Source organism: Pristis pectinata, chromosome 1 (assembly GCF_009764475.1).
Source record: "Pristis pectinata isolate sPriPec2 chromosome 1, sPriPec2.1.pri, whole genome shotgun sequence".
Classification (NCBI taxonomy): Eukaryota; Metazoa; Chordata; class Chondrichthyes; order Rhinopristiformes; family Pristidae; genus Pristis; species Pristis pectinata.
In genome coordinates, this window is record NC_067405.1 from 108,391,891 (window position 1) to 108,680,248 (window position 288,358).

Below are 288,358 nucleotides of genomic sequence, written 5' to 3' on the forward strand. Positions count from 1 at the left end.
ACTGGTCGGTAGTCATTGACCTAATAGGGTGGTGGAGGCAAACTCATTGAGGGCTTTCAGGAAGGGCTTGGATGGGCACATGAATGAGAGGAAAATAGAGGGATATGGGCATTCTGTGGGCAGGATGGAATAGCTATGTTGGCACAACATTGTGGGCTGAAGGGCCTGTTCTGTGCTGTACTGTTCTATGTTCTATGTTCTTTGTAAGTAACATGGCAACTCAACGCTCAGTCACCATTCTTAAAGGAGATGTGAAACACTGCATCCATGATTCAGCTACAATCCTGCTCTTGTTTTACTGATGCCATGGTGACGTACTTCAGGTTTAGTACTTCTGGAGCTGTGAAATCAGATTCAGCTGGAGTATTTTGTTTATGTCGGATGCTCCCTGCAACAGATTATCCCATTGATACAATATCAAAGGAATCAAACAATCTCCCAGCTAAAAATAAGTTTAGTAAAATTCAACATTCAACGGTATTCATCAAACAATAATGTCAAGGTTAATGGGTTTGATGAAATAGAGAGAATATGTATATTTTTTGTGTTTAATAGCATATATTCCTTCTTCCTTAAATATTTGTGCTCACCAAGAAAGATGCTTCTTGTTGGCATGTGGTTATCACTGGCGACACCAACACTTAATGCCCACTCCTTACTTGCCTCTGAAGAACTACTGGTGGTGGTGACATCCTATCACCACATCTGCAGTCCATGTGAAGACGTTTGCAGTGGCTTGGTACAACTAAGTGGTTTGTAAGCACACTGCAGGGATAACCATTCTGCTGTGCCTTTGAAGTTAGAAAAAGGCCAGACCACAGTATATATTTGCTTGGGATAGAACCCTTCTCATCTCAAATACTGACTGTCAGCATCAGGACTCACAGCTCAGGTGTAGCAGGGCTGTTCAAGCCATTGGACTGGGGGCTAAATCCACAAAGCAGCTGGACTGTCAGTCTCAGTCCTCCCAGGAAGAAAGAAGTTCAAACAGCTTGACACTAAAACTTCCAGCTCTGTTCTGTAAAACACAAAGTAAATGGAAAACACTCTTCACCTACATAAAATTTTTTGCATTTTACTTAACCTTTTGGTCTTCATGATCCAAACAGGTGTACTCTGTGTCCCTGTATCCGGTCCCTGATACATCATCTTTACCTGGTACATCATCTGCTCCCTTTTGAAGCTGCAAACTTTTTAATGGGCTGGCATAGAAGCTGCTTGCTGACAAAAATATTACTGCTTCATTGGTCTAAAACTTTACCAAACCTCACATGCCAGCACACAAACCGAGAAAACATCAAGCTAAAATAACAGAGGTGATGGCAGTGCCTTGTTGGACACTGGCATGGGATAAGAAAGACAGGTGCAGATGATGGCTCCAGTATCCCTCAGAACAAAACCCACTGCTCAGTACGACAATTTTCTTCCTCATTCATCTTTGGGTTCCAGCTGCACTAGAAGCAAATCTAGAGACTTATCAGATATGGGAAAGAGAAATTCCCTAAATGGAATTTCCCATTCTATTTCCATGTGAAGTCGGGTTTCCATCAAACAAAGTTTATCCAAACATAGGCCCTAACATGGAAATTAATGTATGCCAACAGTGTTGGTTTCTACATATAAATTCCTTGTTAATGACTGCCTTAAAATTCATCAGGATGTTGCTTGGGATGAAACGTTTCAGTTATGAGGAGAGACTGCAGGCTGGGTCTGTTTCCCCTGGAGAGGAAGAGGTTAAGAGGAGATATGACTGAGGTATATAAAATTATGAGGCGAATAGACTGCAGGAAACTTTTCCCCTTACCGAAGATGAATAAAACTCTGGACATAGATTTAGGGCAAGGGTTACGGGATTTAGAGAGGATTTGAGGATGACCTTTTTTACCCAGAGAGCAGGGAGTACCTGGGATACTTTTAAGAAGTGTTTAGACCAGCACTTAAATGACCTAGGCATAGAAGGTAGTTGGCCAAGCGCTGGAAGATGGGATTAATATGGAGGGGTGCCCACTGTCGGTGTGGATATGGTAGACTGTATGGCCTGTTTCAATGCTGAATGACTCAATGACTCTAAGACAGTTCAGAGTTTGCTGTACTATATATCTGAGTTTACAGCACCAATAGCACTCCCTGCCTTATTGTGAAGCAATGAGTGGGACCTGACAGAACTCACAAAGATAGATTTTTATATCAGGTGCTGTAACTTCACTCCTCCCCGCAGTTGTTGATCTCTGTACACGTTTGCATTTACTGCAATGCGCATTTCTCTATTGCCCTGGAGAAACATGATCAGATGTGAATCATGAGGAAGGGCTGATCTCCTTTGTGCTGTTCCCAAGCATCGAGTTCTTATGTTTAATAGGTAATGGGTCAGATTGTACTGGACCTGGATTGCTTCTGGAGTTGCCACCTGTGATCTGTCCTCACCTACATTTATCTGAGGGTCTGTCTCACTGGTCCTCCGCACCCTGGACTTCAGATGGCAACTGGATCTCAGGAAGCAGGTATGCAGGGCCCATCCTTGAATGTCCTTGAAAGCCACCAAAGTTAGAAGTGGAACTTGAAAAGTTATAAATCACTTGAGGAAGTTTTTAAAGGTCTCTTATATTCAGACACATGTAAAACATATTAAAGTTGAAGCAAATAGTTTAAAATCATCAAGATAATTACACAATTAAAACATAAAATAACATCAAAGGTAACCTAGCCTCCCCTTTGTTTCCTTTTCCACAGTGTCAATGGGGTCTCAGGCACTGTACCAACATGATTGGGCTACATGTGGAGTCGAGCAGTGGAGCAAATGGTGAAATTCAGCTTAGCAAGCCAACCTTTCCCAGACTTCACATCTCACAGAGCATGCATAAAGTCTGCCACTTTGCCACCTACAGCTTTTACATGGGTGAATGCTGACAGTTCCAATAGGAACCATTGGCAAAGCTGAGTGTGATTTGACACCACGGATTTTTATTAAAGAAAGGTTTATTTGTTAAGAACAGGGTCAGATCAAATTAACTGAATCTATCTTATAGCACTGAAATAGCCTACCTAATAATTATGACAGCCCTGGGTCCTGATGGTTTAACAGGATTGAGTTGAGGGGCTTAAAGATCACGGCCTAGGACAAAATGTCAGTGATCACCGGCATTAAGCAGAATTATCAGCCTTCAGTTTAACTTGACCTCCACACATTCAATTCTGTCAATGGGATCAAGTACAAAGAAACGTGCAAGTATCACAAACAAGAACTGGCAACTAAAAAATGTATTTCTCCTTGATACATGGCAGGATTTACCACATGGGATGATAACTAAACAAGATTGACAGTTATTGCTGAATTAGATTTAGTTTATTTTTGCACTGTGGGTTCATGTCTGCTACCAAAAGGTCTGAGGTTGTGTGGCCTGTTCACAATATTTACAGTACTCATGCAGTGGTAAAGTGGGGAATAGCTATTTGATTGGCTGTAATTGTACCATGTGATATATAACACAATGACATCATCGTTATACATGGTGTAAACTATCTTGCATGAGTTCTTTTCCACCATAGATTTTTGACTGTTGTGCATTTGGCTGCAGATTTGTGAGTTGTACAAACATTGTGTTCAGGTACAGCTCTTCTTAGAACAAAGGGAGAAAATATACCCATCATGGCCCTTGTTCTGTCTGTACACAGTTCTCAGGTACACATACACCATGTGTCACTACATGCTGAGGTTCCAACAAACCCCAGTGTTGGCAATTTGATGTGAAATGTTTCATTCCATTGCACAAAAGTTAGTGCACTGCACCTTCTCTGTAACATTATATTCTGATTGTTTTCGTTTGTACAACCTCAATGTTCTTATGTATGGAATGTTCTGTCTGGATGGCATGCAAACAAAAGCTTTTCACTGTATTTCAGTGCATGTGACAATAATAAACCAAATACAATTACAGAAGAAAACCTTTATCAAGTAGTCAATCAGGATTGACCTGCCATATGGTTCCTGTACACACTATCAGAATCATTTGGCTGCATGTCTCATCACTAGAACTTTCAAACAAGCACCAAGACCTTGCTTGGATGATGGTAATCAGGGCCCTCCCTTTCAGATCCTTTGTGTACAGCCAGGGTTTCAGCACCATCACATACCACCCTCTGGGCAGTTAAGGTGGGGATGAGAATGTCATCCTTCTTCTGGAATGAACAGTTGCCAAGGAGGTTTGGAAAGAGATGTACTGGTCTTCATCATGGCTCATCACAAACAACAGTGTAACTCAGTGCTCCATAGACCATTCTCAGACAAAAGTGAACTGCTACTGGAAGATTATCAGCTTTGTGAATGTTGCACCACGGTCTACCCAAATATGTTGGTCAATGATTGAATGTTACAAACTGGTGCATTCCAAGGTGCAAGACAAGGAGACAAATGATGTGCTGAAGCTTGATGCAGCTGTGACAAAGAGTTAAGGGGAAAGACCTATCAAAATGTAAGTAGAATGATCTATATTGTATTGCGGATGATGATATATGTATTATATTTACATTTGCAAATTTTGTGAATGAAATACACCTTTGAAAAAATAAGGCATACTATTATTCAAGGAACACTTGTAGTCTGAATACTTTAAGTGATGAAGCATGAAACCATACAAAGGAATCTACACATCCAGTATACCACTGAATTTAACACTTGGCCTTTAAGGCAAGCACATAGAAGAGACTTTAAAGTCTTTCATTCTGCACTGAATATAAATATGCATTAAGTGCTGAATCTCAGGATTTCCACCTCTTTAATTTGTAATGACCACAATGGCTTGTGAAATATTTAGAACTGATAATTTTCTTAACAGCAGTTGCATATTTGCATTTATTGAGCTCTCAATTTTAACCTTCGTTCAAAATGACTACTCAACAATTTTGACATGTCCACTCTGTTACAGCAATCTAGTCTTCCACTGTTGACTCTGGCCTAAAGCTGCACTCAACACTTTACTGCCTATATGTCTAAAGATTCATTAGAAATGTTATGGATTTACAGTAACTGTGAATAGATTGCCAGTACATATTCAGTGTTCCCAGGTGTATCAATTAGCGTCACACACAAATCAAGGCCATTTAGCTATTAAGCTTGTGCCAATTAGCCCCACTTGCCCCCTCTTCTCCCTTATCCCTGTCATACTTCCTCTAAGTTACAACTGATTTGCCTTCACCACCCTTTCAGTGCATTCCAGATCATCTCAATTCTATGCAATAAAAACAGTACCCGAATCTTTTCTGGTTCTTTTATCATTTATTTTATACGTATCTTGTTTTTTTGAGTCATGCATTTTGCTTCCTGCGAATTGGAAGCTTATCTCAGCATTTTTACTCATTTAAATTTCCTGAATTTTGAACAGTGTTAAATTCTCTTTATCCTCCTTTGCACTAAAACGTCTTAACTCTTGCGTCAGCACACAACAGAAATCCTTACATCTGCTACCCAAGATAGACACATTTTACACGTTCATTGCCTTTTGCAGTAACAGTCCTGGTAGCATTCTTGCTTCTGACTTAGAAAGTTATAGGTTGAAGGCTCACTCCAGAGACATTAGCACAAACATTGAGACTGGCAGTGTTGTAATGACAGAGTACTGAGTATCTAAGATGACATCTTTCATATAAGAACCTATTAGCACAGGTGAACACAAAAGATCTAAGGGCATCAGATGAAGAACTGAGTCATTATCATTAGCATTCTGATCAAAACACATTGCTCAGATTAACATCACAAAGAACCTATTATCTAGTTTTTACTATATCAGTGGGAGTTTAGTATGTACAAATGGCTGCTGCATTTCTTGCATACTAACAATGACTACATTTCAAAAGTACTTCATTCACTGCAATGACCTTTCTGACATTGCAAAGTTTGAAAAACATGACAAATACATTCCTTTCTGCTGTTGCCAATTTTTCAAAATTGGCAGTTGCACTTCAAATTTTATGGAAGCAAAATGCATAACTCAAAAAACAAACCAAGTCTTTTTTAACCCAACGTCTAACTGTAGAAGAAAGTGGCTGCTGCATAATATTTTCATCAACTGACTGCCAATTCCCCGATAATGTTGAAATGGCTTCCCAATTTATATGAGTTTGAGGATTCCAGGTCTTTTTATTTTGCTAACTTCCAAATAGCAAGTTCTATCTTGAATGTGGGGAAATTTGGGAGTTTATCAGAAGTGAAGCAGATAGATATAACCCACTACTTGGTCTATAAACAAGACATGAACATGTCTGTATACATTCCTTTAAAGAACAGTATTTTCAAAAACCTCAGTTTTATTTGAACAGAATAAAATACAGTGCGGATGAGCATTCTGTTACAGCAACATACAGTCTTCCATTAACAGTGTTTCTTACGTAACAAATACAGAGTCTTAAACAAAATGAATTTCAATCTCTCTCTGCTAGAGCAACCAGATGTGCATCAATTTCAGCTTCTGAAAGAATCCTGAAAAATAAAATTCAGAATGAAGATTTGCAAGCCAAAGTATATTTTCAGAAACAAAATTTCATAGATGAAATGCAGATGTATCTATATTTTTTCTGTATTTAAATTTCAAAGCTGCTCCAAGTAAAACTAAGATATATTTCCAGAATGAAAACTGTAAAGAAAAATGTGAAACAAAAATAGGAAACTGACTAATGCAACATCAATCCAGTTCTCATGTTCAAGTTTTATTTTTGAGGTATGGTTTACCCATGGGTTAAGTACTATTACTACTAAATACTACTAACAAATGCCTTTCTTTGAGAGTGATGTTTCCTTTGAACAAGTACTCTGTCTGATTTTGCTATCCACTGAAATTAAATAAAGATAGGTGCATAAATGGTTACTGCTCTGCCAGCTACCACCTTTCCCCAAAGCTCTCGATTGATTTAAGACGTGTCAGTACTAGGAAAGTAATAAAGTAAAACTCTGCTAATCCAACTATCTGGAAATCCTGTTTGTTGCACTCCCTTCCCACTTACAGGGGCCTTGGTTCCCATGCTCCCTTTCAACTTATCTGATTCACTGAAAAATTTATCATACTATGTAACATATAAAAAAAGTGAATTAAAAGTGTGTTGAGGTACTAACAGAAATAACATTCAACAGTCCAGAAAATCTGCCAATCTAGCACTAAAGTCCCAAGCATGCAGATTACTGGAGTTTAACTGTAGCTTCGCCATTTAACCTCAGCATCAACTTCCAAGTGCAGGCATCCAATTTATTGATCCAATTAGATGGGTCAAATCCAACTTTAATGAGATATTAGTAACATTTTTCACTTTTCTATTTGAAACATTCTTTAGCCTCCAAGCAAAATTATCATATAGCACAATTTACCAACATATCCTGAATGAGTGATCCTACAAGGAATTGAGCAGATTCTTTGTGGATATTTGTGGCAAATTTATAGCCATGAACAGCCTTATCTTCTGGACAGGATTCAAATCCAATTTCTGCATGGCTAGCATTTTAACTCAATATACCAGTCAGTTTTAAATAGTGATCCTAATAATATACAACATATACATATTTTAAACAGCATCACCTGTGTTAAAAGATGATAAAGTTACCTTTTTGAAACACAAAAATCATATTTGAAAAGATGCAGAATACATGAACCTAAGTTTTGTCAAAGTAATAACACTAAAGCTTTGAAATAGCTTATTTTCAAAAGTTTGTAAAACTTACAGCAGTCAGAACTCCAGAGAGATATTTTAGATCACAGGGGTGCCTTTCAACAGATTTGTAAACATCAACAGGCATCAGTAGCCCTATATATTATTTTCTTGGTAATAGTAGCAACCAAGTGCAAAAATATGAAGATAAAATTTACACAGCAAGGCAGCAGGAAGAACATGTACAGGAATAGACTGTGTTGGCAAACATCCCTATTACAACTTACTTTAGTAGATCATTTGGCTGACATTTTTGCAAAACCCTTAACATTGAACACTGATTAATTACATAAGGAAAGCAAATCACCAAGAAACACAAACTTAACACTGAAATTAGACAATAAATTTGCAATTTAGAATCTTTGAACAGCACTTGATTTGTATAGATGAAAAGATTATATTTACCTAAATTTCGGGTTATCCACTGTAACCACTCCTACTTCAATTTCAGAGGGTTTGAAGTCAATGGAAAGTACTGTGGACAAACAAGTTATTGCTGTCTACAATAAAAGAAAATGGATTAATTCAGAAAGAATACATACCATAACAAAATAAATGCACGTCAATTTACGGTTCATTACATTTCAATAGAAACAACCTAACAATCTCAGCATGGCTTTGTACAGAGGAAATTGTGTCGCACAAATTTGATTTGAATTTTTTGATGATGTGACCAAGAACACAGATGATGGTAGTGCATTAGACGTTGTACATGGACTTTGACAAGATACCGCATGGCAAGCTGGTCCGGAAGGTTAGATTACATGGGATCCAGAACAAGCTAGCCAATTAATACAAAATTGGCTTGATGGTAAGAGACAAGAGTGGTGATAGAGGGTTGTTTTGCAAACTGAAGGCCTGTGACCAGCAGTGTGCCACAGGGATAGGTGTTGGGCCCACTGTTGTCCATCATTTATATCAAAGATTTGGATGAGAATGTTGTTGGTATGTTTAGTAAGTTTGCAGGTGACACTAAAATTGGTGGTAAAGTGGACAGTGAAGGTGGTTATTTAAGATTACAACGGGACCTTAATCAATTGGGCCAGTGGGCCAAGGAATGGCAGATGGAGTTTAATTCAGATAAATGAGAAGTGTTGCATTTTGGTAAGACAAACCAGGGCAGGACTTGCACAGTAAATGGTAGGGCCCTAGAGAGTGTTGTAGAAGAGAGAGTGACCTAGCGGTGCAGGTTCATAGTTCCTTGAAAGTGGTACCACAGGTAGACAGGGTGGTTAAGGGGTTTGGCATGCTAGCATTCTTCAGTCAGGGCATTGAGCACAAGAGTTGGGACTTTATGTTACAGTTATACAAGATGTTGTTAAGACCATATTTGAAGTAGTGTGTACAGTTTTGGTCACCCAGCTATATGAAGGATGTCATTAAACTGGAAAGAGTGCAGAAAAGATTTATGATGATGTTAACGGGACTAAAGGGTTTGAGTTATAAGGGTAGGCTGGGGCTTTTTCCCCTGGAGCATAGGAGGCTGAAGGGTGACCATTTAGAGGTTTATAAAATTGTAAGGACCATAGATAAGGTGAGGAATCCAAAACTATAAGGCATAGATTTAAAGTGAGAGGGCAAAGATTTAAAAGGTATCAGAGGAGCAACTTTTCATTAATACAGAGGTGGTGCATATATGGAACGAGCTGCCAGAGGAAGTGGAAGAGGTTGGTACAATTACAACTTTTAAATGACATTTGGACAGGTACATGGATCAGAAAGGCTTAGAGGGATATGGGCCAAATGCAGGCAAATGGAACTAGCTCAGTTAGGCAACTTGGTCAGCACGGATGAATTGGGCTGAAAGGCCTGTTTTCCATGCTGTATAGCTCCATGACTTTATAACAGAACATTAAAATTGAAAGTAAGTTGACAAGGTAATTAAGTTAATTATTACTGTTAAGACCTTGCATTTCCTTACCTCGACAGTTTGACTATAAATCCAGTCAAGTTTTTTCTTAATTTTCTTTTCCAAGAAGCTTGTGGCTTCTGTCTGTTTTACTCCTGCAGCAGTGGCCTTGAAACCACAATAATAACCAGCAGGGTCACACTTATAAACCTGAGCACCAAGCTCTTCATCCACACCTACCAGAATCATACCTACAAAAGGAGAGAACAAAGAGGACAAAATATTTTATACAGATGGTTTAAAATAGGCATTTCATGGAATCAGAGAAACTTGTAGCACTGGAGGCAGCAATTTGGTCTATTTTGTCCATGATGGCTTATTGAAAGTGAATCCTCACTTTGTCTATGTAACCTTGCAAGATCCCCATCATTAAATCTCTGTCCGAGTCCTCCTCAAATTATTTTCCTGTAACAGTTTCCATTACTTTTTCAGGTAAAGGTTTCTAGATCCTGGCAATCCTAATTGAAATAAAAAGTGTAAACAACTAAACAAAAAGGGAAATGAAGTAAATGGTTCAGATTGATGAACTTTTTTCAGTTGAAGTTCTTTCTCTCTATCAATGAACTGCTAAATAGTTCCAGAATTTTATCTTTTAAATTCAGGTTGCCAGCATCTGCAGTATATTGCTTTTGCTAACTAGAGTTAAAAGTTTAAGGGGAGAAAAAGAAAAAGATTTGGTTACACTCTCTTTCAACTAAAGTTCACCATTGTCAGAACACAATTCCATGCTTGTCATCCAGAAGGAAATAAGTCTTTTTGATACAGTATTTATGAATTATACATTAAGGGTATTTCCATACCTCCTAAGCAAAAATATTTCTAACAATAAATCCAATCCTCCAAGAATCCAGAGTTCTGATGAAGGATCTTTGACCCAAAACATTAACTCTTATTTCTCTTTTCATAGATGTGGCCTGACCTGCTGAATATTTCTAGCATTTTCTATTTTGATTTTAGATTTCCAGCATCTGCAGTTTTTTGATTTTCAGCTACAAGATCTGAATTTGTTCAGCATATTAAGTGTCTAAACCACCAATAAGCAGCAGATATCTGTTAATTTCTTAAACTCCAAATGCAAGGAAGTAAAATACTAATAAAATTGAAAATACAAGTGAATTCTTACCCAAATTCTGCAGATATTCTTTCAATACAATGGACAATGGTGAGTTTGAATTAATGAAGAATGCTGTAGCATATATTCATACGTGGCCGCTGACTGTAACACTGCCAATATTATGATATTAAAGCTCCTCACCACTGCCTCATAACAAAATTATAGTTTTCAGTAGTTTTGGTCCTTCAAGCTTTTTAGTATCTTTACTCTTCTTTCTTCTCAGCCTTCCTTTCCTGAGCAGCAAGTTTGTGAAACAATACCACTCCATATAAACCATATGCTCAATTGCTCTTACCCCAATAATCATTATTCAAGTAGGAGCTATGAATATCAGCAGCCTGTTGAAATGTGGATGTCACAGAGTAATGAAAAACAGGAGCTGTGACTAAATATTTACCTCTTAACTAACATTACTAAAACTGATCACAACCTCATTGCAGCATACACATTGATTGCTGTATTTCCATATGCTACAAGGCTGACTAACCTTCAAAAAGTACTAGCTAGATGCAGTCAACTGGAGGATGTTAAAGCTTTTGATTCAGCACTGAACTAGGAGCAGTTATGATCTTTCTGAAATGAGTGGTTCAGCTATTTGCTAACTTATCAATTAAGCCTTGCAGAAATGGAGGATTACCAAGTTTAATGTTTTATTCTTTTCTCAATTAATTTATAAGCAAATAAATTGGAAAGTAACAGATGGAATAGAGCATGATTATGACTTTGTAATAGATAAAGCAACTTACAAAATAAGACCTGAAGCATTAGCCTAATGTTGCATTATTGCTATACAACATAAGTAAGTTGCTTACAGCATCCTAGAGGTCGCATTTCAGCATTCTGTGTGTATACTTGGGAAATGTCTGCAATCCGCTTGCACAGCATGTCTACTGGGATATCATAGCCATATTTGTACTTCCAATTTGCTGCTTCGTAACGAGCTCGTTGAACTTGAGACCTGCTATCTGCTGTAAATGAATAAGAAAATATGTAAGGTGAAAATGTAGAAGTTTAGGAAAAAAGTTTAAGTTATAAAATGTATGATTATCTCATAGCTATCTTCAGACATTTAAAGGATGAAAATGCCAAAATGCAAAATACTGGACAAAATATTTAAAAACAATGCAGAAACAAGAGACGGCACAATTAAATACCCTGTTAAGTAGCACCAATTGTAGATTTTAAAAGCCAATGGACTAGAAAGGAATTAAGTGAAATTAAGTTACATCAGTCTGCAATATTTGGAATCTGTTCTTCACTATGCTTATTTTATCAACTATTGATTGGGACAAATGAACAACAGCAGTAACAAGTTACTAAAAACAGGAATTATCCAAATTCCACATTTATAAAAGAATTATTAAAAAATAATTTAAAAAATAGCCTAGGCAAAAGATTCTCAACCTAAAAGGAGTAACTTTTTCAGGAAGTTTATTACCTGTCATTCCTGTCATTACACATCCTATATTTTCAGTTATTCTGAAAAGATGAGTGACTGTGTTGGCATCCAAAAGTTTATCCTGAGAAAACAGAAAATCTTGCAATTAGATTAGGAAGAAACATGTTATATTTTAAATGAGTCTCCACGTTTCCTAGACTAATAATGCAGATACAGTTCACTTAGGCAAAATTTGATTTGTTTCTGAAGGACAATTTGCTCAAGGATCTGAAAACTTACTACAAAATAAAACTGAAAACCTCAAGGCTCAACAACAGCTTCTTGCCCACTGCCATCAGGTTCTTGAACCAACCTGACAAACCCTAATTTTACCTCAGACTATATTTCCCTCAACTTGTACGAATGTCATTACGTTTATTTTTATTTATTTTGTTGTGCAAATTTACCTATGTTAATTTATGTAATTTATGTTTGTCATGTTTATAATGTACTGTGGTGCTGCATTAAAAAGCTAATTTTCATAGCATTTATACCCTGGATATGTATGCCCATGACAATAAACTTGAAGATGAATTTACTAAGATAACTTCCAATTGTATAACTGCTCTGCAAAAAGTAATAATTTCAATAATTTACATGAGATGTATAGGAAGTCCTTGTGTTAGTCAACTTTGACCAACCAGTCAGGGATTTCTCTACAGTAACAAGCTCAATAGCGGTTGCTGTCCATTTAAGCTTGTTACCATAAAGAGAAATCCCCAGTTTGAGGAGAGCCATACAACCAAAAAGGGAGGGAGACAACAGCTTCCATCATATCTAACAGATAAGATGAGAGAGACAGGCTGTCCACCAACATGGAGCAACCACTGCCATTCTTCAGCAAGGGCCTACACTCACCATGCCTGCCCGAGCCCCACATCTCAGCGCTGAGTGGCCGCACTACTCACCCTGGTGTGTCAAACATCTGTCCTCATAGGCAGCCTCTCCTCACCAAGCTGTGGGGCATTTCGTTGTTGGCATGTGCCAGCTGAGGGCAGAGATTTGCACCACGTTCCTGACACAGCAGAGTGCAGCTCAAGTGAATGTTGTATTTTAAAATACATCAGGTACATACCCAAGAGTTTTTGGATTGGAGGGCTGAATGCTATAATGAATCAATGCTCTCTAGGGTGGAGGTAAGCAAGGTTCCAGTATAGATAAAGCTATGATTTAGCAGCTCAACCTATTTCTGCTCTGAACTCTCCACCTATATTACATTTTAGAATGGCCTGGCAACTTAACATACTTTTGCTCAAAGGCAAGACCGTCATCATTGAACCGAGGTGATGGGAAGTTCTTGTGAGAGTTAAATAACACAATTCTCTTCCAGGTCAATGATTATATCATATTTATCCTGAGAAGATCACTAATCTGAGCCATCACTAAGATACCTATCTCCACTTCCATAACATTGCCAGACTCTGCCCTACCTCAGCACTTCTCCTGAAACCATTGTCCAAGCCTTTATTATCGCCAGATTTGACCATTCCAAAGCACTCCTGACTGGCCTCTTTCATTCGCACCCTGCATAAACCTAATAGTATAAAATTTTGCTGTCCATGTCCTATCTTGCACCAAGTCCCATTCACTGTTCTTGTTGACCTGGTCTGGCTCCTGGTTAAACAATGCTTCAATACTTAAAATTTTCATAATTTGCGAATCTCTCCAGTATCCCACTCCCCCTATTCCTGCAATCTCCTCTAGCCCTTTTGAGATATTGATACTCCTCAAATTTTGGCCCTATGGTTGTCTCCAAGGTGGCATAGTGCAGCTAGTAGAGCTCACAGCTCCAGCAACCCGGATTCAATCCTGATCTCAGGCACTGTGTCGAGTTTGTACATTCTCCCGGTGCCTGCCTGGCATTCCTTTGGGTGCTCCTGTTTCCTCTCACATCCCAAAGATGTGTGGGTTGGCAGGTTAATTGGCTGCTGTAAACTGATCCCATTGTGTAGGTCATGGCCGAATCTGGAGGGAATTGATGGGAATGTGTGGAGAATAAAACCGAATTTGTGTAGGATTAGCGTAAATGGGTGCTTGATGGTTGGTGCAGACCTGGTGGGCCGAAGGGCCTGTTTCCATGCTGTATGGCTCAAAGACTATTGGTGTTAGGCCAAGGCCTTGCCCTCTGGAATTCCTTCCATAAACTATCCGCTTTTCTTTCCTTGAAACCCAACTTCTGCGCCTGTCTTTTAGTCAGCAACCCTGATATCTTCTGTAGCTTGGCGTCAATCTTCGTTCGATAAAATTCCATTGATGTACTTGATACTTTGGCATGTTTATACCTATAATATATAGACACACACAAACACATATATACATACATATGCAAGTTGTTGTTGGTATTATGTATACATTCACATACCAATGTGATCTATGTTCCACAAGCAACTTGCCATGTATTTTCCATCATAAATTTTATATGCCATAAGGTTAAGACTAGATGGAACACTTCAATTTGTGTTCCAACTGAGATCAGCTCATTCAACAGGGGTCTAGCTTGAGCGTAAAACTGGCTGGTGCATTTAGCAATAAAGGCATCACAGGAGTTTAATTATGAGTGTCTTCCCCTGGTTGCCACAAACAGTGCAGCTGGTGAGCCAAATAAAAAGCTTGCAGACTGCTTTGAAGTCTACCATGATCTTGAAGGAGTGAAGTCATGTATTGATCAGAAATGGTAACGTGGGGTTCCTTCACGAAGTAGCATTTTATGAAACATGCTCACTTTTACCAATACCACTGCGATTCAAGATTTTAAAAGTTGAATACAAGTTCTTGCTCTGCTGCGATTTGAATCTTGTTTTTAATCCAACCTAAGTAGTTTATTTAGGTTTTTTTCTTGATTAGTCCTAAACCAGTAGCACCATCTCAAATCCACTCAAAATGGATTCTGGACCGAATTAAAAGTTACATCAGTCCACACTCACCGGCACTTTCTTTTGTGTAACTATTACAGCACAGTCCTTGCCACGAACAGCGACTGAAGTGAGCCCGCCCTGGTTTATAGCTTTAAATGCGTATTCTGCAAGGCAAGAACACAGATTACCCTGGGTATTCATGACATTTAAATCCGATCCCCGTTAAGTCCGCCGTGCCTCGTTTTTACAGCCCGACTTCTTGCGGCCACATCGTCACTGGGAACCAACCGATATCCTAGCAGGGCAGCCGGCGCTGAGCCCCGGGCCTGGCATGACTGAGCATTGGGACTAGGCCCAGACACCCCCCCAGCACCGCGCCGGGGCCGGGTGCGCGACCTTCACTCACCTACTTGGTAGAGCCTCCCCTCCGGGGAGAAGATGGTAATGTGACGGTCGAAGCCGGCGCTCGATCCGCGGGACATTTTTACAAAGAAACCGAGCCGATCAACAACATGCAAGACAGCGGCTCGGCACCGGAACTGGCCCGCTGCCTGCCTGCCCCGGAAGAACTAGTGATGGCACCTAGCCTTGGTCTGACAGTGGAGAACAGTGCAGACACTCAGTGCGGGGCTGGGAACTCAGCCCAGCCTCAGGGAAGATCACTGACAAGGATCAGTGCCTTGCTAATGAAATATATAGCTTTCTTTAATGGACAGTGCCATTTAATAATAATGAAAATTGGAGATGGGCAAAAAGTGCTGCTTGTAAGTCAAAAACTGGGTAAGGGAGCACCTGCTTTCCAAATGGTGTGGCGGGTGAAAGTAGGAGTCAAGAGTATGCTCAACCCCAAGCTAAGGGGTTGTAAACGCACCTGAAGGTCTTTTAAAATGAAAATTAGGTTTTCAGCCTAACTTATCTCTCCTGCAGTTTCATTAATTTTCTTTCAAACACAAGATTTTATATGTTCACAGATGCTGCTTTTGGATTCCACTGGGATCACTCAACTCCAGACCTCATTGCAGCCTTGATTCAAACATGGACCAAAGATTTACATTCCAGAGGGCAGTTGACACTAGAACCATAAGAGCTGTACAGCATAGGAAATGGGCCCTTTTGTGATGCCTATTTACGCTAATCCTATCTGCGTGCATTAGGCCCATATCCCTTTACTGCTTTCCTATTCAAGTACCTGTTCAAATGCCTTTTAAATTTTCTTCTGCCCCTACCATCTCCTCTGGAAGCTCGTTGCAGCTATTCACCATCCTTTGTGTGAAAAACTTACCCCTCAGATCTCCTTTAAGCTTCTCCCCTCTCACCTCAAACCTGTGCCCTCTAGTGACTCCTATGCCCTGGGAAATAAAGATTCTATCTATCCTATCTATGCCCCTCATTATTTTATAAATCTCTGTAAGGTTAGCCCTCAACCTTCTACGTTCCAGTGAGAATAAACCGAGTCTATCCAATCTCTCCTTATAACTACAGCCCTCCACTCTGTGCAGCATCATGGTGAATCTCTTGTACTCTCTCTTGCTACCACACCCTTCCCTTAGTGTGACAACCAGAACTATACACAATACTAAGTGGGGTCTAACAAATGTTTTGTACAACTCCAACAATGATATCCCAACTGTTATACTTAGTACTTCAGCCTATAAGAGCCAGCATCTCATACTAAGTACTCCTGAAATTAAGAGCATTTGTGTGTAACACCAACTTTTCCAAGTTATTGTGATGAGATTTTTGTAAAATATAGGGCTCAAAGGGTTAAAAATTCAGGGCTAGAGCTGTGGAAAGCTTAAAATGTGCTGAAAAAGATGGTGTACAGAAGTAAGGGTATGGACACAATATCAGGATAACAAGATGTGTAAAGAATGAATAACAAGTCTTTGTTTGGTAAGAACTTAGAACATAGAACAATTACAGCACAATTCAGGCCCTTCGGCCCACAAAGCTGTGCCGAACATGTCCCTACCCTGGAAATTACTAGGCTTACCCATAGCCCTCTATTTTACTCAGCTCCATATACCAATCTAACAGTCTCTTGAAAGACCCTATCGTATCAGCCTCCACCACCATTTCCGGCAGCCCATTCCACGCACTCACCACTCTCTGAGTAAAAAACTTACCCCTGACATCTCCTCTATATCTATAACTTGTCAGCAAGCGGTTGCAGATGTCCTTGTAGCCGAGGATAACAAGTAGTACAAATTAAGGAGTAACTGTCGTAAACATTGTAGACCACCACGGAATGTGAACACCCCCATTTCCCACATACTCGAACTGTATAAATCTGTTAGCTAATCAATGTACAGACAGACTCCCTTGGACTCTGACCAGCTGTAGCCAACAGTGAGTCGGGGTAACAATGGAGTTCTCTTATCTCTGCAGAGAAATAATGAAGTTTGGTCCTGAAAATGTTTCTGAGTGATGATCTTGGTTTATAGTAATTAAGAATTTGGCGCTAACAATCGGACTGGAGCCATAGTTCTGGACTGTTGAACCAGAGATGTGTTTGAATCTTACCACTGTAGCTGGGGAATTTAAATTCAAGTAATTAAATGAATCTAGACCTTTCATTAAAAAGAAGAGCTAGTTTCAATAACGGTAAGAATAAAGCTATCAGATCTGGTTCACTGATGTCCTTCAGGGAAGAATGTTTGTTACCCATCCAGCTTATAAGTGACTCCAAATACACCAATGTGGTTGACTCTTAACTGCCTCCTCAGTTCAGGAGCAAGTAGGGATGGACAATGGAGCTTAGCATTTCCAGCAACATCCACATTTAAAACCTCTATTTTTGACCAAGCTTTTAGCCAAAGTTCTCCCAAGAGGCCTTTAAGGGATTCATATCATCAACACCTGCGTTTGCCGAGAGGTGGCTCCTGAGATATGGGAAGTGATTCACATATTCCAGGGTCTCATTTTGGATCTTGATTGTTGGAGTTCGTGGCTGTAGCCAGGTTGAAAAAGGTCATGTACAATGGGCAGTGCTGCCCTTCATATTTTTTTTCTTGGCTTTATCTAGAGTATTGTGCAGTGGAGCAGGTTGGTAGCGAACCCTTATCTTTGAAATGTTCAGAGTAAGGTCCATCTTCCTGTATGCTTCAATGAAGGAGTCATTGATCACATGGAGCTTGGTGTCTGAATTTGCATATATGCAAGCAATATCAAGTACTGTAAATTGAAGGTTGAGGATGAAGTGATCTTGGTTTTGGGGTGAAGCTGATGAAGGAAGACCGTTTTCCATTTGTACTGTAGATTCACTCCAATGGGATTGTTGAAGAGATCCAATAATTGCACTGAAGAAGATTGAGAAGGGGTTTGATGTAATGACACTGTGCAGGAAAATCTGTAACAATCCTGCATGATGCTCCAGGCAGCCAAAATCCATCACCCACTATGCTAAGGTGTCATGCATGATAGAATAGATTTACACACCTAAATACACATTCTTTTGTGGAGCTAGCAGAGGAAGTAGGGAAGGTTGCAAATCATGAGGAATGGACAGAAATAAAATTGAGGCAAAGAGGTAGAAAGAATAGGCTTGGAAGTGGAAGCATGGATGAATGGAGCAGCATCAAGAGATAGGGCTTCAGGGGATGGTGGGTGGGTCAACACTGGATCACACAATATACTGACTTTGGACTCCACAATGGACCAGCTAGGGTTGGACTAATACCTTTAACTAATGCCAAATCTAGGGTGCTTAGCAGTAGGACTGTAACAAATACTTTTTTAATTTATTAAAATACAGTTTCAGTATTTGACTTTTGTCCAGCCAACCTGTGAATAGGCATATTCCTGTATGAACTTAGAGAACTCTTGTGGTTAAATTGACTTCCTTAACTAAAGGTATCTCTTCCCTCTCACTGCCACCAATATTTTCCTTTCTTTTTCAATTACAGCAGTAGGCAAACATTCAGAAATTTTACCAACAAAATCTGCAAAATAATGTTTAGAATCAATTAAAAGGGTCAAGCCTTTTAAACAATGTTCAAACATTTTGTTGAGAGTATAAGGAGTGGATCTCGCATTGCTCAATTTATACTATTAGACAACAGATGCAAAAAAATCAAGTGACCTTTGTCGGAGATGAATGAAATATACGTTTGAAAGATAAGTCTATAGTTGAAATTACAACTTTCCTTGGAATGTGCTGAAACACTGAATACCTTGACAAGCGTCCGTCAAGAAAATTGACCGTCTGTAAGACAGCATCTTGTGGCAAGCTGCAGTAATTGAAACTTGGCTAAGTGCCTTTTGGCAGAAAGTAACTGCCATGAGAGCCCAACACTAAATATACACACACCATATTGCAAACTACAGGCCAGTGAACCTAACTTCATTAGTGGGAAAATTACTAGAGGGGATTCTGCATTTGGAAAGGCAAGGACTTATAATGGTTTAGTGTGTGGGAATTCAAGTCTCATACATTTAGTCAAGTTTTTTGACATCTTAATGCAGGGTCTTGACCCAAAATATTGACAATTCCTCTCGCCAACCTCCCCCCCCCCCCCCAATGGATGCTGCTCGACCTGCTGGGTTCCTCCAGCAAATTGCTCTATGCTGCAGATTCCAGCATCTGTAACCTCTTGTGTTTCCTGAATGAAGACAGATTGGAGTCTATTTCAATAGGATGCCATCTGTATCAGAAAAGTATCCGGAAGACATTTGAGAATTCATACTCTACGATAATCTTCCAAAATGAGTATTAACTGTGATGATGACCTATAAAAATTAAAGGGTCAGTAGATTGCCAGATAGTGGGACAATTGACGTTGATTGTCAGTCTATCACTACCTCTGGCTGGATGCAGTAACTACTTGTTTTAGGAGACATTGAACCACAAATTCCACTTTAAGACAGAACTGGTAATTCAACCAGTTCTCCCGATAAAACCCGTCAGGATCTCTTCACCCTGAAAGTGTCAGCTATCCAAATGTTAAAACTGAGAAACATTGAGAATTGTTGAAATAGAATCTAACGCTGATTAGAAAGGAAATTAGACAACTGCTTGAACAAGAAAAGCGCTGAACGGTATGGAGATTAAACAGAAGTGGATGACTACAAGAAATAGCTAATCTGGGTAAAAATACTCTAGTCCATGCTCATTAGGCAGAATATTTTGAGGTGACACCTCAGTTGTGTGTGTGTGTGTGTGTGTGTGTGTGTGAACTTCAAAATCTTTGTTCGCAGACAGAGATATTGTTTATTTTATTTGATTTGAATAATAAATGTATGCAGCAGTAAATGTTAAACTCACAAAATCAATTATTTATGGACCCGAGTATTAACACATTACTAAAACATTTTGAACTATTTCCATGATAATTGATATATTACTTCTTTCAGTATCACTGCAATCCTGAAATATGGGAATTTAAATTCAAACACAGATGTATTTGTAACATGGTTTGTGGTTTGCATCCTCTCATTGTATATGATATTGACCAGATAATTCTGACATAACATGAAAAATAATCATTTGGTCAGAAGGCTACTTAAAGAAACAGTATGCTTAAATTTTCCATTGTTAATGAGAGAATCAATAATATCGTGATTAGTTATTCAAAAATGAAAATATATCTTTTTAAAAGAGTGAAACATTTTGTAAAAAATCAACAAAGCATTCATTGTTTTCTCACAAGGCACAGAAGAACACCACTTTGAATGCAATTGGTTGAATAGACTGAAGTTACATATTTTATATATCTACAGGATGACTTACATCATAGGGACTTTGTGGTGCTCTTGAACACCATTTTATTTTTTTGTTTACATTATTGAATGTCTTATTCATGGTGTCCAAGTTCCGCCAAAGACTGATCAATAAAACAATAGAATAATAAGTTCTGAGCCTTCAATTGTACCAAGTTAACTCATCCAGAGTGAATTGGCAGGCACAACAATAAGCCACTACATTGTCATGGTGCTGTCATATTTCTTGAAGAAAAGGCGAATAAGATAAAATTAAGAAACAAAACATTAAGGTGGCTAAAGAAAAAGTTCTAAACATAAACTGATTCTTTAAGAACAAAAACTACAACATTCTTGCAATACCTCCAACTACTGTTTCTTCAGTTACGTTTTTGAAGACACAACCATTTACATGGCACTTCATAGGAGCATCTCTCCATTCCTTCTTCTTCATATGGTATGTGCCAAGTATTTTTTGTTGACTGTACTATTGTGTCATACTTTGGTATGACCTATAGAGAAAAATAAATGTTAGAAAAAACTGTCAATTATAAGATCTTTATTAGTCACATGTACATCGAAACACACAGTGAAATACATCTTTTTCATAGTGATTTTGGGGGGCAGCCTGCAAGTGTCGCCACGCTTCCGGCGCCAACATAGCATGCCCATAACTTCCTAACCCATATGTCTTTGGAATGTGGGAGGAAACCAGAGCACCCGGAGGAAACCCACACAGACACGGGGAGGACGTACAAACTCCTTACAGAGTGGCCAGATTTGAACCTGGGTCGCTGGCGCTGTAAAGCATTATGCTAACCACTATGCTACCGTGCCGTACCGTAATGTTGAAACAAACTGAGTATTAAAAATAACAAATATATTTAGTAGGAAAGTGTAAAGTTCATTTTTTTTACATGACAAAGTTTAACCAATATGCAAATATTTAAGCAATTTGCACTTCAAAAAATTATCAGAAGTGTGTATACTGTTTAGCAAACATTCTTTTCATTATTATTTGGCCAAGTAGCATAGGGATTTTGTATTTTTCTCCTGCTGGAAGAATCCAAATTCAATAGTTTTGAACATTTTGAGCAAAGGGGAGCTCTTAAAAAAAGTATGTAAATAATTAGTATAAATAGAAAAGAAAAGTCAAAAAGTAGGACGTAATTATTACACACCTTTGTCCTTTCAGACAAACCTCTACATTGAAATGACTGGGTTTGCAGTTCATGCAAAAAGATTAATCCAGTGCAAATTCAGAAACAGACTGACCAGTTTTAAATCCTGGGGATTTGCTACATTTTCATTTCCCACAAGGAGTATAATGTCGAAATATAGTTGGCAAAACCCAGCACAGAGTAGCCTGCAAGTCTGGGACTTCAGCTTTTGTGTGGAAATTCCAAACTTGATGGCAGTTAAGTAATATCGGCCAATTGGCCAGCAAGTTCCAGCTGAATACAACGATTTGAGGTCTATAATATTTAGATGTTTGGATTTAGTTTGATTACAGATTAAAATTTCAGGTCAATGATCTTTCATCAGAAAGGTAAAATCTGTAAAGCAGCTTAAATATGAAACTGCTAGCTTATCAAAATATTTAAGTTACCAAACTGCTCCTCAGGACTGGGTTGGGTACTTGTCCCTTCATCAGCCACCATTAAAATATGGACAAGAGATATTGGTGTCAGGTTTCAGATTTACAGTACTCTAACCCATTTATTTTAATGTGTCAAAATTTAACTTATTAACTCTTCTCTCTCTCTCTCTCCCCACAGTTGATGTTTGACCTGCTGAGTATCTTCTAAAATTTTATTTTTTTTCATATTTTGTTTTTGTTCTATTTAGCTATGATCTTCGATTTGAGCATCAAGGGAAAAACAAATTTTATGGGAGGACAAAATGTATAATCTCAATTACAACTACAACTGCTAGGAATTGATCCCTTAGAGTCTACCTTCCCCTTTCTCTTTTCAAGAGAAACTCGATTAATTGGTTTGCTTTTTTAACCCTTACATAAACTGTTTCAAAATATTCTGACTTGGAAAAAGAATTGCTACTGTCAAAGATGTTTTGTGAATCAATTGGTAATTCAATCTGATGCAAAAGATTCTGATATGACTAATACAAATAACCCTCAGAAACAACATGGGAGTGTAGTGAAATCTTTCGCAAAAATCCAAACATGCTATCCCAAGTTACTTGGCAGAATGAGTGTTTTCTCATACTTGGAAGTCATTAGGCATAAAAAAACTCAAATGAGAAGAAACTCAATGTTTCATATTAACATAAAGAATGCAGAACTCCTTTTCAAAATATACATTGCCTTGAAGCATAAAAGCTCAATATACTTTTTTCTCTTGACAGAATCATTTACAACCTTATTATCTGACAATCTATGCAAGAAGAACTTTCTCATGGAAAGGTTGCATCACATTCTTTACTTCTAAATTATATGCTTCCTACCTCAAATTTCATCTTGCGCCCTGGATTGTAACCCGACAGCACAAGCTGGTGTCCACGTTGCCACTTGAAGAACAAACGTCGGGTGTTTTTGTCAGACAAACAAGCTTTATGATCCCGCATGAGGTCTCTACTAAGGAATTTACAATGATTGCCTGAAAGTATTGTTGCATATAAGAGAAAAGGGTCATCTTCTGATCTGGATTAAGGGAAAACAAAACAAATCCTTATTAGATCCATTAACATCGATACACACAAATTTCTTTGCAAGGGCATTTTCCACACTCCAAAAAGAAACTAAAATAGAAATTTAGCTTCTGTTCAGTAATGGTCAGTTTGAAGGTGTTAACCTTGTGATCTTGTGCAAATTTTTCTCCTCTCCCTGCAGTAGCTTAGAACTCATTAATTAGATCTCTCACATGAAATGTTTGCAAAAATCTAGCTTTGTGGAATTATATTCAAAAAGGTGGCGGCTGTAGATGAGTGCCACAGTTCAGGGTTTTGTGGCCATTATTTCCACTTGTACAAAGCCAAGACACACGACTTTCATGTGTTAATCTAGAAAGCTGCACTGCTGGGTGACTCGATGATAAGCAAATAAGAGGTGATTTAGATCTAGGATAGAAAGTTACTCAGCACAATCTCAAACAATGGTCTTTAATGAACAACATCAGGTCATTCAGGAAATATCCAGCCTCTTGGTATCACACCTTTATTTGATTTCTGTGATTCTTTGAAGTGAAGCTATTTTAAATTCAATTAAAACAGTGAAGGTCAGCCAAATAACAGGATGGCTGCAAAGGGTGTAAAATCAGCAAAAAGATTGTGAGAGAGAAAATTTCAAGAAACCCAAGAAGAATATCAGCATATTAAATAAGAAGTCTTCAGATGGACTCTTTATTAATGTTTTACACACAACACAGAAACAGGCCATTTTGCTTAACCAGTATTTATGCTCCATGTGAGTGTTCTCCCATTTTTCCTCATCTACATCTAGCAGCCTGGCCCTCTACTTCTTCACATGCTTATTGATTCTCTTTTTTTAGGCAGCTATACTATTTACTTCAACTACTCCACGGCAGTACATCTGACATTTGTACCACTGATTGGGTGAAGAAATTAGTTTGAATTCCCTATTAGATTTCATGGGGACTACATTGTTTCAGTGGAACCTAGTTATGCCCTTCCACAGATCGAAATATTCTCCCTATATCGACCCTATCAAAACCTTTTATCGTTTTAAAGGTGTCTATCAGGTCACCCCACACTCTTCTCAAAAGATGAGACCCAAATAATGCACAAAAGTTGAGCTGTTTGTATCAAGTAATTATTTAAAACTCAATCTTCACTTTTTTTTATCCAATAGAATATAGAGATCTAACGTAGATCACAGGATACTTCCAAAGTAACACTCACTATCTGTTACACCAGACAATAGGAAATAACCTCTATAAAGCAGTAAGTAACCAGGAGGCTTTAGAGAGTGACCTTATTTCTAAAGCTAAATCCAGATACCCAAGGCAGACCTACATTTGTTAAAACAACAGATTATTTACTATTATAATTGAGACTACAGGGTGGAGGTATAAAAATAAATTCACTTTTCAATTTCTTTCTTGCATTACCTTTTATCTGGATGAGGGCAAGTAACATTACTGCATCAAGAGATATTTATCAATGATATTATTGGTATATATTAATGGCTTGAATTTATTCACCATATTAACTTAACTAAGTGAACTAGTAGTTATAAGAATTAAAGTTGACAACAGGAACTTAAGCTAGGATTCCCCAGGAGGTGACTATTAAGAAGTCAAGCAAAGGACTTAATTTTGAAAAACATGAAGATACTATAATTATTTCAAAACTATAATGGCAAGAACAAAATCATTTGGCTCATTGCCCAGTGTCAACTGTCTGAAAGAGCTGTCAACATAATCCTACTCCACCATGCTTTCTTGATAAGGTAGGCATGGTTAATCCAACAATTCTTTTCTGCCTTTCTTTTCACTCTGATGTTAGAATTATTCAATTCTTTTTGCTAAGAAGGGATGATAGTTTTTACTTCAGTTTTCCTTTTTACTTATTACATTGAACTTTAACTTACATATTTGAGGTAAAGAAACAGTCAGCATATTTCTGTATGGCAGTCATATGGCCTTTGTCCCAGCTGCGTGTTCCTCTCAACATGTGCTGGCGCCCAAGGACAAGGAGACGCAAGTTTTGTTGGGCAAGATGAGAAACTACCTCAAGGAGCTGTTTGAAAAACATATTGCAAATTAATAAAGTTATAGCTTCATACTTAATGTAAATAGACTTATGAATCTGCATACAGATGTAAATTTATTTTGTCTTTTGCTAGGGAATGAATTATGATTGGGATACTGTTGAAACACGGCAATAGGCATTATGAAACTAATAAAGGCTGCAGCATTGAATATCAAGCTCCTTTACTGCTAATAGTATCAGCTTACACTCTTCTTCCTATTAAACTTGCACGCAAATCCTTTGTGTATTTTTGGGAAAATCCCTGCCTGTGGAAAAGGGGAATTCTCCGAATACAGTATAAAGTACAGTTTTTTGTAACAGTTTTTTGCCGAAGACCACTATTAATTCCAGGTTTTTAAACAACTCCATATATAGTTCATTGGCAGTAAAACACTTTGAGGCACCTTGAAAAGCACATTATGCCCTGACAGGAGGCAAGCTGGGAGGTGGAGGCTCATCTCCCACCAAAATCTGCTAAGGATGTGCAAGAGTTTTAGATACAAGATTGCTTTAAATAATTAGAAAGTAATAAAGAAAATTAAAACACATTTAAGCTTTGATAAATGAAAATATTGAAATAAAGTACAGGTCCTCCCCAGCTTACAAACACCCGACTTATGTACAGCCCGCACATACGAATGAGTGTTTGGGAGACTAGTGGGATGGATTAGCTGGCTGCTGTGGGGCCAAAGGCACCTTCTGCTGTGGGGGAACTCGATCTGCATTTCCAACCTGCGAACTGTTTGGATTATGAACAGTTTATAGGAACGGAACCCTGCCGTAACCTGGCGAGGATTTATAAAACATGAAAAAAGTGAGCTTAATCTACTTTTTCTCATCTAATCTGCAGGGCAAATCAATGGGGTTGTTATTATACATCAGTGGTAGGGAAATTACTGGAGAGGATTCTTAGGGATAGGATTCATGAACATTTGGAAAGCCATGGCCTAATTAGGGGCAGTCAGCATGGCATTGTGTGGGGCAAGTCGTGTCTCACTAATTTGAGTTTTTTTTGAGGAGGTGACAAGGGTGATTGATGAAGAAGAGTTGTGGATGTTGTCTACATGGATTTTAGTAAGGCATTTGACAAGGTCCTTCATGGGAAGTTCATCCAGAAAATTAAGGTGCATGGAATCCATGGTGAATTGGCAGTTTGGATTCAGAATTGGCTTGCCCATATAAGACAGAGGATGGTGGTCAATGGGACTTATTCTGGCTGGTGGTGTTCCACAGGGATCTGTACTGGGACCTCTGCTGTTTGTGATATACAAGTGACCTGGATGAAAACATAGATGGACGGGTTAGTAAGTTTGCAGATGATATGAAGATTGGTGGTGTTGTGGATAGTGTAGGAGACTGGCAAAGGATACAGTGGGATATAGATCAGTTGCAAATATGGGCGGAGAAATGGCAGATGGAGTTTAACCTGGCCTAATTTGAAGTGTTGCACCTTGGGAGATCAAATGTAAAGAGACAGTACACTGTTGATGGCAAGATCCTTAACAGTGTTGATGAGCAGAAGGATCTTGAGGTCCAAGTTCATAGCTCCCTGAAAGTAGCTACACAGGTTGATAGGGTGGGAAAGAAGGCATATGGAATGCTTGCCTTCATTAGTAGAGGCATTGAGTTCAAGAGTCAGGAAGTTATGCTGCAGCTTTATAAAACTCCAGTTAGGCCACATCTGGAGTACTGCATGCAGTTCTGGTTGCCCCGTTACAGGAAGGATGTTGAGGCTTTGGAGAGGGTGCAGAAGAGGTTTACCAGGATGCTGCCAGGATTTGAGGGCATGTGCTATAAGGAGATGTTGGGCAAACTTGGTTATTTTCTCTGCAGCAGTGGTGGTTGAGGGGAGACTTGAAAGAAGTTTATAAGATTATGTGAGGCATAGATAGAGTAGACACCCAGTATCTTTTTCGCAGGGTTGAAATGTCTAATACCAGAAGGCATGCATTTAAGGTGAGAGGGGGGAAGTTCAAAGGAAATGTGTGGAGCAAACAATTATTATAACTTTTCACACACCCACACACACACACACAGTGGTGGGTGCTTGGAATGCACTGCCTGGGGTGGTCATGGAGGCAAATACAATGCGGGCATTCAAGAAGCTCTTAGATAGGCATATGAATGTGTGGGAAATGGAAGGATGTGAATATTGTGGAGGCAGAAGGGATTAGTTTATCTGGGCATTTGGTTACTAATTTAATTAGTTTGGCACAACATTGTGGGCCAAAGGGCCTGTTCCTGTGCAGCTCTGTTCTATGTTCTATATTACAGCAGGGATTTCAGGTAAATGTTGGCAAATGATGTAAACGTGACTAAAGAGGGCAGGAGAACTCTTACTTTTTGTTGATTACTTTGAATTCAAGAATTACTTGGTCCTTGGCTGAATTTGAAAGGAGTATGTAAAAAAAATGCTAACAAAGCAACTTTAGATCAGACAGACCACGTGAAATGTTGGATCACAGCATGACTGTGCTTTTGTTATGGTAAATTTTCCCCCCTTCCATCTTAAAAATACACAAAAGTTTACAGAAAAGATATTTATGAGGATTTATCAATCATCTTAGAATCCAAAGCAATCGTGCCTCTGACATTTTGCAAGTAATGAGACACAAATAAAAAATAGGGCAGATCTAATGGGGCACATGGGTAAGTCATGGCACTAATGCCAGGAACACCATGTAAGTCCAAGTTTCCAGTGCTAGCTTCACTGTAAATTGGCAGTGATATCTTCTGCCTGCCCTATGCTTCTCTGATGAACTTTTTATGGAAAACAATGAGATTGCGCAATCTCCTACAGACATTCCAGCTCTCAGGCTTAAGAAACTCCCCGAACCTATAGAATCATAGAACAATACGGCACAGTACAGGCCCTTCAGCCCACGATGTTGTGCCGACATTTTATCCTACTTAAGATCTATCTAACCCTTCCCTCCCACATAGCCCCCCATTTCTCTATCATTCATGTGTCTATCTAAGAGTCTCTTAAATGTCCCTAATGTATCTGCCTCCACCACCTCTGCCGGCAGTGTATTCCATGCACCCACTACTCTCTGTGTAAAAAACTTACCTCTGACATCCCCCCCATACCTTCCTCCAATCATCTTAAAATTATGCCCCCTCATGTTAGCCATTTTCACCCTGGGGAAAGAAGTCTCTGACTGTTCACTCGATCTATGCCTCGTATCATCTTGTACACCTTTATCAAGTCACCTCTCATCCTGCTTCACTCCAAAGAGAAAAGCCCCAGCTTGCTCAACCTATCCTCAGAAGAGATGCTCTCCAATCCAAGTAGCATCCTGGTAAATTTCCTCTGCACCCTCTCTAAAGTTTCCACATCCTTTCTATAATGAGGTGACCAGAACTGAACACAATACTCTGTGTGGTCTAACCAGAGTTTTGTAGAGCTGCAACATTACCTCACGGCTCTTGAACTCAATCCTCTGACTAATGAAGGCCAACACATCATATGCCTTCTTAACAACCCTATCAACTTGCGTGGCAACTTTGAGGGATCTATGGACTTGGACCCCAAGATCCCTCTGTTCCTCTACACTGCGAAGAATCCTGCCATTAACCTTGTATTCCGCCTTCAAATTCGACCTTCCGAAGTGTATCAGTTTACACTTTTCCGGGTTGAACTCCATCTGCCACTTCTCAGCCCAGCTCTGCATCCTATCAATGTCCTGTTGTAACCTACAGCAACCTTCTACACTATCCACACCACCAACCTTCATGCCATCTGAAAACTTACCAACCTACCCTTCCACATCCTCATCCAAGTCATTTATAAAAATCACAAAGAGCAGGGGTCCCAGAACAGATCCCTGCGGAACACCACTGGTCACCGACCTTGGGGCGGTATACGCACCATCTACAACCAGCCTCTGTCTTCTATGGGTGATCCAATTCTGAATCCACACAACCAAGTTTCCCTACTCCCTTTCTTGAACAAAGGAACAACACTTGCCACCCTCCGATCATCTGGCACTACTCCCGTGGCTAGTGAAGACACAAAGATCATCACCAAAGGCACAACATTCTCTTCCCTCACTTCCCGTAATAACCTTGGATATATCCCGTCTGGCCCCAGTGACTTATCTATCCTAATGTTTTTCCAGAAGTTCCAGCACATCCTCTTTCTTTACATTGACATGCCCTAGGGTATCCGCCCGTTGTACGCCATCCTCACAAACGTCAAGGTCTCTCTCACTGATGAATACTGAAGCCAAGTATTCATTAAGGACCTCCTCTACCTCTTGCAACTCCAGGCACATGTTTCAGGGATAAAAGAAGATCAGTCCTACCCTCACTTTAGTCATCGTCCTATTCTTTACATATGTGTAGAACGCCTTGGGGTTTTCCTTAAACTACTCACCAAGGTCTTCTCATGCCCCCTTCTAGCTCTCCTAAGTCCGTTCTTAAGCTCCCTCCTGGCTACCTTATAACCCTCCAGAGTCCTGTCTGATCCTTGCCTTCTAAACCTTAGATAAGCTTCTTTCTTCTTCTTGACAAGATACTCTACGTCTCTTGTCAACCATGGTTCCTTCATTCTACCATCCTTACCCCGGCTCAGTGGGACAAACCTATCCAGAACCCCATGCAGGGGGTCTCTAAACAACCTCCATATTTCCACTGTGCACTTCCCCAAGAACATCTGTTCTCAATTTATGCTCCCAAGTTCCTGCCTAATAGCATCATAATTCCCCCTCCCCCAATTAAATACTTTCCAATATTGTCTGCTCCTATCCTCTCCAAGGCTACGGTAAAGGTCAAGGACACTTTCTCCAAAATGCTCTCCCACTGAGAGATCTGAAACCTGATCAGGCCTAGTACCAGGTCCAGTATGGCCTCTCCTCTAATCAGCCTGTCCACATACTGTGTCAGGAATCCTTTCTGGACACTCCTAACAAACTCTGCCTCATCTATCCCCTTTACACCAAGGAGGTGCCAATCAATATTAGGGAAGTTGAAATCACCCATGACAACAACCCTGTTATTTTTGCACCTTTTCAAAATCTGCCTCCCGATCTGCTCCTCAGTGTCTCTGATGCTATTGGGGGGCAGGGTTCTGTAGAATACTCCCAATAGAGTGATCGCTCCCTTCCTGTTTCTGACTTCCACCCATACTGACTCAGTAGACGATCCCTCCAGGATGTCCTCCCTTTCTACAGCAGTGATACTGTCCCTGATCAGCAAAGCCACTCCCCCCTTCCCACCTCTTTTACCTCCGTCCTTCTTCCTTTTGAAACATCGAAACCCCGGAATATCCAGCAGCCATTCCTAACTTTGTGACAGCCATGTCTCTGTAATGGCCACAACGTCGTAATTCCATGTACTTACCAATGTTCTAAGTTCATCACCCTTGTTCCTGATACTTCTCGCATTAGACACACTTCAGCCCATCCAACTGACTGCAATTTTGCCCTTTCAACTGCCTATCCTTCCTCACAGTCTTTCTACATGCTGCATCTACTTCTACAGTAAATGCACCAATCTCTGACCTATCACTTGGGTTCCCATCCCCCTGCCAAACTAATTTAAACCCTGCCCAACAGCTCTAGCAAACCTGCCTGCAAGAATATTGGTTCCCCCTCCAGTTCAGGTGTAACCCATATCTTTTGTGCAGGTCATGCCTCCCCCAGAAGAGATCCCAATGATCCACAAATCTGAAACCCTACCCCCTGTACCAACTCCTCAGCCACACATTCATCTGCCAAATCAACCTATTCTTACCCTCTGGCATGTGGTATAGGCAGCAATCCAGAGATTACTACCCTTGAGGTCCCGCTTTTCAGCTTCCTACCTAGCTCCCTACATTCCCTCTTCAGGACCTCATCTCTTTTCCTACCTACGTCACTGATACCAATATGTACCATGACCTCTGGCTGTTCACCCTCCCCCTTCCGAATGCCGTGGACCTGATCTGAGATGTCCCAGACCCTGGCACCAGGGAGGCAACATACCATGTGGGAGTCTCTTTCACGTCCATAGAATCTCTTGTCTACCCACTTTACTATCGAATCCCTTGTCACTGCCGCTCTCCTCTTCTCCCCCTTTCCCTTCTTCGCCACACGACAAAGCTCGGTGCCAGAGACCTGGGCACTGCGGCTTTTCCGTGGTAGGTCGTTTCCCCCCCAACAGTATCCAAAGTGGTATACCTGTTATTCAGTGGAACGGCCACAAGGGTACTCTGCACTACCTGCCTATTCTCCTTCCTTCTCCTGATGGTCACCCAGCTACCTACCTCCTGCAGCTTAACAGTGAATGCCCCCTTCTAGCTCTTATCTATGAACTCCTCATTCTCCCATAGGAGCGAAAGGTCATTAAGCTGCAGCTCCAGTTCCCTAACATAGACTGTGAGGAGCTACAGCTGGATGCACCTCATGCAAATGTAATTATCAGGGAGACTGGAGGTCTGACACTAAAGGAAAAATCAAAGAAAGAAAGAAACTTACCAGAGGCTTACCTTAGCCTCTGTCTCCTCTCACCAAAGCCTCTTGAGCCTAAGCCTCAGTCCCCCACTCTAACACTGGTCCACTCACACAATGGCTGCTCTGCTTGACTCTACCTTCTCTTTATTGGCTACTGTTAATTAGTCAATCAACTATTAACAATTTACAAATGTGCATCTTTTAGACTCCTGCAAGGTGAAACTCACAAGCACCGACACTCACCTCTTTTCAAAGCTCCCGCTCCAAATCTCGCTCTAATTCCTGACTCTGCAAGGTGAAACTCCATGTAGTTTTAAATTTAAAAATACCATGTTAAAGATGTTCACAAACATTCAATGGCCCTGATCACAATGACAGCTTTGAAAGCCTGTGGAACTGGGCAGAGCAGCCTCACTAGCTCTCAGAGCAGCTCTGTGAATGTAACTGGCTGCCTTCGCTGAGACAACTCTAATGCCCAGACAACCCTGATGCCACTTTCAGCCACGCTAAAGTGCTGGGCTTCCAATGGTAGACCACACAGGGGCTGGAACAAATAGTGTGGCATTGGGGCAAGCAGGTAGCAAATTTTGGAGCAACAGAAGATCTATTCCAATGTCTTTGAGATACACAATCATAAAAACAAAAACAACAGAGAGAGGAGACATTTTTGCCTCTCCAATCTCTTTCTTTCAAATTCCCATTTTAAAGTTTGCAACTTTGGCAATTTTCTTCAAATCCATTTCACTTTGAGTAAGTATATGATCTTCTGCTCTTTTTCCAATCAAACTTCCATGCCCTGCACCCGCCAGAGAACAAAAGAAGAGTTTGGAAATTGCTCTTCCCCAAGAGGTTAGAGACACAAACCCACATGACACTACACAATGGCGCTGCACAACGCTGCCCTGCTCTGATTTACAAACCTAGAAATTCAATTGCATAAGATGTTCCCCAACCCCTTTTCTCCTCCTGACCACCACAGGAAGAAACATGATAACTACTTCTGGGTTGTTTTGAATCTCTCCAGAAACTTGACTGTGTTCTTCTGCACATTCACATGAATGCAACTGACTGCCTGTGCCGAAACAAGTCCAATGCTTCAGTACAACGTTCCTTTTGGACCCTTGACCATGTCATCCCTATATCCTCTGCCAGGCAGCTGATCTGACAATCACTCAGCACAGATCCCAGCAGCACTGATTCTGCCATTTCCTGATTTCCCTTGCACAGCCAATGATTCTGCAGGTCCCAAATCTTCCATCCACATGTAGACGACAAATGCTCATCCCTGGTTCACCTTCCTGCCCTTCTTTCAAACCACTGGGGTTTGATACTGAAACTCTCCCTCCACCTTCTCATCATTACCTCCCCCAAGCTCCTGAACCTAGTAAAGGAAATGGGTACTTAATGATATATTTGTGGTGCCAAAAATGTGTAATGCCTAGTCAGTTGACAGAGATCTTGGATGGAAATGAAGTTTTCTTTGGGGGTGTCTGTTTAACCTACCTCTAAGGGTGCACTAGAATTTCCAGGCAATGGTTCTCATTTTAATATTTATTTTTTTTTCCATATTTCTCCCTCTACATATTACTATTATATATTTTATTTTCAGATATCCATAACGTAATTGGTAAATATAATACTTATTTTCTTTATTTTCCGGCAGCTGCCCCAAACCATAGCCAGAAACATTTATATTACTAAAGAGGTATAGAAATGAAAACAAAGAAATGATAAAATGCACAGAAGAGATTGATGAGAATAGGATAATGGAAAAAAATTGGAAAATGCTCATATTTTCTCTTCCATTTATTGAAAAGAGCAAATAATAGGAACTGAAGTCAGTGGCAAACAGATATGAAACTGAGTTAGAGAAAGAGCTGTAGAGAACAGTTGTTTTTTTTCAGACTTCAGGAAGGTACTAATTGCCAATGTTTTTCCTTATATATATTATGTGTATTTGGATGTACAAGAAACAATTTCAAAATTTGCTGATGACACAACAATTGGAAGTATACCAAAAAGTAGTGAAAACAGTGATAAAGATAACAGAAAGGCTGAAAAGTCAGATTAAAAAAGTCAAGAGCTCTGTGGTTCATAAATAGAAGTTTCAAACACACATAAGAAATTTGTGATGAACCTTTATAAAAAACTGGTTTGTCTGAAACTGGACTATTAAGTCTAATTCTGGCCCATCACACTGATGGATGCAGAAAAAAATAGTTGAATTATTCCAGGGATGAGGGATCTGTGGGGAAAGGCCAAAAGGTTTGAAGTAGTTCTCTTTACAGCAAAGAAGGTTGAGAGATGTTCAGAATTTAAAAAAAGGAGTCATGACAGAGTAGAGAGAAGCTGTTCCAATTTGTGGAAAGGTCAAGAGAACACAGATTTAGGGTGGTTGGCCAAAGGTCTAAGGGCAACATGTAGGAAAATATACCAAGAAGGCAGGGAGCTAAAATCTGGAATGCATTGCCTGATAGCAAGCATGGCTTTCAAATGAAAGTTGGATCAGTTCTGGAAAGAATAGAGAAATGCAAGATTATAGACAAAGGGCAGGGGAATAGCTCTTGCAGTCAATAAAGTCTCCAAGCACCCAAATGGCACCATCTGTGCGACTGTAATTCTGTGATTCTAAGACAAGTGGAATTAGACACCCACTACGAACACTAAGATGAGTTGACTTTTCTTGTTGATTGATATTATTTTAAATGTGCCTGTGCAATTGTGAAGAAATATGCAGCATATTGCCAACTTAAGTACTACAGCTAATGATAAAAAGTTGGACATCAGAGATTTTAAGGACTGAGCCTTTTATATTTTGAAACTTTAAACCAAGAACCATATATTTTCCAGTTTCAGATTTCTAGAGAGTGAATATAGGTCATTTCCATTGCTTTACACAACCAAATGTTTTCACCAACATTAGCACTACTTATCTAAAGTTGCCTTTTGGAAAAATTATGACAAGAGTTCCCAGAAGTGCTCAACATTTGCAGGTCCCATTGGATATATAGAGACTGCAGAAGATTCACACTTGAACACAAAAGTCTCAGCATATATACCAGAAGAATACTGAGGGACTGCAGTACTGTTGGAAGCATAGTCTTTCTGATGAAACATTACATTATGTCAGGTGAATCCAAAAGATTGTATGAAACTATTCTGAAGAAAAGCAGGGGAATTACCCTTAATCAATATTTCAATTAATTTTGTTATTTTAATATTCTCCAACCAACAGTTCTAAAAAATCAGATTATCTGATCTCCATCACATACCTACCTATGGTAGGAGTGTGTTCTAAGCAAAATGGCTGCCACATTTCCCACTTCATAAAACGGACAACACTTCAGAAGTATTTCATTGACATCACCACAAGCTGGCATGTTCTGAATTTAATATAAATGGAAGTTTTCTTTTTCTATTTTCATCCTTAATTAGATCAAGCAAGTATGTGGGTCAGCTTGCTAACATTTGCAGCTGGCCAAAGTGAAAAGTAGATATGCTCGTTTTTCCTTCCATTCCAAGCACAACCCTTTCCCTCCAAAGCACAACCCCAGCTCACCCCTATTACTTGACCAAATGTGACCACTTCCTTGATTGAAATGGGGTTGCATTTTACCAGAAAGTGTAAAATGTGATGGAACTTGCTTTAGTTTATATGGGTTATAATCTCATGGTTTGCTCAAAATGACCTCAAAACTTTAGAAACTGCACAAGGTAAAACATAAATACGATTAAGTTGACGCAAGGTAAAAACTCTTTCTGCAGTCATAGTAAAATTGAAGTACGTAGGTAAAAAGACAAAAACAGAAAATGTTGGAAATATTTAGCACATCATGCAGCATCTATGGAAAGAGAAACAGAATTAAAATTTCAGGTCAATAATCTGCTGAGTATTACCAGCATTCTTTGTTTTTTATTTCAGATTTCCACCATCTGCAGTTTTAAAATTTTTGTTTATAGGTTAAAAAAAAGTTATAAATTGTGGCTAATTAAACATCTTTTTTTTAAATGAACACAAAAACTGAAACAGATAGCATTGAAGAAATCTACATCTTGCACTTAACACCATCCCACACATTTAAAATTGCACCTCCTTCTCATAAACTTGGACTTTTTATCTTTGTCATTCTAGATAGTGAAAGCCCCCACTTAATGGAGTGGGAAGCTATCAATATTTCAGTCAGCACAAGGTAACGATGGAACTGGTACAACGTAAAATGAGAAGCAAAAAAAATTCAGTCCAGTTCTACACAACAAATGTTAACAGTTTGAGGACTGTGGCATTTTCTCTGTATGAGAACACATGCTTTAAGAAGGGTCAGTAATATTATTGCCAACCTCTTTCAAAAACAAAATAGACATAAAGGTACATAAATGAGCACTTGATATGCTGTAACCTACAAGGCTAATGGGACAAGAACTGGAAAGTGGGATTAGGCCAGACAGCTGGATAGTATAGACCATGAACTGAATGGCTGTTTTCTGTGGAGTAAATTTCTACAATATACAACAGAGTTCAGTTTCACTAATCTTCACTAAACCTAAAAACAGCAACTCTTCTTCCCAAGCACGTAATATCTTTCCTCTAGTGACATTAGATATATAATTAACAAATTCCATATCTGAGTTATTACAAATTTTAAAAACAGTAAAACAATTAAATGGAAAAAAGTACACCGCCAAAAAAAAATCCCCCAAACTTTGAAAGATCCTGTGTGGGTGATAAAGAAAACCTTCTGTGCTAATCTTTAGTTCCTGTGTTGGACTGCATTCATTACACGTTAATACTTGCTTTAAAGGCTGGTCAAAAGCTGGAGGTGCTGATGGTTTGCATTCTGAAGACTCATAAATATTTTACAAAAATTGATGCGACTTATGTCATCAAAACTTTTCAAAGAATTCCAATGAGGTAAAAATTTGATAAGACAGCCAGTATCTCAAATATTGACGAATATATACAAGATATAAAGAAACAAAGAAATGAAAAACATTTCAAAGCTTCAACTGATTACTGCAATTTTTTTTGAGACCTCTTAAATTGAATTGGAACAGTAAGACTTTGGTCCTTGCCAAGAGTTGAAACAGATCTGCGTGGTGAGCAGGTCCTTTTAAACTACAGAGTTAGTCAAATGGAGGTCCAATGAATTCAGACACAAAAATCTTAAAAGGGGGCTGCACCTGTACAAATTAACCCAATGCTTTGCAAATCTTTCAGTATATGGAGGACACAATGTTTAAAAACAAGGTTAAGCATCATTCCCATTCTCTTATTTTCCAGTTACAGCATTATTTCTGGTTATATTTTAGGCTGTGTTAGGGATGTGGCCAATTTTTGTATTATCTACAAACTTTTTTTTTATTATTCTCCCTACAATTAGGTCTAAGTCATTAATATAAAAGCAAGGGATCAGGTCCTGAGACCTGCAACACACAAGGAAGAACCTTCCAGTCACATAAACAGCGAATCACCATTATCCTTTGCTTCCTGCCACTGAACTAATTTTGGATCCAAACTGAAACTCTCCCATGTGCTTGCACTTAATTGGCCACCTGCCATATTGATCCTTTACAAAAGTCTTACTAAAATGCACACACATTACATTAAATGCTAAGTCCTCTTTGACCCAATGTTACCTCCTCAGAGGATTCATATGTTAGTCAGACATGGTCTTCCTTTAATAAATCCATGCTGACTCTCTCTCTCTGCGTCTTTTTAAATAAAGATTGATCTTGTCCCTAGAATGAATTCCAATAATTTGACACTACTGAAGTTACAGTTGCTTCTTTTAACAGTCCAAGCTATATTTTATCCAGGTATGGCAATTTATTCATTAAAGAAACTGCTTAATATTTCTCTTTTCTCCTTCATATACCCCATTTAATATTTCATTTATTCAGCCTAACTTGAACATCAGCATGATTCCCTTCCTTTGTGAAAACAGATGCAAAATATTCATTAATAATCTGAATCACATCTGCTGCCACCACAAACAAGTTACCGTTTGTTTTGGTCTCTAAAAGGCCCTCAATTTCTCTAGTTATCTTTGCTTGTTAAGTACTTGTAAAACATCATCATGGATTTCTGATGAATTTTTCATAACCTTTCTGCTTTCCTATTTTCTCTTAAATTTCAATCCTATAGTGTTCCAGCCAAGAATGATTATCAAGATATAGCTGAGAACATTGGATAGTGCAATGGCTGCAGGACGAGATAATAACCTGGTTATAGAAACCGTGCTGAAAAAGTGGACTCTGGAATTAGCCAAAATTCTAGCCACATTTTTCCAGTACAGTTGCAACAGCCACTTGACAATTTGGAAAACTGCCCTGTTCACAAAAGAAAAGATAAATCCAATCCAGCTAATTATCAACCAGACTATTGATTATCAGCAATATGATGGAAGGTGTCATGGCAGTGATATTTAGCAGCACTTACTCACCTACAACCTGTCCACTTAAGTACAGTTTGGATTCAGCAGGATCACTCTGCTCCAGACCTCTTCACAGCCTGGGTATAAATATGAACCAAAGTGCTAAATTCCAGAGATGAGTCAAAAGTGACTGTCCTTGATATATATGCAGCATTTGATCAAGTGTGGCATCAAGAGGTCCTAATAAAATTGAAGTCATTGGAAATGATCTTGAAAGTCAAATTTATATAAATGTCAATAGAGAAACACTCGAGTACAATTAATGTTCATTTTTCCATTAGTCTCTCTAAAAATTATAATTTCTTTACAGGTCAGGAGGATAAATACTATCTCCAAAATTATGTTTTAGTCAGTATCCTTCCATCACGAAAAGATTGGAAGTACCACCCGAGCAATTTAAAACCTGAGCATAAATGGTGATGCAATCAAATAAACCGAAAAATAAATACATTCCAAACATCTATACATGAAAATTAGAAAAATGGTTCTTTCAGGGAGTACAACAAAGGGGTTCCATTATTGCCATTGTTCCCCATTGAATAAAAATCAGGTTTATAAATTTTTCAGATAATTATAACTGGAAGTATGTCTGTCAATCTCACTACTTGGGTAACTTAAGAGAGTGTCTTGTTGTGTACTATAAAGTGGTGTGAATTACTGGCTAGTTACTGTTACCCAAGAACCATACACTGAAGTACAAGGCACTGTAACAATTTAACCTGCGTATGACAACCAAATAGTCAGAACTCAGGACTTGAAGTCAGGGATTCAGAAAGAGAAAAGATGAAAATGGCTTTCAGCCTGGAAAAGATGAGTAATTGCATTGCATCATTGAAAATGTGCTGGTGTTGGGAATGTGCCAGCAACAATATGTGCCCCACATATCAGGAAGCACTTTCAGAATGCACAAGAAATGCCCCCAAAAGTGGTTAAGTTTAAATTCTTCCATATCGCTAGGAGGAAGCACAAGAGATCAAAGAGTTGGAAAAGTCCTGAGTTCTTGTCGGGGGGGGGGGGGGTGCGGTGGGGGTGGGGTGGGGTGGGGGGGGGGGGGGGGTGGGGGTGGGGGTGGTGCTGCAGAGAACAATAAAACAGTAATCTTATTGTTGATGTGTGAACCTAACCCGGTGTAGGTTAAGATCAGGCAGAGAAAGTTGGATGAGACCTAGTGTCCTTGGTCTTAAAACCGATGACATTCTCCATTGTAACATGTAGCATTATAATAATGCTAAATAGGATTAGCCAGATCAGATCCCTCATCTTCAGTTTTAAAATTCTCATACACTCAAATCACTTTGTGATGTTGACATTTCTTTCTGTACATTCAGAATGCACAATTTGATTCAGAACAGTTCAGGCAGCTCAAAACTGAGAATCACTGAGATGCTATGGACCAACAGAAGTATATCCTACCTTGAAATGTAACCTCTTGGCCTGGCATTTCTTTCACTATCATTGCAATCAAGCTAAGGAATCAATCCTGGTTCAATGTGGAGTGTAGAAGGACATGCACCAGTCAGTCTTTTCTAAAAAAAGAAGTCTCAAATTGGCCAAGTACCAATCTGGGACTATGTGAATTCTAAAGTACAAAAGCAGCCTGGAATATAATGAACTAAGCACCCCCATGAACAGCAGATCAGATCACCACTCCTGCCCAACAACATCCAGTCAGCAATGGCAGGGTAATTAATCAGCTAATTGGAGACATCTCCAAGAACACATGTTAGGACAATACGAGTGCATAGAGCAAGGTTGAAGATTTATAACCATGTTCAGCTAGATGTGTTGTGTGGATGCTCCAACTTGGATTCTTCCTGAGACCCCACCTCCAAAGTAACCAGCCTTCAGCCAATTCGATTTGCTCCACATGCTATTAAGACAGAAAGTAGAACACTGGATACAGCAGAGGGTATGGAACGAGACAAAATTCTGCCTGTACTTCTGAAGAGTTATGCTCCAAAACTAGCTGTACCTTTAGCCAAGCTGTTCCACTGGTGTATCACTAACAATGTATAAAAATGCCTAGGTATGTCCAGTTCACAATATTCAGGACAAATCCAATCCAGTGCTTACTACACATTAGTCTACTTATAATGATTAACAAAATGATAAGAATTGTTGGTGACAATGCTACAAAGTAGCATTTACTCACTAACAATCTGCTCAGTGATGCTCAGTTTGAGTTCTTCTAGGACTAGTCAGATCCAAACCTCATCATAAACTTGGCCCAAACACAGACCAAAAGAACTAATTTCAGAAGCGAGACAAGAATGACTGCCCTTGACAACCAGGCAATACTTGACCGAGGTTGCATAAAGGGGCCATAGTAAGACCGAAGTGAATGGGCATTCAGGAGAAAAAACTCTTAATGATTGGAGTTGTACCTTGCAGTCCCAAGGAAGTGCCGCAAAAGTCCTTCAGGGAAATGTCCCAGCACCAACCACATTAAAAAAAAGCAGAACACTGGATGAACTCAGTGGATCAAGCGGCATCTATGGAGGCAAAAGGTGTTTATACCATTGGGTTATAAGCTACCCAAGTGGAATATGAAGTGTTGGTTCTTCCAAATTGAGTTTGGCATCTCCGTAGCAATGGAGAAGGATGAGAACAGACAGATTGGTGCAAGAGTGGGATGGAGACTTAAAATGAGATACAGCTGGAAGCTCAAGATTCCAGTTGCTGACAGAACTCATGTGCTCTGCAAATTGGTCACCTAGTCTATGCTTGGTTTCACTAATGAAGAGGACACATTGCAAACATCGAATGCTGCAGACCAGGTTGGAAGAGATGCAGCTGAATCTCTACTTTGCCTGAACAGTGCTGAGGGAGGAGGTGAAGGGACAGGTGTTGCATCTCCTGTGGTTGCAGTGATAGTGCCAGGAATCAGGAAGGGTTGGGTGGGTAGCAATGAGTGGGAGTCATGGAGAGTGTGATCCCTGTTAAAAGCAGAAAGGGAGGGTAGGGGGAGGGGTGTGCGATCACGTTGAAGCTGGTGGAAGCTGTGTTGAAAATAGAGGCTGGTTTCAACTGTGTTGAAAATGAGGACCAAGGGAACTCCATTGTTGTTCTGTTTGGGGAGCAGGGGGTGGGGGTGGTGAGAATAGGTGTTGGAAATGGAGGAAATGCATATGAGGGCTCCATAAACTATGGTAGATAGGAAGCCACTCTTCTTGAGGAGGAGGACATTTCAGAACTCCTAGAGTAGAAGGCCTCACCTTGAGAACAGATGTGATAGAGATGTGGTAGAAGGTGGATTAATCCCCAAGGCCTGACAAGGTGTCCCCTCGGACCTTGTGGGAGGCTAGTGCAGAAATTCCAGGGGCCCTGGCAGAGATATTTAAAACGTCCTTAGCCACAGGTGAGGTGCCAGAGGACTGGAGAATAGCTAATGTTGTTCCGTTGTTCAAGAAAGGCTCCAAGAATAAGCTGGAAAATTGTAGGCCGGTGAGCCTGACGTCAGTCGTGGGTAAATTATTGGAAGGTATTCTAAGGGACAGGATAAGTATTTGGATAGACAGGGTCTGATTAGGGATAGTCAACATGGCTTTGTGCGTGGTAGGTCATGTCTAACCAATCTTATAGATTTTTTCAAGGAGGTTACCAAGAAGGTCGATGAGGGAAAGGCAGTGGACACTGTCTACATGGACTGTAGCAAGGCCTTTAATAAAGTCCCGCATGGGAGGCTAGTCCAGAAGGTTAAGTCGCTTGGCATTCAGGACGAAGTAGTCAGTTGGATTCAACATTGGCTTAGCAGGAGAAGCCAGAGAGTGGTAGTAGACGGTTGTCTCTCTGACTGGAGGCCTGTGACTAGTAGTGTGCTGCAGGGATCGGTGCTGGGTCTGTTGTTGTTCATCACATATATTAATGATTTAGATGATAACGTGGTAAACTGAATCAGCAAATTTGCGCATGACACCAAGATTGAAGGCATAGTGGACAGCGAGGAAGTCTATGAAAGCTTGCAGCATGATCTTGACCAGCTAAGTGAGTGGGCTGAAAAATGGCAGATAGAATTTAATGCAGACAAGTGTGAGGTGTTGCACTTTGGCAGGACAAACCAGGGTAAGACTTACATAGTGAATAGTAGGGCTCTGAGATGTGTGCTAGAACAAAGGGACCTGGGAATACAGATCCATAGTTTCTTGAAAGTGGCGTCACAGGTAGATGGGGTTGTAAAGAGAGCTTTTGGTACTTTGGCCTTCATAAATCAGGACATTGAGTACAGGAGTTGGGATGTTATGTTGAAGTTGTACAAGACGTTGATGAGGCTGAATTTAGAGTATTGTGTGCAGTTCTGGTCACCTACCTACAGGAAAGATATCAATAAGCTTGAAAGAGTGCAGAGAAAATTTACAAGGATGTTGCCGGGACTTGAGGACCTGAGTTATAGGGAAAAGTTAAATAGGGTAGGATTTTATTCCCTGGAGTGCAGGAGAATGAGGGGAGATCTTATAGAGGTATACAAAATTATGAGGGGTATAAATAGGATGAATGCATGCAGGCTTTTTCCCCTAAGGTTGGGTGAGACTAGAACTAGAGGACAAAGGTTTAGGGTGAAAGGTGAAATATTTAAGGGGAATCTGAGGGGGAACTTCTTCAATCAGAGGGTGGTGTGAGCGTGGAACGAGTTGCCAGCGGAAGTGGTCGATGTGGGTTCAATTGTAACATTTAAGAGAAGTTTGGATAGGTACATGGATGGGAGGGGTTTGAAGGATATGGTCCGAGTGCAGGTAGATGGGACTTGGCAGAAGATCAGGTGGCGTGGACTAGATGGGCTGAAGGGCCTGTTTCTGTGGTGTAGTGCTCCATGACTCTAGATAGAGAAAAGGGGATAGCTTCTGTATCAGTAACCAGAGAGAGAGGATGTATAATCGAGAGAGTTGGTGGGTTTATAGAAAATATCAGTGGCAAGTTTGTCTCCTGAGATGGAGACTATGAGATCCAGAAAAGGAAGAGAAGTGTCAGAGATAGGGTAGATGAATTTGAGGATAGGGTGGAAGTTGGTGCCAAAGATGATGAAATTGACGAGTTCTGCACGAGTGCAGGAAGCAGCATGGATGCAGTTGTCGATGTACCAGAGAAAGAGTTGGGGGATGTACCAGGACAGGCTTAGAACAAGAACTGTTTCACGTAGCCAACAAAAGACAGGCATAGCTGGAGCGCATGGAGTGTCCATATTACCCACCCCCCTCCCCACCATCAGGAAGGCCTTAGGGTCCCCCTGTTTCTTTCTTGAACAAAGACCCAACCATCTTCAGTTGCTTTTTCAAAGAATTGCTTTTGTCACAAGGACAAAAATGGATACGCACATCAATGACTGCTCAAACAATGCTCAATTCCACTCTCAACTCCTCAGCAAATACAGCAATCTACAACTGCACGCAGCAAGAGCTGGACAACTCAAATTCATGCTATAAAAGTATCAGATTATTACCATCTCCAACAAGAGAGAGTCTAATCATCTGCTCCTGATACTCAATAGCACTAGCATTGTTGAGTCCCTCTCTAATAATAATGTCCATGATAGTCACCACCAATCAAAAACTGAACTCAACCAGCCTCCTACCGTGACAGGTCAAAGGCTTTGTTCTCATGTGGTAGGTGAATCACTTCCCAAAATCCCAAAGGCTTTTCATCATCTGTAAAGCACAGGTCAGGAGTTTGACATGGTATGCTCCACTTGCTCAAATCAGTCCAGTTCCAATAACACTCAAGAACCAACACCTTCTGGAGCAAATAAACATGCTTACTTGGAAGCCCTGTCCTAAAATATTTACTTCCTTTTCCACCAACATACTTTGCTGCAATGCATACCATCCACAAAATTCATTACAGTCGCTGTTCTGGGTTACAACAACAGCGTCTCACCGATCAGGGACCACTATCACCAAGGAGGACAGCAAGCACACATAAACACCACCACTTGAAGGTCCTCTTGAGTTTTGCACCACATTGATGCAGAAATATAGCATCATTCTTTCAATGAGTCTAAATCATGTAATTCTTTTCCCAAGAACATTGTAGGTCAGTAGTAGGACCACAGTCATGTAAGAAGGTGGCTCACAATCACCTTTATAGGGGCAATTAGGGATGGACAATGAATACTGACCTTACCAGCAAGGGATACACCCTGTAAAAAAAAAATCATTTAAAACTTCCCATTATCTAACTGCACAAAATGTCTGCAGTCAAGAACTGGATCCTCAGGCAAATTATCTAACAACAAAGGCAGTGGAGGGGTCAACTGAGGTGGTAGAAACAGTTGTGCGTGTTTTCTCTGTGGTAGCGGAAGCTGATGGCATGGCTTGAATGCTGTTACTGAAAGCAAGCATGCAGATAAAGAGAAAAATAGTTTTAAAAATACAAATCAGTAACTGAAGAAAGGTTTTTCCTTGACACTCTTGTTCCTCCCTCCACAGATGCTGCCCAACTCACATGGCACTTCCAGCAGTTTTCTTTTAAAAACACTATCCAGCAAGCTTATATATACATTGTGAGCAGAATGCTGTGTGATCCTGATGTTGGAGAAAATGTTTCTACTTATGAGGAAGTTAAAATTATGCATTATAATAAAGTCACTAACAAATCTACCAGGGAATATTAGAGTTTCCTTCATTCAAAGGACTCCAAGAAAATGAAATTCACTCGTGTATGGAGTAGTTAAACAAATGTCATTGGTGTTTATAAGGGTGGAAGAGGCAAATAACATAGATACAAGGCAAAGCTTGATAAATACAAGGATGAAATAGAAGGATATGCTGAATTGTTTGGTGAAGAAAGAAGTGGGAGAAGATTTATGTGGAGCATAAATGCTGGCACAGATTAGTTGAGCTGAAATTCCAATTTCTATGTTAGACACTCAATGCAAGTCAACGTGTGCAAATACAGTGCCATTAAGCTGGACAACTGAGATGCAAGAGAATGCAATGAATGATGCTAGCAAAGGTTGCGGAGAGGGCAAGAAGGACCATAATAGTTAGCACTACATTTGTAGTAACAGAGAATTGTTGTCACTGTTTGTGATTTTGATTGAAGTTCAATGCTATGAATGGACAAAAACCTGACTGCCAAAATTTAAACACACTGAAATAAAAGCACTGAAGACATCATTGCATAGCGCTCTTAATAAGTCAATCAATTAAAACTTTAAGAAACTTTATTTATACAGCACAGTAACAGGCCCTTCTGGCCCAACGAGCCCGCACTGCCCAATTACACCCATGTTAACCTATTAACCCCACCATACGTCTTTGGAATGTAGGAGGAAACCAGAGCACCCAGAAGAAACCCATGCAGTCACAGGAGAACGTACAAACTCCTCACAGACAGTGGCGGGAATTGAACCCTGATCACTGGCGCTGTAATAGCATTACACAAACCTCTACACGACCGTACATGACAAATTTAAATTAATTGTGCAATAACATACATTTCCACAGAAGTTAATTTAAGCTGTATGTGAATATTAGTTTAGTCAGGAGAATACTGGCAATATATTAAGTGACAACACTCCCAATTTTCCCTCTTTCTGGATTTCCTAAATCAAGATTCCTAAGCCCTGATAAAACAGTGAATCAGCCTGACGTTTTCTGTCTATTATGCACTAACTTCAAAAGTTGGGGTATTACCATGGAAATAAAATGAATCATTCTAAATGTGCTAAAACATACAATTCCAAAAGTGCATGTGACACACTTCAATGATATTAAGCAACATTGATTTGACTATTCATTATATTAAATTAATAGGAAATGAGTCATGGCTTAGGCAATTGACACATCACCTCAGCTAATCATGTCCATGTAAAAATAATAGACACTTAAATTGGAAAAAGTTGTTATAATTGAGATGCCAGCACACCACAGGAATAAATACAATAGGCCAGAAAACATCCATGATATAAGACTTAATGATCTGAGTCTTGAAAGATACTGGAAAGTGTTAAGAGCAGTCCCTGGATTTAACTACTGCCTGATTTCTTTTGTGATGTATTAGGGTGCATATTACTTAAATATATTTAGAAGTGTTACTTCAAAGTACTGCAATTTAATTTATTCAATGTTTGAGATATAGGTATTACAGGCAAGACCAGCATTTATTGCAAATCCCTAACTGACCTCAAGAAAGTGATGGTGAACCACCATCCTTAATCACTGTGGTTCTTCTGCTGAAGGTACTCACACAATGCTGTTGAGTATTGAGTTCCAGGATTTAGATCATTAAGGAATGATGATAGGTTTGCGTCAGGGATGGTGATATTCACTATTCTTTCTTCCTCTGTTTAACTGTCCACCATCATTCAAAACTCTAGATGCAGCTGGTCTGCATAGCTTTGATCTGACCCATTGGTCAAAATATTTTATATTGTCTTTGTTATATAACACATCTGTAGTCCTGTGATGGAGTTTCACAGGCCAGCACCTCATTTTTAACTTCTCTATAGTTCTTAATTGCCTACAGAAACTGACTTGCTTGCCTAGGTGATGGTGAGCCACCATCTAATAAGGGATAATGTCTAAATTAAAAAATGATTCATTAGATGATCATTGGAAAGAGTACAATAGCATATAGAAACAGATTGAATGCAGCAAATATGGAATGATATTGAAAAGTTTTTTTCTTTATATAATTACGTAAATTATACATGATATAGTATTTTCTAGGCACCTAGGTGGCAAATAGAAGTGAAAGTTTATGTCTATTTTCACTGTAAATGGATGATTAAAAGGCTTGCACTTACATTGTGCGTTTCTCAACTTCAGAATAGCCCAAAACACTTTATAGAATAAACAATTATACAGTGCGACTTTGACATACTGCACCTCATGATGGAATTGATGGCGTTGTGGCCAAGTTTGCGGATGATACAAAAATAGGTAGAGGGGCAGGTAGTCTTGAGGAAGCAGGAAGTCTGCAGAAGGACTTGGACAGGTTGGGAGAATGGGCAAAGAAGTGGCAGATGGAATACAGCGTAGGGAAGTGTATAGTCATGCACTTTGGTAGAAGGAATAAAGGCACAGACTATTTTCTAAACGGGGAGTGAATTCAGAAATCAAAGGTGCAAAGGGACTTGGGAGTTCTAGTGTAGGATTCCCTAAAGGTTAACTTACAGGTTGAGTCAGTAGTAAGGAAGGCAAATGCAATGTTAGCATTCATTTTGAGAGGACTAGAATACAAAAGCAAGGATGTAATGCTGAGGCTTTATAAGGTGTTGTTCAGGCCAATTTGGAGTATTGTGAGCAGTTTTGGGCCCTATCTCTAAGGAAGGATGTGCTGGTATTGGAGAGGGTCCAGAGGAAGTTTACGAGAGTGACCCCGGGTATGAAAGGGTTAATGTATGAGGAGCATTTGATGGCTCTGGGCCTGTACTCACTGGTGTTTAGAAGGATGAGGGGAGATCTCATTGAAACCTACTGAATATTGAAAGGCCTGGATAGAGTGGACATGAAGAGGATTTTTCCAGCAGTGGAAGAGTCTAGGACCAGAGGGCACAGCCTCAGAATAGAAGGACATCACTTTAGAATGGAGACGAGGAGGAATTTTTTTTATAGCCAGAGGGTGGTGAATCTGTGGAATTCATTGTCACAGATGGCTGTGGAGGCCAACTCATCAGGTACATTTAAAGCAGAGGTCGATAGGTTTTGATCAGTAGGGGGGATCAAAGGTTACGGGGAGGAGGCTGGAGAATGGGGTTGAGAGGGAAAAATAAATCAGCCATGATCGAACAGTGCATCAGATTCAATGGCCCAAATGGCCTCATTCTGCTCCTATGTCTTACAGTCTTATGATATCACAATGTCAGCTATACATGTTATCATGTCCCCAAGATGAAAATTTGGTAAATGTTAGTTTCACATGTAACATGTTGTTAAATTTGTCTCTAGGTATCTGTGTTTTCAAGGTTGCACTGTACTTATCAGAGAAGTAACTATACAAGGGTGAGTAACCCATGGCACTGCTTCTGGGAACTGGAAAATACAGAGAAATAATAGGGCAAAAAAATAAATAGACTACAATATGTGCCAGTTCAATTCCCATTTTAAAGTCATGCACTCTTGTTTTTCCATTTATATTTCCATTGTAATGTCCCTTGTTCACATACATACATTACAATAGATATCTATGTAAATTTGCTCTGTTGCAATTATGCATTCCCACTGTTGAGAATTTTCTGCTTGCAGTTCCATCACAAAACATACACACTGGAACTTATCAAAATGAAGTAGTCAAGACATCTGTTCAATGCAAGATTTTTAATAATAATACACACAGAATATATTTTTGAATGCCATTGATAAAATCAATAAAAATAATGCAAGTATGAAAAATCAATTGGAGAAATAAAGTATCTGCAGAGATCAGGAGAGGTCAAGTATATCATTATTTACTATATTTTGATTAGAGTTAGAACCTGAAAATGAAACTCTTTAACATTTATATTGCTGTTTCAAACTGAATGAATGTGTGCATAACATTGACTGGTATTATGCAACCTACCAGCTGAGGAGCCAAATGCAAAACAGTGAGCCCACCAGCTTCCGACCTCCAGCTCATCTCTGGCTTCTGCATTTCAACATGCAAGTGTGCCTTCAGAAGCAAGCTGACCCACAAGAAGTCACTGCCAATGATTCTCTACAGAACTCCTGGCCAGAGGCATATATACTTCAGTCTATGATATTTCATAGGGGCAATGCACTATACCACTACATGATCAACCTAAAGATATAAATTTGTGTTGGCTGTGCTTAATTTGATGCTTACTGAATGTAAAAGATAAAGTTGTAACAGTAGCATACAAAGATTTGCATCAGCTTGCAGTTAAAACCAGATAAACTAAAGGTGTAACCAAATAAAGGATGTTATTAAATATTATTTACTGAATACTTACAATTTTGGACTGTATGTCCTTAGCTGAGATGTTGGCAACATTTAATCCATCAATTACAACATCAAATGGCAAACGATTTTTCACAAAGGACTGGAAATGTTGCAATTCCTAAACAAAAATTGAAAACATACATTTTGCTAGCAGAATATAAAACCATAATATATTCAGAATAGACTATGAAAATCTGTAGAATATTCTCCTGTCAGAGTAACCTGTTAATACACTTAAGAAGTTTCATATGTAAATCACTATTAGTCCTACAACTAATTGATGTTATTTTGTGCTTAGCTTGTTAAAAAATTAGCGTGATAAAGCTTTTTAAAAATGCACAATGTCACAAAGCAATTCAATTCAGAAAATTCAAGAATTAATTGAGATAAGAAGTTGTTTTGGGAGTTGGGGAAAGAACTTAGCCAAAACTTGTTTTTTTTTCCTCCCAATTTCAACTCAGTAACTTCATTTTCTTTTTAACGTTTTCTGAATGTGCCAGTTCCTGCAAGACTACAGTTTAATGAACTCTTCATCTCTCAATCTACCTTGTTTTGGCCCTTTCACTTTATTTGTCTACCTGCACTGCACTTACTCTGTAACTATAATATTATATTATATTTGGCGTTTGCTTTTTTTTTCCTTTTTGTACTACCTTGATGTACTTATGTATGGAATGATCTGTCTGGATGGCATGCAAACAAAAGCTTTTCACTGAGTTGAACTACATGTGACAATAATAAGCCAATTACTAATCCAAATACTCTTGGCTACCTTATTCATACACTAGTCTTAGCAAGGACTCAGCAACCAATTTAATTTTAGCGCACAATGTTGCTGAGACTCTACCTTAACTGTTCTTATACAGAAATCTGCTGTACCAAGCACTGTTGGAAAGTAACCAGATTCCAACCTTTAATTTATTTTCATTTTTTTTTGAAACTTAAAGATATTGGAGTCAATTGGAGCACTCAATTATTACCAGCTGAAATGAACTACTCCCAAGAGGCAACATTTGCTGGGCTCAGTACTACAATGAGCAATATACATGCAGCCATTACATCAAGTAAAACTAGTGAAGGCCCTTTTACATTTAAAAGTTTAGGAAAATAGAAATTTATTATAACCTTGGGTGTGAAGAAGTGATTGAAGCAGATCTGCCACTGCCAAGCTAACATTTATACCAGGATTTATCCCATTGGAAATCTGGTTTCCATTGCTGATATCAGCCTATGCCACGAGTGACAACCTCCAATCTACCAGCATTACTTGCAGCTCCAAGCAAACATATGTATGCTTCCCAGCTCTCAGACTGAGAACTCAACCCACTGAACTTATACTGTGATAAGCACAGCAGTCCTCTTTCAAATGAGTAGGAGAAAACAAATGTTGGAAGAAAAAGGTTAGTAATAACATTTTAGAATATTTATTGAAATTAGTTTCATACTTGTTTAAAATTGATTTCTTGCATTTTTTTCCTCCAAAAATATTAATATTTTAACTTTTTCCAAAGACTTTTCTCGTGTTACTGAATGTCAAAGAACTTCAATGGCTCCAATTACATTGACAGCTTTGGAGCAGAGGCTCATCTACTGTCAAATTGATTCTGTGACTGCTTCTTTGTTGCATTGGGTCACACTGAAGTGCTGGAAACTAGGCTCTCAGCAGAAGACTGCATCAGTAGCCACAGTGGAACAGTGCTGCACAGGAGCACGTGGCCAACAATTTCAGAGCAATGGAAGATCTACCTATTATATGTTATTTACTTGCTTCCTTTTCTGAAAGCCACCATTCTTACTGTGTCAAGCTCCAGCGGCACCTCATTCAAGTTAAAAGCTAATATCAGTAATTTTGAGCATAACACTACCAGACTGTTATAAAACCCACCTATCTGGTACCCTAATGGTCTTCAGAAAAGTTAATCTTTTGTTCTTACCTAGTCAGGCCTAAATATAACCCTATACTTATCAATGTGGTTATCTCTTAATTGCCTTCTGAAACAGCCTAGCAATCCACTGGCAATTTAGGATGAGCAATAAATGCTGGCCCAAAATAATACCCACATCTGTGAACAGCAAGTACAAACTTCACAACTTATCATAGACAAGTGCAGTACTAACTAAGTCTTACATATACAATTAAATATTCGTCTGCAGCTGAATGCAAAAGCTTAATTTTTTCTGTTATTTTTATTTGGTATCTTATGTAGCAAGTATTGTGTGTATGTCATGTGTTCAAATGATGAATCTCTAGTGAGGTTCCAGCATATCAAGGAATTGAGGGGAGGCAAGAAAATTGGACACAAAACTTCCTGATTTTCACAATTATCGTGTACGTGAGTGGATGCTAGATACTGCTATCTAATTTATCCTTAAATAATGATGAGCACTGACAACATCACTGTTATTCCTACTACAAAAATCTGAGGCAACATGTTCCTTTCCACTCCCACTCAGTAACAAATCTTCTGTTGTCCTAATAAATTGATGTTCTGTGACACAACTGCTCTTAATTTTTCTACTTCATTACCCAAGCAATGCAATACAAAGACTTTCTTTCTTCCCCCAGTTCAGCAATGATCCTGTTCTCTCTTTCATCATCAACTGTCAAATTTATTCTGCGACTGCCTGGGCTGAGTCAGGCAGGACGTCAGGGATGACCATTCAGAGGCCAGCAGGAGTAGCAGGATCAGTGGCACCATGCCTGGCTCTGAGGCAAAGAAGGGAAAGGTGAAGTCAGGCAGAGCGATAATGATAGGGGACTCGATCGTAAGGAGTACAGATAGGCATTTCTGTGGCCGAATCGAGACTCCAGGATGATTGCCTCCTTGGTGCCAGGGTCAAGGATGTCTCCCAGCAGGTACAAGACATTCTGAGAGGGTAGGGTGAGCAGCCAGGCCCATATAGGCAGGTGCAGAAATGAAGCCCTGCAGTGTGATTTAAGGGAGCTAGGTAGAAAGTTAAAAAGCAGGATTTCCAGGGTTGTAATCTCAGGGTTACTACCCGTGCCATGTGCTAGTGAGGTGAGAAATAGATATATAGTGCAGTTCAATACTTGGCTAAGGAGCTGGTGTAGGAGGAAGGGCTTCAGATTTATGGACCATTGGGCTCTCTTCCAGGGCAGGTGGACATGTACAAACAAGACAGTTTGCATCTGAACTGGAGGGGAACAAATATCCTGGCCAGGAGGGTTTAAACTAGAGTGGTGGGGGGATGGGAAGCACAGCAGCAGGGCAACAGATGGTAGGGTTGAGGGCAAGAAAGATGGTATGACAAGTAAGCATGAAAGGAAGGACAGCAAGGGACAGGCTAATAAACATGGTGGGACTGATGGGCTGAAATGTTTATTTCAATGCTAGGAGTATAATGGGTAAGGAGGATGAACCTAGAGCCTGGATCAGTACATGAAATTACGATGTTGTTGCCATTACAGAGACCTGCTTGCATGAGGGACAGTATTGACGGCTCAACGTTCCTGGGTTTTGTTGTTTTAGATGTGACAGAGAGGGGGGTAAACGAAGTGGAGGGGTTGCACTACTGTTAAGGGAAAATGTCACAGCAGTACTCAGAGAGGATGTACTGGAGGGCTCATCCACAGGGGCAATCTGGGTGGAGCTCAGAAATAGGATAGGTGCAATTTCATTGATGGGATTATACTATAGGCCCCCCCAAACAGCCACCGAGTGGTGGAGGAACAGCTATGTAAATAGATTATGGAAAGGTGCAGATGCAACAGGGTTGTCATTGTGGGGGACTTTAACTTCTCTGGTATTGATGGAACTTCCTTAATACAAGAAGCTTAGATGGGGCGGGATTTCCTCAGTGCATCCAAGAGGGGTTCTTGAAACAGTATGTGGAGAGCCCAACTAGAGGTGAGAACATACTGGACCTAGTTTTGGCAAATGAGCCAGGCCACGTGACAGACCTGATAGTGGGTGGACATTTTCGGAACAGTGACCACAACTCATTATGTTTTAAGATAGTTATGAGTAAGGATAAAATTGGATCTTGCTGGAAGGTACCTAATTGGGGGAGGGCAAATTACGACAGGATAGGACAGGAGGTAAGGGGTGTTAATTGGAGCAGCTGCTGTTGGACAAGTCCACATCTGATGTATGGGAGTTGACCAGCTGATCAGAGTTCAGGATCGGCATGTTCCGGTAAGGAGCAAGGACAAGGATGGTAAGGTAAGGTAAAGGAATCTTGGATGACCCGAGAGCTCCTAAACTGAGTCAGGAAGAAAAAGGAAGCATACTTAAGGTTTAGAAAGCTAAAATCAGACTAGGTCCATGTGGAATGTAAAGATAGCAGGAAAGTTCTCAAGCAGGAGATTAGGAAGGCCAAAATGTCCTTGGCAAGCAGGGTCAAGGATAATCCCAAGAAAAATAGGAAAACTAAGGAGAGGGTAGGTCCACTCGAGGATAGAATTTGTGCTTGGAGTCAGAGCAGAGACACAAGAGATTCTGCAGATGCTGGAAGCAAGAGCAACACACACAAAATGCTGGAGGAACTCAGCAGGTCAGGCAGCATCTATGGAGGGAAATAAACAGTTGACGTTTCAGGTCGAGACCCTTCATCAGGATGACCCTATCTCGATGAGGTGACAGAGGTGCTTGATGAGGGAAAGACAGTGGACTTTATCTACATGGACTTTAGTAAGGCATTTGATATGGTCCCTCATGGTAGGTTGATTTGAAAGAGAAAGATGCATGGGATCCAGGATGAATTGCAAGCTTGGATTCAGAACTGGCTTGCCCATAGAAGACAGAGAGTAGGGGTGGAAGGCGGTTATTCTGACTGGAGGTCCGTGACCAGTTGTCTTCTGCAGGGATCGGTGCTGGGACCTTTGTTATTTGTGATACATACATCTATGATTTGGATGAAAATGTAGATGGGTGGATTAGCAAGTTTGCAGATGACACCAAGATTGGTGGAGTTGTGGATAGCGTAAAGGGCCATCAAGGAATACAGTGGGATATGGGCAGAGAAGTGGCAGATGGAGTTTAATCTGAGCAAGTGCAAGCTGTTGCGCTTTGGGAGGTCAAATGAAAGGAGGAAGCAGACAGTTAATTGGTAGGTCCCTTAATAGCATAACAGAGGGATCTTGGGGTCCAGGTCCAAAGTTCACTGAAAGTGGCTACACAAGTGGATAAAGTGATAAAGAAGGCATATGGAACACTTGCCTTCACTGGTGGGTTGTTGAGTATAAGCGCAAGGAAATAATGCTGCAGCTATACAAAACTTTAGTCAGACTACACTTAGAGTATTGTGTGCAGTTCTGGTCACTCCATTATAGGAAGGATGTGGAGACTGTGGGAAGGATGTGGAGACTGTGGGAAGGATGCAGAAGAGGTTTACCAGGATATTGCCTGGATTAATGGGTATGAGCTATAAGGAAAGGTTGGGCAAACTTGGGTTGTTCTCCCTGGAGCGTCAGAGGCTGAGAGGAGACATGATGGAGGTTTTTAAGATTATGAGAGGCATAGAGAGGGTAGGCAGTCAGAATCTTTTCCCCAGGGTAGAAATATCAAACACCAGAGGACATGCTATTAAGGTTGGGGGAGGGAATTTTAAAGGTGACATGAGGGACAAGTTTTTTTTTAAATGCTAAGACTGGTAGGTGCCTGGAATGGGTTACCAGGGGGAGTAGTGGAAGCAGGCAGTTTGGTAGAGTTTAAGAGGCTTTCAGATAAACACATGAATATGAAGGAAATGGAGGGATATGGATGATACACAGGAGGTGGACATTTAGTATAAATTGGCATCAAGATCGGTACAACATCGTAGGCCAAATAGCCTATCCCGTGCTGTACTGTTCTATGTCTCTCTTTTTTTATTGCTTACCACTAGTCCACCTCTAATTTGTTATTGTTTTATGTATTTATTTTTATCTTCTCCATTTGCTCTGATTACTTCTAATTTCTCCACTATAGCAGTTTCTGTGATACAATGGCAAAATTTATAATTTGACATATTTTATCAATTATTAATTTTGTTACATCATATTCCACTTTTTCCTTCAGGTTCCTTTGTTACTAACACTGGAAAAGGAGTAAACCTCTCCAAACTGCCTTATAACAGTGTCACAACAAAACATGCTTTGTAAGTTGAAGGACATGTGAAGAAAAAGATACTGACAAAGCCAGCCAATAACACAGAAATATTCAATTCACTCTCCCTTCCTTGGAAATTATGTTTTACAGTATGAACAACTGCTGACGAAACCAAGACAACTCAGCAGGATCATTAAAGAACTTGGAATCCTAAGAATGGAATGCCAACACTGAAGGTATGCAGTTAGTGTTGCATGATTTGTCATTCTAGCTTCTGGATGTGGCAATTTGCAGTTCTTGAATCTGTTGCTCATTCTGTATCAGGCAGCTAATTTCAGTTTTTAAAAAAAAATTGCTGGCTATTTATTAAACGAAGTCCATTGCTCAAATTCTTTACTTACCTTTTTAATTCTGATGACATCCATAACAAAATATTTTTTAACATTATATTTAGGTTTTCTTCTTCACATTTGTTTTCTGATTACAGCACTAAACTGTTCCTCACACTGGAAATATTTTGATGATGACTTGAGAGTTGCTGAGCAAGCTGACAACCCTTGCTCTTATTCATTCTTCAGCTAAATGATTATTTAGCTCTTGGAAAATCCCATAATCAAAGAATGTGTACAGAAGGTTAATATGCCTGGGGCAAAACTGGGCGCAAGGATTCTATCTACTCATTCCACTACTATGCAATTTATTTTATTTTAATTATCCTTCAAAACTTAAGATCATCATTTATTGCCTATCCTGCTTGTTCTCAAAAATGCAACGAGGATTCATCACCTACGATGATGGCATTTATGCAGAAACTTCTGGTAGCAAGTGCCAGAATTTTTACCCAGAAACAATGATAAAAGGGTGATGTACATCCTTGCTAAGAAAAGTGTGACTTGGTAGGAAAATGTGGAGGCAACTGCTTTCCCATGCATCTGCCAGCCCCATCTTAAATGGTAGAGGTGTGGGTTTAGAAGGCATTCTTAAAGATGTGGGAAGTTGCTGTGGTACATTTTATGGATAGTACACATAGCAAGCATGATGCGCCCAGGGAAGGAAGAACTGTACGTTTAACATGGTAGAGCCAGGGTATTCGAATGGGCAGCTTTGTCTTAGCTAGTGTCATCCTTTGAGTACTGATGCATCTACACCCACTCAGTCAAGTGAACTATTATTTGCACATTATGCTTCTAAGTGATGGAGCCAAGTAGAACTGGCACTGACCACTTTACTGGTGAGCATGTAATAGCACTTTTACTGTATCAAGCACAACATACTACTTTCTGCTATCCAACTGGACAAGTTCCAAGTCAAACCATTGGCAGCTGAGAAGCAATCGAGTTACCTGAAGTTGTAGAATTCAGTTTAACTCCAGAAGGCTGCAAGGTGCCCATACAGAAGATAAGGTGCTGTTTCTCAAGCTTGTATTGGGCCTCTTTTCACTCCATATTAGTCATCCTTTTATGACATTGGCTCAGCTTGTTCGTATTTTTTTAATCCCCATTTTTCCCCTCTGAGTGGAGGACAGCCCAGCTGAACTTGTTGAGCATGTTTTCCTGCTCTGCATTTCACAGCTCCTACAGTCTTTTGTCCATGTTCTCACTCAAACTGCTCCCACTCACTCATTGACCAGATAACCTTGATTACAGCTTATCCCTATAAATCACACTGGTTTTACCATATCAGAGACATTCCCCTCCCTCATGTTCCCTGCACCTTTTGTCTCCTTCCGAGCTCTGATGATGGGACTTCAACCTAAACGTTAGTTATTTTTCTTCCCACAGTTACAGGGAATAGAAGGGCCAGTGCTGGGGCAATGTAATTTGAGATTTGGGCCAATGCAAAACCAAAAACTGCACCTGTTAGAAATCTGAAATAAAAAGCAGAATATGCTGGAAACACTTAGTAGGTCAGACAGAATCTTTGCAAAGAGAAATAGAGTTAACATTTCAAGTCTATGACCCTTCATCAGAACTTATGTCTTTGATCCGAAACGTTTAACTTCGTTTCTCTTCTCACAGATGCTGCCTGACCTGTTGTTTCTAGCACTTTCAGATATTCAGGCCAACACCTCTGCAAAAGGAAAAAAAATTAGATCAATTTCAGAACCTTCCAGATGTACAACTAATCTACTATCTTCTAATATATAAATACGTGAGCTTTTAGGGAATTCTGAAATTTGTAATTTTTTTAAAGATGTTAAGTGCTTGGAGAGCCCACTGATTAACACAATGCGGTTAGCAGGGAGCTCTAGACTTTTAATCCAGCACTGAGCTTCATGTTCTTGGTAATTAAATCAAGATTTTTAGCTCTTCTTGACAATATCTTCAATTAATTTCCTGATAACTGAGAGTAAACTGATGGGGTGGTAATTAGCAAGATTGGATTTGTCCATCTTTTTATGGAAGGTGTCCTTAGTGTGAAAGCAGGACGTTTCCCCTCAAGGACCGCATTGTTACTCCTATCAATAGTCTTGAGCAGATGCATGTGAAACAGAGAGACTAGTCAAGTAGCTTTGTCCTTGGTGTCAATTTTCTCGTTAAATACCACACCCTGCATTGCAGTTTTGTCATTCGACTCAATGAACTTGATCTGTATTGGTGCTACCATACCACTCTTGGAGGAGCATTTTGAGTCCCCACCTATAGTAGGTTCTCATTTCTTCTTGTTCAAGGCGAAAGAGTATTAATTTACCTGAGAGAGGCAGCAGACATCAATCAGAAGGTTTCTCTCCCTATATATGGCTTAATGAAGCTTCATAGGTTCCACAGTCAATGCTGAGGAGAGCCAGGACCACTCCCTAACTATATACCACTTTGGTGCGTTTGAACTGCCAGTGAGACAAGACATAACCAGGGGTAATGATGGAGGAGTCTGGGAAATTGGCTAGCCACTAGTGATCAGTCTGAGGAATAGCTCTCTCAATTAAGTTGTGTCCCTAAACATTCATGAGAAGAATTTCGCAGAGTCACACTGTGTGTGCCTCTGCTACATCTAAATTTGATGCTTTGGTTGATGCCCAAGTGTCTATTTTGTGGAATTACTTGTTTCATCACATTAGAAGGCATTTAAGAGTAAGAGTAAATAATTTTGCTGTGGATCTGTATTGACATGAAGGCCAGACTGGGCAAGGACAGCAGTCCTTGAAGACATTAGTAAATCAGGTGGCTTTTTATGATAGTCCAGTAAATTCCTTGTTACCAGTACCGTTCCCTTCTTATTCCAGATTAATTAATTTAAATTCCCATCCAGTCCTCTGGATCAGTATGGTAACACAATCACAATATTATTGCTCGCATTTTCTGAAGACAGCCAAAAAAAATATGCAGACTGGATACCAGCATAAAGAACAGCTTGCTTAAGCTTCCTCTTGCCTGAAACCAAACAATATCAAGTCTGTGAAGCTCCTATGGCAAAAGCGCCACCTTCAGACTAAAGTCAAGAAGGCAGGGGAGCTTTAAAGTCTTAACTAAATTCTCCAGTTTAGTCAAAACAAAAAACGTTTAAAGAAATATTTGTATGACTTAAAGGAAAGTTTTTAAAAAAATATGTATTGCACTGATATGAACTTTTAATCTTTGTCTGTTAAGTAATTCTTTATTCTTCTTGTGACATGAAGAACCTCATATTCTGATGTCCAGTCTGTCAATCCATCTAATGGCCCCTCAAATCAGGAAGTGAGATTGTTAGCACAAAAGATCATAATTGCCAAGTACACATTATGTTCAATGGTTGGGTACTTGTGGCACTGAGTTATCTGCAATATGTGGGCTGTACACTGACTGTGCTGTAGAGTCAGTGATGAGGTATCTGTACCCTGCATTGGTGCATTCCACAATTTCTTCCATTGGGGTACATCCTACACTGCCTTTCATCTGGCTAATGGTTTTGCACCCACAACATGAATGTTACCTGTTGCTTTCCAGAATGACTGAGATGATTTAAACAGTTTTGTGGTGATTTTGCCAGGTTTATGAATGGTGAATTTAGTGCTGTCTATCACTTTTTCCCAAACAGGAGAGAGTTGGGATCACAACAAAAAGCAGGTGGAGCAAAGTGGGCAAGTACTGGTAGCCATCCTTCATGAGATATAGCAATAATCTACAGCATAATATCCAAACCTACAATTGTAGTGTCTTCTAACAATGCTCTTTCATACCACTTTGTGTGGAAATCCTGGCATTTCCCATGTGAATACCAGGAAATACCAAATTTTCCAGTTTGCGTGCCAAAAATGCCAAACTTGCTAAGAGCAATTTTATTGGATAGTCACTCACTGCAACCAACCCTAGATTCCTGATGCAATTCCCAGTGAGAAATTACAAAGTTACAGCAATTCTTCATCCTGTGCAAAGATGAACTTCTCACAGATACAACAGCTCCATTCTGTCAATGGAGAGAAACTGAATTTTCTCATAAAATGTAAAGTGAAAGCGGCAGGATTGGAGCAATGATTGCAAGGGAGTAAGTCTTAACTAGGTTAATTTACCATTTTTCTATTTGCTTGAAACTCAATCTTTTTATGTATTAAATAAAAAGTTTGAATAATTTGACTGCCAGTGACAATCAAAACAAAGTTTCTCAACAATTTTAAGAGCTGGGTATGCCGGGGGTATGTTTCATTTGTGTGCCATTGTTGTAGTCAGAACTCATTGTGCCCTCTCATGTGATGGATTTACTTTGTGGAAGCCTGTTTGCAGCGCAAGGCCTCACTGACTAAGAGGGATAGGGCTTTGGCCAGGAAGTTTCCAAAAGGAAATCTTGACAACAGCAGTCAGCAATGGGTGTTTTGTCACTGTCTTCAAATATTTTTATACAATTTGTAGAACTCCTCATTATATTAACTGCACTGCTTACCATAGGAGTTGTCTTCTTAAAAACATCTTTTCCTTGTATAACATCATTCATCACACATTCTTTCAATATATTGTACTCTTCTTCATTTAGCTGAATGGATTCCAGCAATGTTTTGCATATGTGGCATTCCCCACTGTAAAAGAAATTTCAAAATGGATCAGTTTTACATACAGATAAGAAGTGATTTATAAAGTTGTTAATTGGTGAAACCCATCATTTGCAATCATTACTCCAATCCTGCCGCTTTCACTATACATTTTATGGAAAAATTCAGTTTTCAAATAGGCAACACATCAATTGGTGCTACATAGATATTTACAAGATATCATGCCAGACCAGATCATTTGCCCTATTAATAAACCGTTGGCAAAGACTACCAAACAAAAATTTGGGTTATTTTGCACTGCATACACATTATTTTTAGTGACCTTCAACTGGAGATTAAACTATCCTTTCAACATGCACAATAAAATTCTTGCACGAGATGACACATTTGAGGAAACTAACAAAAAAGTGTGAAATTTATGCCCTCTTATGTGTGAGCCGCATAAAGAACATGTACCTGCTTCAAGAACCCAGACAATATTTTATTGGTTAACTTCTCAGCAGAATTTTGATTATAAGCCAAGTATAATGCAGAATGTTGCAGATTCAAATATCTTCCTGATGTACATCAGTATGCAACAGTGCTGCCCCAGCAGACTTTGTCCTTCATCCACATTAACTGGAGGCTCCACATTCATTTTCAGGTGGATTTACAAATCAAAATACAAAAAACTGTAAATGCTGTAAGTCTGAAATAATGTACAAACAGAAAATGCTTAAAATGCTCTACAAGTCAGGTAGCATCTGTAGAGGGAAAAATAGCTTTAACATTTTCATCAGAACCAGAAAGGTGTGTTTTAAGTTGCAGATAGGCTTCTGCAGGATAAAGTCAGGCTAGGTTAAAGAACAAGGTCGTAGCAGATGGAACATAATTTGCAAGAAAAACAAGGTACCCATGGAGTAAAAGGGAAAAGAGCGTACTTTTTTTATTTTAAATGGTTAGAGATTGAGAGGTGTTAAATATTCAGGGGATCTGCGTATGCTCGTATACATATCACTTTAAGCTAACAGCAGGCAAGGTAAACAGTATTGCAAGATAGAAGAGCAAGGATGTCTTACTACAATTACATAGGGCCCTGATGAGACCACAACCAGAAAACTGCCTACAGGTCTGGCCTCCTTGTCTAAGGAAGGGTACACTTGCATCAGAAAGCTCAGCAGATCGACTCTTGAGATGGGGGCTGCGATGAAGGTAGTGGTGGGTGCTGTTGTCCTATGGAGGAGATATTGGGCAGACTAGAGTTCAGAGAAATGAGAGGATCTCATATTGAAAAATCCAAAACTCATGCAGGGCTGGACAAGTTAGGTGCAGGGACGTTGCTTCCCCTTGCTGAGCTGATAAGGAGCAAGGGTCAGTGTCAAAATGAGGGTTTGGTCATTCAGGACTGAGAATGAGAAGAAATTTATTCATGAAAAGAGTAGAGGATCCCTGTAAATCTCTCTCTAAGAGGGCTGTGAAGTTTCCAAGTTGCTGAAACATACAAGATAGAGATGGATTCTGAATGCATAAAATTGTCTCGACTTCATGTGAGAAACCAAAAAACAGATTAGGTAATCGCTTTGCAGAATACTTCTATTCAGTCCACCCAGAGCTCCAACTGCCTCTCACTTTATTTTGCTATCCCACTCTGATCTCCTGGTCATTGGCCTCTCATATTGTTTCAACAAAATCCAATGCAAGTGCAAAGAGCAGCACCTCATCTTCTGCTAGGCACATTATATCCCTTTGGACACAACTTTGATCTAAATAAATTTCAGATAATCAGCCTTTCCAGTTTGCATCAGGGACTGGTCAATTCTGATGAAGGGTCATCAATCTGCAATGTCAGCTCTGTTCTTCTCTCTCCACAGATGCTGCCTGACCTACAGAGTACTACCAGTATTACAGTCCATATATATATAATATACACACATCCCCTCTGGATGGATTAGCTGCAACTAACAACCATTCTCCTCCTCTTATATAGTACCATAACAACTATGTGTCACAACCTTTCTTTAACTCTCTCTATTCCTCCCCATCCTTTGCAACTTAAAACATATTTTATGATGATCATCCCTCAGAATTGTTAACTTTGTTTCTCTCTCCACAGATACTGGATTTACAAATCTCATGGATTCAGAGAAAGGCAGACAAACAATCTGCTGGAGGAACTCAGCAGGTCAAGCAGCATCTCTTGGGGGGGGGATGGGGGTGGGGGGAAGGAATTGTTGACGTTTTGGGTCAAAATCCACTCAGTACTTTGGCCAACATTTATCCATCATCAAAATAGATTAGCTGGACATTTAACTAGTCCTTTGTGGACTTGTGGACTAGCTTGCTATTTGTAAATTGGTTACCATGTTTGGTTTGATAATACCAACTACATGTGTCACATGTAATTTATTTGCCATAAAGTCTTCTAGACCATTCCAAGGATGTGCAAGTCTCTATAAAAATCAAAGTTAATTCTTCCTATGGTTTACTTTTCACATTACAATTGTTTTTAAAATAATTTTCTTATATTTTTCTCCTCTGGGTTTCTTTATTTTCCTACTACTTTGTTATTTGTTTTAAAGTCTTGAGTGCCAAATTACTAACTGAATCTTACGACAAGGAGAGGTCAGGATTGCCTTTGGCAATGAGCTATCAATTATTTTTCACTAAGGGATTAATAGTTGGAGAGAAATGGAGTCTGTAAATGATGTTTTAAAATTGTTTAATGGATATTTGATCCAAGCAAAAAGCAAAAGAACATGATCCAAACTTGTCCATATTCCTTGAATCCAATCAAGCTTCTTAAAGCAAGTGACTTCAGCAGTCCAGAGCAGTTAGTTTCTCTAATATCAAATGCAACCTTATAAAGACGAATTATGGCAATGCTAATTATCAAAATAGCAATAGTCTTCCAATTTGCAGTTTACAATAAGAAACAGTTTGAACTTCAAAATAATTGCAATTGTAATCTAATTTGAAAATCTTTGCCACTTATAAGATTGTTTGTGTCTCTTGTAGAATCAACAAGGCTGACTCCTGATATTCTTGACAATTAAACTGCAAATGATGTCTTCACTGAAAAATTTAACGAAAACCAAAATATCTTTAATATATTTTAATGACCTGCATACGCACGCACAAAACACTATGTGGAGTCTCAACGTACGATGTCCACAATTCTGATTTGTACTTGAATCAGAATTAGTTTCTATAGCAACAACAAGATATTGATGATGATGATAAATAGAGCACCAAGACTAAATTACACTTGCATTTTGTCATCTACTTAAGAAATAAAATAAGTTTAAATTTCATGTGCTAAAATACAAGAATATCAAGCAAGATATCATGAATGAAAAAGGTATTGAATAGAGACACTGCATCAAAATGCTTCATTCTACACCAATGGAAACTCTAAAGTTAGATTTTGTAGATTATTTTTAAAATATGCTGTAAAAGGGAAATTCACTCCTTTATTGAGTCCACAGACAACATGTTGCATATCAGAGCCAAATATATTTGAATGTTTAGAAAAAAATATTTTCAATAGCCAACATGCTTTTGAGTATATTCAGCAGAGAGTGCTCAGTTCTGTACATAATAAAAAAAATCATTTTATTAAACAGACTATGAAGCACACATGATTTTCAGCATTCATACTCTGGTCCAATAAATTACCTTAAATGACCCCAGATCAGATCTTTCAACTTATTATCAGGAATAAAAATTGGACTGGGATGTCACAAAATAATGTATTACAGTTTTGTTTTTAATTTCATAAAGTGGATATATATTAAAAAAAATCACAGATGCTAGGGAATTTGAAACTTTCAATTATAAAAACACATACCTGTGTACAATAGTTGTTCTGTGTCCTTCCCATCTCTTACCTGGAAGGCTGAAATTAAAATTAAAAAAATGTAATAAATAATAGCTATGATAAATGAAAATTTAATTTGAAGTTTGTTATTATAAAAAGAGTCATTTCAAAGGTGTTTGTTCACAATATTTTACCATACTCCCAAATTCCAGTATTCACATGGGTCACATTCAGATGATAACTAACATTGTAGTCGTTTCAGAGGAGATAGGAGCTATATCTTATTTTAGCTGATCAAATGAAGAGACAGTGCAAGGATTTTAATTCCAACAAGTCATTTTGTGATGATCGCTATGAAAGCATATACAAACATCCATAGTTTTAGATACAGTCAACTTCCAATCTCAACAATGTTGTAATCATGTGATATCAATTGTTAAATGGAATTTATATCATTCTGTATCTGTTGCATGCATGCATAGTAAAGTTTCATCAATATCATGTTGAAGCTATGTTATATTATAGATTAGTATAAATAAACCAATTAACTTAGAAAATCACAGAACATCTTCTCTCAGTGCTATCAATCACAAGATGACATGATTATATCTGTACAACTAAAGCAACTGGTTTCATTAGTAAACAGATGCTTTCCTTATAAGAAAGTAAGAGTAATAATTAAACTTACAGATTATTCTATATGAAATGCCCTTATAAGCAAGAAGGATGATTAACAACGAAAATCAAGCAAATAACATGAAATGGTGTTAATTTATCACAGAAGGTGACCATAAAATAGTAGGCATTGCAGAATGGATCTCAATAGTTTCTCTGTGCAATGATCAAGAGCATGCTAGATCAAAACAACATACACAATGGAATTGTCACCTAACCTACAGCTAATGTTAATATATGTTAACATAGATAACTGAATTTGCTATTAAACCTCACTTGTTTAAAGATTAATTTTTTACCTCTCAAACCATGACTGGATACTGCGCATTAAACTTTCCCCAGGATATATCTGATTGTCTCTCAGGTAAGAAAGGATATTCATCATCATATTTTCATACTGTTCATCACAAGATGATTTACCACAATCAAAAAATGCTTGTAATGTATCTTCATTTGGTTTTAGGTTTCTGTCTTCCATCTCGTTAAGTAATCTCCAAGCAGTTTCTACTTCTTTGTGCTGAAGTGCAGAAATAATAACATCACCATAATTTCTTGGTGATGGATTAATCATCTTTTTGATTGAATCCAAAAATATCACTGCCTCCTTCCAACGATCTGTCTTGCTAAAACCACTGATGAAGAGGCTGTAAGCACCAGTATCCAATGTTTCAAATTTTGTTTTCATAATGGCATATAAATCAAGTACCTCATTTAGATGATGCCCTTGGACACACAGTGCTAAATATTTCAAAAGGAGTTCATACCCAACAGTACCAGTTTCCATTGTCACATAAACTAAAAGTGACTTAGCTATGTCAATATCCGCATGATTAGACAGTAGTTTTTCCATCATGCTTACTTCAAAACGAGTTTTGTTGTACGCTTCGGCTTTCATTTTCTTCCAATCATCTATACTCAAAGGTTTTATTGGTATTGGCGTTTTTGGAGTGTTCGCTTCCTTTGGAACATCAATCAGTTTGTTGCCAAGTTTGCTTTTTGCTAACTCTGCTCTTTTTCTGGCAGCCCCTGCAGTAAATAAAGAAAACGAAGTACCAGTTGCACCCCTGCGGGTAGCTCTTTCTCGATGAGTACTCGGCGAATCCCTCTTGTTGCCATCGTGCTGTCTCCCCACACTTAACGTTAAAAATTTCGACGAGGTGCAAGACCACGGAGCAAAGGCACATGGCAGAAGCCTCGATGCACCTTGGGCTTTGACCACAGGAGTAAACGTACATTTTAAATGGGAAACAAAAGTCCCTGGGTGCCGAGGCAACATGTTAAGCACGTCTCTTTACACTCAGACCGCCACAACAGGTCAAAACCACGCTCTCTTGTGTGAAAGGGTGCGATTCACGAATGATTTCCCCACTAGCCAACGGGCCATCAACACATCACGCTGATAACTGACAGCAGCCACGGACACCGGGAACCAACCGGCACCAACAACCGCCCTCACTCCCCACTACCAACCGTCACCTCCACAGCGTTATGACGATGACAAGCCGCCGCTGCGCATTGGTTGTCTGGCGAGGGCCTCGTGGGGAGGGGGGGGGGTCAGAGGTGAGAGTAAAAAAAACGGTCAACCAATGAGGTGAGGGAGGGCGATTCTGGCTGCGGCGGCATGGAGGAGGTCGAGGGCCAGGCGGCGGCGAGCGACTGGAAACAGACGTTGAGGAGTCGGCTGGGAGCCGCGGCCTCTCAGAAACGTGAGTGCCTACACTTAGTGAAAACAAGGACTCTCTCCCTATCTAACCAGACTCTGATCTACCTCTTCTGTCATTAGGACTTTGGAATTTTGTATATTCCACTATGTAAATAACGAAGTGAAGGGTGAGTTTCATCCATGAATTGTGCAACTGATAACACTGTTGTCTGATTGTAATTCGCTTAGTTACGGCGAGCTGTGTTAATTGATTGCTATAGTTGCTGCATGTTTGTGTATATGGGATAGCATCAGACTCTCTATTTTCATAACTCTCTCTCTGAAGTGTACATCTTTTATTAAAATTTAACATTAAAGTTTCAGAAAACGTACCGCACATCAGTATTTAAAATTGGACCATCCTGTCACATTTGTAACCCATCTGAAGCTTTGTTAAGTTTTATCTTGTCTTCTCTTACTAAGGCACTGTTGCTTGGGCATTAACTGCAGTATGGTACAGCTATTCTTTAAGCATAAATTAAGAGAGAACATTGGCAGGCTGAGGGGAGCAGCAACACCATTAACTGTTTGCGTTTATGCTCAGTACAAAAACCATCCCAGTTTCTCCCTTTTAAATGTCTCCATTTTCAAATGGCTACTATATGAGAAATGTAACTGGCCTTGGAGTAAAATAGAAATTATTTATTTTACTGTACTGAGTAGAAACTCATAGAATAAAGAGTGCAAGTCTCAGTCCAACAGCTGACAAGTTACTTAACTAGATAAGCAGCAAGATAATACTGTACAATAATATTACATGTATACAAAACATGTAACTTAGGATTTTGAGTGATACTGAAAGATCCCTTTTACTGTTCACTTTCTGATGGAGACTTGAATAAGACCTTCTGGTATATTGTGTAATCAGTAGGGTAATCGGCAAACAGGATCAACGTGCATTGCTGAAAACAGGCTTTTACCACAGCACCCATATATCAAATGGTATTGAAGAGTTGATGTTGTTACCTATCACAAACATGTTACTCTCATAACTCCAAGCCCCTATCCAGCCAGTGTCATATTTTAAATCTTGGACTGAGTTTCATGTTGCAGTTCTTCATGACCATAAAGATCAGTTATTTCCACCATTCTAATATTGCCTGCCTTTTTTCCCCCAAATTATTTCCATGTGATACTGAAACCATTATGTACTTATGTCACTTCCAGACCTACTGAAATATATCTTCTAATGGGTCTCTCACCCTTCTTCCTTCATAAATTGTGCATCTCTACAAGTGAGCTGCTTGGATCCCACCCCGAACCAATGCAAGTTTTCCTATTACCTTTCCTCTCTGGCTGAAACTTGACAGAAATATGTTAAATTTAACATTCCATCATAGTGATTAAGTCCTTCCTTGCCTCATTCCACCCTTTCTTTATTTGCTCAACCAAACTCTTTGTTCCTCAGTCAGGTGTCCATTTGCCTCTTCATTTTACTCCACCGTTGTCATTTGAATCTTTGACTATTTATGTCTCATTCTCTTGTTGTCTTTTCCTTTCTTCCTCTAAGATGCGCCCTAAACATTCACTCCTCCACCTTTGACACAACTTAGCTGCAGGGTGCCCAGACTCCAAAATGCATGTTTAAAACCTACAACCTTTGCCACCGAGAAAGACAAGGCCATCAAATACCAATAGGAATACTGACACCTAGCTCCCCTCCAAGTTACATATTGACTTGAAAGGTATGTTGCAATTCCTTCATTGTCACTAGGTTTAAGTCCTGGAACTTCCTATTCAACAACACATGAGAGGAGGTTCACCAGAAAAACTGCTTGGTTGCAGAAGATGGATAACCAGCACCTACTAAATTAGTGATAAGCTATAAATGGTTGCCTTACCAATGACACCGCATACTGTAAATGAATAAAGATCCAGGTGATAATGTTTTGATTACTAAAATCTCTTCCAACACTGCAGGATCCATCTTGTTCCTTGTGTCTCAGTGAGATCCCATGCATCTTTTAAAGGCAATTGCAAATAGTGTTATTTCAGTTTTGTTGATCATATTTCAATATTTATATTGAAAGGTTTGAATGTACTCAGTAGAAAAATAATGTTTGTTTCCAAATATGTCTTGCTGTTGGATACTTGTAAATGATTATTACATGTAAAGTTTGTTGATAATGGTCACAACATTCTTACTGAAAAAGGTTTAATGATTTTATCTGTTTCAATAAAATAGCTAAAAAGACTGACCAAGAACTAAAGGATAATGAGATGGATCTATTTACCAAATATTATGTTGAATGGAGAGGAGATAGGAAAAAGACCAATTTATCTTACCAAAGCATCCCAAGATTTTATTATAGGGTAGGTACTTTCTATTTATAGCTTTTACTATTTTCACTATGTAAAAGCTGCACAATTGCAATATATTTTTCAAATATCTGAGTAGTCATAGAAACAATTTCAACTTATTTTTCAAATTAGGTTCTAGTGTTTTACTGTAATTAGAGTAACTTCTATTTAGAAATTTTTAGTAACTCATTTTACTTTAAAACTTAATTTCCTTGCTTCATTTCCTAATGGTGACCGTTTTGCTGAGGGTAAACTAACAAAATTTCCAAACTTTCTTCCAATGCTATATAAGCTTCCAGCAGAAGATGAAGTTTTGTTACAGAAATTAAGAGAAGAATCCAGAGCAGTTTTTCTTCAAAGAAAAAGTAGAGAATTGTTAGATAATGAAGAGCTACAGGTATGAAAAACTTCTATTATTAAAATATGATTGCATTCTGGAGTTGCATTATCATAGAATAGTGGTACCATTGTTGGAGAATGCACCATAATATGTGACTAATATTTGATAAGTGCCTCATTGGCATACTTTGTTATTATCATGTATTTCACAAACAAGCAAGGAGGGAAGAAAGATCCTAAGTCTATGCAAGAGATTATAGTAGCTTTGCTTTTCATTGGCTAAATAATGTTAACTGATAGTGTATCTGAGCAGCAAAAAATTGGCATATGATAAAAAGCAAATCGATCTTCAGTAAGTGCATTTTAAAGTTTTGATAATTGAAATCTAGATTATTGCAACTTTCTTTTTAGTTTGGGTTTATTTTTTATTACTAATTTATATTGTGGAACATGGGCATTGACAGCAAGGCCTGCATTTATTGCCCAACCCTAATGCCCTTGAGAAGATTTTGGCGTGGCACCTTCTTGAATCGGAGCAGCCTTTCTGATAAACAGCAGTATTATTGGGTAGGGGACTCCCAAATTTATCTCAGTGTCAATGAAAGAACAGCAGTGTGTTTGCAAGTAAGGATTACGTGTGACTTGGAAGGGATCATGCAGTTGGTGGTGGTGTTCCCTTGCATTTGCTGCTTTTGTCTTCGATTGGCGATAAAGGTCATGGGATTGTAAGACCCTGTCACAATAGTCTGGGCAGGTAACTCCAATATATTTTGTAGATGTCACATGCTGCAACGACAGTGTAAAGGCAAGTAAAATTTAATGTGGTGGATGGGGTATCAATCAAGTGGGCTGCTTGTATTGGCTTCTTGATTGTTGAAGTTGCACTCATCCAGGCAAGTGGAGAGTATTCCATTGTACTCCTGACCTGTGCCCTGTAGGTGATAGAAAGGCTTTGGGGTGTGAGGAAGAGACTCTCTCTCTCTTTTGGGTACTCAGCCTCTGACCTCCTTTTTAGCCATGTTGTTTGGTGTATGGTCCAGTTGAGATTGCAGTCAGTGGTGACTTCCAGGATTTTACTGGGGTCTCGGCAATGGTCAAAGTGAATGGTTAGACTCTCTCTTGATGGAGTTGTCTGCCAATGTTGCGATGAAAATGTGGTGTGCTACTTATCAGCTTGTGCCTGAATGTTGTCCAGGTCTTGTGTACAGGTGTAGACTACTTTGTTTTCCGAAGAGTCAAAGAATGGAATTGAATATGGTTTAATCCTCAGAAACAGAAACAGGACCGAGATCTGACCTTGTGTAGAAGCATCTGAAGATGATTTCACCTGGGGGGATCTCTTGCAGGGATGTAGCATAGAGCAGTTTGAAGTATAATCATGCTCTTTGTTTAAGAAATTTGCATTCAGGTGTTAGATAGATGGAAATAGGTGGAAACTTGGGAGAAAATCAAACCCTTTGCACAGTAGGTTGATATTCTTTTTGATGGAAACCATGGATACACTTGTAGCTTTAATCTGTTGCTCTGTCAGGATGGAAAATTAATCTGTAGCATCAACATTAGCAAAGCATACTATCAGAACCCCTTTTTAAAACAAACCACCTTCTATTGACACCAGATAAAATACAACCTAGCACTTGCAAAAATCTATGTAAAGTAAAATTTTGCTTTAGATATTGTTTACAGGGAAAAGCAGAATTGCATACAGCACAACTCCAAATGTGTACAAAGTGAAAATGAAAGTTAATTTAATTGCAGCCAGCCAATTAGTATGGGGACAGCAGAACAAAAATCCAGTAATGCTGCCCCCATCTTTCTGCCACTGTGATCATCCTTCCTCTTCCAGTTCTTACCACCCTATTCAAACTTGAGTTTATGAGTGCAAGTTTGAATTACTTTTCATTTCAGTTTGTTATTGCGTGATTACTGCATCAGGACTAGCATCAATGTCTGCTCTGCCTTTCTTTCCTCAATATTTTCCCCACAATTCTAGAATTCAAACTGAGGGTCACAAAGACAAAGTCGAGTTTATTGTCATCTGCACAAGTACATGTATGCACGGGTATAATGAAAAACTGACTGGCAGCAGCATCACAGGCACATAGCATCATATAAAAACAGCATTCACAAGAAAAACAAATAAAATGTAAATTATACACAATTTTAACAAGAAAACACAATTAGAACAAAAAGACAAAAAGAAATGAAGTCCATTTTAGTGCAAAGGGGTCATGGTGTTGTGAAACTGTAGTGGTTAGGGTTTTGCCGGTTGGTTCAAGAACCCAATGGTTAAAGAGATTCTGGAGATGCTGGAATGTGGAGCAATACACACAATGCTGGAGAAACTCAGCAGGTCAGGCAGCATCTACGGAGGGAAATAAACAGTCGACGTTTCAGGTCGAGACCCTTCATCAGGACTGGAAAGGAAGAGGGCAGAAGCCAGAATAAGAAGGGAGGGGGAGGAGCGCAGGCTGGCAGGTGATAAGTGAGTGGGGGAAGGGAGGGGGGGATGAAAGGGAGTGATGTAAGAAGCTGAGAGGTGATAGGTAGAAGAGGCAAAGGGCTGAAGAAGAAGGATTCTGATAGGAGAGGGCAGTGGACCATGGAATAAAGGGAAGGAGGTGGGGAATAGATGGGCAGGTCATGAGGGTGGGGGAGGTGAAAGAGAAGGGATGAGGGGGCCACAGGGATGAGGGAAGACAGGGGGGGAGGGGCGAGAGGGGAGGGGTTACTGGAAGTTAGAGAAATCGATGTTGATGCTGTCAGATTAGAGACTACCAAAGCGGAATCTGCGTCTGGCCTCAATGTGGCAGTAGAGGAGGCCGTGGATAGACATGTTAATATGGGAGTGGGATGTGGAACTGAAGTGGCTGGCCACTGGGAGATCCTTGCTTTTGCAGCAGACGGAGCAAAGGTGCTCAACGAAGCAGTCACCCAATCTGTGTTGGGCCTCACCGATGTAGAGGAAGTAGCTGTTCTTAAACCTGCTGGTGTGATACTTCAGGCTTCTATACCTCCTGCCCTATGGTAATTGTGAAAAGCTGCCGTGGCCCAGATGGTGGGGATCTTTGATGATAGGTGTTGCCTTCTTGAGGCAGCGCCTCCTGTAGATACTACCGATGGTGGGGCGGGATGTGCCGATGATGTATTGGGCAGAGTCCACTACTCTCTGCAGCTTCTTGCATTCCTGTGGATTTGAATTGCTGTACTAGACCATGACGTAACTAGCCAGGATACTTTCAACAGTACATCAGCAGAAGTTTGTTAGTGTTCGGTGACAAACTGAACCTCTTTAACCTCCTAAGAAAGTAAAGACACTGGCAACTTTCCTTATGATTGCATCTGTGTGCTGGGCCCAGGACAGGTCATCCGATATGTTAACATCGAGGAATTTAAAGCTGTTGACTCTCTCCACCGCTGATTCCCCCAATGTAGATGGGCACCTGTTTGCCCTCCTTCCCCTTCCTGAAGTCAACAGTCAGCTCTTTAGTTTAGCTGACATTGAGCGGGAGGTTGTTGTTACAACACCACTCAACCAGATGTCCTATCTCGCTCCGGTAAGCTGACTCATTGCCACCTCTGATTTGTCCAACAACAGTAGTGTGGTCGGTAAATTTGAAGATGGCATTGGAGCTGTGCTTAGCCACATGACTGTGGCAGTTAGAAGCCAACACAATTCAGACTGGATATGACAAAAGCATACTTGGTAAATTGATAAAATATTTGGCTTGCTAATCATGGTTTGCAAATAGTAGATATAACAGTGTCTATAATTTAACTTTCTGACAGAAATTAACTCAGATCTACAAAATATTTTATGAATCCGGTAATTTGTAGAGCTATTGAAGCATGTCAGAATTTCTTTTGGATTGACAACACATAATCCAATGCCAAACTGATGTTCTAGGGTCCTTAATGAATACTTTGAGTCTGAAATAGTTGAGTGCATTTTTGTTTAACTTAGTTTAATTTTATTTTGTAGAATCTGTGGTTCCTCCTAGACAAACATCAAACCCCTCCTTTGATAGGAGAGGAAGCAATGATAAATTATGAAAATTTTCTGGAGGTCAAAGAAAAGGCAGGGCAGAAATGCAAGTAAGTGTCTCGTGTATATCCTTTGAGATAAAACTAACAAGGAATTCCATGTATTTTAATTGTAACAATTTTCTGCATACGGTCTGTCCAGTATTTATAATGAATGTTACAATTAAAACTACTGTTTTTTTTCATGAATGATACAGAACTGTTTCAAACTTGACCTGGCTTAAATTAAATCAAGGTAATTCTTAGCTGAGCAAAGTTGCTAAATCTGCACAACAGAAAGCTCTCAAGACAGTGGTTTCTTGCTTAATGTATTCAGTGGTTCAAAGTTTTGATGCAATTTTTGTGGAGAATTGTGCAGCTTCATCATGTGAAGTTAAAATGGAAGCATATTTTGCTCCCTGCAAAAACATGAATATAGCAAGATGTTTTTATTTCATTTGCGATTATAACCTGCATATCCTGGATGGAATATCTCAGATGTAAAATAAAAATAACAATCTGCAGCATGTGTTAGAAACACGTCTACAAGAGTTTTTTTCCCTCGTTTCTAGCAGTGTGTACTTCATTAAAGAATATACTTTAAATGTTGATCCTATGGCATTCTTTAATTCATAAGTTTTTATAATTATTGTTCTTATATTGTATTTTAATGATGTCCAACAGACAGTTCTTTGCAGCTAAGGTATTTGCAAAACTCTTGCACAACGATCCATATGGAAGGATTTCCATAATGCAGTTCTTCAACTATGTCATGCGAAAAGGTAATAGTATTGTACTGCAAGGTATTAGTTTACATTCATCACTATTTTTAACTGAATATTCATTTATTTATAACATACTAAATCTTTGCATTTTAGTTTGGCTGCATCAAACAAGAATAGGTCTCAGTTTGTATGATGTAGCAGGTCAAGGATATCTTCGTGAATCTGTAAGTATCCTATCTATGTTCAGATTTGGCAGTTAATTTAACATGATTCTAATTTAATGCTATGTGTTGCATTCTATGAAATGTTAACACTATACTAAATTGTGCCAACAGGACTTGGAGAATTACATTTTGGAGCTGATTCCCACTTTACCACAGCTTGATGGCTTAGAGAAGTCCTTCTATTCATTTTATGTTTGCACAGCTGTTAGAAAATTTTTCTTCTTCCTTGACCCACTCAGAACAGGTAAGTTAAAAATATTGCCCACATTGTTACATGCTGCTGTATCTACAATCATAATATTGAAATGTTTTATTATTTTAGTCTCCATTGTTGATTACTTCAGCAAACATGCCTGTTCATGGTTGTTAGCACTGCCACTCTATGATTAGCTAAGATATTATTTGTTTTCTTCCTCCTGTTGCTAAGATATGTGCTTTATGGTGTTTAAACCACTGCAGGATCCAGTGAACTCAAAATAACTTGAGAGCAAATGAATTCATAATGTTCTCAGACTGGGATTCACATACATAAGCTTTTGGCTGAAACTTAAGAACTAGGAGCAAGAGTAGGCCACCTCACCCTTCGAGCCTCCTCTACCATTTATCAAGATCAAGGCTGATAGTCAACACCACCTCCATCTACCTGCACTGTCCCCAGACTTTTTGATTCCCTTTAATATCCAGAAATCCATCCATCTGTTTTGAATAAACTCAATGTCTGAGCCCTCACCTTCTGAGAGATTTTCCTCATCTCAGTCCTATATGGTCTCCCCCTTATTCTGACACCATGACCCTGGTTCTAGATACCTTGGCCATGTTCAGCTGGATGTGCTGAGTAGATGATCCATCTCAGATTCTTGCTGAGAACCCCACCATCACAGAAGCCAGTCTTTAGCCAACTGAATTTGATCCATATGATATCAAGAAATCAATTCATCCTCCAGTTTATTTTTGATGATATGATTTCCCCAGTTTACTTGTAGATTATAGCTTCCCCATGGTTACTAGTGGCGTGCCGCAGGGGTCGGTGTTGGGACCGCTCCTTTTTACCTTGTACATTAACAATTTGGATGATGGAATAAATGGTTTTGTGGCTAAGTTTGCGGATGACACCAAGATAGGGGGAGGAGTAGGGAGTATTGAAGAGATAGGAAGGTTGCAGCGGGACCTAGACAGTTTAGGAGAATGGGCAAGGAAATGGCAGATGAGATTCAATGTAGGGAAATGTGCAGTTGTACACTTTGGAAGCAGAAATAAGCGGGCAGATTATTATCTAGGAGGAGAGAAAATCCAAAGCACGGAAGTACAAAGGGACTTGGGGGGTACTCGTGCAGGATACCTTAAAGGTTAACCACCAGGTCGGATCGGTGGTAAAGAAAGCGAATGCTATGTTGGCATTCATTTCGAGAGGTGTAGTGTATAAAAGTAAGGAAGTGTTGATGAGGCTCTACGGGGCACTAGTGAGGCCTCATTTGGAATATTGTGCGCCGTTTTGGGCCCCACATCTTAGGAAGGATGTGTTGACGTTGGAGAGGGTTCAGAGGAGATTTACGAGGATGATTCCAGGAATGAAAGGGCTTACGTATGAGGAGCGTTTGTCGGCTCTTGGACTGTACTCACTGGAGTACAGAAGAATGAGAGGGGACCTCATAGTGACATTTAAAATATTGATAGGAAAGGACAGAGTAAATGTGGCTAGGCTGTTTCCCTTGGTGGGTGAGTCTAGGACCAGAGGGCACAATCTTAGAATTAGAGGGTACAGTTTCAAAACAGATGAGGAAAAATTTCTTTAGCCAGAGGGTGGTGAATTTGTGGAACTCCTTGCCACGTACAGCAGTGGAGGCCAGATCAGTGGGGGCGTTCAAGGAGGAGATAGATAGATATCTAAATAGTCAGGATATCAAGGGATATGGGGATAAGGCCGGTAATTGGGATTAGAATAGTTTTTTTTTTCTTCTTCCCCCATTCCCCATTTCTCATTTCTATTTCCCTTTCCTTGGAGCAGACTTGATGGGCCGAATGGCCTGCTTCTGCTCCCTTGTCTTGTGATCTTGTGACCTCTGTTGTATGCACAACAAATTTCTTGATTTTTTGCTCTGCCTTGTATTACAATTACTATTTGGTAGTCTGTTGATAACTTTTGAGGAAAACGAAAAGAAATATTTATCTATTTTCAAAGGAAAGTTAGCAAATTGGTATTTGACATTTCCACCCTGGGAAAAAGACTCTACCCTATTTATGCCTCTCATAATGTTATAAATCTCTATCAGGCCTCCCCTCAGCCTCCTACATCCAGAGAAAACCATCCAAGTTTGTCCAGCCTCTCCTTATAGTTAATACCCTCCAATCTAGGCAACATCCTGGTGAACCTCTTCTGCACCCCCTCCAAAGCCTCCACATCCTTCCTGTAATGGGGAGACCAGGACTGCACACAATACTGCAAGGATGGCCTAACCAAAGTTTTATACAACTGCAACATGACTTCCTGAATCTTATACTCAATGCCCTGACAATGAAGGTGACTATGCCATATGCCTTCTTTACCAGCCTACGTAGTGTTGCCACTTTCAGGGAGCTCTGGACGTGGATTCCAAGATCCCCTCTGTACATCAGTGCTCCAAAGGGTCCTGCCATTTACTATATACTTTCCCCTTACATTTGACCTCTCAAAGTGCAGCACCTTGTATTTTACCGGATTAAACATTCCTCTGCCCATATTTGCAGCTGATCTATATCCTGTATACTTTGACAACTTTCTTCACTATCCACAACTCCACCAATTTTTCTGTCATCCGCAAACTTACTAATCAGCCCATCTAGTACTTGTTTAGTACTTTACCTACATCCTCAGGTTCCAGGCATAAATTCCCTCCTTTATGCTTGTGTGGTCCTACTCTCTCCCCAGTTACCCTCTTTTTAATGTCTTTGCATTCCCCTTAATCCTACTTGCCAAGGACATTTCATGGCCCCTTTTGGCCCTCCTAATTCCCTGCTTGAGTTCTTTCCTGCTTTTCTTGTATCCCTTGAGGGCCCTGTCAGCTTCCTTAAATGTTGTGAGCGTACTTCTCTTCACTACCCACTCAGGCATTGCATTCAAGATTCTAACCATCCTCTGTCTAAGCCTCTTAGTCCTTATATTAAATCTATGCCCACTAGTTTTAGACAACTCTGCGATAGGGGAAATATTTCCTACTATCTACCCTATCTATGCCCCTTATAACTTTGGATATCCCTGTTGGGTGGTGATCAGGTCCTCAGCTTCTCTGTTCTCCAAATAAAACAAACCCAGCCTATCCAATCTCTTCATATAAATGAGAAGCTGCATTCTAGGCAATGTCCTGGGGAATCTCCTCTCCAGGACCATCATGTCCTTCGTATGGTGTAGTGATCAGAATTGCAGGCAGCAATCCAGCTTTGGCCTAACCAATCTTGTATAAAGTTGTATCATAACCTCCCTGTTTTTTTTTAAATTTTCTATGCCCAGCTAATGAAGTCAAGGATCCCATATTGTGCCTGCACCATCTTATTTGTGCCACCACCATCAGGAATCTTTTGATTTGTACACCAAAGTATTTTGTTCCTCCATACTCTAGTGCATTATCATTCATGGTATATGTTCTACCCTCATTAGACCTCCCAAAGTGCATCACCTCATACCTACCAGGATTAAATTCCACCCTACAAATGACATCATCCTAAAACCGTCATCCTCATTATCAACACCACCACCAATTTTTGTGCCATCTGCAAACTTACTGATCATATCTCTTACGTTCACGTGCAAATAATTCATGTATATAACAGTAAGGATCCTAGCACTGATCCCTGTGGTACACAACTAGCCACAGGCTTCCAATCACAGAAACAATCCTCCAGCATCACCTTCTGCCTTCTATTGCCAAGCAAATTTAGATCCAATTTGCCTTTGATCTCATGGGCTGTAACCTGTTGGATTTTGTCAAAGGCCTTACTGAAGTTAATATGGACTACATCAACCACATTGCCCTCATCCAATACATTTTGTAACTCTCCGAAAATTCTGTCAAATTGATCAGACAGGATCTTCCCCTAACAAAGCCATACCATCAATCTGATTAATCCTTGCTTTTCCTCGTAGATTAATCCTGTCCCTGAAATCTTTTCTGATTACTTCCCTACCACTGATATTACATTCATTGGCCTGTAATTGGTTTATCCCTGCTGCCCTTGAATAAAGACCGCATTTGGTGTCCTTCAGTCATCTGGCAACTCACCCAAAGATTTAAAACTCTCTATCAGAGCCCCAGCAATCTCCTCCCTTTTATAACAGCCTAGGATACATCTCATCAAGTCCCCTCTTTGGTCTCCATTTTTTAAGTACCCCTCCCTACACTCTCTATATTGTTGATGGGTCACCTCCATTTTCGGTTTGTTATACCTACCATATGCTTCCTTCGATTACCCTCAACATCCATGTTTCCTTGGACTTGCTGCTCTTGCCTTTCACCCTACAGGAACATGTTGACCTGAATTCTCATGATTTCACTTTTTAAATATAACTTTGTTTACTTTTACCAGGACCTGTCTTGTGATATTGACATCTGCCTTGCCCCTTCCCCTCCCACCCACCCCATTCAATTCAGGACCTTAATTTCAAGACCATCCTTATCCATTTCATAACTAACGTGAAATTTGGGCTTTTTCCAGTGACACTTCAACTATTTGCCTAGCTATGTTCAATCAGATTAGGTCCAGTCATGCCTCTTCTCTAATGGGTTATCCACATACTGCCTCAGAAAGACCCCTCTGGGTGCACTTTAAAAATTCCCTCCCATCAAAGCCTTTCACACTAAAGCAATCCACATATCTGTTCCTTTATCTTCTGCTGCTTATTAGGAGGCCTGTAGTATACTCCCAGCAATGTGATCACCCTCTCTGTTTTTGTTCCTAAACTCCACCATCGGAGCCTCATTTGAAGAACCTTCTGGGATATTCTCCCTTATTACTGCAGTATTGGGCCCCTGAACCAGTATTGCAATGTTGCCTCTTACATCTTCCGTCACATCTGAAGATCCTATATCCTGAAATGTTGAATTGCCCTTCTTCATCCATGTCTTTGAAATGGCAATAATATCATTTCCAAGTGCTGATCAATGTGTTACTAATCAGCCCCCTTGTATTAAAAATAGCCTTCCATTCTTCCCATGTTCCTTATCATGCCCATGACTGCTTTGCCTATTGGACTAACTTATTTTTCCTTTTATATTTGGCTGTCTGCCCTCATGCCCAACTGTACATCTGCTCTGTGCCCCATTCCCCAGTCAAATTAGTTTAAATTTTCCCGAGCTGCACAAGCAAACCTCCCCACAAAGATGTTGGATCCATTCCAGTTCATGTGCAACCCATCCAGCTTGTACCAATTCCACCTTCCTCAGAAATGCTCCCAGTGATCCTGAAATGCCCTCCCGCCATTCCTTCAGCGGTACATTCACCTGACCTATCCTCCTATTCCTGGTGCTCACTAGCACATGGCATCAGAAGTAATCCAGAGATTACAACCTAGCAGTCCAGTTTGTACAGGTGCCACCCTCCTGCTCTTTATTTTACTATCCTTAATTCACGTTGCAGGACCTTGTTGCTCTTACCTATGTCATTTGTACCAATGTAAACCATGACCTCTGGCTGTTTACCCTCCCCCTTTAGAATGCCCTGCATCATTCTGTGACCTCCTTGACCCTGGCACTAGGAAAGCAGCAGACTGCCCTGGATTCGCATTTGCAACCAGGGAAGTGCCTGTCTGTTATCCTCGCTACTGAGTGTCCTACCACTATTACTTTGAATTCTTGCTCCTCCTTCACACCCCCACCCCCACCCCCATATCATATTCCAGTTTCATTCAATCATGGCATTGTAACAAAAGTGGACTAATCACAATTTTTAAGATTACCAATTTCTGTTGAATCATGAGGAAGTGTTTTACAGCCATTATAAACAGAATTCAGACTACCCAGATGCAATGGAAATATGATTCGTTCATCTGAACATTTGATGGACAGAATTGATCTGAACTGAAATTGCAGAGATTAGGTGTCTGTTGATTCAAGGCCCTTAACTTTATATTATCTTTCTATATGTCTGCTAATACAATTGTTCAATGCAAAACTTTATATCATTTCTATATCCTTCTAGGCAAGATAAAAATCCAAGATATTTTGGCCTGCAGCTTTCTAGATGATTTGTTGGAGGTAATTGAACATTAGATATGAAATTCATTTTTTTAATGTATTTGTATCACTTAAAGATATATGTAACTGTTTTTGCCTGGTGTGCTTTTATTTGTAGCTCAGAGATGAGGAACTGTCCAAAGAAAGTCAAGAATCAAACTGGTTTTCTGCTCCTTCTGCATTGAGAGTGTATGGTATGTGTTGGATGCATACATGAAATTTCTATTTATAACTACTGGGTATAATTTGTTACATGCATGGTTTTCTAATGTGATAATTTTGTTTACTCCTTAGGACAATACTTAAATCTAGATAAAGATCACAATGGAATGCTTAGCAAAGAAGAACTGTCACGTTATGGTACTGGAACTCTTACAGGAGTGTTTTTGGATAGGGTCTTTCAGGAGTGTCTAACATATGATGGAGAAATGGTAACTGCCTGCAAATTCAACCTGTAACAATTTCTTGTTGTTGATTTTTCCCTTTCTTATTGAAATGGAATTCTATCTTTACATCCATTTCAAAATATTACTAACTTTTATTGCAGTAAATAATATCTGCATGATTTGCCACCACCTCATAGATTATTGGCATTGGGCATAACAGGTTCGGGATTAAACGTGCAGTTTTTGTGTACTTTCCTTAGCTTATGCATTAAACCCAACATTATTCTTTGATAATATATTTAAAGAGTGTTAAACTCTTGCTTTAATGTTTTAATTCCATTAAGAATGTCTGACTACAATTAGAAGACAAGTGACTAGTATAAAACAGTTGTGTTGCCTAATGTGACAAGATGTATTGTGCGTTAAAAGTTTTTTTTGTCATATTTTGCTTTTGCTATGCAAGTTTTTTTTTCCCTACTCATTGATCATGGGTTTGAGGAAAGCAGTGGTCCATTTCTGGGTCTTCCTTTCCCTTCACATCTCCATCTCAGAGGATGGTCTTATCAACCAACATCTGTTGACCCTCACAGCTTTCTGATTGCACTTCAACCCATCTTATTTTCCTTTTAGCACCTTATTTCACTTTCCCAGTCTCTCTGACTGTATGGCATCAGATCTGATGATCTGACCTTCCATGCTGGTACTTCCAATGTCTTTTGCTCTCTACTGAGATCCCTCCCCACACCACCACATGATTGATGGAGCCTTCAAAGCTGTTCATTTCCTGCACTTCGACTTTCTGCCATTCACTTCATTAACCACCAAACTGAAGTCAATATGCATTAAAGGAGAAAAGCACTTAAACTGTTGGATTTATACCGTGTACAAAGGAAGATAATGTGGTTATTGATAGTGAACCATCCCAGCTCCAGGAGTCCCCAGGGCCAGTACCTGAGGCCAAGCAACTTCAGCTGCTTCATCAGTCGTCTTCCTTTCATAATAAGGTCAAAGGTGGGGAGGGTCATAGATGATTGTATGATGTTCAATTCCATTTGTAACTCCTCAGCTAATGAAGCAGTCCACCTCTGCATGCATTAAGACATAGAAGGATAGGCAGATAACAAATAAGTAGCAAATAACATTCACCACAAATCAATGACCATCTTCGACAAGAGAATCTAACTAGACTAGCTACCTTTAAGATTCAATGGTATTACTGTCTTCAAAGCATCACCATTGACCAGAAACTCAGCTGGACCTGTAACATAAATACTGTGTCCACAAAAGCAGTTCAGAGGCTGGGTATCTAGCAGTGAGTGACTCACCTCCTGATGCTCCAAAGCTTATCCACAAAGCACAAGTAAGAGAGTGATGGAATATTTTTCTTTTGCCTAGATAAGTACCACTCCAACAACACCTAAGAAAATTGACTCTATTCAGGACAAAGCAGCTTGTTTTTTTGGTACACCACTCTCCAGCCTAAACCTTCATTAGCTTTACCATCAGAACACTGTGGCTGCAGTATATACCATCACAAAATGTGTGGTCTTTACTGACCTTACCTACACTGACAGCACCTGTGACCTGTACCGCCAGGAAGGACAAAGCTTTCAGGGACAAGGGAACAGCACCACCTATATGTTCCCCTCCATGTTGCACATGATTCTGATTTGATAACACATCACCATTCCTTCATCTTCAGGCCTAATGTCCGAAACCCCTAACCTAGAAGCACTGTTGGAGTACCTTCACCAGAAGAACTGCAGTTGGTCAAGGTGACTCATGATCACCTTCTCAAAGGCACTTAGGGAAGAGCATGAGTAACAAATGCTGCCCTTGTCAGCGACACCAGATCCTGAAAAATTAATAAATTAAAGAAGTTTCTGCTTCTTTCATTAACCATTCTCCACATTTAGTGGATTATCATTTTTACCAACAGCAGCTTAGAGTCATAGAATAGTACAACATGGAAAGAGGCCCTTCGGCCTGAATCATCTATGCTGACCCTGGTGCCTACCAAGCTAGTCCCACTTGCCCATGTTTGGCCAATATCCCTCTTAAACCCCTCCTATCCATGTACTTATCCAAATGTCTTTTGAATGTTATTTGTACTTGCCTCAACCACTTCCTCTGGCAGCTCATTCCATATATGCACCACCTTCAGTGTGAAGAAGTTGCCCCTCAGGTCCCTTTGAAATCTTTCACCTCTCATCTTAAACCAATGTCCTTTAGCTTTTAGTTCCCCTTCCCTTGGAAAAAGACTATGTGCATTCATTCTATCTATACCCCTCATGATTTTATGCATCTCTATAAGGTTCCCCCTCAATCTCCTACGTACCTAGCTTGAAGCTACCACCAAACATACTTTCCTTTTCCCACTCTTTTCTGCATGGTTCCTATGGTAACACCTTGGTCCACTCCTTAGTCACTCCCATCATTCCCTTTCCATGGCAGCTTCCTGTGCAAGACATTTATTTATTAGTCTCATGTACATTGAAACACACAGTGAAGTGCGTCTTTTTGTGTGACTGAGAATGTGCTGGGGACAGCCCTTAAGTGTTGCCACGCTTCCGGCACCAACATAGCATGCCCACAGCTTTTAACCTGTATGTCTTTGGAATGTGGGAGGAAACTGGAGCACCTGGAGGAAACCCACGCAGACACAGGGAGAACGTACAAACTCCTTGCAGACAGCAGCGGTAATTGAACCTGGGTCACTGGCAATTTGGCCTTTGGCTTCCTTTCCAAACACTCTTTCCAGGTGAAAGAGTGATTTGTTTGTTGTAATTTCCATTTCGTACACTGTAATCCCTGCTCATGATACAGTCTTCTACACACATAAATGCAAATCGGACAATCACTTTGCAGAACCTCCATTCAGTCTGCAAACGTGACTCTGAATTTCCAGTTGCCTATCACTTTTCCACTGACATTTCTTTCCTTGGCTTCCTATGTTTTTCTGATAAAGCAAAAAGTAAATTTGAGGAACATTTCATCTTTTGATTAAGAAATTAATTCTATTGTCTTATGACTTCAACAATTTCAAATTATAATTGATGCTTTTTTTTGGAAGGCAGCATTTGGTAAAGATTGTTATTTCTATTTACATTTCCTCTGGACCCGTCTTTTTCTTGTTCCTCTACCACCCCTTTTGCCTACTGCCAGCATTTTATTATTTAATTTCTCCTATCACTGACCTCCCTTTTTGTCCTTTCTTCCCCATCCTGCTTTGCTGCCTTTTGTATCAAATTAAAACCTGTTAGAGAATTAACTTCTTCCAACACTGATGAAAGGTCATCAACTTAAATGCTGCCAGACTTTGAGTATTTCCAGTATTTTAGTATTCATTTCAGATTTCCATGTTTTTTTTTGCTTTTGGTTAATGTTTCTTGTTAGGCTTGTTGTTCAGTTGTTAGAATAAATAATTCTAAAATGTTTGGCTTTCTTGCTGAAGCTAAAGAAAAGTAAATGCAGGAAAATGTATCTGGTCAGTAAATGGGGAATAAAATTGGTTTGTGAGAGAAACTGACTAATTCTTGTCCACCATGTTCATACCATACTTAATATCTATGCATGTAAAAGTGTGTTTTTGTGAATCATAAGTTTAAATAGTTGGTCATTTTTGGCAGTCTAGGATGTCACAGTTGTCATTTTTTTTGCATCTTTTCTCTAGGATTACAAGACTTATCTGGACTTTGTTCTTGCTTTGGAGAATCGAAAGGAACCCGCTGCTCTCCAGTATATCTTTAAATTATTGGATATGGAAAATAAAGGATATCTTAACGTTTTTTCCCTCAACTTCTTTTTCCGAGTAAGTGTTATTAATGTGTTGAGATTGAAGTATGTTTAACAAATGATCTAGAAGATGCTGTTTACCATTGAAACATATTTACTATTTGCCATTACCAGCAGGGCTCCAACCATATGAGACTTTTCATTCCATCTGCCTGGCCTTCCCACCTCCCAAGTCCTCAAAGGTGAATTAGTGTCTAATTTAATAGATCATTCAGTTCCCAAATTATTTAATATTTAAATTACAGTAAAACTCCAATAGTCTGTTATCTGACTATTTAGAATCCCTGCAGGTTTGGCATCTGGCACACTGGTTGATGTTTCCCATCTCCCTTTCAACTGACTGGGGCCCTGTTTCATGTACTCCCTTTAAACTTACTGGGTTCACTGGAAAAGTTATAAATATATTACACAGAAGTTTAATAAAAGAGTGTGTATTGGGATATTAATAGGAATAACATCCAGTAGTCCAGAAATTTGCTGGTTTCGCACCACCAACATTCTGAGCATGCCAGGTTATCAAAGTTTTGCTGTATTATATTTTTATGGTACAATAATATTGTTAATTAATAGTAAAAAACTAGAATGTAGTTATTGTTGTTTTCACTATATATAGTCATACCTGAATCTGTTTATACATTACACATCCCTTTATTTTCACCATTAAATAATTCAAGCATTATGCCTCTAAGTAATAAAAGTGGCAAAGCAAGTAGGTAGAATCATAAAGAAGGCATGTGGCATGCTTGCTGTATCGCTAGGGTATAAGAGTCATGACGCAGTTGTTTAAAAGTTTGGTTAGGCCGCACTTGGCAGTTCTGGTCGCCTCATTACAGGAAGGATGCGGGGGCTTTGGAGAGGTTCAGAAGAGGTTTACCAGAATACTGCCTGGATTAGAGGGTATTAGCTATAAGGAGAAGTTGGACATACATGGATTGTATTCAATGGAGTGTCGGGGGCTGAGGGGAGACCTGATGGAAGTTTATAACATTATGAGAGGCGTGGATAGGGTAGATAGTTAGTCTTTTTCCCACGATAGAAATGTCAAATACCAGAGGACATAGCTTTAAGGTGAGAGGGGAAATATTTAAGAGATGTTTGGGGTAAGTTTTTTCTTAGAGTGGTAGGTACCTGGAATGCACTGCCAGGGGTGGTGGTGGAAATAGATATGATGGTGGCGTCCAAGATGCTTTTAGATAGGTACATAAGATAAGAGAAGATCTTTATTAGTCACATGTACATTGAAACACAGTGAAATACATCTTTTGCGTAGTGATGTTTGGGGGGCAGCCCGCAAGTGTCGCCACGCTTCCGGTGCCAACATAGCATGCCCATAAATATGCAGGGAATGGAGGGATGTGGATCATGTGCAGAGAGAAGGAATTAGATTAATTTGGCATCATGCCTGGCACAGATATTGTGAGCCGAAGGGTCTGTTCCCATGCTATACTGTTCCATGTAACTTAAGTCATTAATTAATCAATTTAATTGTAAATGTTGAATTCTCTTGTATGTTTTTAAATTATTTATTATGCTGTTCCCAAGCCCTGCGAACATTAAGTTTGAGCCTGATGTCAAGGGGCCCACAGCATTTCACATTGTTGGGGATGCCTGGGTTCTTCAAGTGCTAATTTGTGTAAATTGGTTTGCTAGTAGAATTAACTTCTCGAGTTGCTGGAAATTATGCAAACATTTTTTTGAATTGCTCTCCTCCCATATCAATAAATCTCTTTATATTCCTACGTATTCAACCAATTCAATTTAAATTACGTCATAGTCTCCGAATAAATAGCCAACTGTTCATTGCACATTCTAAACATGTACCTAGAATGCTGTTACATTAGGTGTTCCAGGATTTTGATGAAGCAACAGTGAGAGCAGAATTGTATGTTCAAGTAAGGATGATGAAAAACACTGCAGCCTTTACATTTGGGTGCTGGATTTTTTCGTTGCTGAAATTGCAGACATTTGTGAAGCTGCCTACTTGTTAATTGAAAAGCAAAAAACTGCAGAAACTGAAAATCTAAAAACAAAAACAAAACACTGGGGATGCTCAGAATATCAGGCAGTACCTCTGGAGAGAGAAACCAAATTAACATTTCCCATTAATGCTGATGATGAGGATGGTGTATCGGGGCCTCATTTTTAAGCTGGTGGATCTGTTAATTTGATCCGCTCAGTGTGGTGGTAATGCTGCATATCAGTTTGCTGGGTGCCACCCATGTGAAAATGGGCATCCACAGAAAGACTGTGATAATGACAAATGCTGATATTGTCACTGACAGATGCATCTGCTATTTGTAGGTTAGTGAGGTCTAAAGCGTGCCGGAACCCAGCTATATGCATTGGGTTTGGGTCAGGTCCAGTATATATGCCAGTCATTGTTCGGGATCAGGTTGGGCCATGCCAACCTGGCTCGCTCCTTTATGTTGATCAGGCTGATTTATTTAGTACTACCACAGATGTTCTCCGTTCTTGATGAATATTTGGGTGTTTCATCCTCAAACAGATTTATAGCTTGTTTGAGATTGTTGTATTTAAGGTGTGGAAATAATTATGTAATTTGGCTGAGGACAAATTGACAATGGTCAGGTTTCTTTCTCTGAGCAACCATAAAGAGGAAGTGGTCAAGTATGTTATTCATGTATGATTTTTCTACCATCTGCTGCAACCTCACTCTGGCAGCAACATCCTGCAGGGTTTGGCCAGATTATTGTAGTACCAAACCATGTGCAGTGACGGAATTTGAAGTCCCCACTCAATATACATTATTTTAGTGACTTCCATCTGAGGGGCAGGTGAAGATCAGTAAAAGATTTCATTGTTATTCAGCCCATTGACATATAACTTACTGGAGTCTGGCTATTATTGAGGACTCCACTGTGATGATGCTGGAAGGTGCTTGGGATATTGTCTGATAGACATAATTATTTATGACTGTAAGCTGGAGATTGTCTAACTTTAGCCCCAGGTTCTATATATCAACAAGGGATGCTTTGCAGAATAATGCCCTGATACCATGTGTAGGACTGTCTTCTTTTATCTCTCTTTGGTGACTTAATGGCCATGCCAGCGGCAGGTGCATCAAACATTTGCATGAAGCTGGAGTCGCATGCAGGCAGGTTCATTCCCTTAGTGACATTAGTGAAGCTATTTGGTTTTCGTGCAAATCAATATTCCATGGTCACTTTTGCTGGTGCTTGTTTTTTTCTATTTCCAGATTTCTTTAAATTCTGAAACTCTTCTAGTGGAATTTGAACTTGAAGTATTAGTCCAGGTCTCTAGATAACAAGTTCAGTAATACTAACCTTTTAACAGAATAGAGCATCTCATGTTAACTTGCCCTCCACTTATCTGTACAGTACCTTCAACTGAAATATTTGATGTCAACTAATATGTTTGGAGTGTCTTTCTTGTTAAGATTTCAACTTTGAAATGTCCTCTAAACAAATGATCAATACTTGTTTGCCAGTCTAAAAACTGACATTAATTGTAGCAAGAACATTTTGCTGATTTGTTTGTAATTCAAATGGTAGTTGCGTAATTTATTTGTATTCATACAGGCCATTCAGGAGCAAATGAAACTTCACGGGCAGGAGCCAGTTTCTTTTCAGGATGTTAAGGTATATTTGCAACTCTGAGAAGTGGTATTGATGATAAATAATACAATTAAAGCACGACTACTATGTGAGTAAATTTTGCAATTTGTCATTTGATCTGCATAATAGTGGGGGACAGGAATAAATTGTTTATCACAAGTCAAAAGCAGTGAGAGTACCATTTTTATCTCGCCACTTTCCTTTCAAATTGTTGGTATTCACTTCTATTGTTCTAATGAAGACCTATGCCGTTAAATGTACAGCCTTAAATCCAACTATAAAAAGGCACAATTGAGCCTCACTGTGCAGAAGTGTGGCAATATGTTACTGCTGGGAGCTCTGAAAGCCCCAGCCCGGCTGTTGCATCTTGGCAGACTAAGGAAACTTTAGGTTTGTTTTTACATGTCATTCATGCTTGACCTATAAATTTTACTGAAAAGCATTTTAAATTTTGCAGGATGAAATCTTTGACATGGTTAAGCCTAAAGATCCATATAAAATCACGCTTCAAGATTTAATAAGCAGTGGGCAAGGCGACACCGTCAGCAGCATTCTAATTGACCTAAATGGATTTTGGACTTATGAAAACCGAGAAGTTCTTGTTGCAAATGACAATGATGGAAGTGCTGATCTGGATGATTCATGATTTTGTTTGCTTTTTTTCCCCCCTTGGTTATACTTGATGAGTGTTTGTACTAAATTTCTGTAAATTATACATAATGTAAAAATAGTCTGCGTAAATTTTATTAAAGTTTTGTAGTTTACAAAAGTGAATAGACAATTAATTTACAAAGAGAAAAAAACACTACAAATAAATTATGCAATTATATAGATTAAACAATAAACTCCTGATGTGCAGTATTATTATGATAATTATAGCAGATTCATGATGGAAAGCCAAATTAGGTGAAAAGTGAATGACTTTAACAAGGCACAGCTGCATTTTCAATTAGTGAATTAAGGCCTGGTTTATTTTTTGGGCAGGAGGAAAGGGCTGAACTGAGCGCCTGTTTAACTTCCATTTGTAGAGCCTCCTCTAAGTTGGGATAGGATCAGCTCTTTGTTTGGTTTCTGATATAGGTGTAGGATCATTTTCCATTTCAAAACTGACATTTACAAATGATGCATTAACGGCTGGCAAACCCTCATGTGCACTGACTACATCTTGCTGCTTTTCCATTTGTTCTTGGAAATTCTTTTCAGCTTCTTCTGACATTTTATTTTCTTCCTCTTCCTCCTCCTCCTGTAACATTTACAGTTTCAAATATTAGCAGTCTTACCTAGGAAAACTAAGATTAATCTTAATTCAATAAAATTCGTTTTCTCAATCCTCTACAATAAATTGTTTTGCCTAATGCCAATTCTCTGCTGTCTCCTCTGCAAGAATTCACTAACTCTTTGCTAACCACATTCTTGTTACTCATTGTTGCATGATTGACTCTGGTACCTGGGTTCATTTCATGTGATTTATCAGCATGTGCAGGGAGGCTATTCCAGCTCATGTAATATCCTGTATCCATCTGACATTGATGTGAGTTAAAGCAGTGGTAACTAGTGCATGATTAATGTTCATGCCCAAAGCAGGCACACTTTTTTACATAGAACATTACAGCACAGTACAGGCCCTTCGGCCCACAATGTTCTGCTGACATTTTATCCTGCTCTAAGATCTATCTAACCCTTCCCTCTCATATAACCCTTCATTTCTTTATCATTCATGTGTCTATATCTAAGAGTCTCTTAAATGTCCCTAATGTATCTGCCCCACAACCTCTGCCAGCAGTGCGTTCCACACACCCACCACTGTGTAAAAACAACCTTACCCCTGACATCCCCCTTATCTTCCTCCAATCACTAAAATTATGCCCCCTCGTGTTAGCCATTATCGCCCTGAGAAAAAGTGTCTGACTGTCCACTCGATCTATGCCTCTTATCATCTTGTACACCTCTCATCCTCCTCTCCAAACAGAGAAGTTCTAGCTCACTCAAACTATCCTCATAAGACATCCTCTCTAATCCAGGCAGCATCCTAGTAAATCTCCCCTGCACCCCCTCTAAAGCTTCCACATCCTTCCTATAATGAGGCAACCAGGACTGAACACAATACTCCAAGTGTGGTCTAACCAGAGTTCTATAGAGCTGCGACATTACCTCGTGGCTCTTGAACTCAGTACCCCAACTAATGAAGGCCAACATACAATACACCTTCTTAACAACCTTATCAAACTACGTGGCAACCTTGAGGGATCTATGGACATAGACCCCAAGATCTCTCTGTTCCTCCACACTGCTAAGAGTCCTGCCATTAACCTTGTATTCTGCCTTCAAATTCGATCTCCTGCAGTGTATCACTTCACACTTTTCCAGGATGAACTCTATCTGCCACTTCTCAGCCCAGCTCTGCATTCTATCAATGTCCTGTTGTAACCTACAGCAACCTTCTACACTATCCACAACACCACCAACCTTTGTATCATCAGCAAACTTACAAACCCACCCTTCCACATCCTCATCCAAGTCATTTATAAAAATCACAAAGAGCAGGGGTCCTAGAATAGATCCCTGCGGAACACCACTGGTCACCGACCTCCAGGCAGAATACGCTCCATCTACCACCATCCTCTGTCTTCTATGAGCGAGCCAATTCTGAATCCACACAACCAAGTTTCCCTGGATCCCATATCTGCTGAGTTTCTGAATAAGCCTTCCATGAGGAACCTTATCAAACACCTTACTAAAATCCATGTACACCACATCCACTGCTCCATCTTCATCAATGTGCTTTGTCACATCCTCAAAGAATTCAATCAGGCTCGTGAGGCACAACCTGCCCCTCACAAAGCCATGATGACTGTCCCTAATCAGCCTATGCTTCTCCAAATGCTCATAAATCCTGTCTCTAAGAATCTTCTCCAGTAATTTGCCCACCACTGAAGTAAGACTAACTGGTCTGTAATTCCCAGGGTTATCCCTACTCCCTTAAACAAAGGAACAACATTTCCCACCCTCCAATCATCTGGCACTACTCCCGTGGCCAGTGAGGATAGAAAGATCATCGCCAAAGGCTTAGCAATCTCTTCCCTCGCTTCCTGTAATAACCTTGGATATATCCCATCCAGCCCCAGTGACTTATCTATCCTAACGTTTTTCAAAAGTTCCAGCACATCCTCTTTCTTCATGTCGACATGACCTAGCGTATCAGCCTGTCGTACGCCATCCTCACAAACATCAAGGTCTCTCTCTCTGGTGAATACTGAAGCAAAGTATTTATTAAGGACCTCCCCTATCTCTTCTGAATCCATGCATGTTTCCTCTTTTATTGCTGATCGGTCCTACCCTCACTCTAGTCATCCTCCTATTCTTCACATACGTGTAGAATGCCTCAGGGTTTTCCTTGATCCTACTCGTCAAGGACTTCTCATGCCCCCTTCTAGCTCTCCTAAGAACATTCTTAAGCTCCCTCCTGGCTATCTTGTAACTCTCCAGAGCCCGGTCTGATCCATGCTTTTTAAACCTCAGGTAAGCTTCTTTCTTCCTCTTGACAATATATTCTACGTCTCTCGTCAACCACGGTTCATTCACTCTACCATCCTTACCCTGCTTCAATGAGACAAACCTTTCCAGAGCCCCATGCAAGTACTCCCTAAACAACCTCCACATTTCCACTGTGCACTTCCCCAAGAACATCTGTTCCCAATTTACGCTCTCAAGTTCCTGCCTAATAGCATCATAATTCCCCCTCCCCCAGTTAAATACTTTCCCATATCGTGTGCTCCTATCCCTCTCCAAGGCTATGGTAAAGGTCAAGGAGTCATGGTCACTTTCTCCAAAATGTTCTCCCACCGAGAGATCTGAAACCTGATTAAGCTCATTGCCTAGTACCAGGTCCAGTATGGCCTCTCCTCTAGTCGGCCTGTCCACATACTGTGTCAGGAATCCTTCCTGTACACACTGAACAAACTCCGTCCCATCTATCCCCTTTACACGAAGGAGATGCCAATCAATATTAGGGAAGTTGAAATCACCCATGACAACAACCCTGTTGTTTTTGCAACTCCAAAATCTACCTCCCGATCTGCTCCTCAGCATCTCAGCTGCTATTCGGGGGTCTGTAGAATACTCCCAATAGAGTGATCGTTCCCTTCCCGTTTCTGACTTCCATCCACACTGACTCAGTAGACGATCCCTATAGGACATCCTCCCTTCCTACAGCTGTGATACTGTCCCTGATCAGCAAACCTTTCTGATTTGTTGATCACAGACAAATCAACAAAGACTTCTACTCAGACCTGGGGACCTTCCTGATCTGTGTGGTTCAATTCCCTATATGACTCCTTTGGCTGTGTAAATTGGTACAGTAATGTCTATTTTTATTATTTACACAAATCATTTCACTTTCTGTCAAAATTGAAATCTGCAGTCAATTAATAGAAATGCATTCTCCATTAGTCTTCTGTGAACTTTTTTTTCCTTCCCCCAGCTTTTCTTTCTCATTGATAAAGCAATACTCAAACACGCGTTTGTTTGCAATGTCCAGTTATAGATTAATTGATGTGAATATAGTGCTTCCGTGGTACAGAATTGCACAGGAAGAAGGAAAAGTAGGATTCCACTAAGGATAAATTGCTTGAACTTTTGCTTTTAGGTTGAGTTTTTCCCCTGAAATTACTTTTGATGTCTGTCTTTTAAACATTGGCTCTTTGCTATATCAAAGAAATAGAGGATCTCTGGAAAATTGATATAGTTAACAAATTATCTGAAGTCTTAGGCATAAATGAATTCTGAATTTCAAAGTTTAAAAATAAATGTCAGTATCCTAGATATGAAATGCTGCACATAGAGAAGTTTTATGAGGAAGTGCCTCTGATTTTTTCTGTTGTTGTTAAGTATCATGTCAGAATCAGTATTTTACATTGCTGCTGGATCGATGATTAGGCATTCCTATTCACCACTTGGTATCCAATTGTTCCCAATATCACTACCCCCCACCACCCCATGGTGATTATGGCTATACCTATATAAATAACCAAGTCTCTGTGCAAATTGACAGGATTTTGTATAGTAACATCAGGAGTCCCAAAGTTGCAAGGAGCTGTTTGCAATACTTTTCCTGACTGACATTGGTTCCACAAGATGTGTAGCGAGGGAACATAACATTGCAGCAACTCCCCACTGTTTATATGTGGAGTTCATTGAAATAACCCCTGCCCATGTAGATATGACACAGATAAACCTTGTCCTTTGATTTCAGTAAAGAGAAATAGCTGAGGGGCCATATTAGTATTTTTAAATGCAACTATTAAAACTTCCAAAATAAATTATGTTAGATACTTCATAGCATCATTGATAGTGCCTAAGTTAGGGGACAAGGCTGAACTGGCTGTTGGTGTTTTTCTCTTCAACTGTTTTGTGTGCAAGACTTGTCCATCGTGAACGATCCTGCAGCCATGACCTGAAGCTACTTTTTTTCTGCACCAAGTGGAAACTTTTCATAACACTAAGTGTGAATTCTGAGACTAGATATGGGGAATCAGAGATAGTCCTTGTTATTTCCAATTAGTTTAGGGAGTTCAAATGTGCATAGCATTTTTTTGTCAAACACATCCAAAGTTAGATATGAGACACCCTCTAAATTACACATTCTTCACTGAATAATAGCATGCAATTTGCTTACCTCTTTCTTTATCCTATAGTACTCGTCAATAGCATACTGGTACTTTGGTGCATTTATACCAAAAAGGGAAGCTAATTTTTCTCCTAAGAAGTCGCACACTATTAAAAAAATTACAAAGTTATTAATGAATGTTCAGTTTTATCATTAATACTTGAACTAGATATGTTTCTCCAAAATTATCACATTTTCATTCTCCTAAGTTCATGAAACCTCCCACTTATCACTCAGGATTTGTTTCTGTTTTCTCATTGTTACCTTCATCTAATTTTGCTCCTTGAATTCTGTCAATTAATTACATTCCTGCATCTACTCACTGAACCATCATCCAATCCTGACAAAAGGCCATTAGCTTTGTAATTAATGACACTACCTATATGCTATGCTTACCTGATAGTGTTCCTGTAGCAAATCTTAGCATGTAGAACCACAGAAATGGGCCCCAAGGAAGTTTGCTCTGGGGAAAAAAAAAGTTTAGTATTTTATACCCAGATGCTCATTTTGCCCACGATTCACAAAAATAACGTAATAGTAGACTTCAATCTTACAACATCAATCGTAGGCAACAAATCTCTCTTATCTTCTTCCTGCTCTTCTTCATCTGTGCTGTACTCCTCCATAGTTTCACCACTTGCAAAATGAATGATTCTCCGAGGAACCTTTTGTTTCTTCGTACTCATGTCTCCAAGTTCTACATTCTCGAATGATTTTCCGCTTGCCTGCAGCTTTTAAGGAATAAATAAAATGAATTATTTAGATGAATCATGACAGAATAAATTTGACAATCCCTCAATTCCTTGCAGATATTGTCTCATCCTGAACGTAAGTGTACGTTAACAGAGAAATTTAAATAGTAACTGGAAGAGGAAGTAGGAGCATTGTACTGCTGCATTTCCTGATGCTGCTATATTCACGTGGATCTATGATCTACAGTGGGCAGACACTTTCTATCCAGTTTCACCATAATTTGAAAAATCAGTCTCCAGTTGCTCATATTTTTTTAAAGGATAGGAAATACAAGATACTGAGCCCTGGTATTAGCATTACTAAAATCAGTTCCTTAAGGCCAGTACTGCCATCCTATATTTACATAGGTCAAAGGTTTTGTGCCAGGCTGGGGTTAAATTCTGAAGTTAGTCCATTGAGTCACTTGCATCATCTGCACTCATGCAATATGAAAGCTCCTTGCTTCATAAAGCCACTTGGATATAAATAATCTGTTGCAGTAAATGAGCTGATTTTTGCTAACCATAAATTTTTCCACAACTGTTATCAGTTGCACCCTCAACTATCATGTGGTGTGCTTCTAAAAGTGAGCATTGTGTGCTAAACAGAATTTGTTAACCAAATGATTTTAAATACTAATTTTAAAGTATGAATATACCAATTCCTCTGTAACAAGACTAAAATCATTTCTGATCATCTCTATCATTGTTCCCAACTGGTGATGCCAGGAAAGATATTTTCAATCATCCTGTCCCATATTTGTTCTTTGAGATTCTCTCCTGTCAGGATATACTTGAAGGGCTCAAGAATTACTTTATAATTCCCAATCACCTTAATGCAAAGCCAAAGGGACTTTTTTTTAAAAACCAACTTTCAAGAGTCAACCTTGAATCGTCTCTGAACTGAAGTTCCCCACAAGCATTGACTGTGGACTTCAGGAAGGGAAAGTCAGGAGAACACACACCAGTCCTCACTGAGGGGTCAGCGGTGGAAAGGGTGAGTAGCTTCAAGTTCCTGGGCATCAACATCTCTAAGGATCTATCCTGGGCCCAACACATTGATACAATCACAAAGAAGGAACGCCAGGGGCTCTACTTTGTTACGAGTTTGAGGAGATTTGGTACGTCACCAAAGACTCTTATAAATTTCTAAGAAGGTGGTATCCATCACTAAGGACCCTCACCATCCAGGACATGCCCTCTTCTCGTTACTACCATCAGGGAGGAGGTACAGGAACCTGAAGACTGACACTCAATGATTCAGGAACAGCTTCTTCCCCTCTGCCATCAGATTTCTGAACAATCCATGAACACTACCTCATTATTCTTTTTTTTATGCACTATTTATTTATTTTTGTAATTTATAGTAATTTTATGTCTTTGCACTGTACTGCTGCTGCAAAGCAATAAATTTCATGTCATAGACATCAGTGATAATAAATCTGTTTCTGATTCTGACCCTTCCAAAGGCAATACGGAACAGAAATAGCATGTAAAATAGGATATTACATAGTTTTAACATAGCCAACTCTACCAATTTAGTATTATTGTATTACTACGTACAATAACTGGACATGTCAAATACTACAACATATTCTTTCATCTAGCTTCTATTGAGCACTCTTCTGTGCAAAAACCAATTGCATCACACACATGCAAGCCTCTAAATAGGAGAACTTTCCTACTCTTTGATTTGTGTTGCAGGATCTTTTACATAAGTGGGGCTGGCAGGATGATCTCAATTAAATATTTTTTGCACCTCTGACAGTGCAGTACTCCATTACTGTGGATGCAGGTCTCTGTAAAATCATTCAAAACCATGCTGCTTTGACTTCGAGGGAAGAGTGCTATCACTGAAGTGAAGGGAAACCCTAATATGCAGTTGTTGCAGGTCTGTAAAAAGGGAAAAGTTCGAAACATTCAGTGAAGTAGAAATTCAGTAATAGAAAATATGAATGCTCCAGGGTTTGTGCCAGAAATATTAACTGACTTGCATTCTCCAGGGATGCTAATTGACCTGTTGCATCTTAGCAAAGGTAATATCAATGACTGCCAAAGTACCATGCAATAACTGCAAAATCATTTTTATAGGAACCCATTAAGATAAATCATGGCTCATATCTTATGATGATAATGATGGCAAGGGTATCAACAAGGATAGAAAATCAGACCTCCAGCTTCTGAATATTTACAATTAAATATATAAATTCAGAAACATTCCAGTGTGTTGAAGCCAGAAAAAGTCAGGACTGATGCATTTAGTAGGTTAATCTTTAATAATGTAAATAATGTGATAAATGACTGATAAACAACTTCTCTGGTCCTGAACTTTATAAGAATGGAGTCTTATTTGTTCTTGGCAAACCACCTTCTGTTATGAAACAAGCGAATGGTTTGGTGAGCCATTTCAACAACCGAGCCTCCAACAGTCATTAACAATTAATCATGTTACTGTGGATCTGGAGTAGGCCAGACTGGATAAGGACAGATTTCCTCTTCTGAAGGATGTTGCTGAACCAGGTAGCTTTTTACAACAACCCAGAAGTTCTCTAGTCACCATTATTAAGGCTAGTTTTTTTTTTAAAAAAGAGTAAGTCTCAACAGCCATTATTTACTGCTGATTGCAAATTTGGTCCGATTAATAACTCTAGAAAAATATATTTAATACTGGGCTGTGATCACATCTCACAAATAGAAGCCAACAACCTCATTCTTTCAGATTCAAACAGAATATGCCACAATTTGTTTCATGACATAGTATCTTACACGTAAAGACCAAGTTTAATGATTTGCTGTTCTGCATATTCCATGTTTACTACCACTTCATTCACCTGTAAACTCAAATGTGACTGGCTGCAACAGAAGTACATTGTTGTCCTTCTCAAAATTCTGTTCTGAAACTGATCAGAGCTTAATTATATACCAGAGAAAGCAGATACTGATTCTGTCTAGCCAGCATTACCCTCAGATTCCCTCAAACAGCAACTTCACCACAAAGGACCTTGGTGAGACCACACCTGGAACACTGCATATAGGTCTGGTCCCCTTCCTGAAGGAAGGATAAACTTGAAATTGAGGCAAGGAAGGTTCACCAGATTGATTGTGGGTGGGGTGGGGGAGGGTTCGTCCTATAAGGAGAGATATAATAGACTGGGCATAAACTCTCTAGAGTTTAGAAAAATGACACAAAACATACAGAATTCTTTACAGGATTCTCAAGGCTGGTGTGTCTAGAACCAGAGGTCACAGACTCTAAAGAAGGGTCTGCCGTTCAGAGCTGAGGCAAATGGAAATTTCTACACCTGGAGGTTAATCAATCTTTGGAATTCTCTACCCAAGAAGAACAGTCGAGGCTCACAGAAATGGATAGATTTCTGGATATTAAAAGAATCACAGGAGTCAGCTCAGGAAAGTGGTGATGAGCAAACCAGCCGTGATCATACAATTGCAAAGCAGATGCAAAGCCAAATGGTCTGATTTTTTTTGTTCTTAAGCCCTGCCTACTTTCCACAAGCCTGGCATTCTGTGCATTCCTTACATTCTTTTCCAAACTTTTGTCCTTCTTATATCTTAAGGATTTTGAATCCTTGTTCCTTTGATTCATTTTCAGTGGAATGTTACTTTTTATCCCTTCTAATTCTTTATCACAAAATTATTCTAAAAACCAAGGTTGCTCCTAATCATTGCCCAACCATTTCCTACCCTTGTCGACCAGGGACAGATCAGAGACCATTCTGGTGGGGGCAGTGGCTATTCTCAGCCTATCTGGATACCATGTGGTCCCAGATGGGTTGACAGTGACCTCAGAGATTCTGGTGAGACAGTGACTGTTCCTAGTCTGGCTGGACAGTGAAAGAAAATCACTGGACAGTGAAAGAAAGACTACAGATACTGGAAATCTGAAAACTGAAAAAGCTGGAAACGTTTTGGATCTAGGACCCCTTGTTCAGAACTGTGAAAGAGAGAAATACAAGTTGGTTTTCGGTAGGAGAGGTGGGGAGGGATGTGTAGAACAAAGGGAATATCTCTAATAGGGCATGTTCAAGTAGCTTAAAGGGGGCAGTTACCAGCACATTAAGCTGCTTTCTCTATGTAATGTGCTGTAAATGGTGAGGCTGTGGGACATGCCCAACAAGCTAGACTATATGAATAGAAATAAGAAAAAACTGAGCTAACATAATGACAAGCAGAAATGGCTAGTGCTGATGCAGACTAAAGGAACGGACTACTTAAAGTTGGAGAATTCGATATGCAGTCCATAAGACTGTAATGTGTCCAGACGGAAGTGGAGGTGTTCCTCAAGCTTGCCTTTGAACTCTGTAGCAGTGCATGAGGCCGTAGGAAGAAAGGTCAGAGTGGGACTGGGAATTAAAGTGGCAGGCCCCGGGAAGCTCAGGGTCACGTCTGCCAATTGAAAGCAGGTGGTCTGCAAAACGACCATCAAATCTGTTTTTGGTTTCTCCAATCGTAACAGAGACCAGATTGTGAACACTGAATGTAATACACCAGATTGGAAGAAGTGCAAGTGAATTGCTACTTGCCTGTTTGGATGCCTGAAAGCTAGGAAGGAAGGAAGGATATGAAATAACAGATGTTGCATCTCTTCAGATGCATGGGGAAGTACCACAGGGTGGGTACCGGTTGGTGGGGACAGAAGAGCAGACCAAGGAGTTGCTCTGCTGAAAGTGGAGGGGAGGGAATTGTATGAGCCTATTGTCCATTTGGGAAGTGGTTGACGATATGATTTGCACGAAGGAATACACTTTCAGATCCAACCCAACAGATGTGACAGAGTTCAGTAACATACATAACGGCAAGGAGTTACAAAGAGATATGAACAAGAATACACTTCCAGCCACTTCCGATGGGGGATAGCGAGCCACTCCCGTTGGGAGACCAGGAGACATTCCCAGCGGCTGCTGGAATACCGCAGGCCATTCCCGGCCGATCGGGCCTAGCTCCTCACTCCGGCGCCACGCCCTCGCCGCCCGCCCGCCCGCCGGGGCTCTGCGGCCTTTGGCGAACCCGCCCGTCCGCGGCCAAGGCACCGAACCCCTTCCCTCACCTTCTCCGCGTCCATACTGCCCCCACTAAGCAGCACGTTGCCGGGGCTGAGGTAGAGGCCGAGACCGGGCAGCTTCTCCGCCATTTGCTGCTCTTGGCGGTGACGAGCGATTCCCCGGCCGGAGTTCGCTGGGCGGCCAGGCGGCGGCGGCAGCGCTGCGCTCCCTACCCAGGCTCCGCTCACACACAAACAGGCGGTCTGACTGCACCTGCTGCAAAACAATGGGCCTCAGTATCTGCAGTTCCTGCCTGAATTAGGTTTAGTCAACACTGTGAACACTGAATGCATTGCCCTGGACTGGAAGAAGTGCAACTGAATTGCTGCTTCATCTGGAAGGACTGTTTGGATGCCTGGAAGCTGGGAAGGAAGGAGATGAAAGGACAGGCGTTGCATCTCCTGCGGTTGCGTGGGAAAGTGCCACAGAGTGGGTACTGGTTGGCACTGCTGTCTGGCCATTTACTGAGTGTGGGCGAGATTCGGTTCTAGTCTGCTACTTCCAACCAAATCGAACAAAATAGTTCGCCAGCGTATTGAGAGTAGCCAGGTTATTAAGGGATGTTACTGCTCTCCGGGTCTGTATTAAGAAACTCAAATCTCTCATAGACGAGAGGCCGTGCTTTCCCGTCTTTAAAGAGAGCTCTGTGATTAAAGGGGGTGGTGAAAGAGGTTCTGCCAAAGCTAAATTTATTTGGTTAGAGCTGAAGAATTTTGACCAGGAAATTCTATTCCAAATCCACTGCTGTAACCTATGCGTTGATGCAAACGAAGCTCCGTTAAGGTATAAATCTGACCTGTATCAAGTATTCAAGTCTTTTCTGCATAATATTTCTTCAGCTACTTTCAAGGCTAACCAAGGAAGCACACTGTGAGATAGCCTGGCTATATAAAGTTAAGCTACAGATCCATCGTGATCTAATAATGAAACAGGCTCAAAGCTGAATGGAAACAGAAAATGCTGGGAAAACTGCCTACTTTATCCAATGGTATGAACTACGGTGACAGTGAACATATCCTTCTCAATCAGGCAAAAATTGAGTCCTGACAAATTGAATGGCTAGGGTGACCGATAGACCCCACGTCTCCTGGACGAGAGTTAGCATTATAAGTGGGAGGATTCAGGAAATAGTAAATTCAGAAACTGTAAAAGAGATTTGTTAAAAGTTGAGGGGAAAAAAATCTCACCTTAAAGGGGAATGCAATATAAATAGACTGAGAATGAGGGGATGGTGCTATGAAGACAGTCTAGTTCTTAATATTGAACAGGCTAGGACTGTATTCAATGGACCAGAATGATGAAAGAAGCTATCATTGAAAATATAAGAACACTCTTGAGGAAAGAATCTGGAAGAATATTTTCTCTCACTGAGGAGTCACCAAAGGATCACAGTCTCAGGGATAAGGATTGGGTCGTTAAATGGAAGTCAAACTGCAGACGCTGGAAATTGTGAAGCGAAAGCAGCAACTGCTGGAAACACTCAGCAGGTCAGGCAGCGTGTGTGGGGAGAGGAAGGGAGGTAACATTGCAGGACCGAGGCCCTTGCCCTTTTTTGGGATTGAAAGGAAGAGAGATTCGGAGATGTCCCGGTGTCCGTCCCATCCGCGACGGCCGGAGGACGGACGCAGACAGGGCTGAGGGTTGGGACAACAGACCCCGCCTCCTCCCTCTAACGAGCTGACGTCATGTCACGTGATGTCAGCACAGAATTTTGTAAACAGGTTCTCGGCTCCGAAAAGAGCCGAGAGCGCGGGGGGTGGGTGGGGAGAAACCGAGATCATCAGATCAACGCAACCGGGTCTTCAGAGCTTCCAGCTAACTTTAACCCATGATGTTATTAATTCATATTCATTATTAAGTAAACCGACGAGGTTTCCCGCTGCGATTGCTGGTTACTGAGGTGCACCGGATCTTTCCCCTCCTGCCACAACCTCTTCCCCCCCCCCTCCGCCACCTGTGCTGTGCAGGGGTCCCGCCCGACTTCCGGTGCGAGGCCCGGAGCCGGGACTGGAGTGGAAGCGATGAGACAGCGGCGGCGCTGAGGGTGCGAAGCGAGCGAGTGGCCGGGGGCCGCGGCCAGTGCAGCCTCCGGGGGGGGGGGGGGTAGAGAGGAGAGGGAGAAAGAGAAGAGCGAGTGAGCGGGAACGGTGCCCCAGGACCTAAGGCCACCCCTGAGGGAGGCGGCGGGCAGGCGGCCGGCCGGGCCCGGGCGATGGCGCTGTGCGGGGCCGTGGCGGCGGCGGCGGCGGCCGCCCTGCCGTGCGAAGTCATCGTGCACATCTTCTCCTTCCTGCCCCCCTGGGACCGGCTGCGCGCCTCGTCCGTCTGCTCCAAGTGGCGGGAGTGCCTCTTCTACCCGTCGCTGTGGCCGGAGCTGCGGCTCCGCCTGCGCGGCTCGGCCGCCGAGCGCTGCCGCCTCGACTTCCTCATGAAGAAGTGCGGCTCGTTCGTGCGGGAGCTGCGGGTGGAGTTCGAGAGCGGCGGCGGAGGGGGCCGGCCCGACCCGCTCAGGAGTTACATGGACGAGGTGGTGTGCGTGTTGAAGAGCGTGAGGAGCAACCGCAACCTGCAGAAGCTCAGCGTGTTCGGCGACATCTACCTGCAGGAGCCCGACGACAAGCACTCGCACGAGTAGGTGTCCTGGCGGGGAAGGGTGGAGCCCGGTGGGGGTGGTAGGGGCGCAGCCAGGGGACCCCCGACAGAGAGCAGCCCCGGCCCCGGGCTTGTGGGCTCGGTGGCTGTGCCGTGTGAATGTTACACACCAGTTGAGGTTCGTTGGATGCTCTCTTGTGTGCCCGCCTCGCAGCTCTCCTCCTCCTGCCCCGGCTGATGGCAGTGGCATTGGCACTGGCCTCTCAGACTCGCTCTGCTGTTGCAATGTCCCGTTATTTCTCAGTGTTTACACGCAGCTTACGATCTAGGGAACAGAGGATTGCAGCTGATTCTGTCATTTAGCCTGTTTGTGTACACGCTTTTATTTTTGCCATTTCTTCCAAAATATTAATTCTTGATTTTTCGCACCTTTTTAAAAACAACCCGTCGTGCGAATCTTGGATGAGCTTGGGAAACAATTTCACACAAACTGGCTTTGTAGGTCACTCTAGCCTGACCCCTACTTTTCCATAGGGCTAGCAGCATACTTACCGGATTTTAATTTGACTCTTTTTGTACAGGTCTATTTCTTTCCTATCATTACTTTAGCATAACACAGAATACAAGTAGATATTTAACTAATTAAAATAACTGTTCTCTTACTCCTCTTCGTGTTAGGACTTTGCTAGTGTTTTTGTCAGCTGTTGTGTTGGTTTGTGCCTAGTTTAATGAGCCAGTATGTAGCACAGAAAATCATTTACCAGGTAATACAACTTTAAAGTGAAAAATGCATAAAATCAGGATTTTGTATTAATACGGATTGTAACATGCAGAGCCTATAGGTTAACAAAGGCTGTTAATGTTACCTATTCCACAATCTCCAAGTCCACCTATTTCATAAAATTGTGGAAGAGATGTAAGCAGTCTAAGAAATCATCTTTGTTTCTAGATATCTGACATTTTAGACTTGTTGATGGCTGTAGGGTAGACCGACCAACATAATGGCTGAAAATCTCAGTGAAGAGCAATGCTAATATGACTACTTTCTCTGGATTGTGAAAATGAGATGTGCAAGCTTGATTTCTGGGGATGCTGGAATATGACTATCAATTGAAACTAGGATTTAAACTCTTATTTTCTCTTTAGCTAAATGGAGAGGTGCTTTAAGGCTGTGCTGAATGCATTTACTTTGAGTCATGTTACTGCTATGGATAAATCTGGCACTTTGTAGTATTATAAGAGGGAGACAAGTAGTATTGATTGTGAATCTTGAAAACTTCACATATGTATACCACATGACTGCCATGAGTTCTGAGGTCTTTTATAGGATCTACTGTTTCCTAGTATAGTATATTATCTTTAGGCAGGGTCAAACTAATAGTTAGGGAGGTTACATGGTTTCAATTAATAGACCCTTGTGAAAAATGCAGATATTAACCATAATTATTTTAGTAATTACATAATACAGCAATCAATATTGCTTATGGGCCACGTAAGAATGAAACCATTTGGGGAACTCTTTGATTCTGCAACCTAAAATAAAACTGTTCTTTATTTGTTTAGCATTAAATTGCTTTCATTGATTTCTAGTAGAAAACTGCTGGATTGTATTAGATTTTTTTTCTGTCAGTGACAAGAGCTTCTAATGGCTCTTGTATAACTTTTATATTTGCCCTTCCTTTTTGTCTTTCTTGTTTTAATATTTGTGTTGATTTCTCTTCCAATTTCATTTTCTTTTTCTTTTATTTCTATTTCTTTAGATCGCTACTTAAAACAAAAGTCTGGGCAGATTATTTTTTTCCCCAGTCTGCATCCATTGGTTCTTCGGTATGCTAAGGAATATTTTCTGCTGGTCCAGTCAATTTATATATTTTTAAAACAAATGTAGGTCTCATACCAGTGGAATTTTTGCCCTTTGTTAAAGGTAAGGTTTGCTAGGATATATTGTACTTTAGGAGTTGTAATACTGAACCTTGTATATAAAAACTCAAGTTACCCTCTACATGAAAGTGAGATTTAATAACTGGATTTCCAATCACGTTTTAAAGTGGTTGTCATGAGACTCAATACCTGGTAGAAAGGAATCAAATATCAATATGTAAAGTTGTATTTCCTCTTGAGGGGAAATAAAAGATAACATGTGTTGCCGTATTATGATTGGAAAGTGTCACTACTAAAATTGCTTGCAGATCAAAAAGTACAGAATTCTCATGGTGGTTCATTAAAGCCTATCCATCAATATAAAAGGAAGAACTGATGTTGATTATTACAGATTACAAATCTCCATCCCTCAAGCAAATTGATAGGATTTGGAGCTATGGTTGCTATGTAAATTGATTAGGTAGTTTGTTGCAGGATGCAGAGCCGATCCTTCATTGTGTTATAAGAATGGTGTTTGTGTCTGCTTGTTGCCAAGACAGGGATGGGTGTGTGTGGTACAAATTTAGTTGCTCATTCACGTGCCTGCAGCTTTACTGCAATGTGAGTGGTCATGCTGGAGGAAGTATGAATAATAACTGTGCAGTAATATAGTTAACGCATTGTGGTGGTCTGAGATTTGTGTGGAGTTTGTCTAACACAGGAAATCTGTCCTTGTGGATGGTCTGATCCTGTAACCTCTTCGCTTCCCAAGTGACATTTCTGCTGTCAGTTTTTCTTATGGGTTCCTGAATTTGCTAGGGCCTTTGAAAGCATTCTGAGCAGAGGTTAGGCATTTATGTAGGAAGTTGGAAAATTACCAAGAGCATCACTTTGGGTGGAATCACCAACAACAAACTGCAGAATAGTGTGGCTTTCACAATTACCTTGGAGCAGTTCTGTTTATGCGAGTGGAAGACGACGACTTTTTAAAAACAATTACAAGTATAAATCTTCCATGTTTCTTTTGTTTTGTATAACACATTAGTCTTAGTATATTAATTTTAAAACTTATTAAAAGCCTTTTTGCCGGTGAATTCTCATTGTTCACGTTAATGTTTGTAAAATTATTTTGCTGTCTTAACCCTGTCATTATAATCAGCATTACTGGTAAGTACAATACTGTGGATGAAACATGTTTGAGTCATGACAGCTGACATAATAGTCAAAATCAAGGGAGCATTTTCATTGTAAATAATGAATAAATTAAGAAAACATCCTGCAGCACTATTATTTGATGAATGGTTTAAATAAATGAGGGAGGCACTATTATTTTGAATGACCATACTTGGCCACCATCTTGTGTGCAGCATTGATACTGCAGTGATAATGAGGAAAAGAAAATGCAACTGACCCAGATATTTTGTATTTGGTTTGAAGCTGCGCTTTTGGTGCAGCTCCTACGCTCTGTGTTGTGCTGAGTCATAAATGTTGTCCTTTTTAACGAAGTTCCCAAAATTGTATGATCCTCCCAAGTGATAATTAGAATGGAAAGTACCGGAAATGGAAAATCGAAGGACCATAATACAGACTGTATCTCTGCAGAGGACGTTAACACAATCTGAAAAAGCAAGTGCTTTGAGTTGAATAGTTTTTCATAGCTTTAAACCGATGGAACAATTTTTTTCTAGGAAAGCAACAACTGCTTGATTAAGGAATTTATATTTAATAGGTTTGATTAAATGGAAGCTGATTACTGTATATGGCATAAGAGAAAGTTCAAAGCCCAGAAATCCACATTTTAAAGGTGTAAAGAAATAATATAATGAAAAGCAAATAACCTGCAGATGCTGGAAAATTGCAGTTTAAAAAAATGCTGGAGATGCTCAATAGGTCAGGTAGCATCTATGGAGAGAGGATCGGTTGATTTTTGATCAGAATTGGAGTTGGAAATCAAACGTATTTTAAGTTGCAGAGAAATGGGGAAGGGCAGCGGGAACAAAGGGAATGTCTGAGGCAGAGTAACTGAGCTAATGGAGTAACTGTATTTTAATAATTGAAACTGGGTAGTTGAGTGTGAGAATAATTAAAGGTAAAATCTAAAGTATAACTGATTTGGCTGGGAATTTTTGTGGTGAAAGGCGGATCAAGGAAAAGTACAGATTTCAATTGACAACACATGATGGGTGCATGGCTTTTTCTTGTTTCATTCTTGCAGTTCTGATTCAATGTGCATTCTGTTCCCAACAGACTCTTTGGGAAAAGTTGAAGGATTTTTAGGGCTTTGGACTTGCAAATCTATTGAATTGCTGATGTTTAGAAATGTAGCAAATGTAATACTTTTGTTTATTACAGAATCCAACAATTGATTGAAGAGGTATTGGGAAATTCCAAACATCTGAAATGGCTCTCCCTTGGTTTTATGCTGGAGGTAGTAACTCCCACAACACTAGCAGCCTTGCCTCAGTCCAGTGCCAACTGCATTGAACACCTGAGTCTCCTGGATACCCATTTTATTAATAAAACCCCAGTCATTGAGGCAGTTGAGCTGGAGCGTTTTCTAAACCTGCGATCACTTGCATTGGATTTCTGCGATTTTACTGCTGAAGTAACACGAGTACTCGCCAACAGCAACCATGTGCCTTTGCATAGGTTGTCTCTTGTAATACATCATCTCTCGATGTCCAACATACACGTTTTAGATAACATGCCACAAGATGCAGATTGGAAGGTGCTTACCAGGCACTGTGCAAATCTTCATGTTTACATCATGGCCTTTAATGTCAGGAATGACATTTTGCTAAGAATTCTGAAGCCAAGCATACCTTTAGGGAGAATTCACTTTGACAGCTCGACTAATGGTGTTTCAGGTGCCGTGGTAGATCTCATATCCAGGCAGTATGACAAATCCCTTACCCACTTCCTCCTAATAAAGGATGTAGAGCAAGGCATTAATGGTTTTCCAGATCTCAGCGACAACCGCAATGAAGACCCTTTGGTGCTTTTGGCGTGGAAGTGTACAAAGCTTTCCCACCTCTCAATCCATGGTAAGCAGTGGAAGTATTTGTGGTTATTTCTTTGTATTAATATTGACCTTAGCACAGTTACTTTTGACTCAAATGTGTATTTCTGATCTTGATGGTAAACATTTTAAGTTTTGTATATTTGATTCTTGGATAATGGAAAGCAACAACCGTTACAGAATAATAATTATTATCATGAATAGATCGAAGAGTGAAGCATTTCAAGATTAGATTTTAATGATGAGAGAAAAATTGTGGGCCAAACTGTTCTACGAAATTGTCATACTTTCTAGAGCACTTGTCATTGAAATAAAGAAATTAATTTTCTCACAAGGAGAAGTAGGCCATTCAGCCCATTGAATCTGCTCCATGAGCTAAACTAAAACTTCCTATCTCGCCCCAATTTCCAGCCTTATCCCCATATCCCTTGATACCTTGACTAATTAGATACTATCAATCTCCTCAAATGCCCCCAATGATTGGGCCTCCACAGCTGTATGTGGAGAATTCCATAAATTTACCACCCTCTGGCTAAAGAAATTTCTCCTCATTTCTGTTTTAAACTGGTACCCTCTAATTCTAAGACTGTGCCCTCTAGTCCTGGGCTCACCCACCAAGGAAAACAGCTTAGCCAGATCTACTCTGTCCAGTCCTTTCAACATTGGTGTATGTGCTTGGCTGAGGAGCCAATGGTGCGAAGCTACCATCTGCGGGATTATGACTGAACGCCTCTAAATCAGAATCCCGCCTAAACAGAACAATAGTTGTTGCAATAGTATCCCTGCTCAGTACGAGAGGAACCGCAGGTTCGGAAATTTTCTCACCAATGAGTTCACATTTTTGTGACTAATTCTTGTATGAATATTTTAAATTTGTGAAGTATATGTTTTTTTTAAGTGTTACACTTCCATTTTTGAACTGGAAAACTGCACCAGTATGAAATTTTACACAGTAACTTTATTGTGATTGTCATGGTGCCGTATTGTAGATTGTTTAGTGATGTAACTTTGTGGCCACTAATGACTGTTTGTACTAGTTTGATGTACTTCATTTAGTAGCACATTAAGTGCATTGTACTTGGATATGGTGGCTTTTTATTGAGGTCTTTTGTTCCTGAATATTTGGATTCGTGAACCTTTAGACACTATTCCTACATAAAGATTTTTAGTGTGAAATTGAGATTGTAATTCTGGAGTCCATAATTAGCATAATAGCCAAGTTGGTTTGGAATTTAGTAAAAATGTTTGCATAAACATTGTTCTTGATTCCATAATCTTTTATACTTTCAATTTAGGTTATGCAGTTTGGGCCCATAATCTTATCGCTATAGCTCGGCTTCGTGGACCTGAGCTGCAAGTCCTGGAGGTCACTGAGGAAAGCATTAATTTTGATGAAGATGCAATGGCTGACCTGGATGGAGATCCTGTGCATAATCTCATTGAAGAAGTATCCATAGGTTTAGGAAGGCGGTGGCACCCAGTGATGAAAAATGAAACCCTTTACGTTTTCAGTGAGACCACTCGTTATTTTTACAAAGAGATGCAGCGCTTCAGTGAAGGCATTTAGCATTTCAAAACTTGTGCATTAGAGGGCCCTGCGTTTTTCAGTAATAAGTTAACATTTACATGTGCTGTTAATTAGTATTAGTTATAAATATATATACTTGTTTATCCTGCTTAATCTGTAAATGTAGTTGGTATTGGTTTAGAAGTAGATGTGGCAAGAGTCACTGGATTTTCTCTGTCAGCGCCTGTGTCAACTGCCAAAGAAAACAGAATGAAGAAGTGCCCACATGCTGGCAGGGGCAGGCCAATGGCTGGTCAGCCAGAACCTACGAGTTTAAAAGGTCGAATTTTCGACCTGCGGTACACAGCTGTGCTGTGGCTCAGTCAACAACTTTACAGCTCTTAAATGAACGTGCACCTGGTTCACTGTGAATAGTGAATACAAAAAATCAGTTCTAACAAAGCTATGAGCTGCTGCTATGATTTTTGAGAACATTCCACTAGGATAACTTTTAAAATCTTGTTAAAGCAAGAGGCTTTAAAAGCCGCAATGTTCAGGGCAACCGCGGGTACAGTCGTGGTCTCTGTGAGACTAGCACCTGACCCCAGTTTTAAGTGGTACGAATGTTGTGCATTTAATGTAAAGGACAGCCAGTATTACTCAGTGTGGCCATCATGCTGCCCAGCAGTGCTGTGACCTGGCTGCTTTGTATAAGCTTGTAAAACAAATTTACTGTATGCAACATATGTCAAGATTCTATTTATGAAGAAAGTGTGAGTGGTGATTGTTTCAAATGGTTTTACCATCTTGTGTCAAAGATGATGCGTTTTGACAGGTGTGCATTATGTTGCGTGTCTCCAGTGATTAATGCACTTACCATGCGGATTTTATATGTACATCTGTAGAGTGGATCCTCTGGTGCAATGTATGAAAATGCCAGATGTGGTGAGATTTTATCATTGAATGAGATCATATGAAATACTGACAGAAAATGTGAGGAAAGCAGTTGAATGTTAAATTAATGTTTAAAGTTTGTGTTGACTGCTGATTGTTTTAATCTATCAATAAAGCATTCAAATGTCTTATTTACGTAATGTTTAGTGCTAAAGTTTTGGGAATTTACAATAATGTTTTAAGCTTTATCATGTGTAGACTTTGCAAAAAGTTGCATGTACTGACAGTAAACATTGATTGGTTTATAAGTCTAAACTATTTTACATACACTTTGAATACTGTATTAGTACTTGCAGTAAAGTGTGGTTACAAACTATATCACTGATTTTTGCTCCTTCTACCATGCTACCATCCTTCTACCATGCTAAATGTGTAGCATTTCAAATACAAAATTGCAGTGATCTTTTGAGGGTTCATTACCATAATGATTCCACAACACATTTTATTACAATACTCTTCCTCACAACTGTGATGATGTGGAAAAGATTTAAACATAATTAAAAGAACTGAGCCCTAGGGCTTGTTTGGAGACTTTGCCACAATGTTTTTTTGTAAATTGTTTGCTTCATGGTATGCTCTTCTATATCATGGAATGTTCTGACTAGACAGAAAAAGTTGTTTGATGGCAGTAATTGAGGAATGTTGTTCTATGCAGATGGTATAGAAGCAGTGGCTTATGTACTTGCCTGTTAGGAATAGAAATTGAAATATGGGGAATTTGTGGCAAGTGAGAAATTTGTGGCTACTAGTTCCATTATTATAGACTAGTATGTGCTTAGGATGTACCCAGAAGGAAATTGTATTCACTGTTTAGTGTCACTTAAATTGTGTTGGCTGGATTTGAGGATCTCTGGTGGGACCTTCAGAGACCAAATAGAATTAATGAACTATGCTAGTTATACTTGCAGTTAATGTTTGCTGGACTTTACCATGGTTTAAGGATTGGATTATTGATAAATTGCAAAATTGGTCATCTGATTATTTATCTTGATTTCCAAATTGAGTGACAAATGTTATTGGAACTTGTTTGAGATCCTTTAGCTCTTGGTTAACTTAGTGAGGGTTGCCCCACCCTAAAATGTGCCTCTTCAATGTTGATTCAGCAAGGTTTGGATCCTCTAGTTAGTGCAAGAAAAAGTATTCAAGGCCAGTATAGTCAAGAATGCTGCAGGTGGCCATATCACTTGGACTGCTGGTGTTTAGGGATTTTGAATTGTTTGTCCATTGTGTTTCTCACCATTGCTTCTTTCAAATTGTTTGTGATTCATACGAAAATTTTTAAGAGGTCTTTGTAGCTACTTACACAACAGCAGTGTTAAGATTACATGAATCCTGAAGCATTGCCTGACTGTCTCCCTACCACATGGAAGCTCAGATTATCAGATTTAATATTTCACAATTTGCCATTTACAACTAAGAGTTGGAAATGATGCTGACCATTGGTTCTATCTCAAATACATCATTAGACTAAAGTATGCAAATTATTACTGGTGTGCTTCCTTCAGTGAGCTGTTATATTGCTTTTGTTTTTTGTTTGGAAGTATATGGATGAATGGTGGTTCGATGGTGAATAAATAGTCCACCATTACTTGTTTTCTCAGGATATCCCCTTGTTAGAGAAGTATAAGTGGCATCTTGAAGCAGATCGAGAGTTTTAGTCTTACAACAGTTACAAAACAGTTTCTAATGGCTGATTTCATTGCCTTTTTTAGGTTAAGAACAATTAATGTTCAAAACTGACAAATTTAATGCCTAAGAACTAAGTGGATAGGGATATTAAGTGGATGTGAAAAACAACTTGTAAAATCCCATGACAGTTTACCTTCATTCCTATGTACATAAAGTTGTATGAAAAGAATTGCACATCTAAAGTTAATTTTGTTTAAATCAAACTTGTTTTTATTTTCAGTATGTTACAATAAACATTTTTACATTCTAAATGTTCTTCAAACATTCCTTTTATCTTAGGCCTATAAATCTGCATTTACGTTGATGGAACTAGTATTAGCACCACCTTGGGCATGCACATGAATGACATTCTTACTAATTAAAATTCCAATAGTTCAAATATTGTTTTGCCATTTAAGGAGTTAGAAATTCCATACATAAAATGGACTGGATAAAAACCACAATGGTCTTAACTAAAATAGTGCATGGCAAAACCCTGCTGTACATTGGCAAGCTACCCTCAGTATTGCACAATTAAGAGTCTAATAAATTCTATGTAAGACTCCTGAGGTGTACAATTCTAATCAAACAGCACTTCATTGGAAAACATGTGCCTTTATTCAAAGTGTAAGGTTGCCACCAATAGTAAATGTTTCACCAATTATAGCAAACACCAATAAAAATAATGCAATATTGTAACCTGCACTTTACATCCCAATGCACTTTTTGATAAGTCACAGAGCCATTGATTCATTTCCATCAGCCATTCATTTATCTTGTGAAGATGACGGATGTTCAGTTGGGGGAAACTTGGGTAGAGGAAGCCGTGAAGGAAGAAGGCCACCAGCAATGTCTGAAAGTGGTCTATGTGGTAGGAAATTAGGCCGAGCAGGTGGGAAATTACTCAGATATGGTCCTGGTGGTCGTAATTGATCTCTTACTGAAATAAAGAATACAAGTTTTTCTTGTAAATTTTAGTTATAATCTGGCTAGATAACTAGTAGCAATATCTAGACAATAGGTCAGCTTGTTGGCTCAGTGCCTGATCCACAATTATCAGGCATGCAGCCTAGAGGGTTTATCTTTCTGGTCTGAAGTAGTTCAAGCTCCTGCAATGAGAAGTGAAGAGTAGCACACCCTCCTGTGTTGAAAAGATGGTCAATCTCCCAAAACAGCAGCTTTGACAAGTGCTTAACAGCTTTAAAAGCTGTTATCTCTGATGTTCAGAGATATTTTATTTTAAAAAAGCTTAAACATTAATGTTTGGAGTTGACAAAATTAAATTATTTTACTTTAATCAAATGTTGAGGAAGCTCCTCAGAATAAACCCATTTGGGCATCATGCTGCTAATGCTGTCAAAGCTGATTTCATTGGAACTATCAGCTGGTGATAATATCTTCCCATACATTTAAAGTTGAACTTTTACAAACATTACATTTGTATTTTGTAAGCTCAAAGGGCTTCAGATGCATGCAAACACCAAACTCTCCAAGTCGCACACAATTTTGCCTTAAATATATTGTTGCCTCATTGTCACTGGGTCTAAATCCCAGAACCACCTCCCTAACAGCAGTGGGAGTACTTTCACCAGAAAAACTGCAATAGTTGAGATGGGAGTTCACCATCTCAAAACCAATTAGGAATGGGTAATAAATGATGGCCTTGCCAGCAACATCCAGATTGCAAGAAATGAATAAATATTAAAAAAAAATCTGTCCAGTTTAAAAGGTGTTCTTTTCCAAGTATACCATCTCTTTAAACTAATGAAGGATCCACAAGGGAGCTGGATAAGTACTCAAGGAGGGGGAGGGGGAGGGGGGAAGGTGGTGGGGATTTGCAAGTCTATAGGAGAGGGTGGAGAGTGGGATCAGCCAGAAAGCTGTTAACTAGAGGTTTGAATGGTCTATGCTGCAACCTGTGATTAAACTGATATCTCCAGGATGTACTGTGCTTGAGTGCTTTGAAGCAGCAGTCATCTGGACAAGTAGAGAATATCTTGTAGATCTTGCTGATAAGGCTTCAGGTTTGAGGAAGTCAAGGGGTGAATCACTTAATGCAAAATACCAGTCTTTAAGATTTGGAATTTGTGTGGCTGGTCCCATTATGTTTTTGGCAATAGTAATCCATCCCCCATGATCATCGATGAAAATGGTACAAAGTATTGGGAGAGGTGACAGATTCTCTCTTAATGATGATCATTACCTGGCACTTGCTTGGCGTAAATGTTACCTTTTACTTAACAGTTCACATCTAATTATGGGTTGGTCTTGCTACATGCAGGCATGAACTATTATTGTGAATGGAACTGAAAACTGCAATCATCAACATGTCCACTTCATACCTTATGAATGGAAGAAAGGTCAATGCTGAAACAATTGGAGATGAATGAACCTGGATTATTGCCCTAAGGTCCCACATCAACATCAGACTCCATGAAGGGTCTCAGCCCAAAATGTCAACTGTTCTTTTCCTTCCATAGATGCGGCCTGACCTGCTGAGTTACTCCAGCATTTCGTGTGTGTTGCATCAGACTCCAGAGTTGAGAATTTTTTCTCAATTTGTATTGATTTCATCTCATGGAATTGATCTACTTTGTCTACCTTTAAACCAAGGCCATAATAACTGCAGCCACGTGGCCTTGGCAGAACACAAACTGAACATCAATGGGCAAACCAATGATGAGCAAGAGTTGTCTGAGAGTACTATTGACTTCACCTTCTATAATTACTGTTGCACGAGAGTAAACTAACATGATAGCAATTGGCTGGAATGGATTTATCCTGCTTTTTGTGGACAGGACATGCTGCAACAATTTGTTGCACAATGTCCCACATTTATAATACTTAGCAATCAGTTGATATAGCATTTGAAAGTGGTAAGAAATTTGATCCATGGACATTACCAGTAGTATCATACTTCTCTTTCTGATGGAACCAATTCATTAAAAACGATTCCAGGAAGGTGATGGGTTGGCCAGTTTTGATCCAATTTTTCCTAGTAAGTGATTAACCCGATTCAACATGAAACATTAGCTCTCTCCACAGATACTGCTGAATTTCCAGCTTCATCTTATTTTTTTTAAATTGCAGATCTCAAGCATTTGCAGTACCTTTTTGTTTTCTCCCCCCGCCCCCCACCATTGGTGTGCAGTTCCCATTAACTCAAAATCTTTATTAGATACCTTCTTAATAACCAGCATGTGAAAAGATGTCCCAAGATCTTTGGTAAAGCATGCAAGTTTTAATAAAGGTCCTGAAGAAGGAGATGAGGAGAAAATTAGGAAGTGAATTCTGGAGTTTTAAGACTAGATAGCTGAGAAAGAACTGCCAAGATCAGGGAAAAGAAAGTGAAGGATGATGACAGGCTCAAACTGGCAAAATGCGGTTTTAGAAAGTTACTGGGTTGCAGGAGGCTATGGTAAAAGGCCATAGAAAGGTTTTGGACATGAAAATGAGAATTATATAGGGCTCAATGTAATTCAATGAGTACACGGGTGATGGGTAAGCAGATCTTGATACGGTTTCGTGGAAAAACAAAAGTTTGAGCATTTCCACCAAACCAAAACCTTCTGTTACAGTGTCATCATAGCAAATCTTTGCTGAATCTTTTTCAGTGCTCTGGTATACTTCTTCCAATGTGGTGTCCAGAACTGAAATCCATTCAGTGGTCTACACTATCTTGCATTAATTCAGCATAACTTCATTTTTATATGGATGTAAAATCTAAACATAACCATTGGATTATAATGCCATTTTAAAAAATTTATTCCCAGTTTAGGATCTGGGCATCACTGGCAGGGCCAGTCTTTATTGCTCATCTCTACCTGCTCATGAAAAGATGGTGCACTTCATTCCCGAAAGTGCAAAGTTTCATTTCATTTTGCAGGTGAAACTATCTCGCCCATCACAGATGACAACATTACAGCATGCACTCCTTTCACATTGCCAACTTCAAGCAGATGATTGAAAACTGATGAGTGAAGTTACAGGTTGAAGTGGATTGCCAGGAAATTATGTCCGCTCCTAAATTTAAATACGGACAATGGGCTTGTCTACACCATAGATGTAGGATCAATCCCAGGGCATATTAACTATAACTCATAAACCAAAGGAGAAAAAGGCAGCTGGTGGACTGGAAGTACCCAGCTGGCTGTATCTCTTCTTGGCTGGGAAACACACAAAAAATTATCATTTTTTTTTTAGGGATATAATGGCATGTGTGCCACCAATCAAATCTCACCTAAAGGATGGTTGCTTCCATCTGAAGATTAACACAATTTCTTTTGCTTTTCTAAATGACTTTTCATATACAAAACCTTTTGCAAGTAAACAATTTCACTGTGAATTGTAATCAGTTGGATTAATAAACGTGTGTACTTACTTCCCACGGAAGGATGAGGTGGCAAACTAAAAGCTCTTAGCGGGAAACGTTCTGGAGGACCATAGATTCCACCACGTGGAGGTAGTGGAAGTCCCCTGAGTGGAACATGACCTCTTAGATCAACAGGTAAGGAGGGAACTTGATTGGAATAGGCAGGTGCAAAACCAGGTCTAATTCCAAGTTCAGCTTCCACAGGAAGAGACTGGTTTAGAGATACATTTGAGTCCTGCAAGAAAGATCGTACACTGTTTGTTCCCAAATAATCGATCAAACAATCAAATAAAAGCATAAAAGTTTCAATAACTCTGAAGCTCATTGGGAACCAGTATTTTTGTAAGTAGAACACATGCTCTAATTGTATCTAAATATAAGAAGCAGTGCAGAAATAAGACACAAGAGATTAATAATGAAGAATGGACTACACTTACACGATCTTGGGCCTGACTCTCTGAAGCAGAACTTGATGTTTGCATGCTATTTTCCAGTTTGGGGTGTCCATCTACACAAATCAAAGCTGGAGAGAGGTAAAAATGAATTATAAATATTCAAAGATAATTTTAAATAAAATTATACCTTTATTAAATCTCTACTTATTTTATATTTATCTAATGCAAGGTAAGCTATTGTAAATACCATATTATAGAAATGTGTACATGTGGAGTCAGAAAGTACATTCAGTACTACACAGTATTCTCAATGTAGAAGTTACCAACTTATAAACCATCATTGCTGCTAAGAGAATGATTTAAACTCTGAGGCCAAGTTACGGCCAGTAATTGAAAGAAATCAACATTTTAACTTTTAATGATAGCTGGTTACTTTGCTCTTCAATAATTATCGTCTTTGAAGACAAGTACAGGAACAGAGATGTCTTACAACAATTCCATAGGGCTTTGATGAGAGCACATCTGGAGTATTGTGTCCAGTTTTGGTATCCTTAGACACGAGATACTTGCTATAGATGCAGCAAAAGTTTACCAAACAGATAACAAGACTGTATGAGGAAAAATTCGATTGACAAAGGCTGTATTCATTAGAGTTTAAAAGAATGAAAGGAGATTTAATCGGAACATTCAAAATTCTGAGAGGGCTTGACAAGCTGGATGCAGAAAGGATGGGTGCAGGATGCAGGGTTGGCGTCTAGAACCAGGGATCAAAAGTCTCAGGATACGTGGTACAACATTTAGGAATGAGGTGAGGAGAAATTTCGTCATTCAGTGGAATTCTCTATCACAGAACGTTGTTAAGGCAAAGTGGCTGAATATATATATATATATATATATATATATATATATATATACACACACACACACACACATATATATAGACACACACACACACACACAGACGTAGACAGATTTCTAGACACAAAGGGCAGGAATATGGTGTTGATGCAGGAATGGCCACGATCGTATTGAATGATGAGCAGACTCGAAGGACCAAATGGTCTATTCCTGTTCCTATTTTTCAATGCTTCTATGTTTCCATCTATATAGTTTACAGATACTGCTTATTCTCTTCACCCAACACAAAAAAAACACAAATATTGAAATAGAATTAAAAATTTGAACAATTCCAAATTTAGATAGGAATATTTTGTGCATCAAAAATGTGATCAATTATTTTGGAACAACTTGGCTTTTAAATAAGTAACATTTTCTTTCATTGATAATTAGGTGTATTTTTTTTATATCTTATTTTTCTAGTACTTTTTGTCCTCATTGGTTTTCTACTTAAAATACTCCAGTAACTTTGTGGGTGCTTTTATGTCCGCTATGGACCAATGTCAATAGTAGGTCTATTAAAATAGTAAATTAGGTCCACTCAAATCAATTTTTGAAACTACATTAGTGACTTTTATTGATTGAGATCAATCAAAATCTAAAACAGCTATAATTATATTTTCTTTCTAAAAAGTTTGCAAACACGCAAGAATCTTGTTCACTTTCCTACTTACATTTTGTTTTGCAAAAATGACAACTGCAGTGCTGCACCGTACCTGTTCTAGCTAAAAAATGAGTTTCAGCTGGTCCAGATAACCTTCCTACATTTGCTTAATAACCTCGATCTGAAGCCTGATGACAGGGATCTCCAAGTGTATATTTAGAACACACTCAACACCATTATGAAATGCATGCAATAGGACAAAGTGTATAGTCAAGCATGTTAGCAAAATCTTAATTCCCTTAAAATATTCACAGGATTATACATTAGTATTTATTTAAAATTATAACAAGACTGTATATTCAAGTGGTCACAAAACCTAAACACTCACTCAGTAGATGAACCATATAGCTGGATATTTTAAAGGTATTCTTTCATACCTGGTGATGTTCTATACAGCTTACGATCTCTTTCCCACACAGGGGACAGTGAACCACTATCCGACTGTGGACCATGCTGATCAGACATTCGGTCAGAAACCGAATCTGTATTTTCATTAGTAGTGTGATCCAGCTGGACTGATGGACCTCTCGCTATGGGCAAACACACAGCAAATTAATTATATTTCATATATTAAATAAATACTGTATGTAGGACATATTGTAGAATAGTTCACAACCTAAAGCAATTAAAACTTGCTGACAGGAGTACGCTTACATTACTGTTCAGAACATTAATAAAAATCAGATTACTATTTAACTACTCAGCACTGTAATTTTAGAAACATAGACTTCTCAGAAAGAGGGCATTTTGTTCATAACCACCAAGAAGAGGCCAATGAGGCTAATCTGATTCTCTGGTTATCTGTCCACAGCAACAAGCATGTGGTCATTCAGGATTTTACTTAGTGTGATGAGGATTATTCTTGACCATCCTTTGAGGCAGCAGGTTCCAGATCTTTGCCACCCCTCTTGATGAAAGTACCTTTTCTCAACTCCACTGTAAATCTTACATCTATACACTCCCCCACTACATTCTCTCAAAGGTATTAATTGGTTATATTTATTGGTTATATTGACTTTATATTTTTTGTTCCGATTTCTTTATACAAAAGTGGCATGCTTCCTAGTTATTGACCTCTCAAGCCAAGGAGAACAGGTCCTTCTTTGCTAACCGAATTACACCTCTCACAATTTTATACAACTTGATTGAATCTCCCCTCAGCATCCTCTGTTATAGAGAAAATAATACCAGCCTAGCCAATCTTCTCTCTTAACAAAAAATCCACACCTGGCAACAGCTTTGTAAATCTCTTGGATTGTTTGCATTACTCTGGCTGTGGCCTAGCTAGTATGTAATACATTTAGAACAGACTATTGTGCTAAATACTTTACTTTTAGAGTCTGCTTTCCCAGGAAACAAAGGCGAAAACCTTAAGGGCCCATCTAGTAATGGAGGTGACAGAAAACCCACAGGTTCAGAGCCAGGCCGACCCACTGGAGAAGGGCCATATGGAGAACTTCGTCCTGTAATTATGAAGCAAAAAGTCACAAAACAGCTAATTTTTGATGATAAAAAATCAAAAAATACTTTAAAACCTATGCTGATCAGTGTAAATAACCACTGGACTCATTCTTACAGAATTGAAGTCCCAATAACACAAAATCAAAGGAACTGCACCAACCAAAATCTATGCCTTGTGATTAGATGCAAGTAAATTTACGGTGATACACTGAATATACAGAAAAGAATGAAAAAGACCAGTACCTCTGTATGGTGGGCCAAATGTTGAAGCACTTAATGCTGGCCTTCCAGATACCTCAATTACAAGTGGATCCTTCAAAGCAATATCTATTTTGAATTCTGCTTCAGTTATTCTGTAAAAATAATACATAATTTGCCACCTAAAATTAGCACAGGGATGGACGCCTATCCTGCCGGAAAGCTAATCCCTCTCTATTTACAGTCAGATGTCACTGCAACACAAAGAAGAATGTGGGTATAAACGCAGTCACCAATGACTGCACAAGGCTACCACTGGGTTTTAGATGCTGCAGTAATCAGAGAGGAAACTTCATTGGAAAACATTTCTATCAAGTAACCTAAACATTATATCAGTACACTAGCTAAGTACCTCTCTTGATTACCTTGTTTTACATTCTAGAATTGTTGGATGGGTGCAATTTGTAAACAGAATATTTGATAGTGTAAAGATTTTTTTTACTTTTGGAAAAGTCTAAAACTTGTAGTTGAAGTGAAGAATATAAATGTATTTTAAGGAAAACTGGAGGATAAGTACATGGAAAATGGAATTGTTACACTGATGAATTAGAAGATGGGAAGAAGCTTATGTGAAGCACTGACCAGCTTGGTCTAATGGTATGTCTCTGTCTATAAATATATATTTTGGAGTACTGCCCATAACAGCATTTGACTTACTCATTGCTTTAACTGAATTGTTGCTTTAACAGAATTTCAAATCATACTTCAAGGTCTAATGCACCGAGTTTCTCCTCCTACATTTTTATTCTGGCAACCTGGGAGCAATGTTTTGTGCAATGTCTTATTTAAAGATTTTCTTAAGTTGCTGATTAGCATTAGAAGTACAATAAAATCAAAGGGAGGAAAAGTATCAGAAAGCATCAAGTCTGTAGACCTGCGACAAAACTGAAAATGGACAGAGAACTGGGCAGACATTTCAATATTTAATATATTTAGAAGTAACTTTCACAAAATAAAGGCTGAAAAAAAAGACGGATGAATTGTTTTTTTTCTCCCCAAAGTTTACTTTACAAAGGAGTATTAATATATTTACAGACTTTGACTAATTCTATGATAGAAATTATACTTTCATGCTCTTTCCTTCATCCTACCAAATATCAGGAACAAAAAGTCCAAACAATGTGGATATCTTCAGGTCAATCCTGAACTGAACAATGTTCAAATATTTTAGTTACCTCTCATCATCCCATCCATCAACTTTAGTAAAACAGCATACCTTAACATTTTTATATTGGGGGAAAAAAAAACTCTTGACATAGCTGGTATGCCTAAACACTTCTGGTTTTTTTTTTTAAGTGATACTGCAAAGTTCAGAAAAAAAGTTGTCAGTGAATTCAAAAGGGAATGAGGAGCTCATTTGGAAATAGCTGGAAACTTACTTTTGCCGAAGGTGAACATTCTCTCTTTTAATATTGCCAAGTTCTCGTTCAGCTTCACGAGCTGACAGCTACAATTAAAAATGTTGTACATCAGTTACAAACATGGATATGATAAACATCAACCTCGCAGAACTGCAGTAGCAATTCATTGATGGTATATTCCAGGAATTAGTTTACAGCATGTTCAGTGATTGCTTCTTTTTACCCGATTCTGCTTTCTCAGTGAACAATGATTTCATATTTTATTAAATTATGTGAATGTTTTTTCAGAGCTCCTAACACCAGGTGCTATACACTTGCACCAGGGGTTGACTATTTTCTTAACATGAATAAATTGGTCAGTTGATAACCTTAAGCTTTTGTATTTGCAATCATGTACTTGCACAGATATGTGCCTTTAGAAACTTTCTCTGCTGAGTCATCTACTAGGCAGAGCTAGTAATTACACTTTGACAGTTGAAATAGCAAAAGTGAAAAGGAAATTGTGACTAAGCCATTTTACAACAGCCATGCATGGCACCATGGCATAAAGTTATTTAAACAGAATAAGCAGATACATCAGAAATTTAAATGATCAGCAATGCATTTTATGTCTGAAACTCACCCAATTATCATGTGCTTTTTTCTCATGGGATACAATCTATAAACGTAAATAGAAAAGAAAATTATTTAGTTAATTTAGAATGTGGGCATTATTGGCAATGTTTATTAACTGTCATCTTTTTATTGGGTGGTATTAATCAAATTTGTTGCATCTCTGGCTACATCAACCAGGCTGCTCCAGAATGCCAAATTTTCTTCTCTGCAATATTTTAGTGCAATAAGTGGGGTTTTCACAACAATCTAGTAACAGCCATATATAAACTTATTATTCCAATTATAATTAGTTAATTATCTGAATTTAAACTCTCCAGCTGGTGTGGTTGGTTTTCAAGCGATGTCTTCCAATTATTAGCCTGGACCTTGTGATTGCTAATCGAGTAACGTAAGCATTTTACTCTGTACCCTGTCTGTGCTGGCCTTCAAAATGGTGAAAGAATGGACTGCCTGGTGAACCACCTGAGCTCACCAGGTGCCTGCCTTTGGGCTATGCTGTTTTCTCCAGCATGGTCCCTGGCACAGCCTTCTACTGGGATGCTGGATGGCCGGCTCCCAGGATAAGCTCTGAAAGCAAGTGACCAGCTCAGCCTCCAGAATGGCTTTCACAAAGAGTAGGGCCATTCACGAACATTCATAGACACTCAAAGCCTATTAAGAATGTTTAAACAATCATAAATCATTATGGATAACAGGCAAAAAAAATACATCACACAGAGCAACACTGTTATAGTAAAACAGCTTTACTTTCAGGTAAGAACTTTTAAGGAAGTGTTTATACACGAAGTAAAAACAGAAAATGCTGGAAATCCTCAGCAGATCCGCAGATAGCATGTGCAGAGAAACAGAATTAACACTTCAGATGGAAAACCCTTTATTTGGGGTTTATTAAGAAATAAGCAAAGAGGAACAATTTTCTTTTACATACTTGATTTTTATATGACTGCATAGTTTTAATTAATTCTTCTTCAAGATCTTTAGCACGTTGCCTGCAAAGAAACAAAACAGTAATTGTAACTCAATTTAAAATTTATATTTTAATTAAGAAACTGACACCCACGGTTACCTGTAAATAGTGAGCTCTTCAGTAGCTTGATTAATCTTTTCACCAACTTCAGAAAGTTTCTCTTCTTTCCGCAAACGCTGATGCTCTTCCAGAGTTAGATTTCTGCAGACAGAACGTTCAAAATAATTCCTCAGCTAATTGGTATATAGTGTCAACAGAGGGACTGATGAGATGATAGGTTAGTGTTATCAGTCTGTTAGAATCTTGTAACTAGTTATATGAAGAATTTTCAGTGAGGATTTTGTGCAGTTTCTGAGGGGGGGGGGGAAAACACATGTTCAATAAAAGAAAATTGATTATTCCCTCCACCTCAACATTTCCTGCAACAGCAGTTGTAATTAGTGGCTGATTAATAGGAAACTCTACCAATTAAAAATGGAGTTCATTAGCATAAAAGTAAATGAAAAATCAATGAACCCAACTGGACATCTGTGCTCTTTTCAATACAATATTAAAATAAATAATTGAGGACTAACTGTGATTATACCCATTTCTAATATTTTCTACTCTTTCTGTGGACAATACATTATTACATCAACAAGTAAATTGTGTCTGGGCTATAATTACTGCTAAGGATAAAGTAATTCTAAAGACAATGTTTTCTTCATATTTTCATCATTAGGAAAGCACTGGCTTTTACCCTGACCTTCTCTCAACAGTGAAGCTGAGCTCTGAACAAGGTTCTGCATTGTAATACTAACAGGCCCTAAACTTGCACTGGCTCTACCCAATTACATTTATACTTCCTCTTGGATTCATTTTCATTCAAAGTCTGCCTCAATCCACACTTTTTACCTTTGAAGCTCCATTTCCTTCTCATGGTACATTTCTGTCATGATCTTTAACTTCTGCTGAATGGTTTTATATTCAGTTTCAAACTGAGTTTTCACACACTGCACTGAAGTGTGCTCCAGCTGAAGTTTTTCAATGCGCTCTGCCAAATGAAAAGCAAACAAAAATTATTCATGGATTCATTGCAAGTTATGAAGTATTTTACTTTAAAACATAAGAAACAAGAATAGGAGTAGCCAAATTGGCCCCTTGAGCCTGCTCTGTCATTCAATAAGATCATGACTGATCCAGTCTTCACCTCAACACCACTCCTCATATCTCGTGTCTCTCTTATAGTTCAAATGATTGAATGTATTTGGTATTGGTATCTTATTGTCACATGTACCAAGATACAGTGAAAAGCTTTTGCTTGCATGCTATTCAGACAGATTATGCCATACACAGGTACATCACGATAGTAAAAAAGAAAAACAGAATGCAGAAGAGTTGTAGATACAGAGAAAATGCAGTGCAAATAGACAAAGTGCAAAGGTCACAATAAGGTAGATTAGGAGATCAAGAGTTCATCTTTCAGCTTGTGAGAGGTTCCTTCAGGATGTCTGATAACATTGGGATAGAAGCTGTCCTTGAGCCTGGTGGTTCGTGCTCTCAAGCTTTCTCTCAGGGCAGACATTGGCAAAAGCAGCTCCACAAATACCTCCACAGCCCTCTGCATTAGAGAATTTCAAAGATTTATGATCTCTTGAGAGAAAAAAGTCTCTATTCCATTCTGATACTGTTCCAGCTATATTCAACAGAAGCACCAGGAGCAGCACCTCATCTCTTGGCTCTTAACTGCCCTCGATAACAAGCTAAACAATTTCAGATAACCAGCCTCCTCAGTCTATGTCAGAACTGGCCATTTCTAATGAAAGGTATCAATTTTTTTCTGTCTCCACAGAAACTGCCTAATTTCCAGCATAACCTTTAATTTCAGATTTCCAGCAACTGTGGTGTTTTGCATTGCACAGTCCCAGTACTTTTTTTGTTTCCCCTTGTTCTCATTTATTTCCCTCTACCTGCGGCTCCTCCAGTTGGGCATGTTTGATTTCGAACTTTTCCTAGTTCTCACAAAGTGTCATCAAACTGAAATGCAAACTGTTTCTCTCTCCACAGATACTGCTGATGTGCTGAGTACTTACAGCATTCCTGTTCTTATTTCAAATTTCCAGCAACTACAGATTTTGATTTTGCATATCTAGGCTAAGCACAGATTTGATTGGGGAGAACTCATTTGGAGTATTGTGGGCAGTTCTGGTTGCCCAGCTTTAGGAAGGGCGTCATTAAGCAGGAAAGGGTGCAGAAAAAATTCACAAAGATGCTACCGGGACTGGAGGGCTTGAGTTACAAGGAGGAGGATAGGCTGGGGCTATTTTCCCTGGAGGGTAGGAGGCAGAAGGGTGACCTTATAGATTGAGGGATATGCACCAAACGCAGGCAAGTGGGACTAGCTCACATAGGCAACTTGGTTGGCATGGACAAGTTGGGCTGAAGGGCCTGTTTTTGTGCTGTATAACTATGTATGAAAGATGCATTTCTCTGTGTGTTTCAATGTACATGTGACTTATAAAGATATCTTAGATGTATATAAAATCATGAGGGGTGTGGAAATTGTGGATGGTCCTGGTAGGGCAGTCTAAATCTGGAGGTAAGTGGGTAAGATTTAAAGGGGACCCGTGGGGCAACTTTTTCCACACAGAGGGTGGTGGATACATGGGAGTATATGGAACAAGCTGCCAAAGGAAGTGGTAAAGGTGGGTAATCACATCATTTAAAAGACATTTAGACAAACACATGGATAGGGAAAGTTGAGGGATATGGGCCAAACGCAGGCAAATGGGACTAGCTCACATAGGCAACTTGGTTGGCGTGGACACGTTGGGCCGAAGGGCCTGATTTTGTGCTGTATAACTATGTGTAAAATTAAACAATGCCTAGATAGCTTAAACAAAATTGACTCTTAGTATAGAGATCAACAATTAGAGGAAACAGATTTGTTAATTGGTAGAAGGATCAGGGTGCATTGAGGATTTATTTTTCAATACATTGATTTTTCAGAGGCAGCAAGTCACAGGGACCTGAGGTTTGCTACCCGAAAGGATAGTGGAGACAGAAACTCATTATATTTGTAAACGTACCCACGCAGCGACCTACAAGGCTACCAGCAGAAAGCCAAGTCAAAGCAAATTGCTCCTTGTTTGGCCTGTATGCACACCATGGACCAAAAGGCTTCTTTTGTGTGATGTAAATTTATTTGATTCTAAAATTCTTGTTAAATGCCAAATATACACTCCATATTCCCTTCACCTAGGCAATCAACTGCTTCTTCAAGGGAGGTACCTAAAGTTTGCCAAAGATGCCTTCCCTTTAACAAATACAGAAAATGATCAAAAACACTTAGCAGTTCAAGCTACATTGATGAAGAGATAAGCTGCAGTGTTGTCACATCCTTCCTGTATTGTGGTAACCAGAACCGTGCAGGATAATCTGGCTGTAACCTAATTAGTGACAAAATTAAGGTAAAATAGAAAGCACAGATGTTGCTGTAATGTCTTCCAGCATAGTCTGTTTTCATATCTGATTTCCAGCATCAATAATATTTTACTTTCACTTTAACAAATCTATACTGGACTTCAAACTGGAAATCAACACTTACAATGAACTCTGGACTATAGTGGAGAAACAATAGAGCAGCTTCAGAAAGTTACATATTCTGATACAAATTTCTGTAACCTTCCTCATCCATGTTTATGCTGTGGTGACTTTCGGAACTGGTAAAGTCACCCTGCAGCACCAGATGAGTCAGAAATCAGCATGCTGGAAAGGCAAATTATCAGTTACCCTAAATCAACAAGAATCATTAGAAAGCACTGAAGACATCAAAAATGCCTGCATTAAATTTAGGAAATGTGATTATGCACAAATACATTAGTTCCAAGATGTTAACCTTCCCAAAAATCACCACTGGCATACAGCATAGCATTAAGTTCCCCTAAATATGAATACTAAAATCTCTATAATTACCCATCAGCTCTTGCCTTGCTTTGATTTCATCCGACAACTTGCTGTGAATCTGATTTCTTTCTTCTTCCACCGACTTTAAGTTGGCATTTAGCTAAAGAACAATAAAAGACATTAAAATTTAAAAGCATAACACTGGATTTTATATTAGAAATGAACTTTTGCTTTTAAATTATAAATTTCAGATTATTATTACTCAAATGAAATGAACATAGTCATCTTGGAGAGTGTAAGATATCTTTATTAATCACATGTATATCGAAACACACAGGGAAATGCATTTTTTTGCATGGAGTGTTCTGGGGGGCAGCCCACAACTGTCGCCACGCTTCCAGCGCCAACATAGCATGCCCACAACTTCTTAACCCATACGTCTTTGGAGTGTGGGAGGAAACCAGAGCACCTGGAGGAGACCCATGCAGACACGGGGAGAATGTACAAACTCCTTACAGACAGTGGCTGGAATTGAACCCGGGTCGCTAGCGCTGTAATAGCGTTACGCTAACCGTTACACTACTGTAACGGCTCTATCAAGGAGCTAGCACAACACAAAGGGGTAAAGGTGCCTTTCTGCTGTGCTGTATCATTCCACAATTCTATGAATAATAATGACATATTTGGTAGGTCAGCAAGCTGACCATAAAAATATTAGTTCATTCTTGTTCCTTTCAGCCCCCTGAGCACCATTCATTCAGATCATGGCTGATATGTACTTCAGCTCCGCTTGCCCACCTTAGTTGCATATCCATGCACATGATACCCTTGTCTAACAAAAATCCATCAGTCTCAGTTTTGGAATTTTAAATAGAATTTTAAATAGATCTAGTCTTAACAGTCTTTCAGAGAACAAGTTGCAGGTTTCCATTACAGTCTGTGTGAAGAAGTGCTTTCTAATATCCTTAATAAATGTTTTAACTCTAACTTTAAGATTGTCCTCTTGTTCTGGACTTCCCTAAATTAGGAGTTTCTTCTTAATAACCAAGTCAATCTTAAACGCCCCAATTAGATCAACCCTTCACAACCCATCCCCCCACCGCCACTCCACATTCCAGCAAAGACAAGCTTCCTCCAGGCAACTTTCCCTTAAATAAGCTAAATAGAATAGAATCAGATCAGGCCTTGCAACTCAACTCAAAAACTAGGTGTACGTGGGCATGATCTGTGACTCTACGGCCCAATGTAAACATCATTATCATCAGTAACAACCCAACCTGGCTTAAAAGAACATATTAAAGCAGCATCAAGACTACCCGAACAAGGTGTCAGCAGGGTGGAGCTACAATATAAGCATATGCATATTAAACAGCAGTAAACTACAGTTGGAGCTAAGAAATATTACAACTGATCAGATCAAAGCTCTGCGGTCCTGAACATTCAGTTATGAATGGTGGGGGACAACAGAGCAGGAACAGCTCCATTGTCAACAATAGTTAAGCCAGCAAGAGTTTAAAAAAAACAGGATTGAAATGTTCATAAAACTTTCACCCAAAAATGACAAGGCAATTAAAGAATTCTGTGCCCAGTAAAACGAGTCAAAATCTATTGGCCACAACAACACATTAGTTGTAGTGCTGAAGATGTGCTTCAGAACGAGCTGAAGTCAACCAGTTCCAGTGTAGCATTTACCTGACAACTGAAGACTGACCAGCTACACTCTATCAACAAGCAGGGGAAATCCAATCCACCTATGATTCGGGAGGAACTCAGCAGACCAGGCAGCAACCGTGGAGGAAAGCAGGCGGTCAACATTTCAGGTCAGGACCCTTCTTCAGGACTGAAGATCAGATAAGGGGAAGCCCAGTATATAGGAGGGAAAAGCAGAGCAGTGATAGGCGGACAAAAAGGGGAGGTGGGGTGGGCACAGGGTGGTGATAGGTAGATGCAGGTAAGAGATAGTGATAGGCAGGTGTGGGAGAGGAGGGGAGAGCAGATCCACCGGGGGATGGGTCAAAGGTAAGGAGGAAAAAAAAGGGTAGAAAGGAGAGATAGGCTAGGAAAGTAAAGACACTATGATGCTGTCCCTTTCCTAACTGCTCTCTCTTTTTTTCTACCTTTTTTCTTCCTTACCTTTTCTCTTTGGGGTGATGGAGGATGAGAGGCGACTTGATAGACGTATATAAGATTATGAGAGGCATAGACAGAGTGGACAGCAAGCATCTTTTCCCCAGGGCGGTAATGGCCAATACCAGAGGTCACCCGTTTAAGGTGTGTGGAAGAAAGTTCAGGGGAGATGTCAGAGGTAGGTTTTTTTTAAACACAGAGCGGTGCGTACCTTGAATGCACTGCCAGAGGTGGTGGTGGGGGCCAATACAATAGGGTCATTTAAGATACTCTTAGATAGGCACATGGATGAAAGAAAAATAGAGGGTTATGGGAGGTGAAGGAGAGAGGGGGAATAGATTGAATGTGGATAAGGTTTATATAGGTCAGCACAACATCGTGGGTAGAAGGGTCCGTACTGTGCTGTACTGTTCTATGCTGAGATCATGGAGGCCAACACCAAGATATTGGTACAGGAGTTCATTAGAACAGTGTTCTGCCCCTTGAACTCCCATCCATAATAAATTTAAAAGTCAACATATTTAGTAGTGTTCAGTTCCATTCACAACTCCTGAATTAGTGAAAACACAAGAGACTGCAGATGCTGGAATCTGGAAGAAAAAAAATCTGCTGGAGGAACTCAGCAGGTCAGGCAGCATCTGTAGAGAGAAATGAGCAGTTGATATTTCAGGTCACAACCCTTCATCTGGACTGTCCATTGCTTCCTCAAATAATGAAGTAGACTGTGGCTACATGCAACATGCTTTGATATGTGGTGAGAAACACATATGCAGGTCAACAGGCAATGACCACCTCCAATTTACGTTACATTATTGTTGTTGAATTCCCCACCAACAGCATCCACTGATCACCATTGATCTGAACAAACCATGGAAAAATACTGTGACCACAAGAACAGGTTAAAGGCTGGCCATTCTAAGAAAGGTGATACACTTCCTAACAACCAGAGCCTTCCCAACAGTTAAAAAGGTATAAGTGTGATTGCATACATTGCACTACCCTGCACCAGTAGAACTGCAAAAGCACTAAATCTTGACATCATTCAAGACAAAGCAGACTGCCTAATCACTCTATCCACACCTCAATTATGCATTCCTTTCAAAGCCAGCACAACGTGGCTAGCGTGTGTCCCACCTACCAGCAGTAGAGCAATTTTACTAATCCACTGGTACCTCCTAACCCCACAAACTCGACACTTAACAAGTCTAAAGGAGCAGGCACACGGAAACATCATGATCTCCAAGTTCCCCTGCAAGTTACACTGCACTGTGATGTAGAAATATGACCATTTCTTCATTGGTGCTGGTTCACATGCTGGCAATCGTTATGTGGCTGCACTGTAAAATACCTTTGCCATGCAGGATGCAGTCCAAGACCAAGGGAAAATGTCTATGTAGTTACAAAATACAACACAAGCTTTGACAGGGACGGGCAGTAAATGTCAACTTGTTTCCAAGGCCAATATATCTTTTTAGATGAGGTGTCCAGAACCAAACATATTACAACAGATGCAATCAAACAAGATTTTGACAAGGATAGAAAAAAATTCCTCGGCCCCATTTGTATTCCATCCTCCTGTAGAAAAGGCTTCCTTTGTTAGCCTTTTGAAAGATTTTTGTACCTGTCCACTAGCTTTAAGGGATTTCTGTAAGTAGATCACAAAATCTCTATTCCTATCAAATCCTTGTTTTCATACAATTTACAAAACACTGAGGAAATTTCCCTGCATGGAACTCCATCTGCCATAATTTCACGTCTCCTTTGGTTCAGCTTCACTTTTGTCTGTGAAGAACTTGGGGGAGGGAATTGTTCTGTTAAATAAAAGGGGAATAAAAGAGCCCTGTCATGCTGAAGAATCCTCCCCCATTTCCCCTCCACCACCCCCCCCCCCCCCAGTTATTTTAAATAACAGAAGCAGCAATGTGGCATCACTCCATATATTTGCATATTTGGCACCGGTGAGGAACAAAATAATTGGAATAATTTTTCAAGTACTGCCAATCATAACAGGACAGTCACTTCATGCAATACAAGCACCATTAAGTGGAACTTAAAGAATAAATGTCCAGAATTTTCCTTTAGAAACTAAGAAAGCAAATGCTATAGCAAGAACATAATGCTAGTAAGCTTCACCGCATGACATACCTTAGCAACATAGATCAATTTTTCAATTTTTTGCTTCTGTCGTTCTTCTGATATTTCTGACACATATTAAAAAAAAACTTTTTAGACAAATTTCCTCAGGCTCTAAAATTTAAGATATACAAAAGAAATGGAGATCAACACCAACCTTCTTGAAAATAATGAGCAGTCACAATATATAAAGCATGGGTGCAAGAAATTAGTAAGGACTGACTTCACGAGAATTACTTTTTCCACATCCTTCTAATTATAACTCGGGACAATATTCAAAAAAATAAAAAGTTATTTCTCATCTTAAGGAAAGAAGTTACCCTCAGCATCCCTCACATCCATTTCCAGATGTCCCAAAGCACTTTACAGTCAAATAAATACTTCTGAAGGACATTACTGTGGTAATGAAATCTACACAGGACCCAAGCAGGAAGAAATTGGAGAGCGTCATGAAGTTATTAGAGGAACCCCTTGTTTTCTGTAAATTTTCTTTATATTATAAGCCAATAATTTTCCTTGAAGTAATAACATTACTATGCAGTATTAATCAATGATTTGAGGAATCATCCTTCGTATAAATGGGCTAATGTTTAGTATTTGAGAACAATGAACTCTAAGTTATCAATGCCATGGCCCAAAGCAACATCTGCCAATTTAAATGCTTTAAATTAAATTCGATTTATAATTTGCAGCCTTAAAGGGTATACTAGATTGGTACTTTCTTTGTGTGGTTCTGCTAGTGCCCGTGGTTGAAGAACCCTCTGTGGAATTTCTCCCTTCCTTCAGCCTTCTCCACTATAACTGTATTGGACATGATGCCTCGGCATCCAAATCTGAGTGATGTCAGCTCAGATTAATTTTCAGAGCTCATCTTGATTTCTGTTTGTTTACATTTATTTTTTAACCATTACACTCCTTGCCAACTTCATCTCATCAATCTAATCTAATGACCTTGGCACTTTAACCACATTGTTTTTAAGCATCTTACTGCTGAGACCAATATGCTGCTCATCTTCTGTTTTAACCGTTCAATGTTCTGTATTTCTATATTGTACCTCTCATTATGCATAAATACAAATATCATTGTATATGTTCCTTTAAAATTATTTATCCTTCCATTGAACCAAACAAATACCACTGACTGCTGCATGAGGACTGGATTCACCTGTGTTTTCAACATTCTATAATTCAAAATCTGAAAACTCTAGTTTGATAATTGTTTTAGTACAATGGATTTTCCCCCACATATTAAGATATACAATTAAGTAAATGCAGACATTTTTAAAGCACCAGTTTACCTACTTGCCACTTATCAGCATGTTGTCTCATCCAACTAAGTAAAAGGTAGAGAAACTAGTTAAGTGGTAACCATAACTCTAAATATTGTGCAATGCATGACAATTCAGTTGTTTTGAATATTTTAAAATGTCCATTTTCTCAATAAAAAGCAGACTATTATGTGACATATGAAATACCTGCACTGAGGTGACCATCTGGATATATTTGACATAGTATCTATATTATCAAACGGACCAGAAAGTGCCTCAGGATTCTAAAAACTGAAACACAGGGCTGAAAGGTTGGAGCTGATGATCTAGACTGACACTCCTTTGCAAGATACGTGATAAATTGGAGCTCCATTAATGGATCAAGCAAGCAGGCATTAAAGACTGGAAAGTATTTTTCACGGTGTGACCAATGTTTCTCCGATAACTGATAAAATTAGAGGATTCCATGTAATACTTAAAGTTGGGCATCACTGCCATGTACTAATTGAATGCTGTTTGCAGCAAGTATTATGGATTGAGTATTTGTTTCTAGTAATTTCAGAAAGTCCACCAAGCTGTCAATTTAAATGAAATGTTTTTGTGCAAACAGATGATTCCACAAGATAGGTGCAGCTCCAGCATGTGTGCTTCTTTTTCCTGCCTTAATGGGTTGTTGGACATACTCTAACAAACCTGATTCTATCTGATCAATAAGGAGTTTTTATTTTTCACAGACATTTGCTGTGATGCATAGATCTAGAACTATGACAAAGATCTGATGCACCTGGCATACATTATTTACATTCCCAAACATTCAGAAAATCTAACATCTGTTGGCAAATAAGTTTAGCTATTTAGGCAAGGTCTGAGTAAAGTAGTTCAAAAGCAAATTTTTTTTTAAATCATAAGGCATTGATTCACTGCCTTACTGCTTCTCATTTTCAGTTTTAATGCATCTTTTATCCAAGTTATTACCTTCTGCAGGATTATCCTCTTCAGCTAGATTCCACAATTTCATTTTTAGAAGGCAATCTGTCAGAGACTGAGAGAAAGGGGTTTTAAAATGAACATTTGAAAGCATGGATACATTTGCAGTATTATTTGATTTCACTGGAACAAATCTCACCTTCACTTCATTCTCTTTACATGCAAGAACTTCCCTTATATCCTTCTGTGATTTTGTACCTAATTTAATATGTTCAGTAAGCTCATTGTAACGTTCGTTCCACCCTTCAGATTCTTGGAACAGCTACAGACAGAAAAGTCACAATTAGGCTAATGGATTGAACAAGTATTTTCTTTTAAAAAAAAGCATACTGGAACACTAAGATTGCATTTCAAAACATCTTTTTATCATTAAACTTATTAAAATAATTCTAAGGAGTAAAATGTCTTATAAAATACAACACAAGTTTAGACAGACAGCTTGATTCACTAATCCAACACACTTCCTCAATAAATTCCATCATCTGAGAAGCCCTGCAACAATATGGGTAAAAATTGACCATGCAAAAGTGGGCAAAATAAGTGGAGGTTTAGGTGTCAAAATATTGCTGTTGAAGAAAGCTGCGAAGCAAATAAAGTAATTTTCTTAATTCAAAGACAGGATGCAGTTGATTGCAAAATCACAGGTTAGTGCCTGTGATCTACACAAGATATAGGACTTGTGGTTTGAAGGCTGGACATCCTAGAGAGAAGGAGGAAAAAGGTACCAAACACACTCTCAATGCCTTTAAGTCATTAACTGTTGTACAATTAGGTCAGGGTAAAGGCTGCAGGTAGTGCCATTTCTCGTTCAAGACGGCCCAAAGAATGATGGAAAATACTACAATGGGAAGATAGTGAACAGAAGGTTTCAGTTGTCAAAAAAAAAGTAAATTTTAATGATCCTTAAACTCATCTCCATTTCATAGTCATTACACAGTCATTACACTATCACTTGCAATTGCTCACTGCTACTCTGCACATATTGGCAAGCATCATTCAGAGGAAAAGAGCTCAAATGGAAAGTAGCTTTTGTTAGTGCAGAAGTTGATATAAAAGGTTTGGTGAAAAATATATCAGTCATACTTGTTCTTTGCTTTGTTTGAGATGATAATTCTCTTCTTTTGCAGCTTGAAAAGATTCCTGGTGTTTTGCTTGATTCGTCTGAATTTCTTTTAATTTCTTTTTAGCCTTAAAATACAAAGAGGAATATAAGTATTTCTTCTGCCACACTGTAGTGGTGTTTTAATCACTTCTTGTATCCTCACCTCTTCTACTTGGATCTTAAGATTTTGAGCTTCATTTTCCAGTGCACTTAAATTTGCTTGAATTTCTGTTATCTGGATGGAGGAAAAATACAACCAAGTCTGCACAGAGTCTATATTTCTATTGTAATTTACATAATTGATCATTTTAGACATCTATAAGATTAACAAATAGTTGGTTAGAACAACAGTCGAATTATTACATACCAGATCACTTTGTTGAGATCTTGTTTGTTTTTCTCCCTCTAAATCCTGTGTGAACTGATCAATCGTTTGTCTAAGAGTGTCATTTGACTTATCCAATTTGGCATAAGTTTCCTAAAAAAAAGTTTTATTATGAAATTGATCTCTAATACATCACCATTAAATACAAGCACATCAAAAAATATTTAAACCTAAAGACTGTCTTTTGTCTCTATCTGAAAACAAAAATAAAGGTCTTTCAATTGAAACTAGATCAAAAAGATCCTCAATCAATATTGAACAACCTTAGTTATTCCATAAGATTCAGTATTTCATTAGTTCTTAAATATAGACAAGCAGCATACAAACCTGATCAACTTCTAGTTTGTACAAGCAATAAGATGACCATTTAAAAATCACCATTAGGGAACAGAGATCTTAAAAATTACAAGTTAAAATTCAAAACATGATATCTGTGCTTCAGTTCAAATTATATATTTTTAAAAATCATAAACTGTTCATCGTAAACTTATTTTACACCCTTTCCTCTGAATATTGATAAGAGATCAATTTAAGAAATAAAGAAAGGAATTCAGTTGATCAACAGTTAAATAATGTAATGCAAATCACAAAGGAAAGTTCAGTTTTAAAAATCTAATAACGTTCCAAATTATAGAAGATATCATGGTGAATGGGAGTTCACAAACTGTCCTGTGTAAGTTCTTCCACGATGCGGAATGAAGACAACAGTTAGATCAGTGATGAGAAAATTCTACTAAATTGGGTTGGTGATTCAAGAAGGCATCGCTTGTAAAGCTGAACTTAAATCAAAGTGCTCATACTACAGTACCTACCACAAATGGGTTAGAGGGACCATACTTGAATTGGTTATCAATATACAGTGGATAATTACACGTTTGAAATAATCACTCATCCATTTTGCAACTTATACTAAGTTTCTTTAAATACAATTGATTTGCCTTTACTATTGGAAAATAAAAAATACAGAAACTGGAAATCATAAATCAAAACAGAAAATGCCGGAATGAATCACTTTCCATATGCTGCCCGACCTGGTGAATTTTACCAGGATTTTGTTTTTATCCTTATACTATTCATCTGGCCTAAACCCATGGTATCAGTATTATATTCATAAAAGGTTCTGTGCCTTGTTTGTTTTAACCATGTTAGTTTTCTTCTTCCCTGTCAGATAAGCCCATCTTGATCAATCTATCTATACTACTCCAGTCCTTTTCAAAACCCCAGTCTCACCCACTGGCCCAAGCAACACAATGAGCTTTAAGATATATATGTGCACTGCAGCTCTGTCAGAAACCTCTTCTAATCTGAAGACCTGTCAGTTTTATAATCACATTCATCCTATACTCACAGAAAATGTAATCAGGAAAGATCATAAAAAATGATCCCTAAAAAAATCCACTTCCATAAGTATTTGGGTCATAGCCCAAAACACTCCACTTCAATTTGTCATCCTTCAAGCACATCCTTCTGGCAATCTTAGAATATTTTTCCAGAAGCTTACTTAACAGTATTTTTACCTGAAGATGCAAAGTCTTTGTTTCTGTTGATTGTTTTAAGCCAGCAGCATCCTTGACAGAGGCTTCAAATTCATTGTACTAAAACCAGAAGGGCAACTATGTAAATTAGGGACAAATAAATTATTCAGATTGATCTTAATTTATTGTCATAACTAGAAAAAAAGGAAATTAAACTGTGATAATCTAATTGAGTTAAAGTTGCAGCAACACTTCAGTTATATGTAACATTAAAAGGACACATCTCAATGTATTTTATTTTCTATTAGTACTGTTCTGTAATACTGCTTCTAAATAAAGATATGATAACATTTTAAAATCTAGTTATACCATAATGGGACCTATCCTGCACTTTCAGTGTTGATCCTATTCTGCTATTACTCTGAATGCACATTCAGTAAAGCACTATGATACTTCTTGTGTTGCACTGTGCATGCAGTCTGCAATAAGTAGTCAACCATATTAAGATAATCCATCTCTCAAAATATGTATTAGGCTTGCACTCAAACTTTCTGGTTAGAAGATACTTCCAGCACTGCAGAACCAACCAACGCAAAGGACAAAGTTGCTTGGATTATTTAAAATGTCAATAGAACAGATTAACAGGTTGTGCTACAGCTCACGTCCTCAATGTTAAGAAGTTGTCACTGAAAGCATCTATCCAGAGCACCATTTACTCCTGTCACAGGTATTGCACAGAATTCAAATGACCCACCCAGTTATTTTAATATATTCCTTGTAGACTTATGGGGAGTGATTGGATATGCTCGGCTTGGTTTTTCCTGGAGTGAAGGAGACTGAGGGGTGGCCTGATAGATATATGCAAGATTATGAGAGGCATAGATAGGGTAGACAGACAAAATCTTCTTCCCTGTGGTAGGGCTATCAAAAACAAGGGGGCATAGTTTTAAGGTGATAGGTAGGAGTTTTAAAGGAAACACGAGGTACAGTCTTGCTTTTGTATATACACAGAAAGTAGCTGATATCTGGAACATGCTGCCAGAGGAGTCGGTGCAGTCAGATACAATTACTACGTTTATGGGGCATTTAAATAGGCAAGGTGTAGAAGGATACAATCCCAAAGCGGGCAAATGGGATTAGTGTAGATGGGCAAAAAAGTGGGTGTGGACGCTGTGGGCTGAAGTGCCTGTGTTTCTGTGCTGTACAACTCTCTGGTTCTACCTCTGGAGTTGCTGAATCATAATTGGCGTTTTCAATATCAAACATTTTTTCAGAAAAAATTGAGAGTTAAAATAGTTTTCCCGACTGCTTGCTTGATTAGTTCTCGACTGATTTAATATTAATTATCTGTTGTGTGCAAATAGCTATGTGAATGAACTTGTTTGATTCTGTCACTGGAAAGTGATTTATTACAATTACACCAAACAAAGAGGCACAGTGAAAAAGAAGTACTTCACAAGTAACATAGGATTTCCCTACTTAAGTTTCAAATGGGCATGGAAAGTGCACCTTGTACTGAGAATAAGTACAAGCAACAAACTCAAATAAAAAGTGCTACCTGTGTTAATTTAATTTCTAATAGTGTCATCAAAAATACACTGAAGCTGTCGTAAGATTGACAATTCAATAATTGTAACAAATAACAAAACACAAAATAGGAGCAAAAGTTGCACATACCTTTTGTTTACAACTACTCAGTGTTTCAAGAGCTTTGCATTTCTCATCAAACAGTTGAGAAACTGTTTCTGCAAGTTGTTTCTCTCTCCCTAAAAAATTAAAATTTGGCAAACTTAAAACCTGGAATGATCAGATTATGGTGTAAATTACCTGAATAAGAATATTACTCGGTGGCTTACCCATGTACCTTCTGCTTTTCACCTATTAAGAGTAAGCAAAACAGCAGCAGTTAATATATCACATGAATGTCCTTTTTTTAAAAAAAATCTAGTACATCAAAGACCGCCTGCAGGGCTTTTGATGCTTAATGTTATATTTAGCTATCCAACATGCAAATACACTTACTGCCTGGCAAGTCCTGTAGATGAAAAGCAATGTGGTGATAATCCCCAACAGAATTGAAATCAGGAACAGCTCAGTGCAAGGACCATGGAGGTTTGCTGAAGCTCCCAGATCTTCAGATAATGTATCCATCACTGTCTGATAGGACTGCAAGTAAAATATTGGCATCATCATCATCATAGTAGGGTCAACACCAGGTGTACTAACGTATCTAATAATATTGAGTGTGTGAGGAAGAGTAACAGAGAAGATAATGCTAGCAATAGGAGCAGCAGCTGTAAGAGCTACACCAAGCACATCAAAAGTAATAACAATGGATACCAGGGTTAAGGCCAATATTATCAACTAGCCAATTCCTAAAACACTGGTGGGTGGAGCATGGCAGTCCTACCACAAACATTTATATCTCAGAAATACTATCAAGAGGACCAGTGGGCATGATATTCCAGGAGCATTAAAATATGACCAGCACTAATGGATGTGCTGTTAACAACAATATCAAAGAGCGTGAGTCAAATCAAATGTGCCAGTGTAGATAATGTTACTGGTACCAGGGGATTTGATATTGCCAATAGAATTTAGGATGTAGTGTGCTATCAAGAGGTTAAAAGTGGAAAGTAGAGTTCCATGAATTTTGATAGGATAACCACTATTTACATAAATAACTTGGACTTTGCAAGTAAAAACATAATTTAACATGCAGACACATCACATCATGGTGCATGGGTGGCACAGAAGAGCAGTATGATTAAAAACTTGTAAAATGACCATGTAACTGGCAAATGAATTTCAATACAGATATAAGAACTGGTATATGTAGTAGGAAAAATAAGGTCATAAGACAAAGCAGCAGAATTAGGCTATTCGGCCCTTCGAGTCTGCTCCGCCATTCGATCATGGCAGATTTATTTTCCCCTCTCAACCCAACCTCTCAATAAGGAAGCCATGTACTTATTGGAAAATAAATTTTCTCAATGGGGTACATTGGTACTTGGGTCGACAGATGAACAATGCAGTAAAAGAACCATAAAAATGCAGAGAAGCACAGTGGTCCATTTCCAGAGGCAAAGAATTGAAAAGCAAATGCAGAACTTTGGTTGGATTACATTGGAATATTATGCACACTTCTTTGGACAATAGAGACATGGGAGAATTTGGAGGAAAACTTACTAGAACTGAGAGACAGAATAGATTGGATTTTTTTCTCCCCAAAATAAATTTTGAGGTCATTGAACACTTGCATTGCAGCCCAGAATTAGGTGAAACTTGCTAATGAATCCAATGAATAATTTTGGAACATCTACCCTCGTTACATTGGTGGAAACTGCCACCACAAGATACAACCAGGCTAATAAGAATAAGTGCACGTAAGGGGAAACAGGATAAGGGAGAAAAATATGTTGTCAATCTGGTGTCATATTGATGAGCTTTGGAACACATACTAGTGCCATAAGATCTGTTTCCACCTGACTCAGCACCTGTCAGATTTCCTCTGCTGCTGAACCCTCAAGCATGCCTGTGTCACATCTAAGCTTGATTACACCAACCAAACCTGCTGTCACTTGACTCCAGGTTAAACAATGTCTTCATTGAAAAGTTCTTTCCTTGTTTTTTTAAATCCCATCTGCTTTCACATTTCCCTATCCACCTATTTTCCTCCAGCCCTAAACCTCTAATTCTAGTCACTCAAGCATTAAGCCAGTCCTGCCTTTCCTTGCCCACCACCACCTCCATACCTTAGAACCTACGTTTATAAGTTTTTGTATCTGACTTTGTGGTATCAAGTGTTGTTTGCCAAAACTCCAGGAAAGCAGCTCAGGACGAGTTACAATGCTAAAAGTGCAACATTGTTAAATAGAAGCATATGTTGATGGGGTTATAAAGGAAGGTGGAAAGGAGGCTCCCAATAGGTATAACCTCTCAGAACTGGTGTCATGCCAGAAACCTCATATTCCTTCTCTTGAAGCATTATATTCTTTTGCAGTTTGGAGACCAGTCAATGCAGCACCCCATAAGCATCATCATGGATCTTTTAGACCAGATTACCCGTTTCCCTGCTGTGTATAACATAATACAACATTGCCATGGTAGTAGGGATGTAGTGATACTATTACCAGAACTAGAATAACACAGCCGACAGGGGCAGAAGAGATGTCAACAGACAAAGTGCCCGAGAGGGGAATACTGGTGGGGTAGTTGGTGATATCGCTATTGGGGGGGGGGGAGGGGGAGGAGGGGTGGCTGGGTGAGGGAGGGGAGGAGGGGTGGCTGGGTGAGGGAGGGGAGGAGGGGGGTGCTGGGTGGTGGAGGTGGCTGGGAGGGGAGTGGGAGGAGGGGTGGTGGGTGAGGAGGCAGGGCTAGCCCCGGAACGGGACGGGGGGGGGGGCGGGTTTGGTGCCAACCAACTACTTGCCGGCCAGGCGAGCGACGTCGTTAAGTGCTGGGCCATCGCCGGCCGTTCATTCCTCAGCTCAGCAGCCACGGGCAGTCGGCACCCTGGAGCAAACCGCGGGCGGGCGGACGACCCGGGCCGCCCCTCTCCCCGACTCCCGGCGCTCAGTCGGGACGTGGAGGCGCCGGTCGCGCTGGGCCCGCCGCCATCTTTAAAGCGCAGGCTGTGTTTCCGAGTCGAAGGGCACGGTCCGCAGTCGCCGCCTTCCGGTCACAGCGGCCGGCCAACTGACCGGCGGGCGGGGGGACCCGGGGGGGCCGTGCCGGTGGGGGACTTGGGGCGGCGGGCGGGGGGATCCAGGGGCGGGGCGGGGCGGTGCCGGAGCCGGAGCCCCGGGGGCAGCGGCAGCAGCAGGGCGGGTGGGAGTGGGGCAATGCCATGGGTTGTTCCGGGGCCAGTCGCCCGGGTTGCCTGCTCCACAGGGTGGGTGTCAGGGCCATTGGGGGACGGGGATCGGGCGGAGGGAAGTCACCACTTGCTGTGGTGAGATACTGTAATTACGTTACTCCGTTACTTTTAACCTATCATCAACAAAGTTAAACAAAAATAGAGCTCACAATAACACTCTCTTTCACAACCTCGGGATGTACCAAACTCTCCTGCAGCCACTGAAAAACAGATGCATTCAAAGCTGTAGAGAAGCTGGACAGCCAAAGATCAGGCACAAGCAGAGCACACAAACAGTAATGGCGTGAATGTATCTAATGCCTGCCCAGATTATATTCTCAAGTATCTGGAGTGAGACTTGAACCTGTGACATTTAGGCTAAGTCAAATATGCTGCCATGTTCATCTGACAGTAAGCAACATAAGTACCTTATTTAGGGAAGTACATACTAAAGTTCTACACTGAGCCATCTTTTTACTTTTAAAGGAAACACTTGCATCTTTCTAGCTCATTGTACAATCTTGGGATGTGTCAAAGCCCGTAAAGAACCTTTAAACTTTTTAGCGTGGTAACATAGAAAATGTTGCAGCCAAATTGCACACAGCAAGCTCCTCAAAACAGTAATGTGCTCTCTTTTTTTTCCAGATGTTGACTGAGGGACAATTATTTGCCAGGACATCTGGGGTTAACTTCTTTGAAATTGTGCCCAGCCTTCTGTTATGTCCAGATGAGAAGACACGTGGCCTCAGTTTAAATCTCATCTGATCACACAGTGCGGTGGTTCCTGAGTCCTGGAATGGACCGTCATTCAAGCATTGCGCGCGTGTCTGGAGCAGTATTTGATCGCACAATCATCAAAATAGATACTTAGCCAAAGAAGGATATATTAAAAGAGGCGAGGTTTCTCCAGCGTTACTACCCTTTGAGAAATTTATAGATTTCGAGAGGCATGGATAGAGTAGACAGTCGGTATCTCCCCCCCCCCCCCCCCAAGTCGAAATGTCTAATACCAGAGGGAATGCATTTAAGGTGAGAGGGGCTAAGTTCAAATGAGATGTGCGGGGAAAGTTTGTTTTTACACAGTGGTGGGTACCTCTGGAATGCGCTGCCAGGGGTAGTGGTGGAGGCAAATAGGATCGGGGCGTTTAAGTGGCTCTTAGATAGGCACATGAATGTTCAAAGAATGGAGGGATATAGAGATTGTGGTAGGAGTAAGGTAGGAGGATGTCTGGGAGAAACTATGGGAAGCGGGTCTGTGGAATGGAAGACTGACAAGGAACAATGAAATGTTAACATGTCAGAAATGAAGGTGAAAACAAGTTTCGAATTGGTCTCAACATCGCTGTGACACTTTAGGTACGGTAAGTATCCTTGGGTTAGTTGCCCCTTTGCTCCAGCTACTCTTTGCTAGAGTAGCTAGAGCAAAGGGGCAACTAATTCTGGAATACGCCAGAGTGATAGACCGCAGAGAACAAGGTGATAGGAAGTGGGCCGGGAAGTGTGAAGAGGAGCGGGGTGGCGAGCCAACGCACCGGCTAGGGGGGCGCATGAACAGGCTGAGAGCGAAGCACGGGGGGCACACAGGTAGCGGGCAACAGGGAGAAGCAAAGGCAACAGGGTGATCCGGAGTGGATCTGGCAAACCTAGTGGGGTCCCGGCCGGGTGGAGCTCATGCGGACCTGAAAGGGACATGGCAGCGCGGAGCTCATCCCGACCTGAAAGGGTGAAGCTCATGCGGACCTGAAAGGGAGACGGTCCGGCGGACCGTGTAGGGTGAACCAGCAGGAGGCGTGGACAGAGCGAAGGGAGAACTAACCCAGGAATGCGCGGCGGTGATCGACCGCAGGGTGAAGCGCGGAAAAAAGGGTGATTGGAAGTGGTCCACAAATGAAGAGAGCGCGGACCCGGCAGGATGAGGTAGAAACGATGCGGATAAAAAGAATTAGTGTAGATAGTACAAGGGCGGCATAGACATGGCGGGCCGAAGGGCCTGTTTCTATGCTGTATGCCTGCATAACATTAACGGGAAAAGGCAGCTTTACACGAAGCAATCAAGTGTCAGAATAGATGGGGCGGCCAAGACCTACAGTTTAGCCCAGCAGAGTCAATGGCAAATAAGGAAAGGATATTTAGACGTACGACAGCACAACAAAAAACAAAACGTTTTTAAGATATTTGCCTCACATATGGTAATGTGGCCAAAATGTTAATTTTATTAATTCTGTCCTGATGCAGAGTCTCGACCCAAATTGTGCTCCTGAACCTTTTACGTCCACAGATGCTGCTTGACCCCCTGAGTTCTTTCAGCACTTGCAGTCTCTCTAGGCTTCTAAAATGTTAATGTAATTGGCAGAGGCTACAGATCATTACAAATTATGGTGTTTCATCCCTGTCACCTCAATTTATTCGGTTTAGAATGTTGTATGAAAAGAACAAAAATGAAAATAAAAATAAACTGCAGATGCTGGAAATCTCAGAGGGACTTTGATCTGAAACACTAACTCTGTTTTGCTTTTCATAGATGCTGCCTGACCTTTCAGTGATTCCAGCATTTACTCCATGAAGAGAAAAGCTAATTTCAGTGCACACAAGTCAGCAGCCTTTTCTTAATTAAATTAAATATTATCAAAATCATGCCAAAGTCTCAAATAACATCTTAAATGTTCGTGACTGTCCGTGTCTCTCTACTGAGCACATCATTCTCTTCGAACTCCTCCACTCCAGCATTCTTTTGCCTGCCACGTTGAGGCCAGACGCAGGTTGGAGGAACAACACGTCATATTCCGTCTTGTGAGTCTCCAACCTGATGGCCTCAACATCGATTTCTCTAACTTCCGGTAACTTTTTTAAAAACTTTTTTTTCCTCCTCCTCCGTTTTCCCTCATTCCTGTGACCCCCCTCACCTCTTCTCCTTCCCGCCCCCCACCCTCCTGACCTGCCCATTTATTCCCCACCTCCTTCCCTTTTTTTCCCATGGTCTACAGCCCTCTCCTACCGGATTCCTCCTCCTTCAGCCCTTTGCCTCTTCGACCGATCACCTCTCAGCTTCTTACATCACTCCCTTTCACCCACCCGCCTTCCCCCCCTCACCTGGATTCACCTATCACCTGCCATCTTGTGCTCCTCCCCCTCCCCTGACCTTCTTATTCTGGCTTCTGCCCTCTTCTTTTCCAGTCCTGATGAAGGGTCTCGACCCGAAACGTCAACGGTTTATTTCCCTCCATAGATGCTGCCTGACCCGCTGAATTCCTCCAGCATTTTGTGTGTGTTGCTGCAGATTCCAGCATCTGCAGAATCTCTTGCGTCTCCATGTGCCTATCCAAGAGCTTCTTAAACACCCCTATCTTATTTGCCTCCACTACTACCCCTGGCAGCGCATTCTAAACGCCCACCACTGTGTGTAAAAAAAACAACTTGCCCCACACATCGCCTTTGAACTTACCCCTCTCACCTTCAATGCATGTCCTCTAGTTTGACCCTGAGAAAAAGCTACCAGCTGTCCTCTGCACAGCTCAGCACAACACAAAAACCAGCCTCCCCTTCATGGACTTGGTCCACACTTCTTGCTGCCTCAGGAAAGCAGCTGACATGATCAAAGACCCCACCCCAGATATTCTCTCTTCTACCCCTCCCATTGGGCAGAAGGTACAAAAGCCTGAAAGCACGTACCACCAGGCTCAAGGACAGCTTCTATCCCACTGTTATAAGACTATTGAATGGTTCCCTAGGATGATAAGGTGGACTCTTGACCTCACAATCTACCTTGTTATGGCTTTGCACTTTATTGTCTGCCAGCAGTGCACTTTCTCTGTAACTTTTGCACTTTATTCTGCATTCTGTTATTGCTTTTCCTTTGTAGTACCTCAGTCGCTGATGTGATGAAATGATCTGTATGGATTGCATGCAAAACAAAGTTTTTCACTGTACCTTGGTACATGTGACAATATTAAACCAATTCCAATTCATAATCTATCAGGTCTCCCCTCAGCCTCTGCCCCTCCAGAGAAAACAACCCAAGTTTGTCCAACCTCTCCTTTGTAGCACATACCCTCTAATCCAGGCAGCATCCTGGTAAACCTCTTCTGCACCCTCTCCAAACCCTCCACATCTTTCCTATCATGGGGTAACCTGAATTGAATGCAATATTCCAGATGCGGCCTAACCAGAGTTTTATAAAACTGCAATATAACTTCCTGATTCTTGAACTCAATGCCTCAGCTAATGACAAGCATGCCATATGCCTTCTTTACCACCTATCAACCTGTGCAGCCATTTTCAGGGAGCTATGGACTTGGACCCCAACATCCCTCTGCACATCAACACCGTTAAGGGTCTTGCCATTAACAGTACACTGTCCCTTTACATTTTAATCTTCCAAGTTACCTTCACACTTAATTATTCAAATATTCCCTTTGTCAGCTTCTGACTTTCCACCTTATGTATTGAGCCTATCTCAAAATTGTCCTCTAACACGATATGTATGTAATCCCATTCACCTTTCACCTCTGTGCTTGCTGACCTTCATTGATTCCCAGTCCAATAACCTCAGTCTTTAAATGTTCATTCTTGTTTTCAGATTCTTCCGTGGGTTTAACTTAAAGTTACATCCTTAAGAACTTCCAATACATCTGGCAAACATGATTTCCTTTTCGTAAATCCATGCTGAACCTGTCTAATCCCAATGATATTTTCTAAGCGTCCTCTTATCACATCCTTTATAATAGATTCCAGCATCTTCCCTACTTCCGATGTTTGGCTAACCAGTCCACAGTTCCTTGTTTTCTCTCTTTTTTAAATAGTGGCATTACATTTACCACCGTCCAACCTGCAGCTCCACAACCTTTAGAATTTTGGAAGATGAGAAATAGTGCATTCACTATTCCCACGGCTGCCTCTGATAGTACCTGGGCATGGAGGTTATCAACTCCAGAGGATTTATCATCCTTCAGACCTATTGATTTCACCAGAACATATTTTACTAATTTTCTTTAATTTTAAAGAGCATAGATGTATAAAGGAATTTTCGGCTGCCAGTCCATAGCCTCCTGAAAGTAACAACACAGCTGGATAGAGTGGTAAACAAGGTGATCGGCATGCTTGCCTTCATCAGTTGAGGCATTGGGTATAAAAATTGGCAAGTCATATTGCGGCTGTTTAAACTCTGGTTAGGCCACAGCTGTAGTATTGTGTGCAGTTCTGGTTGTCGCATTGCAGGAGGATGTGGAGAGTTTGGAGAGGGCACAGAAGAAGTTGACTAGGATGCTGCCTAAATTAGAGAGTATTAGCTATAAGTAGAGGTTGGACAAACTTGGATTGTTTTCTCTGGAATGTCAAAGGCTGAAGGGCGACCTGATCGAAGTATATACAATTATTAAAGGCATAGATAGGGTAGATAGTCCGAATCTTTTTTCCAGGGTGGAAATGTCAAATTTAAGGTGAGAGGGGGAAAATTTAAAGGAGATTTACAAGGCAAGTTTTTTCTTGAAATGCAGTGATAGGTTCCTGGAACACGGCGCTATGGGAGGTGTTGGAAGCAGGTATGATGGCAACATTTAAGAGGCATTTAGACAGGAACATGAACAGGTTGGGAATGGAGGGATATAGACCATGTGCGGGCAGATGGAGTTAGTTTAGTTTGGCACAATGATCGTCACAGACATTGAGAGCTAAAGGTCTTGTTTCTGTGCTGTACTGTTATGGGTTCTCTTTTCATTAGACCCTTGGTTCCCCAACATTTCAATAGAACATTACAGCACAGTACAGGCCCTTCGGCCCACAATTTTGTGCCAACATTTTATCCTGCTCTAATATCTATCTAACCCTTCCCTCTCACATAGCCCTCCATTTCTATCATTTATGTGTCTATCTAAGAGACTCTTAAATGTCCCTGATGTATCTGCCCCCACAACCTCTGCCGGCAGTGCGTTCCACACACCAACCACTCGCTGTGTAAAAAATCTTACCTCTGACATCCCCCTTATACCTCCTCCAATCACCTTAAAATAATGCCCCCTCATGTTAGCCATTGTCACCCTTGGAAAAAGTCTGACTATCCACTCAATCTATGCCTCTTATCATCTTGTACACCTCTATCAAGTCACCTCTCAGCCTCCTTCTCTCCAAGGAGAAAAGCCCTAGGTCACTCAACCTATCCTCATAAGGCATGCTCTCCAATCCAGGCAGCATCCTGCTAAATCTCCTCTACACCCTCTCTAAAGCTTCCACACCCTTCTTATAATGAGGCGACCAGAACTGAACACAATACTCCAAGTGTGGTCTCACCAGAGTTCTATAGAGCTGCAACATCACCTCGCGGCTAACTTCTTTTTGGGGGCACTTTGCCACTTGTCAGCTTCCCGGTCCAGTGCTTCCCAATCTACCACATCTTCAGTCATTCCCATCGCTGCTATCCGGCAAGCACCCACTCGTTGGGCCTTATCCCATTTACCTCACAGTCTGCCCAGATCCCCAAGTCATTTTTGCATTGTTCTACTCGTTCTGCCTGTTTTTCACCTGTGTCTCTCTTTCTCTGTAAGTGTTCCAACCTTTCCTTCAACCTGTCCAGCTCTGTTTGCAGATTGACTCGTTGTTCTCTGTATTCATCCCTCTCCTTCTGTTGCTCTATTATTTGTACACCATGTGACTCCTGACACTTTGTTCTCTCTTGCAAGTACACATGACATAAAATGACTGCTGCTTTATCTCCCTACCTCTTTGATTCACTTTTCCACCACTGCCAATGCTCCTGCGGGCTCCAGGTCTTAACCCTCCTGGCTTTGTCCATTCCCTGTTCAACCTTCAAGTTTATGAAGTACGTACTCAGTGAGTTCTCTCCTTTCCACAACTGAGCCCATGATATAGCTGTATCCCTTTTATGTTGAAGGTTAAATACTCCTGCACTATAGTCCCCCTTGGGCTTTGACTCTTCCACACACAGACAAACACTTACGAACAATGCACTGCTATATGGTTTCCCGAAGGAGTATACACGCACCCCTCTGGCTTCCCAAATGGTATCTTTCACACCACTCAAGTGTTCCCAGTAGCTACACTACACTCGCGCAGGTGCCCACTCTCAGTTCTGAGTGCTCACTGAATGAGTATACACGCACCCGTCTGATGTCCCAAACTGTCAGTGGTGGCCGTCTCACCAAAGTACTCAGCACTGTCTGGTAGTTGGTCCCTTACACACACACACACACACACACACACACACACAAGTATTTTCACATCTCCCTCTCTAGCTCTCCACCGTGTTCTTTGATACTTCATGATTCTGTGGTCATTGGCCCAAGTAGATCCAAGCACTGGGTCCTATGCTTAAAAATACTCACCCCCTAAAATTTCTGAGGTTGCTGGCCACGTAATGGGTCACGAACATATCCCGGATGAGCCCCCAAATGTTGTGACTGTGACTAAGTCACTGGAGAAACTGGAGGAGATGAAAGCCTCCAACCACCACGACAAGCAGACACCCCCCCCAGAGACCACCGCAGTATCCTTTTCATTTGTTTAATTGTTCTGCTATTTTATTTGTTTCTCATAAATTCTCCCACTTCTAACTGTAAGGGACCTCTGTTTGTCTTCTCTAATCTTTTTCTCTTTACATACTGTTAGGCTCTTTACAATCTGCTTTTATGCTGCTTACAAATTTACTTGCAATACTCTATTTTCGTACTGTCAATCAATTTCTTAATCCACCTTTGCTGAATTCTAAACCGCTACTATTTTGGCATCTTTATAGGACTTCTCTTTGAATATGATACTGTCCTTAACTTCTTTTGTTAGCCTAGCAAGTTGATGCAGTTTTTTTTAAGATGGGCTTAAGTTTATGTATAGATGGAAAATGGAAGGCCAGGAGAGTGCTGAATGACTTAGCCAAAATATAACATAAGTACATGAATGTGTCGGCAAAAGATTAGCTGATTGAGGGGCAGATGCAGGTTATATGGTGAACTAGGTGGTCTTGTGATATAGCGTGATATAGCGTCAGACGCTCAGCTTTAGGTTCAATAATAGTCCATCACCAGGGGCATGCTCAGATCTCAAAGGTTAGAGTCAATTAATAGTCTGAAGAATCTGCTGACAGTGTCTACTCTCAGATATCATAAATGTCCACTTGAATGAGTTACTGTGTCATTGTCACCTGTGGACCTACACTCTGATGTGAATCACCAGGGAGAAGGAAGTCAACAAAGAGAAAAATAACATGGGAAACAGGAAGAAAAAAATATCAATGCTGTAAAGTAACATTAAGAAAATCAAAGTACATTCATGTAACTAGAACAATGTGCAACAGAGACATTGTAAAGGTTGTTGCAATATTTTTTCTAGTTTACAATATAAAGTAATACTTACATTTTGGATGAAATGATCAACTACTATCATGAAGTTTTGTACATCGAGGTCAAAGACACTGCCTAGTTTATAGCCAGCTGTTTCCTCAACACTCATTTCATATTCTGTTAAGAAAATAATAAATGAAAAACATTGTCTTTAAACTTTACTGTGCACACTAATGGTTTTGTACTTTACACTCACCAATGTCATTGTCAGTTGGTGTTCCAACTCTTGGATCATCAGTTACTGTTGGCTTTTTAACCTCACTTAAATGTGCAGATATTGTTTTCTCTTCGGTCTGGTAGTAACTACTTTCCTTAGTTCTTATATCCTGTGATTTCTTCTGTAATTGATTTCCTAATTTACTTTCCACTACAGCCTCGACAGTTGTTTTCTCTGAATCAGTTATTTTGTCTGACAGGTTCCCGGTCAGTGTTTCCCGCACTTGTCTCTCCGTTATGTCCGAGGTAATGTCCTTGGTCCCCTTCTGCTCCTGCACATGCTTGTTCATTTGAACAGATTTTTCAAAAACTTCTGAAATTTGCTCTTTGCTTGTAACTCTAGTGTTTGAAGTGTTACCTGAACTGAAAACATCTGCAAGATAAAGAATTAAATTATTTCTGGCCTCCTGGTATTTGCAAAGATATGATGATAGAGGTGTTCAGATGCTTACCCTTATTTGAACGATCTAAAAGTTGACAGCAAAAATTCTGGAAAGTATTGTACAGGTACTTTTGTGGTGCATTACACCATCTGATATAGACATGATGAATTAAAAATAAATACTGCTTTTATTCAGCAACTATGAGGTAAACAATAACTAAAATATACAATTCTAACTAATTTTAATAAAACTGGAAAAAAAGGTGACCATAAATAAAATATCAAATGTTACAACTGTTATAGTTTGTCACCCTGAACCACTTAATTTGACTTTTGAGGTTTTAAGAGTTACTGTGCGTTGCCTTCGCTCTTTATTTTTTTTGTTTTAATTTTCCTTTGCAATATTTGGTTTGTTGCTACAGGCTTTATAAGGAAGTTCAGTTGATATAACTATGTAAGGAGGTACACAGAAATAGAAGGTATTCAGCCTCACGAGCATGTCCTCCCATTCAGTTTCATCCAGGATGATACAAGGTGCAGATTGTGCCCTTGGGAATTTCAGCACAGATGTTGGAGGCTTTACAGGATTTCCCACTATACTCAAACCTGAATTCCCATAAACGATGCTGATGAATAAATGTTGGTACTAAGCAAAGCACAAATGATTAAAAGACTACATTTATGTTCTGTACATCCTGGATTATTTATAAGGCTGCTAGTTACAAGTTAAAATTTTGCATAGTCTATTGACCACTACAACTCACCTTTTGTTCTCTCTGCCTATCCTTCCTTTCTCCACAACTAATTTTTTTTTTAAGTCTCCAACTTTTCTCATTGTTATGAAAAGTCACTGACCTGAAACTTTTATCGTTTCTCCCCTCACATATGTTACCCAACCTGTATTTAATGTTTTATTTCAGATTTCTAGCATCCTCAATATTTTGCTTTTGGTTAATCTACTTCTGGATTTTCGGCAGTTTCACTATCCGACCTACCAACAGAATGACGTGGCCTTTTCTGACTTACCCACCACTCCGATAGGAAAGGATTGTCCTTTGTTTGACATTTTTTTTATATAGAGACATGGCCAAAACAGTGCGCTTCATATGTAAAGCCAGGTTTCACTGCTGCACATCTGTTCCAATGCATTATGCTTCCTTTGAATTTGAAATGTTCCTTAAGTCTGAATTTCCTGAATATTTAAAATGCCAAATTCTCTGATCTTTTAAGATCATGTCAAGTCATCTCTTTCCCCACATTTAGCTGTAAGATGAAAACTTCAGTTTCAATTGCTAGCCTTTGCAGGGTGAGCAGACCTTGACTGAAATGGCAATGAAGGCATTTCTTGTCTTCAAGCCTCTGCAGTAGAGTAGAGGAAATTTTCCAGGCCTCTTGGTCTCGATCAACACTTATGTAGCACATAAGTGGTTGATAATGTGAGAACAGGATTATATTTAGCTGCGATTACCTCGCATTTGACCATCTTCATTCATAGTTTGGGATCTGTGGTAACTGTGGAACCACAGCCAGCAGGAGTCACAATGTTAGACTGGAAGAAAATACATTAAATTCAATGCCAGTATCTTTGATAATTATGATTCTTGAACAAATGACAGCTGAGTTGCACACCAGTCATGTACATTGTGTTCTATACCAGTAAGCTGCCAAGTGAATTAATTAGAGAATACCTGATATGAAAGATTGGGGGAAAAAAAATCACTATTGTGTGAGGAGAGGTCTTCCGATACTGGGATATTAGAGTTAAGGCACATAGTTTGGAATGCTGTAGGTCACTGTTATACCTGACCTGGAACTGATGCTACCATTGTGTACAAGTTTTCCACTTCAAATGATAAACCATCACAAATAGGGATTCAAAATGCAAATCAAAAACAAATTAAACAAAGAGTGGTTACTCTTGTCTTTTAAAAGACACAAAATGTACTATTCCCATGAAGTCAACTCCCAATACTTTTGATTATACCTGATCTAGTGACATTTGAGGTGCATTTTCATTTTGGTGGCAGAAATATCTAGTAGCTTTTGTAACATTTCTATATGTTCCCTTGCTTTCACCCTATATTCAATATTTGCTTCATTCTTGTCATATTAGAGGTCTTTCTTTTGTTAGACACCCCTTTAAAAAGTTTACTTTGTGCAGAATATCATTTAAACCTTTACAAATAAAACTCCAATAATCTGGTATCCAATTGTTCAGAAATCCTGATGGTTTGGAATCTGGCTCATCACATTTTGTTTTCTACACTCCTTTTAAAAATCAGTGGAGTCCCTTTTGCCGTGCTCCCTTTAAACTCACCAGGGTCCTATTTTCCATGCTCGCTTTGAATTCCTTGCAGTCCCATTTCTTACATTCCCTTCAAACTAAAGAGGGCCCTGGTTCCACACTCACTTTAAACTCACCACGTCCCCATTTCCTGCACTCCCCTTGTGACTGAGTTCACTGGAAAAATGATTAAACTACTGTGTATTATTTTTAAAAATATGAATTAAAAGTGTGTTGGGGTATTAACAGCAGTAATATCCAATTGCCCAAAGGATCTGCTGGTCGGTCACCACCAAAGCCCCTAGGGTGGCAGATTATTGGAGTTCTATTGTAATCTTTTCTCATTCTCTAGATCCTCAAGAGTCTCTTCCAATTGTATGAGCCTGACTTTTTGAAAGTATCTTTCCAAAGACTGTAGCTGTGCCGATATCATGTGTTTTCTCAAAAAGTTAAGGTCATTAAGGAGGTGTGTGCCGTCAACAGATGTACATTTTACTCTGAACCTCTTAAGCTGGATTTTCACTTAACCTAGAAGTGACCCTATTCCCTGGAATGCAGAAGCACTATCTTGGCAGTCACTGGATTCTATACCTTTTGATGTCAGTGATTCTTCTTCAGCACCAGTTTCAGGTTGACTTGTAGAAATGGTTCCATGTATATTTTCAGCGGTGGCATCTGGACTGGTATCAACTTCTGCACTTTGTTTGCTTGACTCTTTCCTTTCATGAACAGAAGTCATTATCAGCTGTTCAGAATTACTGTGTGTATCATCCTTCTGTAAGTTTGCAGAAGTGGATTCAGTGGAAAACTGTGTTGTTCCTTCATTACTCATGTTATCAGTTTCTGCATAGTCATCATTTATTTTATATTTTGTTTCTTTGATGACATGCTGTGGCTTAATTTTAGTATCAGTGTCTTGATGTTTACTAGAAAGTACTGCAGGGGGATTCGCATCCTCAGAAGGCAATGAATTCAAAAATTCTACTATAGCTTCAGTTTCCAGAGAACCATGCACCTTGTTACTTTTTTCAGTGCTTGTAGTGGTGGCACTGATGAGAGATGCAGTTGTTTCTTCCTCTGATGAATCTACTGTGGAATCTAAATCAACAAATTGATTTTCTGATTCTAAATATACCCCTTTATCTTCCATAATGTTTTGTCGATAGGAAGAGTTTTCTTGGTTCAGGGTTTTGTCATTATATGAAACTGTTCTCTCTTCAGGTTGTGAATTTGATACATGGTGTGGTAAAGTTTGTTCTTCGTTGTGAGTTTTGTCCTTCTCCAAGGATTCCGCATTTTCTGTTATAGTGTGCTTTCCCGATTTAAAATCTGACATTATACACTGTTTCTGTGAAACACAGTCTTTGTCATTAAACTTTTCCTTCACCAGAAATTTGCTTTTATCTGAGACAGTATGTATCAAAACATTTGTCTGGAGAATATCTTCATTAACATGCAAATTTTCAGAAAAAGAGTCTTCCCCTTGTTCTGAAGTAGGAAGCCACTCAGGTTCTGAACTAGAAGTTGCTCGTTTTACTTGCAAGTTTTGTTCGTCACACATTTTCAGCGAAAAGGGGTTTTCAGCATCTGAAACAAGCTCATTAGTTGCTGATTTTAAGAGCTGACATTCTTTCGTGACAGGTTCTTCTCCGTGCAAGCATTCACTATGATCTGAAGTATGCTGATTGGATTCAGAACCTAATGTTAAAGTTTGGTGCTGCAAGGCATTTCTGTCACCAGATGTTTTTTCTTTTGACAGATCCCTAGTATGATCTGAAACCTGCTGCACAGTTTGTACCTGCCATGTTTCATCATACAATTGTTTTTCTAATGAAGGATCATTGACATTTGTAGCTATGACCCCTTTATCATCCCTATTTAGTTGAGACATTTCTTGTTTTTTATCCTTCTCAGACAACAAATTATAATGGTCTGAAGTTTGCCCTTTTGCTGAGGTTAAATCTGTAGCATATGTAAAGGCTTCTTCATTATTTAATTCATTCTGTGAAGATGGGATAACTTGACTAGAGAGAGGAATTTCATTAAATTCAAAACTGAAGTTTTGCTGTTCATTATCAGTTTGTGTCTGTGATAAAAGCTTGTTGTTACCTGAAGCATCAAGCTGTTCAACTTCCAAGGCTGGTATAACATCTTCCTGTTGTGAGGTTTGTTGCTTACGGTGTAATTTTTCCTCTGCTCGATGCTGATCATTATCTGTAATAGGATTCTGTTGTAAGTCTGAACTTATTACCTGTTCTTGTGAGAACTTTTTTACATCCTGCAACTTATTCACTGACATAGAATCAGTTGCATTTGAAGCAAGTTGTTCTGATTTCGGTCTGGATACTAAATTACCTTGTGAAACATCACCTTCAACTTGCAATTTATCCCACACTGAATGGTCTGCATTATCTGCCACTGTAAGAAGTGTAGTTTCTGAACCTGGTTCTTTATTAGATGCCCATTTGGATTGCATTGTTAAACGTTGTTCTTCTTCAGAAAAACTTCCTGGTGCTAAAGCGTCATGTTTATTCATGATAGTAATCTGTTGCACTTCTGGGGTTAGATGCAAAACCTCCTGTTCACCATGTAGTTTTTCTCCAGAATGTAGATTTTCATATGGCACAGTCTTTGTATCATCTGAAATATGTTGCTTAATTTCTGAAGTATACATCAAATGTCCTTGCAAACTTTTGTCTTTATGGAGACTTTCCTGTGTCAATGGTTTATTATGACCCAAGAAATCTGAATCTGGTATTAAATTTTTCTCTTCTGATTCCTGAACACCTTGTAAGTTTGATGTTTTGCCATCAAAACTGTTTTTTAACCCATTCATAGTAAGTGTTGATTGTGCACTTTCAATCTTTGTTTCCCTATGTTCCTTCTCAGATTGCTGCAAGTATTCAGACTGACAGGTGACATCATTCTCCACCATATTTAGACATTGTTTTGGTGACTGAATTGTGTCTTCATTTATTAATGAACCAGTCATTGATGCAACTCTACTTATAACTGATTTCAATGTGGAAGAACTCTCTTCAGACTTGGCATTCATTGTGTCTTTTTTCTTATCCCTAATGGTGTGTTTCTTTTTTTCTTCTAGTGGGTTGGAATCGAAATGACCTTCATTGGTTTGATCAAACATTAATATATCTTTTAAACCAAAGGTAACCTTTTGTGATTTTGATCTACCCACATCCAATGTAGTTTCCTTGCTATTTTCAATAATGGTTTCTTTAGTTTTGTCTGGTAAGGAAGAAACCTGATCTTCATTTCCTTGACCAAAGCCTAACATCTCACTTAAGCTAAAGGGAGACCATTGTGAATTTGATTCACCTGTAGCTCCTGGATTCCTTTCACTTCCATCAAAATTTTGTGTTTCTTCTGAGGTTCCGAAAGTCTGACCCCCGCTATCACCACCAAATCTGAATATATCACTTACTGCATTCAAATTAACCCACCAGGATTCTGACTGGTCATTATCATTTCCACTTTCTTCCCTGGCAACTTTTGTTTCTTCTGATATGTCTGAATTCTTAGCATCACTGATTTGCCCAAACCATAATTTGTCACTTATACCAAACAAAGATTGAACATTACTCATTAAGTTTTGATTACCTTTGTCAACATTTTCTGATTGACTGTATTTTAGGCTTGAATCATCTACTACTGAATGTTCAGACATTTTGTTTCCTGACTGAGTTACTGAAGTTTTACTTGGGTCTGTTGAATCATCAGCAAGATACGATTTTGTATTTTCATGCTTATTCTTTTCAGCTTCTTCGGAAGATAAAACCTCATCTGGTAAGTCACTGTTGAAATTTAACAATTGTGACAAACCCCCAATCCAACCTGACATTCCAGAACCAAGAATTCCTTTATCCTCATAATACACATTTTTATCTCCCTCTTCTGACAATACAGCGTCCTCATCATTGTCTAATGGAATTTTTCGACTTTTAAAAGAGTTTAGCTGTATAGACTGGTCAGTTGGTTCCACAACCTTTTCATCCTTATTACTTTCCAGACCAAACCACCCACTAATTCTAGATCCAATCCAATCAGATCCCTCTGACACAAATTTAGATACTTCATTACTTTCCATTGTAATAGGATTATCTTTACTGATTTCTTGCCCTGGATGTTCATCCTTTTCTGCACCAATATTTTCATTATGCACAGATTCAGGAAGATTGAATAGGTTCAATTCATTATTATCTGTATGTCTGGAGCCACTTTCATCATTTAATTGATTCTGATGATCAGCTGGTGAAAGAAATTCATCTGTTTGTACCTTCTCATCAGGTGCTAGACTTTTTTGAAGTTGCTCTTTACCAGAGTTAATTTCTAGCTCTGTGGTATGATGTGTTCCTTGAATCTGTTTTTTATAATGATTGACTAAATTGTCCACAGGTTCAGTCTTGGCAGAATTACCTTCGTAAACCTGGTTGTTTTTATTAGGCTTAGTTTCGTGTCCTAATGTGGCTTTTCTTTCTTCTGGCATTGAAAATGAGTTTTCTCCATATTCACTAATCACTGAATCATTTTCTTCATTATCGATGTGATAATCTTCTTCATTAAGGCAAAGGAAATCACTTTCCTGAAAGAATAAATGTTAAGTATTTAGTTTGCACTTCCCATTCAGGATACTTTGATAACTTTTTGTTATTCAGTAATTCTGTGTGGGATTATTTTAAATCAAGAGCTGCTTTTATGTGGGTATTATTTTACTTAGGAGCAACAGATTCGCTGTGGAATAACTGCACACAAATAAATAAAGGGGAAAGCAAAGCATTTCAAGTCAAAATTGGCAGTTTAAGATATTCTAACATGAAATTAATAAGGAACATTCCGAATAAGACAATTCATTTTCGGGATTAAATGCTCAGAAGTAGCAAATTAGCTTGATTTAGTTCATCAAAATAACAAACAATCAATCAGGATCACTATACCATGAGTAATGATTCACAAGCACTCTACTCCAAACCAAACCTTCTCTCATGAGTAATAGTTGTTCGAATAGATCCAAAATCTCCTATGTTTAAAAAGTATGTAACATATTTATGGATACATTAACTATATAAAGCATTGTTATATCAATTGAACGGCTACCTTGGTTGGTAGTTCTATTTCAGTTGATGTTATGACTTCCTCAACTCTAACTGCATCCTTTGGAAAATACCCAAATTGCTTCTCTATCTGAAATAGAATTAACAATATTACAAGTAATCTTGGGATCCATTGAAAGATCATATAAAGGTCTGCATGTTATGTGACTGCATTGTTAGTGCCAAAAAAAAATACAAAGGTCTGGAGTGTTTATTCTATTATGAGATGTACTGTATACGCTCAGTTAAAATGCAGTAAATAATCTCCAATATTGAAAGCATGACAATACATACTTGTTTTGCATTAACTATGTACAAACCAAATATTTTAACAGAACTTTTAGGATTATGTAGGTCCACTGAATAGATAATCGATCACAGAAATAAATTTTGCTGGGATTCACGTTCTTCAATAAAAGCAGCTTTTACACAAAACTCTGATAACCCAGCATCCAATTGTTTGGAAATACTGTTGGTCTGGCATCTGCCTCACTCATTAGTCCAGAACATGAGCCGGCGGCCCAGAGTACAAGTGGGGTGTACAGCTGGAGCCTTGGTCCGGACTGTGGGCTGCATGTGTGGCTGGAGCCAGGACGGAGGGCTGGAACACCAGGGGTCAGGAACATGGGTGGTTTGCAGCCAGAGCCAAGGTCCAGAGTGCTTGAACACCTCCCATTCCCTTTGCATTCAATGGGTTTACTGGAAAAGTTATTATACCATTTACTTTTTTAAAAGAAAATGAAATAAAAATGTGTTTGGCAATTAACAGGAGTAACATCCAATTGTCTGGAAAATGTGTAGCTTTATGAACTCTGCTCCCAATTCTGACGTCTTGTGTACCCCCAGTCCCTGTAGCCTCACTGTTGGCAGCTGTGCTTTCATCCATGGAATTTCTTTACAAACCCCTCTGCCTCTACATCTGTTCCTACCTCTTTTATAATCCCTATAGTCACCCATACTAATATTCTGCTTGATATTTTCATCCAATTATTCTCCTGTGTGATACATTGGAAGGTTTTGATATCTTAACCATAAGTTTATTTTAAAATGCAAAATAAAGTTGTTGTAGATCTGGGGAATGTTACAGAGAAAGAAGGTCTGAGTACATGATGTACTTCCTATGTCTATCAATAGGACAGCCCAGAAGAAAAAAATTGATTCAATTGGTTATTAATTCACAAAAAATGGATGCAATATATTCTGGAACAAAATAACAGATCACAGAATACTTACACTTCCAGCCCATAAATCAGCTCTTTTCCCAGTCAGTTTAAGATAAACAAATATGGAGTCTCCGTGCTTAAAAGTAAGGAATCTACAGTCACGACCTGTGTAATCCAATGTAGCTGTTACTCTACTCAGGTATCCTGTATAAATATCAAGGGTAATTTGGTCAAAAAGTTACAAAAAAAGGAAAATAAATTTAATTCAAATAATATTAAAAGTTTAAGCTATCTATTCAAACAACTGTTTGAATGGTTATTTTTGTATGATATAAATTATTAGATAGGACAATTTGTCCTTGTGTATGCTTTAACATAATCCAAAGAATCAATTTGTTTTTCTGGTACATCTGGACTTACCAAACCAGAAAGGATAGTTGAATCTGTTAAGTAATCTGATTCTTTGAAATAATTCACATAAAATATAAGTGGGTGGAACAAGTCAGTTGCGAATCAACAACCCAAAGGAATCTTTTAACAATTAAAATAGGTTTCAATGTGTTTCATGAAGGAATGAGCACAAAGGGAAATCAAAAAACTGCAGATGCTGGATATCTGTCATAAAAGCAGAAAATGCGAGAAACACTCATCAAGTCAGGCAGCATCAATGGAAAGAGGATCAGTTTGATGATGCATCTTTGACCTGAAACATAAACTGATTGTTTCCAGCATTATCTCTTTTTATTTTTGATGAGCATAAAGTACTGCAAATAGCATGGGGAGAAAAAGGGTGACATCAATACTGCTTAAGTAGTGACACAAAAATTGAGGCTAAGCTGACAATCTAGGTTTCAGGTATAAGATCAACATGTAATAATCATAGAACAAAATCAATCCACGCACCAAATGGGAAATTCTCCAGGAAAATCATACATAGATAGTAAATCACTTTGAGGTGCATCTCTCTCTGCTCTAAAACTCAAGTGGAACCTATTTAAACATGAAAACAGGGGTAGCACAGTAAGAAAAAGTCTAAGGAGGTTCACCCCCATTGAAAGACTACTCAAGGAAATTAATTCTCAGAGAATACCATGTTCACTTTTGGTCTTGAAACCAGTAGGAACTGGCCATGATTGAGCACAAACACAAGTCTAATCTCTGGAGTTAGGGAAATCTTAGACCTTTAAATATCATAGTAAAGATGCAAGACTATGGAAGATGACAAAAAAAGTTGCAGTACAGGAAAACATGATTACTTCAAGTACAAGCATGAGTGTAGGACAAGGCACCATATGCTCAAACAATAAAAGAGCAAATTTGACATTGATGTCAGCCCAATCAACAGCTGGAATGGAATTTCAGGTCTGAGCTAGAGCCAGAAATCATCTGGGAAAACAGTGTGACACGGTGGAGAGCTGTATGGTCTTAATATGTCAAAACTCGGCATGCGGCATTATTAATCTCAATCAATCCTGAAAACAATATGCTTTCCTTAATCAGCGCTTAACATTGTGGAACGTCACTTACTTTCGCATTCAGGATCTCCACATACTTTAAAGTCAGATAGTTTGGAAACCATGAGGCTTGGGATCAATTGCAGGATCAGAAGTAAAGTGCTGAGGGCTGCAGCTAGCGCCATGTTGAACTGCACTTCCTATGTATCTTCTCCAGTTTGGGCAGGCAGATGCTGAGATGGGAATAAGAAATAAAGGCTCCTGTTACAGCCAGTTGATACCGCCCCCCACCACAAAATAAACAAATGTAACCCCCGTTGTCCTTTGAAAAGCTATAGTTATAATTTTAAAGGAAAATTACGACATGTCCTTGGACTGCGGGGCACAGTCTGGAGTTTAATGATTAACTCACTATAAAAAGGTGATTTGCCTGGGTAAATCATCAAACCTTGAACGTTTGGGAGGTATCTGTAATGAATTGCCCAGTCCAGCAACGTTAAGGAACTTAGGTTAGTTATAACAATTTAAAAATAATGGTCAGAGTTATTGACTTATCATGCTTCATTTACCACCATCAAGTCATGTGACTAAACTATTGGATTGTTTCGCCTGTTGGTTAAAAAGTGCCAAATATTGTGAGAATTGTTACAGATTTGTGGCTTTCTGTGACTCTGGCTTTATTCGGATTTACAGTGATAGCTGCAGATCTAACAGGAGTTTAGCACAGAACGTTGAACAGAAACATCATTAAACGGTAGACGTCCAGATGGTCGGGCCGGTCCATGACGCTGACACTAATCGGTGAGCTGCAGTGTTGTCCATGGCTTATGTTGACGTGTTTCCCTTGGACATTCCCGTCTGAACAATTTACCCAAGCCCCACCCAAAACCTGGACTGCATCAAAAGCAGATTTTTCAGGGTCATTCATTGCCCTTATTTGCTGCCCACCCTGCTATCCTAATGAAAACTAGTTTCTCTTACTTCGTGTTCTTAATACATATTGTTGATACTGAGACACTTGGCGTACTTTAGAAACTTTTGAACTCACTAACAAGGTCTGGCCTGTCTGTTAATTATCTATCAGGGCACGAAGAGACCGGTGCTTGACTTGGCTATTGGTCGAATCGTTGAATGTGAACCTCAGGTAGTATCCCCGCCCCCAGAAAACACCAACATTCAAGATTAAGTTGATATCAATCATTTACAATTTGTACCTTTTTCAATAATCGATTAACAGGACTCTTTCAAAAAAAGGCTTCTCATTCTGAGTACAATATCCAAACAAAGGTGATATATTTAATATGCGTGCACTGGGATGTTTTAACATTGACGTATTAATACTGGGTTCCAGCCTTCACAGTTGAGAATGCTATTTTTCAATTGGACTTTCACCCTTGTACGGCTGAGCCAATCACAGAGAACTGGCGGAACCTCGGCGCTTCTTTGCTAATTATCAATGGGCAGGGCGGCGTTCTAACCCACGTTAGATCAGTGCACCACTTAACGAGTCAGCGCTGTGAAATGCACGGCGTCCATCTTCACACCCTTCTGCTGGAGAGGAAACGGCCACAATAAAAGATAAAGACCCCACTTTTTGTTTTTGATTCCCCCCCCCCCCCTGATTTAAGTAGTATCTTCTGAAAAAAAAGAACACGGGGAACTGCCATTGATTCTTGAATGCTCAGTTAGGTTTGACTCCCACTGTTGATCCCAGATCTGAGCCTTTAAACATACTGCTGATTTCAAAGGATGGATATAAAGCACCACTAAGTTAATAAGCCAACACTAATGAAACGACGGGTACGCAAAGAAATGAAAGACGCAGGAGGGGAAACTACATTTTTTAAATTTGTATTTTTTATTTTTGACCTGTGTTGTGCAGAAATAACAACACTTCCATCGATGCTGCCTGGACCACTGAGTTCCTCCAGCAGCTTGTTTCTGTGCAGAAATTAGAACGTTGTGTGCATTTACTGAGTCCCGACTTGATGCTTGAAGTAACTTTAAAACATCCACGTGGTAAAGCAAACCTCCCCGAGAGGTTCATCTATTATGCCACATAATTGGAATATTGCGCTTCTTGCGAGGAGATCTTAAAGGGTGAAACTCTCAACGCCCCTGAAGCCGTAACTGCCAGGGCGATAGCCCGACTGCCGAGAAACGTGATCGGCCAAAACAGCATTGGTGGGAGTTATGTTCTTCTTGTCGTGTATTTCCATAATTTTTGAGATTAAAAAGCGCGAACTTTAATTAACACTTTGTACTAAATGAAGACAGGAGCATATTCCAATGAATGAGGAGGAAGCTGAACTTTTTAGACTTAAAAAATTGTATTTTCAGTCCATTATATTTTGAATTATTTATGTGTGTGTGTGTGTGTGGGGGGGGGGGGGGAGGAGTATTATAATCCACAGACATAAAATTAGTGTTTAGATCTAGAGAGTTTGTTGCATGGCTAAAAAAGCTAATCGCAGCTGAGTGCCATTAGAATTTCACGTACACCTCATTTTACAAAGCAGAACGGAAGACCAGGTAACCGTTTCTCAGAACACCTGCGCTCTGTCCGTAACCGCGACCTGCAACTCCCCATTGCCAGTCACTTCAACTCCCCCTCCCACACTATCACAGATATGTCAGTCCTCGGCCTCCTCCACTGCCAGCAGAATTCCAAGCGCAAACTGGAGGAACAGCACCTCATTTTCCATCTTGGAACCTTGCAGCCTAATGGCATGAATATTGAATTCTCCCACTTAAGGTACTCCCCACGCCCACAACCCCTGTCCCCCCCCCATTCTTCTTCTCTTCTTCCCTTTCCTAGCCCTATTTCTCTCTTTTCTTACCTTTTACCCATCCCCCAGTGGATCGGCTCTCTCCTCCCCTGCACCTGCCTATCACCACCCTCCCTCCCCTCTTTTGTCCACCTATCACTGCTCTGCTTTTTCCCTCCCTTTTTGTTTGGGCTTCCCCTTTTCCTAACTTCGGCCCTTAAGAAGGGTCCTGACCCAAACGTTGACCGCCTGCTTTTCTCCACGGATGCTGCCTGGCCTGCTGAGTTCCTCCAGTATCATCGTGTTTTTCATCTAGATTCCAGCAATCTACAGTGCTTTGCTTCTCCAGAACAGAAGACTAGTTTGTAAATATTTTATTGCTGCATTTCAACTGATTGCCTTACCATTCATTCCAGTGTAAAGGCTGTAGTCACCTGTGGAAAATACTGAAGCATTGACAGCAACTTGGAATTTCTGTGTATAGCAGATCTATAGAAATCCTAATGTCACAGAGAACGATGACAATTTTGCTGTCATCACCACTGGGTTTAGAATTCTGAGTGGTTTAGGATCTCACCCAGAAATCTGCAGTGACCAGTTTTGGTTTCACACAGGCTGGAAGAGTCCCCAGTCCTGTTTGAAACCAGACATGCAATGATACTCATCCAATTGAGCAGATGTTGTATTGAGGAAGTGCTGCCATGTTGGGGATGCCATCTTCCAGATAATACATTAAAAAGCAGATGTCTAATTACCTGTTTAAGAGGTGTAAATATGGCATTCAATGGGAAAAAGCATAGCGTTTTCTCTGTGACCTGATCAACAATGATTGCTCAAGGAACAGAATCAAGCAGATAAACTTGTCATACATTCCACCTCTAATCATGGGACCTTCCTGTCTTTTGGAATGTCATATATGCACAAATAATAACTCACTGGATTTCAGAAATAATTAACTGACAGTGCAGTGCTTGGAACATCATGAAGATGTAGTTTTATTTAGTCAACAATGTGATAGGATAGTGTACCTGTACAGTTTTTCCTTAGAAATGTTTTGAAAATATGCATTTTTCCATGATGAGACGCTATATTTCTGTGATTTTAATTCATTTTACTCTGGTGTATATAAAGCAACATTTATTTAAAAACTCTTGGGAAATTATCAATTGTTAAATGGTCTATGGGAAATAAAACATAATTAGCCTTATGAAATGACATGCAAAACACTGAGTTATTTTTAGAAATAGCTTTTAATGCAACTTTAAGAGAAGCTGAATGTTTTTCTCCACATTACTGGTATTGGTTTATTATTGTCACTTGTACCAAGGTACAGTGAAAAGCTTGTCTTACAAACCGATCGTACAGGTCAATTCATTACACAGTGCAGTTACATTGGGTTAGTACAGAGTGCATTGATGTAGTACTGGTAAAAACAGTAACAGTACAGAGTAAAGTGTCACAGCTACAGAGAAAGTGCAGTGCAATAAGGTGCAAGGTCACAACAAGGTAGATCGTGAGGTCATAGTCCATCTCATTGTATAAAGGAACCATTCAATAGTCTTATCACAGTGGGGTAGAAGCTGTCCTTAAGTCTGGTGGTATGTGCCCTCAGGCACCTGTATCTTCTACCCGATAGGAGAGAAGAGAGAATGTCCTGGGTGGGTGGGGTCTTTGATTATGCTGGCTGCTTCAGCAAGACAATGAGAGGTAAAGACAGAGTCCAATGAGGGGAGGCTGCTGTCTGTGATGCGCTGGGCTGTGTCCACAACTCTCTGCAGTTTCTTGCGGTCCTGGGCAAAGCAGTTGCCATACCAAGCCATGATACATCCAGATAGGATGCTTTCTATTGTGCATTGGTAAAAGTTGGTGAGAGTCAAAGGGGACAAACTAAATTTCTTTAGCCTCCTGAGGAAGTAGAGGCGCTGGTGAGCTTTCTTGGCCGTGGCATCTATGTGATTTGACCAGGACAGGCTGTTGGTGATGTTCACTCCCAGGAACTTGAAGCTCTCAACCCTCTCGACCTCAGCACCATTGATGTAGATGGGTGCATGTACACCGCCCTCTTTCCTGAAGTCAGTGACCATTTCTTTTGTTTTGTTGACATTGAGGGAAAAGTCGTTGTCATGACACCATTCCACTAAGCTATCTCCTTCCTGTACTCTGACTCATCGTTGTTCGAGATACGGCCTACAACTGTGGTATCATCAGCAAACTTGTAGATGGAGTTAGAGCAGAATCTGGCCACACAGTCATGAGTGTATAGGGAGTAGAGTAGAGGGCTGAGGACATAGCCTTGTGGAGCACCAGCGTTGAGAATAATCGTGCCAGAGGTATTGCTGCCTATCCTCACTGATTGCCGTCTGTTTGTTAGAAAGTCAAAGATCCAGTTACAGAGGGAGGTGTTGAGTCCTGGGTCTCGGAGTTTGGTGACAAGCTTGCTTGGGATTATTGTATTGAAGGCAGAGCTGTAGTCAATAAACAATAGTCTAACATAGGTGTCTTTACTGTCCAGGTGCTCCAGAGCTGAGTGTAGGGCCAGGGAGATGGCATCCACTGTAGACCCGTTATTATTTTACTCACTGTTTTTGTTTTGATTAATCCATTAACACACACAATGATCAGTATTGAAGGCATGTATTAAAATGTTGCTAAGATTGGTAAATGAGTTTTCTAGGGAGAAAGCTGCAGATACTGGAAATCTGAAATAAATAATTTTGATGAAGGATTCCAGATCTGAAATGCCTGCTCTTTTTCCTTCCACAGATGCTGCTGAATTTTTCCAGCATTTGTTTTCATACTGCTAAGTTTAAGGTTCAGAAATTTTTTAACTTTTTCTCAATTATCATTTCCTCCAGTGTTGAATTATTCTTGATCTTCATCTCTTATACCACTTCATTCTCTCTTGTAGTGTGGCAGTCAGAACTGAACATAATATCATGGATTTTATAGCTTCAGCAGATGTGGATTCCAGATTTGTTTGGAGCTATATATATGTTGCTGTTTTCTTAAAGTTCTTTCAAGGACAAATTCATTATTACTTCCAGGCTTCTTCCTACATCTACTGTTGCCAGTTCCACATAATTCATTTTGTATTTCTGCAGGTATTTTACATTTGTTAATTTTAAACTTGATCTCCTACTTGCCAATTTAAATTATCCACATTCTTAGCTGTGCCAATTTGATTTCCTCTATTTTAGTTTGATTTCAAATGATAAAATATTGCATTTTGGTTTTTACTTCATGGAATTTTACAGTTGGACAAGTTTCTCAATGATGCAATTATCTGGACAGCTTGGGTAATCCATTGGGATTCTGATCATTTCAAATATGCAATCTTTTTCATTGACTGGTGTATCTTGTATTTGAAAGGTTGTCGATTACAAGTGCTCTCTTAATAGGGAGTGCTGGTTATCAGTCCCAAAGTCTGATTGACTCAGGAAATGAAATGATGATTCAGAACACCACCTTTTCAATTTATAGCTTTGAACTTTGAAGCTGCCTAATTTGTATATTAATGCAGTGTATTTTTCCAACTTCATCTCAGGCAAAATTTGTCAAGTGTTTCTAAATATCATTTGTTTGAAAAAGACATCTTATTGACTTAGTGAAATCTAATATTTATTTTTCACTAATAAACCTAAAATAATCAACACCTAGCAGCTTGCTTTTTGGTTTGTGATAGTAGCACGAGGGTTTGATCATGTGTGTAGGTATGCAAGGTCCTGGATTATTTTAGGTCCAAGTCTCTCTCTTCACAGGAATTGCAGATGTCTGTGGGTGTCATATTTTATTTAAGCAAGAGAAATATACAGAGAATGTGCTCATTTTGTGCCACATATAACTTTCCCCACAATGCCAAGCTCAGATCAATGTAGCATGTTTTACTAAGATTTCCTGATCTTCAGCTTTTAATCAATTTTGTCACTAGTTCCACACTTTTATCCAGAGGACCAGGACATCGAAAAATAACTACATAGCCTGAAAAAAACTCTCCTGCATGTTAAAGTGAACTCCACCTAAAGGAAGTGCAACTATCCATTTTAATTGCAACACCCATAAGGAAGTCAAGCTTTGGCAGACTTGGCACCATAGTTTAATGTAGCAGGACAACTAATAGCAGCTTTCTGTTCCACTTAGACTTGCTCATTTGATTACAATATTTTGCAGAAGTTAGCAAAGCATCTGGGATCAGAGTGAGCAGCACAAGCAACTACAAATCTCCTTCACCAGTCAGGTAGAAAGATTGTAGAAATTAAACATCTTTCTCAATCTTTGCATGATTAAAATGCCAAAAAAGTACAAAGAAAATGAGCATCCAAAATTATCAGAACCGGAGGAAAAAAAATACTAGTAAAAATCTCCAAATAAAAAGTCTCTTTCAATTAAAACAGATTCCATAGCTTGTTGTTTAGTGGCAGGTGGCCTTGACCCAACGCCTAAAACATCAACTGAAATTGAGAAAACCTAGATCTGTAATGGGTTCAGTTTACAACCACTACAGGAAATACAGTAAATTTATGTTGTTCAATGATCAATCACACTCAAGGTACCATTTTTACAAGCTAATGGCAAAGAACTACAATGGGTGGCAACTTCTGGATTTGCCTGAAATAAGTGTAGAAATAGTGACAAACTGCAGTATCTTCGTGATTGATATAGCACATAACGGTGCATGAATTTTGCTTTTTGAAACTACGTTGGATTATTCCTCATTCATAAAAAGGTATTTCTCTGATTTTCATTACATGGCCTGCTATGAAAAATTACCTACAATATTTCCTTTTATTGGTATTGTATTTGGCTGCTGGAAATCTCGTCTATCATAAACCCCAATAACTGCTTCCCTACAACCAACACGCACACCACTATTCTTCACTGGAAATCTTTCAGCATTATTAATGGGACTGAAGGGATTTGTTAGTTGTTAGCCTTCAATTTGCCCAGTACTACTACCAACTGAAGGCAAAACTTATTCCATATTTGATTCTCTACACCAACAGCTGAAGCTTGAATTTTCCCAAACTCTCTTCCCCTGCAGCACAACTCATCCTCAAAAGGAACCAGAAATACCAGATGCATCTTAAACAATACTGGAGTGTAGTGCCAGTCTGGGGGAAAACTGCTGAACAATAATATGCAAGCCAGCAAAATAAATATGGAGATGATCAGACAGTTTAGTAGAAGACCAGCCATGATCTCAATGATCAGCAGAACATATTCAAAGGGTGAGATGGCCTACCCACAATCCTTGTGCTGATTATTGAGAGCTGGTTCTGCCTCATTAAATCATGGCTAGTTCCAAAATACACTTGTGGTATATCAAAAATTTCTAAGCTTGTTCTATTCTGTCAACCACAAATTTGCTAGAACAAATTGCACAACATAAAAACATGTTCCCAGATATTTATGGATTGTCTGGTCTGCTTGTTGGACAAAGCCCTATGAAAGTTGAAACACTCATTTGTGCTTTTGAGAACTCAATTAAAATATTCTACCTGAAATAATACATAAAGCCTCACAATGTGACCTTAGCTGTAGACTATAGTTATGCCTTTAAGAATTTTAAAGTGGCAAAAATCAAGGCAAATCTTCAGTCCTGTGCCACACCAGTGAAGTCCTTTCCAAGGAAGTTTACTTCCATTTCATTGTGCTGTGGGGATCCCATCACCCACCAATTTATGGCTGCCTTGTAACAATCCCTCATCATGTGCTCACTGCTGTCAAAAATACCTTGGAGAAATACTGTTTCCACCTTTATAGCAGGCAAATATTTTCTGTTGCTTATACAGCTTGCTGAAATGAAATTAAAGTAAAAAGAACTACCATAAGCAAATTAACAAGCCAGAGATTTTAATTTTCCTGAGCACCATTCATTTGACAGTCAAGTATGGCCATTTAAATGTAAATTAGTGTTCCTGTAAGACCCATCCTGCTCATAGGAAGGTTCAAATGATTTGTGACGTGTATATATAATAAAAGAACTTTTCCCCAGATATGTGCTGGGTTATTCTTAGCCATCCAATCACCTCCCCACTGATTCTCTGCTGAAAGCTATCTTGTTGGTGACAAATTCATCTCATATGGACCTGATACAAATCATCATTTGGCTTTCTGATCACAAAGCCGAGCTTAACCAAATCCTAAAAAATGTGCAGATACTTTTTCCTCATATATACACAGACAGACACACACACACACACAGAATGAAATCTGGGGATCAATTCCAGCTAATTCCCTGATTCTTATTGTAGGAAATGGAATCCAGCTACTCCAACCAGGAATCATTTCCTGCAGCAGGCGATAAAGTGAAATTAAAGCTGTGATTTAAACTTAATATAACCATTAATACAGCAGGTTTTAAATACTGCAAGCTGTGGGAACCCACATGCATCCAAGCCATGCTATCTCATTGATTATGCCATCTTTCAGCCTTATCAAGCTCCCTTCTACCTTTCTTCAATACAATGAAGAAACAGTAGGAAGGATCTTGGTGCTACTTTTTGATCTCATACAGAACTCAAAAATTTAATCACCGACAATGACCCTTCTCTCACTTTTAGACGGTCCATCTTTGATTCTTTCTTTGACTGTTTCATTTCAAGGAATAGGTTTGCAACCAGTATCCATTACAACCGACAGGCACTTACAGAGCACGTTCTTGTGAATCAAGTCATATTTTGTAGAAAACTTTAATATAAAGACAAAGCGTTTTCAACCATTTTAAAATTTACATTTAATTCTACATAAAGGAACTGTATAGTACATATTCAATGACAACCATCTTTACGCTAAGAACAATACTTAGAGGATATTTTGCCCCCTGGAACTTCAACTGTACAGAGGAGGCATCAGTGGTTGAATACAACAAGTTAAAAAAAACACTGAGAAGGGAGGAAGGCTAATCCTAGCAAGATTGGTACAATATTTTCCATACAACGCCATCTTCAGAAATACACTTTAATTGTAATTGGAGAAACATGAGCATACAAAACATTGTAAAAGTACAGGGACTAATGGTAATTTTGTCTCATGGTTTTCAAATAAAAGTACTATACAGCAAGCAAGACTTAAGGCGGCTTCATCTCCAGCTGAAAGAAAATATCCTGTCCATCAGGTACATTGTACACATCAAGCAGTACATTGCCTTCCTAAAGTCATTTCTTTTCCAGTCAGGTGATTAGTGTTTTTTATCTTTCCTGTCCAATTTATGATCTCTGTCAGTCCGTGAAGACCTTTTGCCTGAACGACTCTCTGATATAGACCTCTTTCTATCTAACCTTGACCCCTTTTCCCTTGAGCCTTTTAAATCTTTACTACTGGTTTTTGACGACTTACGGTCCTTGTCTGCGTTTGAAATACCTCTACGTTTTTGATCTGAGCTCCTCCTGCGCTTTCTGTCTCTGCTGTGACCCCGACTCCGGCTTCGACTCCGGCTCTCACTACTGCTGCTGCTGCTAGTACTGCTGTCCCTGCTACTGCTACCACTGCTGCTACTTGTGCTAGAGCTGCTCCTACTACTGCTGCCACTGCTCGAGCTACTACCACTGCTGGTGGTGCTCGAACTACTACCAGAGCTGGAACTACTGCTGCTCCGACTCCTACTTTTACTCTTTGTCTTCTCACGACCTCGGCTTTTGCTCCTACTGCTACTTTTACTCCTGCTTCTCTTTGGTGACACCCTGACTGGTTCTATTTGCGATTCTACAGGTTGAACAGCGGCAAGACTCTCTTGTTCTGGTTCATGCCCAACCGAACTTTCGAGTTCGGATTCGGGCCCTGGTTCAGATTCTGGTTTGTGCTCCACTTCAGGTATCATCTCAGGCTCTGGCTCTGGTTTAGGTTCAGGCTCGGGCTCTGGTTCTGGTTCTGCCTCGGGCTCCGGTTCTGGCTCAGGCTCCTTACAAACCTCTTCTACTCTCTCTTCCCTACACTCATCTACTTCCTCCACCATATCCTGATCATTTTCTGTACTCTTGCTTGCTTCCTTACCATCAACAGGCATACTCTCTGGCTGACTGTTGCTTTCCCCTTCCTCTACTTCTACCTCTTCCTCTTCCTCAGCTTCCTCTTCCTGTTGCTTCTCTTGCTGCTTCCCTGCATCACTCTTATCTGTACCTACTTCCATTTCCTCTTCTGCTGCCTCCATTTCTACGTCATTGTTCTGGTTACCCAATTCCTCCATCTCCTCACGGTGAGCCACCTTACCCTCCTGTTCCACGTTTTGTTGTTCTTCATTCTGCAACTCTCGCTGTTCTTTTTCCTTCAATGATTGACGTCTAGGTCTAACTTCCATTCTGTTAATCTGATCTGCAAACTCCAGGCGCCTGTGTTCGAAAATACCTGTAGGATTTAAAAAACAAAGGCTTGCATACAAAAACATACAAATTAAAATACTTGCTCTTTAAAAGCAATAAAGTTGTATCAGAGCAGGGAGGCACAAAAGAATGAATTCACTGGAGAAAAAAATACAGTTATTAGGTTTTATAGGCTTACATTAGAAATATTTAGTTTACCACAGGATCTGTACTTTATATACTAAGCACAGACTGTTCTACTGCTATAGTAACCCCTCAGCAACGGGACCTTCTGAGGAGTTACTCAATAGCCTGAACAATGCAAATGCTCACAGGGAAAATAAAGTTTAAGCCTGAAATATCAGATTAGATCTCCAGGAACTCTACCAATTGCTCTAATCCTCCTAATTCATTCTCAACCTCCTTGGATAGCCACAGATGAATCACAAGATGCTGGAAATCTGGAGGGACACACACAAAATGCTGGAGGATCTCAGCACATCAGGCAGCAGCTAAGGAGGGAAATGAACAGTCAATGTTTCAGGTGGAGACCCTTCATCAGGACAGGAAAGAAAGAGGGCAGAAGCTGGAATAAAAGGATGGGGGGGGGAGGGAGTGGAGCACGAGCTGGCAGGTGATAGGCGAGTCCAGGTGAGAGGGGGAAGTGGGAATGACGTGAGAAGCTGGGAGGTGATAGATGGAAGATGCAAAGGGCGGAACAAGATGGAATCTGATAGGACAGGACATTAGACCATGGAATTAAGGGAAGGAGGTGGGGAACCAAAGGAAGGTATGGGTGATGGGCAGGTCATGAGGGCAGGGGAGGGGAAAGAGAAGGGGTAAAGGGGCGAGAGATAAGGGAAAACAAAAAAGGGGAGGGGAAAAAAAAATGGGGGAAGTTAGAGAAATAGATGCTGTCATGTTGGAGACTACCAACACAGAATATGAGGTGTTATTCCTCTAATCTGTGTTTAGCCTCAAATTGGCCATAGAGGAGGCCGTGGACAGACATGTCAGTGTGGGAATGGGAAGTGGAATTAAAATGGCTGGCCATTGGGAGATCCTGGCTGTTCCAGTGGATGGAGCAAATGTGCTCGACGAAGCAATCTCCCAATCTGCATCGGGTCTCACTGACGTAGAGGAGGCCACATCAGGAGCACCAGATGCAATAAATGACCTTGATGGATTCACATTCACAGATGAATCACTTCTTCCAGAAGGTTTATTCTCAATGCAATCTACATTCACAGAGGGTACAATGGAGAACCTGAGTGGATAATATTCCTACAGCTGATTACCCAGAGACCCAACTGAAAATGTAAATGCTATTACAAATATAAGCTTTCTATTCAACAAGCAAAATTATGTAATATAGGCCCATGCACATGAAATGTGATGTTGACTGCCTTTAGTACTATGAAAATACATACCATTCATCTTCCTCTGGGAATCATCCAAAAGCTTTTGAGTAGCTGGGCAATGTTTGCCAGGAATATAGAACAGATGAGGCTTTGTCTTGGTTCTTATGTATTTGATTATTTTTAAATTATGTTCATTCCATACATCTTGCTGTTTGAAAGAGGAAGAAATGTTAAAGTTCAGGGTACTACAAAATGTATAAACTTTTGATTCAGATAAAATATGTTCCTACCAACTGGGCTAGTTCCACTTTTTGTTCTAGAAGTCTGAGTTCAGTTTGTTTAGCACGACGTTCCTCAAATAATTCTCTCCTCTCATTTTCTACTTGTTTACGTTCTTCTTCAGCTTGCACTTCAAGCTTCTGTTCTATTTCCTGACGTCTTTTTTGCTGTAGATTGGAGAAAAACCCTATCAAAACCAAAAAGAAAATCCACCTCTTCTTTCCAGTCACACCAAGATAGCTTTAAAGATTCATTCTTTTGCCACCTGCACTTTGCCATCCATGTTAACACCATAAATTCGTTACTTTCTCAACTCTTACTGATGCAAAAGTGGAATAAACATTGCAGTATAAACAGGCCTCAAATTACAAATGAGTATTATGATAATTACTAAACTTCATATGCTATAATCAATATCATAACTGAACACGATTTGTTATTGCTGAGCTCTCAGTACTGAGCAGGGAATTGGTAGATCTGACTCATTGTTGAAATGAGTGTGGCTGCTTATCAGTTGTAATAGCATACTGATAAATTCTTCAACTGTGTGATGGAGCACAGCTCAAACTGAAATTATGATACAAAATTTCAATACTGCAGAATGATACAAAGGGTGTGAATCAGTACAACTCCAGAGGAATAACCTGTGACAATAACCAATGGAATGAAGTTATGGATTATATAGTTGTACAGAATAATTTTAAGTGAACTTACATGTCGTCTTGGATAACGAGCTGCAAACTAAGAAACAATACACTAATTGAGGTGTGTACATTGAACTATTATACACCCTAGGGTTACCACTGGACAAAGGAACAATTTAGGCATGACATTTATTTAGCACAATTTTAAATATTTAGTTTACTTGAATGGATGAAAAATACTTAAACCATCCACACATTTCCTACACAAGTCTAAGACATTATGCATCAGTGAATTTGTCAGCATGGTTAAGATGTTGTTTTCTTCTGAGAGAAGGGTTAAAATCCATTATTAGGTTAAACAATTAAACTGTTGGTTATTAGTCTTGCCGTTATAGATCAAAATATTCTTATTTGCTGGTATTCAGAAAAATGACTAATGTTAAAGTTTTGTGAATCTTTATCTGCTACTGATCTCTCCCTGTAGGAGATGACCCAGCGTAAGGAAAAGACCAGGTTATTGTTCATGTGGGATCATTTTAGTCTGATGGAAAAGTTAAAACTCCCATCATCGACACAACTTTTTGCAGAGTTTTTTTTATAAAGTGCAGAACAGCCATTTTAATTGTATTAGCTTTGTCATTTAAACTAATACATTACGATGTCACAAGCTGGTCGGATGCCTGGATCAGGGTAAATAAGGTGCTACTGGTTCTTAACCACACATAACAATTAGAACATTTTTAAAGAGCTCCAAACCATTTTTAAAAAACAAAACAGCTTCCCCAAGAGAGGAGACAATGGTATATGATACTGGAATGGAATGCAAGAGGTACTTTCTAATATCAGTATTTTAAAAGAGAACAAGTTAGAGTGTTTGTGCACTGGAAAGAATACAGAAAATGACATGCAGTATAAAAGATGAAGCCTTCACTATCACAATGCAGTAATAAGGCCTCTAAACAAAGGGCAGCAAATAATAAAGAAAAAATACCCTCTCAGTTGCAACATTCGATTCCTGCTTGAACTTTTGCAGAGTACCCATCAACAGGCCAAACATCCGCCGATTCCTATTTAAGTAAAATAGTAAAATGAAACAATTAGATACTTTGTAAACAGTTGTCTTGACATTGACCAATCAAATTACTAGGATAGGAACAAACTGCTAAACTGTAATCTCAAAACAGCAGAGCAGTATCACAGGGAATAAAGTATATTTACCATTAAGTGCCTCTTCAGCAACAGGTATGATTAATAATGCCTTGAAGTTAAAAATAAGCTGCTTTTCAAAATACATTGGCAAATCAATAGGTCACACATCTGATTCACAAGTCAGGAAGGACATGCTTGAGCCTCAGATTTGTACCTTACAACATGAAATCAATTTAAGGGCAAGTCAATTTTTTTTTGCTCATTATACACAATTTAAAAAAATTGAAAAAATTCCAATCTTATAATGTATATCACTGAATCTTTCCTCACTGTTCTCCATTTGCCACATTACCCAGATGAGGCTTGCTTAAATGCAATATCCCACATAACGTTCTAATTAAATAAGGTAAAGCAGATTTAGTTCTCTTTTCACCACTCAGTGGTGTACCCGACTTCCTACTGGTTTTAAGGCAATGCTGCTTTTGTAGTCACCGCACTGATCATTAAAAGAATAGCACTACAATTTATGGTTACACATTAAGTCTCCTTTCATAGTTCAAATGGATTCAAAGGGTGTAAAGTATATACCAAAACAGGCAAAAAATGTAATTACTGGAATTAATTACAAACTAAAGATTTAATAATCATAAAGTGAACAGGGTTTGAAAATAATTTCACCAAGTCCAGAACTGCAGTCTTTTTAAACAGCAAACTGCAATTATCATGGGAAAATTGCGTAAAACAGATTGGAAATCTAGTTTAAATGATGGAAAATGAGTAATAGCCCATATTTAAGATAATTTGGAGGCTTGATGTCCAATAGTTTAAAAGGAGGCAACTACATAGTGTAAGGATTGACTTTGATTTTCTAGAATTTCTTAGATTTCAGAGAGATCCAATTGAACACTGAGGTAGTGACTGATCCTTCCAAATGGGAAGTAAAAACAGTGAACCACACGTTAACTAGCTTGATATCAATATTACAAATTTATTAGTGACCAGGTAAGGGCACAAAGAAAATATGATAGGACAGAATTATGAAGCTGATTTAGGGTAAGTGATGCTAGAACTGGTAGATTTCGACTCTTGTAAAATATTGATAATACAAAGTACTATAATCACAAAATTGGATTTGGATTAATATATCAGCACATATGAGGAATGATTAATAACCTATTTCTGGCCGTCAAGCTACCTTGTGGTGCTGCACAAGGGTCAGAGCTTGGACCTCAGTTATGTATGCTCTATATCCATGGATCAGGGGACTAAGTTTGTCTATTAAGCAAAGTTAAATGAAGTAGTTAAGCATGACATTAAAGTGATAGAGACAAGCCATGTGAAGTAGGAAGATTGTAGTAGATGGATATGTGGAGACATGTGAAATTTCCTACTTTGGTAGGAAAGGAGAAAAGCAATTTATTGTTTTAAAGGTGCAACTGGGAACACTGGTGAAGTAAAACTGCATCAATCTGGCATGCTTGGCACAGATTTTCCAGACTATTGTATGTTATTCCTATTAATATTCCAACACAATTCACTTTTAAGATGTTTAAAAAGTAGAATAATACATTTTCCAGTGGTCCCAGTGAGCTAAAGGAAGCACAAGAATTGGGGCCCTGGCTAGCCAGATATTCAGAAAACCATTAGGATTTCTGAATAGTTGGATAGCAGAATATTGGAGTTTTGCTGTGTTCAGAGGGCTCTGGGTGTCTTTGTATACAAACTGAAGTTAATATGCAAATAGCAAATCAGCCTTCATTACAAATGGATTGGAATACAAGAGCAAATTAGAATTTACTGCTATTATACGATGCCTTGATAAGACAACTCGGAATATTACATGCAAGTTTAATATCTTTGCTCAAGAGAAAAAATGAGGTGCAATGAATTTTTATTGGATGGATCCTGGAGATGAATGAACAGATTGATTAGGAGGGATTTTCTAAAGTGCATTTAGAATGGTGATCTCAATGAAATACAATTAAGAGTCTTGGTAGTGTAGAAGCTAGAAGAAGTTTTCCCTCATTGGGAATCCTACAACTAGGAGGGTGTAGACTTAGAGAGAGTCAGCTTTTTCAAAGTGTGATAAGCAGGAATTTCTTCATCCAAAGGATTGTGAATCATTAAAAATTCTCTAACAAGGTCCGTGTAAAGGTATCTCAGTATTAATTGAATCAGTGATATAGGATCATGCAGGGAGTGGATCAGCCATTATCTTACTGAATGACAGAGCAAGCTCAAAGGGTGAAATGGAATTCCTCATGTTCTTATTGCTTATGGAGTTGATCAACAATACAAAACATAAGCAAACTTAAAGGGGTCTTAAAAAAAAACATGCATGCACAAGGAAAATAGAATAATTGTAAACCAGTCCAATTTCACAGGCCATAGAAATGGAAAGAAACCAAAGAATCCTTCACTGAGGTCATCAGTGATTACCATTGTGTGCTCTTGAGACAGTATTGTATTATGCTATACACTTACAATAACCAAGCTTGGAACAGAATCTTACGCTAAAACCAGCAAAAAATGTACTGGTGCCTATAATACAATTTACATCAGCAATAAACCCCAGCCAAAAAAAATAAACCCCCAAAAAATGTGCCAGTTAGACACAGAATTTGCAAGGTGAGAATGCTATTTTTCACTTACCTAAATTTCACAAAGGACACTTAGATTAAAAACACGGTTGTAAGTTCAACCTTTCAGGCCAGATCTTTTATTACACATCAATCTTTACGAATAAGCAAAATTTAAAGTTAATTCATCATTCACCGTTATTGCAATAATTCCACCCCCTGACAGTTATACAAATACTAGTGAATTTTCAAATCAAAGTGGACATAATATGTTCCAGGTAGTTGACTTTTATAGAACATTTTTTCCTGTGAAAAGTATACCTTTCTTTCCCCTTCTCATCCATTGTTTGATCCTGAATAAGGTCTCGGCGTGTCCTTTCTTTGGAGGTAGCAACAACTGAAGACTGCAACGCTGGCTGTAAAGAATAAACCTTTCATTTCAGTACGAACTTATTCCTGCTTTTTAACAAAATGACAACACACAAAAACATTCCCACAGTTTAAGAAGAAAGCTTGCACGTCATTTAAGCACTTTATTTTAAAATGGCAGCCGTCAGGCTAGTTAGAGGCATTTAAGAGGAACTTCAGTCACTTCTCAATGGCTACTCACAATATACTTTCTCAAAAGCTGCTTGCTGGCCCGAGCATCCAGCTCAACTGCAGTGCCCTATTCCCACCTTTCAGTGAAAAGTTAATGGATCACCATGAACTTGGGTTCCATTTTCAATCTGGCAATGCAATTAACAATAAAACAGGAATGATAGTATTTAACTGTGCAAATCTACGGCACCTTTTTTGTATCTTCATCATCCTCTGCGTCACTGTCTTGACGTGACTCTCTTCTTGAACGACGATCTCCCAGCCTATTTACAAATAAATGAAGCATTTAACAACTGTTCCCTGTGCAGCTGAACGTTCCATTCCTCATAAAACGTGCATTTTTCAAACTGCTTTAAATTTAACAGCAAGATTCTTTCAGCTAACCACTTGCTGGTTTCTCCATACACTTCCAATTATGGTCAGACTCTTATATGCACACTGCCCAAGGTTCCAAGATCTCATAGCTGGTAGTGAAAAGCAATTCTTGGTTTGCATTTTCCCAGCTGCAGGGAATGCATCTTCCTCGCTGCAGGGAATGCATCTTCCTCCTTTTGCATGCTTGTGGAGGGAAGGAGTAAAGTTTGTACTGAACAGAAGTCTGACATGGACCTGGAGGCATGAATTTGCACAATCAGACAAATAATGGAGTGATCCCAAGTTTGCTCCTGGCAATCTTTGTCGATTGTACAAGTACAGCCGAGTAAAATATTTGATAGGAAACTATTTTTAGTTGTATATATTTCAGCTTACTTATAGTGGTAGTGCTAAACGACAGTAATAAAACCTCTGCAAATAGAAATTCTGGAAAGTTACACAGCAGACTCCAGATGATCGGAAAGTTATTGGATTAAAAAAATACTTTGAATATATTCCTAGAAGACACAGATGAGGAGCAAAGAATTAAAAATTTAGCGCAAAAAGCTCCCATGGTAGAAAGTTGTCTGATAAAGGTGCACAGAACTCGGAAGGCATGACAGGTACTTCCACATTATACAACTCACTTCCAGAAACCAGGGAAGGAATCTAACAGCCAGGTGCTAAAGTTCTTAGAAGCAGAAAGGGATTGACCTACAATACGGATCAAATTGGAATCAACGGCAAAAGAATGGATTCTATTTCAGTTCTGCAGAGAACTTCAGGAACTAGGATTTGGCAGGAGCTCAGTAAGGAGTAGCCATGTATTAACTAATGCATGAACAAGCATATTATGAAGTAAAACGGTTGACATAGGAGATCCTGAAGGCAAAGATTCATGGGGCATTGGCAACAGCTCAGTAATAAATAGTATTGATGGCACAGTGCACACTTTATCAGAACTGGGTGACTATCCCAGTGGAGTGGTTAGGTGATTTGGATAAAGCTCTAACGTGGCAAAGAAAGTAAGATACAAGAAAATAGAACAGACTGCTCAGAAGTGAAAATTAACATGGAAAGAGAATGTTTTATGGTCCAGAATTTGAATCAAAAATTCATACAAATCAAGCTCAGATTGTTTGAGAATTCAATTACAGGTAACAAAAAAAAACTGGTAGAGATAACATTGGTAAAAATGAGATACAATTTGTCATAAAGACCTGATGTACTTTAGAGAAATGTATAGTCCTTCCAGTCTGGGCCACATGAAACTCCAGACCTACACCAGGTTTGACTCAAACACTCCTGGCAATTGGGAAAAGACCAGCAAGGATGAGCACAAAACCCCCAGCACTGCTGCCAATTCTCAACATAGAATTATTCTGAGGTTAAGCAACAACACAATAAAAGTGAGAATGTATAAAATAAAAGCAACACACTTAAAAATATACATGCATCCACCACAATACACTAAAAAGTGCTCAACCATAACAGAAAATTATATAATGGTTATCACAGCCACAATTGAATCAGGAATGACAATTAAAGATTCTAGCAGCTGAAGATGCAGTTTCAATCTAAGCTCCGACTCAAGAAAATAATAGGTCCCAACCCAATGGTCTCTTCAGCTTTATAATGGACATCTGTATTTAACATGGTCAAAAGATAGGAGCAAGAAAGATTAAGATATGCCACCACCTATGAAGAGTCAGACACACATTGTTGCATATCAGCCACTTAATCCAAGCAGTCACACTTACTAATATTTCCTTGTTCCAGCCACTTAACTAAACCACTAGCCAGCACTAATATTTATTTTCAAAACTGATTTAATAGATTAATCAAGTATGCCATGCTACATTTTGCAAATTGTAAAGATGGCACAAGAATTGTGCTAAAATAGAAAAATTGAACTCAAGGTTCAGATTATTGACACTGTGCATCAAAGAAGAACCTAGTATCTGAATTTGCTGTATTATTGCTAATTTGATGGCGTTTGCTAGCTGAATATAGGTAGAAATTCCATTCACTATGTAGCATCTTCATCACTCTGATCTGTAGAAAATTTGTTCAAATTAGGACAAGGTATTGCCCCAACACCCCCAACCAAAGTCATTGGACAAAGTGGTAACTTTAACTCCACTTCAAATCCGCCTGTATGCGAGAAAACACTTCCAATGTTATGCTAAGAAACTGTTTTTCACGTGCTCTTACCTGCTGATTGCCCCATCCAAATCTCTCTGTTTAGCTGGGGGTCCTCCTCCGCTATCCGAGAGTCCACGTCTAAATAAATACAACAGTCAAGTCAGCCAAGAGGCTATTATTTTTGTAGCCAAGAGGCTACTATCCTTGCAGGAGTTAGGGGGTTGGAATGAGATTTGGAGCAGGAGATTTGAAGAGGTGTGTCTCTGTGCTTGTACTTAAGAGTTTCACCTTGCAGGAGTCCAAAAGAGGCACATTTCCAAGTTGTTAATAGTTGATTGGCTCATTGGCTAGTTTACAGCAGCCAATAAAAAGTAATAGTCAAGCGAAGCAGCCATTGTTAGAGTGGGGAACTGAGGATTTGGTGAGAAGAGGCGGAGGCTGAGGAGGGCAGGAGAAAGATTGGCAGAGCTATAATGGTAGGGGATTCCATGGTAAGCGGAATAGATAGGAGCTTCTGTGGCTGCAAACAGGACTCCCGGTTGGTGTGTTGCCTCCCAGGTGCAAGGGTCAGGGATGTCACAGAACAGCTGCAGGGCATTCTGGAAGGGGAGGATGAACAGCCAGTTATCATGATGCATGTAGGTACCAATGATATAGGAAAAAAATGAGATGAAATCCTACAGACCGAATTGAGAGAGCTAGTAGATTAAAAAGTAGGACCTCAAAGGTAATCTCAGGATTACTACCTGTGTGACATGCTAGTCAGAGTAGGAATAGCAACATAGCTAGGATGAATATGTAGCTTGAGCAATGGTGCAGGTGGGAAGGTTTCAGATTCCTGGGGCATTGGAACAGGTTCTAGGGGAGGTGGGATCAGTACAAATTGGACAGTCTATGCCTGGGCAAGACTGGGACAATGTGCTAGGGGGATTGTTTGCTAGTGCTGCTGGGGAGGGTTTAAACTAATATGGCAGGGGGATGGGAATCCATGCAGAAAGACAAGGGAAGCAAAGCAGAGACCAGAGCAAAAGTTAGAAAAGGGTACAGAAAAGTCAAATGCAAAGGACACAAAGGATTTTAAATGGACAATGAGTGTAAGGGTACTTTATCTGAATGCCTGTAGTGTTCGAAACAAGGTCAGTGAACTTGTGGCACTGTTTTGATTTAGTGGCCATTACAGAAACGTGGTTGCAGGCTGGAGATGAATGGGAATTAATTATCCAAGGGTATCAGGTAATATGGGGATAGACAGGAATGTAAGGGAGGCGGAGTAGTGCTCTTAATTAAGGATGAGATCAAGACGATAGTGAGAGACGATACAAGATCTAAGGAGCAGAATGTTGAATCCATCTGAGTAGAGCTTAGGAATAGTGGTGGGTGGGTGGAGTCACTGGTGGAAGTGGTCTACAAGTCACCAAATAATAACATTACAGTGGCACAGAAAATAAAGAAATATTTGATGCATGCAAGAATGGAACAGCAGTTGTCATGGGGGACTTTAACTTTCACATAGATTGGATGAATCAAGTTGGTCGAGGCACTCTTAAGGACTTCATAGCATGCATCCGTGATAGCTTTCTTGAACAGCATGTTAGTGAACCTACAAGGGAACAAGCTATCTTAGATCTGGTCCTGTGCAACGAGACAGGTAAAATTAACAATCCTGTTGTTAGGGATCCTCTTGATCATAGGATGATTGAATTTCTTAAACAAATGGAGGGTGCAATAGTTCAATCTAAATACAGTGTATTATACCTAAAGAAGGGAGACTACAACGGGATGAGGGAGTTGGCTAGAGTAGACTGGAAGTACACACTATATGGTGGGATACTTGAGGAACATTGGAAGACTTTCAAAGATTTTTCACAGTACTCAACGAAAGTATATTCCACTTAAAAGCAAGGACAAAGTAAAGCTTTTATAATTATATTAAGCAGAAAAGGGTGGCTAAAGTGAACATAGATCCCTTGGAAGATGAGAAGGGGGAATTAATATTGGGTAATGTGTAAATGGCCGAGGCCTTGAACAACTATTTTATACCAGTCTTCACAGGGGAGGACACATCTAACATGCCAAAGAAAGATGTTACGGATGGGAGGTGAGGACCTCGATACAATCACCGTCACTGAAGAGGTAGTGATGAGCAAACTAGTGGGCCTAAAGGTAGACAAGTCCCCTGGTCCTGATGGGATGCATCCCAGGGTATTGAAAGAAAAGGCATAAGTTATAGTAGAGGTGTTTGTGATAATTTACCAAAATTCTCTGGACTTTGGGCAGGTCCCGGCAGATTGGAAGACAGCAAATGTCACGCCACTGTTTTAAAAAGGATGTAGGCAACTATAGGTCAGTTACCTTAATGTCTGTAGTCAGGAAAATGCTTGAAGCTATCATTAAGGAAGAAATAGCGAGACATCTGGATAGAAGTGTTTCCATCAGGCAGACAAAGGAAGGGCAGGTCCTGTTTGATAAACTTACTAGAGTTCTTTGAGGATATAACGAACACAGTAGATAGAGGGGAACAGATGGATGTTGTATACTTGGATTTCCAGAAGGCGTTCGATAAGGTGCTGCATAAAAACTTGTCCATTAGATTGGAATGCATGGAGTTGGGGGTAATGTATTTGCATGGATAGAGGATTGGTTATCCAATAGAAGGCAGAGTTGGGATAGATGGGTGTTTCTCTGGTTGGCAATCAGTGGTGATTGGGGTGCCATAGGTGTCAGTGCTAGTCCCGCAACTGTTCATGATATACATTAACAATTTGGAAGAAGGGACCAAGTGTAGCATATATAACTTTGCTGATGACACTAAATTGAGTGGAAAAGCAGATTGTGCAGAGGATGTGGAGAGTCTGCAGAGAGATATACATAGGTTAAGAGAGTGGGCAAGTGTCTGGCAGATGGAGTACAATGTTGGTAAATGTGAGGTCATCCACTTTGGAAGGAAAAATAAGTCATATTATTTAAATGGTGAAAGATTGCAGCATGCTGCTGTGCAGAGGGACTTGGGAGTGCTTGTGCATGAATCCGAGAAGGTTGGTTTGCAGGTACAACAGCTCATCAAGAAGGCAAATGGAATATTGGCCTTCATTACTAGAGGAATTGAATTTAAGAGCAGGGAGGTTATGCTGCAACTGTACAGGGTACTGGTGAGGCCGCACCTGGAGTACTGCGTGCAGTTCTGGTCTTCTTACTTGAGGAAAGATATACTGGCTTTGGAGGCAGTACAGAGGAGGTTCACCAGGTTGATTCTGGAGATGAGAGGGTTAGCCTATGAGGAGAGATTGAGTCGCCTACGACTATACTTGCTGGAATTCAGAAGAATCAGAAACCTTTTGAGAAACTTTCAAAATTATGAAAGGGATAGATAGAGGCAGGAAGGTTGTTTCCACTGGTAGGTGAGACTCGAACCAGGGGACATAGCCTCAAGAGTTGGGGGAGTAGACTTAAGAATGGAAGTGAAAAGAAACTGCTTTTCCCAGAGAGCAGTGAATCCATGGAATTCTCTGCCTAGGGAAGCAGTAGGGGATACCTCTAAATATATTTAAGACACAGTTAGACAGCTTTTTGCATAGTCAGGGAATTAAGGGTGATGGGGAAAAGGCAGTTGTGGATCTGAGTCCACAGCCAGAACAGCCATAACCTTATTGAATGGTGGAGCAGGCTTGACAGGCCAAATGGCTTACTCCTGCTATGTTCTTATGTTTCCATTTCACCTCTAAAAGAAAAGATGAATCAATTTTTTCTGCTTCACTTTGAATGCATTAAGTGACAACCTACAATCATAAAATATACAGTACTAGGATATACAAGTAACAGCAAAACTTAAAAATTCCTTCCTTGATCTACTTTTACATCATTTTCTGATTTATTTTATACACCACCTAAATACAATCTCCAATGAATGCAAGATGTAGCAAAAGATTGCACAATGATAACACAAACTTTGATAAAGAATTTCAATCTTACCTAAGTAATCCAATCCCACGCCCCCTACCTCCACCAGGTCCTGTGATGGATAAACGTCTAGCTTGGCCAGGCCTAAATTTAAAGAACAAATTTTGATTAACAAATAACTAAATACATTGTATATAGTCTTCTGTACAATAATAAGTTGAGAAGCATATACTCTGAAATTTCTTGCTAGTATCTATGATTCTTGATCCAAGAAAGTAAATCACATTTTTTTCTATTAACAAAAAAATTATAAAATACAGATGTATTCACTGATAATAAAATACAGATTTAGAACACTGAAACAGGCCTTTCAGCCCAACTTGTCCATACCTATTTTAGCTAATCTTATTTGTTCAATCTTTAAACTGTTATTTCTTAAGGAAAAAAAAATTATTCAAACAATTATTCTGCAAACAATTCAAGAGAAGGTAGTACCAATTTCAGCAGGATGCATGCAGATTTTTGTGATGAGTTTTCCTCTCACAATCCATTATTTGCATTTACCACTCATCACCTATTTTTAAATCCCTTCACTTTGGAGCTGGCTCTGGTCAAAATCACCAATGAAATAAATAATTGCAGTACATCAACTTTATTTTACAATTGAGGCCTGCAATACAACAGAAGCATTTCATCATATTCCACTGCTACTCACAATTCATCTCTATTCCTACCCTTACCAAAAAAGCACCAAGATCTCTCCCACAATTCCAGCTAACGTGCACCCCTCTCTCACCGCCCGCACATAAAATTATCATTCCTGCCAACTCTCATTACCCTAAATATTAGGATGAGATCAGTTTTCACATTAACACCCAAATGTAGCTTAAATCCCATCACCAGACATCATCAATACTGCAGTGTTACCACCTAGTTCAATGTTATGGATAAGCCAAATGGCTTTTGATAAAATGGCAGGCAAGCCATCTTGGTCAGCTTTTCAGAGTTTATGACTCTTGCACCTCATTTTGTTTTATTACTGAGACCGCAAACACCAATTTAAGGGATGCCCTTGACACTGTACATTTTGCAAAATAAATCCATTGACTTAATCAAACTAAATTGATATCCCAATTTGTACTCGTGAACTGCCTCAAGTACAATTCTGCTTAAATTTGACATATAATTCTGCATTGGCTTTAATCATTCAACACCTTGTTCTCCCCACAAATGGATTATGCTGGCAATGAGAAACACGGAGATCTGTCAGTGGGGACGAGAAAACCAGATGACGGGTGGGTTGTAGGAAGATTACTTCCAGACATTAGAGAGTGAAAGCAGACCCGCTTTGTCTCCTACAATGATGAAACTGCTATGAGCGGAAAGATTGTTAGAGAGTCAGGGTTCTTTATTGTTCCCCAAATACAAGAATCCACGGCTGGGATAACCGCTCCTTGTGTCGGAGAATCAGGTGGCACAGACTGGGGGGGGGGTGGAAATCTCCAGATGAGCGGCCTCACGGTGGGGACTGGGGTCAGTGTGCAGGCGATCGTAGAGTCCAGGCCGAGGAGCACGGTCACATGGCAGGCTGCCGCCCGAGTACCACTAGGCTCCCTCTTGCTGCGATGTCGCCACGGCCGCCTGGTGCTGGTTCGGGTCCTGGTCCCCCTCCGGGCCCGGCCGGGCACCACCAGCGGCCGTGGCCGCTCACAGGCCGCGGGATTGGGGGTGGGGGGAAGCAGCCACTGCGCGGGAGCGTGGTTCCCGCTCGCATCCCCGAACGGCGGCCGAGCCGCAGCTGGCGAGGGGGGCGGGGGGGAGGGAGCGATTACCTAAGGTCGTTGGGGTCCCGGCCCGTCAGTTTGCGAATGTTCTCGTCCACATTCTTCAAACTTTCCTTCGCTTTCTCCAGTTGATCCTGTAAACTTCTCACCGCCACCGCCATCTTTCCTAGCGCTGCCCTGCGCCGAGCACTCTGGGATCAGGCCAGGCTCCGCCTTCGGGGGGTCACCTGATCCCGCCTGACGTCACGGGTGATTGGCAGCGCCGCAGGCCAATCATGGGCCGGCAGCTCCCGGAGAGCGAGCGGGCGGGTGACGGGCTCCTGTCTCAGGAAAAGTCGTGGACGGGGGGATGACACGTTCAAGATCGGTTCAAATGCAGGCGGTGACTGATGTTTATCGTGCAGACAGGGCTGGCTTGAAGGGCCATGATAGTTTGACATGGGGGACTTTATAAGTGGTTGCTAAAACACATAGATTCCAGAGTGATTGAGTCGACGTGGAAGCACATATGTTACAATACGGAAGGAAGCCATTCGGCCCATTAAAACCACACAGGCTCCACTTACCTAACAGCAATGCAGCCAGTCCCAGAGCTCCGCCCTCTTCCCAGACCCTTGCAGATACTCTTCTTTCAACCACTTATATCTAACTAGTTTTGAACATTACAATTGTATCTGCTCCTACCACCCCACCACCCCCGGCGATACATTCCAGGCCTCAACCATTGTGTACGAAAGGTGTCTATAAAGAAGATATCTTTATTAGCCACATGTACATCGAAACACACAGTGAAAATGCATCTTTTGCGTAGAGTGTTCTGGGGGCAGCCCGCAAGTGTCGCCACGCTTCCGGCGCCAACATAGCATGCCCACAACTTCCTAACCCGTACGTCTTTGGAATGTGGGAGGAAACTGGAGCACCTGGAGGAAACCCACGCAGACATGGGGAGAACGTACAAACTCCTTAAGAGGCCAAAATTGAAACTGGGTCGTTAGCGCTGTAATAGCATTACGCTAACTGCTACACTCCACAGATGCTGGAATATCTAGATGAAAAAAGACTATGATGCTGGAACTCAACAGGCCAGGCAGCATCTGCGGAGAAAAGCAGGCGGTCAACGTTTCGGGTCAGGACCTTTGATTCTAGTGTTTCATAGTGATCATAGTGTTTTTCACCTTGTGTATGAAAATATTTTTCTCGTGTCATTTTTAGCTCTGTTATCAATCAGCTTTGCTCTGCGTCTGGTCTTGAATCTCTCCACTGGTATGATCACTTTCCCTTTACTGAGCTTAGACGGTAAATTATTTTAAATCTATCAGATTCCTTCTGAACCTACTCTCTTCCAAGAAGAACGACCCCAGTCTATTCACATACCTAAAGTCCTCCATAACTAGAATTATTACAGTAAATATGCTCTGCACCCTACCAAAGACTTAAAATCTTTGCTAAAGTGTGATGTCTTGAACTGATACAATACTCCATTTGTTGTCAAACCAGAGTCCTATAAAGAGGCTAACTGTGATTTCCTTGCTCTTGTATTTGCCCAGGATCTGGTATGTTTTTGTTTAACCACTTACCCAATCAGCCTTGTCACTTTCAACAATCTATGTGCATATACCCTCAGATTTCTTTGCTCTACCACTTTTGGTTTATATTGTATTTGCATATTTGACAAAAATGAATTTATAACATAAAAGTATGGAGACAGGAAGAATGGAGAATCTGGTTCAAGATGCATAATGACATTGAAATCAGAAGCAAATGACTCCTCTGTGGCATATTTGATAATTCAATACCTAACCCAGACCAGAATGCACTCAGGAATTGGTGATGGATTAGCAATAAATTTAGCATCCTGCTAGCTGTATTGTTATAAATGGTCAAACATCAGCAACACCCTGACTTTTCTGAGTCTTGGCTCTCTGATCCTGGGCTGAGAAAACTTGGCCACAGCTGGACTATTATATCATTTTCTGGTTTAAAGGAAGGATGTCAAATCATTAGAGGGAGTACAAAGAAGAATTTTGAATGCCAGGAAATTCTTAGATAGGGAAAAGAGGTTAGGGTGGTGCTAGCTTACTTGAAACAAAGCAGCTGATTTGAGATTTATTGAGGAGTAGAAAATCATCATGAAGGTTGATTGTTTAACAGTATAATCAACCAGTATAGATTAAGATTGATTGGTAGATGGATTTCATTGAAAGTGATAAAGCTTTATTTCATCTGAATTTCTTTATTTCACAATCTCACTGCTTGAATAGGTAATAGTAGGAGAAACCTCTGTTGCATTTGTAAAATAGTTGGATATGCTTGAAGTGCCACAAACTACAAAAATAAAAATGTTGCATCTTGTACACCCTTTTCAGGGTGGTCCCAGAATATGTTACAGCCAATAAAGTAGATTTGATGTATAGTTACTGCTATGATGTAGGAAACCAATCCCAATACACAACTATGGATTAAGAGCTGGAAATGAGATTACATTCGGCAATGTTTTTGCAGATGACATGGACACAATGGGATGAATGGCCTATTTTTGTGGCCTAAAATTGTATGACTCCATGATGTGTTTTACTACAAATTGAAAAACTTATCATGCAGAAAATCCTACAAATATGGAAGCAGCAGCAAGACAGATTAAAAAATATATTCATACTGTAATTGCCACTGAAAATAATCATCCATGCAGCAAACTCAGATATGCCGTTTAATTCCTATGTTTTGTTAAATAAATATGCTTACAATTTTCAAGTGAAACAATGTAGCACAAGAAATGTGCTGTTTGGCTTTGGTGTTTAACATCAAGTGTCGCCACCTTGTGGCATATTTCAGTTTTCTCGCTTCTTTTTTAATACTTTGAAATTTAAAAGGGAAGAAAAAATATTCACAATTTTCTAACCCTTTTGACTATTATGTTTCATAGTGGATCATTGTAGTTCATATTATCAGTTTGTACAATTTAGTAATAAAATGAAACAAATACCTTTTGACATATTTTTAAAATGGAAATAAACCAAATAAACACAAAACATATAAATAAGTAGAATGCTTTTTTGTTTTACCATCCATATTAACTATTTAAATGAAAAGATCTCTGCATGTAATATTTTGGAACTTCATAAATAAATGTGTATTTTCATATTTCAGTTATATGAGTAAATAAATCTGGGTATCTGAACTGCAATAGCTATGATAAAATGTAAGATATATTACATAGAATACAGGATTATGTATTTTTACAAATCTAACTATGTATAGGTATAAATATATAAAATTATTTCTGCTAAAAGAATTAAAATGTTTAATTCTCTCCTGGAATGTATTAGATTGCAAATACATTGAATTGTCTATAGACATATGTACATAGTACATGCATTTATATATTACATTTTATAGTGTTTGTGGTAAAATATTTACTTAATTCTTCAAGGGTTGTTTGCAAATTGATGTGGTTTAAGTTTCACTATTTTACTAAGTTTCAATGACTACATTAACATCTACATAGAAATAATAGTGTGTGGTGATATTCATAGAACAAGTGAACAGTAAAAGTTATGGCAACTTGATATCAACACAGGGATGCTGGACCTAAATAGTTGAAAGCTCCTTTTAGAGGAGGTACAAATAGAATTAACAGACCTTGTAAATAAATGGAGAAAATGTCAAGCGCAGTTGTAGAAATTAATCCAAAAATGTAATCCTAGGCTGGAAGACTTCTTACCACGTAGCCCCTCGGGATCAAGGATGACTTACTGCCACTGTGGTGTTTTAGGCTCTACTGTGACTAACGAGAGCAATATGGGAAATGCAGACTCTTCATGTTCATGTCTATGGCTGTTGGGATTAATTCATGGAGGTTTTGACAATTCAAGTCCTGAATTGTTTGTTTTCTCACTTTTCCCAGTTCTGATGAAAGGTCATCGGCCTAACACCTTAGCTCAATGTCCCTCTCTATAGATGCTGTCTGGCCCACTGAGTGTTTTCTGTTTTTATTTCAGATTTCCAGCATCTGCAGTTTTGGGCCAACCTAATCCCATTTCCAGCCCTCAATCTGCAGTTTCAGATTACACCGCCGGACAGTGTGAGGGAGGGAGCTGGAAATGTGAAAGTGCAAAAGGAAATGTTGGAGCAACATGTGCAGAGGAAAACAAAACAACGGGGTTAACGATTCGGCTGGTCGGTCACTGACCAGAAATTATCCCACACCCCACACCCTCTCCAGCACAAATTGACCGGCTGGAAGTGACGGTGACCGGTGCCGGAAGTGGCGCTGCGTTGGGATGGTAACCCACCGGGCGGGGGCCGTGAGAGCTGTCAGTCGGTGCTGGCGGCTCGGTGTGTGGGCTCAGTCCGTCCGTCTGCTGCGGCCTCCGGCCGGTGAGCCCTGGGCTTGGTTGGTCCTCGCCGTCTGAAGGATGAACAAGCAGGAGATGGCGGACGAGGCTCTCTTCCAGCTGCTTCACACCGAGATGGTTTCCTACGTTTACAAGTGGGCGGAGCAGGGAGAGATGGTGAGGAAGCGACCGGGGGCCGGGGGCGGGCAGCTGCCTGGCAACAGAGCTCGGCCATCGCACAGCGGCCTCGGCGCTGCTTTAAGCAGCAGGCACCAAACTAATTCAAAAGCATTCCTCCGTCATTGCTTTCTGAATGCTGATGAAGGGTCCCGACCCGACAAGTCGGCTGTTTCTTTCTCTCCAATAGATGCTAGCTGACCTGCTGAGTTCCTCCAGCACTCTTTGTGTGTGTGTATGTGGGTTCCTCCGTCATCATTGTCCTGTCTGTTCGGCAGGGCCAGCCCTAGATTGTATAAACGATTTTGCCAAACGCATGCTTCCAGAATCCAGGATTGGCAACTTGCTGTTTTGATAATCAAATGTAAAATAAGTTCTAGACGACGTTGGGCAAGCGTAAGATTGTAGAGAAAATTACCCTACCTAAATTATAGAGTAACTTAAAGTGCAGCAGGATTGTAGACAAGATATGTATAACTGTAGAAAGTTATGTAGACTTCTTGTCAATGCCGTTAATTTGCAATCACAAAACAGTAGGCATATTTGTTTTGGGAGGGGTGAAACAACCGAAGGTACACCCTGGCTGGAGGAGGTGCAGTGCTAAAGATGTGTCAGATCCAGCTAATTCTCTCAAACTTCTGCTGTTTTACCTGCTTCCTTAATGTTGCTAAGCTGGGCCTGCATGTGCCTTTCCTTCTGCGTGTTCCCCCCTTCCATTGCTGCAGTTGTTGCTGTACTGTCTTTGTCTCCTCCATGGATCTGGCATATGGGACAGTTAAGGAAGAGAGTTGTTGTTTAAAAGGATTGGAAGAAGCACTCACCATTAATGCCCTGGCTAAAAGTTTGTGCTGGAAGCTTAATATTATGGAATCTGCAACTTCTGCAAAATCACAATATATTGGGTCCTTAGTTAAGTGATGTCAGCACTTGCTGTCAGAGCATACGCATGTGTACTTCGTCTCTGTACTGAGCCAATTTTAGAGAATACCAGTGTCATATAAAATGCTATCATTGGCCCAAGACTTGTTTCAGTCTTTCTCACTGTAGTGCTGCTGCTCCCTTTTTGTACAAGACATTGGTGAGGGCACATTTGGAATATTGTGTTCAGTTTTGGTCACCCTGCTATTGGAAATATGCCATTAAGTGGGAAAGAGCGCAGAGGAGATTCACGAGGATGTTGCTGGGACTCAGAGTTATGGAGAGAGGTTGAGCAGGTTGGGACTTGTTTCAATGGAGCATAGGAGAATGAGGGGTAATCTTAGAGTTGTATAAAACTATGGGGGGGAATGTGCACAGTCTTTTTCCCAGGGTTGGGGAATCAAGAACTAGAGGGCATAAGTTTAATGTGAGAGGGGAGAGATTTAATAAGAATTTGAGGAGCAACTTTTTCACCCAGAGGGTGTTCAGTATATGGAATAAGCTGCCAGAGGAAGTGGTTGAGGCAGGTACATTAACAACATTTAAAAGTACTTGGACAGGTACATAGATAGGGAAGGTTTAGAAGGGATATGGGCCAAATGCGGGCAAGTGGGATGAGCTTAGATGGGAATCATGGTTAGTATGGACCAGTTGGGCCTGTTTCCATGTTGTATGACTCTATCTATGTCTCTTGTCCATTAGCTTTACAACTGCAGAAAATTTAATCTTGAAAACAAATGGGGGATGTTTTGGTGTAGGGTAATTGCATTGCAGAACCATGGTCAACTGAGCCTCTGATCAACCTGCATTATGCAGAAATATTTGCATTTGTATACATTTTGGTGAAGTCCAATCCGTCATTGACTCATTTCACTTAAGTTTACAAGAGAATGGGCCTTGTACTGGACATCTGCAAAACAAAAGTGCTCCACCATACCGCCCCTGCTGTCCCACATGCCTCTGACAATATCATTTCACAGCGAGACCCTGGAAAACATGGACCACTTACCATATCTCTGGTGTCATCTCTCAGCAAAGGTAGATATTGATAATGAAATTCACCTTCACATTCAATGCGCCAGTACAGCCAGTGGTCAATTGAGGAAAAGGGTATTTGAAGATTGAGAACTCAGATCTGGCACAAAATTTATGATGTACTGGGCAGTAGTGACCCCCTAGTCTCCTATGTACATCTGATTCCTACACTACATACGGCAGGCTCCTCATGGTACTGGAAAGATACCACAAATGCTGTCTCTGCAAATCCTCCACACTTACTGGAAGGTTAAGGATAATGTTAGTGTCCCCTCTCAGGCCAAAATCCCCATCACTGAGCCCCTGATTCCACCCAGTCAACACTGTTAGGCAGGCTGTATTGCTCACATGCCTGATGCAGGGCTGCTGAAGCAGGCATTCTGATCTGAACTCTGTCATGTGAAGAAATTACCAGGTGAACAAAGGTAAGGGTTCAAGGACATGCTCACTACCTCCTTTAAAAAGAATGCAGCATCTCTATTAATCCTTGAGAATCTCAGATCCTTGATGACTCAAAGTAGAAGGGGAGTATTCAAGATAGTCCTGATTCTTTTGAGTCCATGCGGGGGATCGTCCAGTGAGGCCATATGGGTAGAACTTAGGAACAAGAAGGGGAAGGTCACTCTAGTGGGGCTGTATTATAGACCCCCCCCCCCCAATAATTATAAGAATATTAAGGGTGTATTAGTGGGAGATTGATTGGACTACCCAGAGTGTTAAGGGCCTGGACAGGTGGAATTTGTGAAATGCATCCAGGAAAGTTTCCTGAGTCAATATACGGAGGACCCTACTTGGGAAGGTGTAATACTGGACCTCCTCTTAGGGAACGAGGTATGGCAAGTCATGGAAGTGGCAGTCAGGGAGCACTTTGGCTCTGGTGACCATAACCCTTTTAGTTTTAAGATAGTGATGGAAAAGGATAGGACAGGTCCACAGGTTATGGTCCTAAACTGGAGCAGAGCCAATTTCAGAATCATTTTTACTATCACTGACATGTCATGAAATTTGTTGTTTTGTGGCAGTGGTACAGTACAAGACAGAAAAATTACTGTATGTTACTAAACTAAATAGTGCAAAAGGGGGATAATGAGGTAGTGTTCGTGGACCATTCAGAAATCTGATAGTGGAGGGGAAGAAGCTGTTCTTGAAACATTGAGTGTGGGTCTTCAGGCTCCTGTACTTACTCCCCGATGGTAGTAATGTGAAGAGGGCATGTCCCGGGTGGTGAGGGTCCTTAATGATGGATGCCACCTTCTTGAGGCATTGCCTCTTGATGTCCTCTATGGTGGGGAGGGTTGTGCACATGGTGGAACTGGCTAAGTCTATAACCCTCTGTAGCCTCTTTCGATCCTGTGCATTGGAGCTTCTATACCAGGTGGTGATGCAACCAGATCCACCGCTGGCGTGCCTTCTTCGTGATTGCGTCAATGTGTTGGGCCCAAGATAGAGCCTCTGAGGTGTTGACGCCCAGAAACTTGAAGCTACTCACCCTTTCCACCACTGACCCCTCAATGAGGACTTGGGTGTATTCTCCCAATTTCCTCTTCCTGAAGTCCACAATCAATGCCTTGGTCTTGCTGACATTGAGTGTGAGGTTGTTATTGTGACACCAGTCAACTAGCTGATCTATCTCACTCCTGTACGCCTCATTGTTATCTGAGATTATGCTGACAACAGTGGTATTATCAGCAAGTTTATAGATGGCGTTTGAGCTGTGCCTAGCCCCACAGTCATGAGTGTAGAGAGAGTAGAGCAGTGGGCTAAGTACGCATCCTTGAGGTGCACCTGTCTTGATTGTAAGCAAGGAGGAGATGTTACTACTGATCTGCACTGACTATAGTCTCCTGATAGGGAAGTTGAGGATTCTTATGCAGAGGGAGGTACAGAGGCCCAGGTTTTGATTAGTGCTGAGGGGATGATGGTGTTGAATGCTGAGCTGTAATCGATAAACAGCAGCCTGATGTATGTTTTGCTGTTGTCTAGGTGCTCCACAACCGAGTGGAGAGCCAGTGAGATTGTGTCTGCTGTAGACCTGTTGTGGCGGTAGGCAAATTACGGTGGGTCCAGGTCCTTTCTCAGGCAGGAGTTAATTCTGGCCATGACCAACCTCTTAAAGCACTTCATCACAGTAGATGTGAGTACTACCAGGTGAGAGTCATTGAGGCAGCTCACCCTGCTCTTCTTGGGCACCGGTATGATTAATGCCCTTTTGAAGCATGTGGGACCCTCTGACTGCAGCAGTGAGAGGTTGAAGATGTGCAGCTAGTTGGCACAGATTTTCAGTACCCTGCCACTGTTGGGGCCTGATGCCTTGTGAGGGTTCACCCTCTTGAAGGATGTTCTGATGTCTGTCTCCGAGACAGAGATCATGGGGTTGCCAGATGCTGTGGGCATTCGCAGAGGTGTAGTGTTATTCTCCCTTTCAAAGCATGCATAAAAGGTGTTGAGCTCATCAGGGAGTGAAGCATCACTTCCATTTATGTTGTTAGGTTTTGCCTTATAGGAAGTAATTGGGGGAATTAGGCAGGGTCTAGCAGTGGTCGATTAGGTGAGCCAGTTTGAAGCGAAAGGAATGAATAGCAAGTGGGAGGCTTTTAAGAATGTGATGTTAAGAGTCCAGGAGCAACAAGCTCCTGTTAGGGTTAAGGGTAAACCTGGCAAGTTTAGTGAACCTTGGCTGATGAGGGATATTGAGGCTCTGGTCAAGAAAAAGAAGGAAGTGTACATTGGGTTTAGGAGGTTGGGGATGAGTGAATCCCTTGATGACAATAAAAAAGAATACTCGAGGGAAATCAGGAGGGCAAAGGGAGAGTTTGAGATGGATCTGGCAGGTAAGGTTAAGGAAAATCCCAAGAGGTTCTATAGCTCAAAAGCAAAAGGGTGGCTAGGGAGAGAGTAGGTCCCCTTAGAGATCAGCAGGGCCGCCTATGACTTGAGCCGCAGGAGATGGGTGCGATTTTTTTTTTAAACAAATGTTTCTCCTCTCTGAGGAGAAAATCATGGTTGCTCAAGAGGAAGGGAAGCTAGTGGAGATGTTTTGGAGGAAATTTGTATTACCAGGGATGAGATATTTTCAGCCTTGCAGTGCATTAAAGTGGATAAATCCCCAGGGCCTGACCAAGTCCATCCTTGGACTTTGTGGGAGGCTAGAGAAGAAATTGCAGAGGCTCTTGCAGAGAGATTTGCTTCTTCATTAGCCACTGGTGAAGTTCCCGAAGACTGGAAGATGGCTAATGTTGTTCTGTTGTTTAAGAAGGGTAAGCCAGGGAACTACAGGCCAGTCAGCCTGACATCAGTACTGGGCAAGTTACTGAACGGAATTCTCAGAGACAAGATCTACCAGCATTTGGATAGACAGAGTCTGATTAGGAGGAGTTAGCATGGCTTTGTGAATGGAAAGTCGTGCTTGATGAACCTCTTGAGTTTTTTGAAGAGGTAACCAGAAGGGTAGATGAGAGTAGGGCAGTGGATGTTGTCTATTTGGACTTTAGCAAGGCCTTTGACAAGGTTCTGCATGGTAGTCTGGTCTGAAAGGTTAGGTCCCATGGATTCCAGAGAGAGAGCTAGTTAGGTGGATTCATAGTTGGCTCAGAGGTAGGAAGCAGAGGGTGGTGGTTGAAGGTTGTTTCTCGGAATGCAGGCTGGAAACTAGTAGTATGTGGCTTGAGTCAGTATAGGAACCCTTGTTATTCGTTATTTATATAAATGATTTGGATGCGAATGCACAAAGCTTGATCAGTAAGTTTGCGGATGACACAAAATTAGGTGGTGTTGATAGTGAAGACGATTATTGTAGATTACAAGGGGATCTTGATCAGTTAGGGAAGTGGGCCGAGGAGTGGCAAATGGATTTCAATACAGGTAAGTGCGAGGTGATACGTTTTGAAAAGTCAAACCAGAGTAGGACTTGTACTATGAATGGTAGGGCACTGGGGAGTGTAATGGAACAGAGTGACCTAGGAGTACAAGTGCATAGTTCATTGAAAGGGTGTCACAGGTAGACAGGGTGGTGAAAAAGGTGTTTAGCATGCTGGCCTTCATCAGTCAGGGCAATGAATATAGGAATTGGGACATTATGTTGTGGTTCTGTAAGTCACTGGTGAGGCTTCACTTGAGGTACTGTGTACAGTTTTGGTCACCTTGTTATAGGAAAGACTTGGTTAAACTGGAAAGAGTGCAGAAAAGACTTAAGAGGATGTTACCAGGACTAGATTAGAAGGAGAGGTTGGCCAGGCTAGGTCTTTATTTCTTGGAACAAAAGAGAATGAGGGGTGATCTTATAGAAATGTTTAAAATTATGAGATGCATAGATAAAGTGGATGGTAACAGCCTTTTCTTCAGGGTAGCAGAGTCCAAAACTAGCAGGTGTAGATTTAGGGTGAGAGGGGAAAGATCTGAAAGGGACCTGAGGGGCAAGTTTTTCATGCAGAGGATGGTGAGTACATGGAACAAGCTGCCAGAGGAAGTGGAAGCACTTGGATAGGTGCATGAAGGGGTGGGGCTGAGAGGGATTATGGGCCGAATGCAGGAAATTAGGACTAGCTGTGTGGGCATCGTGGTTGGATGGACTCATTGGGCCGAAGGGCCTGTATCCGTGCTGTATGACTCTAGGCATTAGGAATACACAAGTGTTGTGTAAATGGTGGAAGGAGTGCAGCACCTTGCAAACTGCCCACTCTGTCAGGCCCCTCCTGCCTCCGATGCAGAAGAGCCTGTGGTTCCCACATTGACCTGTGGTTCCCATCAGAGCCCAGAAAACTTGGAGTGTAAGCAAGATCCTTGATCCCAAGGGTCTTCCAAGGAAGCAGATGAATTTTTGTGTTTGTTGGCAAGGTGAAAAATGGCATACAAATTGTTTTTTGATCATTGTGTTTGTTTCTTTATATACTTGTTAAGGAACATTGAGTTCCTGCACTTAATGATTTAAATAGTTAATGGCTGATCTATACCTTAATTATGTGTAACTGCCTTGGATCTGTAGCCCTAAAATAGTGTGTAATAATGCCAGAAAGACCAGTAACACTGCAAAGTGGTAAAGTTATCACTGTGTTCAGCTCTAGTCAATGGAATAATAGTTTCAAGTCAGGAGAAAGTGTAGTCAATGACAACTATCTCCAAAGGGCAGGTTGTGGCATAGGCTGTGTTTATTATTAAAGGGGAAAATATTCCGTGCAGTCACTGAGCAACTAATGATCCAAAAACTCCAGAAACTGCAATGTCTCATGAAAGAAATCCAGGAGGGGAACTGTAAAACTTTGCATTAATTAGAAGTAACATGTTTAAGTAAATTTACTTCTGTGAATAATTTTCCTTCTCATCATGATTTACATTTTGATGTAATGTGATATAGTAGAGCTCAAGTCTGTGGAAAGCATGAGAAACTGTCCAGGAGCTGGATTTTACCCAGGAAGATGCAAAATAAAATTGATTGTTGGAAGCAAATTAATATAGCTCCAGGATATTGCTACAGGGGTTCCAGGCTCAATTATTTTCTGTTTCATCAATTACCTTCATGCATTATAAGGTCAGTGTTCTGGTTGCACAGAGTTCAGCTTCTTTGGCGGTTCTTCAGAAAATTTATATGGTTTATGCCAACATTAAGCAAGATCTGGACATCATTCTGGCATGTACTGAAATGGCAAATAACATTAGTGTCACTAGGGAGTCATGAAAAAGAGCCTAATGGTGACAAAAGAGCATGGTTTTCATTGACGGCATATCTTCAATTGACAAAACCTTAAGCTCTATAATTTCCTCTGTAATTTTCTACTTCCATGAAACCTATTTCTTTGACTATGTTTTCTAGTCACCTGTCCAATTGTCTCCTTTGGTGGCTTGGTGATAAATTCTGATTGAACTCACTCTGTGAATCTCTGTGGGATATTTTACTATGTTTAAAAACCCTATATTAATGTATGTTGCTCTTTCCTGGCATACCACCAGAGATATCTCTTTATCCTATCCATCCTTTCTCCTTCCTCCTTACAACTCAAAACTTTTTTCTTTTTTTCTTTTTCAATCTTTTAATTTTTAAATTAGTACAAAATAGTATATATAACATTAGTAATTATACATATGGTGCAAAGAGATCAGGATAACAATCATAACAGTTAATATATATAATCACAAGGAGTAAAATAATCTAGACCTCCCGCTCTCTTATTAAGTGAACAAATACAAAAGGAAGGATTGAAAAGAAATTTAATTATATGAGAAAAGGACCCCCCAAATAAAAAAAATTGATAATAAACCAAAAACAAACACAAAAACTTCAAAACAAAACTGGACTGGTATTTCTTCAATTTAAAAAAAACATTGTTATGTCGTCAACTCCACTCCTCTGTATTCAAGGGTTATTGAAAGGGATCTGAAAAAGGTCAGGTTATCATATGGAAGTATTGAATAAATGGACTCCAAACTTCCTCAAATTTAAGCGAAGGATCAACAGTACCACTCCTAATTTTTTCTAAGTTTAAACATGCTATAGTTTGAGAAAACCACTGAAAAGTGGTGGGAGGTATTGGATCCTTCCATTTGAACAAAATGGATCGCTTGGCGATTAATGTGACAAAGGCGATCATACAATGAGCAGAAGCAGATAAATGGTGAGATTCCATCGTTGGTAACCCAAAAATTGCAGTAATAAGATGAGGTTGTAAATCAATGTTCAATACAGATGTGAAATAATGTTAAAAATGTCTTTCCAATATTTTTCCAAAAGAGGACAGGACCAAAACATGTGTTAAGGAAGCCACCTCCGAATTACATCTGTCACATATAGGATTTATATGATGATAAAAACGGGCTAACTTGTCCTTGGACATATGGGTCCTGTGAACCACCTTAAATTGTATCAAAGAGTGTCTAGCACACATTGAAGATGTATTAACTAATTGAAGAATTTTCTTCCATGTCTCTGTAGGTAAAAGTATCTGGAGTTCTCTTTCCCATTCATTCTTAATTTTATCAAGTTCCTCAATGGATTTTCATAATCAGATCATAAATTATTGCTATCAAGCCCTTCTGATAAGGATTAAAACCTAAAATTTTTTCTGTAACTTCAATTTTATATGGTGTTGGAAAAGAAGGTAAAATAACTTTTAAAAAATTTCTAATCTGTAAATATCAAAAAAAAGTGATCTAGGCAGATTGTATTTATTAGACAACTGTTCAAAAGATAAAAAACAGTTATCAATGAATAAATCACAAAAACATGTTATTCCCTTCATTTTCCATAAGGAAAAAGCTGAGTCAATTCTAGATGGTTGAAAGAAAAAATTAGATTGAATAGGATTTGATAAATTAAATTTATTCAATCCAAAAATTTATGAAATTGAAACCATATCCATATTGTATCTTTAACTATTGGATTAGTCATTTGTTTACTCAATTTAGTAAGTGCAAAAGGGAATGAAGCTCCTAAAATAGAAACTAATGAAAATCCTTGCACTAATTCACATTCAAGGTGTACCCAACAGGGACAATGAATTGCATCTAAATCTTGAGAATGAGCCCATAAATCTAAAATGGTCACTGAGAGATTCTGCAATGAGAATAATTATAATTGTCTATCTTCATCCTCTGTTCATGTGGTTTAAGTTACCATCTTTGGACTTGACTACTCAATGGTTTTGGTTGACCTGCATCCCTGTGCCCTACATAAACTGTAACTCATAACTCCTGTACTTTATTTTGCACCAAATCCTGTTCACCCATCACTTGAATCCCTGCTCACCTAATGTGGCTCCTCATCTCCCATTGCAAATTTTAACATCTCATTGCTATAGTTAAACACCTTATGGTTTTGTCCATTTCATAAACCACCTTGTGATTCTCTCTCTTGACCCAATTTGGCAGTTAGATCTTTAACCATCTTGATCTACTTTGCCGCCTTTAGGGCTCATCTCTCTGAACAAGTTATTGGAAGTGTCAAAGTTCCAACTCTGTATCATTCCTGTAAGGTGATTAAGGATGCTTTTCTATATTAATATATTACATGAATACAACTTATTGCTGTTGATCTTGCCAGCTACTGAATCAAACTGTATTTTGGAAAATGTCATTAACTTATTAACAGCCCTTCCTCAAAAACATGAAAATTGTATTTTTTTTGATATTCAGTTAAAATATCTTATTGTATCCTTCTGTCCCTCAAAAAGACCTCCTCTTGTGGATTTGTTGATTTCATATTATTTGTTACTGTTTCCAAAGGTATGACCAATGAAAAATTCTTTTGTTGCCTTCCTTTTTTAATATTATTGGCTTGCTAAAGATGTGAACTTTGGGATCTGAAGTGCAACAGATTTCATTTGCACAGCAGTTTAAGCACAAAACCAGCTGACACTGGATCTCCCAGTGATATTTTCACTTAACAAATGTTGTGTTGTGGAATCTAAGAATGGTAGGGGTATAACATTGTAATTCTTTTGAGGTCTGCTTGTGCAAAGCACTCATATCTTTTTTCTGAATACTTTTCCATCTTAAAAAAAATGAGAACTGTTCAATTTGATCATAATTTATTGTTTTACTTTTTAAAAATAAAAGAAAAGGTATGGTGCCACTTATTTTGCAAGAGGATAGTCATTGTCATTAGTAACTTGGCAACAATGTCTCATTCGGATTTATGATCTGATGGAGGGTATTTAGCTGACGTGTGAGTGAATCATGACACATTCCAACTGTGTTTAAAATAAAAAGAAGCCAGACAAAAACATGTATGATAGAAATCATTTGAAATCCTGTAGTTAAGGATCTAATGTGTTTAGAAGTGGATTAGGCTTCTAGTTGGAGTATTGATATTTCCCATTGGGGAGATTGACTCACAGCTGTGCAACTAATAGCTATTGGAGGAACAGTGTAGGCAGGAAGGAAGTTCACCATTGTGTCAGGCTGCAAGTTGTATATCAGACCGGAAGAGCAACAGGAAACAAACAAAATAAAAACAGAAGTTGAAAGTAGTCTGAGAATTTCCTAATGGTCTGATGCCAGAAGAACTGAAATTGCTATTAGGATATTGAGAAAAGAATTCTAAGAAGCTTGATCGTGTTCTTAGCTGGAGATTGAGGTTTACTAATTGGACTATACTTCATTAGACATGGAGTCAAATCAAAGCAACTAAGTGCATTATGGATGCAAGTATAATTTGAAGAAGGGTGTCTAGGCAATATTCAGATTTGAGTATTTACTGTGGGGGAATGGAAATGGATGGCAATTTGATGGGTGCAACACTATCAATAATGTTTGGAATAAAATATAATGAGCCTGTTTGTAGTGTGAATTCTACCCAAGGCACAAATCAGGATTTGGGATTTAAGTCATGGTTATTTCTTTGTATCACCAAGCTAAAATTGACAGTTCATTCTTTATGCTAAATGCCAGCTTAGCTATTGGGGAAGTAATGCATTACAGTGTAACTCCTGTGGCTAAATCTGAGAACTGCTGGTAGAAACTTCTGAGTGGCTGCCAACTCTCATCTCTTTTATATATAAATCTTTTAAAAATAATCAATAAACAGAATGGATATACTGTACAGTAAATCAGCGCAGTCATCTGAAATATTCAGATGGTAAAGTGACTTAACTGCATAACTACAAACATGTTGCTACCATAAAGATATCATAACTCCTTTAAGGTTCAAACTAGAACACAAACCTTTTAGTTTGTAGTTAGTGATAGACAATTTTATTGATCACCAAAAAGAAATACACAAGCTTAAAAAAAGGCTGACCTGTATATTCTGATGATTTTCTTGACTATGTAGTTTTAAAAGGCATTATAATGTTTGGATATGAAAATTGTTGTTTAATGCAGTTTTGTTTTCAGGGGAATAATACTTAGCCCAGTCAAAATCGCAGTCTGTAGGTTAAATGTACAGACCATCCATGGGGTATGAATTGCCACCTAATGTACAACCCTGCATACGAACGAGCTCCCATTATATTACATTCAGAATTCCGACTTGCGTACGTGCATCTGTTTCTATGAACAGCAGAACCAGTTTCCTCTCTTTTCTCTCCACTTTTAGTAGTTCTTTCTTATCAGTCTTGTGTGCTTTTTGATGCCATTCATTACAATACTGTGGAGGTATGACTACCATATTGAGTGATTTTTGTGTATTTTCTCACTTGTAGAACAAATCAAATTAAGGACTACTGTAAAAATGGAACCTGTTCATTACCTGGGGACAGCCTGTAGCGAATAAGGTTCACAGAAGAAATTTTTGAAATTTTAATTTCGGAGATGTGTTGGTATTAAGTTGAGCTGGGAGATGTACTGTACCAATACTTCTTGTTGATGGTATTCTATTGTTGCCTACAAGACTTTGCTGTAAAAGAATGTCAATGCAGTAGAGCATAGAACATTACAGCACGGTTCAGGCCCTTCGGCCCACAATGTTGTGCTGACATTTTATCCTGCTCTAAGATCTATCTAACCCTTCCCTCCCACATAGCCCCCCATTTCTCTATCATTCATGTGTCTAAGAGTCTCTTAAATGTTCCTAATGTATCTGCCCCTACAACCTCTGCCGACAGTGCGTTCCACGCACCCACCACCCTGTGTTTTTTAAAAAAAACCTTACACCTGACGTCCCCCTTGTGTCTTCCTCCAATCACCTTAAAATTATGCCCCCTCATGTTAGCCATTGTCACCCTGGGAAAAAGTCTCTGACTATCCACTTGACCTATGCCTCTTATCATCTTGTACACCTCCATCAAGTCACCTCTCATCCTCCTTCTTTCCAAAGAGAAAAGCCCTAGCTCATTCAACCTATCCTCATATAAAACTTTTTTCTAATCTTTATTTAACATTTGAAGTTAATTCTCCAATCTCCTGTGATTTTACTTGATTACCTTTGGTTACGCAGATGGAAGTCTTTCTCGCTCGATCTTGTTAGATGACACAGAAGATTTGATCGTTTGGCATGGGACTTAATTTGATTTTAGAAGAACAGAATGATTGTAGGCTGTGCAGTGAGGCAAAGCCTTGTTAAATTTTTGTCCTTCAAGAATTTTGACATAATTGGAGCATGGATAAATAAAATCTTGCTCTAATTTATGGTAATGTCTTTCCTTTGCACATAATGTAATTTTCTACAAGGGCATGTAGCCCAGAAAAATGCCACCTGCTACTGGAATTGCAGCCTATGCCCAATTAAAGAAAAACACATCTCTCATTTATTCAATGTTAACATCCACCAATAATGACCTTAATGTTTTTCGTTTATTGCATTTAGACTCTTTGAATATGCAGTATATCTTAGAGCTTATCTACTTAAGGTAAGCGCAAAGTTCTCAGCTTGCACATAAAATGTTGGGAGATGAAATAGTCCTCTTTGTTTGCTTACTGATCATGGAAAAGTATTTTTGTCTTGATGATGTGACATTGAGCCTGTTGCAGAGAAGAATGAGTGAAGATGGAAATAACAATAATCTGGACAGGTATGTCTTTAACTGATGACTACTTGTAATGTCCAGGATCTTTCCCCTCCAAGTCACATGTGTCTTTTGGCTGGAACTTGGAAAGCATGGAGGGTAGCTTCATAATTTTGATAACATACTTTTTGATTTATTTTTATGCTTTGTCCTACAAGAAGATACATGAATTTCTTCTGCTGTGGCCTTGAAACAGTATACTTGAATGTCTTCATACGGCAAATATTAGCATTTTGTTTTGAAGGAAAGTGGTTTGCAATTATAATTCCTATCTTATCAAATCTGAATTGATAAGTATTTGGAGGCACTTAAGCTCAAAATTTAAACTTGAGTTAATTTGAATCTAGTGTGTGCATATGTTTCCATTCACTCAGATCATGAACACTTTAAAATGTTGGTAACTTTAAATGTGTCATTTAGTAAGCATGAGTGCTCAGGGTAGTGGACAATTCTCTTTGGAATCAGGCAATTAAATAAAGTATTGTTTGATTGGAGCTGATTTTTTGCCCACAAATCTCAGACTAGTACCTCAATACAAATTGACCTATTTCAGGAATGAGGATTGAATTTGAACTTGCCAATTAGTTCAAGTTAGTTTTTCATCAATGTTGTAGGTAATACTGTGTGTTGGTTATTATTTATAATAATCTAGTTTCCATACAGTGGGGAAAAATAATACTGCATACAGTTTTCATTCATCGGATGTGTCAGGTCACTGACAAGGTCAGTTAAGAGTTAAGTACACTGCTGTGGGTCGATAATTGCACACCCAGGTCAGTGGAAGGAAGAGCATTAAGGAACTGTATGGGCTTTTCCAACAATCTGATGGTTTTTATTTATTTTTATTTGGGTTTATTTTAATTTGCTTGAATTCAATTTCCCAGCTCTGTAGTGGGGTTTGAACTCGTGTCTCTTTATTGCTAGTTTAGTAATATAGGAATTGCATTCTTGTCCTTGGGATTGGGGGTAAAAGAACAGGATCAAGGTTTTTTATTCTTGCATTAAGGGACAAAAAAGAATGTGGAATCAATAAGTTAGTTCCAAGCACAATTTTTTTTCTTAAGATTTCTATGCTAACGAGAGATGCCTAATGTCCATGCAAACTCCTCTAGGTTCACAACAGTTACCCACTTGTTAAACATTTTTTTCACTCCTTTCTCTTAGGAAAGTGGGAGATGCGTCACCAAGCTGGAAAACATGGGATTCCGAGTAGGTCAAGGACTAATAGAAAGGTAATAAGTAACAGTATTCTCTGGAAAAATATATGAAAAAAGGAATCAGTAAATGATGCTGTCCACAATACAAGAACCTGAGGGTAGATTTTCCTCAGAGAAGCTTTGCTTGTTGGTTAAAGAGTGGGCTGCAAAGTTGCAACTCCAAACCATGGTCACCTGTAGGAGAGTAACTTGCTGTTTACTTTGTTAACATTGGGCAGAGTTCTGTTGGGAATGAGAGGCCATTTTTTGTCAATTTAAATGTTAGTTGGACTAAAATTCTATATCTACAAGATGGAAAAATACCTAACAGCAATATACGAGTTACCTTTGCTAATTTTGTAATTTTTGCTAATAATTTTTTTATTTCATTTAAAGTTTAAGTACTCACCACTTGAGAAATGTGTATGTATTTTGGCCATGAAGTTTTAATTCATTGGTACTGAAATATAACACTTTCTTGGCTGTTTTTAAACCAGTTCGTCAGTTTCATCTGGATCTTAATGAGTTGCAGATTTTTGTTTTCTTCATCATTGCTTCATTTAGTATTTTTTTTTACTCTCTGGCTTGTGTGGTTGGAACAGTGCTTCAAGCAGGTTGTGGCTTTCAGTTTTGCTTCATGGCCCAGATCTTCATTGATATCAAGTTTTATTTTGGAGACAAAAGTAATCCCTTACCATCTTTGCATATGTTGCCTGCCCAGCTGCCTTGTTGTAATTGCCTCCATATTCCCTTGTTCCACTTCCATCTATGCATAAATGGATGGCTGTCACATTGAACAATGAGTGGTTATGTCTTGTGGGACTTTGGCTAAAAGAGAAAGCTTTCACTGCACTTGGGCCACAGTTATGTTGTATCTTGTCTGTGTTTTTGGTAGTAGGGCTGATTTGGATTGAAGAAAATGGGTTGTGCATTAGGGTTTTTAAAACTACTGGTTTGTTAGAAACTGAATTTGTTATAGTGAAGTTGTTCTTTGTCTTCATGTAACCTGAACTTTTCATTTTAAAGCTGAGTTATTCATGTTTATATTTTGTTTGGTTTGATCACAGATTTACTAAAGATACTGCACGATTCAAGGATGAATTGGATGTTATGAAGTTCATTTGTAAAGACTTCTGGACGAGTGTATTTAAAAAACAGATCGACAATCTTCGGACCAACCACCAGGTAAATTGTTCAGAGATATTTAAAGCACGTATTAATTAAGTAGTTGTGTAGTTTGTTTAAATAGACCTGAATTATGCTGACAGAAATAGTTATTGTTGTAACTGGTTGAGAAATAGTAACATGGGTAAGTGCACAGATCGTAGTCATGCTACATTATTTTGTTTTGGCAAGTTGTTCTGACTTTTTTTTTACTAAACTTTACTAAGAGGCATGTAAATCATCAGGCAATAAATGCCTGAAAAGATCACCAGAACCTGGCTAAGCAGAGGACTATCTCAGAGTTGATGCTGGTAAAATGGATTACATGGCCTCTTTGGTGCAGCAAAATTCTGCAGACTGGATTTTGCTGAGGGCAGTCAATTGCTGCGTTCACTATTCACTGTAGCTTCATTGTCCTGAACCTACTTAGTCTGGATCTTGCTGGCTGAGGCTGGGAGTCCCAGCAAGTTTTTATTCTCAGGTAATTGAGCAAAATTTATACAATGAATTTTAATCTGTGCTTTGTTGCTTCATCTTAAAATCAATGTGCAAAGAATGTTCATTTCCATAATTATTTTAAAGTAGATTGGATTCAGGAAGAACTGGCTCAATGCTTGTTTTTTTTAAGTAACTATAAAAATTAAAATGAGCTACTGTCAGTTAATTCATACAAAAACAAAGCATCTATGTACAACCAAATTATCAATTTAATGCAGAAGATCCTCATGTAAATTTAGTAGTTACCTTATGTGCTTAACATTCCAATCCTTTCTATTTTGTAATTTTCCAAAAAAATTCCACTCATTTAATTTCCACCAAGTTTTCTAAATCTCTCATTTTAAACCCATTTAATTTAATATTGCCTATGCAAATCTTTTTGTCTGGCTCCTTTTAATCTCATGAATTTCAGTAAGAAAACAGATTTAGAGATTCTCTCTCACACAGTTTATAGGAAGCAGTCCCAATGGATGAAAGACAAAGATAATTTCATAAGATTTATTAGGAATGAGGTGAACAGAAAAGGCACTTATTAATAAATTATCAATAATAACAGACCAAATTACCAGAAATCATTTTTTTCAAAAAATCAAGTACTGTATAGTGTCAGTCAAGAATGGAGAGCAGAACAGGGGTTGTGGTATCTTTTCTTACTCTAATGGCTGCCATTGGCAAGTTGTTAGAAGCATTCTAGTTCTTTTAGCAGTGTGTGCATCAAAATGCAGCACAAATTGAGGGATATCTGTATAAGGGATGCAATCAGCTATTGCCAGGCTCCAATACATGGTCAGTTTGTGGCTTCTTATTTGTATGTTGTTGTAGACCATACCAAAACTGCTTCAATTCTTCGTTGTCGTAGGTGACCAACCACGGGTTCCATCAGGGCCAACGTTTACTTTTTGGGCAGTGCAGTATCATGGTCAACTGGGGAATGATGGGCACAGAACACTGGTACCATGATTTTATTCTCCAGCACACCACAGTTGATATGCTATATGTTAATTTTATAGTTATTCCTGGAGTTTAAAATTGTGGTTAATTACAATTTTGGAAGATGTAATGAGCTCCTCAGACTAAGTGACTGTTAAGTATTGACTGGCATAAATTGTTATAGACCAAACTGAACCTTGCTGCTATCACAATCACTTTGATCCAGGAAACCCCAGTGTGCTAAATATCTGGTGTTACTTCTAACACTGGAATATGGCTTCAACATTCAAAGTATTGCTAATACCTATTTGAGAATGATTGTTTTGGGGTTTGATCTCAGAGTCCATCTTTTTTTAAAGTTGTACTTGTGTGGCACCTTAACACTTATTGCTTCTGCTTTAATGAGTTACTTTGAAGTGCAGTGACTATTATGGTGCCAAAATTGTCATCCAGATGAGACAAATGCTAGAAATGTACATGGTGACATTGTGTTAACAATGGACCATATTGTGCTGGCTTTGGCTGGCAGTTTTGAGTTGAACAGCTGGCAATCAGCGGCTTTCAGGTAACTAAATCCTGCACTTGTATGATCCTGCTATAAGCCTGGGATTAGTTGAGTGATGGATGCCAGCACATTGTTCCATTACTGGGCTTTATGTAGAGTCCAATGGCATAGCCATTGGCTGGGAATTCAGTTCTCTGATACTACATTTGAATGGCGATTCCCAGCTTGGGGTTTAGGTGGGGAAAAGGTAAGTTAAGCAGTTTGTATTTTGCTTTTTTACTTAGTCCTTGGTCTAGTAACATGTTTTCAATTAATTTTATTTGGATTATTGAAGGAATTCTGATATTTTTTAGATGTCTCTGAATATCAGGGACTTTCTGAGGCCTGCTGGCTATGTCTTGCAGAGTGCCTTCTGGGTACAGTGGGTCTGCTCAGTTGGCCCTCTGCATCCAGCCCAGGTATGTATGAGCCCAGGACCATGTTGGACCAGTCTGCACAGTGGGCTGAATCAAACTCAATTTGACTTGGAGGTAACTGATCAATTAATTTTGATTCTGCTAATCAAAGGAAGATTGTTGGAGGAGAGAGTTCCCTGCTTTTAGAATAATGCCAAGGAATTTGTACAGATTACTTGAAGAGGCAGAAGTGGTCCAACTGAATATCTCATCGAAAAATTGTCATTGATGGCAATGCAGCACTCTCATTGGGGTGCTGGAGAGTCAACATAGTTTAATGTTAAGTCATGGATAAAGGGACGATGAGAAAATAACATTGAAATATGCAAATCAATTAACTTTTTAACACTTAACATTTTGAACAGTTGCCTTTTTATTAACTTTACAGGGTATTTATGTGCTTCAAGACAACAAGTTCCGCCTCTTGACTCAGCTCTCTGCAGGGAAGCAATATCTGGAGCATGCACCCAAGGTATATCTTTAGGTTATCTTGAGTAAGTAGATCTACAGACTGGCAGATTGATGATCTGCAAAGAGTACTGCGATATAATGTACTTAGTGAGGCAGTAAACAAATTTGAATCTGAGAGGTTCATAAAATTGTGAATGGAAGGAAATGTACCCTTTGATTTAGGAGTTGATGACAAATGTTGGCTAGTTTAAAACTTTCATCTAAGCATATTTAAGAGGAGAGATTTTATGCAGAGTTATTGGAACATGGAATATTTCTGTGAGGCAGAAATTAAGGGTAAGGATGCTTTCAAGGGTGAAAGAATCAATATCTGAATTGGAGTAACATGTAAATCTATGGTAATTGATTGGGACAATTATTGGTTATGACAGAGGAAAAGCAGTACTGACTTCCTGTCTGAATGGAGTGGAGGGGATGTGTTGGGGGAGGGGGTAACTGGCTTCATGGCCATTACAATTGGGCAGCAGAAAACTGGCACTAGGGAATTTAGTACAGTGCCTGGTATGCTGAGTATTGTGGGATGGAATTCCTGGCATGAGAGTGGTGGGGGGAGGCCCAGATGAGTATTTCTATTACCCTTGGCCTCTTTAAAAACTACCCTTCCTGTGCCTCACCTGGCTCTGGTTGCTATTTCAGGTTTTGCCAAGAAATGAAGCCACTAATGCTCCCCAATTTAAACCTCAAATTTTTTTTATAAGGTAATTGTGCCACACAGGAATCTTTAGTTTCCAGAAATGCAAAAGAATATAAATTGTAATAGAAATATTATTTTAATATCATATCTCTCCATTTGAAGGTGCATATGATATCCAAGATGACTAACTAGAGAAATAGAACTGGCTATGTGTTATGGTCTCTATCTGTAGTCCATTTGTTTTTCCAGTAGTGCTTTTTTTAAGAACTGAGATCAAATTATTGTGTGCTGGACCATATAGATATTTAATCTATGTAACATTTAATTCATCTTTGAAGTAAATAGTTTGTGGCAGAAGCTGTCTTCGGCAAATATGTTGATGTTAAGAATTATCCGTTTTTATAACAGCGATGCTATGCTTAAATAATGATGGCCTATGTTTGGCCCTCAACTATATATCTAAATAACCAAACTTATTTGACTTGTAAATATTAATTAATTGGTTGCAATCTTTCTTTCCAGTGCTGGAGTACTGGACTAGTACGCTGGAAATGCAGAAATTCTGTATCAATACATTCAGATATTTTCATGGGAGATGCAAGAGATTGCAGATGCTGGAATCTGGAGCAAAACAAATTGCTGGAGGAACTCGATGGGTTAGGCAGCATCTATAGAAGGAAATGGACAGTCGATGTCTTAGGTCGAGACCCTTCATCTGGACTGAAAGAGTAGAGGGGAGATGGCCAGTGTAAAGAGGTGAGGGGAAGGGTTGGGGGCAACAGCTGGCAAGCGATGGGTGGATCCAGGTGAGGATCAGGAGGGTGATTGGCCATTGGAGGAGGGCAGGGTGGAAATAGCAACAGAGGCTGGGAGGTGATAGGTGGAGGCAAGAAAGGGTTGCAGATGATGGATTATGATAGGAAAGGAAGATGGAGCATGGAACCAAATGAGGAAGGTGGGGTGGGAAGATGGGAGGAGTGTGTGGGTGATGGGCAGATGGAGTGGGAGGAGGAGGGAAAAGAAACCAGGTTGATGGGGGCTGATTCTAATTAGTTATAACAAGACTGCGCTCCATGGATTTTGCCAGGAAGAGAACTCGGTTGAAGTTTGCTTTTTGTTTTCTCTTTTGCCAATCACACATGTCTATTCAGAGTCTAGCATTTGAGGTTGTCTAGGAGGATCAACCTGTCTGACTCCAAGATGTGTATCAAGGTTTTTTTTTCTAGGGCAGATTGGTAGAAAACAAAATAATTGTAGAAGCATAGCTAATTTCTCCTTCCAACAAAATGTGCAGTTTGTTTTCTGAATTTACTAGGTATAATGATTTTGGTGTTGGTTGTGGCTCAGTTGGTAGCATTCTCACATGAAGCAGAAGCTTGTGGATTCAAATCCCACTCCAAAGACTTGAGGACAAAAATTTAGGCTGAGATTCCAGATGAGTGCCTGAGGGATTGTTGCCCTTTGGATGAGATGTTAGTGTGAGGCTCTTTTTGCCCCCTCAAGTGGATGATAAATGTCTAAATGCCACCATTTCAAGGAGGAGGAATGGCATTATTCCTGAGGTCTTGGCCAATATTTATCAATCGAGCAACATTATAAAAACGCATCATCTAGTCGTCGTCACAGTTCTGTGTGGGGGAGTTTGCTGTGTATGAATTAGCACAAGTGTCTCCTGCATTGCATTATTGATCACCTTTTGAAAACACTTCATTGGTTATAAAGTGATTTGAGAAGCCTAAAAGGGATGTAGAAGTATTCCAGGTAAAGTGGCGAGGAGAGGGATTAATTAAAGGGATGATACGTATGTGGTAGGTCGATTGGGTTGTTGGATCCTGAGGGAACACCCTGATGGACTTTGACTACCCACCACTGTCAAAGCCTTATTTTGCTCATTCAAAAGAATGGAGGTTGTGGTTTTTATGCCAGCTGAACAGTTGGCAGGCAGAATCAAGGGGTTTCCCCTCGCTGCTCCAGTTTCTTCCTACATCCTACTGATGTACTGGTAGGTTAATTGGCTCTTGTAAATTAGCCCTTGTGTAGGTGAATGGTGGGAGAATCGGGTTTTAATAGGCATGCTAGGAAATAAATGGGGAAATTGCTCTGGGAGCCAGCTCTCTCTCCTGATCATGTCCGTACTATGCTGCTGGAAGCAATGAGACTGCCAGTGGAATGGGAAATCAATAGTGGCCAACATCTGACTTCCTGCATCTCAGACTACATGTGCATAGAAGTCTAGAACTTGTTGTACAATGGACTGCAGATAGATAGCAGTTCTCTATGGTGGGAAAAGCAACCTTGATCTGGATTGTTAATGTGTTTTTAAAAAAAATAATCTGAGGAAAATGCTAAATGTATTATCATCTTGATTAATTTGCTGTGGTGATATTGTTGAAATGTATTGGATCTGTGTTAAGGAATTGAACCACTTTGCTGATGGATTGAAAAACTTTAGTTTGCATGTAGCAAATTTAGGCAAATGGAGACGAATGACTAGGTACTGCCAACTGTCCAGCTGGCATTAAAACCACAACCTCCTTTGAATAAGCAAAATAAGCCTTTGACAGTGGTGGGTAGTCTGTAACTTGAGGCAGTACAGTGGTGCAGTAGTTGGATCTGATCCAGCACAGTTCCTATGACCCCCATTTGATCCTGACCTCCAGTGCTGTGTGGAGACTGCATATTCTCACTGTGACTGTGGATTTCCCCAGGTGCTCTGGTTTCCTGCTGTATCCCAAAGGTATGCTGCTGGGTTAATTGGCTACTGCAAGTGGCCCTTAACATATATGGATGATGGGAGAATCAGGGGCATGTGAGAGAATAGCATATAAGGAAGTGGGGCAAGAGAACTGTTTGGAATGCGCTGGGAGCTTGGTATAGACATAATAGGCCAAATGGCCCTTATGTTGTTCTGAAGTATGAAAACAAGGTCTCTTGGAACAGGCAAGCTGAACATTGGTTATGTGAAGGACGGCACCTTTAACATTGCAGTTCTCCCTCACTGGAGTATTGCTAGACAAAATGATGAACTCCATTTTCAACGGGGGCTTTGATCAGTGTCCTCTTGCTAGGTGAACACAAGAAAACAGGAGCAGAAGTAGGCCTTCAAGCCTGCACCACCATTTAATATGATCATGGGTGATCTATACTGGCTCCAACTTCTCAAATGTGTGTGTTACTAGGCAGAGCAAGCAGATTTGAAAATGGTTTAAACCCCCACCTGATGTTTCATTCAGTGTCTATACTTTTAACTCCTTTGCATCTTGTTGCTTTCACAGTCATCCTTGATTTGTGCTCTTTTGCTGAACTTGGATCTGAATTTAAAGTCCACAATGTACACTTCTCTGGTGTACCATACTAATTATAAGTTTAAGTTCTCTTTGAACATGACAAAGATTAATAAAATCCTTTTCAATTTCAGTATTTGGCATTTACATGTGGGTTGGTTCGAGGTGCCTTATCGAACTTGGGAATTAAAAGTATTGTCACAGTAGAAGTTACTACAATGCCGGCATGTAAGTTGTGCATTGCTTTTATTATTTTGGTAGTAACTGAAAGGTACAATTGTGCAATAGTACCATAGCTGTACAATTTAAGTATTTTTTTGTGATTTCCACGTTACACTGTTCTGCGGCAGGCTGCTTGTAGATGACTCTTGGTTACTTATTTTTGTTTTGTTTGATCCAACTTTCACACCTATTTGGCATTAATGACCAAAGATGAGTTTCCCTCCATCCCTACCTTCCAATTAAAATATGTATGTTTTGACTTAATTTTTTGGGTTGTGGTATTGAGGGATGAAACTGCACCATTGCCTTTGCAGCTACCAAGCTGCTTTGGATTTATTTATTTCTTGTTAAAGTTACTGAGTAACTTTATTTGGGTTGGGGGGGGGATTGTGAGGGGGGGGTGGGGTAAGAGTCTATAGTTTGGACTAACTTCACATTATCTATCTTTTTCAGGCAAATTCCAAGTAATGATACAAAAGATGTAGAAGTTATTTTCACAGGTGCTGTTATTGTTGGAAAAAAACATTATTTAAAACTGGAAGTGTTATTTCATTCTGTAAAAGCATTGTGATATGTTTTGTTTACATGTCTTTTTAGCTATGTATATAAAGTTTTGGCATTAAAAATGACTTTCATAATACAATTATCACAGTGATGCTAACTGGCAGAATAAAAAATCCACTTCAAATTAGGCTAATGGAATTTGACTCCTGGTAATGTATTGTAAGTGTTATCATTGAAGTGGAGTTCTTTACTGTTTCAACTGATTTAAGGAAATTTTTTTTCTTTTTAAACTCCAATTATGACTTGTGTGCTGTAATTCAGGATAAAATGCTGGAAACGAGTGTGTTCTGCTGGTGTTCTAGGTCTCTGTAATTTAAATGTATTTGTTGCTTATTTTCATAGTATTTTCTATTTTTGTGACTGAGGACACTGATTTAACATCTGTGCATTTGTTACACTTTTAACAGTAAAGACAGCTTGTGTATTGAAAAAGTTGAATGGTTTTATGTTCACCTCATTGTAAAATGAGTGCAAATAAAGAATGTTGGTAATAGCATTACCATTGTAACTTGTGCATTGAGACTATATTGGCCTTAATATGGTTTCCATGTACAATTTGTCAAACTAGAATTTACTACCTATGCCAGTATTATTGCATTTTTCATGATTTGTATTCAACAGGAACAAGGTGTTTGACTTAACTATGAATGTTGGAGAAATGATCAAAATTGACCAGAGTAAATTATTCCACGAAAAATTTAAGATCCAAAAACTGGGCATTAGGGGGAAAGAATGATTATGGTTATCTATTGTAATTATTTGTTGCATAGACCTGCATTAGAACATGTGACCATGAATGTTTTGTTTTAGGTGCAAGTCTGTTCTGCCTCTCAACAAAATCATAGCTGATCTGTGACCTAATTCCAGATACATGACTTTGTTCTATCTCCTTTAATAACTTTGATTAACTAAGCTTCTAATTCAAATACCTACCCATTATCCCTTCCAGTCAGCTATTTAATGCATTTTAAAACTTCATTGCTGTTAGCTGGAGACTTGTACATAACTCCCACTAGTTATGAATCCCATTTTGGATCTCTATGCTGCTGAGTCTGCTGCCTGATTGCCTTGTTATATCCTCATTTTGAAATGATTCCAACCTTGGGCTTTTTGTTTTTTTTTAAACATTAACTCTACACTGTTAACCTAAAACTTATAAGGTTTGTTCTTGCTGTTTACATAAGGAAGAATTATGTAGGTCACACTCTACTTTGTCCTTCTGCTGTACTGTTTTTACTCATTTAAATCACCTTACATCATAGCTTTCACTTTACCAGTAGTGTCTAAAGCATTAATTATATTACTTCATGCTTCTATTTTGTTTGATTTGGACCTAATTACATCAACTTTTTCCATTTGCCTCTTCCATCCCATTTACTAGTTTAAATTACTTGTGAATAGTTTCAACCTACTTAAAGACTGTCCCAACAGTCATGAATCTTATTGTCCCTATGTTGCTGTCAGTGTCCCATTGACTCAATAATAAAAATGAGATGGAGAACAAAGATGTGTGGAATGTAGGCCAACTTATGCACCTACATCTTAGACGTATAACCTACTCTGCCATGTCATGGACCATAGTGTATGTTTTTTTTAAAAGCATGGAAACAGACAATATTGCCTTAAATTTCTGCAAATTTACATAGAAGGCAAAATAAACTCCCTTCTCCCTCTGCAGGTTTCCATGTAACAAATGTCCATTAGCAGATAACTATTTGGTACCTCTTTGGTGTTTAAAGTGCTCATTGCTATTTAGGCAATCACTGTCAACTAACTTGTTTTTTAAATAAAATTCAAAACTAAAATTCTAAATGTTAAACAATTTCATTTATCTTTTTGTCTACTAAAGAGAATGCCACACAAATTCCCCAATTTATATAATTTATCACAACTATGACCAGGCAAATATTTCATGTACAGGATTAATTAAAACTTTCTAACTTCAATGCTAAGTTCAGCTGTAGATACTGTACCAACCTCTACTGAATTCCATAATAGATTCTGGTATGTCTTGCCTTGGTCTAATAAACTATTGTTTTTCCAGCATCCAAGTTTTATTTGGATTTTAGTTCTGTTCACTTGATGCAAGAGACAATGTTTTTGGAAAAAGGATTTGCATTCTGTTACAGAATTCTAATGTGTCTGTGTAGTTGTACTTGTCCTAACCACATGCAACTTGCTCTATACTTATACTGGATGTGTTCATGATCTTTGTTTTGGGGGAAAAAATAAAAACAGGATATGTTTAGGTATGAGAGTCAGGAAGCATTGCAACAAATTTGTTTCAAAATAAAAGTTTGGTTAAAATACCCTAAAATGTTTCAAAGTATTGTAATTGTATAGAAAAAAATCACTGCATCAGAGGAGGTAATAGAATGGACTACATGGTTAGAAAGATATTGTGAGGTTTGTTTTAAAGGCTGATTAAGCAATATCTCAATTAAAATCATTGGAATTAGGAAGCTGTCATGTATTTGATAACAATGTTCTCAAATCTTTATTCTCTTAAGAGATATTTGCACTCTTCCAGCTTGCATACATAGCTTCCAAAGTAAATGTGGACAAAGGGAATGTATTAGAGAAAAAAGTCTTGTCAGATGTGTGACTTGACTTATTTGACAACCAATCTTCCAGATAAGATTTTGGATGATATGGCATGTTAATACCAGGAAAAAAATGTCACTACTAACATGGAAATGGAACAGCAATTCTTCATGTAGGTTTTGTTTCCTATTTCTGAAGAAGTAACGGTATCAACTGTTGCTCAAAAAAAACTACTTCCAGTTCCATAAATTACCAACTTATAACAGTGGAATTTCAGTTATTCAGCATATGCTGGTCGAAACTAGTGCCAGTTAAACAATTATGCCAGTTGTCCTGATGTAGGCTTGGATACTCCCTTAGCCACATCTTAATGGTAGCCCAGGTGCTTCTTTGGCATTGTTCCTCTGTTGGGCTGGCTACTTCCCCTTGAGTGCTATTTAAGTTAGTCTTTAGTATATAACATTTGTACTGACCAGAAAACATTTGGCTTTTGAATCAGCCAGTTATTAGTGTCATCATTGATGATGAACTATTAATATGGAACCACAGGAGGAAACCACTCAGGCCACTGTGCCTTTGCTAGAAATAACCAATTACTCAACAGAATCTGTTCTTCCATTTTGAAGAATCTATTGTGCTCTACAGCTTGTTTCAAATGTCCAAGAGCAATAAGTGTTACATTCAATTTTGTATTAATGAATTAATTTTTTTTTAAAATCGCTCCATTTAGCAGACTTTGTTCCAAGTAGAAATAGGGAACAATTCTAATTTCATGTGAAAAGCCTAAAGTATTCAAACTTTTTTGTCATTAATAGACAACTCAAACAGATCAAAATATAATAAATCAGATACTTGTACCACATAACAATATTTGCCACTAATATATTACATAATATTGTTGCTGTTTTATGGAAGCATTAGGTTAGGTTGTCTAAGATTTTGCCAAACATATGGCAATTTAAAACAAAATTAAAACTTCACTAAATGTTAAGCTGGTATTACCCACACAGAATTGAGTCATGAAGTAATACAACACAGAAACGGGCCCTTCGGCCAAGCCGACCACAGCATCCTCCCCGCTAGTCTCAGTGCCTGCGTTTGGCCCATAACCCTCCAAGCCCCTCACCTTCATCTACCTATACAAATGCCTCTTAAATGTTGCAATTGTACCCACCTCAACCACTTCCTCTGGCAGCTCATTCCAGGTACTCACCACCCTCTGTGTAAAGAAGTTACTTCTCAGTTCGCTTTTAAATCTCTCCCCTCTTATCTTGTATCTGTGCCCTCTAGTTTATGGACTCCCCAACCCTGGGGAAAAGACTATGACCGTCCACCTTATCCATACCCCTCATGATTTTATAAACTTCTATGAGTACCCCTCATTCTCCTACACTCCAAGGATTAAAGATGCAGCATGACCAACCCCTCCCTGTAACTCAGGCCTTCTAGTCCAGACAACATCTGCTCCAGCATGACAATGTCTTTCCTATAAACAGGGTGACCAAAACTGTACACAAAACTCCAAGTGCAGCCTCTCCAATGACTCTGCAACATACGTAATGTCCCTTCTCCTAAACTTGATGCCCTGATTGATGAAGGCCGGCATGCTAAACACCACCCTGCCTACTTGCGTGGCCACTTTCAGTGAACTGTGCGCTTGTATTCCCAGGTCCCTCTGTTCCACAACACTTGTCAGTGCCCTGCCATTCATTGTACAAGTCCTACCCTGGTTTGACTGTCCAAAATGCATCACCTTATACTTACCTAAGTTGAAATCCATCTGCCATTTCACAGCCCATCTCCCTAACTGATTAAGATCTCTGCAATTCATTGTAACCTGTTTCACTAGCAACAAGACCTCCTAATTTAGCATCCGCAAACCTAGTAATTGTGCCAGGTATATCCATATCCAAATCCAAATCATTTACATATATAATGAACAGAGATCCTAACACTGACCCTGGGGCACCCCACTAGTCACAGGTCTCCAGATGGAGAATCGACCTTCAACCATCACCCTCTGCTTCTTATCATTGAGCCAAATCTGAATCCACCTTATTAGCTCCCCCTGAATCCCACGTGACCTAACCTTCCAGATCAGCCTGCCATGCGGGACCTTGTCAAAGACCTCACTAAAGTCCATATAGACAACATCCACTTCATCTATCCCCTTGGTTACCTCTTCAAAAGAACTTCAGAAGATTTGTCAGACATGACCTCCCATGCACAAAACCATGCTGACTATTCCTAATCAGGCCTCAACTATCCAAGTGATGGTAGATCTTGTCCCTCAGAATTCCCTCCAGTAACTTCCCTACAAATGAAGTCAGGGTCACTGGCCTGTAGTTCTCTGGCCTGTCCTTGCTACCCTTCTTGAACAATGGAACAACATTAGCCACACTCCAGTCTTGAACGTCACCAGCAGCTAAGAAGTAAATATCTCTGCAAGGGCCTCTGCGATTTCTTCCCTGGCCTCCCATAAGGTCTGGGGGTGCACTTGGTCAGGCCCTGGAAATTTGCCCACCTTAATGCACTTCAAATACTTCCTTCCTCTAATGTGCATATGATCCAAGACCTCACTACTTATTACCCTCATTTCTCTGGCAATCATTATATTTTCCTTAATAAACAAGAGAAATAGACATTAAAAATCTTGGCCAGCTCCTGTGGCTCCACAGATAGGTGGCCCTGATGGTCTTCAAGAGGACCTAGTCTCTCCCTAGTGACCCTTTTACTGTTAGTATAACTGAAGAACCTCTTGGGATTATCTTTAACCCCGCCTACCAAATCCATTTCATACCCTGTTTTTGCCCTCCTGATTTCCCTCTTAAGCCGAGTTTTAAACTTTTTATATTCGTCGAGGGATTCATCTGTACCCAGCTACTTGAACACTATGTACACTTCCTTCTTTTTTTCTTACCAAAGCCTCAATATCTCTCATCAGCCAGGGTTCCCTGAACTTGGTATGTCTACCCTTCACCCTAACAGAAACACACTGCACGTGGACTCTTGATATGACCCTTTTTAAAAGCCTCCCACTTGCCAACTATTTCTTTGCCTTTAAATAGAATCACCCAGTCGACCCCAGCTAGATCCTGCCTAATGCCCTCAAAAGTTGGCTCTGCTCCAGTTTAGGACTTTAACCTGTGGACCTATTCTATCAATTTCCGTAACTACTTTAAAACTAATAGAATTGTAGTCACTGGGGCCAAAGTGCTCCCCAACTGCCACTTCAGTTACTTGGCCTGCCTTGTTCCCTAAGAGGAGGTCCAGTATTGCTCCTTCCCAAGTAGGTTCCTCTACATGTTGCGTGAGGAAACTACCTTGGACGCATCACACAAATTCTGCCCCATCCAGACCCTTTGCACTCTGGATGACCCAGCTGACACCAGGAAAATTGAAATCTCTCTCTAGCACTATCCTACTATTCTCACAACTGCAATTTCTCAACACATCTGCTCCTCAATTTCCCACTGACTATTGAGGGGTCTGTAATATAGCCCTGTCAAGGTGACCATTCCATTCTTCATTTCTGAGTTCTACCCAAATGGCCTCGTTCGATGATCCCTTAAGATTATCCTCTCTAAGCACTGCTGTGATGTCCTGCCTTATCAAAAGGCCACCCCCCCTCCACTCTTATCTGTTCCTCTGTCACGCCTAAAGCATCAGTCTCCCAGAACATTGAGCTGCCAGTCCTGCCCTTCTCTCAGCCACATCTCTGTTATGGCCACAATATCCCAGTCCCTCGAGGCAATCCACTCTCAGTTCATCTGCTTTACTTGCTAAGCTACATGCATTGAAATAGATGCAATTTAAAGCAGTGGTCCTGTCGGCCCTTTTACTGTGAACATGGCTATCCTGATTGCTCAGCTTACACTCCTTGGTTGCTGTCTTCTTACTGACTTCAGTCTCTCGAGTCCCGCCCCCCTAGTTTAAATCCTCCCTGGTGGTAAAAGCAAATTTCCCTGCTAGGATATTGGTCCCCCTCTGGTTCAAGTGCAACCTGTCCCTCTTGTATAGGTCGCCTCTACCCCAGAAGAGATCCCAATGATCCAAGAACCTGAATCCCTTCCCCCTGCACCAGCTCTTCAGCCACAGATTCATCTGGCCTATCTATTCCTGGACTCATTAGCACGCGGCACCGGGAATAATCTGGAGATCACTACCCTCAAGGTACTGCATTTTCTTACCTAATTCCCTCTACTCATTCTGCAGGACCTCATCCCTTGTTCTACTTATGTTGTTTGTGCAAATATGTACAACAACCTCTGGCTGTTTGCCCTCCCCCTCGAGAATGTTCTGCACCCACTCAGAGACATCCCTGACCCTGGCACCAACACACCATCCTGGCGTCTCTTCTGCAGACGCAGAATCGCCTGTCTTTCCCCCTATCGGGTCTCCTATCACTATCTTGACTGCACCCTTTCCCTCTGAGCCGGTCTCAGTGCCAGAGACCTGACTGCTGCTGCTAGTCCCCGAAAGAACATTCTCCTCAAGAGTAGCCAAAGGGGTAAATCTGTTAGTGAGGGGAATGGCCACAGGGGAACCCTGCACTGACTGCCTACTGCCCTTACTTCTCCTGGTGGTCACCCATCTATCTGAAGTCTGTACCTTGGGTGTGACCACCTCAGTAAAAGTCTTATCTATGAAGCCCTCAGCTTCCCGGATGATCTTGAGTACCTCCAGATCCAGCTCCAGTTCCTTGACCTGGTCTGTCAGGAGCTGCACCTGGGTGCACTTCCCACAGAAGTCGTCATCAGGGAGACCATGAGGTTCCCTGACTTCCCACATCTTGCAGGAGGAGCATTCCACTACCCTAACTGCCATCCTGCCTACACTGAATCTAGGACTAAGGGCCAACAACAAAATAAAACCTTACCTGTGCCTTCTCACTGAAGCCTTGTTTAAAAATCCACTTTCACTCCCAACACCTGGGCCACTTATTCAGCCTCTTCGTGCCGAAGCCTCTTGAGCCAAAGCCTCAGCTCCCCACTCCTATGCTGGCTCCCTCACATAATGGCTGCTCTGATTGACCCTATCTTCCTTTTATTGGCTGAGTTGCCAAACACTTAGCTTACAACATTTTAGAAAATTTACCCCTTGGATGCTGTCTCCTCCCCTCTGCTACTCTGGCTGCTGGAACTGCAAGAAGCAAGCTCGCAAATGAAAAACAACTTTTAAAAAAGCTGCTAGCTCCTCCCCTCTGTTGCTCTAGCTGCTGGAACTGCAAAAAAAATTCAGCCAAGCACCAACCTATATTGGTACATTTGTAACATATCTTTCTGTTGTACTACATAGAAGAGGAAAATGAGGAAATTTCTAATCTTATGGAGGTTCCCTTAAAATGAGCATTTCACAACTGGAATGCATGTATATGACTTGTTAATCATGCTAATTAGTGGCTTTGATGGATACCTGATTGAATCTGGTTTGAGCACCGACACCATTTTGGGCTGTTAAATCCCATACAACTATAGGACCATATTTTAAAACTGGAATTTATCAGGTGTTGTTCCCAGAATAATGTGAATAAATATTCAAACTTAAAATAAACATTGGAAAGAAAATAGATTAGTTTCCAGATACAAACATTAAATAAATCGATTGCATGTGTTTCCTCTGATTCTGTCCATGAGAGAGTTTTTGATTAAAAGCAAAGGACATTTTATCTGCATTCATATACAGTTATAAACGTGGCTTAATGTATAGAAATTACATTGTCAAAATTAAGACCATTCTTCTGAAAATTAAATAGTGCAGTTTTTTTTCATTGCAAAGCAATAATTCTTTGGTCTCAGTGACAAATTACTGAATTTTGAACTAATCTGTAAGAACTTTCAGTCAATAACAGACAACTTCAACCATGTCAAATTAATTTACTTAAAACATTATCTGAGAATTTGTTTTTATTCCTCCATTTATTTTACCATGTGGATTTTATATAAGACTGCATAACAGACAAGTTTGTGTCAACAAAAAAGAAAAGGGCCTAAATTTAAACAAAATACAATTATGTCACCATAACATGGTCAAAAATTATGGACTGAATTTTCATTCCAGACTCCATTAACATCAGTCATTGTCTGCAAGGTCACATTGTTCAAAATATCTGAAAAAGAGAAATAATTAAAAAATAAATTGTAGATTGTAGGATGTCTCTTTATAGCCAAAACCATCAAAAAGAATCCCTGGTCATTATCTGATTGGTGTGTTCACAATAAACAAATTGTGTTTTCTAGATCGCCCACTTTGCAAGAGTATTCCAATGTAAAACAAAGATCAATGACCTGAAACATTAACTCTGTTTTTCTATCTCCAAAGATGCTGTCTGACCTGCTAAGTATTTCCAGCATTTTCTGTTTATGTTACAGAATAACTAGGGCTGCAGATGGGCTTTAAAAATTGGGGTATCAGTGGGGGAGGATTCAGGTGAGGGGAACATTAGGACAAGGTGATACTGTAGATAGGAAACAAAAAATAGAAAATGCTGGAAGAATTCAGCCAGTCAAGCAACATTTGTGGAATAAGAAACCAGTTAACGTTTTGGATCAGAGAGCCTTCCTCAGAACTAAGTGAAGAGTCTGAGGATTACAGTTTTCAAAACTGAGTTAGGAGAGGAGTGAGGTGTAAGAATAAAGACTATACAGAGATTGGTTAAGACAGATCAAGTGATAAGAAGCATAGGTACTAACCGTTAGGGAGGAATTCTATGGAAACAAGGTGAGAAACATACACAAGCATTAAAATGGGAAACAATATGAGAGGATGAGAATCAAATTGGCAAAGGTAGCCTTGAGAATGAGGGTATAGTGTTTTTGGGACCACATATAGGAAAATACTTTGTGGATCCAAACTAGGGAATGGGCTGTTTTTGACATCATGTATGATGATACAAGATTAATTAATGATCTCACAGTAAAGAATTCTCTGCAGAATGATTATAACATGATAACATTTACATTCAGTTTGAGAATGCAAATGTTAGGCCTGACATTAGTCAGGCAGTTATAAAAGTGAACGCAGAGTTGGCAAAAGTGGACTGGCAAAATTGATTACAAGGTATGACAGTAGATAAGCAATGGCAAACATTTAAGATGACTTTTCACAATCCTCAATATATATTCCATTGGAAAATAAAGACCTCACAAGAAGAATGATCTATCCCTGGCTTACTAATGAAGTTAATGATGGTATCAAATTGAAAGAAAGGCATATAAAGTTGCTAAGGTTAGTGGTGGGCCAGAAAATTTGGCAAATTTTAGAAAGCAACAAAGGATGGCTACAAAGGGAGTAAATTGATGGTTGTACACAAGCAAATCATACAGAAACAAGCAGTAAGAACCTTTATAGGTACATGAAGAAAGTTGCTGAAGTAAATGGACAGGGACAGGTGCAGAGAGGACAAGAGGTTTTTCAATTGGGGAAGGGCTAACTACGAGGCTATAAGGAGAGAACTTGGGAGTGTAAATTGGGATGTCCTTTTTGAAGGAAAATGTACCATGGGGATGTGGTCGATATTCAGGGATCTTATGCAGGATGTTAGGGATAAATATGTCCCGGTGAGGCAGAGAAGGAATGGCAGGGTGAAGGAACCGTGGGTGACGAGAGAGGTGGAACGACTTGTTAGGGAGAAGAAGGTAGCATACGTGAGGTATAAGCAGCAAGGTTCAGACAGGGCCCGTGAGGAATATAGGGTAGCGAGGAAGGAACTTAAGAAAGGGCTGAGGAGAGCTAGAAGGGGACATGAAAAGGCTTTGGCTAGTAGGGTTAAGGAAAATCCCAAGGCCTTTTTCAAGTACGTGAAGGGTAGGAGGATGGCTAGGGTGAAGGTAGGTCCAATTAAAGACAAAGGTGGGAGAATTTGCCTGGAGGCGGCGGAAGTGGGAGAAGTTCTGAATGAGTACTTCTCTTCGGTTATTCACCAGGGAGAGGGGTCGATGATGTGGAAGGGAGTGCTGGTAGGGGTAATGTTCTCGAGGTTGTTGATATCAAGAGAGAGGATGTGTTGAAGTTGTTAAATAATATTAAGACAGATAAATCTCCGGGGCCTGACGGGATTTTCCCCAGGCTGCTTCGAGAGGCTAGGGAGGAGATTGCTGAACCGCTGGTAAGGATCTTTGAGTCCTCGTTGTCTACGGGGGTGGTGCCGGAGGATTGGAGGGTTGCGAATGTGGTCCCCTTGTTCAAAAAAGGTAATAGGGATAGGCCAGGGAATTATAGACAGGTGAGTCTCACATCTGTGGTGGGTAAGCTGTTAGAAAGGATTCTGAGGGATAGGATTTATGAACACCTTGAGAATCATGGACTGATTAGGGACAGCCAGCATGGCTTTGTGAAGGGAAGATCTTGCCTCACAAGCCTGATAGAGTTCTTTGAGGAGGTGACCAGGAAGATTGATGAGGGCAGTGTGGTGGATGTGGTTTACATGGACTTTAGTAAGGCATTTGATAAGGTTCCTCATGGTAGGCTTCTTCAGAAGGTCAGAGGCCAAGGGATCCAAGGAAGCTTGGCTGTGTGGATTAGGAATTGGCTTGCATGTAGAAAGCAGAGGGTTGTGGTGGAAGGAGTGCCCTCGGATTGGAAGGCAGTGACTAGTGGTGTCCTGCAGGGATCGGTTCTGGGACCTCTACTTTTTGTGATATTTATAGATGACTTAGATGAGGGGGTGGAGGGCTGGGTTAGTAAGTTTGTGGACGACACTAAGATAGGCGGTGTTGTGGATAGTGTGGAGGGCTGTCGGAGCTTACAGAGGGATATTGATAGGATGCAGAGCTGGGCTGACAAGTGGCAGACGGAGTTCAATCCGGAGAAGTGTGAGGTGGTACACTTTGGAAGGACAAACTCCAGGGCAGAGTACAGGGTAAACGGCAGGGTACTTGGCAGTGTGGAGGAGCAGAGGGATCTGGGGGTTCATATTCACAGTTCATTGAAAGTTGCCTCACAGGTGGAAAGAGCAGTTAAGAAGGCCAATGGGATGTTGGCTTTCATAAGTTGCGGGATTGAGTTTAAGAGCCGCGAAGTGATGATGCAGCTTTTCAAAACTCTAGTTAGGCCACACTTAGAGTACTGTGTTCAGTTCTGGTCGCCTCATTATAGGAAGGATGTGGAGGCATTGGAGAGGGTGCAGAGGAGATTTACCAGGATGCTGCCTGGATTGGAGAGTATTGAATATGAGGAGAGGCTTAAGGTGCTAGGGCTTTATTCACTGGAAAGGAGGAGGATGAGAGGAGACATGATAGAGGTATATAAAATATTGAGAGGAATAGATAGAGTAGACAGTCAGCGCCTCCTTCCCAGGGCAGCAATGCTCAAGACGAGAGGTCATGGCTTTAAGGTTATGGGTGGGAGGTTCAGGGGAGATGTCAGAGGGAGGTTTTTCACCCAAAGAGTGGTTGGTGCATGGAATGCACTGCCTGGGGTGGTGGTGGAGGCAGATACATTGAACAGGTTCAAGAGCTTGTTGGATAGGCATATGGAGGAACGTGAGATAGAGGGATATGCGGGAGGAAGGGGTTAGGTAGTGTGAGGGTGGTCTGATGGACGGCACAACACGGTGGGCCGAAGGGCCTGTTTTGTGCTGTATGGTTCTATGGTTCTAAATGTTGGTCCCTGAGAGGATGAAAATGCAGGATTAATAATGGTAAGCAAGAAAATGACAAAAGACTGAACAAAAACTTTGTGCTGGTCTTCATAGCAGAAAGCATCCCAATAAAAGAATAGAAAATCATTGGAGAAAAAGAGATGGGGGAACTTAAAACAGTGATCACTAGAGGAATAAGTACAAGGTAAACCAGCAGCACTACTGGACCTAATGAACTGAATCCCAGGGTCTTAAAAATAGATGTAGAGTTAGAGGATACATCATTTGTGATTTTCCAAAATTCCCTCTATTCTGGAAAGGTCTCAGTGGATTGGAAAATGGCATATAGTATGTAATAACCCAATACAGGAAAAGAGAATGAAACTACGGGCCAATGAGATCATTGGGAGAATGTTGGAATCCCTTACTAAGGAAGCAGTGGCAGGCATTTAGACAACTATAATACCATTACATAGAGTCAACATGGTTTTATGATGGCAAATAGTTTTAGACAAAACAATTGGTGTTCTTTGAGGACATAACAAGTAGGGTGGGTAATGGGGAATCTGTAGATTCAGTGCTGTGGTTGATAAGGTGCCACTAAAAATTATTGCACAAAGTAAAAGCAGTCATTGGGGATAATATATTAGCACTGACTAACTGATAATAGTAGGGTAAATGGGTAATTTTCAGTTTAGCAAGTGGCAATTAGTTGAGTGCCACAGGGATTAGTGGTGGAGCCGCAAAGATTTACAACCTGTATTAATTGATTAGTTGAAGGGGCAAAGTGTATGGCATCCAGATTTATTGACAATACAAATGCCCCTTATTCTGAAACTACATCCCGTTTGAGACAGTCCCCCATAAGGGGCAAAGTCCCCTTAAAATTACAGATGCTTTAATAGATTATCTTTTATTCTTCTAAACTCTACTGAGTTTATGCCCAACCTGCTCAGTCTTTTCTCAAAACACAACCCCTTCATCCCAGAAATGAGCCCTGTGAAACGTCTCTGAATTGCTTCCAATGTATGTGTACCCTTTCTTAAATGAGACCGAAATTGCACACAGGTATGGTTTCACCCGTGGCCTGTACAGCTGTAACAAAGCTTCTTTTCTATTATATTCCATTTTCCTTGCAAGAAAGGGTAACATTCCATCTGCCTTCCTGATCACGTTGTACTTAAATGCCGACTGCATTTCATGTACGAGGACAGCTGGATCCCTCTGTACTGTAGTATTCTGAAATCCCTATTTAGATATTCCTGTTTTCCTCATCTTCCTTATTTCAGAATAAGGCACGCCTATTTAACATTGAGATGAGCAGGAATTTTATCTATCCGAGAACTACAGATATCTGTATCTGTTCTTATTAATAAGCACAAAGATGCAAACACTTTATCAAAGTAGAAGATCAAAATGTTATATGCTGTTTTGCTTCCAAATCAAAGAAATAAAACTATTTCGCTGACTTAAAATCATTAAATCACAAAAGACCATTATTATGGATTCTATCAGTTATATTGAAATTCAAACATCAAATTTAATAGGAAACATCATCTAAACCTTATATTTTTGATAAATTTAAACTAATCTATTGAATCTTTGACCTGTCTTCTTACGTTATTCATTTTAACCCAATTCAAATTTGTACATTTTAGTGAGCTCCTTCAGAAAACACCCCAAGTCCACTTTCCAAAGACTAGCGTTATGATCTTTGGATCAAGTGATCAGGATACAGGAAAAGAGAAATGGCTCAAATGGCCTCATTCACTGGATATTGTGTAAAATGTCAAATTTCCCAATGTGTTTTTTCCTGAAAACTTGTTATTCAGACCCCCCCAAGGTGGGGTTATTGGTATTGGTTTATTATTGTCACTTGTACCGATGTACAGTGAAAAACTTATATTGCATACCTGTGCTTATCCACAAACTTATTATGTATTCTGTTTTTAATTATATTAAACAAATTAGCTATTCTATTGCCAATAATATTTATATACAAAGTTTTTCACTGTACCTCAGTACAGGTGTTAATAATAAACCAATTTACACATTGAGAAGTATACAGCACCGTACTTGTTGTATTGTTTCCTTATCCTCAATAGTTACTGGTGGGTGAATGCAAAAAAATGTTTAGCTTGTAAAAGGTCACTGAACAGCTTCCACTGTTACCCAACCAAATGACTTGGTCCCTAGATTCTTCCAGCAGCCAAGATAATGGTCTTATGTGACTTGAAGTCTTTGCAGTGTCTCAGCTGTTTGATTAATTAGATACATTTCATTATATATACCTGAAATTATGTATGCAGTGTTGCAATAATTACAAACCAATACCAGCAAAATTAAGTAACATTATTAAATGTTGCCACCACATCTTTATTTGAATGGGAAGGGGGGGGTTCCCTCAGTTAAAAAAGAAATGAATACCCATAAGTATGCAGGGACCAAGAAAAGTTGTTGAATACCTGGCAACTAAACAAATGAGTAAATTCAATGCTGACAATTCTCCATCTTCTGGATTTTCCTAGAAGAAAAAAATGGACAAATCATATTATTGTTGGAAACCCAGGGAGTTGATCATTTAGATGTTTAAAATATATAAAATTAAATGTCTGTGTGGCCCAGGTATTTACCCTTTCCATGAAAAAGTTGAAAATGTCAGTATCAAGCAGGAATGTGTTAAATAAAGCTGCCACTTAGGAACACTTAAATACTAATTGCTAGCTACAGTAAGTGCTGGTAATGATTGAAGGACTTAGGGTATATAGACAGCCCCGACGGGCGAAAGAAATTAGCTTAAAGTATGGGGGGGGGGGGGGAAGATATCCAGCTTTTCCGTCCACTCTCCTCACCCCAAAAGTCCACAAGTGAAAGGGTACAGCTCCAGCCCCACTTCTTCTATCGGTTTGGAAAACATCAAACATATTCTATTACCATTTTGCACAAATCCATTTTATTATTTTTGGCCAGACTCAGTAGATAATTTGCTGTTATCTTATCGCTATTAAGCAAAGATAATAATGAAAGCCACTGAATAAACCCATTTTATATATTTGTTTACACAAAAAAATTAAGGTTCCTGATGAACAAATTCATCTGTTAAGAAATATCATAATCTATTTGCTAATAAAGCAGATTATCATCTTTGCATCAACAATGATGAAAATGCAGATTGCAGAAGTTCACCAGCATCCCTGTTTTTCATTACACAAACACAACTTTCCTTAATCCAGTGAACTACATCCTTTGTAAAACCATTCCTTGGCTCTTCCTGATAAAAGCAATGAATATATGAAGCTGTTAAGAACCAAGACTGGTAAATGAAGTCAAGATACAGATCAACCATGATCCAACTGAAGAGTGGAACAAGAATTATATGGTCTACTCCTGTGCCACTAATCTTATTATCTGCTTGCTCATGGCACTTGATGCATTGTAGCACCACCAAATGGTGGGCCTATGATTCTCATTATTTAGTTTCAGAAAAAGTACAAAATTAGTAAACCTTTTAAAGACTTTCTGATATATTCATCTTGTTCTCCCAAGGAGTATCACTGTATTGCAACTGCAAGTACCTTAAAAGAAATTTATTTATTTGTTCACGTGATGTGGATGATGCTGGCAATGCCGGCTTTATTGTCCATCCCTAATTGCCCTGAAGTGAGAAGTTAAGAGTCAACCACATAAGTGACTCTGGAATTATACATAGGCCTGATGGGGTAGGAATGGCTGATTTCCTTTCCTGGTGGACATAGGTGAACCATATTTTTTTTATATAACAATTTGGTAGTTTCTTGTATATCATTACTTGAACTAGATTTTGTTTTAAAATTCTATTTTTAATAACTTCCCCAATTTAATTTAGTTCCCCAACCACCAGGACAAAATTCACCTTGTGTCTCCAGACCAATGGTCCAAAACTCTTGCTACACTCTTGTTTTTCTACCAGGTTTCAGTGTGATCCATTAATGAATTCCCTGAATAATTTGGTTAAGACAGCAGTAGTTGATCAATCCAGACAGGAAAATGCCTACTTGAAACCCTGATCTAGAGTCTGTAATGTAACCTCAGCTAAGATAGCACTAAGGATCAGAGTGAATGTTAAATGGAGGGAAAAATAATCCAACAATCACATTCTTGATAGCTGGTTGGAAATTTGATAGTGCATACATGGTTAGCTTGGTCTCATCTGAAATGTTAGAGCAGTTAAATATACTACTGATTGGCTGGGTTGAAACCACAGGAGGGGCAAGGAACCAGCAACTTAAGTGTAAAGCAGACAAATGGATGAGGGGCCATGGTCTTTGGATTACAAAAACAGATCTGATTTCCTATTGTTCAAGTCAAACCAATGTTACATTTACCTTTAGTTAAATGAATTGCATGATCCTCACTAAAATGCCACAAGGGTTAGCCACAACTGAGATTTTGAGTAGCTACATGTTCTCTGACAATAGAGAAGAAAATGTATTCTGCACCTTTGGAATTGAGATGCCTACTTGAAACCCTAATCTAGAGTCTGCAATGTAACCTCAACTAGGATAGCACTAAGGATCAGAATGAATGTTAAATGGAGCTCTATACTAGAGCTCCAGAATGGAAGGAGCCTGATACAGAGTTTATAGCCAATGTAACCTTGGCAGCACTGACCAAGTATGCTCCACATAACTCTAAGTTGCATGTGTAATTCAGTGAGGTTGCTTTATTGATGCACAGACTTCTCATACAATATTCCTCCTCCTCTAGCACTTCTTCCTGAACTGCATAACCTCTACTGATTCACCCCATCATGCTGCACTCCAAGGGGAGTCCCTACTACTGCACCAATATTCGTGAGCAACTGGTTAGTGCAGAAGCCTCTTAAGTTAAATTCCTTCAGGCCTTGGCACACCATCCTCTGCTGACTTTGCAATTTTAAAGGCACAAAGCAGTAAATACAAGTTGATTTGAAACAACAACTGTAGAAATGATTATGTAACTAATTCACAATTACATTACAATCTCTTCAAACAGCACTGTTGAGGTGGGACCTTTCTGAAGATGCACAAGGTTAACCCACTGCATTAGCTGTAACATATGAACTCCAATTTGAAAGAGCTGGTTTAAAATCAGCAATGCAGACTGATTGACTTCACAAACCATCTACTCTAAACAATTCTAGTTGGTGCTGGCATCACAAATGCCACTGCACTTCCCAAATGGCAACCAGTGTGACTCACACTACATATAACCATGTGTATTATTTCCCAAATCTAGACTGATTTGGAGCATACGGCATTCAAGTAACAGCTGTAATTTTGTCCCATGACTATATTAAAATTTATTTCAGGAATATTAAATGCATTGAGAATAAAACTGGATGACTGAACAAAACCATTGAAATTTTCATGGATTTTATTAAACAGAAGCACCAGATACTTACTAGTTTAGCACGAACTTCAGAACACCTTCTAGCTAGCTGTCGAATAAGAGAATGGGCCTCGGGAAGTAGTGGTTTTTCTATGCAGGCTAATAAGGCATATAACCATCTACCCTAAGGAAAAAAAATAAAATAACAAGTATTAATTGACTAATATCTAAATAGTTCTCAAGTGCAATACAATATCAAATACAGGAAAGAAACTGTTCAGGTGTATTATCTGAACTAGGTCAGGTCTATTAAGACCATGCTCAGACTGTATATTGTATAATATTCCCTTAAGAATATTGTGTACAATTTTGCATTTGGGAAAATTATCAAAGCACGAGGAATTTTTAGAAGAGAAATCAGGTCAAAGGGAATGAACTACAAAGATAGACAGCTCCAGAATCTATTCAGCTGACAGTAATAAGAGGACAGGGGAAAGACATATAAAATTTGCATGTTCAGATTCTGCATTTTGCTGTCATTCATTTTCTTACTATTATATTCTCTAATTACCCAGCTCCTCTTTGATTGCTTAATCAATGTAGTACCACTCATCATTTGCAGTAAAGCATACCATATTCCAATAAAACTACAAAAACTATTTCAGATTATGGTCACCTGCACTCAATTTATTAACTGTGAAACTATGATTTTTCAAAATTATTTTAAACATTAAATTTCCCTCAATCTTAGGTTGAAAGAATACAATCTTGTTGCTTTGTATTTTCTTTATAATTCATGTTATTCCTGCCTGTTAGCTTCCTGGTAAATCTGTGTAAATGCCACTAAGATGAATCCAGAGTGTAAGTACAAGGTAAATTGGACCATGGAACACATTTAAGTTGGAATATTAGAAAACAAAAATGAGAAAAATGTCTCAACTCAAATGATAAATATCTGGAATAACATACCACTTAATCTATGCAGTAAAAGTCATTAGCCAAGTTAAAGTTGAATCCCAGGCTGGGAAAATTCTAGTAGTAGCCTTATGATTTGTGTATCAAGAAAACTTTTCTTTTTCATAACATTAAAAAGTGTTCTTAAAATTAGAATATAAAATTAATTAAAATTTTCAGTACCATTAGACACATCTATGCTAATGAAAACTTGGCAGCCAGCTGTCTTTGCAGATGGTGAATAATAAAGTTAGGTTGAGCATTAAAGTTTAGAAAGAACTGTTTCAACATCAGAATAAATTAAACACTCGCATGATTTATGATCATTCATAGCAGCAAGACATCTAAACTGCAAAAAAAGGCCTTTTACCAAAAGCAAGGAGTCTCTTACCAATTCAGGATATAATTTTTTATCTCCAAACCAGCTGATTAGGTATTCCAATATGTTAAATACTGTAGGCTGGAAAAAAAATTCACAAAAAATTTAATAATATCATGTAAAACAATTGCACAAAAAAGGTTGCTGAAGTAGAAATAAATCTAACGTAGAGAATTCTGCACATTGCATGATACCTAGTAGGAGATTTTACAAAACGGAAATATTTTAAATACAGATCAAAATGTTATTGAAATTGGCATTATTATGCCATTAAAAATAATTACACACAAGATTTAAACTCATGATTCTTCAACTCACAAAAAAAAAATACCCATCTCTTGCAATATTAACTATAAATACCTTGTCTTAAATAACAGTGGTGACACTTTAAGAACACCATAAACACCTCCTGGGTTCCTTTTAATGTTTATTTTTAACTTTTCCACCAAATACCTGCAAATAACATCATTCAGTTGGTTTGTCATTGCACCTTGGTCAGACATACAGTTTACCCTTATAAATCAATGGTTGATTCTGGTACTGCATGTGGGAACTTCAAATTGTTCAGTAATCCCAAGTAAACAATTGGGATAAAAAAAAAGCTAAATTCCTTTCAGTTATCTAGAAACTTTATAGGGCATTTGTAAGGCAGAGTTGCAGCTTAGCTGTTGAGATTCAGTTTGATCAAACAACTCAATCAGATGTGTATATATTTGAAAATTATAGCCTTCCCCAGGATGTGGGTGAGAAACCAATACATTCGTCTATGGAACTGAACCCATGCCAATAATACTCTCAGGATACAAGGGTATTGGAAGAAAATCTGGGAGATGGAAAAACCTTCTTGGAAACATGATGTAATTTGTTAAATGGAAAACTTCTTATGATGGTGCTCATGCCAAATCTGAACATTTTTATTGTATGTAATTCATGGCCACCAATTTTCATTTATGAAATTAAACTGCATTTTTATTAGGGGATTGTAGATTTGTGCAAGGTAATTTTATGGCTTGAGATTCACAATTATATGTAACTGTACTACAATGACAGGCAAACCCAATTATCTCTTCCCTTGGCCTTGTAGTCTCATAGCCACACATAGAGTTGGCTATCTCAGGTTTATTGAGCAATTCATTCTCTTTTTGCTAAGGTGCAGTATGACCATTTTAGATGAGAAAGATTCAGGTCAAGCTAAAGCTTAATTGCTCTTTGATAGATTGGAATGTGCCAGCAATTTCAAGCTGGAGGCCAGAAGCATTCTGCATTTAAAAATTTCTATGACCTAATACTAAATTAGGGGATTTGTTGTGCAATCATTTTGTTCACTGATGCAACTTTTTCAAGTTATAAGCAATCAGATCAAAGTTCCACTTACTACAATTTGTACAGTTTTAAAAAGAATTTGGGATAGGATATCATCCTGCTAAACTGGATGAGTGTTCCTTTTAGGCCACAGAGTCTAATTATTTAGGTAACCATAAATATAAAAGTCTGAGTTTATTTATTACTCAATTTGGAAATGTTGCAATTAGAATGTGCTTGCAGTTCAAAAACATTGACTAATAAGAGCCATACTGTTGGAGATAATACATCAGCATGCATAGAGAACCTGCTTATTTTCAGGTTGGCAACTTGTGATCAGTGGGGTACCACAAGGATCAGTGCCATGAACGCCATTGTTTACAACATATATTAACGTCTTGGAGAAAGGAAGTGAATATATGGTGTCCAAATTTGCAATGACACAAAAAGTGGTTGGAGGCAAGCTGCGAGGATACAAGCAGCTTGCAGCGAATATTGATAAATTAGATGAATGCACAAAAAGTTGGCAAATAGAGTGGGAAAATGTGAAGTTGTTTATTTTGGAAGGAAGAACAAAATAAAATGTAAATGAAGAAAAACTACAGAAAGCTGCAGCACCAGATTTGGGAGTCCTTGTGCGTGAAACACAGAGAGCTAGCGCGCAAGTGCAGCAGGTAATAGGGAAGGCTAATGGAATGTTAGCCCCTACTTCAAGTGGAATGGAGTATAAAAGTACAGATGTTTGACTGCAAATATACAAGGCACCAGTGAGACCACTATTAACAATTTAATAAAATACATTTTGTTAGAAGTGGTTCTGAGAAGGTTCACTGGGATGATCCCATGTATGGAGCAGTTCATACTCCATTAGAGTTTAGAAGAATGAGAGGCAATCTTATGGAAACATGCAAGATTCCTAGCAGGGTGGAGAGGGTAAATGCTAAGAGGATATTTCCTCTCATGGGAAAGCCCAGAATCGGAGGGTATAGTCTCAGAATAAGTACGAGTGGAGAAAGAGTTTCTTCTCTCAGAACGCTGCAAGTCGTTGGATCTCTTTGCCACAGAAAGTTGTGGACCCAGAGTCCTCGGGTATTCTTAAGACTGAGAAAGATTGATTTCTAATCAGTAAGGGAATCAAGGGCTAAGGGGGAAAGAAGGTAAAGTGGACTTGAGGAATGTCAGGTAGAGCATGATGCTATTGAATGGTGGAGCAGGCTCGAGAGGCTGAATGGCCTATTTCTGTTCCTACTTCTTACTGTCTTAATATGTTCTGACCTTGACATGGTGCTTGATCTTGAGGCAGTTGGTCAGAATTCATGCAAGGAAACTGAATGGTGGCTGTTGCAGCATGTCAGATTCTGCCATGGGCCACTGAACATTGTGGTCAAGGGGCCTGCCACTGCAAAATTTAGTAATGCACAAGATCCAAGGCTACATGCTACTGACTAGGCCTTAAACCAGGAAAGGGCTTTCATTTGTGTGTTTTGGCAATGCAAGAGGTCGATAATTGAGAGGGGCCTATTAGGGGTCACAAACTGTGGGCAGATAATGGAGGTTATCCTAGCATCAGATTTGAGAGTATGTAACCTGGATGAAGCTCCCTTCAAGTGATGTGAAGGGTTGCTTTTGGCCAAAAATCCTGGAAGTGGTGTCAATGTCAGCATGCCAGCCACACTGAGGACCTGGGAAGGAAAATCATGGACTTCTTGCAACTCGCTGTCAAGTCCCTAATTTTCCTTCTGGTGTAATATTAAATTGCATAGTTCACAAAAATCACATCACACTCTTATTCAAATGCTAGGCAAAGATGTCTTTCTTCTTGGGTAAGAACAAAGTACTTATAAATCAACTTTGCAAATTAGCGTTTGTTTACTGCTTAAGAAAAAGCAAGTTGAAACAATTTATAATCTGTTACCTGACTCATTCTGCTGACAATAGTCAACAAGGGAGGAAATCCCATCTGAAAGACAGACAAACCACCTTCATCAAATCAAGCTTGACTTTGGTCTAATTCTCAGAAAAAGAAAAAATCTGAATAATATGGAATGCAGGCCCTCCTTGGATAACAAACAACTGATTTATGGACACCCCTATATACAAATGTGTTCCCATAAATATTATTAACTTCAAATGAAAAGCAGTCTTGACAAAAAAAAACCCTGTTTATGTGTAACCTCCTCGCAGTAATCAGACACCATTGTCTTTTAAGAACATAGCCTGCCACTTTCATCGCGGGAGGCCACATAAGACAGTTACTTTGGAAACTGACAACAATGGCTTCTATTGATACTTGTGCAACCATATTTTATTAAACAATGTAACCTCCACCGATACTTTAAGCCCATCAAAACCAGCCATTGAGCATGGAACATCCTGATTCTGTACCATTGTAAGTAGGCAGGGGAAAACAATAAATAAATGTTCATGTTAATTGGCCCCTCATTAACACCATTACAATACTGTAGTAGTATGGTTACCATAGAGTGATCTTGTGTATTTTCCAATTTATGGACAATGTCGACTTATGGATGTATGTAAATATGGAATCTGTTCGTAACCTGGGGACAGCCTGTAATCTGAATAATTCCGAGTGCATGGAAAGAAAAGAGCATGAAGGTACAAACACCAAATACATCTTAACAATACATGTTACTTACAACACAAACACTACTTATGTAATAAGGAATTCACAGATCCTCTGTTCAGTTGCAAAAAAAAGATGAACTAAAGAGGGTGCATAGGGAACATTCTTGGATGTTTCTTCTCTCAAAGATATAATATATATATTCAAAGTTAGAATTTACTTCCACATTCTGCAATATTTTGCCAAGAGAATAAACCACTTTGTAGCCCAATCTGCTACTTTTTACCATGGCAGGCACAATTCTCTTATATTTCATTTGATAATCACATTATCATGGTCCTTTTGGTATATATACCTAGCTTGTTCCAGTCCACACTATGAACTTATAGGCATCTGCACTTGTAATGACATCTGCGTATTGTGATTTGAGATTTCCAATCTGGATGAGGGTAGTTTTACAGAAGACTTCCTACTACATTGGCAAGATATGTTCACCATGCAATCTACATGATGAGCATGCAAGTGCTACTCTTCTATTTCTAATATGCACTCTTCTCTTGCAGCTATAGGAGCAAATACTCAGCTGCCAGCAGTGTACTTTGTATTTGCTGAGAAGCTCAAGTGTTACTTGGCCAGATTCTTATTAACTCACCAAAAGTTTAGCAGCATGCTTTTTAACTGTCTCGTTTACTTTGCTCTTTGCAAGCTTTATTTGTATTCATTTTGGATTAGCTAATTATTTTATGCTTGCTGCTTCTAATCAATATGGTAATGTACAGCTGTGGTGAGACTAACAATTATTTAGCTTCTATGCACATTTCTCAAAGCATTTAACATTAGATGAAAAATTTCCATTCGTAGTAATATTGTTTGGATTTATTGATCTTCAGGTCCAAAGTTTATCCTAACTGACAAGAATATATGTAAATCTGCATATTACTTTGTTTAACAAATGCACAAAATTGTTACCTAGACGGAAGACACTGATTCAGTTATTGTTAATAATCAAAGCAGTAGTTTACTGAAGCATTTTCAATCACCACAATAAACTCCAAAGGAAGTGGATGATAAAATGACCATTAGTGATGATTAATTATTTGAATCAAGTCATGTTAGTACTGAAACTATAAAAAGATCTCCTCGAATTAGTTATGAATCCAGCATATCTACTGCTTTGAAATTCAAATTGTTATCTTGCAATTTGTGTTCCTGTTCCTCTCTGCAAATTTTAGATGTCTGCCACTAAGCAAAAGAAGAAAACACTAATAAAAATACTGGATTATAATGAAATTGAAAGAAGTGGAAATAAATTGTTGAGCCTCTACATCTTTATCAATTTCATTTATATGAAGCCCCATTTATTTAATATAAACAAAGGCTTGCTTGACATCAATCATTAGTGTATGGATGTAACGAACTTCTGAATTGTAAAACTTTTGTTTTTGATAGCTACAAATACACAATTAAAAAATAAATTACCTGCACATAGTCAATCCCTGGGTTATCAATCTCATTAGTAATTGATGACGAATTTAAGTACAACTTTTCTCCAAGACAAAATTTTTTCCACCCTTCTTCATCTTCAGGAGATGGCTATAATGTATAAATGAATTTCAATGAATTTAGAAAAAATATTTCATCATCTTGGAAACACTACTTTTCTACAAAACTGGTGCAAAATCTACTTTAAAACTAAAACAACACTATGAACTTGCAAACATTTGAGACCATTCATCTGTCACTAGATGGCAGCAAGATATTACTGAATAACATCAATTTTTTAGCAACCATTAGACATCACCTGCATTGCCTTATCTCTAAATAACCTATATTTTATATAGTAAACAATGCTGAACATTACACAGAATTGCATTTCAGCATAACACTATATACAGAAGATCTGCCCCCAACTATTGCTTACTCCAAAAGAATGAGAGGGAGGTTTTTGAGAACTGCATTCTCATTTGCATTGTAACCCAAGTTACATAAATGTGCTAGAATTACCAAGGCAAAGCTTTAAATCTGACTTTAATCTCTTTAATCAGTAATGCATGGACAAAAGGCAGGGAAATACTTCAGTTGCAGCAGGGAAGGCACAGAGTGAACTGTAGCCTGGAAAGTAATCCCTGTTACTTCTTGCTGATCTCTGCATTATAGGGAAAAAATGCATAAGTATCTAATTAACTGCTGGGACCTGGACACGATTCAGCTTGTTACATAAGATGTTTTAAGCACATACTCAGTTGAAGAAATTGTGAAATTAATAGGGACATTTTCATTTCCTCTACATTTCTCTGCCCCACTTTCTGATGATTCAATACTTGGGTAAACCAGCATTGATGTCAGTTAATCTTCAATACCTCATCCAAGTGGCTACTCTTCACAAGGAAGCCTAGATGGGGAGGGTAGGTGGCTGGTAAAGGAAGCTATTGCAGCCAGATTTGCAAGCTCATTCACTTCAAATGAGATTTTACAAACGTATGGAAGAAAGGCAATAAAGTGCAAAAATCAAACTGCTGGAAGAACATAGTAGGTCATAAAATATCTGTGGAAGCAAAGGGATTGTCGAAGTTTGGGATCGAGACCCTGCATCAGGGCTCAGAATCTGCAGTCTCTTGTGCCTCCAAAGGCGATAAGGTAATTCTCAAATTAACTATATTTTAAAATTTTTAAAATTATTTTAAAGTGTTTTAGAGACAAATGTTTATATGTTACTTTTTAAACTGAAAAGCAATGAACTACAGATGCTAGAAATCTGAAATAAATGATGGAAATATTCAGGTCTGAAGCAACTGTGGAGAGAAAAAGCGTTAATATTTTAGATTGATGACCTTTCATCAGTTCCAGGATCATCCTATACTATTATGCATAAACATTCTGTTTCTCTTTTCAGATATGGTGCCTGACCTATTGAGTATTTCCAGTGTTTTCTGTTTTAATTTAAACATCTTAACTAGTTATTTTGTTTTTAATAGCATTGAACGTGTTTGAACATCACAGACATTCATCATTGAAAGTATTGGCAGTATTGATAGACAAAGCTGGGGACAAGGCTTTATCACCTCAAAGGTTCTCCTAACATTTTATGGGTGAAACTTATATACACCCACGTGAATGACCAGATTTCATTGTGCAAGACCCTGGTATCAATTGAAGCTTCCCCAATCAAGTCTAGAAGGCACTTGTCCAGGCATTGTGCAAGTGTGGGACAATTCCATATCTCATCAGAGAGCCACTGTCAGCAAAATCCTTGTCAAGGTGATTTGGATCTTTGCTTTATTTTAAAAAAGTGGGTCCTTTTGCTGAAAATCACAACCTCCAAATCCATAAACATCCTTGATAACACGAGTAACAATTCAATTGAAGACATCACCACAAACATGGCTAATGCTTTTCTTCAGCTCATCTATAATGCTACGTACCAGCATCACATTACTGTCCAAAGGCTGTGACTTCCAATGATCTCTGTGTTTGTCTATACTCTGGAAAATAAAGCGAAGAAAATTTAATGTCATTTCCCTAAAACAAGAGCATTATTGTGCTGCAAGAGAAATGATAAATAAAAAATGTAAAATCTGCAAGAATACCAGCAGACTGTAATAAAAATTATATTTCTATTTAGCATTTAGCTAGCACAGAGGTTTGGGGCTACATTTCGCATTCCCTGCTCAATCTGCGGACTTTCACGTTATTGTAGCACTCCATAAATTAGCATAAACTCATCCCAATGTGCATAAATTTTATTTTTGAAATACAAATATCGAAAGCAGATAGTTTTTTTTTAGTACCTTCTTGTGTATATTTTTAAATCCATTAAAACTGTAGATTTTATGCTTAGATAGGTCACTGTTATTTTTATACAATACATAGGTATACCAGGCATTTTGTAATTAGAACTTTATATGTAATGCCATAGGGTTATGGTACTAATCCTAGTATTTGAGTATGTTATTACCAAAAATACTTCTGTGATTAAAAAAATTCAATATTTAAAATAATATTCCCAGTGCATATTTAAAAACATTCACAATCTTATTAATAATAAGTATCTTAAATTCAATATTATATGTGGCTAGAAAATTAATTTGGCTTTCCCTTATAATGTAATTCTAAATGCATTTCACCACTGTGTCCCTGAATAGGTAGTAGAAACAAAGATTTTTACCTGTCGAAGGATCGAAAAATTAGCGACTTGCTGTTGCTGCCATCTGAGACTGGGAGAAAATCCTGCAGGGGCAGGCTGACATCCCGACAGCTAAAATATATAAATTGAATTATGATAAATATCCAAAACATGCAACAAAATGACAGTTTGAATATATCTGTACTTTAAGCTCTGATGAAGATAAAGTAACTCCATTTCTACAGCAACAATAAAAAATGTAGTGGCTGGGTAGGAAATTTATTTCATATAGTGCCGGAACTACTTCCTTTTGAAGTTTTATTAAAAAAATACAAAGAGCAGATTGCTCCTGATATACACCGTTTTAAAGAAAATTATCAGATAATGGAGAAAATATATTACACCCTGCATAGTGCACTTTGATCATCTGTTGAATATTATGCAACCTTCAGAATTTTTTTTATTGCACAGTAGGAAGGCACACAAAAGCAAAGGTAATTTCAATACGATACAAAGGCTATCAAAGGATTAAAAAAAAGATTGCAAGATTAAAAATGTATTCATGATTAAATCACAATTTTGACTGTATTGTTAAACAAAATTTTGACAAATTTACAGTTAAGACCCAATTAATTCACTGGGACTTGCTACAGCTACTTGACCTTGCTCAAGATCATAAGTGCCACTTACCTTTCAACTTTCAATCCAGTTACAGCACTTTTTCAAAGTTCTTTAAAGCTGACGGTGGGTAGTCATTTTGCCCAGCTAAAATGGATACTTATATTACGACATCCACTGTCTTCATATGCTTTCCCCCATTTTGTTTATCTGCTGCCAACTTACAATGCAGGTGGGGTGTTGTTCCCCATCAATGATAATCAGCAATGGTTGACAAATATTGCTGATTGTCTCTGAGTGAGGATGAGAGGACTGGCTATGTATCACATGAAGCTTATCAAAAAGTGTGAATTTTCTTGGGTGCTGAAATTCATAAAGAATGGGTCCCATATTCAGCAGATCATTGGATGTGTGTGAGCTGCGTGCTTCTGAAAGGAAGTGTTGGAGCTCCGAGGACTAGAATTTTTTTTAAAAAATGATGTGTTGCGTTAATTGCATGCATTAACTGTGATTAATTGTCAGTCGCATACAATATTACCACGGCTAACCACATAAATAAACAAAATCATATTAATGTGACACTGAACCCTATAAATTTTGCAACTGCAATTGGAGACAAAATGTGCACTTCATTTAGTGTAATCCCTTTAGCTCACACAGTGATTCAAAATATATTAGACTATTCCCAACTATATTTTCAAGATGTACACACAACAGGAAGCATTCTTTATGTAAGTAACAAGGTAAAGGATACAAGGCCCAACCAAGTTTCAAGGGAAATACCATACACAGATAAACAAGAATTTTGTTGTTCTAAGTAAAAATAATGTACTTATTTTGCAATTTATCTTGTTAGCCACATTCTAAAACACTTTTAAAACAATTGCTTGTTTTTAAGTCAAACCAATGTTAAGCAGAGAATTTGTACAGAGCAAGATCCACAAACAGCAAACGTCCAAATAATCAATTCATTTTGAAGGTTATAGATAGAGTAGAATGTTCACCAGAAGACTAATATTTTAAAGATGAAAAACACTATGATGCTGGAGGAACTCAGCAGGTCAGGCAGCATCCGTGGAGAAAAGCAGGCGGTCAACGGTTTGGGACAGGACCCTTCTTCAGGATTGAAGATAGGAAAAGGGGAAGCCTAATATATAGGAGGGAAAAGCAGACTAGTGATAGGTGGACAAAAGAGCGGAGGCAGGGTGGGCACAAGGTGGTGATAGGTAGATGCAGGTAAGAGATAAGCAATGCGGGGGAGGAGGAGAGAGCAGATCCACCAGGGGATGGGTAAAAGGTAAGAAAGAAGAGGAAAAAAAAGAGGCTAGGAAAGGGAAGAAGAGAAGAAGCATGTGGGTGGAGGGTTGTGGGGAAGGGGGGGGAGGTGAGGATTACCTCAAGTGGGAGAATTCAGTATTCATGCCAGTGGGCTACAAGGTTCCAAGATGGAAAATCAGGAGCTGTTCCTCCAGTTTGCGCTTGGAATTCTCCTGGCAGTGGAGGAGGTCGAGGACTGTCATATCTGTGATAGTGTGGGAGGGGGAGCTGACTGGCAATGGGAAGATGCAGGTCATGGTTATGGATAGAACGCAGGTGTTCTGCGAAATGGTCCCCTAGTCTGCATTTGGTCTCACCAATGTTGAGGAGGCCACTCTTGGAGCACTGAATGCAGTCGATGTTATTAAGGGACCCGCACGTCCCTTTCCCACAAACCCCACCACCCCCCCACCCCCCCCAACCTCACCATGCTTCTTCTCTTCCCTAGCCTCTTTTTTTCTTCCTCTCTCTTCTTACCTTTCACCCATCCCCGGTGGATCTGCTCTCTCCTCCTCCCCTGCACCTGCCTATCACTATCTCTTAGCTGCATCTACCTATCACCACCTTATGCCCACCCCACCTACCCTCTTTTGTCCACCTACCACTGCTCTGCTTTTCCCTCCTATATATTGGGCTTCCCCTTTTCCTATCTTCAATCCTGAAGAACGGTCCTGACCGGAAACATTGACCGCCTGCTTTTCTCTACTGATGCTGCCTGGCCTGTTGAGTTCCTCCAGCATCATCGTGTTTTTCATCTAGATTCCAGAATCTGCAGTCCTTTGTTTCTCTGGATTATTTTTTAACTGTGCCATTTGAGTCGACCATCCCATCCATAAGCATGCATGCCAACTTCAATGCTGCACAAGTTTAACTAAAAACAAAAATATTTCCTAGACCAAATTAAACTAACTCGACTTTGTCTTTAAAATGGAGGTCAATTGCAAAGGTGTAATTTTTCAGTCAAGTGGAGACACAAGAGACTGCAGATGCTGCAAATCTGGAGCAACACACAGAAAGCTGGAGGAACTCAACGGGTCAGGCAGCACCTATGGGGGGAAATGGACAGTTGACTTTTCAGGTCGAGATCCTTCATCAGGACTGGAAAGAGGGGAGATAGTATAAAAAGGCAGGGGGAAGGGTTGGAGTAAGAGCTGGCAGGTGATAGGTAGATCCAGGTGGGGGGGGTGATATGCTGGTGAGGGAGGAGGGAGAGTGGGAATGATGTAAGAAGCTTGGACGTGATAGGTGGAAGTGACAAAGGACTGAGGAAGATGGAATCTGATAGGAGAGGACAGTGAACCATGGGATAAAGGATGTCAGGAGGGGAACTGGTGGGAGGAATGTGTGGGTGATGGGCAGATTGAAAGGACGAGGGAGGGGAAGGTGATGGGGGCCGGTGGGATAAGGGGAAAAAAAGGGGGACAGTCAAATGAAATAACAACCAACTTCAGTAGCATTGACTGATAATATAGAAATAAAGAAGTCAGGAAAATACTGTAGATTTCACTTAATAAAACAGATATTGTACTTACTGAAATATTTACTGTCTGATTACTTTTTAACTTTCTTGGGTCAATTTTTGCCACCACTACTTCAGGACATCTTGATGCTTCAATCCTGAGTGCAAAAATTTAGATACAACTTCTGAATTACAATCCAAAACCGTAAACTGCAAATAAAACAAAACCATCCTGTTACATTTTTCTTATCCACTATTATTTACTTTCAAGCTTTCAGCTAAATATCCAATATCTATATTCAGGTAGTCCACTAACAATCTAACAAAATAAAACCTCAAGAGAACTTGAAACAGATAATTTCTTCCACTTTTTTTGTGTTTTCCTAGATTACTGGTATGCATGATGACGTCTGATCCATCTCCGAGGATGAGAATCAGGGAACTTCTCCATGAGTATGATGTGTAATCTATATTCTAAAACATTTCTGATTATGCTCTAACCTAACTTTGATAAGAATGCTTAAATTGATAAAGACCATTACTTAGACGTATTTACAAACATTATACAAATTTATGGCAAGCGCAAAATGTATTTAATATGGTACAAGGATTTGCTATTAATTAAATATGATAGATAGACTTCCTTTTTCCTTTTAGAGAAATGAACCTAACCTTCCTACCCTCTGATCTCCAATAGTCATGGATCACCTACAAGAAAAAAAAGTCCTCTTTTTCCAGGAATCCACCAATGCCATATGTGGTCGATGAATGGTGCAAGGCAAAAGCACCAATCATCCACCAATGCCATATTTGGTCGATGAATGGTGCAAGGCAAGAGCACCAATCTATTGATGGAAAGCAGATACAATTATACTTTTACACAGCAGTTACATCTCAAATGCACCTGCATACAATGCAAAACATCCACTGCTGGTCTTGCAATTTGACTTTTTTGCACCTTTGGTTACTTCAAATAATTAGTTTTAATTCAGACACTTTTACTTACTGGACTCTTTTTAAATATTCTTGGGGTGTTCTTGGTGGCACACTAGGGTCAAAGTCTTCAGTGGTATCCCAGTCGTCCACAGGCAATTGCCTGGGCATCAGTTCTTCATCAAAATTCATTTCTATCAAAACATTTTGCCACCCAAAAAAGGAAAACTTAACTTCAGAATTGCATTTGATTCACCTAATAGATGTGGAATCAGAAGAAAATTCATACTATGAGAAACAAAGCATTTGAGTAAACATTTTACATTTTATGCTTGTAATGAGAAATTGCAAAACAGGCAAAACCATGAAATATCATCAGTACTTCCAACAGTACATTCTGATGATAGTGCATTTTTGGATTAATTGAATTTAAAAAACTGGAAGAATATACAATTTGCATTTTATGGTAATTTTTTTGATTGGAAAGAATTACATTGTTCCTATCCCGCAGAACAAATCCTTTTGCTTAGGTAGGACTGGATCAATATATTAATAAAGCATTCTTCTCATTTGCAAAACTGAGTTGTGACCAAAGTCCAATGAAGGCTCCTATAGTACTTTACATAAATTACAACAAACATATTTGGAAAGATTGGATTGATTAGAAGGAAGTACTGTCTCCAGTTTAAACTCTAGTATTCTGTGTGCCAGTGAAATTAGCAAAGCTTTGTTTATATCAGTGATTTGTAGAGCAACTTAGATCATAATAAAAATTAATGTCAAAGGTTTCTAACAGACCAGAAACACAAAACTGAAACACAAGTCCTGTACGCTTTTAATAATAAACTGAAATCTTCATCAACCAAGTCCCAATGTCTAGAGATGAACATTAAAGATCCCATAGCACTATTTTTGCCTTTTCTTTTCAGCTAACATTTATATTGTTAACTGGGAAAATGTTGAGAGGTTGAATTTTTTTTAAGCAGTTGCATCTTCTATTATCAGTCATTACCCCCAAAATGGAGGGGGTGAGGGGTGGTGAGTACAAGGCAGTGAGATATACAGATTTAAATACGTACTACAAATTTGTTTTTATGGTTAACCACCTCTTTGCTCTGTGTATTTTTGGTGTGTACAACACAAGTCCTACATCATCCTACACAAGTCACCATGGTAGAAAAGTTGAGACATAAGAGACTGCAGATGCTGGAATCTGGGGAAAAAATAACTTTTAAGAAATGCATTGAAATATTTCAAACTGTTAATCTGGCATGATCAGGACTTTGCTGGTGCCAGACTGGAAGATTTTCTGGACTACTGAAAGTTATTATCATTAATATTCCAACACTTTTAATTCACTTTTTTTAAAAGATGTCATATAGTAGTTTAATAAATTTTCCAGTGAACCCAGTAAATTTAAAGGGAGGCACAAGAGAGGCTGCAGATGCTGTAATCTGGAGCAAAAAACAAACTGCTGGAGGAACTCAGTGGGTCAAGCAACATCTGTAGGGGCAAATGGATAGTTTATGTTTCCAGCTGAGACCCTGCATTAGGACCGATTAAAAGGGATCCTGCATCAGGACTAAATTTAAAGGGAACGCAGGAAACAAGCGACAGGCAAGTTTCAAGGAATCGCAGGAAACAGAACCAGGTGAATTTCATAGTAGGGCAAGAAATAAAACCAGGCAAGTTTCAAGGGTGTGGGGGAAACAGGGTCCTGGTGAGTTTCATGGAAGTGTGGGAACTGGGGTCCCAACTTAGCAAAGGGAGTGCAAGAACTGGGACCTCAAACCCAGAGTGTCCAACGGAGCACAGGAATCAACATCCAATGAGCTGGCTGCCAAAGCATCAAAGATTTCTGAACAATAGCAGATCATGGGAGCTTTGCTGTAAAACAAAAATTCTTTTTCCCTTTATGGGAAAAACTACTGATAATTTCCAGCAAAGAAACAGCATATGGACCTTCCTTTGTGGTTTATTTAAACTGCAAAGAATTGGGATGCTATTTGAACTATTTAGAAGTTCCATTAAGAGATGGTACGTTTGTCACTTCGAAACGTAGTCGGTGAGTTGGGGAAAGAAACAAACAAATTTGTATTCACCCCAAAACCATGGCTATGCTGAAGGAATTAAAGTCCAGACATGGTTGCACTGTAAGAAACAAACCAGCCAACTTCCACAAATAGTCGTGAATCGATAACAAATTTCACCTTGCTGATCGAAGTTGGCCAGAATGCAAGGGATTAATCTTAAATAAATTTCTATTTATAAATCTTTCAAATCAACCCAAGGAGCAGTCAGTTCCGAAGGTGCAGCCTGTCTCAGAACCTGAGTGACTGGCCCGGAGGGGATTTCCTGGCACAGTACAAGGCTGCAGCGTGGACTCCACCGGGACCAGTGAGGAGTCAGGACAGGACGTGGATAATCAACGGAAATTCACCGATAGAGCCGTGTCCGCTGATGCCCGACGCACGTTTGGCTACAACCTGATGCCGGGGAGTCAGCAGGCCAGGCCGCGCCCACACGCAGCCCCGCCACGGGGGGTTCGCGCAGCCTCAGGCGCGGGCTCGGCGGCCGCGCGGGGCATCTAACGGTTCCCACACACGTGTCCGTGCGACACTCACACTCGTCCCTTCCTCAGGCCACCGCGGCGCAGCCTCGCCTCCGGCTCCCACTGGCCCACTGCACGGTCGGGACTACAACACCCAGGAGGCATTGCGTTAAAGTACGCCTGCGCATTGGTATCAGACGTTGAGAGGGCAGCGTCGAGGCAGAAGGGGAAACCATCAGTGTCCGTTGGTGCTGCTGGGTTAGACAAGATCTCTTTATTAGTCACATGTACATTGAAACACACAGTGAAATACATCTTTTTACATAGTGTTGCCACACTTCCAGCGACAACATAGCATGCCCACAACTTCCTAACCCGTACGTTTTTGGAAAGTGAGAGGAAACAGGAGCACCCGGAGGAAACCCACGCAGTCACGGGGAGAACATACAAACTCCTTACAGACAGCGGCTGAAAATGAACCCGGGTCGCTGGCGCTGTAATAGCGTTACACTAACCGCTACACTACCGTGCCTGCCCTGAATTGTCAGTGAATTGGATGTGGAGTAGGAGTCACAGTCCAATTCACAGCATGCAGACTTTACAGTAAAACATATTTCAAAAGGTATGCGTTGGTGGAGGAGATAGATAAATGTTTGAAAGATTGAGAAGTTGACAGTTATGGCACTGAAGACGAGTTGAGGCAAGCATAGATCAGCCATGATCATAACGAATGATGGGGCAGGTTTGTGGAACCTACTCCTGCTATTTTCTTGTGAGTTCTTGTGTGGGAGACAAACTGATCAACCTTGGTAAGTTCGCTTCTTGAGTTAGAAAGGATCTAGTGTATGCAGGTTCTTGCATGTTGCTGTTCACTTAGACAAATAACAACCATAAATCTACTGAAGAAATATCAAAGGTACTCAACTAACAGTAGTAGCAGGAACAATAATGTATCAAATAGCTACCATGTTCATTGCATGCCATTATTACCGCTCTTCCTGGAAATCCGTATTTTCTATTACCTCACTTAGTTACTACCCTACTACTCCCTCAAACAGCAACATGCCAAATATGTTGAGTACAATGTCCATCTGACCAATGTAGTGTCCTTTTTTTGTTGCTATCCATTGATAGAACTAACAAGAATAGAGTAACTAAACCAGTGGTGCACAACATTTTTTGGAGGAGAGGCCAGATTTACAAAGTGGCACTTTCAAAAGCCACTCACAGGAAACTATACTTAATTTTAAAAGTACATAACTGAATAGTGATATATTGTAGTCATTTTTGAAGATCCAAATGCTTTAATTCTCACTGCTCCAGTCACCACATCTCCAGTGCTCCTTTTCTTCTATAAATTATTTATCTGAAATTTTGGCTTAGTTCTTCTACCAGAGTAGCCTGACATGCCAGGCCTTTCCTACAGCTCTGCATCATACAGCTTTAAAGTTCGTATTTTTGTGTTTTCTTTCTCTAAATCCCCTCATTAACTTATCAACAGGATAGCTTCAACAATTTACCCCTAGAGCAACCCCTGCTTCACCCTATCAGAAATGTTCACATTGTCCTATCCATCCCCACCCTTCTCTCTCTGCAACTTAATACTAACCTGTTTTCTCTCTTTCCTGGTTCTGTTGAAGGGTCTTTGAGATGAAACATTAACTCTGTTTCTGCCACCCTCATAACAGCTTAATTTGAGAGGCCGGTGTCACCAGCATCGAGCTTCTGATCACACTCAGCAGGCCCCATCGTCCATATGCCCGATACCAGGCACTTGAAGCTCCTCCATGGCAAGAAATTTCCTGGATGTTAAAGAAAATGTTTCAAGGATGTTTCCCAAATCTCTTTGATAAATTATAACATCCTCACCCACCGAACCTATCAAGCAGCACCTGCTCTCCCTGTGGCAGAACTTGCAGATCCTGCGTAGGACTCTTTGGCCAATTGATAGTCCATGAAGCAGCAGCAGAAGCAATTCATCCTTGAGGGACTGCTTAGAAGAGAAAAGCCTGTAATGACACCATCATTGCAGGCCAAGCTGGACCTGCATTCTTGACACTACAGATCTGTAAATGAATGTGATAAATTTTCCATAAATAATTTGTATTAGGTACTTGTTCTGCTCTTTGAATTTTGCTGGGGAAATAACAGTGCTTTAATCAGGAAACATTGCTGTCATTTCAGTCGTGATTTTTGTTTGCTCCCATTTGTAAAAAAGATTTAGAAAGGCTCCATAGACGGCTGTAATCATTGTTTAAATAAATTTTAGTGAGCTCTCCTTCTCTTCTCCTTTGGTAGTCTCTTGGGATCAAAGATGTCTTGCTTTCAGTTGAGATGTGTGGATTCTGAGGTGGCTGATAAGGCTTATGTATGATCTGCGGACTGTCATCTGGGGTGAAAGTTGCTCCTTTGGGTGGGTTGTATGGGAGATGGTGCAATCTTTCCAATATTCTCGCTGGGCTCCTGCAGCTCCAGATAAAGAGGCTCAATGTCCAGATGAGTAAATTAATGGAAACAACAACAAGCCTTTTACTGAAGTCTGGCAGTTGAAATAGATGGTCTTACTAATGGCATAGATATGATGTCCAAAATTCAAATTGGACTTCAACATGCCAAGGTTGAAAGAGTCTGGTTCAGGTTCATCCAGTTACCTGGGAGAGGAAATGAGTTTATTACTGGAAATAGAGTTTTTCACATTAGGCTGAAGACGACGGCTTCAATCTTGATGGTTAGTTGGAAAAAATTTCTGTGCATCCTTTGTTGGCTGTTGGACAAAGAATTTCACAATGTAGTGATAAGTCAGTGGGGTGGGAGAGGTGGGGGTGGTCAGGAGATGTCAAATGGTGGCAAGGTAAAACTAACCACAACTTGTGTGCACTTGAAAATGATGCTATACTTTCACATAACATTACTCTGAGCAGCACACAGACACAAAATAGGAGGTGCAAGATTAAGTCCTTGGAGAACATCAGAAGTAATAGTGTCAGGGTGATAAAAGAATCCATAACTGTTGAATCTCTGTGAGATTGAATAGATAAGAGTGGAACCAGGCAAGTTAAATAATATTGGTGGGGAGGACAGAATGGACAACTGTGTCAAAGGCTTTATGTAGGTCAAGACAACGGGGGTGGGGGGGGTTTCAGTTAAATATGATGTCAGTAGTAACTTCAGTCAGAGCTGTTTCAGTATTTTGGCAGGGGCAAAAACCCAATAAGAGTGATTCAAAATGAAGTGTTCTGTGTAATATGGACACAGATTAGAGAGGTTAAACATTATCAGGGACTTTGGAGATGGAAGTTGGAGATTGGGTAGTCATTTAGTAGAATTGAAAGGTCAGGAGCTCTTTTGAGGAGTGATTGCAGCAGATTTGAAGGAGAGGGTGAGAGCACTAAGAGACAATTGTGAATCAGCTAATAATGGAACTAGGAAAGGAAGTTGAATGATCAGTAGTTTACTGGGAATGGGAGAAGGAGGTGGGTCTTAAGGACAAGTAGGTTTACAAACAGTATGAAGGGAGATTGGGAATCCAGAGAAAGATGTGAATCAAAGAACTGTAAATAGTAGAAACATCTGAAATAAATACAAAATATACAGGAAACAGTAAGTCAGACAGCATCTGGGGAAAATAACAGATTTAACAGTTCAGATCAAGACCATTAGGACTGGAAAAATGAGAAAATAAATTAGTTTTAAGTTGCAGATAGGGTGTTGGAGGAATGGAAAGAACAAAGAGTATCTCTTTAATAGGGTGAGGCCAAGGATGCCCGGCTGATCTTAATGTTAATGGAGCCGGCTGATGAGATCTAAAAGAGCGTGCTGGAAATGCCCAACAAATCATTGTTCTGTGGTGAGAAATAAACTGTTAATATTACAGATGGACAACTTTACAGAAGAATTGGTTAGTTCTGATACAAACAGGAAGAATGAGTTATCTGAAATTGTTGAATTTGGCACTGTCCCCCGAAAGTTGCAGATTGCCTCGACGGATGATAATGTGTTCTTCTTTAAGCTTACATTGGGCCTCATTGGTACAGTGTAGGAGATAACAGACAGATAAGTCAAATGGGAGAGGGATGGAGAATTGGAGAAAAGTGACAGGGTACTGCAAAGTTATCCTTTTGAATGAATGGAGGTGTTCTGCAAAGTGGTCAAACAATCTGTATTTGGTTTCTCCATTGTAGAGGATGCCCCATCATGACCACTGAATAAAATACAGTAGATTGGAAGAAGTGCAGTTGAATTGCTGTTTCATCTGGAAGGATTGTTTACGGCGCTGGATGGTGGGAAGGGGTGAGGTAGGTAAGGCAGGTGTTGTAATTCATGTGGTTGCTTGGGAAAGGACCATGAGATGTGGAGTGATTGGTGGAGAGTCAATTCAGGAGTCACAAAGGGAACCGTCCCTTTGGAATGTTGAAAGGAGAGGGGAAGTGGTGTGGAACCTCATTGAAGGTGGTGGAAATGGTGAAGGATGATCTGGTGAACGTGGAGGTTAGTGAGATGGAAGGTGAGGATCAGAGGAATGGTGTCCTTGCTCTGGCCTGGGGAAAAGAGGGTGATAGTGTGGAAAGTAAATGAAACACAGAAAGACTCTGTCAACTATAGCAGAGGGGGAGTTATGGTTAAGGCAAAATGAAGACATTTTAGAGACGCTTGTGTGGAAAGTTTCATCATCAGAGCAGATATGACGGAGATGGAGGAACTGGGAGAATAGAATGGAGTCCTTATTGGAATCAGGGTTGGGCGAAGTATAGTTGAGATAGATGTGGGAGTTTGTGGGATTTTTTTAGGATATTGCTCACTAGCCTATCCATTGAAATGGAAACAGAAATCCAGAAAGGGAAGAGTCAGAGATGGATCATACGAAAGTGAGAACAAGATGGAAATTGGTAGCAAAAGTAATGAGATTTTTGAGTTCTGTATGGTTGCAGGAAACAATTGTCAATGTACTGGAAAGTGGGTTGAGAGAACATAGAACATTACAGAACGGTACAGGCCCTTCAGCCCACGATGTTGTGCCGACATTTTATCCTGCTCTAAGATCTATCTTACCCTTCCCTCCCACATAGCCTCCATTTTTCTATCATTCATGTGGCAATCTAGGAGTCTCTTAAATGTCCCTAAAGTATATGCCTCCACCACCTCTGCCAGCAGTGTGTTCCATGCACCCACCACTCTCTGTGTAAAAAATTTACCTCTGACATGCCCCTTACACCTTCCTCCAATCACCTTAAAATTATGCCCCGTCATGTTTGTCACCCTCTAATCATCTGGCACTACTGTGGCCAATGAGGATGCAAAGATCATCGCCTCACTTTCCGTAATGACCTTGGATATATCCCGTCCGGCCCTGGTGACTTATCTATCCTAATGTTTTTCAAAAGTTCAGCACATCCTCTTTCCTCACGTCGACATGCGTAACAACTTGTTGTATGCCATCCTCACAAATGTCGAGGTCTCTCTCACTGGTGAATACTGAAGCAAAGTATTCATTAAGGACCTCCCCTACCTCTTCCGACTCCAAGCACATGTTTCCACTTTTTTTGGTGATTGGTCCTACCCTCACTCTAGTCATCCTCCTATTCTTCACATACATGTAGAATGCCTTGGGATTTTCCTTAATCCTACTCGCCAAGGCCTTCTCATGCCCCCTGCTAGCTCTCCTAAATCCGTTCTTAAGCCCTCTCCTGGCTACCTTGTAACTCTCCAGGGGCCCTGTCCTAATCCATGCTTCTAAACCTTAGGTAAGCTTCTTCATCCTCTTGACAAGATATTCAATGTCTCTTGTCAACCCATGGTTCCTTCACTCTACCATCCTTACCCTGCCTCAATGGGACAAACCTATCCAGAACCCCATGCAAGTACTCCCTAAATAACCTCTACATTTCCGTTGTGCACTTCCCCAAGAACATCTGTTCCCAAGGGAGGGAGAAGCTGTTCTCTCTCTTCAACTTGAGTCCTGATGAAGGGTCTCGGCCCGAAAATGTCGACTGTTTATTTCCCTCCATGGATGCTGTTTGACCTGCTGAGTTCCTCCAGCACTTTTTGTGTATTGCCCAGATTCCGCATCTGCAGAGTTTTTTGTGTCTCTCTCATCAACTTCTCTCATTCATCTATTAAGACAGATGGCTCTGTAAGCATTGGAATCACCTGGGTATCCCTGGAACTTACTTAATCAGAGATATTCCCTTTGTCTTATTCATTGCCCTCATCCTCTCTGCATCTTAGAACTAACTCATTTGCCTGTTTTCCCAGTTCTAATGAAGGGGCCCCAACCTGAAATGTTAACTCTGTTTCTCTATCTACAGATGCTACTTGAGCTGCTGAATGTTTCCAGCTGTTTCTATACATTCCTTTTTATTCCTCAAAGCTATCTTATTGCACTTAAAAATTTAATGCATCCTACTCTAACATAACATTCTATTCTAATGAAATTGCACTCTCAGCTGTTGCCCTATTTCCTATTCACAACTGCAATTACAGTGCAATTAGAGTTGGACTTCCTTTACCCTTGTGAAAAATCTTGCTGCTCACATTCATTTACTTTATTTCCATATGCTTTCCTATTTGCCACTTTGCAAGGATTTCAACCTGCTCACATACTTGAGTTCCAATATTGTTTTCATAAAATACAACATATTTCCATCAGAGAGGTGAAGGTTTTGTTGTGCATGCCAGCCCATGTCCTGGAAAATATGTGGTGGTATTCAAACTTCTGTTAAACAAAAAGCAAAACATTTTGAGAACATTATAAACCTATGGAAATGACAGGTAAGAAAAGTCCATCATGCTTGCGATGTCTAAGCTGTCATAATTAGAGACTACCTACGATCTTAAGCTGTCCTGGGATGCAAAGGAATGATAAAAACCTGAAGGATGAAACATTTGGGGAATATTTCTGATCTCATAAGCAGTAAAACTTGTCCAAGAACTATTTATAATTGGTATTTAGCTATCTTTCATAACATGTGACCTGTGCCATGGTTCAGCTCTCCTTTGAATGTATTTGGAGTAGAAGCACTTGCTACACGACCCATTAACTTTTTCTATAGATTAACAAGACCCCAGGGAAAAAAAAACAAACACCTAACAAAGTACAACCTTAATACAATCTGCTACCCACCCTACTGTCTATGGCAATAGTCTTCTGTATTGCTCACCAGTCTTTGGCTAATTTTGCGATCTTCCTTCCAACTTCATGCACAAGCATGCATTTCTAAAATGCCCAGTAAATTGAACAGAGTGGTTGCAAGCTTGTGCCAGATATTTATGAATTATGTACAGGATACTATCAGTAATTCGTACAAACCTGATTTGAAGCCAGTCCTGTTTAACTTGGGCCAGACCAATCCATGCTTAAAGCTCTGGAGACCTGGTGTTCAGCTGCTGAAAGAACCTCTCCACCTTTAATGTGCATCAAAGTGAAGAGCATTATCTCAGGAGACTGCTTCATAGAATTTTGCCACATGTTACAGGCACAATTGCAGCCAAGACCCACTTTGTGGGTGTATCACAGTTATAGTAACCCTGAATTTCTTATTGCAAGCCTCATTAATGCTGGAACTACAGACATTTGCAACATTTCATTATTTACCATGCCCAAACTATAAATCACCAATTCCCAATGCATTAGGAAGGTCACTCCAGGAAAGCAGAGTTCATCTTCTCCTTCCGAAGGAATTCGCAGTCAGCACATGCAAGAGAAATTTCAAAGAATGTGGCTTCTTTGCAATTTGCCTTATGTACACATCACCAAAAAGACACCAAGTTAGAACCTGAAGGATATTAATTAGAAGGTGATCTATTATAGTAGTCTGAAAATCTTACTGGTAAATTCAAAGTATCTGGGGATGACAAGACACATTCATCGTAAGACAAGATGCTATGGTCTTCATTTTAAGCCAATAATATCGTATCATCACATAGCGTCTTTGGGACAAGAGCAGGCTAGTCACACTGCAGCATCAACCTCAAATGAAAGCTGAGTGGTTTTATAATGAGAGGCACGTTGCAACACAAAACATTATAGACTAATGCACTGAAGCAATGCTTCTGCTGTCTTAACTACTCTGGAAGTGTCCTAAAATATGGGGAGGTTGTGGCTTGCTGCATCCTACAGAGTATTATTAATGAAGGCTTCACCTTACTCAGCAGGAAGAGGTGCAGTGGAAGGAGGAAGAGTTGGAGGAAGAAGAGTTAGAGTTGTACAGCACAGAAACAGGTCCTTTAGCCCACCATGTCCATGCAACCATTTTGCCCATGTATACTAATCCCATTTGCCCACATTAGGTCCATACCCTTCTATGCTTTGCCTATCTAAGTGCCTGTCTAAGTGTCTCTTAAACCTCATGACTGTATTTGATCCATCACGTCCTCTGACAGTGAGTTCCAAATATCAACTACTCTCTGTGTAAAAAAACTTCTCCTTCAAATCATGTTTAAAAAACTCCTTATTCCTTAAAACTTAAGCTTGTGTTCTCTTGTTTTTAATACTCTACCACGGGCAAAAGATTCTGACTACCTACCCTATCTATGCCCCTTATAATTTTATATACCTCTATCAGGTCACCCTGTAGTCTCCTTTGTTCCAGGGAAAACAAACCCAGCCTATCCTACATTTCCCCACGACTGAAGTCCTCCAATGATTTTCCTCTACACTCTCTCTGGCACAACCACATCGTTCCTACAGTGTGGCGACCAGAATTGCACACAATAACATGCAGTCTAACCCAGTGTTTTGTAAATACAACATAATATCCCAACTTTTATATTCTATGGCCAGAACTATGAAGGCAAGTATCCCATATCCCTACTACCCCACCCTATCCACCTGTATTGCCACTCTACGGCAACTATGGAGTTGAACCCCAAGGTCCCTCTGTCCATCAACATTCTTTTGGGCCCTAACATTTACTGCATAAGTTGTAACCCTGTTTGACTTCCCAAAATGCATCACCTTGCACTTGTCAGAATTAAATTCTGTCTGCCAATCCTCCACTCAACTTTCCATCTGATGTATATGCTGCTGTAGCCTTAGACATCCTTCCACGCTATCCATAACACCGCCAATTTTTGTGTCATCTGCAAACTTATTCTTCATGCCTCCAACATTCAAATCCAAGTCATTAATATACATATATCACAAACAACAAGCATCTGTTACCAATCCCTGCAGTATAACACAGCTCACAGCTTCAATCAGAAAAGTAAGCTTCTACCATCATCCTCTGCCATCTACCACCAAGCCAATTTTGGAACCAGTTAACTAGGTCACTTTGGATTCTTCGTGCCTTAGCCTTCTGGACAAGCCTTTCAGGTGGGACCTTAAGTATAAATGCCCATATGAATGTCTGTATGAATGGAATAAGCCATCTCTTGCAGTGAAGGTCATATAGACAACATCTACCACTTCATCAATCTTCTTAGTTACCTCAAAGAGCAAGAAAAAGGTCAGAAGCATTGTTGGCAACCCCTTACTAGTCAGATAAAATGCTTAATTCATCTGCAGTTCTAGTAAATATTATCCCAGAAACCATTTCCACCGCAGGCCGCATTTACCCTATCTCTGCAGCTGATCATCTTTGTGACCCATTGCCCAACACTTCAGAATACCACAAAATACAATAATTGCCTTCTAAACCTCAGTTATACTTAGAATCATCATTAAAAAAGTCAAACAAATATCAATAGAAACATTTTCCTGTTATAAATGAATGCACATTGACTGCCGTGTTGACTTCGACTATAGGACAACCTCAAGCAGCTTTGGCCACAGGAGGACAAATTTTGGACAGGACCATTCTATAAAGTAGTCACAAGTGTCAGATCAGGTGACTAAGCTTTCTTCCTTGTTGTTAACTTGCTAAACATCTGGCTCTCCTTGGCCAGATGGGAGCTTTTGGCTATCTGAAAGGAGGAAAGCACAGGATTTTAGGATGATGATTAAAGGAGTAGAGAAGAGACATACAGGCTTACAGAAGTGGATGTTGTAAATCAGAAGGGATCGAGGATGAACTGAGATACAAGATGGAGAAGCAGACAGGAATCTGTCAGCATTTTCTATGATCTTAGTGTCATATTTGGCTTCAGCTTTTGTAACAACAGTTCTTTTCCTTGATCATGGCATGCCGATGCAATCCTGCCAGTTTGCTGCAAGAGAGGAAAATATGTCTGTGAGATTCATTGAATATTTTTGGCTATTGTACCTGTCATTGTTCAAAGGGTGGCAATATTTGAAGCAGTGAAATGTGGGTGTGAGGTTTGGAATAGTGATATGCATGATAGGATGTGTTGGGACTTACGAATGATGTGTCCAAATCCTACTTGATAGGGCTCATTGGCTGTTGAGTTATGGAGTGCCAGGCTAATGGTGCATTTGGGTGGAACAGAGAAGAAAACATAAAAGATAGAAGCAGGAGTAGGCTATTCACCCTTCGAGCTTTCTCTGCTGTTCAGTAAGATCATGGCTGACCTTTTGCCTCAGCACCTCTTTTCTGCACTGCATATCCCATGATTCCCTTTATACTCAAAGATCTATCAATCCCTGAATTAAATATACTCCCAGATATCCTAAAACATGGAGAAGTTCAAAGATTTACTATTCTCTGAGTGAACAACTTTCTTCTCAGCTCTTTCCTGAATGACCAAACCTTTATTGTGAGACTGTGAACCCTGGCTCAGAAATAGCATAGTTAGCACTGGCTATTCACTCCAAATGTGGTAATTGGGTCACAGCATGATTTTCGAGTGCAATCTCTACCAGGTTAAATTAACAGGGTCTGATTTCATATTGTGAATCACATGCTCATTTTATAGCACCATCCAATTCACACCCTTGGAGTAAGTCTTGCCAACATGTTTAGTACACATCTGGAATAACGACCATTTTGCAGAGCACATCAAAATGTATTTGAGAAATGTATTTAGCTCCAGAATAAAAATTTGGTGGTTCAACCAAATAAAAACAGAAATTAGCAGAACTACTGAGCAGACCAGGCGGCATATGTAGAGAGAAAAGCAGAGTTAGTGATTCCAATAGATGACTTTTCAAGCTGGTGGTTTCTGCCCATTGAGAGATGGCAGCTAAGACTCAGTTTTTAATACTTCTGCTTCAGAAAGATTGGGTTTAAGTCCCACATCAGAAACTTGACTAGGATATGCCTCTGTTGCCGTACTGAGTGCTATGCTATTGGAGGTACTGATTTTGATTAAGATATTAAACTAAGGCCATGCCTGTTCCCTCAGTTTGATATAAAAGATTCCTTTCTTTTTCAATCTTTTTATTAGTTTTCAAATTAATACAGATTGATATATAGCATCAATATTTATACATGTAATACAGAGATCAGGATAGCAATCATAGCATATATAATCATAAAGAACAATAAAATATAAAAAAAATCTGTAGATCCAACGATCTCTTAGTAACTGAATATAATATGAAAGAAAGGAAAGAAAAAGAGTTATTATATAAATTAAAAAAAACCCCAAATCAATAAAAAAGAATTATAAACAATATAAACTAAACAAAAAAAACTTTTTTAAAAAAAACAAACAACGAAAAAAAAGATAAAAAAAAACTGGGCTAAAATTTCTCAGTAGAAACAGAGCAATATTATGTCGTCAAGTCCGTTCCTCCAAGTTGGAAAGTTATTGAAAGGGGATCTACATCATGTGAAAATATTGAATAAATGGACTCCAAATATCTTCAAATTTAAGCAAAGGATCAACAGTACCACTCCTAATTTTTTCCAAGTTTATAAACATGATATAGTTTGAGAAAACCATTGAAAAGTAGTAGGGGTATTGGATCCTTCCATTTAAGCAAAATGGATTGTTTGGCCATTAATGTAACAAAAGCAATCATACGGTTAGCGGAAGGAGATAAATGGCCAGACTCTATCCTTGGTAGTCCAAAAATTGCAGTGATAGGGTGAGGTTGTAAATCAATCTTCAATACATTTGAAATAATGTTAAAAATGTCTTTCCAATATTTTTCCAGAAGAGGACAGGACCAAAACATATGTGTCAAAGAAGCCACATTCGATTTACATGGTTATAAAAACGAGCTAACTTATCTTTGGACATATGGGTCCTGTGGACTACCTTAAACTGTATCAACGAGTGTCTGGCACACATTGAAGATGTATTGACTAAATGAAGAATTTTCTTCCAAGTCTGTATAGGTATAGATGTCTGGAGTTCACTTTCCCATTCATTCTTAATTTTGTCTAATGATTCTAGATGTATATTCATAATTAAATCATAAATTATTGCTATCAAGCCCTTCTGATAAGGATTAAGATCTAAAATTTTTTCCGTAGTTTCAATTTTGTAAGGTGTCGGAAAAGAGGGTATAGTAGTTTTTAAAAAATTTCTAATCTGCAAATATCGAAAAAAGTGTGATCTAGGCAAGTTATATTTATTAGACAATTGTTCAAAAGGTGAAAAACAGTTATCAATGAATAGATCCCAAAATCATACTATTCCCTTCCTTTTCCATATGGAAAAAGCTGAGTCAGCTCTAGATGGATGAAAGAAAAAATTAGATTGAATGGGACTTGACAAATTAAATTTATTCAATCCAAGATGTAAAAGATTCCATAGCACTATTTCAAGGCTGTATGGGGGACTTATCCCCTGGTGGCCTGGCCAATATTTATACATTAATTAGTGTCATCATTGGGTGATTTGGTTTGCCGTTCACATTTGTAGAGGATTGCGGTGAACAGACTGGCTACCATGTTTTCTACAATATAACTGCATATAAAAATACTTATTTGACTGTAAATGGTTTTGAGATGTCCTTAAAGGAGATCAAAAGGTGCTATATAAATGTATCTTCATTTTCTTTTCCTTTTTGGACTCCTAAAATCTGTATGCATTTCATGTCTTTCAGCCAGTAACATCTTCCAGATTATTTATGAAGGCAGTGAAAAGCAATAGCCCAAATGGTGACTCCTGTGGGACACTATTGTATCTGTTTTCCAAAGAATTCCTCAGAAATAGCAATGTTCTCCAAAGGCAAGTAGCCAGTTTATGATCCATTGTAACAACTTATTCCACATTATTCTGTCTGATTGAAAGGTACCTTATCAGGAAGACAAATATGTTTATATCATATGTTGACTGATTTCTTTTGTAGCTTTGGGTTGTTACTGTAAGACACCAGTGTAAATATCTATTTCACAAGTACAATTTTAAATGAAAACAGAAAGTGTTGGAAATACTTAGCAGATCGGGAGAGAGAAATAGAATTAACATTTCAGATGAAATTATTTTATAGTTTCTCATCAATGGAAGACCAAGATTTGTAAGTTTTGGAGGCTAATTCACATAATCGGGCTGAGATTCTAAATTGGAGGAAGGCCAATTTTGATGGCATCAGAAGGGATCTGGCAGGCGTGGGTTGGGATAGGCTGTTTTCTGGCAAAGGGATGCTTAGTAAGTGGGAGGCTTTCAAAAGTGTACAGAATCTCTATATTCCTGTTGGAATAAAAGGCAAGGCTTACAAGTTTAGGGAACCTTGGTTATTGAGGGATATTGAGGCCCTAGTAAAGAGAAAGAAAGAGGCACATATCAGGTATGGGCAGTTGAGGTATCTTTATGAGGTGCTTGAGGAGTATAAGAAATGCAAGAGAACACTTAAGAGAGAAATCAGGAGGACATGAGTTTTCTCTGGCAGACGGGGTAAAAGAGAATCCCAAGGGTTTCTCTGGCTTATAGTAAGAGCAGAAGGGTAGCAAGGGACAAAATTGGTCCTCTTGCAGATTAGCATGGTCATCTATGCATGGAGCTGAAAGAGATGGGGGAGATCTTAAATGAATTTTTTGCATCTGTATTTACTCTGGAGACAGACACACAGACTATAGAACTGAGGCAAAAGAGTAGTGAGGCCATGGAGCATATACGGATTACCGAAGAGGAGGTGCTTGCTGTCTTGAGGTGAATGAAGGTGGATTAATCCCCAGGGCCAGACAAGGTGTCCCTTGGACCTTGTGGGAGGCTAGTGCAAAAATTGCAGGGCCCCTGGCAGAGATATTTAAAACGTCCTTAGCATGGGTGAGGTGCTGGAGGACTGGAGGATAGCTAATGTTGTTCCATTGTTCAAAAAGGCTCTAAGAATAAGCCAGGAAATTATGGGGTGGTGAGCCTGACGTCATTTATGGGTAAGTTATTGGAAGCCATTCTAAGGGATAGGATATATAAGTATTTGGATAGACAGAGCCTGATTAAGGATAGTCAACATGGCTTTGTGCGTGGTAGGTCTTGTCTAGCCAATCTTATAGAGTTTATTGAGGAGGTTACCAAGAAGGTCGATGAGGGAAAGGTGGTGGACGTTGCCTACGTGGACTTTAATAAGCCCTTTGGCAAAGTCCCGCATGGGAAGCTGGTCCAGGAGTTTAAGTTGCTTGGAATTCAGAATGAAGTAGCCAATTAGATTCAACATTGGCTTACTGGGAGAAACCAGAGAGTGGTAGTAGTTGTCTCTCTGACTGGAGGCCTGTGACTAGTGGTGTGCCGCAGGGATCGGTGTTGGGTCCGTTGTTGTTTATCATCTATATTAATGATTTAGATGATAATGTGGTAAACTGGATCAGCAAATTTGCAGATGACACCAAGATTGGGGGCATAATGGACAGTGAGGAAGGCTATCAAAGCTTGCAGTGTGATCTCGACCAGCTAGGAAAATGGGCTGAAAAATGGCTGATGGAATTTAATGCAAACAAGTGTGAGGTGTTGCACTTTGGGAAGACAAACCAGGATAGGACTTACACAGTGAATGGTAGGGCACTGAGGTGTGTGGTAGAACAAAGGGGCCTGGGAATACAGATCCATAATTCCTTGTAAGTGGCATCGCAGGTAGATCGGGTTGTAAAGAGAGCTTTTGGCACTTTGGCCTTCATAAATCAGGGCATTGAGTACAGGAGTTGGGATGTTATGTTGAAGCTGTATAAGATGTTGATGAGGCCAGATTTTGAGTATTGTGTGCAGTTCTGGTCACCTACCTACAGGAAAGATATCAATCAGCTTGAAAGAGTGCAGAGAAAATGTACAAGGCTGTTGCCCGGACTTGAGGACCTGAGTTATAGGGAAAGGTTGAGTAGGTTAGGGCTTTATTCCCTGGAGCACAGGAGAATGAGGGGAGATCTTATAGAGGTATGCAAAATTGAGGGGTATAGATAGGGTGAATGCATGCAGGCTTTTTTCCCTAAGGTTGAGTGAGACTGGAACTAGAGGACAAAGGTTTAGGCTGAAAGGTGAAATATTTAAGGGGAATCTGAGGGGAAACTTCTTCACTCAGAGGGTGGTACGAGTGTGGAATGAGCTGTCAGCGGAAGTGGTAGATGCGGATTCAATTGTAATATTTAAGAGAGGTTTGGATAGGTACATGGATGGGAGGGGTTTGGAGGGATATGGTGCAGGTGCAGGTAGATGGGACTAGGCAGAAGGTAAGGTCGGCATGGACTAGATGGGCCGAAGGGCCTGTTTCTGCGCTGTAGTACTCTATGGCTCCCAATGTACTCGCACATTACAACAGGGATGTTGTGATGAAAATTAAGGGCAGGTAGAATTACAATAAGATGTATTAAAAATCTTATGTAAATACAACATCAATATTGTAAGTGTGATATATCTAGAACTTCCAATGCAAAGTTCTGAAGATGCTGGGGACCTAACATAAAAACAGAAATTGCTGGAAATAGTCATCAGGCCAGGCAACATCCACACCAGTACTTATGAGATGTGTTCCTTTCAAGTGAATTGTGGCATCCATGCAGTCATAGTTACGGGGCTTTGATCCATGTCTGTTCCATTTCCTGCACATCTGCTCCCACCTCCTCTCCTTCCACCCAGATTGAGGATAGGATTCCCCTTGTCCTCACCTTCCACCTCACCAGCCTTCACAGTCAACAGAACATCCTCTGTGATTTCCACCATCTTCAAGGAGATGCCAAAACAAAACACATTTTTCCCTTCCCTCCTCTTTCACCATTCCAGATAGTCGATCCTTATTTTCCTAGGGAAACACAGGAGATGCAACACTTGCCCTTTTACCTCTTCCCTTCCCATCTTCCAGGCAATCAAACAGTCCTCCCAGGTGTAGCAGCAAATCACTTGCAATTCTTCCAGTTTAGCATATTACTTATGTGATCTCTTCACTTTGATACCAAATGCAGATTAGCTGAGCACTTTGCAGAATTTCTCCATTCATTCTGTAAGGGTAACCTTGAGCATTTGGCAGCCTGTCACTTTAAATCTCTTCTTCCTTCTGAGCACATTGCACTCCTTGGGACTAGATATTTAATTCAACAATTTTGGATAACCAGCCTTTCCGCTTTTTGTTAAAACAGGCCACTTCTGAATTTAAAAATTGTGATTAAAAAATACAGGGACTGGAAATCTGCAAAAATTCAATTTTATCAATTGCTGTGTTTGTTATTAATATTGTAATGTTATAGTGTAATGTGCCATAATATTTATCAACATCTTTAAGATTATAACATTATAAACTGGACTCTTGAGTGATTAAGATATTAATTGTGATTAATTGTGCTTTTATAATTAAAATCAGTAATGAATTGCTGTTTTAATCACATTATAAACCAATAATAGAATATGAATTTTAGTAGCACAAGAGGAGAGAGAGAAAGAGTGAGTGTGAGGGTGTAGAAAGTGGGTAGGTTGGTGAGTAGAGAGACAAAAGAGTGCAGGTAGAGAGTAGGGGATTGGAAAATAGCTAGGATAAAGTTGGGACATAAAAAGGGAGCAGAGGATGAGAGGGAGTGAGATGGGAGCACTACCCCAATTAAGTGGACAGAGGGTGCAGCAAATTAAACCAAATTTGGCAGACATGTCCTGAATCCAGAGCTGAAAGAGGCCAGGAGGCTGTGTCTCACTTCTCCCTGTGCATCTCTTTATCAGCTCTCTCTTTCTTTCTCTCTCTCTCTCTCTTCTTCTGCTTCCCCGCCTCTTTTGTTTCTCCTCTTCTCACTGTCCATTTCTTTTTCCTCCCTCTCTTGCTCTCACCCTCCTGTCTCCTTAAGTACACTTCCTTTCTCTTTCTTTCCTTTCCTCTCTCTCTTACTCTCCCTCCACTTCTATCCTTCTTTCTTACCCTTCTCTTTCCCCTTCCCCTCCCATCCTCACCCCTCCCGCTCTCATTCCTCTTCCTTCTTCCTTTCCACCTTCCCCCCTCACTTTCACTGCGCTTACCCCTCCTTCAGCACGTTCTCTCTCTCTCATTCTCATTGGCTTCCCTCCTCCTCGATGCTGCTTCTTTACAGCAGGACTAAGGCTTGTTACCTGCAGTGTTGGATGTCAGCAAGGCAGGAACAGGCAAGTTCTACCTCCGCTTCTGCAGGGTCAGTTCAATGGAGGTCTCAGCACACTGAGAGTCGGAAGTGAGAAGGCCTGGCTTGGCTTTAGTTCGTGGAGGTGTGTTGCAATTGGTGTCCCAGTAACATTTAGCCTTGGGGTGGGGAACTGTCCAGGTAGCATCTGACCTCCACAGAGAGAGGGTGTCAATGACCATCTGGGCTGCACACCACCTTATTTCTCCCTTCTTTATCTTAAAACCATAAAACTGAAGAGCTTAGAAAAAAGTGTAAGAAATAATGGCAACCCATGAGGCTTGACAGCTTTGAGCTTCTGTGGAGAGAGAAATATAGTTAATATTTCAGGTTCTTTACACTAGTGGGTAAATCTTGAATGAGGGGACATAGTTACAAGATCACGGGACAGTCATTTAAAACTGAGGTGCATAGGAACCCCTAACAGAGGGAGGTGAACGTCTGGAATTCTGTACCTCTGATGGTTGTGGGGGTGGGATCATTGGGGGTATTTAAGGAGGAAGTAGATAAGTTTTAGAAAGATCAGGTAAATGTGGTTCATGAGGATGATCTGGCGCAGAAGAGGAGACAAGGCCTGTGGCAGATCAGCTGTGATCATATTGAATGGTGGGGCAGGTGTGAGGGGCTGAGTGGCTGAACCCTGCTCCTATTTTCATATGTTATGATGTTAATGATATTTCATCAGTATTGGGAAAAGTTGGGAAATGAAATCAGTTCCAAGTTGCAGATAAGAGATGGAGGGAACAAAAAAAGTGGGGGACAGGAGAAAGTGAATAGCACATGAGGTGGTGGTGCAGGCAGAAAGAGGGTTGTAAACATGCTTATCTGTTTCAGCACAGAAGGAGGCCATTTCGCCCATTGAATCTATGCCAGCTCCCAACAGAGCAAACACATGAGACCCATTCATCCTCTTATTTCCTTGTAGCCTATGACTTATTGTGTCTCACAAGCCCATCAATTATTTTTTAATTCATTCGTTACTTACCTAGACAAAGGATAATTTATAATGATCAATTAAACTACCAGCATGACATTTGGAAGGAAGCTGGAGGATTTGGTGGAAACCCATGGGGTCACAGACAGAATGTGCAAACTCCATTTAGACAGCACCCAAAGTCAGATTGAACTTGGTGCTGTGAGGCAGCAACGGCAACTGTCATTGGCTCAGTACCAGTGAATTCCTGACCATCAAAGCCCTTCTGAAGTGATGAACCCTGTCTGATGTCCACATCTGGCTCCTAAGCTCCCTGTCCTTGCCTAACTCTATGCTCTCTATTTCCCCTGGGCTTCACCCCAACCCATCTGTTTGTCAGCACTGCTTAGCCTCGTGTGCTGCTGAATATTGCTGCAAAAGATACAGGTGCAAGCACTAAAACATGCAGTGGCCACCACACAATGCCGTATTTACAATCACCATATTTTGCTTGGCAGCATGGCTTTCATTCTGCTCATGCGTAAGGTGCTCAAAGGACTCAGCAACCATACCGTCAGTGATAACCTTTCCAAACGAGAGGCTACTCTTTGGTTTACCATAGTGGCTGATTTGCAGATGGCATGGTAGACTATTGCAGAATGAAGGCATTGTCTGGATAATGAGCATTAATCCTGCATATTTTGTTGTTTTACACCAGCTTGACGCTGAGTGATTGGAACCTTGAATCTCTTTGGATTTGGTTAAGGAGAGAGTTGATGTGCAGTGCCCATGCGGCAATATGTATTGTGGCGGGCCTGCATTGTGTCTATGGATGTAATCATATGTTCCCTCTGCCTGCTGGTGTCAGGCAAGAGTGATTGAAATATAATCAGCTCATGTTGAATAGAGAACGTTACTGACCTTCCACGTTCAACAATTGACAGCAAATTGCCAGATGTGGCAGATGTTCCAGCTCCAAACGAAAGGATTGAAAGACATAAAAGTTCCTTGTTTTCGTCGATGTGAAAGCTGTTGCATATGGGATCTTTGCCTTGCTCTGAGCCTGAATGCTGGGTGCAGCAGAGTGCAGATTTCTGTGAGGTCATTTTTGTGGAAACATAGATGTGTCACCTGATTTTCCTTACTGAGGTTCAGGTTGAAGAATTGCTTCCTTTGCACCCTGGACAGATGCTGAGAGTCCTCTTCACTCTCTTCCTTTTCCAACAGCTTGTCCTTCACTGTAGCCCTTTGCTCATTTTTCCAGTAATGCTGCATCAGAAGAGAAATGCCTTCTCATGTACCCCTGTTTGAGAGTAGCTATTTTATACAGTTAGGAAAGTGTCCTTTGGTCCTGACACTTCACTCTTTGTAGACGTCTGGAGCTTGAACCAACTCTAGAAAGGGTAAAGTATTTGAAGTTTCTCAGCAACAGTCTGCAGAAATCAAACAGTGTAATTATTTCATGATCCTTTTTAATACCACTAGGGGGCTGGTCCTTCCTACTGCTGAAAGCATGATCAGCTTTGTGATTTTAAGAGTGGGTGTCAGCTGGAGTACTGATCTCTAAGATGGCACTGCTGGTGTTAAATCATCATTGCAGGCTGATAGACATCATGATCTGCCTACTTCACGTTCTTCTGGTGACTGCTCAGAGTGCACATGCTTGCAAGCCAAATCTTATCAATGGTTAACATTAATAAAAATATAACAAATAAGAGTAGCGGGAGTCCATACAGCTCCTTGGGCTTGCTCTGCCATTCAGTAAGATCAACTTTACTTTTGTGCCTGATTCACATAACCCTTGATTCCTTTGCAGTGCAAAAATCTGTTTATCTCAGATTTGGATATACTTATTACCTCAGCATCTACAGCTCTGTGGGGTAGAGAACTTCAAGGATTCACAACCCTGTGAGAGAAGAACTTCCTCTTCATCTCAGTCTTAAGTGGGCTACCCTTTATCCTGAGAGTATGCTTCCTGGTTCTGGATTACACCGCCTGAGGAAACATGCTCTCACCATTTACCCTGTCAAGCCCCTCAGAATTTTTCACCTTTTTATCTTCTAAATTCCAGAAAGTTTGGGCCCAGCCTAGTCAGTCTTTCTTCATGAGGCAATCCTATCACCCCAGGTGCACAGTTAGCACTGCTGCTGCACAGCTACAGTGAATCAGGTTCAATCCTGACATGTGTTGTCTGTGTGGTGTTTGCAAGTTTTCCCTGTGATTGCATGGGTGTCCCCCAGATCCTCTGGTTTCCCTCAGTGTCCCAAAGTGCAGGTAGGCAGCAGGAGAATCTGGGGAAGTTGATGGGAATGTGAGGTAGAATAGATTACAGGGAAATAAGTGGAGGAATGTGACTGATAGGAATGCTCTGGGAGCCAGCATTGACCTAACTGGTTGAATAGCCTCCTCCTGTTTGTAAGAAAGTATGAGAACATTATGCGAATGTTATCTGTACTGTTTCCAAGGTAACTTTAGCCTTCCCGAAATAAGAGATCATACCTGTAGGAAGTACTTGTGCTGTAGGGCATCCAGCATAACTCGTATGATTGGCATATTCACTGTAGATGCTATTCTGGATAAGGATTTTCATACCACTCCAAACGAGGCATTACCAATGTTACATGCAAGTTGGAACAATATATTTTGATGTGCTGAGAAACACAACATTTTGAGATCTCAGCTACATAGCTTAAAGTTATTCTTGAGTTAAACATTGCAAATTAGTATTCCAGTAGAGACTGTTCTGCATTAATTTTAATGGATATAAATCATGCAGAGCATGGCCAATGCACCTGAATTCTAAATGTGTACTGTCATCCTGCAAAGATACTCTGCTGCAGTACCAGTTCATAAAATGTATCCCTTACTTCTCATGGGTTATGGATATTTCACTAAATTGTCAATTTGACAAATTTTGCAAACAAAGTTGCCCCATTTTGCATTTCATTCATTTCTATTGTGTGAATAACTAGATAGAAAAATGGCAGTTTACTGATCTGTGTATGATGGATTCACTAGAAGGATGCCATTACTTTATAAATAATTACTCACAACTGAATAGAATAATCTATTTAAAGTAATACATAGTAAAGCTATTGCAATATTTTTCAATACGAAGAAGAAATTAAATTTCAAAAATAATGTTTATATTTTGCTTATGTTAGTGTTTGATTGTTTTTAAAAAGCTCCTAAAATACAATTTTGGCTTTTTATCTAAACAATAAAAATGTGTAATGAAATTTCACATTTATTACTAGCCTTGTTTATATCACTATGGCAATAAGTTTATCTGAACCCTGATTAAGATGTAGCAACCCATACCTGAATCAAGGTTTTCGTAGTCCAGCTAAAAATAGTTGATTAGAAAATTTTTGTATTGCAGCCTTTTTGTATTTTTGTATCATTCATTCAGTAATTCAATCCTGAAAAAAGAGCCTGCATTTTATAGAAGAAATTAGATTTCTAGAATACACTGTCTGCAGCTGGAACTCAATAACTGATCTAATATATTTCATGCACTGAGGACTAAAAAATCAAATAATTGGACAGCCCAATTAAATTAGGATTTCCATAAGTTGTACAAGTACCAAAGTCCGTGGAACATCAATATAAACAAAAGTGATAGTTAATGAAAAGGAATTAGTGTGGTGCACCTTTAAGCGTAGACATGTTGTTCACTCTGCATCAATGTGTTTTCGTATTATTGTTCTATTCGACAAAATAGTCATGTCATGTGCCTTCTTTGTAGTAATGTATTATTGTTGTAGTATTCACTCTATCAACTTAGAGTCTCCTCATGACAATACTTTATGTTTTCTGTCTTGCAAATATACGTAACATATATACTGTGTACTTTGTGAAGCCATTATAATTGTATGCAAGTGTGGTTAAACTAAAATAAGCTTCTGTGCTCACATAGAATTTGGTTTTAATGAGAAATTCAAAGAAGTATTTTCAGTGCTAATATTTGTAATTCAACAGCCATCATCAGAACTTTATCAAATATGTAAGCATTCTGCTTGTAAGAATGCACCATTAGGCCTACCAGAAAGAACTGGTAAACTTCCTAAGGTTATGCTGAAGCAGACCATTCCCAGTTATTAAAGTGTTGGCTTTCAGAGTTGCTTAGAGAGGAATGGATCCAGTTAACATTGATGTTCGTGATAGAGTGTTCTCATCAATAGTACTCTGGAATACTCTTGATGTACCTGAAGCAGGATTATTAAGAGTATTGCACAGGTGAATTGGTTCCAAACTTGCACCAAAATATAAATCATACGAGCAAAACCAGTTTTTACAAAGTTTTCATAAGAAATGCCTGAAAGCAGCTTCAATCTAGTTATTCTCCAGTTGATCCCACACTCTCTGTTCGCTTCTCAAAACCCGTGTGTCTCCCACTTGAGCAATCTATTCAAACTTGGCTGAAACAGGATAGTCAACACCATCAGTCAATTCAACAGATGCCACATGAAAACAAATTCTATATGAAAACAACCAAGGAATCAAAGTTACAGTTAGCTACTATAGTTTCAGATCTAATTAATAACTTGTTTGCTGGTCAACATGGAAGTTCAGATAATTAACAGAGAGATTTGGAAAGATCTTTTCCACTGTTTATGAATGTTTCTGATGATTAGAAAGAACTTCGAATCATTTAGAAATTATTAAAATTCTGAATAAAATCATTAATAACAATTAATAAAAGATTAATGAATTCATCTAAAAGCATATTAAATACATAAAATAACCAAAGACATTGATGTTAATTATGATAAAGAAAAATGAACCACTTACCTTTAGGTACCTTTTTAGCATTGGTCAGTGAACCCAAAAATGGGGTTATGCTAAATGTACCAGTTATGGCTATGGCTCAATGTTGAATCCAGGAATCCTGTCTTCCCATATGATTTTCATGAAGAAGTTTATTTTAATTTTACTGGTTTAAAATTCATTCTGTGTATTTTTTTAATTCTCTGAGCCATCAGTTAGCAACAGTTCACAATCATGCACTGGGTTATCCAAGCATTATCTTCAGGATCTTCCCCACTTCTGGGTAATCTTTTAATTGTTCATCCTGATATTTTCTTCTATGGCTCATTGTCTACTTTTCTCTTATCAAGCTTCTATAAAACAGCTTGCTCCATTTTCCTTCTTTAACTGGTCTGAAAATGCTTCTTGTTGTTGCTCCTTGTCAAATGAGAAGCTGGCTGTTTGGAGAAAAGAAATATTCACTGCACTCCATGATCATAATTCCCCTGAGAATCACAAAAGTGGCTGCAATACTCTGCTACAGGCAGACTTGTATATCAATTAAAGTCACTTACAAGGAGTTGCCAAAGAACATTTCAGATCTTTGAAGTGTTTGGTCACCTTTTGCCATACAGCTCAGATAGAGCACTCCACATAAGTTGTGGTTTTCTGTATTTGGTTGGGACAGCAGAATTTTAGTTGCATGAAAAATACATTTTAGGACAAAGAGGATAGTGAGGCAGCAATAACTCAAATTAGAAGGTCTACTTCTGATAGGAAGAGTACGTAAGAAGAGTCGTCGAGTAATACAGCAGGGAAACAGACCCTTCAGCTCAACTTGTCCATGTTGGCCAAGATGCCCATCTCAGCTAGTCCCATTTGCCTGCATTTGCCCCATATCCCTTTAAACCTTTCCTATCCATGTGCCTGGCCAAATGTCTTTTCAATATTGTTATTGTACCTGCTTCAACCACTTCCTCTGGCAGCTTGTTCCATATACGCCACCCTCTGTGTAAAGAAGTTGCCCCTCAGATCCTTTTTAAATCTTTCCCCCACTCACCTCTAGGTTTTGATTCCCTTTCCCTCGGGAAAAAACACAGTGTGCATGCAACTTATCTATGTTCCTCATGATTTTGTACACCTCTGTAAGGTCATGGTTATGGTCTACCAGCCAGATATATTGTTTATTTCCCTTTGATCAAGGGAGATTAGATTTAAGATTATTAATGTGGATGTAGTTACCAGTGTGGTAGCTGAATTTTTCTGGTATCTAATTAGTTAATTTAAATAGTCAGTAGTTTTTTATGTATATTTCTAATTGTGCTGGCTGGCATAATGGCAGCAAGGTAAGTTTTGAAGCTCCACAATAAGTCTTCTTTGATAATGTGGTGTCTACTGTTGTAGCTGGAAGAAGAGCAGCAAATCAGATTGCAAACACCTCTGTTCGAAATAGGAGGTCTTATCTCAATTTGACTTGCTGGACCACTTAACTCCAGTTAACTGAGAAGCAATGCATCCAGTTCTGCCTCATTTGGGAGCCTGTTATAGAGCCATGTCACCCGTAGAGAAATAAATTGCAGCACAACACTGATTGCTGCAGATTTGAAGGTGACTCATGTTATTAGTCAACCTTCTTCCTTCCATGGTTCACAACACGTTTCGAGTAAGCACAAGTCCCTTCATAGTAGCATGAACAGAACTGATTTCACTGATATGCAGCTTGGTGATCATCTGAATTATATACAGGTAAAGCAGCCTTTCACTTTCTCTGTCTCTCAAGCTCTCAGAAGAACTGTTGAAAATCATGTTCCTTTTTGCACTGTGTTTTGTCTTTATCAATGTTATATATTCACAGATAAGACTGAATTCCTGGTCATTTTGGGGGCAATCTATTTATGTAAACAATGGTAGTTACTTACGTTAAATCTAGTAAGCAGATTTTTCCCCTCACTTAATTACATAGTCTCTTTGAAAAACAAGCTTTATTAGCCATTATCTCGACATAATTAATATCTCTGCTATGTTTACTACCCTCACCACCAATGTTAGACTTTACATTTTCCTGGCTACCATTATTACTGTCACATGGTTCCCAACACAACACAAAGGAGAAAAGGGGAGAAGTACAATTTAGGAATTGGAAGAGATGTCAGGATGCAAAACAGCATGAGAACAGAGACAAGAAGACTGAGAGTACCTAAAGACCACTGAAGTAGAGACTATTCCCTTTGAGTTTACTATATTCAGTAATGTGCCAAATATATTGTCTAATTCTATCTGTTGTAGTTATTAATTTGAGTTACTGGATGTTTGTGTTACCTCATACAGATAACGTTAAAAAATGCTGATCCAGAGAAAGTAATACAATGTGTTCAAACATATGGAGAGAATTATGTTAATACAACAAATTAGAATGTGATGCCAGACCAAAAGTGTATGAGACCTACATGAAGCGGTAATTTACTGGAGGATGAAGTGGATATTTTTGAGCTGTAAAGGGCAGCTTGCAATGAAGAGTGTTGCAGAGTAGACTAAGAGATTGAATTTATGTTTAGTTAAATTTATAACTGTGTGTGTGATATATACGTGTATATATTTTTGCAAATAATTAGTTGTGTAATTTCATGTATGTAAATAGCCAAATGATAGTTAACAACAGTTTATCATCAAAACCCCAGCTGGTTCACTAACGCCTTTCAGGGGAGGACATCTGCCACCCCTACCCAGTCTGGTCTATATGTGACTACAGCCACAAGCAGGATAATTGACGCTTAACTGCCCTCTGAAATGATTAGCAAACCATTCAGATGTAATTGGAACATTACTGCAGTAGTTTACAACTCCTCACAGGCAATTAGGGATAGGTAATAAATACTGGCCTTACCAGTGAATTCCACATCCTGAAAAATGAGTAGAAAAAAAAGATACTGTTTATCCTCCAGTATCTTAATGAGGCAATGAGGAAAAACACTGTAATATAATTAGAATGGAGAATGTCTGTGAGCAGAGATGACAAACTTCTCCAAATGAGAGTGCAGAAAGCAAAATTTGGGTACCTATGATGTAGTACATCTTTGCCTCATCTTTGGTTCTTTTACTAATTAGAACTGTACCATGTGATTACTAAGTCTGGTGCCACCAGAAGCAGTTTATTTGTTCTGGCAAAACTCTTAATGACTTTACAGCTCTACTTTTAATTAATCTTTAACACTAAAGAGAACAATCCCAACTTCTCTGGTCTAAAACCCAGCATCCCTTATATCATTCTAATTCTCACTCTAACCCAATCTCTATCTAGTTTTGTGACTGAAAGTCTTCTCAAAGCTTTGTACTTTAGAATTTTGGAATCAATTTGTGTCTAGTTTTGTTGTTTGTATCTCACATATCTTCCTATGAAAATATTTCCCTAGTTTAATTTATTTCTTCCCACCCTTAGAACACACCATTCTCAGACTGAGCATAAGGGCAGGAGACTATTTCATGCGCTTTATTTATGCTGTAATTCAATAAGCTTCTGTGAAATGTTGGAAAACTGACTGAGGTATTATCTTCCATTAATTTACTCCTTTGTCCTAAAGAGAAATATCTGTGTCTTTTCTGTAACTTCCCTGATTGCACAGGTATCTTTAGAAGTCCAGATGAAGGGTCTCGACCCGAAACGTCGACTGTCTATTTCCCTTCACAGATGCTGCCTGACCCACTGGGTTTCCCCAGCACTTTATGTGTTGCTCTAGATTCCAGCATCTGCAATTTTTTGTGTCCTCAAAACTCTTATGCCCAGTTTCCTTAAATATCTAAAATTAGCTCTTTTACTTTATGTTCTTTGCTCTATAATCAGATCAGAGAAAACCCTAATTTTGAGTGCTTTTAATAGTACAGAAATTCCACTGTAGCTAAAATTGGGTATGCAAGGCTTGGAAAGTGTTCAGTGTGCATCTTTGTGTGGTCACAGGGCCCATAGGAAATTCATTGAACAATCATGCATCGCTGACACTACAGAAAGAAAAGATGTGCTGCTTCTGTTAGGGAAGAGGTGCAAGGTGGCTGTAGACAGCAGGCAATGTTTGACATAACTGGAAAACATGAAGATAAGTGCCCCTAATTTTTTAATGACATTTGAAGACCCAGTTTTGGGCCCCATATCCAAGGAAGGATGTGCTGGCATTGGAGAGGGTCCAGAGGAGGTTTATAAGAATGATCCCAGGAATCAAAGGGTTAACATATGAGGAATATTTGATGGTTCTGAGCCTGCACTCGCTGGAGTTTAGAAGGATGAGGTGGGATCTCATTAAAACCTACCGAATATTGAAAGGCCTGGATAGAATGGACGTGAAGAGGATGATTCCAGTAGTGGGAGAGTCTAGGATCAGAGGGCACAGCCTCAGAATAGAAGAACATCCTTTTAGAACAGAGGTGAGGAGGAATTTCTTTAGCCAGTGGGTGGTGAATCTGTGGAATCCATTGCCACAGTTGGCTGTGGAGGCCAAGTCACTGGGTATATTTAAAGTGGAGGTTGATAGGTTATTGATTAGTAAGGGCATCAAAGGTTATGGGGAGAAGGCAGGAGAATGGGGTTGAGAGGGAAAAATAAATGATCGAATGGTAGAGCAGACACGAAGGGCCGAATGGCCTAATTCTGCTGCTATGTCTTATGGAGGCCCTTGCTTGTGTAATTTGTCAAGAGAAGTGAGAGCTTTGTCCCCTGGTTGACACTGAGAGAACCTGTCCTCCAGCGCAAGGCTGATGTGCTAAAAGAAATTTTACGACAAGCACAGTTACTTCATAAAGTACAATAAAAACATCTGCACTAGAGTATAATGGTATATGGTAAGGCAGTACTTGAAAGACATGGCAGGGTTTGGTGCGAGAGTTATTAGAGATTCAAAAAATGAAGTAGAAAAATGGCAGAACAGCACAGGCCAGTTAATCTAATTTCACACTTTGGGAAATAGATGGAATTCATTATTAAGTGGTCATTAGTTTATTATTGTCACACGTACCAAGATACAGTGAAAAGCTTTGTTTGCATGCCATCCAGTCAGATCATTGCATACATAAGTACCTCGAGGTAGTGCAAACGGAAAAACAATAGCAGAATGCAGAATATAGGTTTACATTTACAGAGAAAGTGCAGTGCAGGTAGACAAATAAAGTGTAAGGGCCATGACAGGGTAGATCGAAAGATCAAGAGTTTGTCTTTATCATACAAGAGGTCTGTTCAAGAGTCTTATAACAGTGGGATAGAAGCTGTCCTTGAGCCTGGTGCTGCGTGTTCTCAAGCTTTTGTATCTTTTGCCTGATGGAAGTGTGGAGAAGAGAGAATGTCCAGGGTGGGAGGGGTTTTTGATTAGGTTGCTTGCTTTCCCAAAGCAGTGGGAAGTGTAGACAGAGTCCATGGAGGGGAGGCTGGTTTTCGTGATAGACTGCGCTGTGTTCACAGCTCTCTGCAATTTCTTATGGTCTTGGGCAGAGCAGTTGCCATACCAAGCTGTGATGCATCCAAATAGGATGCTTTCTATGATAGGCCTGTAAAAATTCATGAAGGTCAATGGAGATGTGTCGACTTTCCTTAGCCTTCTGAGGAAGTATAGTGCTGGTGTACTTTCTTGGCTATGGCATCTACGTGGTTGGACCAGGACAAGCTACTGGTGATGTTTACACCTAGGATCTTGAAGCTCTCAACCATTTCCACCTCCGCACCATTGATACAGAGAGGGGTGTGTACTCTGCCTCGCTTCCTGAAGTCAATGACCAGATCTTTTGTTTTGCTGACATTGAGGAAAAGGTTGTTGTCTTGACACCATGTCACTATGTTCTCAATCTTCCTCCTGTATTCCCTCTCATCAATATTTGAGATCTGGCGCACTACGGTGGTGTCATCTGTAAACTTGTAGATGGAGTTAGAGCAGAATCTGGCCATACAGTCATGAGTATATTGGGAGTAAAGTAAGGGGCTGAGGATGCAGCCTTGGAGGGTACCAGTATTGAGGATAATCGTGACAGAGGTGTTGCTGCCTAACCTTACTGGTTGCAGTCTGTTGTTCAGGAAGTCATGGATCCAGTTGCAGAGGAGGATGCTGACTGCTAAGGGTAGGAGTTTGGAGATGAGTTTATTTGGAATTATGGCATTGAAGGCCGAGTTATAGTCAATGAATAGGAGTCTGAAGTAGATGTTTTTGTTATCCAAATGTTCCATAGATGAGTGTAGGGCTATGGACCTGTTTTGGCAGTAGGTGAATTGTGGTGGGTTTTTAAGAAGGTAATTAAGGAGGTAATAATAGGACATTTGGAAAATCATAGGACAATTAATCAGAGTCAACATAGTTTCATGAAAGGGAAATTGTGTTTGATAAATTTGCTAGAATCCTTTGAAGTTGTAACAAACAGGGTGGATAAGGGGAAATCAGTGTTTGGATGTCCAGAATGAATTTGATAAGTCATCTAAAAGACAACTGTACAAGATAACAGTGCAATTTGGTTAGGACTTAGGGTTAGGGTTGACGTAGAAAGGGGTGTGACTAACTAACAGGGTATCAGAATAAATGTGCAATTTCCAGATTGACAATCAGTAACTAGTTGGCTGTCAGAGGAATCAGTGCTGGGCTCAACTATAATCCATATTGATGACTTGGATGAAAGGATCAAGTGCATTGTAGCTATATGTGGATGACATAAAGATAGGTGGGTTAACAAGTGGTGAGCAGGAAACAAAAAGTTTGAAAAGAGATATAGAGAGGTTAGGTGAGCAGGCAAGAAGATGGCAGATGGTGTATACTGTAATGTAGGAAAATGTGATGTTATTCACTTTGGAAAGGGAAAAGGAAAAACAATTTATAATTTAGATAGAGTGCATTACAAAATGTTGTGGTATAAAGCAATCTGGGCATTCTCGTAAATGAAACTGAAGAAAGTTAGCATGAGGTACAGGAAGTAGTTAGGAAGGCAAACACCTTTTTGCAAGGGCTGTGGAGTATAAAAATAGGGAAGTTTTGTTTCAACTTTACATTATATCATTACTTTAAAATAGACACTAATTCTGTAGGCAGTGAGAATGCACCTGGAGACCTGCATACAGAATTAGTCTCCATTTTAAAGTAATGATATGTCCATTGAAGCAGTGTAGAGAAGGTTTGCTAGTTTGGTTCCTAGAATGAAGAGATTGATGAAAGAAGATGGGTCAAACAGGTTGGGTCTATACCCATTAGAGTATAGAAGAGGTTATCTTATTGAAACAAAATTCTGAGGGGCTTTGACAGGGTGGATGTTTTTCCTAGTTGTGGGGGCGGGGGGGGGGGAGGGGTGGTATCTCGAACTAAGGGATCATTCTTTCAGAATAAGGGTTGTCCATTTCAGATGGAGGTGAGGAGGAATTTCTTCTTTGAGGGGTTTGTGAAACTTTGGAATTTTCTACTCTAGGAAGCTATGGAGGTGGAGTGAATGAATGTATTCAAGGAAGAGATTAACAGATGAAAAACATGATGATGCTGGAGGAACTCAGTAGGCCAGGCAGCATCCGTGGAGAAAAGCAGGCAGTCAATGTTTCGGGTCAGGACCCTTCTTCAGGATTCCAGCATCTGCAGTCCTTTCTTTCTTTAGAAGTGAACAGATGTTTGAATGACAAGGGAGTCAAGGCGTATGGAAAAACAACAGGTAAATTCAGGTTAGATCATCCATGATCTTATTGAGTAGCAGAACAAGCTTGAGGGGCTGATTGGCCTACTCCTGCCTCCTGCTCCAGCTTCTTACGTTCTTATATGGTAAAGCATGTGAAATCCTGGGACTAAAATAAACAGAGGCATAGAGCACAAAAGTGGGGAAGTTACAGTATGTTGAGCTTGTACAAAACTATGATTAAGCCACAAATATTGTGCCCACATTTGGCAAACTTAATTTTAGAAGGTTTAAGGGAGAGAGCAGAAAAAGATTACTGGAATGATTCCAGGAGTAAGGGATTTTGGGTATAAGGGAGAGCTGGAATTATTCTCAGAGAAAAGCAGGTTGAAAGGCGATTTGTTAAATGTGTGCCAAATCATGATGGATTTAGATAGGGTAGATAGAGGAGAGCTGTTCCCTTTAATGGATGGTTCAAGAACTTGGAAGACAGATTTAAATGATTTGGAATTCATTGCCTATGGAGTAGGGAAATAGAATCAAGTGGCCTCTTCAAAATAACATTGCACTGGCATTTGAAAGAAAATCATTTACAGAGCTATGGGGAAAGAATAGGAAAATGTGACTGTGAGATTGCTCAATAAAATACTGTAGACTAGGTGGGTCAAATGACACCTCATCTACAGAATTTGTGTTGTAATAATTCTGTGATTCTATACATGCTCAGTTATTTATAATCTTCAATTTGCAATGTCAAAAGCAACATAATTCATTTGTAAAAGCAGTAGTGAGAAAATTACAGGAGAGAGACCAAAGAGATTTGAAGAGAAAAGAGGATAGAAAATCTCTCCAGTTGAAAATATTGCCTTATTTTGCAAAGTTTGGAATGAAAGTAGAAATTAAGAAAGAGTACTGTTCTGGATGTCTCAGATAGAAAAAGTTCTGTGTTTATCAAAACAAATTATGATTTTTGAAAGGCTGGTGATGTGACATGAATTGTACATGAAGTTACCATTGGGTGAAAAGTATATAAAGCAATGTACACCTGGGTACAGCAAGAACTAACCATAGTGTTGTGGTTTCCTTCAGCTTTTATCAAAACAAGTGGTAGGAACATCATAGGTTTTGCTGAAAGTTGCTGCAGCATGCAATAATCCTCATGAAGTACTTGATTTGGAGGCATCATAGTAATTTATTCTTTTTGTGCTGACAGCAAAGAGCAGAGTGAAATTTGTGAAACATGCTTCCATGGACATATTTTATCCTAACACTGTTATTGTTAAACCATGACTGTTTAAAAAAAATCTGCACATATGAATAGAAAGGAGAAGGGAAATTCTTTGGAAATGTAAAATGTTTAAATTAGATAAGGGGTCTGATGATGAATATTCAAGGTTAGTAAAAGAAAGGCAATAAATGGGAGATTCTGGACAGGGATTTTTTAGACTTTCTCATTTCTGAACACTTATTAATGCAATATTACTTTTGAAAAAAGATAGGAAAATGAATGTGGGAATCACAAACTGCTTTGCCAAATTTTAATCACAGGATAGATCACAAGTGAAGATTATAAAAATGCTTCAACTTAAAGGATCTCAACTGAAAATGATAAAGAACAAATAGATTTGAGAAAATTAATTATGCCTGACAAAACAATTTTATTTAAAATAAGGCATTGCAACTGCAAACAGGGAAATACATGGAGTGCACGTTTACATTTTGAGAGGTGCTGGTAAGATCCTCAGCATAAGAGGAATTAAAAGTCAATGAAATCAATAGCTGGATAACAATGCTGAAGAATTCCGAGAAGGCTAAGATCAAGTGTTATTATACACTTTAGAAAAGATGATAGTGCAGTAACTCAAGAAGTAGCTATGTGCTTTTTCCTTTTGTACATAGTGACATATTGGACATTTATAATCAGCTGTCCTTCAACTACATGATATCAAGTTGAGTTTTGAGTATACTATGGGCTAACAACCTGTGTGGGCATCAAAGCTCGGGTTTTGTGCTTAGTGTTAATTCACATCGCGAATTTAGCACTGGAGTGAGTTACTCTGTTTATCAGCTCCCTTTCCAGTGTACACTAACTCAATATCAATACTGGCTATTCTTATTTCCACTCTCATTATCTTTCTGCAGATTTAATTTCATTTTAAAATAGACACTAAACTGAGATTGTAAATTCTGATCAAAGTGCAATGTGACTCCAGAATAAAGTAGAGAAAGGCTCCCTGGAGGTGGTCTTCTATAATTTTCGTTTGATACCACATAGAGGTTAAATTTAGTGTACTGTTAAAGCTGATTTAGAACCTCTAACGTGACTTAGGACCACTTACTTGCACATAAATGCTTAGAGAATGGGGTACTCTCCTTTCCACTTCTAAACATTTATATTTTAAAATCCTTGGGAGAATGTCCATTGCTGAGGAAACACTCCTGGGAGAAACTGAATTGTTTCTCAATTCTTAGTGCCAATGCATACTGCTTCAGGTTATATCCTAGGACATCCTTTAAATGATTTATTTGCCAACAATGTGAAAGCCCATTATGTACTTCATTGTTTGTAAAGTGCTTTGGGATTCCTGAGCTTATAAAAAACACTATATAAATGCATGTCCTTTTTCTATTTTTATAAAGCTTTCTACTTTCAAATATATCATTATTAATCTAAGTAGCATATTCTGTTTAGTGGATACATGGTTTCAGTATCTTTATTTGATAATGTTGTTAAATTGACTGTGATCCATACATAATAATTGATAGCATGGTCCTCCAAAGTGATGTGAATGATGAATTTGAGGTAGGTAGGAGAAACATGTTAAATCTTTTGATGTAAATGGCCAACTATTGTAACTTTTAATGTATCATAACCACTGAACTTTGAACGGAATGCTTCTCTTTTGCCTTAATTCTTGGAAAGGTAAAGCACAGAAGGAGGCCATTAGGCACATCTTGCCCATTGTGACACTTTGGAAGAGCTATCCATTGAACCTGACATTCCTAAACCTCTCCCACATACCGACCTATTTTTCCTAGTTATATCTGGACTGAGGATGTATTGGTATTGGTTTATTATTGTCACCTGTACCGAGGTACAGTGAAAAACTTGTCTTGCATACCGATCATTACACAGTGCAGTTACACTGAGTTAGTACAGAGTGCATTGATGTAGTACAGGTAAAAACAATAACAGTACGGAGTAAAGTGTCACAGCTACAAAGGAAGTGCAGTGCAATAAGGTGTAAGGTCACAACAAGGTAGATCGTGAAGTCATAGTCCATCTCATTGTATAAGGGAACCATTCAATAGTCTTATCACAGTGGGATAGAAGCTGTCCTTAAGTCTGGTGGTACGTACCCTCAGGCTCCTGTATCTTCTACCCAATGGAAGAGGAGAGAAGAGAGAATGACCTGGGTGGGTGGGGTCTTTGATTATGCTGGCTGTTTCACCAAGACAACGAGAGGTGAAGACAAGGAGGGGAGGCTGGTGTCCGTGATGCGCTGGGCTGTGTCCACAACTCTCTGCAGTTTCTTGCGGTCCTGGGCAGAGCAGTTGCCATACCAAGCCGTGATACATCTAGATAGGATGCTTTCTATGGTGCATCAATAAAAGTTGGTGAGAGTCAAAGGGGACAAACCAAATTTCTTTAGCCTCCTGAGGAAGTGGAGGCGCTGGTGAGCTTTTTTGGCCATGCATCTACATGATTTGACCAGGACAGGCTATTGGTGATGTTCACTTCCAGGAACTTGAAGCTCTCAACCCTCTCGACCTCAGCACCATTGATGTAGACAGGTGCATGTACACCGCTCCCTTTTCTGAAGTCAATGGCCAGCTCTTTTGTTGACATTAAGGGAAAGGTTGTTGTCATGATACCATTCTACTGAGCTCTCTATCTTCTTCCTGTACTCTGCCTCATTGCTGTTTGAGATACGGCCTACAATGGTGGTATCATCTGCAAACTTGTTGATGGAGTTAGAGCAGAATCTGGCCACACAGTCATGAGTGTATAGGGAGTAGAGTAGAGGGCTGAGGACGCAGCCTTGTGGGGCACCAGTGTTGAGAATAATTGTGCCGGAGGTATTGCTGCCTATCCTCACTGATTGCAGTCTGTTTGTTAGAAAGTCAAGGATCCAGTTACAGAGGGAGGTGTTGGGTCCTAGGTCTTGGAGTTTGGTGGCAAGATTAAATCTTCTGCCCTCCATACAAAATTTGCGACCTGGAACTTACATCATAAAATTAGCTGAAGGTAAAAAATCTGTAAAAATCCAGAGAAAGACAGCCAAAAATTTAGGAGTTCTTCACAGGATGTTGATCAATCTCCTTATCTTCGAGTTATTAAGGCTGCAGCATAGTCGTTTGTTATAAACAAAACTGATTAGAAATACAGAATCTTAAACTCCATCACCATCCCAGTTTTAGGGTGAATAATATTTGCAGAAATAGTTCCCAAAATCTCAATCTTGGATTTAGCTAAACCAAGCTGTGCATTCATAAGTGAATTTTCTGGTGTCTCTGCAGGAGACATGAATGGTTAAATCATTTCCTGTACTTGAAATAAAAGAATGTTTGAACAAATGTGCCTATTAATTTTTGTGTGAGTCATTCACTCTCAGTGAGTAATGTTTATTATTTTTGCAAACATGAAGCATGTGGTGGAAACCCATGTGGAATTTGGTATAAAATAATTTCATTATCTGCGTCCTTTCTTCACATCATTATTATACTGTAGTTTATGCAAATTTCCATATGAAAAAATCACTTGATTCAATGAAACTTCGTATATAATAATCAACAAATCATTGTTGATGAGGGAGAAGTAGCTGACAGGAATGAAACCCACCATTCATGAAATTCAAAACCAAAGGGGATGAAATTGTCTTTGGCTGTGGTGCCAAATGGGTGATAATGATTCAGTATGCAGCCTGTATATATGCATTCAAGAGTGTAGAGAGGCTCATGCATGATATGCTTTCTGTGGCACTACAATAATAATCTACTGTGACCCAGGCAAGAAATTTTCAAATAGTGACTGAGATCTCATGAATTGCTTTTTATTCAGTTTACATTATTTGAAATTACCTTTTGGTGTTGCTGAGAGAGGCTAATATTTGTACATTATTGGTGTATTCTCTGTTTAGTGTTCATTTAATCTTCTAGACTGAACTGAGACTCACTGAAGGTGAGGATGACATGGATAAAGATGCAGAAAATAAAGAAATGGTGACAGAGGGAAAAACTAACAAGCCAAAATCAGAGAAGGAATGGGACGTGCAGAGTCGAATTGAATTCAGCTCAATTCTGTGCCCTAGGACCATGCTCTTGAATGTTGGTCTGGATTTTAGCTCGCAGTCAAATTGTATGTGATGTTGGGGATGGGGTGGGTGGATTGTGAGAATAATTATGGCTGGTGTCAGTTTGGGAAATCCGGTAGGTAGTCTGGAGACCTTTTGTCAGGAAGCCAGTATCACAGGAGGTGGATAGGAATGGGAAATGTGGAGGAGGAGATCCAGAAGCCTGAGATAATCCAGACAGAGTGCTGTATGGGGCAGATGTTGGTGGTGTTCTGATGTCTAGGGGTAGCATATTGGGCCAATGAGTTCTGATTGTGGTGCAGGATTGATGAATTGTAGATGGGATGTCTGGTCTCAATTGCAGGAAGATTGTGGTTGTGGTCAGAGTTCTGTTATAGGGTGAATGCCAAGTATACAGATTCATGATATTGGTGAATTGGTGACAAGGGGCACAATTTAACAGTTGGACCTGAGGGAGGCATTCCTGCTCAGTGTAGCCTGCTTGCGCTGCTGAAAAGACACTTACGTCACGGATTCAGCCCTTCTTGCCTACTCCCAGCTGCCAAGTTTCACGAAATCTGGAAAACACAGCCACATCTACTTAAAAGTAGACTCACAGTTAAAGTAAGACCTGGTGGCAATATTACAATTCTTAATGACCAATCCAGTTCTCATAATTATAGCAGCAGTGGTTTGGTTCAATAACATATGTAATTTTTGCATTTTAATCTTTGATACAACCATTGTGAGCAATATCGTAGGAGATCTGCTAGTGAATGCATTTTTGTTAATTGCTCATGACCTCTTAAAAAAGAGGAAAACAATCATTTCACATTGTTTTCTTCCTTTTACTGGAGCCTGCAAGTCACAAGTTCCTGCTGATCTGCAAGAGTCTATTGTCAATGGCAGTTACTCAATTTTACAAAGTTCTTAATTAAGAGCAATTAAATGTGTCAGTTTGAGTCAATGCTAGTGTTGTTGCATCTGTGTTAGGTCATGAGATCAAGGCCAAATATTGATCTGAGCATATAATCTAGACTGACAGTTCAATGCACCCCTGAGGCACAACAACATTGACACGGGGGCAAACTTTCAGATGAAATGTTAAACCAAAATCATGTCTGCTTCATCAAGAAAACACACACACACACAAAAAAAACAAGGGACTATTCAAAACAAAGCAAGAGAGTTGCCAAATTTAGGCTGAAATCTGTGTCTCCCCCCAAATGAATTAACTGCACATTTCTCTCAATGCTGTTTTTCAAATGGTTGCTGTATTTGCCAACAAAAATAGCATAAAAAAGAGCATGTTGTATAGGCACTTGGTGACTTCAATCTTTGAAGAATATTGGTTTGACTCCTGACCTGCCAAATTGGTGCATGATGATCACATAGGGCCTTGCAACAGGAAGCAACAGCCTCCCTGCTATCTGTGTTACCAAAAGGGGACTCAGAGGTACGATGGTGATTGATCATTGAGTTTGTAGAAGAAAACCATTGTGATTGCATTCTCTGGTGAGGTATCACCCTCTAATCTCTTCGGGGAGTTTAGTAGATAATATAACAGTTCAATTTGCAAATTGTACCTTTAGCCATATCTGTTTGCTGGAAGAAATGTTGTTCTAATTTGCTAGGAATGAGAAGGAGAGGGCCTCCAGAAGATCTAAGAGGAGAAGAGAAAGGTGCTGAGCAGGTCTGCATCTACAATATTTCTTCAGGGAGCAATTTTCTTGTGTACTTGCAAAAAGAACAATGCATGTAGATTTTACTTCAACTAGGAGATGGTGGCTGAGAGTTGCCTTGTGCCATAGGAAACATAAGAAGCAGGAGCAGTCTCTTGAACCTTCTCTGGTAAAGCAACTCCTTCATCCCAGAAATCTACTCAGTGAACTCTGTCTTTGTCTTGCCTTCAGTGCAACTAAATCTTTCCTTAAATATGGAGACCAAAACTGTATGAGTAGTCTCGCTGCAGACTCACCAGCATCCTGTAAAGTTGCACCAAAGATTCTCTACCTTTATACTCCATACTCCTTGCAATAAAGGCCAACATAGTTCGCCTTCCTAATTACTTGCTCTAATTGAATGTTAACATTTTGTGTTTCATGTACTAGGACTAACACTCCCAGATTCCCTTGTATCTTAACATTTTCTGGTCTTTTCCCTTTAAATAATAAATTCCTTTTCCTCTAGTCATTGAAATTATTTTGTTTCTCCCTCCCTATTGCCTCTTGGTTGTTTATTATTAATAGAATTTTTTTAGTCCTTCTATTGTGAAGATAATCCAAAATGATTATTTAGAATCTCTGTCATTTCTCTACTTCCTACTTTAATTCTTGTTTCATTTTCTAAGAGATCAATGTTTACTTCTCTCATCCTTCATACATATCTGTATGAGTTTTACTGCATATTTTCATGTTATTTGCCAGTTTAGTCTCATACTCTATCTTCTCTTTCTTTATAATTTTTTTTCGTTATCTTTTGCTGGTTTCTAACATTTCCCAGTTCTCTGGCCTATCACTGATCTTGACAACATTGTCTGCCTTTCCTTTCAATTTAATATCATCCTTCACCTCCTCTGTTAGTCACAGAAGGTGCATCTGTTCTCATACACTTCCTCACTGGAATATACCCTTACTGAGTTTCATAAAATATATCATTGAATGTCTGCCACTGCTGATCTGCCATCTTCACCTTTAATCTATTTTTCCAGTCTATATTTGCTAACTCTATCCTGTGTCCTCATAACATTGTAATTGCCCCTATTTAAGTTTAGGACACTAGTTTCAGACCTAAGTGTCTTACCCCCAAACTGAACTTGAAATTCGTTCATGCTTTTTATGACCCTTCCAGGGGGTCCCTTACTCTGCAATCATTAATTAATTCTGCAGTTGTTACTGCAGCTGCAGAGCTATGTGAGGACTTTCCCATCTTTGCTGATATTTTACACAATCTTACAATGGACCATTGAAGTCCTCATCTGAATACTCTGGTGCAGAAATTATCTGTGACCATGCTTTGTGGGTCCTAGCACCTGAGCTGTATTATCTCTCTGCCTTAGCTGCAGGGAACATGCCAAGTGACTCACTATAAGCAAAATCGGTCTCTATCTACTCTCTGCAATGCAGAAAACGCCAGTATCTGAAAGTGACAGAAGCCACTGCCTTAGCTTTTTTGCTACCTAGCCACAGTGTAGCTAGTTGGATGTTCTTGTAAACCTACATGAAGGTATAGGCAACAGTTGGGTAATGGTGGGGGGGGGGGTGCAGTGGAGAGTGGCAAGTTAAACGTTCATGCAGAGAGAATCTTCATCTTGTGATTCAGAAGAATGGAGAATGAGTCTGAAGTAGGATGTGAGCAAATCATCGTCCTCAACCATCTGTGTATCACTGGTGGCCATGGATTGAGAGCCCTTCACACTCTCCTCCAGGCTGGTCAGCTGACGGATTTGAATTTGTCCCCTACTGCATTGCCTTACTGTTATTGATTATGTGCCTGTTTTTCTACAAAAGTGAGGAAACTGTGTTTGTGAATGTTTTACAATGTGTTGGGTGATCTGTCTTCCATGATTGAATAACTGCTTGCATGTGGAAACTGTGTTATAGTTGCGTGGCTTGGATTATTAGTAAGTGTATGAGGGCATAGTGTAGGTCAAGTTAGAATTTTGATTGATAAAGATTTTTGCCAGATGAGTCATGAGGTGTCCGGTTTGGAGCTGGATGAGGTTTGGTATTGGTACTGGTTTATTATTGTCACCTGTACTGAGGTACAGTGAAAAACTTGTCTTGTATACCAATCGTACAGGTCAATTCATTACACAGTGCAGTTACACTGGGTTAGTACAGAGTACATTGATGTAGTACAGGTAACAACAGTAACAGTACAGAGTAAAGTGTCACAGCTACAGAGAAAGTGCAGTGCAATAATGTGCAAGGTCACAACAGGGTAGATCGTGAGGTCATAGTCCATCTCATTGTATAAGGGAACTGTTCAATAGTCTTATCACAGTGGGGTAGAAGCTGTCCTTTAGTGGTACGTGCCCTCAGGCTCCTGTATCTTCTACCTGATGGAAGAGGAGAGAAGAGAGAATGACCCGGGTGGGTGTGGTCTTTGATTATGCTGGCTGCTTCACCAAGACAGCGAGAAGTAAAGACAGAGTCCAAGGAGGGGAGGCTGCTGTCCGTGATGCGCTGGGATGTGTCCACAACTCTCTGCAGTTTCTTGTGGTCCTGGGCAGAGCAGTTGCCATACCAAGCCGTGATGCATCCAGATAGGATGCTTTCTATGGTGCATTGATAAAAGTTGGTGAGAGTCAAAGGGACAAACCGAATTTCTTTAGCCTCCTGAGGAAGTAGAGGCGCTGGTGAGCTTTCTTGGCCGTGGCATCTACATGATTTGACCAGGACAGGCTGTTGGTGATGTTCACTCCCATGGACTTGAAGCTTTCAACTCCCTTGACCTCAGCACCATTGATGTAGACAGGTGCATGTACACCGCCCCCTTTCCTGAAGTCAATGACCAGCTCTTTTGTTTTGTTACATTGAGGGAAAGGTTGTTGTCATGACACCATTCCACTAAGCTCGCTATCTCCTTCCTGAATTATTAGGAGATGGAATTTTATGATGGATTCAATGACCTTGGCTACGCTGTATAATGTCAGTAAATTTGTGGTACTACAACTGTATCATTAGCTTATTGGCCATACACTCTCATCAGCACTTGGCTATCAGACTGCAGGGTTTCCTCGGCCCCTGAGGGTAAAGAGCTTTCCTCATGCTCTCCTCATCAGCGTGTCCAGTGTTGTTTTGACTTCCTCCAAGCACCTGGAAATTTAGTAACTGCAGTCCAAACATCTCCCTTTTAAGGGATGACAGGATTGTCTGCAGTCAACTCCAGTTTGCTTCACCTGATGCTAGCCATTTAGGTTGGCCTGTGTATAAGCCCTAAGCTAATAAGCTAGCACTGATCACATGCTGTAATTGTGTTGATAAGGAGAGAGCAGTTTTGTTTTGATCAGGTCAATTGTATGAGTTAATTGTGCATTTCATTCCCAGTACAGATTTTAGAGCAATTTCTCCCCCAAAGAATTCTAATTAAAAATAATGTAGAATTTAATCATATTAAAAATGAACTGAATAGATGGAATTCTCCATTTAAAACCTACTTTCACTGGCACCAATTTGGCTTTGGGAATAATCCATTTATTTGGCCATATTTATGTGATTTTGTTTTTACTACAAATATGAAAATAGAGCATAAATTCTCCCTAATTACAAATCTGCAGTTCAGTATACCATGGTAAGGCTATCCTGGAAGGACACTACTCCTTTCTTGCTGAGTGATGACTTCTAGGTTGTATAATCTCATGTGGAAGACACAATGCTGTATATTAGCTGAATTTGTATTAAAGTCATGAGCTGGTTTGATAGGCAACTCATTTCTAACTTAATTTCTGACTCAGCACATCAGTTCAAAGTGACATTAATTGCTTTATATCGAGTATGAGACAACACATAGATTGCATTTATTTGTTGGTTCACAAGATTACTTGAAACTTTCCTATACAGATACTTGAATGTAACTATTGGAAAAAAAACATCCTGCATTAAAATTCTTAAGTATGCTTTTAAAGTCTAATGTTTCACTGTAAACAGATAGTCTATTTATTTTTAATCACATTGGAATCAATGGGGAAAATAAATGCAGATTTCTGTGTAATCGAATCACTATTCTGTGCTGAAACAGAACTTCAGTGATTACAAATGGAAAAACCTTTAAATTTCTTAACAATATTTCTTCAAGAAATGTTTCACTTGGAGGTTCTTTGATACTGCTTACTTTTGTACTGATTTAGGATAAATTATTCAGGGTTTCCTGCAGAAATTAAACCAGATAGCTAATTCATGCA

General features: G+C 39.6%; 9 protein-coding genes across 22 annotated transcripts; 3 read left to right on the forward strand and 6 right to left on the reverse strand.

Moving 5' to 3' along the window:
- Positions 1-6,282: 6,282 nt before the first annotated feature.
- On the reverse strand, positions 6,283-15,578 carry psma6a (proteasome 20S subunit alpha 6a). Its single transcript, XM_052013631.1, has 7 exons — positions 15,412-15,578; positions 15,075-15,169; positions 12,151-12,232; positions 11,525-11,680; positions 9,611-9,789; positions 8,095-8,189; positions 6,283-6,472 (listed from the first exon to the last, which is right to left on the reverse strand). The coding sequence occupies exons 1-7, from the start codon at positions 15,485-15,487 to the stop codon at positions 6,415-6,417; spliced, it is 741 nt and encodes a 246-aa protein (XP_051869591.1). The 5' UTR covers positions 15,488-15,578; the 3' UTR covers positions 6,283-6,414.
- A 4,618-nt stretch (positions 15,579-20,196) lies between these two features.
- On the reverse strand, positions 20,197-66,182 carry prorp (protein only RNase P catalytic subunit). 4 transcript variants are annotated; one of them, XM_052020726.1, is made up of 7 exons: positions 64,957-66,182; positions 64,013-64,060; positions 60,081-60,213; positions 49,187-49,294; positions 25,273-25,421; positions 23,169-23,364; positions 20,197-21,214 (listed from the first exon to the last, which is right to left on the reverse strand). In XM_052020726.1, exons 1-7 carry the CDS (start codon positions 65,931-65,933, stop codon positions 21,083-21,085), a joined length of 1,743 nt encoding a protein of 580 aa, XP_051876686.1. In that variant the 5' UTR covers positions 65,934-66,182; the 3' UTR covers positions 20,197-21,082. The 4 variants fall into 4 exon arrangements, with proteins under 4 accessions (XP_051876686.1, XP_051876712.1, XP_051876695.1 ...); XM_052020752.1 differs by having other exon boundaries at positions 20,258-21,214; positions 65,517-65,534; XM_052020735.1 differs by lacking the exon at positions 64,013-64,060 and having other exon boundaries at positions 20,258-21,214; positions 64,957-66,102.
- A 53-nt stretch (positions 66,183-66,235) lies between these two features.
- On the forward strand, positions 66,236-88,792 carry ppp2r3c (protein phosphatase 2, regulatory subunit B'', gamma). 2 transcript variants are annotated; one of them, XM_052042563.1, is made up of 14 exons: positions 66,280-66,363; positions 66,441-66,487; positions 68,545-68,672; positions 68,953-69,057; positions 72,982-73,094; positions 73,707-73,804; positions 73,901-73,971; positions 74,083-74,215; positions 80,140-80,195; positions 80,293-80,368; positions 80,469-80,605; positions 84,234-84,371; positions 87,916-87,975; positions 88,409-88,792. In XM_052042563.1, the coding sequence occupies exons 3-14, from the start codon at positions 68,580-68,582 to the stop codon at positions 88,595-88,597; spliced, it is 1,269 nt and encodes a 422-aa protein (XP_051898523.1). In that variant the 5' UTR covers positions 66,280-66,363; positions 66,441-66,487; positions 68,545-68,579; the 3' UTR covers positions 88,598-88,792. The 2 variants fall into 2 exon arrangements, with proteins under 2 accessions (XP_051898435.1, XP_051898523.1); XM_052042475.1 differs by lacking the exon at positions 66,441-66,487 and having other exon boundaries at positions 66,236-66,363.
- Positions 88,678-102,439, reverse strand: fam177a1 (family with sequence similarity 177 member A1). 2 transcript variants are annotated; one of them, XM_052042873.1, is made up of 6 exons: positions 102,007-102,439; positions 99,413-99,623; positions 94,171-94,347; positions 94,013-94,079; positions 93,626-93,723; positions 88,678-89,194 (listed from the first exon to the last, which is right to left on the reverse strand). In XM_052042873.1, exons 2-6 carry the CDS (start codon positions 99,494-99,496, stop codon positions 88,988-88,990), a joined length of 633 nt encoding a protein of 210 aa, XP_051898833.1. In that variant the 5' UTR covers positions 99,497-99,623; positions 102,007-102,439; the 3' UTR covers positions 88,678-88,987. The 2 variants fall into 2 exon arrangements, with proteins under 2 accessions (XP_051898833.1, XP_051898773.1); XM_052042813.1 differs by lacking the exon at positions 102,007-102,439 and having other exon boundaries at positions 99,413-99,785.
- Positions 101,163-111,279, forward strand: LOC127585299 (F-box only protein 33). The gene is made up of 3 exons (XM_052042692.1): positions 101,163-102,038; positions 106,212-106,903; positions 108,174-111,279. Exons 1-3 carry the CDS (start codon positions 101,620-101,622, stop codon positions 108,443-108,445), a joined length of 1,383 nt encoding a protein of 460 aa, XP_051898652.1. The 5' UTR covers positions 101,163-101,619; the 3' UTR covers positions 108,446-111,279.
- A 107-nt stretch (positions 111,280-111,386) lies between these two features.
- Positions 111,387-159,954, reverse strand: ctage5 (CTAGE family, member 5). Of its 2 annotated transcripts, XM_052042350.1 has the most exons (29): positions 159,861-159,954; positions 159,243-159,402; positions 157,786-157,919; positions 156,557-156,643; positions 155,879-156,044; positions 148,759-149,151; positions 148,576-148,679; positions 137,382-137,525; positions 137,216-137,237; positions 137,037-137,125; positions 135,402-135,479; positions 133,867-133,977; positions 133,663-133,734; positions 133,481-133,585; positions 132,537-132,659; positions 132,386-132,452; positions 130,155-130,210; positions 125,952-126,042; positions 122,892-123,030; positions 122,097-122,198; positions 121,959-122,019; positions 121,038-121,073; positions 120,434-120,501; positions 119,040-119,149; positions 118,667-118,798; positions 117,713-117,865; positions 115,817-115,902; positions 115,389-115,614; positions 111,387-111,947 (listed from the first exon to the last, which is right to left on the reverse strand). In XM_052042350.1, exons 2-29 carry the CDS (start codon positions 159,352-159,354, stop codon positions 111,775-111,777), a joined length of 3,240 nt encoding a protein of 1,079 aa, XP_051898310.1. In that variant the 5' UTR covers positions 159,355-159,402; positions 159,861-159,954; the 3' UTR covers positions 111,387-111,774. The 2 variants fall into 2 exon arrangements, with proteins under 2 accessions (XP_051898310.1, XP_051898237.1); XM_052042277.1 differs by lacking the exon at positions 159,861-159,954 and having other exon boundaries at positions 159,243-159,480.
- Positions 159,955-168,596: 8,642 nt separating this feature from the next.
- pnn (pinin, desmosome associated protein) lies at positions 168,597-185,225 on the reverse strand. Its single transcript, XM_052025848.1, has 9 exons — positions 185,072-185,225; positions 183,312-183,383; positions 179,412-179,480; positions 177,034-177,106; positions 176,565-176,659; positions 173,507-173,582; positions 171,883-172,038; positions 171,662-171,800; positions 168,597-170,277 (listed from the first exon to the last, which is right to left on the reverse strand). Exons 1-9 carry the CDS (start codon positions 185,182-185,184, stop codon positions 169,115-169,117), a joined length of 1,956 nt encoding a protein of 651 aa, XP_051881808.1. The 5' UTR covers positions 185,185-185,225; the 3' UTR covers positions 168,597-169,114.
- Positions 185,226-189,269: 4,044 nt separating this feature from the next.
- Positions 189,270-215,200, forward strand: trappc6b (trafficking protein particle complex subunit 6B). The gene is made up of 6 exons (XM_052015377.1): positions 189,270-189,534; positions 204,084-204,151; positions 205,183-205,300; positions 208,056-208,139; positions 212,191-212,284; positions 212,732-215,200. The coding sequence occupies exons 1-6, from the start codon at positions 189,439-189,441 to the stop codon at positions 212,761-212,763; spliced, it is 492 nt and encodes a 163-aa protein (XP_051871337.1). The 5' UTR covers positions 189,270-189,438; the 3' UTR covers positions 212,764-215,200.
- Positions 215,201-215,367: 167 nt separating this feature from the next.
- On the reverse strand, positions 215,368-246,710 carry gemin2 (gem (nuclear organelle) associated protein 2). 8 transcript variants are annotated; one of them, XM_052026869.1, is made up of 12 exons: positions 246,425-246,525; positions 245,064-245,197; positions 244,058-244,240; positions 243,125-243,209; positions 239,700-239,789; positions 238,957-239,016; positions 237,014-237,127; positions 234,866-234,910; positions 231,661-231,729; positions 230,389-230,499; positions 227,432-227,490; positions 215,368-221,495 (listed from the first exon to the last, which is right to left on the reverse strand). In XM_052026869.1, the coding sequence occupies exons 3-12, from the start codon at positions 244,174-244,176 to the stop codon at positions 221,459-221,461; spliced, it is 789 nt and encodes a 262-aa protein (XP_051882829.1). In that variant the 5' UTR covers positions 244,177-244,240; positions 245,064-245,197; positions 246,425-246,525; the 3' UTR covers positions 215,368-221,458. The 8 variants fall into 8 exon arrangements, with proteins under 8 accessions (XP_051882829.1, XP_051882811.1, XP_051882846.1 ...); XM_052026851.1 differs by lacking the exons at positions 245,064-245,197; positions 246,425-246,525 and adding an exon at positions 246,609-246,710; XM_052026886.1 differs by lacking the exons at positions 245,064-245,197; positions 246,425-246,525 and adding an exon at positions 246,609-246,687 and having other exon boundaries at positions 244,058-244,178.
- Between the last annotated feature and the right edge of the window lie 41,648 nt (positions 246,711-288,358).

What these genes read in the sequence shown, in the direction of transcription:
- prorp (XM_052020726.1), bottom strand. Translation starts at nt 65,933, where the DNA reads ATGTTGCCTCGGCACCCAGGGACTTTTGTTTCCCATTTAAAATGTACG. An exon ending in AGAACAACTATTGTACACAG is followed by an intron (nt 60,214 to 64,012) that starts GTATGTGTTTTT and finishes TTTCTTTTACAG; the next exon opens with TGGGGAATGCCACATATGCA. An exon ending in TGTTTCTTTACCTCAAATAT is followed by an intron (nt 23,365 to 25,272) that starts GTAAGTTAAAGT and finishes CCCTTAATCCAG; the next exon opens with ATCAGAAGATGACCCTTTTC.
- gemin2 (XM_052026851.1), bottom strand. Translation starts at nt 244,176, where the DNA reads ATGAATTTTGATGAAGAACTGATGCCCAGGCAATTGCCTGTGGACGAC. An exon ending in GAATATTTAAAAAGAGTCCA is followed by an intron (nt 243,210 to 244,057) that starts GTAAGTAAAAGT and finishes TTTTGCACTCAG; the next exon opens with GATTGAAGCATCAAGATGTC. An exon ending in CAGGGATTGACTATGTGCAG is followed by an intron (nt 234,911 to 237,013) that starts GTAATTTATTTT and finishes TCTGTCTTTCAG; the next exon opens with ATGGGATTTCCTCCCTTGTT.
- ctage5 (XM_052042350.1), bottom strand. Translation starts at nt 159,354, where the DNA reads ATGGCGCTAGCTGCAGCCCTCAGCACTTTACTTCTGATCCTGCAATTG. An exon ending in TTGATCATTTCATCCAAAAT is followed by an intron (nt 137,526 to 148,575) that starts GTAAGTATTACT and finishes TTTTACTTGCAG; the next exon opens with TCCTATCAGACAGTGATGGA. An exon ending in AATGTTCACCTTCGGCAAAA is followed by an intron (nt 119,150 to 120,433) that starts GTAAGTTTCCAG and finishes TTATTTTTACAG; the next exon opens with AATAACTGAAGCAGAATTCA.
- trappc6b (XM_052015377.1), top strand. Translation starts at nt 189,439, where the DNA reads ATGAACAAGCAGGAGATGGCGGACGAGGCTCTCTTCCAGCTGCTTCAC. An exon ending in GGGCGGAGCAGGGAGAGATG is followed by an intron (nt 189,535 to 204,083) that starts GTGAGGAAGCGA and finishes CCTTTCTCTTAG; the next exon opens with GAAAGTGGGAGATGCGTCAC. An exon ending in ATCTGGAGCATGCACCCAAG is followed by an intron (nt 208,140 to 212,190) that starts GTATATCTTTAG and finishes TTTCAATTTCAG; the next exon opens with TATTTGGCATTTACATGTGG.
- pnn (XM_052025848.1), bottom strand. Translation starts at nt 185,184, where the DNA reads ATGGCGGTGGCGGTGAGAAGTTTACAGGATCAACTGGAGAAAGCGAAG. An exon ending in ATGATGAAGATACAAAAAAG is followed by an intron (nt 176,660 to 177,033) that starts GTGCCGTAGATT and finishes TATTCTTTACAG; the next exon opens with CCAGCGTTGCAGTCTTCAGT. An exon ending in AAGTGGAACTAGCCCAGTTG is followed by an intron (nt 171,801 to 171,882) that starts GTAGGAACATAT and finishes TCTTTCAAACAG; the next exon opens with CAAGATGTATGGAATGAACA.
- LOC127585299 (XM_052042692.1), top strand. Translation starts at nt 101,620, where the DNA reads ATGGCGCTGTGCGGGGCCGTGGCGGCGGCGGCGGCGGCCGCCCTGCCG. An exon ending in GACGACAAGCACTCGCACGA is followed by an intron (nt 102,039 to 106,211) that starts GTAGGTGTCCTG and finishes TGTTTATTACAG; the next exon opens with AATCCAACAATTGATTGAAG. An exon ending in TTCCCACCTCTCAATCCATG is followed by an intron (nt 106,904 to 108,173) that starts GTAAGCAGTGGA and finishes CTTTCAATTTAG; the next exon opens with GTTATGCAGTTTGGGCCCAT.
- psma6a (XM_052013631.1), bottom strand. Translation starts at nt 15,487, where the DNA reads ATGTCCCGCGGATCGAGCGCCGGCTTCGACCGTCACATTACCATCTTC. An exon ending in TTACACAAAAGAAAGTGCCG is followed by an intron (nt 12,233 to 15,074) that starts GTGAGTGTGGAC and finishes CTGTTTTCTCAG; the next exon opens with GATAAACTTTTGGATGCCAA. An exon ending in AATGCGACCTCTAGGATGCT is followed by an intron (nt 9,790 to 11,524) that starts GTAAGCAACTTA and finishes CTCCTTTTGTAG; the next exon opens with GTATGATTCTGGTAGGTGTG.
- ppp2r3c (XM_052042475.1), top strand. Translation starts at nt 66,279, where the DNA reads ATGGAGGAGGTCGAGGGCCAGGCGGCGGCGAGCGACTGGAAACAGACG. An exon ending in TAGATAATGAAGAGCTACAG is followed by an intron (nt 69,058 to 72,981) that starts GTATGAAAAACT and finishes TTTATTTTGTAG; the next exon opens with AATCTGTGGTTCCTCCTAGA. An exon ending in AAGGATATCTTCGTGAATCT is followed by an intron (nt 73,972 to 74,082) that starts GTAAGTATCCTA and finishes TTGTGCCAACAG; the next exon opens with GACTTGGAGAATTACATTTT.
- fam177a1 (XM_052042873.1), bottom strand. Translation starts at nt 99,496, where the DNA reads ATGGCGGAGAAGCTGCCCGGTCTCGGCCTCTACCTCAGCCCCGGCAAC. An exon ending in GCAGTATGGACGCGGAGAAG is followed by an intron (nt 94,348 to 99,412) that starts GTGAGGGAAGGG and finishes ATTCCTTAAAAG; the next exon opens with CTGCAGGCAAGCGGAAAATC. An exon ending in TGTTGCCTACGATTGATGTT is followed by an intron (nt 94,080 to 94,170) that starts GTAAGATTGAAG and finishes TTTTTTCCCCAG; the next exon opens with AGCAAACTTCCTTGGGGCCC.